The sequence below is a fragment of the Meles meles genome, chromosome 5 (assembly GCF_922984935.1).
Source record: "Meles meles chromosome 5, mMelMel3.1 paternal haplotype, whole genome shotgun sequence".
Classification (NCBI taxonomy): domain Eukaryota; kingdom Metazoa; phylum Chordata; class Mammalia; order Carnivora; family Mustelidae; genus Meles; species Meles meles.
The window spans coordinates 76,283,084-76,526,876 of NC_060070.1; the positions used below are offsets into that span (position 1 = coordinate 76,283,084).

The 243,793-nt window shown below is 38.7% G+C and overlaps 2 protein-coding genes and 1 pseudogene across 5 annotated transcripts; 1 reads left to right on the top strand and 2 right to left on the bottom strand.

The window, feature by feature from the left end:
* The first annotated feature begins 24,172 nt into the window (after positions 1–24,172).
* Positions 24,173–26,750, top strand: LOC123942162 (annotated as a pseudogene).
* A 114,308-nt stretch (positions 26,751–141,058) lies between these two features.
* On the bottom strand, positions 141,059–213,982 carry TRMT11 (tRNA methyltransferase 11 homolog). Of its 4 annotated transcripts, none has more exons than XM_046006151.1 (13): positions 213,874–213,982; positions 207,222–207,287; positions 204,873–204,946; positions 201,218–201,299; positions 201,041–201,133; positions 200,673–200,807; positions 199,592–199,748; positions 189,880–189,960; positions 186,845–187,009; positions 184,862–184,934; positions 184,555–184,686; positions 175,841–175,961; positions 141,059–141,097 (listed from the first exon to the last, which is right to left on the bottom strand). In XM_046006151.1, the coding sequence occupies exons 1-13, from the start codon at positions 213,943–213,945 to the stop codon at positions 141,089–141,091; spliced, it is 1,260 nt and encodes a 419-aa protein (XP_045862107.1). In that variant the 5' UTR covers positions 213,946–213,982; the 3' UTR covers positions 141,059–141,088. The 4 variants fall into 4 exon arrangements, with proteins under 4 accessions (XP_045862107.1, XP_045862105.1, XP_045862106.1 ...); XM_046006149.1 differs by lacking the exon at positions 141,059–141,097 and adding an exon at positions 148,045–148,611; XM_046006150.1 differs by lacking the exons at positions 141,059–141,097; positions 213,874–213,982 and adding exons at positions 148,045–148,611; positions 207,395–207,545.
* Positions 213,983–222,988: 9,006 nt separating this feature from the next.
* On the bottom strand, positions 222,989–241,667 carry HINT3 (histidine triad nucleotide binding protein 3). Its single transcript, XM_046006491.1, has 5 exons — positions 241,338–241,667; positions 233,345–233,462; positions 229,408–229,477; positions 227,592–227,718; positions 222,989–225,441 (listed from the first exon to the last, which is right to left on the bottom strand). Exons 1-5 carry the CDS (start codon positions 241,536–241,538, stop codon positions 225,409–225,411), a joined length of 549 nt encoding a protein of 182 aa, XP_045862447.1. The 5' UTR covers positions 241,539–241,667; the 3' UTR covers positions 222,989–225,408.
* Between the last annotated feature and the right edge of the window lie 2,126 nt (positions 241,668–243,793).

A 243,793-nucleotide genomic window follows, 5' to 3' on the forward strand; every position in this document is an offset into this window, starting at 1 on the left:
AGAGCAGATTCGCTTCCCATAAGACATATCCATGTGGTCACTGTTTTCACTGAATAAAGTTCTGTTCTGTGACAAACCAAGTTCTGTAATTTATAACACACTTCAAGAGCCCTGGAGGAGTCTAACACATTTGGACTCAGAAAGCAATTTCGAATTGTTCCAACTTGGGAGAGCAGAAAATCTGAACATTGGGGTGTGTATCTGATCTTTGACCAAAGCAAACATGATCTTTTGGGACATTCAAAAAGCAGCCCTCAGAGCCTCAGGCCTAAAGGTTGCAGAAAAAGAATCTCCCAGAGCGTCTTTTGTCTAAATACAGAACTCAAACGGAAAGTGTGTCATCCCACATAGACACATGGATGTTTCCCCCACAGCAGCTTTCCTATACGGCAGGTGCTCATGACATCAGGTGACTGCGACAGCATATTTGAAATGCTCAGCCTTCAAGTCCTTTGCTGACTCTGTGCTCACATCTGTTTTAGAAACACTGTGAAGCCATTTTTGTTCCCAGCTGCACACCAATTATTTAATGGATGTCCAGTTGTGCGAACTTACTATAGAAAACCATCCTTTGTTTCTCCTCCTAGAACTCAAAGTACTTTAGTTAAAGTACTACTAGTATTATTGCCACTGGATCCAAAAGCACAAACATTTTAAACATGAGGATGGGGAGTGAGCTGGAGGGTGGAGGTCAGGGAGAGGCTCCTTTCTGAGTAGTTTTAACTACACACGTCAAGATTCTCGGAGGTCGCGGCACTTAAATTTTGGAAGAAAATGCTGTTGTGTTCTTCTCCTTCATGATGATGATTTGAAGCATTAACTGTAGAGATCTTTCACCCTGGAAAATATCCCTAAGGGCTTCTCAAAGAAAAACGGCTTACAAAAGCTAGGAGTTCATTCTTTTTTTTTTTTTTTTCACCATCTCTCTACCCATAATGCAGAAAGTTCTCACGTTTGGTTTGCAAATTGCATTTGCTGAATTTCTGTGGCAGCCTGTCAGACAAAGAAAGAAGGGGTTTTGTAAACTGAGATTAACTAAATAGTGTGGTCTAATCCTGCCCAGTGTGTGTTTATGCATGCTTCACTCTGGGATTTACAGCCTTAGCTCATGGAAAGAGAATAAACGTAGTGAACACAAAGAATCCAGGCTTTGTGTTACTGAAATCAGAATCAGGTTCAGGTGGGAATCCATCAGCAGATTTATCTGAAAACAAGATATGGAAATAGAGAACAGTAGAAAAATCAAACTTTCTCTTAGCTTTCATGAAGACCCATTAAAATTTTTCTCAAAAAACAGGAACATCCTTGCATATACGCTCACAGTAAGAACAGAGACACTGACAAATTTCTTTTGACAGAGAGCAGTCTCAGCGCTGTTCTTTCCCTACAATGGTTTCCTCCTCTGACCCTAAGTTCCTGCCACCAGAAGCACCACTCCTGTGTCAGAGGTCTATTTTTTTCCTCTGCCACGCATCTGGAAGATTCTTGTCCTTATAACCCATCAGGCTTGTCAATGAAGAGATGGCAGTAATTGACAGAGGGCAGTGACTGTGTCCTGAAAGGTTAAGAGTAGAATGTGAGCTATGTCTAAAATGTTCCCACCAAGTCTATTCTGCCTTATTAAGTTGTTTCAAAGACTGCATTCATTCTTCTCCACTCCAGATCAAGTTGACTGATAAGGAGCTTTTATTATTTCTTCTCACCTGGATAAGAAAGGGTCTACTTGTTAAGAGAGGCCCTTTTGTTAGACTGGTATATGTCCTTTGTGCTCATGTTTTCTTTGGTCCTTCATTGCCTCCTGGATTTTATGAGCTTTAACCTTGGTACAGCCGAGGGCAGCTGGGGAGCAGGACTGGGATACCTCTAATCACACAAAAGTGATGGGATATGACACTCAGAGGAAAGAAGTCCAAATAAGAAAAACCCAAGAATCTGTGGTTTTATCACATCCCTATCTCATAAATGAACTTCTCAGTGATATAATAAGGCTGATTTATGTGGAAGGAAAGGAACAGAAGCAGGTCTGCTTTGTTTAATATAGTGAAAATAGTAGATAAAAGAAAATCTGAGGAACTTAGAGAAATCTTAGGAATTGGGCATTAGAAATTGTACTGTTAACCTTCCATAATGGGAAATATTACATAGCCTTAAAATGTGTGGTAAACAAAGACTTGCAACACTATAGAAAATGTTCCTATTCCATGATTAAGTAAAAAAAAATATAAATTTGAAAACAGTTTGCCAACTCTGAATGAAATATAGCAGACTGAGAAATTCATTTATCTTTGTTCCAAAGTGAAATCTCATTCAACTTACAATGAAGCTTTTTTCTAAGGCATAAATCCAAAAAGACAAAGCAAAGCAACTAAGTAGAGATGTCCACAGATGCTGGAACTGGTAAGTGGACATTGGAGCAATACCTGGCCAGGTAGAACAGTGGGGGTAGAAATTCAAGTGACTACAGAGAACGGTGGCCAGGATCATCCAATTTTAAGTTGTGTCAAATTAAATAGATGTGATGTTAATAAAGATTGATTGAATGATAGATGCACAATTCCAACATAGTTTATATGGTAAACGTCAAAATTTTTGGCTAGTATATTCCATAAAATAATTTGAAAAATTATGTATCCTCTCACATTTTTAAGTTGACATTTAACATTTTTATTGCAAGTTTCAAAGTAGGTAATAGAAAAAAAGTAGATAATGGAATATTATAAATATTTACATTATTTTTTAAAATTTTGCTCCAATTTTGAGTGTATGCAGCAGAATTTTAATACCACTTTATAATATATAGATATAGATAATTTTATAGCCACAGTCATCCATCTTAAAGCTGCATTAACAAGGTCTTTCTTAATAATTATTCTTTTCTCCCTTGACTTTATATTTCTTTTTTTTTAATAGATTTTATTTGTTTATTTGACAGACAGAGATCACAAGTAGGCAGAGAGGCAAGCAGAGAGAGAGAGGAGGAAGCAGACTCCCTGCTGAGCAGAGAGCCCGATGCAGGGCTCGATCCCAGGACCCTGAGATCATGACCTGAACCAAAGGCAGAGGTTTAACACACTGAGCCACTCAGATGCCCCTGAATTTATATTTCTATTATGCCTCCCTCACAGCTATTGTAATGAATGTAATACTTTTATGCTTGAAAATCTTTTACTGATCTTCAGTCATACTTCTTGGCAACAAAAATATATTAAACATTTAAAATTTTTTTTTCTGATTTTTTCCCATTTTATTTATTTTTTCAGCATAACAGTATTCATTGTTTTTGCACAACACCCAGTGCTCCATGCAAAACGTGCCCTCCCCATTACCCACCACCTGTTCCCCCAACCTCCCACCCCTGACCCTTCAAAACCCTCAGGTTGTTTTTCAGAGTCCATAGTCTCTTATGGTTCGCCTCCCCTTCCAAATTTTTTTTTTTTAATAAACATATAATGTATTTTTATCCCCAGGGGTACAGGTCTGTGAATTGCCAGGTTTACACACTTCACAGCAAAACATTTTAAATTTTAAAATTAATTATCTGTTACCATAGAACAGCTCTAAGTAATCAAAATATCTTCTAGTTGAGTTTTAAGTCAAATACTATTACTACATAATTAGCCAAAATATCATAAAATTTGAAATTGTTATAAAATTTGATAATTATTAAGCATAAAAAGTAAAATTTTATTGTAAATGCAGTTCTAAGATAGATAAATGAGAGATTGGTTTTGGTGCAATTAAAGGAGACTTCTTGATTACATCTTGGACAATGAACCAAATATTGGTAATATTTGGAACTGATGTGAGTGGTAAATCACTCCTTTGCAAAGAGGAAATAAAGTGATTTTTAAAAGAGGAGGTAGATGGGGCACTTGGGTGGCTCAGTCAGTTAAGCATGCCTTTGGCTCAACTGGTGATCCATGGGCTCTGGGATTGGGACCTGTCTAGGGCTCCCTGATCAGCTGAGAGTCTGCTTCTCCATCTGCCTCTGCCCTTCCCCCCTACCTCATTCTTGTTCTCCCTCTCTCTCCCAACTAAATAAAGCCTAAGAAAGAAAGAAAGAAAGAAAGAGAAGAAAAGGAGAGGAGAGGAGAAAAGAAAAGGGGGAAAGGAGAACCACCACACCATTGTCATTTCATGTGAGTTTTAAAGGCCAATCAGTTTTAGGAAATTGTATTCAGAGAAGCTGAAAACTCAGAAATTTATTTCTTTAAAGCTAGCCATGCCTATTTACCCCATGCAAAGCCCATGATTCTTCAGGCTACTGGCAATTAGTCCGAAAACCACTGGTTTAAATAATCAGATAATTTATCCCACTGGGCAAAAAAAGCAAAGATAAACTTTTTCTAGGTTGGTTAATTCAGCAACCTAATAATGTCATCAAAGATTCAAGTTATTTCTAACTTTCTACTCTCAAGTTAGCATCCCCCCACAACCCTCCAGTCCCCCCACCCCTGACTGCAAGATGAGAACTATACTTATAGGCCACACACAGAGAATGTTCCAAAAAGAAAGCCATTTCTTCCTGTGTGTTTCTCTTAGCAAAGGGAACCCTTTCCTTGAGGTTCCAAACAACTCCCTTTAGTGTCTCCTTGGGTCAGAGTTCCATTACATGTCTAAGCCAATCACCAGCAGGGGAAACCACCATGACTGGCATAGATGACTCAAGATTTGCTAGTGGGCTGATGATAGTGTCAGTCCCTCCCTCCAAAACACATGGCCATGGAAGTGGGGGAGGTATCTGAATGTACTTGACATTCTGAAGGAAGAATAAAGATAGCTGGGGATGTACACTGGACTAAAAATCAACAGTGTCTCCAGAAATATACATTTCTAAGGCTTAGAAGGAAAAAAACACCAGGTTTACATCTGTGAGTGGATTTACATTCTTCCTTGTGCTTATTTCTCTTAAAATTTTTTCTTAAAATTAGTAATAAGAAACAAAAGATGATAAAAAATTTTGCCAAAATACTTGATATATGAGATTATCATGACAATATTTGAATACAAGCAAAACAGCAATCTATGTGTGACCATTTTTACAGGGCAAAAGAAGATGATATTTATATTCTTTTCCTCTCCCTTCATCATGATTTAAATAAATTTTTACTAACCATTCAAAGAAACTTGTTTCTATTAAAAATAAAAACATGAATTTTTAAGGAAGAAAGAGACTTTTCCAGAAGCCTAATGAGGTTTTGTGTAGCTTGAATAAATTATGAGATAATTAGTTTTCACTAAGAATTTTTCAATATCAAATTTAAAAGTGAAAAGGTAAATTAAGGTCACTGCCCTATGCCTGTGATCAAACATTCCAATAAGTAAGTTTTTGCAGACCTGGTACAAAGTATACATCTATCTTTTACAAGGAAAACAAACAGCTTTGTTAATATTGATTCACAGAACTCGAAACAACTGTGAAAAGTCACACAGTCCACACCCCAACCAACATTCAGGTCTAATAAGTCCAGAGAAATAACAAATAACTGAGTTTTTAAAGTTGTCTGGAGCATATTCCAAAGTTTGGTTGTCCATCCTAGGTTCTCAAATCTGTACAATCTGTTAATTCTGTTAATGTATCTGTGAATCAGTGAATAGCAGGGCTTGAAATACATAAAGTAAGGTCTTAGGGAGTGTGCAAGAGCCAAATGTACATAGAAATAATTGCCATACAAATGATCAGTATCTGTACCATCAGTGAAATGGCAAGAAGCACAAAGGAGAGAGTTACCACTCGATATAAAGAGATAGGGAAGGTTTAGGTCCTAATGTTTCCACTGCCTGGGGAAAAGGTCCCTAATATTAGTCATCAAAGCAAACAGGCAACAACAACAACAACAACAACAAAACATAAAAACAAACAAACAAAAAACCCAGTTATCCTTCACAAAGTGCATACTCTATGCCAAGCACCATAGTTTAGGTACATAAACTCATTTGATCCCCCACCCTCACCCCAAACCCTGAGGTGATGAAACTGAAGCAAAGAAAAGGTTAGGGGTGCCTGGGTGGCTCAGTCGGTTAAGCATCTGACTCTTGATTTCAGCTTAGGTCATAATCTCATCAGGGTCCTGAGATCCAGCCCTGCACCAGGCTCTCTCACTCAGCACAGAATCTGCTTGTCCTTCTCACTGTGTTCCTTCCCCCACCACCCTCTCTTTCTCTCTCTCTCTCTCTCTCTCTTTCTCAAATACATAAATAAAATCTTGAAATAAAGAAAGAAGGAAGGAAGGAAGGAAAGAAGAGGTTAAATGACTCCTAAGATCATGCATCAGGTCTGCACATCAGAACTGAGATTGGAACCCAGTCACTATTCATGTCTCTTAAATGCTACAACACACGACCTCAACCATGCTAGGATATTAGATATACACAGACAGTGTGGTACACTAAGAAAAAGTGATTTAATGACTAGGTGTACCAGGTTTTGGCACCAGGCTATGTCACTTATGACCTTGAGCTATTCTCCTAATCTCTCCAAGAACATAGTTTTCCTCCTCGATAAAATAGAACAATAAAAACTACTTGAGGAAAAACCTTCTAAGGTTTAGAGACTATGGCCTCCAATGAACTAATGCAAAAACCTGGCCCAGAGAAGACACCAATGAGCTACTCTGCAAGAAGCACTTAAAATAACATAGTCCTGAGTGGATGGGCACTAAAGAAATACAGACAGGATTCAATAGGATGTCAGCTATCACACAAGCTCTTCCAGATATGGGAACCTCTAACAAAAGTGATTTAAAAGATAAAGTGTTTACTGGGTATTTACCCCAAAGATACAAATGTAGTGAAAAGGGCCATATGTACCCCAATGTTCATAGTGGCAATGGCCATGGTCGCCAAACTGTGGAAAGAGCCAAGATGCCCTTCAACAGATGAATGGATAAAGAAGATGTGGTCCATACATACAATGGAGTATTATGCCTCCATCAGAAAGGATGAATACCGATTTGTATCAACATGAATGGCACTGGAGGACATTATGCTGAGTGACATAAGTCAAGCAGAGAGAGTCAATTATCATAGGGTTTCACTTACTTGTGAGCATAAGGAATAACATGGAGGACATTAGGAGAAGGAAAGAAAAAGTGAATTGGGGTAAATCGGAGGGGGAGACGAAGCATGAGAGACTGTGGACTCTGAGAAACAAACTCAGAGAGAGTTGGAGGAGAGGGGGATGGAAGGATGGGTGAGTCTGGTGGTGGGTATTAAGGAGGGCATATATTGCATGGAGCACTAGGTGTGGTGCATGAACAATGAATCTTGGAACACTGAAAAAAATAAAATAAAATTAAGATGTCAAAAAATAAAATAAAATAATAAAATAAAAAGTGTTGTGCAATCAGTAAAAACATAATACAATTGTCTATATCCCATTAATGACAATCATAAAAGGTATCCATGAACACCAGACATTAAAAATAAATAATGAATCTTTCGAGAGCCCAGTGGGAATTTCAGATTATTATATGATAAAGTACTCCACATGAACTTACCTTGTAAATCTATCTAGTATGCCGCTCTACCAGAACTACCCCAATCCTGCCCAATCACAAAACAAAAACCAAAGAGTCAATGATGAGAACCACAGGCAAACTGAAATCAGGTTTTACATCTATCAGCCATACAAAGAATAGAAACCTCAGGACCTGATGCAGATACCTGGGGCCTCCTTTTTCTTAGCTCAGGGAAACAATTAAGTAATCATTTTTTGATTTTCTGTAAAATTTTATTGGGAAACATTTGAATAACTAAAGCCAGAGAAAGTTCATGAATTTATTTTTTTAAAGAAATATACTTTGCCTACAAAATTGACAAAGGTTATCTAGTGGTTTCACCACCATATCCTTTGGGGATCTGAGGTATCCTTAATCACATTGATAAATGAAAATTAAAAAGAAAACACAAATATGTCTTTGTGAGTGTATATGGACATAAAATCAAACACAATGAAAAGTCTATATTATAAATGTTCCATTGCAGGGACATTCTACTTAAGCACCATTCAGACTTTTTGTATTCAAAACCAATAATTTCTGATTTCTTCTTTTCCTGGTAAATATCATAGCAGCGAGCGCTGACATTCTTCATTGTTCCAATGACTTTCAAATTACATTCAAAATTAAGGACATCTTTCTCAAAAAACTTCATTGCCTATTTGATGTGCTTCCCAAAGTCTTTGAATAGGAAATGTTGGCAGAGAGACATTTTTCATGGTTATTTCTCCAATTTTCTTTTCCTACAAAATTACACATACACACACACACACACACACACACACACACACACACACTGCAAAGCTCTGAGAAAGAGTCATCGGTCCTCATCAGAGTTGCAGACTGATCTAGCTGAGTGGCCATGGGTTTTGCCTGCTGGTCAGTTTTACCACGTATGAGGCACTCCATATCAGTCATCCGCAGGTAACCTACATCTTTACACATTTACTCCTCTTATGTTGTGTTCCTTCCTCTGCCATGGCCACCTCATTCTGTACTAAGAAGTTCCTTTCTTTCAAGGATTAAAGAGCCTATCTTTACTTTACTACCCAAGTTAATTTAAGAGCTGCCCATGCCCTAATGTTTCCATCGCACTTGGATAAGTGTATATATTGTATTATATATATATTATATATATATATAGTATAATATATTATATTATAAGAGTACTGGTTGGCATCCCCAGTACATTATGAGCTTCTTAAAGGACCAAGTCTTACATGTTTATATGTTCAGTGTCTAGCAAAGCGCCTTGAATTTGGTAAAGTTCCCAAACTCTGCTTGTTCAGTGAGTGAATGAAGGCCAGGAATGACACACATGGGCAGACCATGAAGCTCCAGAACGCCCGTTCTTGCTTCCTGGCATCATTTCCTAAATGGCACGCTGCCTTCCTCTCTACTCCCCTTCCTTCTCTGCCTCATAGAGGCTTCTTCCTTGATAAAGTCTCCCTTTTCAGGCCTCTCTTATTTCAAGAGGCTAACTTACATCTTAGGAGAAACTCCAATCCCCACGTTCCTTTCCACACTCCTGCAGAATGTCTGTAATTGTAAAGATGAAGTGGCCGAATCTCAAAAACATGAAGTCATTTGTTTACGTGATCAAAAAGCCACAATAAAGACAGTAGTAGACTCACAGAACCAGAGCTGCTGTGCATACAAATCCAAAGCCACTCACACTTTCTGTATTTTCTAGTACAACGTGTCCCTAGGTGAGCATTTATGGCTTTGTTCAGTCAATCCTTAAATGTGCATCTGTAGCGTTGCAGAAAAAAAATACCTGAGTGAATGATACGGAATTGGCCAACTCTGTGTGACTTTCTTTTTGGTAGAGAAAATGCCAAGAGAGAAAATTGTCTGATAAATAATATATTATAATCATCAAAAATAAAATAAGTATATTCTGAAAAGTATCATCTGGTTTTCTGGGACTATCAATTTCCATAGGCACACTTGATATTCCAAGAGGCTTTATTCATTTCTCATTCTGGTAAAATTGGGAGACTTCCAAGTTCTTAGTTTTCCTTAATTAATAAGCTTTGAACATTAATTGAGAGGCACAAGTTTTTCCTGGGAATTTACTTCTGTTTTAGTAGTGAAGGTGCCTCTGATAGGCTACTAACCTCTAAGTACTCAACAAACTGCCTCAACCATTAAGTGTCTTGTGCTCAGTTAGCCTTACCTAAGACTCTAATACTAATGAGAAAGCAAACTTTAGTTAATAAGATTTTCAGTTTAGTGAGTACTTAACCATATGTAAAACATGTCCTGAGCACCTTCCATATGAAACCTCATTAAACCTGCACCACTGCCTATCATTATACAAAAGGTAATTGGGACCCATAGAAGGTAAATGCGAGCAAACAAGCCTGCGTTCACCTGATTGCATTCAACTAAGCTGAACTCAGTCTGATCCCACAGTCTATTTCTTAACTCCTTCACCAAATCACCTTTTCAATCTTTAGGCACTCAAAAACTCTCAAAACAAGTAAATAAAGCCCTCAAAACAAGTAAGTAAGTAAAATGTCAGGGTTTACAACTCCTATGACTTTCCTTAATCACACGGAAATAGAGAAGTGGTTGCCTTTACTCTTTTATTTTCCACATTTCAAGTTAATGAGAGAGAACAGCTGCCTGATTTAAATATAAGAGCTAGATTTATTTAATGCCTTTCCTCAACTATAAAACATAGCATTGATTCCATGAAACTCCTTGGTGAGAAGATCAATTATGTTGAAGTTGTCGGATTCATTTTGAAATTATTTGTAAGATAACACATGTGTTTGGAAATATGGAAATATTTCCATAAGGAAACAAGGAAATATGGTGGCTAACTTCATAAGGCTTCTGTTCATAAACCATCTCTTTGCTCCTTGAAGTCAAGAACTTTGTTTTAAGCATGGTGAACTCTAAATATATCATTGCTAGATAAGCACATGAATGAGTAAACATTTTCTAGATTAAATTTTATCCAAAATCAAGTCATTTGAACAGAATTTAGCATGAACAGGAATTTAAACCAGTATCACAATAGCAGCAGTTGCTCCACATTGTTACCAATTTATAATTTGGGAATTGCCAAACTTTTTTATTTTATCCATACTAGTGAGTGTGAAATGATTTTTCATCATGGTTTTAAATTAAATTTTCTAATTACTAACAATTTTAAGCCCCCTTTATATGTTTATTGGTCATTTTTACATCTTCTTTTGTGAAGTGCTTGTTCAAGACTTTTGCCCATTTCTTTTTTTTTTAAAGAAATGTACCTTTTATTTATTATTATTTTTTCTTTTTTTATTAACATATAATATATTATTTGTTTCAGGGGTACAGGTGTGTGAATCATCAGTCTTACACAATTCACAACACTCACCATAACTCATACCCTCCCAAATGTCCATCACCCAGCCACCATTTCCCTCACCCCATCCCCCAGCAGCCCTCAGTTTGTTTCTTGATATTAAGAGTCTCTTATGGTTTGTCCCCCTCCTTGGTCCCATCTTGTTTCATTTTTCCCTCCCTTCCCCCCACGAACCCCCCTCCACCTCTCAAATTCCTCATATCAGAGAGATCATATGATAATTGTCTTTCTCTGATTGACTTATTTCACTTAGTATAACACCCTCTAGTTCCATCCATGTCGTTGCAAATGGCAAGATTTCAGTTTTCTTTTTTTTTCACTTTTTAAAATTTCTTTTCAGCGTAACAGTATTCATTGTTTTTGCACCACACCCAGTGCTCCATGCAATACGTGCCCTCCCTATTACCCACCACCTGGTTCCCCAACCTCCCACCCCCCGCCCCTTCAAAACCCTCAGGTTGTTTTTCAGAGTCCATAGTCTCTCATGGTTCATCTCCCCTTCCAGTTTCCCTCAACTCCCTCTCCTCTCCATCTCCCCATGTCCTCCATGTTATTTGTTATGCTCCACAAATAAGTGAAACCATATTATACTTGACTCTCTCTGCTTGACTTATTTCACTCAGCATAATCTCTTCCAGTCCCATCCATGTTGCTACAAAAGTTGGGTATTCATCCTTTCTGATGGAGGCATAATACTCCATCATGTATATGGACCACATCTTCCTTATCTGTTCGTCCGTTGAAGGGCATCTTGGTTCTTTCCACAGTTTGGCGACCGTGGCCATTGCTGCTATAAACACTGGGGTATAGATGGTCCTTCTTTTCACTACATCTGTATCTTTGGGGTAAATACCCAGTAGTACTTTTGCCTATTTCTTATTGAGTAGACTTCTCATTTCAATTTGTAGGAAATCTTCATCTATTCTGGATGTGAGTCCATTGTCAGATATATGAATTGTGAATACTTTCTGCTGATCTGTGGCTTACTTCTTCATTTTGTTGTGTTTTTTTTTGTGTGTGTGTGTGGTGTCTTGAGTTAAACACACAGTTAATTTTGAAGAAGTATATTTTATAAATTTTTTTCTTTCATAATTTGTGCTTTTGTGTCATAAGAAATCTTTGATTATCTCAAGGCTGCAAAGACATTCTCCTGTGTTTTCTTCTAGATGATTATGGTTCTAACTTTTACATGTATTCTATGATCCATCTCTTATTCATTTTTATTTATAATATGAGGTAAAAGCTGAAGTTCACATTTTCCATATAAATAACCAATTGTTCTATCACCATTTGGTGGACAGACTTTCCTTTGCCTGATGAATTCCCCACTGACTGGGTTTCTGAAAGGATCAGCAATTGATTGTATATGTGCAAGTCTATTTCTTGGCTTCAGTGACTTGCCATTGAGCTTCCGGGTCTTCACCTTCAACATGAGAAACAATAAATGAGATAATGTACATAACAGTCCTAGCACAGTGTATCAGTTCAAAAATTTCTAACTCTTATCGGTATTATACTCGACTTCAAAGGGATAACATTGTCACCTAAGCTCCTAAAAGCTTCAGTGAGTAATATTTATTATGCTGTGGCGAATTCCAGCCAGATACAGAATAGTTACATACTAGATACATAGAATGCTCTCCTTGTCTTCAAGTACTTCCTTCAAAGAGGAAATTTAGACTACTTAAATTACAATTTTTGAGATGTGTAGAAAGAACTAGAAATCAAAAGACCTGGGTTCTTGCCCCAGTTTGTGCTACATGTTTGCTGTGGTTCATAAGCTAATTACTTGACGGCTCTGAATCTCCTATTCCTCCTTTTTAAGGCACAGAGAATGTTTTCTATTATACCTACTTCAAAGACTCTTATAAAGCCAAATGAGATGTGTTAGGGCACTAGCAAATATATGAGGTTATAAGTGATTTTTAAAAACAAAGTCACATCTCATCGTGTCCTCATTTTACAGATGACAAAACAGGGCCCTAGAGAGGTTTCATGATTATCTAACAAGATCCCAGTTAGAGCTGGGATTTGCAGTGAGAACTACAGATGCCTCTCTCCCTGCTTATTGGCATCAGTCCCCACCCACCCCACCATCTCCTTCTCTTCTCACTGTCACTCTCTCCCTCTCATTACAAGACAAAGCACCATGTAAAGACTAAGAATTAATCTAGAGTTCTTGTTTAAAACCCAGAGATGCTAGAGTAGGAAAGTAATGAGTGTTTAGGGGCAAGGAAGGTTTCACAGAGATGAGGGCACAGAGCAGGTGGTCTGTAGCCCACAGGACCTCATTTCAATTCCCTGTCCAGTGCCATTATTTATGAGCATGGCAATAAACTTCCCCAGCACTTAGCACTCCCTGGGACCTCTTTAAAGGGCTCCCCACTCTCCTACTTTACCCAAGAAGGCTAATTAGTGAGCCTATCTCAGATCTTTTCCTCACAGTTCTCAGAGAGCTGCATACTTTGTGGACCTATATCCCTTGTTTCCTACTTTTCATGAGGTAGCTCATTTGCGTCAACACAACACCCTGACACCTCTGCCTACTCATGAAAACCCTTACCCCAGCTGGCTCAGGCATTGTTTACAGGAGAAAGTTTTTACTCTCAGTACTTTTGACTTGGAGCCCTATTTGGAAAGACTCAGCTCATAAAGTCTTACAGTTCCTTTGTTGGCCTTATCATGACCTGATCATTTTGTTAACAAAGCACCCTGTTAATGTTTTGACCATAAGGACTAATGTGCTTGGGGCTGATGGTGTTGCCAAAGTGGTGCTTGCTCCTAAAAAGGGAAAGTTTTAATTCTATTTTCAAAATAAGTCATCTTACCCCTGCTATATTAGGAAATGTCATAAATCAGTTCAAGAAGTCTGCAGTGTGTGGGGGAGTAGTGTTGGGAGGGGGAGGGGTGCGTGAATTCCTTTGTTGTTAAGGCCTCCTGGTGTCACCAACCTCACCTCCCTGTTGGGGGATAGGTAAAGTGTCACTTGTACAGAGTGCAACAGTCCCAGTTAAAAATGTGTTTGAAATTGGGCTTTTTAATTACAGAATACACAAAGGCATTCTCAATAGGTCCAGCTGGGCTGATACCTAGTGACTAGGCAGGGTCTAAAGACACAGGCAATGATTCGGTTCATGTCATCAGGACAGTCCCAGAGTCCGAAGAGTCCTAATAATGACTCTTCTAAGAGTGAATTTTTAAAGCTGTCTGCCTACCTGCACCAGGAGTGAAGGCGGAGATCTCACCTCAGGAGGAAAAGTGTTGCCACATCATAGGTGCTCAAGAGAAAGAGCCTAATCCTCAGCAGGGAGCCATAGTACTGGTTGGGGGTGGGGGGCTCAAGCCAGGAGGGACTCTCAAGGCTTCCCACGGGGGGGGGGGGGGGAAGATGACAAGAAGTGATTCAAAAGGGATTGCTGGAGGCTTCAACAATTCAACCCCATTAGCCCATGTGCAGGCAAAACAATTCTGTGCCAGATCCCTTAGGGTGGTAGGAAGGACCCCCAATTTTCTTAAAGAAAAGACCACCAGAAAGTGGAGGGAAAGAAGAAAGGCTGCCCAAGCAAGTCTCTGAGCATAGATAAGCTTCCTTACCCCTCGACTCTTTGGTCATCTCAGGATACTCCTGCCCCTCTAAAGAACACCTTTTCCTCCCTGCCCCACCCCAAACTCTTCCCCAAACCTGAAAAATCACACTTTTCCTCTCTTTTGGAGAAACTTTCTCAATCTGCTTTGATGAATGCATGAGTTCTAGAGTTTATGTCAGTATGTAATACTTCATTCTATAAAGTTACAAACGTTTTCATGTTTTATGTGCTTTATTTATGAGTCCGTTGTCTCTTCTCTTATCTCTACCAGTTTGTAAATTCACTGATAGTAGGAACTGTCTATAATTTCTTCTAAATTTCCCTCCTTACCCCAAGGAGTTCACTCTTAAAGTATCTGTTTTCTGACAGGATGACTTGCTGCATTTTTAGCGGATCATATTGCTTGCCTCAGAGTGTTGACAAGAAGTCATTAAAATAAAGGAATCAGTGAAGAAAAGACTTTGGCTCAGAAAGCCATCTCAGTGCCTCAGTTCTGCAAACAGGCCTAATCCCAGGACGCTCTCAACTCACAGAACACTGATGTCAATCCCAGTCTTGGGAAACACTCCATTCCCATCCCCAGGGCCAACATGGCTGACAATCTTTTCTATTAACCACATAATCACAAACCCATGGGAACAATGGTGCCCTTCTCTTTCAGGTCAGAGTTCACATTGGTCAATTTACATTCCTGAACCTTTTAAAGTTAAGTTTCCTTGCTTCATGGTCCAACCCACAAAACACTTTCATAGGTAGGAATCCATATTAAGGTGAAAATAGCTGGTAATGAACCAAGCACAACCCCACATGCCTGAAATAGACATAAATTTCTCCCTTACTGGAAGGAGCCACACAGAAGTTGAGCAGCAAACACTTAGAAAGTTTACCGTCAGAAGAATTCAAAACTAGGGACAGAAATGAGACTATAGGTCATCATGTACACTACCAAATACTAAGGTTGGGGATTATGAATGTTTAGAACTAAAAGGAGATAAAGAATTTGGGTAACACATTTCTACCAGCTTGGTAATTAAGCCATAAGGAAATTTTAGCCAGGCACAAAATCTAAATTCAAATTAGTAATTCCAAGCTATAACTGGAGTTGAAACCATTCCTATCATTAACCTTACAGAGAAGATTTGAAAAATAATCTAGGGCAAGATTCCAGTAACATCAAGCACTAAACGAGTTTCATGTTTTGAGCCAGAGGTAATCACTAAAATATTTCTTTTAAAAAAACTCATCTTTCTAAATGTGTGTCCTATTTATGGAACAATGAGCAGTTTAAATCTTGAGAAAATTGTGTTCTTATAAACACTTATTACGTAAATAATAAAACATAAAGTAAAATATAATTTGTTTAAAATTTCCCAAACAAAAGATTTTACTGCTTAGGGAATGCTCTTTGCGCTTTAAACTATTAAATTAAGTTTTATAATTAGTTGGGCTTTGTCATTAAAGCCATTTTCTATTACATGAAAAGACAATAGGACAGAGCTTTAGTGGTCAGATTAAGACAAGCAATTCCCATGACTCGTAAGCCATAGAACTTTGTAGCCAAGTAACCAAAGCATCTGCACCTGTCTTAGGCTCAGATTGCTGCACACATATGCAATTTCTGAAGAAAAATAGTCAACTATTCATTTTACAATTGTATTGGAAGCATATGCATCATTCTCACTTCTTTATGTTGTAACTCTGTCCTAAACTTATGTTCTCTAAAGTAATCAATCCAAGGACTTAACTAATTTTAAGAAATATTTTGTTTATAACTAATATTAAATTTTCCTGGCTGAATGCTTCCTTGGTAAACATGGTGAACTATCCAATGAGTGAATGCAATACCAGGTTCACCCAGTTAATGGCAACAAATACTGTGCTTTGGATGTTAAGGAAAAAAGTATTTACTAATTGTGCATAATACCTAGCTCTCTGGAAGAAATTCCAATTTTGGAAAGTATAAAATATAGTCATGTATATTTTAAATTTCTGATTCATATTCATAATAGGTAATCTGTGCAGATTATCTAAAATGACCAAATTGACTATTTCTGAAAATATGATTCCAGAGGCCAATAATCAAGAAATATAATCACTTAAGTTTTTCTATAAAGTTGTAGTTTTCCTATTTTGTTCATTCCAAGTTATCTTTAGTCATTTTAACAGAGAGTATATTCTTTTTTGAAAAAAGCAGGTTTAAAGTTTTACTAGTGATTCAAGCATATTGATTCTTATTTATTACAGAGTTTACAAAAATGCTGTTGCCCAGAAAATGGTTTTGACAAAGTTCTATAATCCACAGAAATAGTCTATAACTGAAAAGATACTCAGGAAAAGCATGAATCTCCATTTGTTAATTTTTTTAAATTTTCTTAATTATTAGGGCTTTGTAAATTAAAATGTGTTCATGTTTTTAAAGCATTTGCAATTCACAATAATATTTCAGAAAAGGGGGAATTTTAAACCCTTTTCCACTTGTTTGAGTCTTAAATAAATATCTTCAAAAATGTATGTGTTTTGATTTCATCTGTGAATTGTCTTACAGCTATTCTTTGTGAAATTTCATCTTCCAACTATGTCATCTAAAGATACCTGTTCTGGTATTAGTTCATAATTTTTTTAGAACTGTCATTTTGAATTTCTTTTTATACTCTTTGGAGAAATAAGAGATTAAAATCCAGCCTGTAAAACTGAACAGCCCCACAAAGTCAGAAAAAATCAGACAAATGTGTTGTCGTGAAAGCCAACAAGAACGTGTTTCTAAAAAAGAAGACAGAATCAACGTTGCCACATGCCACTGATTCAGTATAGTAAGAGTACTCTGATTCAAATTAGTTTAAGCAAAGCTTGTGTGTATACCCATTCCCTTTCAGGCTCCACTTAAATCGCAATAAAGAAATAAAAATGAGATCTGAACCCACATAAACAAAGAGGATGAAAGCGGACCACAGCAGGTGAATAATACCCACAAAATGTTGAAAGATGAAAAGTGAAAGGAGGAAGAGCAAGAGACTTTGCTGAGAGGAGAGAGCTCCAAGCCTTCACCAGGAGGAAGCCCACAAGAACACAATTCAAAGCCACAGCACAGTTCCTACAGTTCCTAGGAAGCAAATATTGGAGATGTGCCTCTGAAGGGTGGGGGCTCTGATAACAAAGGAACTGGGTGACAATTTTTACAAGGAAAAGATAACATGGCCCAAATCACTTTCCAGTTCCACATACCCTGAGGTTACCCCTCCCACACCCTGGTAGAGAACACAAGTAAAAAGAATTTTCTGGAGAGTTCAGAACAGAAGTTTGGTAGGTTTGCCAGGCAGAGCTGAAATTGGGGTGAGATTCCAAACTAAAAATCTAGACTATTATGTAAAAATGTTTCTACAAACAGTGGGACCCCCAGAGACTTCTCCCACTAGATACCAGAAAGAGGCTGATCAGGTTTATGTTCCCCAAGCAGGAGAAAGGAGGAAACTGCCTTGGGCCAAGAGAAAAGATCTATGGACACCAAAGAAATAGCTCATTTCCTGACTTTTTCTACCTGGTGACCCTAAGAACACATGTAGCACACATACTTAAGTTTCTAGTCAATTTCGCTTTCAAATGAGTTTGAATCAAAAACATTTAGCATGGAAGTCAAAGCCTAAAAGGAATAGACAGAAGAAAGGTAACAGGAGAAACAGATATATTGCATAAAGAAGAGAACAGTCCCAGCTCTGTTTCCCTGGAAGCAGGCTGTCAGATGGAGTTTACTAGGAAGTGTCCTTAAATGGCACAAAAGCAGGAATGAGCATGGGGAGAAGTCAAACCGCAGGGGCTGTCCCATGGTAGGCTCAGCCTCTGTCTCTGCGGCTAGAACTTCTCAGAGTTGAGCCAGTGGAGCCAACATGGCCCAGAATACACGTCCCACATGGAACACTCATTGGATGTGGGCCATCCCAGAAATGAGGGGATCTTCGGTCAAGGCAGTGCTCTGCAACTGAGATGATCCACAATTCTCTGTCCATAGCACCTCCAGTAGTGGGGGCACCACGCCTTTGCTTTAAGGGGGACCTGGGTGGTGCCTCCCAGTGTCCATCACAAAAACTTCAGAGAAACTATAATAAATGTCTTCAGAGAACTAAAAGAAAGTCTTGTTATCTGGTGAAACACAAAAGAATGCTAAGTTTGGTTTGCTTTGGAGTTTTTTTTGTTTGTTTTTGGACATGGAGTAATCCTAGGACATAAAAGAGCTCTTGAAATTTAGATTTAAAAACAAAAGTTAAACAATAATGCCACAAAAAGGGTGGAAGGTAAAAGTGGAAAAGATAATCCAGAAAATGAAACAAAAAGAAAAATTGGGGAAATAGCTTCAATAAAAGGAATTTGAAAAATGGGAGAAACCATTCAGGTTTAATATCTGAATAATGGGAGTTCTAGAAAGAACAAAAAACATGAAGCGAAAAAATAATCAAGTAACTAATATACAAAAAAACCCAGAAAAATCACAAAAGGCATTCGTTTCCAAATTGAAAATTCCCATTAACTCTCCAATAAAATAAATGACAGGAGAAATGACATCATGTTTTGTGAAATTTCAAAACTCCAGAAATAAAGCAAAGATTCTAAAAGCTGTCAGAGAGAAAAGTAGATCCCATATGCAGGATTAGGAATTCAAATAGCATTGGACTTCATAACAACAAAGTGGAAGATAAAAACTAATGGAACTATGTCTTTAAATATCCAAGGAAAAATAATTCCCATCCAAAGTACCAAGCCAAACTTTAATGGAATATGAAGGTAGAAAAAGATGTTTTCCTTTCATTCAACTTTCCTTGGGAACAATTTGAGAATGAATTCCAGAAAAGGAGAGAATAAACCAGGAAATGCATGTGATTGAGGAAAGAGAAGCAAAGACAGGAGAGGATAAAGAAAATCCAGTTTGATAGTGAAGGGAAGACCCAGGACAAGAATTTAGTAGTAGGCATATAAAACACCTATGGTAGGGTGTCTGGGTTTCTCAGTGGGTTAAGTGTCTTCCTTCAGTTCAGGTCATGATCTCAGGGTCCTGGGATTGAGCCAGTGTTGGGCTCCCTGCTCAGGAGGGAGTCTGCTTCTCCCTCTCCCTTTGGCCCTCACCCCAACTCATGTGCTCTCTTGCTCTCTCTCTCAAATAAATAAAATTTAAAAAAAAAAAAAAGCACCTGTGATGTGAAGGATTAGGGACATTATATGTGACCACATTGAGAGGAGTTGTGTAGCTCTTTGAGATCTGAGGGATGAATCAGTACTAAGTATATAAAAATAAGCTAATGATGGGGTGCCTGGGCAGCTTAGTCTATTAAGCACCTGACCTACTCAGGCCCTGATCTCAGGGTCCTAACACCAAGCACCACATTGGGCTCCACACTCAGCACAGTCTGCTTAAGTTTCTCTCTCCCTCTGCCCCTCCCCACCCCACCACCTACCGCTCACACGCTCACTCTTTCTCTCTCAAATGAAAAAAAATCTTTAAAAAAATAAAAGTAAAATAAAAAATAAAAATCAGTTAATGAAAAAAATCATGTAATTTTTCATGGAAAAAGAGAGATCAGATCACCCTGCTTAGCTCAACTGTATATAGCATTTATTTAATCATAATCAAGTTAACATGAAACATAGGTTAAATTAAAATGATGACCTAACTGTATTTAGAGCATGAAGAAATACATGGCAAGTAGTATGGAGATCGTGGCTAGGGCTGGATTCTTTTCTCCTATAAGTGGAATCAATAGAATGTATCTGAGGCTTACTCCACACATATAAGAAAGAACAATAGGGGTGCCTGGGTGGCTCAGTGGGTTAAGCCTCTGCCTTCGGCTCAGGTCATGATCTCAGTGTCCTGGGATCGAGCCCCATATCGGGCTTCCTGCTCAGCAGGGAGTCTGCTTCTCCCTCTGCTTCTGACCCTCCCCCTGCTTGTGCTCTCTTACATGCTCTCTCTCAAATAAATAAATAAAATTTTAAAAAAAAGAAAGAAAGAACAATATAAACATGTTATTTAGACATTTGGAGTGATAGGCCAGAAGAAATAGCTAAACAAACTGGAAGTGGTTTTGTTTGTGCTGCAAGAGTTGGAATGACAAGTGGTAGGGCAGAATACTGCTGTTTTTCATAATATATTTTATACTATTTGACTCTACAGTATATATATTGGTATTAAATTTATCAAAAAAATAAAATACTAATTTAAAATTTCTGTTTCTATAATAATTTCAAAAGTTTGATTTTATAATGCCACCATTCAATCCACAAGCAATGAACCACACTTAAGCATATTCCATCATAACTGGGAAAAAAGAAATTCAATGAACGGATGGTGTTTACAGCTAGGCCTGGCTTTAATGATTTAATTTCCCTTGGCTCTGATGAAGTACAATGGCTTTGCTGGAATTGACCTATTTTACCCTTCATCTCAGCTAACTTTTCTTCAGCCACCCTTAAACAAGAAGAAACAGCTGTTGGGAGTCTAAGTAAATGTAACTTTAATTTTGATTTCTTTCCAAATTCTACATTTAATCTGGGTGAGTGAATGAAATGTTGATGGATCATCACATTCTCATGTTATAATTTATGTTCATGTCAGGCAAGCGAACACTGTTCATATATCAACGTGTCAGGTATTGTCACCTTAATAAAGTAAACAATTAAAAAGAAGAATTGTAACAACCATTTTAATGGGCTTCTCGTTCATCTATTTCGTAGGAAAAAACTAAAACTGATTTGTGAAAATAAACTACCCATACTTCACCCCGTCTTTCTTTTTAAAGTGATCCATCAACTAGACCATAACAAGTGTTTAATAAATCTATTTTATTCCCCTTATTTTAATAGAAAAATTAGAGAATGGATCCAAGTAGAGAAAAGGCCATTGTCTGGGTTCTTGTGATCTCTTCTCCACAGGTCACAGATTTTCAAAGTTCTTAAAATTGCACATTATTAAAAATGAACTGGGTTCCTTTTTCCAAATAAGATAACCCACCACCTCCCTCAAGTGGTCAGTTGGATTAGTTTTCTCTTTCCAAAGCTGAGTTGGTTTATTTCCAAGAACTGTAGAGCCATGTATAATGGCTGGCCTGAATGGATTTTTTTTCTTGAATAAATTATTTGGTCTTTGGAGTGAAGGAGACAGATTAGACTGAAATGTGCTGATATTTTAACTTCACTAGGCCAAGATAAAAAGATGCTTACCCTGGGCTAGCAATTGTTCCTGATGCTTGCCAGCTCAAGGTTGCTCTCCCTCCAGACCTCTCCTTTTCTGCCTAAGAGCTTAACCAAACTCCATCATTTCTAGTTATTTAGGGCCTTGTACCATTTTTTTATTCACTCAAGTAGAGGTGCTAATTCCTGCTTCCTGAACAAATGGGCCTTTCAGTGATTATACACCACCTAGCAAAACTTGTTTAGTAATGTTATTTCCTAACTAAAACTAAATACTTTTTAAAATGTTTCCTCAGTTAATCTGATTGGGAAAGGGGAAAGAAAGACCAAGACTGTCTTTCTGATGAGCAATAAGGAGCAAATTTTCATGAATATCTACAGTCAAATCATTTCAGGGCATTTAGTACCAAAACTTCAATTCAAGAGACACATATAAAAGTCATGTCTCTAAGTCATTAGGCTAATTTCAGTTCTAACAATCCCCCAGAATAAAATATGCCAACAAGATGTCTGTGGGGTATTTACTTGAATAAAAATATATGAGTCGATGTTACCACTTAGCTACGATCCGAAAACATGAACATTGCTGTTCTTGTTTTTGGATGGTAACTAAGTGAAATTCTTTTTCTATTATGTTCATTCCTCAGGTTTCTGGAAGGATTGAAAGGATCTGTGAAAGCAGTCAGTCTGGGAGTCAGGTATAAGAGTAGAGACAACTGAATAGAGTTTTGTTGCCTTTATTGTCTAAATAATGCTTATCCAAAGTTTTCAAATTGATTTGCATAAACTAGCAATCAGCTAAATCTGATTTTTTGAGGGCATTTCTAAGCTTTTTCTCTTTGGGCTCCAATCATAAAATAAACAAACTCCTACGACAAAATGGTAAGCCTCTCTGGTAATTTGGCTCCTCAACTGACTTCTCCATTAAGCTAAAAACTCAGGAATGAAAAAATGCCCACATGTGCACATAAGATTTACCAAACCTATGTTAAAAAAAAAAATCCAAGTATGTAGGAGTAGAACAGAGAGGATTCTGAAGACTCTAATCCCAAAATAGACCAAGCCATACCAAGGTCTCATGCTTCTCTACCTTGGTCTACTTCTAAAAAAAAAAAAAAAAAAAAAAAATTGCATCAATTATTCTTGAGTGGGAGACATAGGTTCATTCTTGCCACAGAGTTTGAGACAGTAAAGTTGACAGACACAGGAAAAGTAGTCAATGATATAAAATATTGATATATTGGTGTGTGTCCCTACTGACTGAAGGTATGTGTATCACAGTTGTATAGTTTGAAACCAGCCTGAGAAAGCTGCGTCAACCTTGCACATAACAGACTCCTTTTGAGACCACGTTCTGCAAGGAATCACCGATCTGTGCTCCCATCACTACCACCGAGAGATGTGGTTGGGGCTCACAGGGGCTTTATGCAGCTCATTCACTCTGTTTCTCACTCTCATGTTTCTCAATTCACTCTAGTTCTCTCTCTATTCCTTTCCTTCTGAAAACCCAAGAAACACAATTATAGCATGAAAGTTGTCAGGGTGGCTCTACCTTTCACCCACAAAGAACTAAAAGGGCAGGACCATATATAAGATATGCCATGAGTTCTCAAAATGTTCTCACTACTTGTATACTTGGCCAACTACCAACAGGTGAGGATATACACTGAAGAGGAGGAAATGTCTTCAGCAGGATAAAACCTTAATTGAAGAGTTTTGACTCCTACTCAAGAGAGTTGTGATAATCAAAGGGACTGAATGTTGTTCCTATTTTATAAGAAGGAAACTTCATTTATATTAACTTTCAGGGAACCAATATCTTGGTTTATATTTTGTGTAAAATGCTATATAGGAAAGTGTGGTTGGGGGATAGTATTGCTTTAGGGGCTTGGGGTTGAGACAGACACCAGCGTTTTCCTCATTATATGGGTAAAATGCCATAATGAAGTTTCCATATTTTGGTAAATTGAAGGTCATCCAGCCAAACAGATGTCAGGAAGTACAGATTCAAAATTCACACCCTAAAATGTCTAGGGGCTTTTTTGTGGCCTTCCTGAGGTTTAACCAGCAAAGACTCTAGATCTGTGTGAAATGAAACCATTTCTTTGTTCTTTGTGATTCAGACTCTTCTGGGTTTGAAATCCCAGTTTAGTAAAGAACTGAGTGTTGTGGCCTATTGCCTCAAACAGGACCCACCAACGCCATTCCTGAGGGTAGCCTATGAGGAACAAGAGACAGTGGGAGTGAGGGGTACTGAAGGAGAGGCAGGAAAATGCATTACCTAGGCCAGTGCTCCAAATTTAATCTCCTGATTCTGGGGTGGTTGTGGGGATCTAAGATCTGCATGTTCCCAAGTACCCAGGACCACATTTTGAGTGGTGAGGACTGTGCATCAGAGCTTCTTACACTCTCTATTGATTGATAAAGAATATTTCCCCCACTCACCCAATCCCTGTGTCCTCTCTCTGTCAAATAAATAAATAAAATCTTTAAAAAAAAAATCCACCCACAACCTATTCTTTTTAAAGAGCCAAGTCATGAATTTGACTTTCCATATGCTTCTCATCGTGGGGTCTGATCACCAATTGACTCCTCATAGTGTGTTTGCCCCTGATGCCTTGCAGTCTCTGCGGATGAAATTTGAGAATTCTCTGGTAACTGTAGCAGGACAACTCCTCAGACCAATGACTTTCCAAATAACCTCCTCATTTCTCTCATGTTCAGAGAATGGGAAAGAATTCCAGAGAGCTATGTGAGGGTGAACAAGGGGCCAGAACTGTCATTTATATCTATGACTGGACAAAAAGGTGGAAATGGAGAGAATGTTATTCAATGCTTTTTTTTTCCCCCACTGTCCTAACCTCTTCTCAGGAATGTTTTGCCAAGACAAATAATATGTTTTACCCAAAGCATCTCCCATTTAAACTTCTTTACCATAAACAGGCACTTCAAACTTAATGAGAGCTAGAGAATCTTTTACTAGACTGTGATCTCCTTGAAGGCAGGAATTCTGTTACTTCATTTACTGTTTTATCTTTAGTGCCCAGAATAATGCCTGGCACATAGTAGGTGCTCAGTAAATACCTATTGGTATTTGGGCAACCATAAGATTAGCGAAGGTAACCTCATTCATTTCCACTGGTCTCTTGTCGAGCAGCTCCGGCTCCTGTCATCGCTGCCCCTCCATCACTGCCGCCCCCGCAAGGCTTTGCCATTGCCAAAGTCACCTGCAGCGACTTGTCGCACCCGATTCTCTCCACTTTCTTCCCCACCAACTGCAACCACTGATGCCATGTTGAGTGACTGAGACCACAGCCAGGATCGAGGGTTTGGTGCACCTCGGTTTGGGGGAAGTAGGGCAGGGCCCCTATCTGGAAAGAAATTTGGAAACCCTGGGGAGAAACTAGTTTAAAAGAAGTGGAATCTCTATGAGCTGCCCAAATTTGAGAAGAATTTTTATCAAGAACACCCTGATTTGGCTAGGCTCACAGCACAAGAGGTAGAGACATACAGAAGGAGTAAGGAAATTACGGTTAGAGGTCACAACTGCCCAAAGCCAGTTCTGAATTTTTATGAAGCAAACTTCCCTGAAAATGTCATGGATGTGATTGCAAGACAGAATTTTACTGAACCCACTGCTATTCAGGCTCAGGGATGGCCCGTTGCTCTAAGTGGATTGGATATGGTTGGAGTAGCACAGACTGGATCTGGGAAAGCATTTTCTTACTTGCTGCCTGCTATCATCCACATAATCATCAGTCATTCCTAGAGAGAGGTGATGGGCCTATCTTCTTGGTGCTGGCACCAACTCGGGAACTGGCCCAACAGGTACAGCAGGTGCCGTATACTATAGAGTGCGTCAATTTAAGTCCACTTGCATCTATGGCGGTGCTCCAAGGGACCACAGATTTGTGATTTGGAGAGAGGTGGGAAATTTGTATTGCAACACCTGGAAGACTGATTGACTTTTTAGAGTGTGGGAAAACCAATCTGAGAAGAACTACCTACCTTGTCCTTGATGAAGCAGATAGAATGCTTGATATGGGCTTTGAACCCCAAATAAAGAAGATTGTGGATCAGATAAGACCTGATAGGCAAACCCTAATGTGGCGTGCAACTCGGCCAAAAGAAGTAAGGCAGCTTGCTAAGGATTTCCTGAAAGACTACATTCACATAAACATTGGCGCACTAGAACTGAGTGCAAACCACAACATTCTTCAGATTGTGGATGTATGTCATGATGTAGAAAAGGATGAAAAACTTATTCATCTAATAGAAGAGATCATGAGTGATAAGGAGAATAAAACCATTGTTTTTGGTGAAACCAAAAGAAGATGTGATGAGCTTACTAGAAAAATGAGGAGAGATGGGTGGCCCACCATGGGTATCCATGATGACAAGAGTCAACAGGAGCATGACTGGGTTCTAAATGAATTCAAACATGGAAAAACTCCTATTCTGATGCCTACAGATGTGGCCTCCAGAGGGCTAGATGTGGAAGATGTGAAATTTGTCATCAATTACGACTACCCTAACTCCTGAGAGGATTATATTCATCAAATTGGAAGAACTGCTCACAGTACAAAAACAGGCACAGCATACACTTTCTTTACACTTAATAGCATAAAGCAGTGAGAGACCTTATCTCTGTGCTTCATGAAGCTAATCAAGCAATTAATCCCAAGTTGCTTCAGTTGGTCAAAGACAGAGGTTCAGGTCATTCCAGGAGTAGAGGAGGCATGAAGGATGACCATTGGGACAGATACTCTGCGGGCAAAAGGGGTGGATTTAATACTATTAGAGACAGGGGAAATTATGACAGAGGTCACTCTAGTCTGCTTAAGAGAGATTTGGGGGCAAAAACTCAGAATGGTGTTTACAGTGCTGCAAATTACACCAATGGGAGCTGTGGGCGTAATTTTGTGTCTGCTGGTATTCAGACCAGTTTTAGGACTGGTGATCCAACAGGGACTTACCAGAATGGTTATGATAGCACTCAGCAATATGGAAGTAACGTTCCAAATATGCACAATGGTATGAACCAACAGGCATATGCATATCCTGCTACTGCAGCTGCACCTATGATTGATTATCCAATGCCAGCAGGATATTCTCAATAAGACTTTAGAAGTATATGTAAATATCTGTTTTTCATAATTGCTCTTTATATTGTGTGTTATCAGACAAAATAGTTATTTAAGAAACGTGGGAAATGCAGAAATGACTGCAGTAGCAGCAGTAATTATGGTGCATATTTTTGCTATATAAGTTGGATATTTCTCTACATTCCTGAAACAATTTTTAGGGTTTTTTTTTTTTGTACTAGAAAATGCAGGCAGTGTTTTCACAAAAGTAAATGTACAATGATTTGAAATACAATAAAGGAAGGCAATGCATGGCCTTCCAATAAAAAAATATTTGAAGACTGAAAAAAAAAAGATTAGTGAAGGTACTAACTAGTGAGAAATCATGGTGTATCATAAATACATCTACATACTACACACATGCTTATTAGATCCAACTTCCCTCCTGCTTGCCCTCTCTAATGCTGTTCACATTTTATCAACTCCCTTCTCTTCTGCAAAAATTTATTTCCACCTTAGTATCCTCAACTCTCCTGTATCCTTCCTTTGTTCTGAATTTTCCCTGATCTTGCATATATCAGAGACCAATCTGCACCACAAGTTTAGGAAAAGTGTACAGTATGGCACCACTATCCTTTCTAAGGATATCATGTCGAGCCACTGAAGGATCCTTTGTCTCCAGCAGGACAAACTAATTTTAAGACTGACTGAAGCAAAACAACCTAACACCTACTGATTCAGTCTACCCATTCCCCATGTTGATGAAACCATCTCAGAAGTTACTGCTTTATATACATGATGCCCACAATTACATAATCTCATCTATTTCATTAACCCAGGATTTTTCCAAATTATCCTTTCCCAAAATCTGACAGACACCCAATTATACCATAGCTCAGAACCACTTCTGTAAGAGTGTTATAAGGAAGTCATTGTTATAGGTGAGGAACATGATACGTCTATGATGTATCAGAGCAGAGATATGATTGGGAATCACTCATTCTAAAAACGGGTTCCCTGGGGTAACTTGCAGGCTGCCCATTCCCTGCTCTCACTATATACAAAGGGTAGACATCTGTTTTATAGCACCTCATGTTTTGGTCTCTCCCTTTCACTCCGCAGGCAAAATATACCTCTCCTGTGGGTGTCCCCTTCCTGCAGAGCTCTTTCTAAGAGCAAAATAATCCAATATATTAGTCCATGAACAAAAAATTATGTGGCTCCTCAATCTATTTTCACATTGCCAATGACACTAACTAGAAGTAAGGGCACTAAAGGTGGGACACTTAGGCCCTGTGGAATGGATGGGGTGGGGGGACTGTATTGCTGTTTTCACTATCTTCAGTAGCACTAGGTAGTGCTGAATAGCTTTCCTTTTCTATCCCAAGTGCAAGGAGCTTCTGAACATGGGAAAAGCTCATCCTGACATGCCTGATAGGCTTCTTATTGGCACAGAACATCCTCGTTCAGAAGCTGAATGAGTAAGAAGACTATCCATCTTGTGCTAACAGTTCAGGCAACTCAATTATTTTGAATCTGACAACCATACAAAAGATAAGCCTTTAGTTTCATGCTTTGGTTCCATTATTTCCTATTTCCCTCTGCCATCTGGAAATAGTGAGAAAATCCCACCAGCCAGTGGGGAACGTGTGAACTGGAGTAGTGGGTGGAGTTTTCATTACCCCACAGCAAATTCCAAATACTCTCAGGAGAAACCACATTCTAACCAGCATCAAGCCTACTTTTGTTGTTCTTTAAATTTTCCACAGCAATAACAAGGGTATGAGAATTTTCATAAGTCTGGAGTATGTTCTAACTGAAGTGGTCACACCACAATTTAGCAACAGCATCCAAAAAAAAAAAAAGGCCCTACAAGTAATTTCTATTAAATGTCATGTCATTAGAGTTTGGATCAAACTAAATATATTTGCTACCTGCTGACATATAGGCTGAATCAAAAGCTACGAATATGAATGTGGAAGGTGCTAATAATTCAGAACCACAAAGATTCCTGACCTATAAAAAGTAATTTTTGAAAAGTCTTGTTGTTAAAATATGTAAATATTTTAAGATGAATATATATAAATATAAAGGTAAGATGGAATTATCTGTTATTTTTTTTAAGATTTTATTTATTTATTTGACAGAGAGAGAGATCACAAGCAGACAGAGAGGCAGAGTAGAGAGAGAGGGGAAGCAGCCCCCCTGCTGAGCAGAGAGCCTGATGCGGGACTCGATCCCAGGACCCCGGGATCATGACCTGAGCCGAGGGCAGAGGCTTAACCCACTGAGCCACCCAGGCACCCTATCTGTTATTTTTTTTATGGAGCTAAATTTTAACATCACATAACATACTTTCATCTGACATCATGGTTTCAAGGAGTAGGAAAGAGGAGCACCTGGGTAACTCAGTAGGTTAAGTGTCCAACCATTGGTTTCAGCTCAGGTCATCATCTCATGGGTTGTGGGATCAGCTTGGAACTTGGCAGGGAGCCTGCTTGGGGATTCTCTCCTTCTGCCCCTCCACCCTATGCACACACGCTTTCTCTCTCTCTCTTTCTCTCTCTCTCACAAATAAATAAATCTTAAAAAAAAAAAAAAAAGAGTATGGGGTGCCTGGGTGGCTCAGTGGGTTAAAGCCTCTGCCTTTGGATCAGGTCATGATCCCAGAGTCCTGGGATCAAGCCCCACATCCAGTTCTCTGCTCAGCAGGGAGCCTGCGTCCCTTCCTCTCTCTCTGCCTGCCTCTCTGCCTACTTGTGATCTCTCTCTCTCTCTCCCTGTCAAATAAATAATTAATTAATTAAATAAATTAAATCCTTTAAAAAAATAAAAAGAGTAAGAAAGATACAAAATGCCCTGAGGATTAAAGTAAGGAAAATGACTATTTCTGATTGGTTTGATTTCCAAGCTTAATCAATATTTCTGTACCACTCATCACTCAGTTACCCCCAATACCACCGCCCATTCATCGTATCCAGTGAAACCCTAGGAAAGACATTTCCTATTTGAAAAGTTCTAAGGAAAGAGAAAAACTTGACACTTCTTTTCTGCTTTAGAATACAGACTGTTTTCTTTAAAGATAAGCAGTGAGATTCAAGAAATATTCTGGGACTTTTTTCTCCAAAAATCAAACAAAATAGCCACACTAGAATATCCCAATCAAGTTTTTGATGGGAAGCTTTCTTTTTAAATATTTATTTATTTGAGAGTGAGAGCGTGTGCGCATGTATGCATGCACAACCAGGGGGAGGGGAAGAGAGAGAGGGAGAATCCTCAAGCAGACTCCCCGCTGAGTGCAGAGCCCAACATCAGTCTCCATCCCAGGACCCCAAGATCATAACCTGAACCAGAATCAAGAGTCAGCTCCTTAATCAACTGAGCCACCCAGGCACCCCGAATGTAAATTTTTCAACTTCAAATTCCTCCCTTTTACAAAAGACTTAAGAAAGCTGAGGAGATGTAGCAAAAAACATTGCAAAAAAAAATAGATACCTTGTTAATAAGAAAAATATATCAGTTTAGTGATTTCTTTATCCAGAAAAAAATGCATAATAGAGTGGCTTGAAGAAGTTATCGCAAAGATACCATACATAGGTAGCAGCTGTGAGAAGGGCAGAGATGGAAGCACAAGGGACAAAAAATAGTACCAACAATAGGTAAAACTGTTTTAATAAAAGAGAGAGACAGCAATTAGAGAGGAAGTTTCCTACTTCACAATGCTGACCAGGGCTAGAATAATTTTGGAGGACATATTTTTTGAGTCTTCATGTGATTTTGAGCAATGTGTGAAGAAAGACTCACATAACTTCTAGAGACTCTCTGCATACCTGATGAAATGAGGCCATGGCCCATCCCCAACTAAAGATTCTGCACAGGGATTCTGCTACACAGTAGGAAAGACAGATGTCCAGCCAGATTGATGTTTCTCTGCTTACATAACTTCTTGGACTAACACTCAAGTAACAGACCAAGGTGACATCTTATTCTAAATATCTCTCTTCTTCGATGTGACACCCCAGAAACCCCCTGCAATGACAGACTTTTGGCTCCTCAGCTAAACTGAATGATGCAGAAATAATTCAGGACATGGAAACTGAGAAAAGAAAGAGCTGTACTAAGCAAAAAAAAAAAAAAAAAAAAATTTAAAAATGTTGAGTAAAGTACACTTTTTCTTTATTTTAATCAAATAATTCAATCACACCAAAAATGTAATCATTTGCTTGTGTTCTCATTGAGCACTGAAGAAAAAAAATTAAGCCTTAAGAAAAAAAGCAAAGTTAATCTTTAAAGACACAGTTTCTTAAGCTCTGACTGAAAAACTGTAACATAAAAGCATTTCCCCATAATGGTATTGTCACGTCATGTACTCTTGTGAAAAACTCTCCTCTTACTATTCCTTCCCCAGTCCTCACAGTAAAGATACTATAATGGAAGTTTTAGAAAAAAATTCTGTTGGTTTCAATTTTTCTTAAATCAGCTACGGTTTAATAACCTGAAATACTTAAAAATAAATTGGAACTTAACGTTTGGTAACTCAATCATAGCATGTGTTCACCCAATCAACACGAGCACCAAGGTGTGATGAAATGAAACCATCCTGCTAGAATAACCACCCCCCCCCCCATTCCCCAGGACTCTCAGGATGCGATGTCATATCTATCATTCATCAGGGGTTACTTCCTTCTTGTTGCCACAAACATTCCCATTGTCAGAGGTCTGAGTGAGACTTAAGTCAAAAAACGGACTAAACCTTGCTTTTGCTCCCAGAATGCAATAAAAATACATAGAGTCACCTTCAATAATTATCTCTTTAAACGTTTATCCTTCCCCAGAATAATTTTTGGTGGGTTTAAGTAGGTAAAATAGTTTCGACTTCCTCTCTTTCCACAGTAATGATTCACCTTACATTCAAAAGAAAGCAGTGCTGATAGCATCAGAAAAGGAGGTAAAAGTTCAAATAGTATACCTGAGTGCTTTCTCAGTCCACTCATTAAAAATTAACTAGAACATGAGAAAAAAAAATACTATCCCTGGAGCATCTCAATTAGTTGTTCTAAGGGAGGACCCAAAGTCACTGGCATTTTATCAAAGATTTTGGGATGATTTCACCATGGCATGTGAGCAAGGCAGTTTTCACTTTATTTTTTCACTCACTTTCACTTATTAAGTTAAGTTTTTAACTATGTTCAGCACAATTAAAACTGGAAAAAATCTTGGAGATCATCTAGTTTGTCTTCTCAAGCTTTGATAAGCATGCAAAGCACCAGGGGTCTTGTAAAATCTGTAGCTTCTGTGTCTGGAAGGGTGAAGGGAAGACCTGAGCTAATTCACTCTTAACAAGCTCTCAGCAGACTTTGAGCAGCAAGGAAGTTCTTCCCCCTTACCTATGAGAAAATAAGAAACTGAGATCCAGAGATACTCTTTTTTAAGGTAAGAGAGCCGGCAAATGAACAAAAATGGCACCAGAACCTACATAATGACGTCTAGTCCAGCAGCTACTACATGGAAGAAAACTTTATTTCTTTAAAAAATTTAATAAAAATATTTGAATTTTCTGTAGAAAACTGGGGGCAGGGGGGACTAAAGTTTGTTACAGTGGGATTTTGGCAATTTAGAATATAAAAACTGATTTATGGTGTGTGGTTATTGTAAAGAAATTAGGGAGATTGCTACAATTAACAAGTAAGAGTTCATTTTGTGTTTTTTGCTTGTGTGTTTGTATGCAGGAGGCCTAAATATATGGTAAGAGAATAAAACAAACTGAGAGAGAAATAAATAGACCACGTACAATAGCACACAAAAGCACCAAGAGGGAGAAAAGGAAACAATAACAGAAAATGAAAGAGACCAGGCTGACAAAAGAAAAATAGGAATAAAAGCAGAGAGCTAGAAAATTAAAAACAGATTCTAGAATAAAAGGAAAACATAGCAGCATAGAAGGAAAAAAAAAAAGAAGGAAAGAAAGGAAAACCCAATGGGATAGAAGGATTCCTGGAAAAAGACCATATAAAATAAATCATAGGAGAATAGCAATCATGGGAAGGTGGGACACTTAAGAGAAACACGAATATACATAGAAAAATACCTGTCTTACTTGACATTAAAAACCAGAAAAGAGATTATATTTCATTTATCATGGTTTTTATATTTTTTCTGATTATATTTCCAAAATAACAAATACCAGTTTCTCTATAACCAATTGGAACCTGAAAGATGGCCATGGTCTTGGACAAGGAAGCAAGAACTCTGGAAGAAGAAATCCTGCAGGTAGAAGCAGTTGAAGAGAGGACAAGGTTTAACTAAATCCAAAAGCATTCCATTTTCCTTACCCAGAAACTTTCTTCTTAGCCAGGTGACCATATGTTTTACCATACAGTTCAGGATACAGTCTCCCTGAGAGACATAGTTCCAGCTTAACAGAATGCTCCAGGCAGTCAAGACCAACAGTACTGGCCTTCTCTGGAAAACATCTCCCCTCGACATGTATCTATGGAAATAAACACACTCTCCCTGCCTAGTACTGCCCATTCCGTCAGTCTTTTAGACATGGGCAACTCTGAACCCAGTTACTGTGGGAAGTATTCAGGTTGTGGTTCTCGGAAAGTCCATTTACTTATTTTCACCGGCCATTTCCATTCCCTGGCTGTGGCTCATTTCTAAACAAAAACAAAACTTGGAATCTCAAGGAAGAAAATTAAAATTGTTGAAGCTTGCTTTTGTATAAATCAGACATTGCTAATTCAAATGCCTACAAGGACAGGGAAGGTCCTGTCCATGAGTAAAGCTGGCCTGCATTAAGAAAAACACCTGCCTCCATCTGAACATGGCTCCATGCATCTAGCTCCAGTGGGTTCTGCCATGCGGAAATGCAGGCCCACTGCTGCCCCAGACCTCTTTTACAAGAGATACAAGAAATGCAGATTCCTATGGGTAATCTTCTGATTTCTAAATGTTGATAACTCATTCAACTTTGTGTTGCTGTTGTTTGGAAAGAATGTTTGCAATCTTGTTTTAGACCCTGCCTTTTTTTTTTAAAGAAGATGGGGGGTGCCTAAATAGCTCAGTGGGTTAAGGCCTCTGCCTTCAGCTCAGGTCGTGATCTCAGGGTCCTGGGATCGAGCCCCGCATAGGGCTCTCTGCTCTACAGGGAGTCCGCTTCCTCCTCTCTCTCTGCCTGCCTCTCTGCCTACTTATGATCTCTGTCTGTCAAATAAATAAATAAAATCTTAAAAAAAAATTGTTAAAGAAGATGGAACGTGGGGTGCCTAGGTGGCTCAGTGGGTTGGGCCTCTGCCTTCAGCTCAGGTCATGGTCTCAGGGTCCTGGGACCGAGCCCCACATTGGACTCTCTGCTCGGCAGGGAGCCTGCTTCCCCTTCTCTCTGCCTGCCTCTCTGCCTACTTGTGATCTCTCTCTCAGTGTGTCAAATAAATAAATAAATAAATAAAATCTTAAAAAAAAAAAAAAAAACCATTTTAAAGGAGATGGAACGTTATCTGCCGGGATCAAAAGGTAAAGGGGTAAACATGATGGTAGGAGACAAGTGGACTCACCAAAAGTAGATCTCTCCCTGAAGCTAGCATGTTTCGCACTCTTAGAAGACATCTTTGCCTCCTAGGAAAGTGGTACAACAGCAATTCTCATGTGAAGGCCTGCATGATGAGAAGCATGCCGCAGACAAAAAGTTGAGCTCCCTGCTAGTACTTGTTCTTGTATCTTTACCTACTGGGAGCCTTTTCTTTCCTTTCACCTATGTGTCATTCATGTCATTTACAAGACTAAGTTTGGTTCTTGGATTTTGACTTGAAATCCCCTGGGTGACCCTTTCTCCCAGGAGTCAAAGCCTGATGGAGAAGCCACAGAAAAGTGCTTACGACCCTGGCACAGGTTCTAACTGTGCAGATTGCCTGGGAGAGGCAAAGCTGCTTGTGGAGGGGGAAGATTTCCACGGCCTCAGGATTCAGCATTAATCTTAACTGATCAAGAGATATGCTTTTTCACACGATAATCTGATCCTTGGGTTTCCTGAATGCCCTGCTGTGGCTGACTATCATAAGGCCCATGTCAGTCTTCCAAAACACATCTGAAACCATCCAGGACACATTCCAGCTGTGAAAGGGAGGCACTGACCCAAATCCAAACAAAAACAAAAATCATCCAAAACCTCCTTTCTTTCCAACATCACAGGACTCTGAATGATATGTTTAGATTCTCCCAAGATGGAGTTCTTCCAGACGGGGCTGGAAACCAAAGTTACAGTGAATATCTCTGCTGATTGATTACAAATCAGTAAACCTACCTGAAAACACATGTCAGAGGTAGGAGGAAGAAGTCCAGTCTATAAGCATACGACAACAAAGAAATGCATTTTTGTGCTGATCACTTGCATAAATTTAAGAAACAAAATTAATGATTAAAAAAAGAAACATTAATGATGTTTGAACACAAACAGATATACACATGAATATTGCCTTCTCAAAAGTCACTGATTCCTATATTTCATTTTTTATTTAGGCTATCCATGGAAGAACAAATTAATGGTTTAAGAACTAAAATAATGAGTTTACCAGGTGGTGGCTGCCAAGGTATACCATACATGGATAAAAACTCCATCTTTTGACTCACCTTGGTTTATAACTCTGTTTCAAAATTTCACTTGAAAGAAATTGACTATGTCAGTTTCCTGACAGACAATTTTCAACCAGTTACTTCTGGTATGGTTCCCCTAAAATAAATCTGTTCGTTGGAGATGGAGAAATTGTTGTAATTACCATTTGTCATTAACACCTTTTATAGTTCTCAGTAGAAGGACAGCAAGCAGGGGTGTCTGTTGTGTTCAGGTTAGGATTAAGCATGTCTGGTCGTGTCTGTGGGGGGTGGTAGCAGAAGGGTCAATCAAATCAAATCATATCAAATGAGATATGAAGGTATGAAAAATACATTTTCCCCAATGAAGAACAGAATGCCACTGGAATATTCAGAGTCCAGTGGGCCTCAGTAATAACCAAATTCTTCCCCAAGAATGAATAATAGCTTTTTGTTCATTGAATTGTATATCCCAAAAGATATGTTGAAGTCATAACCCCTGGTACCTGTGAATGTGACTTTATTTGGAAATAGGGTTTTGTAGACATAATCCAGATGTAAATTACAGTGAGGCCCTGAATCCAGTATGACTACTGTCCTTATTGGAGAAGAGAGACACAGAGACGAACACATGGGAACAATGCCACATGTCAGTAGAAGTGGAGATTGGGATGATAGAGCTTCAAGCCAAGATGCTGATGGCCACAACCTGACACTAGGAAGAGGCAGGGAGTCCCTCCACCCCCCGCCCTTCCAGGTGTCAGAGGAAGTACAGTCCTGCCTACATTTGGACTTCTAGCTTCCAGAATTGTAAGATGATGAATTTCCATTATTTTAAGCTATCCAGTTTGTAATTCTTTGTTATGGCAGTCCTAGGTAACTAATATACAAATCAAAACCAATAAAAGTTGGTTCCTCCCTCATATAATAGTTGAAGGTGGGTCTTCCGAGTTGAAAGGATCTAAGCTCTGTCCATCTTGTAGCTCCGCCTTCTGCTGGGGTAGATGGCCAACAAACTACATTCCTGTGCCTTTTTTTCCCCCACACACACATTGTTACATTAGTTTCAAGTGATCTAACAAATTTATACATTATGCTATATTTACCGCAAGTGTAGCTACCATCTGTCCTGTTACAATATCATTGACTGCATTCCCATGCTTCTCTTTTAAAATAAATTGTAAAGGGAACACAGAGGAATTTAGGCATTTACCTACTGTTTATGCCTGCTTTTGTACAACAACAGCTGAATGGAGTACTTGGAACAAAGGACCACATGACCCTCAAAACCTACCATATTTACAGTCTTGCTCTTTCCAAAAGAAAATTACAGATATATGCCCCAGAGCATCCTCATCATTTGCATCTGACCAGCAGATAGGAGAAGAGAATATGGAGGGGGCAAAGCTGTCTTCCCAGCAATGGCACATTTCATACCCAAATAGCTAGCATTATCTAGAAATTAGTTACACAGTTCAAACAAATTGCAAGGATGGCTGAAAAACTTAATAGCGTTATATACCTAAGAGGAAGAGAAAATGGATATTTGGGGGAACAACTGGCAGACTCTGCCCCTGGGCATCAATGAAAGATGTCATCTACATCAGTGCAGTGGCAGCAGCCATGAAGGGCCACCTGTATGGAGTTTCATGGAGTCCAGAAGTTTTAATGAGGACATCACCAAAGGAAGTCAAAGCCAGTACAGGCACTGAGGGAAGAGAGAGAAAGATGCCCCACTGTAGTCAAGAATGCTGTTTTCCAGAGCATACAAGCCACACTCCCTGGGGACTTCCAGTAGTAACTGATAAAAGAAAGCAGCCTTTCTGGTGAGAAGTTCCACATTAGCAGGTGGGGGATAAAGCCAGAGAAATTGTTTTCTTCCTGTAATTGTGGCTCTGCATTTGCTCCAAGCTTGATATGGCCTTGACAACCTGGTTTCTACCAAATATATAAATAAGTGAAACACATTTACAAGTTTCAAAAGTTACCATACCATTTGGGAAAACTCATCTCCGTTTTACCCACTGTTTTCTCAATCTTGCTTATATATTAAGGATCCAGAGTATAAAAGTAGCGCTAAAGAATCTACAATATAATTCACTTGGGCACTAAACATCAACAATTGCTAAGATCATTAAAAAACAGACATCAGATATCATGTGCCTCCTAATCATAGAGTCTAACTCTCATTTGCCTGGAATCTTCCCCCAACTTTCCCACATCCTCTTTTTTTTTTTTTTTTTTTAAGATTTTATTTATTTATTTGACAGAGATCACAAGTATTCACGGAGGCAGGCAGAGAGGGGGCGGGGAAGCAGGCTCCCTGCTGATCAGACAGCCCAATGCGGGGCTCAATTCCAGGACCCTGGGATCATGACCTGAGCCGAAGGCAGAGGCTTTAACCCACTGAGCCACCCAGTTGCCCCTCCCACATCTTCTTAATCCATGGAGTTCCTTGCTTCAAGAGAAAGGCAACACACAGCCAAGAATAGCAATCATCAGTCAGCTTACAGTTTTACAATACAAGATTTTACACCCATAGCAAGACTGTTGCCTGAATGCTAAGACTTTTGACTTAGCAGGAGTCAGGCTTTCTGGAGGAAGAAAGGGGCTTTGCCGAAACTTCCCAAGGCTGAACATTTTGCATATAAAAGCCAAACATTTTGCATATAAAAGCCAAATGCAAGGACTCAGAGCAATAGTTAAATGTCCTAGAGTAGAAAAGAAAGAAGATAGGGCCACAGTCATTTCTTAGAGGACAGGAATTAGGAAAAAACATTTCTGTGCTAGAGTAAGTAGCAAGATCACAGCAAGAGAGGGGCAAGGTATCAGCCATGAGGGGTTTACTTCCCTCCTCTCCACACAGGGTTCCAATCTCAGGGACAGAGAGGTCAGTCAGTAAGAGAAGCACCCAGAGAGGTTTAGGAGGGTCTGAGGAGCCATTGTTGATGTTATGCTTTCCTGGGCAGAGATGGAGCCCATCATAAACCTTCCTGAGAAGTTCTACATTTGGAATGGCACAGCATCCAAAATGGCAGCCGGAGGAGATATGGCATACAGTCTCCACAGCTAAGGAAGGTGCCTCGGTGTGAGCTTAAGGACCAGCCCCCCAGAAGTTCACACACTCCAGTGAGGTGTGGAACTCGAAACCAAAAGTCCTCATGGGCTCTAGTGGGTAATGTTGAGGTGTTCAGAACCTGAGTCCAAAAGGGATCTGCAACACTGATGAGGAGTCTCAGAATCAAAGGGACACAAGCTTCGGTTATAGCAATTAGCAGGATGCTGAAAAGGCGAGTCATGGACGGGGACCAGGCAAGCCAGGCACAGCATGGTGAGATCCACAGGACCAAGAGGACAACAAATAAATCACAGCCAAGCCCCCATGCTACTGCCCTGATTGGACCTCCCACCTTGCTCTCAGATGCCACTGATGGAAATGGGAAGAAATCCCTGTGGATGCCCTTTTTCAAAAAGTGATCAATGCTTGAAATGATAGATAACAAAGATATTTAATTTTTCAAAAAAAAAAAATCATTGGATCGAATTGAGGCTACTGGGCTGGAAGAAATTAAGTTATCCTTTCTAGGCAGAGAGGAGACCTGAAGAGTCAAACTGAGACCAATTAAAAAAAAAAAAAGTCACATATCTGCCTTCCTAAATAGTGTATAAATTTCAATCTGCTACAATAGATAAAAATTTCCATACTTGGGTTAAAGCTGTCACTTGTCAAAAAGCCACTTCACCTACTCCTTAAACTTCTACGACACATACACACACATGCACAAGCTTTGCTACCATTTCGCACTGATATCTGACACTATCTGGACACCGACATGATCATGAAAATTGCTATGACAATGAAATAGGACACTTACAGAAATTCTTAATCTCCCAAGTTCTAGAATTCCATGTGTGAGATAATAATACATCACAAAAGTTGAAAGCTCATTTGACAAATGGAAAGATCTGGTTTTACTTAAAATTCCAAAATTTGATTCCAAAATGAGGGGGCTTTTAAAAAAAGAGGTGAATATCTAGAGAAAAGTTTAATTGCCAGGAGCCTACAAGTGGTGTACACTCCTCCCTCGTGCTAGTTAGTGGTACCAACGTGGAACCAGCGTGCGAGGCATCTGCCAGGCTGCCTCAAAGACAGGAGATCGCATATGGGAGCTCCAGTGACTCACTGACAGTAGCCCAGCCTGCGTGTGTCACTGGGAAAGGATTTCTGGTTGCACATCAGGTCTTTTCAGCCCCACCCACACACATGGTTTACAATCATCATTCAGCACATCATTTAAAAATACAATGTGCAAAACATGCACCGTGGAATACAATGCTGAAAAAGTTAAATTAGACATTAATAAGACTGAGGTGGTGAGTGAATGCAGACTGACAATTTGAGTGGTCTTTTCCCACTCTATTATCTGTGATGTGGTTGTGTGCAGATTTGGTTTAACAAGTGTATAAACAAATCAATCTGCCCTTAGCAACTAAGAGATTAACCCAGCTAAATAAAGAAAGTACAACCACTAAGAATGTTTCCTAGTGTTTTTTTCTAATTTAATTTTTTTTTCAGTGTTCCAAAAGTCATTGTTTATGCACCACACCCAGTGTTCCATACAATATATGCCCTCCATAATACCCACCACCAGGCTCAACCCACCCCCTCCAAAACCCTCAGTTTGTTTCTCAGAGTCCACAGTCTTTCATGGTTTGTCTCCCTCTCTGTTTTCCCCCAACTCACTTCTCCTATACATCTCCCAATGTCTTCTGTGTTATTCCTTATGCTCCACAAGTAAGTGAAACCATATGATAATTGACTCTCTCTGCTTGACTTATTTCACTCAGCATAATCTCTTCCAGTCCCATTCATGTTGGTACAAAAACTGGGTATTCATCCGTTCTGATGGAAACATAATATTCCATTGTATATATGGACCATATCTTCTTTATCCATTCGTCCATTGAAGGGCATCTAGGTTCTTTCCACAGTTTGGTGACTGTGGCCATTGCTGCTATGAATATTGGGGTACAGATGGCCCTTCTTTTCACTACATCTGTATCTTTGGGGGTAAATACCCAATAGTGCAATTGCAGAGTCACAGGGAAGCTCTATTTTTCATTTTTTGAGGAATCTCCACACTTTTCCAATGTGGCCACACCAACTTGCATTCCCACCAACAGTGTAAGAGGGTTCCCCTTCCTCCATATCCTCTCCAATACATGTTGTTTACTGTCTTGTTGATTTTGGCCATTCTAACTGGTATAAGGTGGTATCTCAAGTGGTTTAGATTTGAATCTCTCTGATTGATAATGATGGTGAACATTTTTTCATTTGTCTGTTAGCCATTTGTATGTCTTCTTTGGAGCAGTATCTGTTCATGTGTTCTGCCCATTTTTGGACATGATTATCTGTTTAGTGTGTGTTGAGTTTGAGGAGTTCTTTATAGATCTTGGATATCAGCCCTTTGTCGGTAGTGTCATTTGTGAATATCTTCTCCCATTCTGTGGGTCTTTGTTTTGTTGGCTGTTTCCTTTGCTGTGCAGAAGCTTTTGATCTTGATGAAGTCCCAAAAGTTCACTTTTGCTTTTGTTTCCTTTGCCTTTGGAGACATGTCTTGAAAGAAGTTGCTGTGGCCAATATTGAAGAGGTTACTGCCTATGTTCTCCTCTGAGATTTTGATAGATTCCTGCCTCTCATTCAGGTCTTCTATTCATTTCAAGTTTATCTTTGTGTATGGTGCAAGAGAATGGTCACGTTTCATTCTTCCACACATAGCTGTCCACTTTTCCCAGCACCATTTATTGAAAAGACTGTCTTTTTTCTACTGTATATTTTTTCTTGCTTTGTCAAAGATTATTGGACCATAGAGTTGAGGGTGCATATCTGGACTCTCTACTCTGTTCCACTGGTCTATGTGTCTGTTTTTGTGCCAGTACCATTCTGTCTTGGTGATCACAGCTTTGTAGTAAAGCTTGAAATCAGGCAACATGATGCCCCCGGTTTTGTTTTTCTTTTCAACATGTCCTTGGCAATTCAGGGTCTCTTTTGGTTCCATACAAATTTTAGGATTGTTTGTTCCAGCTCTTTGAAAAATGCCAGTGGAATTTTGGTTGAGATGAAAAACTTCTAGACTCTTTTTATGAAGCCAGCATTACCTTGATCTCCAAACCAGGCAAAGGCCCCACCAAAAAAGATAATTTCAGAACAATATCCCTGATGAATATGGATGCCAAGATTCTCAACAAGACCCTAGCTAATAGGAACAAATAGTACATTATAAAAATTATCCACCATGACCAGGTAGGATTTATCCATGGGATGCAACGGTTATTCAACATTCACAAATCAATCAATGTGATAGAACAAATCAATAAGAGAAGAGAGAAGAACCACATGGTCCTCTCAACTGATGCAGAAAAAGCATTTGATAAGATACAGCATCCATTCCTGATTAAAACAATTCAAATATAGGGATAGAGGGAACATTCCTCAACTTCATAAAATCTAGCTATGAAAAACCCACTGCAAATATCATCCTCAATGGGGAAAAGCCGACAGCCTTCCCTTTGAGATCAGGAACAAGGATGCCCACTCTCACTGTTTTTGTTCAACATAGTACTAGAAGTCCTAGCAATAGCAATTGGTACTCAAATTGGCAATGAAGAAGTCAAACTCTCTCTTTTCACAGATGACATGATACTTTATCTGGAAAACCCAAAAGACTCCACCCCCAAACTACTAGAACTCACACAATAATTCAGTAATGTGGCGGGATACAAAAATCAATCTACAGAAATCAGTTGCTTTCTTATACACTAACAATGAAAAAATAGAAAGGGAAATTAGAGAATCAATTCCATTTACTATAGCTCCAGGAACCATAAGATACCTGGGAATAAATCTAACCAAAGAGGTAAAGGATCTGTACTCGAAGAACTACAGAACACTCATGAAAGAAATTGAAGAAGACTCAGAAAGACGGAAGAGGATTTCATGCTCTTGGATCAGAAGAATAAACATTGTTAAAATGTCTATACTGCCTAGAACCATCTATACTTCCAATGCCATCCCAATCAAAATTCCCTAGTGTTTTTTAAAGAAAGGCTAAAGTGACAGTATCCTCTTAGTTACATTTCTATATTATAAATAATAGTAAAATGTATAATTTTAATCTTACATTGAGTGTCAGTACATAATCAAAACCTGGAGTTACTCTTATAGGAGTTCTGGAATTAAATAAAATACCTCAGACAAAAACCATCAGACATCATTTCAGTTTATTTCAATGTCAAGAGTTTCACCTATTGGTTCCCACAAATGAGCAACATTTGGACTAAAACACACTTTAGGGAAATGTTTAAATGTTTTATGTTTTATATGTAAATTTGTTTTATTATTCTTAAATAAAGAGTTATTGGCCCTTTAAAAATGAAATCAGTTGTCCCAATAGAGTCCGTCTGAATCTCATAAATGTTACAGCCTTAATGAAAAAAATTTCACAAACTCTCATCTGATATTTCCAAAATATAAAACCATTGAACAGTTGAATGAATTTCCAATGCTTCCAATTAATATGCTTGCAAATCTTTGATAGGTACCTGTATTTTAGCAACATCTAAAATCGTGAACATTCTCTAGCATCTTTCCCTCCATTTTCCAGGTGAAGTATCTGAGAATCTAAGAAATTCACTCACATTCTTTGGATCAGAACTGGGTTTAGACTCCAGGTCTCTGAAAACCAGTGGAGGGACCTTGTCCCTTCTTCCACAGCTGCCTCAGGTACAATTCCTACACCAGCTTCCACTATCTGAACTATAAGAGCAGCGACCAAGGAAGGGCAACAAGTGAATGCATTAAGACAATAAATCAATACTGAGATTGAAACAGCATCTAAATCAACACAACGCCATTTTGTCTCCTGAGACTACTGTACAGAACCCAACGTTTTGGGAGCCAAGATTCGCAAGAATATACAAAAGCAACCCCGGCTCCAGCACTGCTCCACACTGTAGCCCGAGAAGTAGTTGTTCTCATTTCTTTTGTAAAGTATTCAACCCTGGAAAAACAGTTAATACCACTCTCTATTCATTGTAATCTCTTAATTCCCATTGTCTTCTTCAAGCCTGAGGCATGTGTGTCTCAGTAATCCTTCCATTTAGTCACCATAATCTGCAATCTCTCCTCCTAATGCCAGTAATCCTTGGATTCTACTCAGAGTGGAGGGCAAAAACTTCCCAAGTCAATGTCTTGTGTGTTTTTTTTCCAAACACATTATCAAATTAAAGACAATTCTCTTTGGCCATCAGAGGGTGAAGTGCATTTGTGTCCATTGTCCTCTTCCTTGTTACCCATTTTCTTTAAATGGTTTCAACAACTGTAAGCATGCTGATTAATTTTTTTTCCAGCCACTTGATGAAATGCATTAATTCAAAATGAGCCAGCACAGCACAACCTAATTTGCATTTCAGAAAGTCATAAAGTTTCATTCAGCTAGCAGTTTAAAATTTTCTGTGTGTAGACACACATTCTGCTACCACCTTCGCCTCACCCATCCCCCCAGAAAAAGAGATAGAAAACAAGACAAACAAAACCAGAACACATGGTGTCTACAACAGGACAGGGAAAAAAAAGATGCTTTAATGAGAAAGGGTTATAATAATGAATAAAAGAGTAGGTGAAGAAAGAAGATGGTAGACAAAAGTGGTCATTTTTTTTTTTTTTCAAGAAACTGAAGGAGGGTGTTAAGAATGTGGGAAACAAGGGGCGCCTGGGTGGCTCAGTCATTAAACGTCTGCCTTCAGCTCAGGTCATGATCCTAGGGTCCTGGGATCGAGCCCCTGTGTCGGGCTCCTTGCTCAGCAGGAAGCCTGCTTCTCCCTCTCCCTCTCCCACTCCCCCTGCTTGTGTTCCATCTCTCACTCTGTCTCTCTCTGTCAAATAAATAAATAAAATCTTTAAAAAAAAAAAAAGAGTAACACTGAGGTGAGAGAGAGGGTGAGCAGCTTCATCTAAGGCTTATCTAACCTACATTAACCTACACTTGGCTCGACCATGCCCTCTTAGTCTAAGGTTATAATTATAACAAGAAAGTTGGCGGTTTCATGTCAGATGTAAAAGAAAGTAAATAATGAAGTCCCTTGAGAAAAAGAAAGTAAAAAAATAAAGGAGAGGGAGGGAGGAAGGGAGCAAGGAAGGAAGGAAGGAACTGGGGGCATGCTAAAGTTAAATAACTAAAGATCAAGAATGTTTGGTTCTTATTTTAAACCCCAGCTTACTTGCCAAGGGACCTTAGACAAGTCACATGACAACTAAAATCTCATAAATAAGATGGAAAATTATGTAGTTCTTTCTCAAAGGCTTCTGAAGTATTTTAATTAGTCGTTTAAAAGTACCGGGGCATGGGGATGCCTGGGTGGCTCACTCGGTTAAGCATCAAACTCTTGGTTTCCACTCAGGTCCTGATCTCAGGATCGTGAGATCCAGTTCTCCATCAACTCTGAGCTTAGGGCAGAGAATTCTTCAGACCCTCTCCCTCTGCCCCCGCCCCACCTCACGTCCTCTCTTTCTCTCAAATAAATAAATCTTTGGGGAAAAAAAGTACAAGTGCCGACCTGAAGCACTCCATACATTCACCATAGATGAAAGTCTACATAAATGCTAAGAAAGAGGAAAATAACCCTAATGTATAGACGAATGCCATGAGGGAAAAGAAGTAATATTTCAAAGTTCCGTGGGCAGAAAATGACAACTAACGATTGTGATGAATTCAAGTGCCACCTTGAAAAATCAGCTATCTGTTTTGTAATACAGATCCTGGCTCTGGCAACAGCCACATCATTCAAAGTGCCCGAAGGGGAAAACGGAGTGACACCCGAAGGGAGCTAAAGTGGAAACTAATCTTTGTGAGGTACCAGTTGTTCCAGCCAGATTCCAAAAGCTGAACTTCCCTTCCTAGAAGATTGCTGGTGACCAAGTGAGAACCCTAAATTATCAGAGCATCTGTGAGTCAGGAAAGGAACAAAAATTCAGAAATAACAACATGCAGCATACTTAATGACCCCAAAACGCTCATGGGTTGGTTGGTTGGTTGGTTGGTTGGTTGTTTTTTTTAGCCAAGCTGAGGTATCTGCTTCTGCTTACTTGTGAAGCCATGAGGAAGTGCAGAAGCACAAATAAATCCAAGATTTTAAGCTTGTTTTCTGGGCTTTATACATGATAGAGAAACTTTATATTAATAAGTGTTACTTGAGCACCTACTATTAACCAGATTCTATTCTGGCCCCCACAGAACCAGCAGTGAACAAAATGGAGTCACACTCATATCTGTGTGGTTTGGGATCCAGAGATTGTAAGTTGTGCAATGGTTATGAAGAGCATATAAACAAAACACCTGAAGAGAAACAAGAGTCTTCCTTGGAAAGTGAGGGCTGAGTTTTTCTACACTGTAGAAAGATGTATGCGAGTGAAAACTACAAAAATATAACCAGGAATCCACAACAACCCCTTTTACCACTTCAGAAGAAATAGCCAGAGACTTTCTGAATCACCTAAGTCCCTTGTCTGAGGTCACAGCTGGCGTTTCGGGTGGGACAAGTCTCCAGTCTTACCATCCAGAATGCCACAAAACATTTGGTATCCATGGCCCCTGCCTCCCAAATCTAGCAGCACCTCCTCACCACCATTACCATGATCGTCCAGAGTTTCCCCATCCACTTTCTTTTTTTTTTTTCTCCATCCACTTTCAAACCTTCCTTAGGGAAGCAACCCCACTCTCCCCAGAGAACCACTCCCTTTGATGCCCTTTTTCTACACTTGCGCTTAAGCAATACCCACATGAGGGAGCTAATGCCGTGGAAAGAACAGACCTACCTTCGGTTTGATAAAGACTTTGATCCCGTTTATCATTAGGCAAGTTAGTGAAGCACCTGTAACACAGGTGATAAGGCACACTTCAGGGGATGATTATAAGCATAGTATTAAATGATGCAGGTACAAGGCCTCATAAAGTGTCTGACCCAATGTGGATGCCCAGTGAGATTATCCCAATAAAGTTACAGAAGAAGAGAAGAAAGAAAAAATATTCCTTAGCAAAGTAATTCTCTTAGAAGATAACAAGCTCTGTAATTACGTGGTAGGTACCAGAGCGCTAAAGCTACACCAGCTGGGCCCAGCAAAGGAAACAGGATCAGAGGCTGCTCGGCCAAGCCTTTCAGAACACAGCACCCTGCTCCAGTGCAAATCCTCCATCTGGCTCGCCAGAAACACGGGCCTTAACTTCTAGAAGGTTAGCACTCACCAAAACTCTGTGTTGCAGGTTCCGGTTGTATATATTAAGGTCGGAAGTGCTACCAGACATCAGCTACTTGTCTCCATCTTTGCCATAATAATTATTGTGTGGTCTGTCAAACACAGGCATAACCCCATCTCTCAGGTAAATCTGGGTGTAGCTCACATCATCAGCCCGTAGGTAATATCCTCGCGTGACCGCTCAGGGAACTGACAAAGTTAACTGAATCACACACTTAACAACTGTAGTAGTAGCTACAGTAGTAGCTACAGTATTTTCCATTAACATGGAAAATACATGGGTATTTTCCATGTTAATCATCATTTATTAAAGAGTGTGTTAACAATAGAAGTATATTATTACACTTATCATTAATAGTCACATTTATTATTAATACATTGGTTACTGATTAATAATCAATCTCATTTAATGGTGATTCACTATGTATCAATCACTCTACTAAGTGACCTAAACACACTTTCTCTTTTACTCTATTTTTTTAAAAACTGCAATAAATACTATTATTATCCCTATTTTACCAGGGAGCAAACAAGCTTAAATAACTTGCTCCCAATCATACAGCTAACAAATGATGAAGACTGAACTTCAGCCTACATCTGTTTAGTTTCAAGCACACTAAGCTATATTGTCTTTCCTGATATGCTTCCAAGTGATGCTCAGATACAGCGGCCAACAGAGTCTTTCAATAAGGGGCTTTCACAGAAAATAAAATGCTTTGGGAAAGAAAGCATGTAATTAAATAGATCACATTAACTTCCCCTACATTTAGTTAAGGGCTAAAGGTAAAAAATGGGTGGACAGTCTGGGCCTTGAAGGCAGCCACGTTGCCTTTGCCCAGTGAGGCAATGTTGGTCGGGACCCTGTGGCCTGGCCAGCCAGTCACTGGCCATAGACCAGGCCAACGAACAGACCAGCAGGGCAATATCAGGAACAGTAATAAATGATATTTGTAGAGAGTAAGAACTAAATGAGTACATCACTACGTACAGTTTAATTTCACCTCCCTCTAAATTTTATTACCACCTCTCCAACCTTCCATTTATAGTCGCGGTGAAATTCTGGGTTATTTTTAACCTGTTTCAACTCTAGAGTCCTCAGCACCCCTGACTTCCTGGGTGATTCCACTTCACCTAAGTCCCCACCTCTAAAGCATCCTACGCAGTTGGGACTTCGGGGGAGTGCAGAGGACGAGAGGCGGCTGCAGGGACCACGCCCTCCAGAAGCACTGTATCTTATGACAGTGGACCACTCAACATGATCTCTCTAGTGTATGGCCGAACAACCAGCATAGACACGAGATGGTGTTTACTAGTTGTTGAAATACAATGATTTTCCTTAGAAATTTCATGTTGTCTCTAGGAATATCAACACTTTCAATTTGCCTAAAATATATGCAGTCTTGCAAACATAGCTCCCTAGAATTAATTCCAAAATGATATGCTTTCAAAGCAATAGCTCAATACTAAACTAACCAAGAGTCATAAGGATTTAAAATGGCATGATACTATGATCATATTTATTATTTTGGTGCAGATCACAGCTAAAAAGAAAAAAAAAAACTTAACCTAATAACAGGGCACCGATAGGAAGGAAAAAAGAGAGAATAACTGCTGGACAAATGACCCAGAAAAACAGCTCTGAAACCCTACCCCTTTTTCATTATGTGCTTACTCACACTTTTCTCCCTGACTTCCTATCTCTTGAACCTTAAATTCCCTTTTGTGTGTTTTAAATTCTATCTGCTCGTCAAGGCCCAATTCACTTCTTACCTCTTTAGGGACATCTTCTTTCCCCCATCAGCTGGCCCACATAAATCTTTCCTTCATTCAAGTGCCTGCAATTGAAAATATAGCTGTTATCTTACAGTTTAACACTTAAATATCCTCTAAGTGATTAATGTCTGCTAATTTTAACCCCTAAACAGCATATAAGGATTTGAAGTTATGGCTAATAGTTGTTATTAATATAAACAATCTTATTACTTACAGAGGACTTACTATGTACGGAGCACTTATAAAACATTATTGAGTCGCCACCACAACTCTATGAGACAAATATTATTATATCCTCCTTAAACACAGGAGGAAACCAAATTCTAGTCAGAAAATCATTTTTCCAGAAGACAGAGCCACCATTCGAATCCACCACCTAATCCTGCTCTGTCTTTTCCCTCCGGAGCAAGTAGGCCAATGTGTTACACAAACTCTAGCTCATGATGAGGACACTGTCCTTACTACAGCTGGACGACTACTGCTGGGAAAGGTGGAAAATTCCCAAATGCTGGATTATGGATGAGGATGAATTCATAAGAACAATGGGCAACTGTTATAATTCCTTCCTTAATTTGGAAAAATGCCCAAAGTCCAAATTACCCCAAAGGTCACTGGAAGATGCACATTGTGTATCCAAACTTAGTCACTGACGCAGAAGAAAGCAACCATTTGTTCTTTTGGTGAACGTTAGGTTCTTCAGGATTCAGTGAAGGGACCATATTCAGACATCCTCATGAAATAAAATGTACAGAATAATAAAAAACAAATCACGTGGGATATCTGCCATTGAAATACTAAGACCACAGAGATGGTAGATTAATATAAACCCTCAGTCAGAATGAAGATTTGCTTTTACAAAATCAGAAGGTTTTGACATCTATAAGGATTGAAGAAAAAACATGATAGCATTTTACAGCATAGTTAGAAAGGATTTTGAATAAATTTTTAAAGGACCACACTTAGCTAAATAAAAGGAATAAATGGAGAGCTAGAGATGCCCAACTATACCAAACACAAAATGGAAACCAAAAGAGAGTAATAAACAAAGAAGTTAGTGACAAGGCTATAATCTAACCTGAAATTGACTAAGGGTGCTGAACATGAAAGCCTTTCCTGACCTTCCCTCCCACCCTCCCCCTACCTCCTCTCACATTCCTGGGTAGCCCCTTCTTCTGGGAACAAAATGCCTGGCAGCAGGAAAAGCAGCACAGCCAGGTTTATGACAAGGATAAATGGCATTTTCTCCACTGGGTGCCTGGTGCTAAATGGAATGTTGGCTGTAAATATCCCGATGCCCCTCCCTTTTCCTCTCTTAAGGCTTCTTCCCAACATGCTAGCCCAGCATTCTCCTTCTCTCTTGTCCAATTTGGCTCGTGTACCTTATCTTCTCCCATTTTCCTGCTCTCTCTTCCGTTTTCCACTTCCCTCCTCTGTCCTGTGGTCTGTGGGGAAGTGAATGACAGTCTAAGAAGATTCAGAATCCCACCACTCCCAGCACTCAGACATTCAATTTCCAAAGTACTAATTCACACTTAGTGTAAGTGGAGTGTTCGGTTACTGGTCTAAAGTCTGTTGATTCATACCAGAAAGTAATTTCTTTTGACTTTTTTAAGCTTATTTGTTTCCATTTCTCCTTTCCAGAAGGCCTTTAGTAATGGTGTTTATTTGATCTTATACTAGTTTTGAATCACTTCTATTTTCTTCCTATAGCCATCCTAAAGCCCAGGACCATAAACATGCAATATTTTTTCTGGCAGTCTTTGATAATTATCACAGAGGTCTATATTTTTTGCCATAGAAAAATCTTTTTAAATTAAGTGGAAAATTATTTTAAGGCATAACTATATAAAAATTATCATATATTGAGGAATACAATTATATAGAAAAATCAGGAAGTCTATTTTTGAATGTCGAAAGTCTCTAACTGCTGCAAACTTGACTGATTTTTTTTCCTTCCTTTTCTATGTTTCTTTAAAAAAGAAAAAGAAAAACTGAAAAAATAGCTTGATTGACCAAAACAATCAAACAAAAGAGAAGGCAAAAACTGTGAGCCTTTACTACCTTCCTGACAAGGAAAAGTGTCTGAGAATTGGATGGACACATCGGAAATGGAGTAGAGGAATGTAGACACCTATCTGCCAGTGAAATAGAGAGTTGGTGACAAAGCTTGAGTAGAAACTAGGGATGTTGTCGTTGTCTGGAAAGCTCTGGAGAAAAGTAAATTTATTATTGAGAAAAGCATTTTAGTCGTAACAGCTGCTCCAGTCATAGGAACTGCTTCCTTGCAACCTCATTAGTTGGTTCTAAATAATTTAGATAGTCCAAAAATGAGAGAAGGGGAAGTCTGAGCTCTAACCAGGACAGGGCTGAAACTGCTCTTCACAAGGAGTAGTATGGAGCTTGTCTCAGCGAAAAAATGAATTGATGACGAACCTCCAATTTGGATGTTAGCCCCTTGGAAGTGATAATAACCCCATCAAATTCCCAAGAGGAAACAGCCATAGAAATAAAAGGAAAACACCACTACAATGTTTAAAGCTGAAGAGCACAAAAACACTGGGCAGAGCCTTACAAAATGGAACAATGGTCCAAGTAAAACCTGAACGGCAGGAGCGCCAGACCGTGAAATGGAGAAACAATGCATGCCAAAGTGGGATTTAAGACTCAAAAGCCGCTATTAATTCAAGTAAGATCAAAACAGAAATCAATCTATTCATGTGACTTCCAAAAGATCATTAAAAACTAATTACTTTCTGTCTACCTCAATCGCTTTGTTGCTTTAGCTGGTAAATTGTTCTTCCTCACTCTGGGTCTAGATGGCTGTGGAATAAAGCAGTGTGTTCCAACTCAGATCACAGCGAGTCAAGTGGCCCCTTCATAGAGCCCAGACTCCAAAGTACTTCTAGGCATTATCACAGACTCTCCACTTCTCAGCACAAAGCTTGTGTATGCAACTGGGTTGACACCTAATTACATAAAGCAATGTCGTGCGTTATTCCAGTTTCAAAAAAAAAAAAAATCAAACCCTTCTTTGCTAGGGGTCTGGTCAGTGATTTGAAAAGTTGGTAACCCATTCTCTTGGGCAGAAAGAGATTCCATGACAGTAACAGAGCTCATTCTTATTTCTTTTCCAAATCTGATGCAATTATCAAAAAATCAAACAGAAAGAGAAGAAAATTGGCTACTCAAGCAAATTTATTCTGTCAAGTGGTATTCTTCAAGATGGGTATTATCACTAAAAACAAAACAAAACTTCTAAAAATATTTATTTTCATTTGACCTTGATAAATAATCTCATTTCTCATTCAACCTAAATTTGTTGACTTACTTTCCTTCAAAATAAAACTCCTGATCTTCCTGCCATTACATGTATATGTTTTCTAGGAGAAGATTCCATATATTAATTATTTCTGAGGAAGTGAAGTGGCTTCCAGTGTCCCACAATTACATTTGTAAAAGAATAAATATCTATAGTCAGAAAAAAAATCATTTCTTGGAATCTTATTTGCACATGAACTTAGAAAATGACCCAGAATAAATATGGTGAAATATGATCTTAGATATTAAGACTTGCTCTTTCCTGAATGCTTGTTTATTGTGCTTTTGTGATCATATACAATATATGCATTTCAGTGCCTGAATTAATATTCACTTTTAAAGAGACTGGTTTATATTTCCTTAGTACTTATAATGTTCAAATTTTATTGCATATTACTTTCTCATTTGAAAGTCATAACATTTCTAAGAAACAGATCTTTCATTTGGGAAGATATTTCTTCCCACTTTATAGTAAAGAAACATGTATGGGAATCACCAAGGTCATATATAGTTTGTAAGAAATAGAGACTAGAATAGAACAGTCTCCTTGCTCCCAGCACTGTTAGTATAGCTATTGAGGAAAAGAGGAATTAATATCAAAGGTCTTCTACACACCAGGCCTCACTCATGCTTTATGAACATTTCATTTTTCTTTACAACAGCTCTATGAGATGGATATTATCTTTCCCACTGATGTGTATACCAACATTCAGAAATTATGAATGCCTTCATCAAATTTACTCAGCTAAAATATGGCAGCGCTAGAGTTCCAGTGTGGGTTTTCTAACTACACAATCCATGTTCCTTCTCTATTTCTTGATGCCATTTCTACTTACAAATTGGAAGTTACAGGCTTTGTTGCATAAAATTCAAGTTTAGTCAACTGGGAAATTCCACTCACTTAAAAATAAAGTAGATGAGGGGCGCCTGGGTGGCTCAGTGGTTTAAGCCTCTGCCTTTGGCTCAGGTCATGATCTCAGGGTCCTGGGATCGAGCCCCGCATCGGGCTCTCGGCTCAGTGAGGAGCCTGTTTCTCCCTCTCTCTCTGCCTGCCTCTCTGACTACTTGTGACATCTCTCTCTCTGTCAAATAAATAAATAAAATATTTTAAAAAAATAAAAAAATAAAGTAGATGATATTGATGTTCAGAAATCATAACTTAATACAATTACAATCAAAGCCAAATGCCAACATGCAATCACAACACACACACACCCTTTAAAGAAATGTCTCTCAGGGCACCTGGGTGGCTCAGAGGGTTAAGCCTCTGCCTTCGGCTCAGGTCATGATCTCAGGGTCCTGGGATCGAGCCCCACATTGGGCTCTCTGCTCTTCAGAGAGCCTGCTTTCTCCTCTCTCTCTGCCTGCCTCTCTGCCTACTTGCGATCTCTGTCTGTCAAATAAATAAATAAAATCTTAAAAAAAAAAGAAATGTCTCTCAAGAACATGGCATAGTTGGGCTAAAAATTGTGCCCTTACTCCATACAGCAATGCAAGCATGATTTGCTTAACAATCATCCCTTCCCTCCTTTCTCCAATATACTATTTCTTCCCACTATGTATCAACTACCTATTTTCCTCCCCAGGGATGAAGAGTTGATGAGATATAGAAATCTCCTCAACACAAAAAGGTCAGGAACCCCCACCAATAAAAAAGCAGATTTATTGCTAGAGGGTACAGTCTAACTCTCTTGAGGAGAATAATGCAAGGAAGCATTAAAAAAACACAAACTTCTGGGGCGCCTGGGTGGCTCAGTGGGTTAAAGCCTCTGCCTTTGGCTCAGGTCATGATCCCAGGGTCCTGGAATTGAGCCCCACATTGGGCTCTCTGCTCAGCAGGGAGCCTGCTTCCCCCCTCTCTCTCTGCCTGCCTCTCTGTCTGCTTGTCATCTCTGTCAAATAAATAAATAAAATCTTAAAAAAAAAAACCCACAAACTTCTAACCATGTAATTGTGTGTCTTATCTCTGAAAATTTAGGGCTGTAGGACAAGTGGTCTGCTAGGAGAAAGTGGAAGCTTTTTTCCTGGTAGGGTATAACAGAGAAAGGAATACTCAAAGTTGACAGGAAAATTAAGACAGAAAGAGTCTTAATTTCCTTAATCTCAAGGCAACGCTAAGATAAAGAAAAAGCTAATTAATTAATGAGACTGGGTTTCACTCATCCTTAGTATAAAAGAAATTTATCTTATTAAGAAGATCAAAGATAAAGGGTAAAACTGAACAAGGGTTGCTGGGGACCAAAGGTTGTTGAGCTGCACTGAATATACACCATAAACATACCTTTTATAAAATAATGATTTAAGTTAGTTAACTATGCATCCCAAACTGAATAGAACTTCTAATTTAGCTTCTCTACCTCTTCTCCTAAACTTTTCTTCTCATATCACCTTCACTGCCCTGCCAGCTTGGCAAGCATAGAGTGAAGAAATTTCTCCCCATGCCAAATGCATCTTAAGTTTTGAAACAGCAAAAAAAAAAAAAAAAAAAAACCCTAGAGATTTATGCCTGTACAACATCTTCAGACCTGCTAATTTCATACAATCTCTACTAAGTCAGCAAAATCATTCTCACTGATTTATTGTGTGTGAAAACACGACTACTTTTGACTACTTAACTTACTTGACTGATTACATTGATTAGAACCACAATTAACTAAGTATAATCGCTTTTTATTTGCTTTGCTTTTAGTTACATTTGATAACTCAAATTAGACAAAGTAATCAACTTTTTTTATACTGTTATTTAATTAGGATGATTAGACAACAGTCCAAAGCTCCAGATTCAATTCCAATTACTTATCCATTGAGAAAAACTCTTTTATATAAATACATAGCTTATCCTAAGTACATTTTCTTTAAAGCAAAGGGTATCTATCTATTAGTTAAAAAAAAAAACTATTCCTATAATTTAACACACACAAACTCTGGGTAGAGGTTAGTAGAGTCATTATATGCTTTAATACAGCTACTACCTCTGTAAGATAGCAAGATCTTTTTTTTTTTCAATTTTATTGATGAGGAAACATGCAGAGTTTAAGAAAATTAGAAGTATTATGGAATTTTCTGATTCTTGAATCTGAAGTTGGGGTGACATTATTTAAATGCATTACCACTTGGTTTAAAAAAAAAAAAAAGGCAGAATTTCCTACAGTTATTTCCTACACCAAAATAACTAATTTCATGGTAGACATCACAAAAACTGGAGTAGCATATACTTTGTTTTGCTGGTACAAAAGTTAAAATTAACTTGGCAAGAAAAGCAATTCCTCTACTCTTAACCTGAGAGGTAAGAAAGAAATGCTACAGCTTTTATTCTTAAGTGGAAAATTTAGTATAACTCGATGAACCCATGGCTGAAATGGACAATTTTCCAGAAAAAAAAAAAAATGTGGCTCACCAAAACTGGCTCAAAGAAAAGCTTAAAAGATTCACACAAAGGAATAACCACTGAAGAAATTAAACTAATTGTCAAAATGTTATACTTCAGAAGGCACCCAATCTAAGTTTTCACTTGGAAATTTTATCACACCCTTAGAAAACAGATAATTCCCCTATTATATAAACTTTTCAGAGCAAAGAAAAAGATGGGAAGTCATGTGACCCACTTTGCTGAGCAAATATAGCACTGATACCAAAACAAAACAAAGCATAAGAAACTAGGGCCCAATCACATTTACAAATTAAGACACATACACATTAAATAAAACATTAGCAAATAAAATTTATAGATGCATTTTTTTAAAAATTAAATATCAAGATCAAATTTTATTTATCCCAGGAATGCAAGGATGGTTCAATAGTAGAAACTCCATCAATTCTTTGTATTAAAAGACAAAAGCTAAATAATGTAAAGACATTGGATGAAATTTAACACCTGATTTTTTTTTATCTTAGCAAGCTAGGAATTGAAGGAAAATTTTACCTTAATAATTAAAGTGTCAGTAGTTGAATTATGTAAGTACCATACTTAATGGATGAAATATTAGAAGCAGTATATAAGTAAGGAATAATAAAAGATACTGATATTATCATTATCTATTCAGTTCTTACTCTCTAACCTTATCTATCCAAGAAAAAAAGAGAGAGAGATATAAGGATCATAAAGGAAGAGACAAAATTATCATTATTTAAATATGATATTACCATCTACCCCCAAAAATCTGAGAAAATCACCATATAAATTTTTATAGTTCATTACAAAGTTTATCAAGGTGGTCAAATAGAAACTGCAGAATAATATATACATAAAATATAATGTATATTTAAAACACACATTTTTTTAAAAGTGCTGTAGATAGCATAGGGCCATAAAAAATATCTCACATAAGTAAAGATAAAATGGTCTGGAAAGATACACATCAAATTAAACATTGTTGGTACTTCTCAAAAAAGGATCAGGATCGATGCTGATGATCAAAGGAGAGTATAGCTTTATCTATAACACAGATACATTATGTATAACACAGATATATTGCAGGTTCAGTTCCAGACCCCTAAAGTAAAACCAATACCACAGTAAAGTGAGTCAAATGAATTTTTTGGTTTCTTAGTTCATATAAAAGTTATGTTTAGGGGCGCCTGGGTGGCTCAGTGGGTTAAAGCCTCTGCCTTCGGCTCAGGTCATGATCCCGGGGTCCTGGGATCGAGCCCCACATCGGACTCTCTGCTCCACGGGGAGACTACTTCCTCCTCTCTCTCTGCCTGCCTCTCTGCCTAGTTGTGATTTCTCTCTATCAAATAAATAAAATATTTAAAAAAAGTTATGTTTACACTATACTGTAGTCTATAGGGTATACAACAGCATCATGTCTAAAAAAATGTACATAACTTAATTTAAAAATACTTCACTGCTAAAAAATGTTAACCGTCATCTGAGCTTTCAGTGAATTGTAGTCTTTGACCACAGACCACCATAATAAATCATAATAATAATGAAAAAGTTTGAAATATTGTGAGAATTACCAAAACATGACACAGAGACACAAAGTGAGCAAACACTTTTGGAAAAATGGCACCAACAGACTTGCTCACTGCAGGCTTGCCACAAACCTTCAATCTATAAAAAACTTAGTATCTGTGAAGCACAATAAAGTGAAGTCCAATAAGATGAGGTATGCCTGTATTGTTTTTATGGCCTAAATATATTTATTAGTTATACTATTAAACATTAATAAATGAAATTGAAAATATACAAGAAAGAGTTTTACTTATTTCTATATTTTATACTACTCATACTATTTCTTAAAGTTTGAATTATTATTAACTCAAGGATAGCATCAGAAAAATAAAGGAGCATAACATCTATAAGCTCATAAAAGCTAACTTTGCTGCTAAGTATGCTTTATTGTTGAGTTAATGTCTATGAGAACCAGTTTACTGACATTTTAAAATTTTGATAAATACAATTCAAGAATATTAAGGTCAAGGACTGAAAATGTTTATATATGTATTCACAGACATGTCTAAATATGTGATTTTCCCACAACTTTACCAGTGTTAAAATATAGAAATAATAAACTGGCCATAAATTCAGGTCAATGAAATAGGTTTATTGTGAAAAAACATTGAAAGTTATTATTCAAGATTATGACAATTAAATTTTTTAATACTATTTTTCAGAAGAGACCACTCTATCATTGAATTTCTCTTTCTCTCTCATAGATATTAAACATCTGGTAACCAGGTTCCTTTATGTACTTGTGAGAGGCCTGAGAAGTTAAGAATGATGGATATCTGTTCCCAAATCAAATAGTCACCTTAAAAAATGATACTGAATTTTTCAAGAATTCCATGTAGACTGACAACTCATTTCTTTATGGACAGTACACCTAATTGTCAAGGGCAATCTTGGTGTGAGCTTCAGATGATAAATATACTCTGAATTCAATGTTGAGAGAAAAGAGCAAATGTTCATTCTAAAAGGAAAGATATAAAAAGTACACAAAACTGCCCTATCAAACTCATTATACCCCATTAATACTGTATAACAAATTTGATTCCTTATAGTAAAAACTAGTCTTTGGAGAAATATAATTTACTCTCAGGTGTTCAGATTGTTAAGATCCAGAAGATTTTTATTTATATCAACTGATATTCACCTAATCATAACATACATTTTTGTATTTCACTATCTATATAAAAATCATGCTCATTTTTATTCACATCTTCTCTAATTGAAAAAGATTGTGGGGTACCTGGGTGGCTCAGTCAGTTGAGCAACCAACTCTTGATTCCGGTTCAGGTCATGATCTCGTGGTCATGAGATCAAGACTGGCGTCAGGCTCTGTGCTCAGTGGGGGAGTCTGTTTGAGATTCACTTATTCTCCCTCTGCCCCTTCCCGTGTGCACACTCTCCTCTCTCAAATGAATAAATACATCTTAAAAAAAAAAAAGAAAAGAAAACGATTTTTACTTTTTGTCTACTCACACATGAGAAGGAAGAGTGTCAACAATTCTATGCACTCTAGAAATCTTTCTCAATAATTCTGAGGCATGTGGATGAAACTGAGTTGTGGAACATTTTGTTGTTGTTGTTGTTGTTGTTAATTTCTTAATGAAAAGGTGATTCTTTTCCATTGGATATTGAAGCTCAACGGGCAAAACTTATTTCACAGGTGCTCAACTTCCCTTAGACGATGAGATTATAACTTTAGGTCATTACTGACTTGAGAAGCTTTTCAGCCTCACAACTCTTCAGAGACACTATGTCTATGTGTACTCTATGTAAAACATGTACTGATTTTCTGGATTTCTCTCCAGGAACGTCTTCAGAACCTGAACCTCTGGGGGAAATGCTAGACAGATAGGCAATCCTACTCTATGTTTCATAAGTTCCCTTGGGTCATCTCTCTAACCAGCAGGAAATCGAGGATCCTGGAGGTGCAGAGGATATAACACAGTGAGATCCTGAGCAGCAACCGCTCCTTACCTCCCTGCAATGCAGCAGAAAGAACTTTGAAGGAAAGGGCAGGCAGAACCCTATGGAAATACCGGTGGGAACAGCAAAGGAAGGCACCCTGGAGATCCAAGTTTATAACTCCACATCCACCTCTAAAGGAGTTTAGAGCTCACTTGTATGCTTAGTTTTGGAACTTGCTTTTATCCTTTACACTAAAGAACACATTCTGGGCAATAAGCATTCAGACATTTAACTGTGAAAGAAAGATTTAATAGATGACCAAATTTAGCACCCTGGCTAAAGCATATCGGCACTTAGAAGAAGTAACTAAAAAACTGCAAGAGTATAACGTAGTTTTCTAAGTAAAGTTTGGTGGCTCTCAAAAATCTTGTACATTCTCAATTTTCATCCGAACTTAATTATTTTGTGGGTTCAATTTCTGTTTCCAGCAAAACACAACTTCCTAGTACTGCGGAAGAAAAGACTTATAAAACGGGCTTCGTGGAGCTCAAATAGCTCTTAAAAACAATATCTTGATGAGTTAAGTGTAAATGAGCCAAAACATATGGATTAAATGTCCCTTTAAATACACATGGCTTTAAAAATTAAGGGAAAAAAGGTTTTGGCAAAATGTGTTTCAGATTTGGTTGAAAGAAAACATTTGAAAGGAATAGTTTGAGGGACTGAACTAACCCAAAACATACCTGAGCTCTTCCAACCTCATAGAGTACAACCAATTCTAAAACATATGGCTTTTATACTATAATTCCCCTACCACACCCACCCTGAGTTCTGAGCTCTTAGTTTTTCTTCCTATGTTGGAAGTCATTAAAAACAGTCATGGTGTCAGTACTGTATTGAAGAGACCATAACCTACTACTGCGATCAGTTTAAATCAAATAGAATGGATGGCTTATTGATCATCACTCCACACAAATAAAAATGGTTTTTGTTTCAAACTTGTATATTTCTCACTAGCAACCCCCATCAGACAGTGAGACTACATCATAGATAGACATTGAGATAGATACAAGACCTAGCCAGAATATGAAATGACAGGATACCCATGTTGTGACTCCCTACTTAACCAAAGTCTAGTAACAGACAAAAGGTCAACAGGAGAACACCAAAGCACAACCTGAACAATGTCAGTTAATCTTGACCTGCTTGGAACAGTTCAAAATGTACTTATTCAATGCAAATGACCAGGAGCAAAACCAAATGGCCAGTCCACCAACTGGCAGGTTCTAAGGTACCAGCCATGCCTTATGTTGGTCTTCAAAGTTGCCACCTCTCCCCAACATACACACAGATGGTAATGTTATCATTAAACTCTACAAGCAATGAGATTTACTTCTAACGTGTGATCGGGGATAAAATTAATACAAATTTTAACTGTTAAATAGATAAATCATTAGCTTTATGAATTTGTGAAATTATCTGTATTGCTATGTTTTCCCCATGAACCCAGGGAATCTCACCATCTCTACTGAAGTGGGTAGAATGGTTACTTACTGTTGCTCTCTCCCAGATTACATTCAAAAAACAAGCAGTAACATAAATCAATGACACTAGTTATGGTGCCACCAAATTGTCCTAAAGAGCATGTACTCTAGTTATTATGCCACGAAGGTATTATTGTATTTCTTCAAAGACTGACAGTTTTTCTGGTTTCCCCCCCACCGAGTTTCACTGAGATATGTAAAAGACATATAGCACTGCATAAGATTAAGGTGTACAGCATAGTGATTTTGACTTACATATATTGTGAAATGATGACCACAATAAGTTTAGTAAACATCCATCATCTCAAAGAAATGCAAAAAAAGAAAAAGAAAAAAAGTTTTTTCCTTGTGATAAGAACTGTTAGGATTTACTCTTAACAACTATCATGTATCCCCTGCCACAGTGTTAACTATAGTCATCACCGTACATCACATTCCTAGTACTTCCCTTATTCATTTAAGTGGGAGTTCATACCTTTTGATCACTTTCCTCCATGTCCTTCACCCCTCACGTGTGACAACCACAAATCTGATTACCGTTTGTATGACTTTGGGTTTTTGTTTTGTTATTTTTAGATTCCACACATTAAGTGAGATCATACAGTATTTGCTTTTCTCTGCCTGACTTATTTCCTTGAGCATAATGTCCTCAAGGTCCACCCATCTTGTCACAAATGGCATCATTTTTTACAGCTCCATTTACAGCTGAATATTATTCCATTACATGAATATAAGCATAGATATCACACTGTTTTCATTCGTCTATCCATGGACACTTAGGTTGTTTTCATGTCATGGCTTTTGTTCATAATGCCGCTCTAAATGGGACACACGTATCTCTTCAACATAGCGTTTTCTTTTTTTTTTTTTTTTTTTTGAATCAATTCTCCTTTAATACTTAAAATGACATTTGAAATAAAGGAAAGAAACAATAAATGCCATCTCAGTAAGCTATAAATCCAAAGTTGTTTACATTTAAACATCTCAGTTCCAAGAGCCTTGAAGTCCTATTACAATGAGTTAAAAAACAAACAAAAAAATCCTTGGTTTCAGAAGTGTCATTGCTTTAATGCTGGTAAAAATATAGTAACCTTAAATGCTAGCCTTTCCCCCTAGCTTTCTTCCCCTTGTTCTGATGGTCTCTGGTCTCTTTCCCTTATTAATCTACATATTCTTACATATCATTTGTCAGAGTTATTGAAAAAGGACTTCACCTTGCCTACTTGCCCCTATTGATAAGGAGGCTTTATCTTATTTCCGTGAAGATTCACATAACCAAGATTCAACCTTTGAAAAAAGCAACACTTTCTACCTATGAAAATCAGTGAATGGGGTGAAGCTTCAATAAGAGCATATTATTTATTTTTAATTGCCAATAAATTTTTTCTATTGCTTATTAAACAGCTCTTCTGTTGTCTTATTTTCTTTTTTTTTTTTTCATTTTATTTATTTTTTCAGTGTAACAGTATTCATTCTTTTTGCACAACACCCAGTGCTCCATGCAAAACGTGCCCTCCGTTTTCATATCCTTCAGACATACTCCCAGAGGTGAACTGCGGGATAATATGGTACCTCCAGCAACTTCCTGAGAAACCTCCATACAGTTTTCCACAGGGGCTGTATCAGTGTGCATTCCTACCAAGGGACGCTAGGGTTCCCTTTCTTCTACATCTTCACCAGCATTTGTTGCCACTTCCCAAAGACTGAGGTTTTGTCTTAAACTCTCCAGATCAAATCTACCTTTCTAAGACCATTACTGAGGACATTTTTTTAAAAAGGGAAATGACGACTCAGCATTTAAAAACTTGTCATAAGAAGAGTTATGAAATGAATCAATTTGCTGGAGAAACCATGTCTAAAGAAACACATAGCACATTGCTATACTGCCTTACACCGATGTGGTAGTGGGGTGGGTGGGAGGGGAGGTGAACTGCTCTCAGTGAAAGGAAAACCTCTCTAACATGTGAGTGAAATGGACTGACAGGGCAATTGAAGAGATAAACGGTGGATGAAGGTCAGTCTGGCCTCATTCCCGTGCTCCAATTTCCTTTTAAAGGCGTGGTGTAACTGCAGCTTTATGTGTTGAGTTGAGGATTTACTTGAAATATACTTAGACATACTGCTTCTACACAAGGGAATTGATGCAAGTTCTTAAAATTCCTGCAGTTCTCTCCTTGCGGAGCAAACACTCTAGAGCAAAATCCCATAATGCACCACCTTGCCAATACTGCTAAGCCCCAGATCAGTTATCTCCTCTGTGGACTGGGGTCTGTGGGGGTGGAAGTTTAAAACCTAAGAGTTATCCAGACTGCGACAAGGTCAAAATTTGCTGTAACAGCAATTCTCTTGTCCAGGACAAAACAATTCCTTTATATTTTATGCCTGTCTGTTGTCTTCTGTCAAGGAAGCTATTATTATCCTTTCTGTGGTAGATTTTTAAAAATATATTCTGCTCTGTCTGTCCACAGACTTGAACTATTTTTCAAAAATGTCTCTGTCCATGTCTGCCAAAGGAATAAATGGAAATATCTATGAAGATCAATGTACACAAACTTTGCCTCAAGATACAACACTTCTTACTGCATGCTAAAGAACTACAGCAATTTTCCTGAAGGCGAAGAGATAATGACCAAAAGTGTTCAGATGACGTCTCTCAAATAATCATAGAGAATATTCTGATGGTGGTTTCCTCTTGTGGAGGAATAAAGGTTCATATTTACCTCAGATTTGAGCATTCGTTCAGAGAGTCATTTGTCACTGCTAATGTTTTCCCATGGAGTTGGACTGCATGTGGGGAGGAAAATCTCTCTACTCTCCTAGAGGAAATCTTGAGAGTTGGCTTCTGTGCGGTTAGCCGGGAGATTGTGGTAAATGTTGAGAACCACCATCTCATAATCATATGCTTCAAGCTTTAAATCATGACTCTGTCAAAAATTCAAAGTTGGAAAATTGTGGACCACTTTGGACAATCAGAGATGTTACTACAGCCTAACAATAATAAAACAAACAAAATGTACAAGGAGCCTCTCTTCATTTTATCCAAGATTTATTTGGCAGAAATAGCATCACCTTCTCCTCTCTGAACACTCTGGAGCATACACTGTAGAGTCAGAAGACCCAAGTCCACATTCTGGTTTGGCTACCTGTTGGCACATTATTTAACCTCTCTGAAATTCAGTTGGCCCTTAGATTTAAGAAATCAATGAGAGTGATAAGGATTAAAGGGTATTACATATACAAAAGGATTTGTATACAATGAGGGTTTTTTTTTGTGTCAGCAACATCTTCTAAGGCTTATTGCACTCAGAATACCTAGAACACCACATTAAATAACAGCACAAACTCCTTAAGACTCAAGACCCCACTGTGGTTTCCTTCAAATCTTTTTCTCTCATACCTTCATGGGATATATTTCCTCACATCCACAAAATTCGAACAGAACTTATTGCAGATCAAAATGCTAAATAGGTATAATTAAACTTCTAATATACTGACCTGAAATGATTCACCTACCAGTCATCAATGTAACATCATGCCCAGGCCAAAATAAAAATTCTAGAAGGACTGAGGCACCTTGATGCTGAGCCTTCCATTAGAATATGAGACTCAGCTATCCCTAGACATCATCTCTGTGTGCCAGTTGTCTCCACATACCACTGATGAGTTCTGTGAACATGGAAATGCAAGGTCAAAGTCTCTCCATGGTCTCAGGACATGGGACAATGAGACAGAAGCCAAAGATCAGCTGTGTAAAGACAAACACACTGAGAATTACAGAGTACAAGTTAAGGATAGCAAATTGGGACCAGAATAAGTGAGTGATCAAGATATTCTGAATACAACTTTATATAATGCTACTTGAAAGAGGAATAGAAAATAGCTTTAAAACCAGTATTGGGTATCCTCTCTATGCCAGGCAACACGTCAGGAATTAGTTTGTAATTTTAACAACAGGGGATGGACTGACTGACATATTTTCAGCAAAGTAGCAAAATAAAAGAGCCACATTAAGTTGGTTTGCCTCTGCACCAGACACTGTTTAAACACTTCACATGCAACAACCCATTTGATACTGATCACGGCACTAAGAAATACGTGTCCCCCACTTTGTAAGTTAGGAAGCAGAGCCACTCAGAGGCTAAATAACTTGTCTGAAGTTGCACACCTTATAAGGAGTAGAAGCAAAGGGTACAATGTCAGAGGTAGGGGGGACGCTCTCAGTTTACTGTCAAGGAATATTAGAACAGGTAGAAGCTGCAAATCCAGTGAATTTCACTTCCCTTGTTTTAAAGATGAAGACATGGAGACCAGAAAGACCCTGCACTTGGCCCAACATCACATCACTGGTTGGTGGTAAATCTGGGATGAGATCCAAGTGTCCTCTTCTCTTTTACAACCCAGTCTAAGCACTGGGAAATGGTGGCTCCAGACCACAGGAAAAGGCCATCCCCATTTAAAAGCCATGGGGTTTTTTTGTTTTGTTTTGTTTAACTGTCAAATGCATTTTCTTTTCTGCCGTGTTCCTACACACTCAGAGCCACCAGGTCTGTGGTCTTCTCACATAATGGTAATGACCTCTAACTTCCAAGACAAGTTCATCACACTCTCACAGAGGATACTGAATGAGTGCTAGCATGTTAACAGCTAAACCAAACTTGTGGCAAAGAAACAGAATGAGTTTATGATAGAAATCATTTGAAACTACAAACATTTATTGAGAATCATTTTATGCAGGAGAGGGCAATAGGTGTTGTGGGGATTACAAAAATGTACAAGACAAGATTCCTTTTTGGCATCCATAGGGAGAAACAAATATGTTCACAAATGACCAATCTCTAGTCAAAACACAGGAAATGGTCCAGGGACAAAGAAATAAGTGGAAAGGACTCAGACTGAGAAGAGAAAGTAAGTCTATGGGGAGAGAAATTAATAAAGCTGAGTGAAGTTCAGCCCATATGAAAGAAATGAGACTGAATTATTCAATAATAGGTCCTCTTAACTGGATTTTCTAGATTTACTATATTCTTAACTGTCAGTGATGCTATCTATATCATTTTTCTACTAATTTGGAAGGAGCGAAGAAAAAACGGAAAAAGATAAATATTTTTAGCCCAGAAACTGGGGCCGAAACTGACATTTGTTAAGCTCTTATCTTAATTGAGCCCAAGTGATTAATTTGGGGAAAAAGCAGCCAGTTTTATTTCAACAATATCCAATAGCACTTGTTCACCAAAAAAAGAGGTCTAATTTGCTATATGAGTAAACAGAACATATCCACACATTAATATGTCATTACCATTATAATAGACAGAAATAAATTATTCCTAGATTATCTAAAAACATGCACTGTATCGTGATTTTAGTTTTAAAAATGTGCTGGAATCTCCTGTCATGACAATTTCAAATACTCCAGAATCTCAGGATAAAAGGAAACCTTAAAGATCATCTGGTCAGATCATCCCATCAATGAGCCAATCCCTTCTACAACATCCCCACCAAGTGGTCATCCACTTTATGCTTGGTTGCCTAGAGGTCCAGAATATTCTTCCTGAGCAGCACATTTTGGCTATGAACTATTCTTTTTTTAAAAAGAGCCCATCGTGTCTTTCTGGGGCCCACTGAATCAACTTCAATCCCTTGGAGTTATCTCTTCCTCCTTCCACATGACGATTTGGTGATTCTGATGAAAACTACATTCCTTGTCCTCCCTCAACCACTCCCAAGCCTTCCCTTCTCCAAACTTATTCTTCCCAGACTTCTCCTTCAACCCACCCTGAAGGTTCTCCTCTGGACAGCCTCTAGCTTATCTATATCTCCTTCATTTGGTGAGTGCACAGGTTGAAACACAATGTTCAGAAGTGGACCAAACACTGCAAGGAAGAATGAGACCATCCGTCCACCTCCTTCTTCTCCTACAATGCCCAAGAATCATATTTGTTCTCATGAGTCTCGTGTCCTTTGAAGGAATCAGGCAAAATATAAGGGCACCATATGGTATCTAAAAAACAAAGATTTATTATTTTCTTTCTTAAGTAGGGGAGGAAAATCTATCTTTGTTCATGGGTTTCCATAGATGGAAGCCAACTGTAAAGTTCATTTCAAATGTTCAAATCAATCTTGATCTCTTATGAGTGTTCTGCTCAATATGATAACTATCATAAGGCCCTAAGTTTTCAGGGTGAATTCTGTCTGGTGTGGTGACCGAAGTGAAAATGCAGAAGACCACTGTCATCTACCAAAACTACCTCTTCTACATCCAAAAGTACAACTGCTTCAAGAAATGCCACAAGAACATGTCTGTGTACCTGTCCTCCTGCTTCAGGGATGGAAAGTTTGGTGATGTTGTCACAGTGAGTTCCAGCCCTTGAGTGAAACTGTGCGCTTCAGTGTGGTCACCAAGGCCACTGACATCAAAAACCAATTTCAGAATTGCTCAGACTAGACATCTTCCCATACATTCAAACAAAATGAAGTTATTTTGCCAGGAAGAAGAGGAGGAGGGGGCAGGGAGGATGAAGGGTAGGGCAATGGGGAAGAGGAGGAGGAGGAGGAAGTAGTAGTAATAGTAGTAGAAGTAGTAGTAGTAGTAGTTAGCCCTTATTGAATTCTGCTTAATGTTGCCATGCAGGAAGGTGACCCAATGTTGTAGTGTCTTTGGATTTTTCAAAGGAAATCAGAATGTGTGTCCATGTGCATGCCTGCATGCTTATGCAGGTATAATATGTATTAGAAAGAGGAGAGTGATCTTCATTTTTAAATGTGGACAAGACTTTTTTTTAAGTACTTGACACTACACTGCAGATCCCAAGGCTTACAGAGGTTAAGTTACGGCCCCATATTTCAGCTGACAGCCATGTGACTCCACTTTTAAACTGGATCTCCACATTATAAACCTCAGTGGACAATGGAGGTAGCTCAATAGTATTTACAAGGACTACACAGAAAGAAGTGCTTAGGGCGGACTGTTGATAGATTTCCACATTGTAGTTTCCTTGAGGAGAGTTTCACTCCCCATTGTTTCACCAGCACACTACTTGGTCCATAGTAGACCCTTGATATAAAGCCACTGAATAAATTAACATATGAAAGTCAACACAGGAGAGAGAAAGCACTGGTAGAGGAGTCAGTTATCATCATATTATTAAGTTATTCAGAGATATTTACAACAATGTCATCTAAAACCATGTAATAAATCACATCTATCAAACATTCACACACACACACACACACACACACACACACACACACACCCCTAGAACTTACTTTCAGGGAGAAAAAACTAAATAATTGGAGATATTTCTGGCTAAACAAGGAATATTGAAACACATGTTTATCCCTCCTAAGATCCCTGTATATGACAGAGAACGAATTAAATTGAGGAGACCAAGCCCCAAGGACAAGGTGAATCAAGCAGGATATGATGGTAGAGAGAAGTGAACAACAAAACCTCAGACACTGGGATGTGGATGGACAGATGACGTAGCCCATAGGAAAAGGCCAACACCTGGTGCCTACAGAGGGAGATTACAAAGGAAACAACTCTAATAATGACACAGAACCCTGTAAAAGCTCTGAATGGGGGGCCAGGGTGTGACTCACAAGAGGATTGGCTGAAGATTAGTGTAAGATATAGTTAGTCAACCCAATCCCTCTCATACCCCAGATAACCTGGTAACTACTCCCCAAACTGGAGGTTAATTTCTGAAGATGCTTGAAGCCCTGAGGAAGAGGGTGAAACCCTGTAGTATTAGTTATTTGTTTTGGCAATAATGCTTTGTAACAAACAATCATAAAACCACCGTGGTGTTCAACAATAACAATGTACTGCTTATGACTAAGGGGTTAGCTGGAGTTGCTTGTGTGTTGGGAGAATGGTTGGCTGATCCAGGCTCACTTTGCCTAGGGTGACTTGGGGACTCCATGTTGATCCATAAGCCTCTCACTTCCAGCAGGAGAGCTCAAAATGTTCTCATGCCACTCACAGGTGGAGAGAACATGCCAAAATTCACAAGGCTCTTGAAGTCCAAGGCTTGGAATTGACATGCTGTCAATTCTGCCATATCCTGTTGCCCAAAGTAAGTAACAAAGCAGGCCAAATTTAAGAGAACAAGACTCTACTCTGAGGTAAGAGGAACTATAGTCCTACAGCAAAGAGCCTCTGGGAAGACATGAAGAACTGACGCTGTTTCTTCAAGCCATGGCATGTGTCCTAAAAAAGAGGGTGAGTCAGTGAAAGTCTGTAGCCTGAGCCGCGAGACTCCCACATTCCACACCCACACTGGGCTCTGAGAATACTGTTATCTGACTTTATACCTCTCATGTGCTTGAAATCCTCCCCAGAGAAACGGATGGGCCCAAGAAAGAACTAAAGTTCAGATATCTGGGGGACCTCATCCCATGAGAAATCTGACTTACCCCCTTGGTAATCTTCTGTGAGGCACAATGCCAGTACCTTTTTTTGTGCCTCACTTATAATTATGAATAAACAACCTAGGTTTGCCAGACATTTGAGGAAATATAACACAAAAGGCAGAAAACAAACAAACAAAAAGCCAAGAAAGAAGAGACAGTGAAGGAAGCAGAGGAAAACTTAAAAACCTATTAAATCATCTGTCAAATTATAAACTATTATAGCCGAAGTAGATATTCAAAGGATTATAAGGTTAAGTTTAAAAAAAAAAAACTCAAAGGAAGGACAAAAGAGATGGAACATAAGGAAAGAAAGAAGAAAAAAATCTAATAGATGGTAGACTAAATTACGGAATAGATCACACATTTCATTTATTTCTTAATATCAGATTATCTAATTATTAGATTACTCACTCAGGCACATCATTTCATTTCTACTCTATTAAATACCCATGTTGTGAACAGAAGTAGAAATTACACAGGAAAATAAAGACATTCCATTATCAGGAAGTTCCTGTGTTTGTTTATAAGGTCAGCAGCATCTGGAAGGGAAAAAAAAAAATCTGTGGTGTCAAAGTTGAAGGACAAGATTTCTTAGTCAGAGCCATCGCTTCCCTTGTCTGTTTGCTGGGAGTGTTCAAGTCTGTCACTGCTCACAGGACGCTCCTTATCTTGTTTGGCGTCTGGCAATTTTTTTCAGCACACTGTGTTCCTTGACTAGGGCTGTTAACAAATCCAAACCACTGTGAGGCACAAGTCTCCAAAGGATATGCTCCCTTCCTCCCCACAAAGATGGCACCAGGACTAAAATAAGAGCTTCACTTCATTATCAGAATACTTGGCTCCACATGGTCCTTGAAGAGTTCCACCTTCTGAAATCAATTTATTAGGAGTTGTTAGCTTTGTTCCACGGCTGACTGTGTGCCAGGCGCTGTTCTCAGTATTCAGCAGACGTAAGCTGTATTGCATAAGCTTCTCAGAGCAGCTCTACAGGGCAGATAGTACTATTATCATTATTATTAGTATCATTATCATTATCATCATTCCAAGTTGAGGTAGGAACCTCTCTCGGAAACAGATTAAGGATAGCAGAGAATTTTTAACCCAAGCAGTGTAGCTCTGGAGCCCACTAACTCTCCTGCTTTGATACATAAAAGAGTCATAGATTATATACTTATATTCAAACAAGCTTTTATTGCAAAAATTTATTCAATAATCGAGCTTCGTGTTCCCTCAAAATTTTCAAGGGAGCCACTGTTTGGGGAACTGTGTTCCACAAATAGGTCAGTGATTTCAGAGCAACAGACCAGAAATTAAGCAAATACTGCCCTGCAAAGTCTAGGGTGCTTGGTCCTGGCTTTCTCAGAGGCCATAAATTGTCCAGGATATGACTGATCTTCTGTCCTCATGAGCCCAGAGACTTAAATCTGTGTGCCAGACACTATGTGAAGTGTCTTCAAACATTGTTTCATATAATCCTCACAAAAATGCTGGGAGACAGCCATTAATTAATTCCACATATTACAAATGAGGAAACTGAGGCATGGAGAAGAGAAATCATTTACCCAAAATCCCACTGCCAGCAAATATCAAGGTTGGGTTCAAGGGCTAGTGGCAGTTCTCTCTAACACTAAAGCCCACATGGTTCTTTCACACTACTCAAGTTAAATAAACCATGGTGGAGAGCCCAGGTAATTTAAACCATGAGTAGTTGTAGTTCTGTGTTCTGTGTTTTCCATCTGTTAATAGTTTACTCTAGAAAGTTACCCCATTGAGAAGTTTTGAAAAATTGACTGTTACCCTTACTTATAGTGATCTTTTTTAGTTAAATGATAGGAATCATATTTAAGCTGCATGAAGAAAGGGAGGCAGACTGTGGGCTGGCCAAATTAACACGTGATTCATTAATAAATAAGCTCAGTTCTGTCCACATGGGCAAGACTTGGGGTGGGGGAAGACATGGCAGCCCTTATGCTTAAGAAATTGGCAATCTAATAGAAAGGGGGGATGTAAAAAATACCACATGTCTGTGTACCATGGAGGTTCAAAGGAGGGGGAGATCACACTCTCTGATGGCAGCAGCAGCGGCTTCAAGGAGCAACTTCCACTTGACATGGGCCAAAAGACATGAGAGGAGATAAGTGGAGAATGCATTTCAGGTGGAGGAAAGACCAGGAAAATGGTGCCATGGCAGTGAGTCCAGATCCCTTCTTCCTAGATAGGCCAGATATAACATGGAAGGCAAACCAAATTTAGGAAAAAGAGTTTGATGACCCAGGTCTGAGCAGTAAGGAGATAGTAAGGAGATAGAACTGTTACATGTAACTTTGGGCTGAGAGGACTTGTATCAAGGCGTCCTCTGTTTTCTGCATGTGGCTGCCACTGTCAAATTCAAAGGGAAAGGCTTAGAACACGTCTCCCTTTGCTAAACTCCATCCAATTTGTTTTTATCTCAGATTTGGACACAGCAAGCTACAATCCTACCCAAAATCAAACATCAGGTGCCAGATTTCATCCTTTGTAGACATCTTTATGTAGAATTAAAGCCCTTGACCGTAAAAGACCCATACATAAGGAAAGTCTGACAGATCTTTAATTATCCACTGGGAAATTGCTAAACAGCAATAATCCACCTCCTCAGAGGACACCTATAATTTAGACTTATAACCTTCACCCAAACATTTGCTCTTGGATGAATTTTTTAATAACTTTTTTCTGTATCTGAATGTAATAAATGACCACTGTGGAAAATTGGAAAATACATAAAGGAATAAAGAAAAATAACCATTTACCGACAATAACTAATTAAAATTCCATGATATATACATACATATTTTATATGCTTGAAATCATATTATTTATATATTTTGTATACAGTTTTAGTCACTTTTATAGCATAAATTCATTCCCATAGTATTAATTCTCCTACCAATAAACATTTCACTTGTTCCATTATTTTTGCAATTATAAATAATGTCCCAATGAACTTCTTTGGGTCCAAATTTGCTCATCGTTGATTATTATTTTAGGATAAAGTCCTGAAATTGAAGTTTGTGGTTCTCTCTCTATAAGAACTCTTTATTGCCTTGATAAATATTTCCAGTTTGTTTTTCCAGAAAGATATTCTCCATTTACACTCAGCTGGGGGCTCGTGGGAACATTCCAAAAGCTAACACAGCACACAGACACATTGAATCCGCACTAGTAAGTGGAACCAAGCTGACTCTCATTGGCACGCTGGCTCTTCATCTTCCATTGTGTGCCTCATTTTTCTTTTTCTTTTCTTTTTTTTTTTTTAAGATTTTATTTATTTATTTGACAGATAGAGATCACAAGCAGGCAGAGAGAGAGAGAGGAGGAAACAGGCTTCCCACTGAGCAGAGAGCCTGATGTGGGGCTCGATCCCAGGACACTGGGATCATGACCTGAGCCGAAGGAAGAGGCTTTAACCCACTGAGCCACCCAGGCGCCCCCTCATTTTTCTTTTTTCAACAACTTTTCCCTGCCAGTTACCTAGTCTTCTCAGCCTACTCTGCTTCTTTTGTCAAAGGAAAAAGGATCTTATAAAGTCAAACACACCAAAGTATTAGGACTTTTCCCAGGGCAATGGCCATATTTTAAAGAAAATGGCCTGGGAAGATTTCACCCACAGGAGTGATACACTATTAGTGAAAATGTAGGGCTCAACAGGGAAAATATCCGGGACAAAAAGCTTAAGGTTTCTCAAATCACACCACGCAGGCAGCCATGTGCTTCTGAGGAAAACTGGTCCGGTTCTTATGGTAAAGGACAAGCCTCTCATTGGGGAGCTTTCATTTTGCAAATGGCCCACAGTCACATGCTTATCTCATGACTAATGGCTATGCTGAAAGTCTCATCAGAAAGGACTCTCTTGGGCCAGCCTTCAGAGAGATCACACAACCAAATGTAGGAAGTGAATAACATATATTTTGACCTAGGGATCTGGATCCAGAGCTCTGTGGAAATAAAGCAAAAGTCCATTTCTGTCAACTTGGCCCTTTGGGAAAGTGCATAAAAATCCCACCCACCTAAGAAAATGTTTATAAAGAGATCTGGCAGTCTAAATAGTTGTCATTCTGCTTATTAACGAATAGTGATACATGCAATTTAGAAAGAGGAAAAAGATGTCCCCCCAGTGAATAGCTGTTGAAATATGATAACAAGATCTTCCTCCGAGCTTTGTCTTATATACAGAGTACCTCCTATAATTTTTATTTGGTCATTTCTTGATAGCCGAAATTTCTATTAAGGGAGAGTCTAAGGGATGTTTTCAAACTCTCCTTAAAGAATTGAAAGAAAATAAGAAACAAAGTCAGAAAACAGTCCATGAGAGCCAAATTTAAATTTTGAGTCATATGTTTGAGAGCTGGTCATTTCTTTAAGAGATAGGAAGAAAGGAAGTAAATTTCTTCCACCTCCCAGGAAACCAATGTTCATTTTTTAAATGTAATTGCTTCACTGACCTTTTACCCCAAACCTGCTGGACACCCCCATGACCATATCCATTTACTCTATTCTGATGACAGGCTTCATTAGGCTTGTGCATCCCTGTTTGATCTGTATTGTTTTGGAGGATTTTGTTGTGGGCAGTGGGATTTTTTTTTTTTTTAAATAAAGGATGTACATTTTTTTTTTCTACCAGGAACATTTAGAACTCTTAGAAGATAAGGTAGCATCCCTCAAACTACTAGAAATTACTGAGGACTGACAGCCACTTAGAGTGTTATCATTTTCTGAGAGGGCCTGCTGCTGGTTCCGTGGGTACTATCTCCACAGTAGCAGGCACTTAGTCGTTCAATGTTATTTGAAGAGGTTTAAGAGGGGCTACAGCTTCTGCATCTCAGGGTTCTATTTTTAATTGGGATGATCGTAACTGGGGTCTGAATCTCTTCAAGAAAGAGATTCTCAGGAAACATTTATGGTAAATCTACTGACAGCAGCAGAATATAAAGATAACTCACTAATCAAATCCTCTAAGAACAAAACACTTTTCCAGAAAGTCAACCTGAACAGAAGAGTTGGGGAATTTCCAGGCTCTAAAGAGTTCATCTGCAGGATAACACAACACATTTTAAAACTTACATTTTGCATTATAGGATGGGAAACAAAGGTTCAGAGAGGCTAAGTGACACACCCCTGCTCACAAAGTTAATAAGGGGTAGTATTTTGGGACACCTGGGTGGCTCAGTCGGTTGAGCGGCTGCCTTCAGCTCGGGTCATGGTCCCAGGATCCTGGAATCAAGTCCCAAATCAGGCTCCTTGCTCCGTGGGGAGCCTGCTTCTCCCTCTGCCTCTGCCTGCCACTCCGCCTGCCTGTGCTCTCTCTCTCACTCTAACAAATAAATAAGTAAAATCTTGGAAAAAAAGGGGGGGGCGGTAGTATTTTAACTAGAATCCACATTTCCAGAGTTCATTTTCAGTGATTTTTCACCTATTTATTGCTTTCTGGTGACATACATTTTGAAGGGCTTTATTTTGTTTTTTGTTTTGTTTTGTTTTCCAAACAGATGGTAGGATTACAGGTAGCTATTCATATTCCTTTTTAAGTTAAGGAATATATCTGGGTCCTACTGAATATCAGGGGGATGAAATTCAAATCACTTTTAGAGGCTCAATCTCTGCAAGTTCCTTGGGAGCAGAGCTATGTCTGCATAAATCATCATTGTATCCTGTGTGCCTCATAGATTGTCCGGCATGTAACACCCAGTAGGTGTGGATTTTATTCATTCAGTGAATGAATGAATGAATGAATTCTATTTTGGCTATAAAACCAATACAATCTCTCATGCATATGCTAACCTGAACTTATGTTCTTTAGAATCACATGGAATTCAGATCTAGATTTCCTCATGCTCAGGATCTGCTTCCACCTTCACACTGAAGCTAAACTACGAGGAACAACTGCCAGCAATTCTCACTACGATCCACCAAGAAAAGAAGACTTAGAATAATCAAATCTGGGTTTGGATCTTTTTTTTTTCCCAGATACTTAGTCAACTCCTTTGGGGAGTTATTTTAAAATTTAAATGATGGAGGAGAAATGCTTTCAATAATTTATACTACTGTTGAGCTTATTTACTAAAAAATACAAATGGGTTAGAGCAAAGGACTGCCACCCTACATTTGATGTGATCTGAAAAACTACAAGCACTACTGCTGATGAAAAAGGGGAACAAGATCAGGAACCTATTCTCCTGCCTCAACCACTCATGTAAAGCCAGCAACACAAAGCATCTCGATAAATTGAAATGCAATTGTCCCCAGATCAAACCAACCTCGTATGTTGGTTCTTGATTTGTAAAAAGAACTATGCAATTTACCATCTAACAGAAACACCAAGAGTGAAAGAAGGCCCTAGTGATAAACCAGCACTGTCCAGCAGAGAGAAATTGTTACTCTAGAAGAAGCAAGCTACTACAGCTTGCTTCAGGTACAAATAAGACACCATTGCACCCCAAAAGTCACTGTGTTTATCCTTTAGTTCTAGCACTGAGCACATTGTACCATGGTTATTTATTTAGGTGTCCAGCTTCCCAGCTGGAATGTGAGCTCCCAGAGGGCAGGGACAGGGTTTCCCTTGTGTCTCCAGTCACCAGCTTGCAGCCCGACCAGTCCATCGGGTCCTAAGTTCAACAAGGGTGTATGGAGTTGATTCGGTAGTCTAGAAACACACAACCTATCTCTGTAATAGGCTCTCTGGACTATAGCAGACATCAAAACACAGAAGATTTGGAAAGACACTCATGATTCAGTTTCTCTTCCTCACCACTGAGTAGGGCATTAAGTCTCTAGTTCAGTGAAAAATCAGAGCAAAAGCCAGGGGCTCAGAGAAACACAGTGATGCAGAGGGAAGCGGGCAGCTAGAGATCAGTCAAGGATTTGTGGTAGAAATGACAGATGATGGCATACAAAGAGTCTAGACGGAGTTGCCAACAGCCAAGCAGGATAATTAATAAAGTTCATGTTTTTAGACAACCAATTACGTACCCCGTGATTGTTATTATTACTACAACAAATGATCACTGAAGATAACAAGGCCAGACTATCTGTAACTTATCCCACAGCCAAAATATCTTGGAGGAACTCTTGGCTGGCATCTGGCCAAGTCACGTAAGATGAGGGAAGCTCTATATCTTCACTACGTCAGAACAGGACTGACTGTTTGAGGTGAAACAGCATCCAAATAGAAAACCCTTGGAAAAAAAAAAAAAGAAGAAGAACAAGAAGAAGAAAAAGGGACAGGAAGAATTTATAGATCCAGGGACCTGAGTAGTTGATGTAACCACAGGAATTATTTCACGTAGAGGGACTGGTCACTCCTGTCATTCCTAATAAGTACCAATAAAGGGTTGCTGAATGACACAAGTTTATTCAAACCCAGCTTAGGGGTCCAGCAAAGAGCCCAGTTCTCCAATAAGCAGGTGGCGGCACCAGCTCATCAACCAAGGGGAGACCGGAGGATAGGTTAACATTGGGCAAAATGAAACTCCCATAACACAGCAAATCCCCTAAAAGAAGAGGCCTCGCTAGAGTTTCTTATTCTGGATTTACAGCAAGCCATCTTTTATGCCTTCTTACTTTAGTATTTAAGAGTTTAGAAGAGCATGATATGGAGTAGAAAGAAACTAAGAACCATCATTCAGTAGCAACTGACCCCGTGCCAAGTACCATCTCGTTATCACCTCAGTGAAGATTCAGAGACACGCCAGAAATTAGGACTCATTATCCCTAATTCATACACAGAGAACCAAGACACAGAGAAGTTCCTTGCAGAAAATCCCGTAGACTCAGGAATTTGCTGTGTCAGGTGTCAGTCCGAACTTGGGTTATTTTGGCCTCAAAACGCCATTCAAAACGTCCCAAGTGGTCACGTGGTCAGGTGATAGGGGAAAGCCCAACTCACTCCACACTCTCTTGGGATAATGTGTCCTTCAACCCAGATGGCAAACTCCCTGTGCGAGCTGCAGCAATAACATGTGATTCCTTTGGAAACCTGATGTTAATTATTTCTGTCTTACTCTTAAGCATATGGTGGCCACAGGAGTTGGAAACAAATGGGAGGTGATCTGGTCCTGGGAAAGTGAGCAACCATGTAATTAGCAAAGTTAATATTGTGCAGTTTCCATAAATAACCTGCAGCTTACTTTTGTTATTGAGACATTCAATATTAAAAAGTGTAGGGGGTATTTGAAGTAGGGGGAAAAAAGGGATGATCTGGGACACATGTCAAGGGGAGGAGAAAAACTTAGTCTAAGAAATTACATCTTTATTTTTGAATGACCTTTATATCTTTAAAAGAAAAATCCCCTCAGGGTTTCCTTCGAAGCTCCAGGATTTGATTATTTGTTGCATTGGTTATGCGAGTGGTAGAGTAAAATTCCACCTGAAAATCTGCCTACACAGAGGGTCTCTTGTTATTATTATCCAGAACTGGGAGTCTCCTCATCAAGATTCCTCCCCATGGGGTCTGTGCTATGGCAGAGGAGGATTAAAGGGTTAGATCATGCTGCCTCCACGGTCCCTCCCAGGGTTCTTGAAAATGGCTGCAAACCATCCTTAAGCTAGACACATAAGTCTTCTCACACTTTGCTCATTTATCACCGCCTGGGTCAAACTCCTTTTCTCCTTACCTACTTTTTCTGGGAATGCATTAGTCAATATTTCTCTTTTGGAAGTATTATCTTTTTTCATTTTGTGGCTTTGCTATCTAATTTCAAGCATAAATCCACCAAGCAGAATTGACTTCTAATGCCAGGGTCTGTCTGGGGGACCACAGACTTGTAGTAAATGTTAAATCATGACAACAAAAACAATAGACTCAAATAGCAATGTGATCACAATGAAACACTCCATTTTCCCAATTGCACGAGCTCTGCAAAGCTTTGACCTTAAAACAGCTTTATACACACACACACACACACACACACACACACACACACACAATTTTTACGGTTTCTGTTACTATAGGAAGGGTCTCTATTCTGCCCCAACACCTCATTGCCATGATCTATAGGAACATTGTTTAAAATAAACAAATAGGAAATGTCATGGGAAAAGAAAGGGATTACAATAGGAAGCTGAAACAGAAGAGAATTACAGAGGGTAAGAATAGGTGATGATTTTTAAAGGCAATTTTTTTTTGTAGAAAGTCCCATTCTGGCATAGTTCTTTAATAATACTTATTTTTCAAAAGAGTTTATTTATTTATTTGAGAGAAAGAGACAAAGACAGCGACAAAGAGCATGAGCAGGGAGGAGAAAGAAAAGCAGGCTCCCCACTGAGCAGGGAGACTGACATGGGGCTCAATCCCAGGTCTCTGGGATCATTACCCAAGCCAAAGGCAAATGCTTAACTGATTGAGCCACCCAGGCACCCAACAATACCTATTTTATTGAACATTCTGATTTTCTCCTTTCACACCCCCCAACTCACCCACCCAATATGGAAAGGAAACCATATTTCTCAGTCTTAAGATATTTCTTAGAAGGGCATGGAGCTCAGACCAAATCATGCTATGTAGTTCTCAGCCCCAACAGTGCTGCACAAGAGATACATGACTGAAGAACAACTTTGGAAGAGGGAAATTTCACCTCCCCAATAATATTGCAACCCTATGGTGAGTGTGGCTTGGATGAGGTAAGTATAGCTGCCCATGCTGATTGCATCGTGTTGATTATGAATGGACCTCAGATCTTTAACAGCATAAACTGGTCATGCTCGGTCCACAGATCCTGTGCCCTGCTTCTCCCCCAAGTGGAGTTCTTTGATTCTCTTCCTTAACCTCTAAGATCAGTCCAGATTTTAGACTAAAAATTTCACTAATTCTCTGGCCTCACTCACAAGAGCCTCCTTCAAGTCACACTTGGTACCAGCCCAGACTTGGTCTTATACTGCAACTCTGTAATCTTCTAATTTGCTCCCATGGGTTAGAATACCAGTCTGTGTACCTGCTTAATGCCCAAGCCTTTTATGACTGGGTCCTCACCTGTATTTCCTCTTCTAAATTTCTTCTCTATCTGTACTATCCCCACTTAGACACCTTCCCATAACAGAGAAAACCCAAATGCGCGCGCATGCACACGCACACACACACGTAGACTGAGGATGAATCCAACTTCCTGCTACCTGGACACATGCCTCCTCCATCACTTAATGTAATCACCAAATGTTCACAAATAACAGTACCCCTCCACTCAAGGGGAAAGATGCAACTTCAGGTTCCAGCATTTCCAACTTGGCTCAGTCCTGCTGCAGGGAATTGGGCCTCCAGACCAGATATGAGGCCATCTACCTCCTTCTCCAACAACAGCACAAAGCTAATTTGACCACACCCTCCATTTTCTCCCCAAGAGCAATTGCTCTAGAAATGGCTCTGTTCACCCATGATCTGAATCAATAATAAAAATCATTATTTTGTTTTGACATAGAAATATTTTGATATTCCATTTATCTCATTAAAGTTTCGGCAAATATCAAGACATTTTCCTAAGTACAAACATTTTCCTAAGAACACTACTTGGAGATTCTGGTGATAGAGATAAGACCTAGGTTATCATCACTTTCCACTGCTCTGGTCCTGGGGTTTATAGGTCAGGAAGCTAGCTCTTCCAGAATACTCAAAGTTGAGGGTGTGATGGGCCTCCTTTGAACCAAATTCCCAGGCACCTGGCATCTAAATCAAATTTCAAGTTTAATCTACTGAAACATTGTAACTTTATAGTAGAAAACCTTGTTACTATTAGGGGCAATGCAACAAATTAGCATCATGTGCCTCCTGGCATGATTTGCTGAGAAGAACACAACATTGCTTCAGTGTTATTCCTGCCCAGAGTATCTAACTTCAATCCCATCAGGAGGAAACATTAAACAAACACAAATGGAAAGTGTACAAAACAGCTGGCCAGACCCTTTAAAAAATGTCAAAGCGAAAAAAAGACAAAGACAGAAACGGTTGCAGTCTAAGAAACTATAGAGAAGCAACAACTCAATGCAACATGCGATCCCGGATGGGTCCCTGAATACATCTCCCAAAATATTTTTATTGGAGTGATTGGTGAAATAGAAATAAGATCTGTAGATAACATATCAGCACTGAATCAGTGTTAATTTCCTGAAGGTAAGGATTTCTGAAGGTAATTATGTGGTTATGTAAGGGAATTTACTTATTCTTAGAAAATGAACACCGAAGGGCCCAGAAAATAATGAGTATCTATTGAGAGAGAAAAATGATCCCCCCAAAAATGGTATAAAATGTTAATGAGTAGGAAAAGTCCAGGTGAGGGCATATGGGAGTTCTTTGTACTTCTCTGTAACTTCTTTCAGGGTATAAATTATTTCAAAATTTAAAATTACCCCCCCAAAAAAAATCTGTAATCTGTAGTGAAAGATCATCCTTTCCCAGTTCTCAGAATGGCTGGGTGGCCCACCCTGCATCACTTCCTATTAACAAGGTACCTAAGAAGCCAATTTAATTAAATTCAGCAAGAGCCGGGTATGTGCTATGGTGAGTGCTGTGAAGTGTGTAAACCTAGCGATTCACAGACCCGTACCCCTGGGGATAAAAATACATTATATGTTTATAAAAAAATAAAAAATTTAAAAAATATATACATATATGCATAGGAACACAAAGAAAATGAAAGGAAAATATATATATGATATCTCTAAAATAATCATTTCAGTATGGAGAAAATACAAGAACTACTATTTATGTTTATTTTTATGTTAAAAATTTTAAATGTAAAAAAAAAAATTCAACAAGAGACAATTGTGTGACTAAGATCTCTGCTCCACTGCTGGTAAAAACTCCATGTTATGCCTCTTTCTACACTGACCCTTCTTTCTTCCCATCCTCTTCCTGTCTCTTCTGTTACACTCATGCTATCGAAGGCAGCACATTCAATGAACTGTAAGTCAGTGTTGGAGAGACTGCAGTACAGTGGTTAAAGCCGGTGGCTGGGATGCGGTTCCCAGCTCTTCCGTTCGGTTAGCAGTGAGTCCCAGGGCAGGTCTTCTTTTCATCTCCAAGATAAAGGTGATAATAGTGCTCACCACATGGTGTTATTATGATGATAGAATAAAATACAAGTGTAAGGTGCCTGGCACCCAGGAAGCACTCAGCAAATGTCAGCTATTGGTCTTATTAGGACTAATATATTGAGAACCTTCAAGAAACAAGAAAATTGAAATCTAATACATAAATAAGTTGGCACTATCCATGCATGTGTTCACATCATTAGGATGCCGTGAGCCAGAATTCAAAAGGAAATGTGAATTCAAGCAACTGTAGAGCCATGACTGAATTAAGAAATGCCCCAAATTCAAAATAATGGAAGACATGAGCAAAAATAAGCAACTTAATTCCATTTTAGGACTGTGACAAATCTAAAACAAAGTGGGAATTACAGGCAACAGCTTAAGGAAAAATGAAACCCCAAAAATGGTACTTTGCCTCCCAGTGGGAGACTTTAAAAAGACAGGGAAGAATATTTGCTCATGAGACAAAAACATGTGTAACTTTCTCATTTCCTGCTCACGAGATGCTCTGGCTGCCTTTATTTAAACTGCTGTGTTGAGGACATATAATAAGAGACAAAGCAGATATGAATGTTCAACAGGACGATACTTTATGGCTCCTTGGCACCCCATGCCAAACATTAATAAGGTTTACGAGAAGCCAGCGAGCACTGTAAATTGCTCTCCTTCTAATTTGAATCATGCTGCAGACCTCGTTTGTTTCCTGCATGCTGATCTGACAATGAGAGATAAATCTGATAAAGTTCTCTAACTTGGAAAGAGATTTGTTTTCTGTCCATGGAATCTATCTCTATGAGGGAAAGGTTATTGGGCCTGGAGCCACAGGCAAGAATATGTGTACCTGAATCGCCCCTTTGATATTTGGGGTCTTGTCACACAGGATACTTTGCTTATTCAGGCTTTTTAAATGGTCCTGAAGGAATGTTTTTGTGCAACACACCCCGACCCCCGCCAGCCGCAAACTCGCCTGCAGTGAAGTGATTTAGGACTGAAATGTCATTAAGTGAGCTATATTTTACCAGCAAGGGCTGGGTGGCCATCACTTTAGAGCCTCTGTCACCCAAACTTCATTGCTTATTTACATTTTTTAATGTTTAGGGGGTAAATAGTTCCAAACCACATGGTCCAGTTCATCCCTTGCCAGGGTATCTCACAGACAAGTCAAAGAAAAGGAAACTGACTTCACCTTGATTTTCAAGTACTTCAGACTGTTTTGCATTTTGACCCTGGTGACAGTCTTGGTGAAATGGAACTGTGTTATATTACCATCGCATGAAGGCAAAGTCATAAGTGACAACTGCCAGGAAGGAAATTTTCCATCTTGTGGAAAAAAAGGAGATACCAGACCCTTCTTTTACAGCACTATATTCTCATTCGTAATCGCAAAAACTGTATTTCAGAGTAAAAAGATAAATAATGTGGTGAGGTTCCTTACTAAGTATCAGTGACACACTATTCTTTTAGTGCAAGGAACTCAAAATATGCCCTGAAGAGCTAAAGAAACAGTTAAGATAAAACTATAATAAATTTTACATAGGATAATAGTTACATTGCCATAGCAGAATCTGAATTTTAACACAAAAGTAAAAACCACTGCAATTACTGGTGTATACACCAATATGACTAAGAATAATTAAAATAAGTCATAGCTACCATTATTTCACTATTTACTCTATGCCAGCACTGGGCTAAGCAGTTGACACAGATGACCTCTTTGAATCCTCACTTCTTCCCTAGGAGATAAAGAAAGTATGACCCCTCATTGCTCAGATAAAGAGAGTGGAGTTTGGGGGGAGGGAAATATTCCACCCAAGGTCTTTTAAGTGCTTTTAAGATGTACAGTCCAGGTCTCATTCCAGAGCTCAAGCTAAGCCACTTTGCCATAGTCCCCCATCTTCTAATTCTGGCCTGTTCCTCCAGCAGCAAAACTTTTTCTAAGACTGAATACTAGTTATGTCATAAAGCTAGCAATTTCTGGAGTCCTAGTAAGGAGAAAATACTGGGATACAAAAATAAAGATGCCAGCTGAAGAGGGAATGGACACGGGGAAATTCCAACATCTCAATGATAGCAAGCAAGCCATTTCTTAGAAATTCAACTAATATGAATTAAGCGCCTACTGTGTGTGTGTAGCAACTGTTTGGGGCACTTGAAATTATGGGATAACACAGCTCTGGATTCTCTGGATTCATTAAATGCTTTTATCAGAAACCCAGGTACTAGGTTCGGTACTAGGAATCAGGGTTTCAAAGTTAAATAAGTTATAGTTCCTGGTTTCCAGGACCTCACAGTCCAGCACAAACCTAGCAGAAAAAAATCAGGACTGCTTTGTTTCTTTATTACTATTGTGCTTTCTCACCTTTCCCCTAAAAATGAAAACTAACTGTCTATGTCCAAAATAGCACATTAAACTTTTGAGATATATCCTGTCAGTTTCCTAATTACCCTTTAAAAGAAGCAACATGCTAAGAACCATCTTCAATTCATAGGATCAGAATGTGCGAGAGCTAAAAGGAACCTTCGAGATCACCCATCTGACCCTATAACTGAGGGAACTGAGGCCTGGCTCTCACAGGAAACCACTGGCAGACCCTGAGGCTGTAACCCATGTCATCTGGCTCCAGGGACATGGTTCTTGCCCAGTGCATCACGCTGAGCCACCTCCTGTGTAATCAACCCATGTCCCTTTGCCTGCCAGAAGAAAATGAGAAGTTTTATTGTTCCCAATTTTGGATAAGTTGCAATATTTTGGATTCATATAAATTCACTCACAAATTACACTCAATAAACCCCAGTGAGCAATTTAAAGGCACGATACCTCCACTGCCCCCCCTCCTTGCTGGGAGGGCAAGGTGATGATGGAGCAGGAGGGAGGAGAATGGGGGATGCTCATAAATTATGAGAAGCAAAGGAGTGATTTCATCAAAGTGCCAAGCTCAGTCCATGGAATGTTTCAATTGTATAAAATTTATAGTTTTCTGAGGAGGATGATTTACGAGCCCTAATTTTCCACAATAAAAAGCTCAGTGGGGATTCTGTGAATGAAATATCTTTTCAAAAATAAATAAAAAATGTAATTCAAAATGAGGGTCAATGGTACCACGTCTGGAGAATAACTCCTTCTCGGATCAGCTCCAAAAATGAGTCATGGGAGAAAGACCCCATAAAACCTGTGTTATTTTAAAAGGCATAGGAAGTTGTATAATAAATAAGCAATAGGCAAAAAATGCATATTTGATCCAATTTGTTCAATCGATAGACTTATATCTTTATCATAAGGTTTCAAAGAGAAAAGAATAGCTGGAAAGATATCTAAGGATTCTAATGAAAGCTAAAGTATTTCAAGCACAGGGGGAGAAGAGAAAAGAAGACAGAAAAAGGAAAGTCTTACTAAAAATAATTAAGGAAATGTGCCTTCCATTCAGGAAAGAACAAAATGTAAATATGTATTGCTTCTCATAAATTTGATCACCATGGAATCACAGCCTAGATTTCTTGAGATAATTTTTAGTCCCTTTCTTCAGTGAGGCCTTCCTCAGGGAGAACATTAGGAATCTTTCCTCTGCCCACACATGTAACCAAATGCTACTCCAGTGAATGAGGGACAGGCACGCTGAGTCAGAATCTGACCTCAACTGCACCTGCATGTTGCTGGTCCGGTTTTCATTGCTGTGGCTCCATCTCAGTTTCCTGCTAGAGACTGAATCCCCCGCTGAGCTCTATCTCTGCCTTTCCAGGCTGGGGTCCTGACAAACTACCTGGACCTTTCCAACTTCTCTCTCTGAGGACCTGAAGAACCCAAACCTAATACACCCAGGTCTTTGCCAACCACTCTTGGCTAGACGGCCTTGCATCTCAACTCAGTTTCTGAGTTGACCACACCACTTTGAACAGTGACTATTCATAGCAAGTTATCTCCCTCAACACATACCCTAGCTGATACATCCCTGGCCTCCATCTCCACTGGCAAGAACTTGCTATGTAGCCAAGGCCATCTCACTATTGATGGTGATGATTTAGAAATTAGGACAAAAGGATCAGAATCAGGTTTCTGAATTCTATTTCAAGTACTATTATTGATTTGCTAAATGAACTTGGTAAAGTGTCAAATATTTGGGCATTTCCTGCTTTTCTCGTCATGGCGGATAGACTCTAAGGAGGTCTTCTCATGATCCTGACTCTTACGCTTCAAGCCCTTGCAGAGTTCTGTCTCCTTGAAAGTAAGCAGAATGCATACCTTGTTTTTAACTAACAGACTATGGCAAAGTGATTCCACATTACTAACAGACTCATTCTAGACACCCTCTGTGGTTGACTTTAAGGAAGAAAGCTGCAATTTTGGAAGAGGGCCTGTGAGATAGAACTATGTAGCAAAGAACTAGGGGCAGCCTCTGGGAGCTAAAGCAAGCTCCCTCTGAGAGCCGACAAAAAGCTGGAGCCCTTGCTTTTATAATAACAAGAAAATGACTTCTGCCAACAACCTGAGTGAGCTTGGAAGCAGATCCATCACCACTTGGGCCGCCGGATGAGAACAAAGCCTCAGCTGACACCTCAATTACAACTTTGCAGATGATCCAGTTAAGACCTGCCCAACTCCTGATCCACAGAAATGATAATATAACATGTGTTTTGTTTCAAGCAGCAATAGATAACTAGTACCACTTTAATTCAAATAAGTACAAAAAAACTGATCATAATGTGCACTGCCATGGATGCTATAGAACTTACTTTTACTCTCTAAGACAAATCTACCAACATGAAGAATTACATTATGTATAGGAGGATTAAACAATATAATGTGATAAGCAAGAATTAGCTAGAGCAGTTCATGATCAACTGCCAAGTAAATGAGGCACACCTAAGTGCTCCAGATGCACTGTGGGAAGATAGTTGACAGGGTCCCAGGAAGAGTTTGTGTGGAAATAGAGACAGTCTCACAGATCCTGCAGCATGGATAGGGCTTGCTTTGGCACTTATCACACAAGTACACCACCATTAGAAAACCATTCACATACCCCAATCTCTGTAAGTTAAAATGCAATTCTCTGCAGGATCAAACATTTTATGACCCTACAATTTTATGATCTTGGCAAGTTATGTTATCTTCTAAACCTCAGCTCCCTCTACTGTAATATAGGAATAAAAAATGGTTATCTTTCAGGTGCCTGGTTGGCTTCAGTAGGTTAAAGCCTCTGTCTTCAGCTCAGGTCATGATCTCAGGGTCCTGGGATTAAGCCCCACATCGGGACGCTCTGCTTGGCAGGGAGCCTACTTACCCCTTCTCTCTGTCTGCTTCTCTGTCTATTTGTGATCTCTCTCTCTCTGTTTGTCAAATAAATAAATAAAATATTTTTTAAAATGGTTATCGTTCCTCATTAGGAGGTTTTGAAAGTCAAATGAGAAAAGTAATTAAAGTGCTTGGAACCTGTAAACACCTGATAAATGTCGGTTCTTATTATTACCAGTGCGACTGTTAATTCTTGCTAGAAGAGAGGGTGGTTCTACAGAGAGCTCCCTGTTTGCCAGATCCTGCAGCCAGCTCAGAGGCAAGCTAAGAGTCTTAACCTCTCTCCCAGCACTGGGCCATTCCAAAGAAATTTTGCCTTCCACTCCCACTTTCTTGCTTTCTTTCTTAGGTATGTTGATAACCATGGAGATTCCCTGTACTAACCCATGAGTGACCTGAGGACAAAGGCCTATCTGTTTCATCTTCTTAACTCTCACCAGGCCCAAAACAAAGGTTGGCATATAATAAATTCTCCTGAAGTGGTTTTGGTTTGTGTTTTGGCTTTTTTAATGAGGATTAGGCCAGCATCTCAGGAGGCTGGGGGGCAGACCGAGAGAGTATGTAGAAACGTATCTCAAAACTCTAGCCTTTCTCTGATACCCTTGAAATGTTTTGCTTGAGGTTCTAGAATTTAATTCCCTCAAGGGATTTTCCTAGATCAGTTGGTATAGATGGTTCAACATTTTTTTTTTTTAAACATATCCATTACCTACTATTTATACATACTTCTTTTCTTTCAGGATCCATCTTGAAAAATGGTTCTTGTTTACAGATTTCTTCACAATAACCAACTGCTGTGAACAATAATAACAGCAATAAGCTGAGACGATTCCATCAATTTGTATTTTTGCAATTTGCCACTGCCTCAATGGGGAGAGCATACAACACCTCTATCATACTAAAAAGTCAAATTTAGAATATATTACATCTATTGGATATTTATAAATGAGACATATGTGAGTCTTGTGGTTAGCTGATGGAATTTACAGGCTTCCTGCTGTTCAGCACCAACCCTGGAACATAAGTTCCCAGGAGTTCGTTGGAATATTCACATATGGTCAAATATTACACATACATCTGGCATCTTGGTATATTTGAGCAGCAGTGTTTCTACAGACAGACAATTGGCATCTGGCTTGAATGCTGAAAAGTATGGAGGGAAGCAGAGATGCCAATAGAAAATCAAAGGAAAAGAGGAGCACGGAGAATGGCTTTTCTCCTAACCAAAAGAGAAATGGCAACACTACCATCTCCATCAGATGATCAGCTCTTCAAGTCTGAAAATTCAGCATGACTTCAGGCCGCTTTTACTTAAAATTAATCCAGAATGTTGTTTCCTTCAAATAAATGAAAGAGACCTAAACAACAGAATTGGACTTACTTTAAAGATTTTATTTATTCATTTATTTGAGAGAGAAAGAAGGGGCGCAAATGGGAGGAAGGGCAGAGAAAAAGAACCTCAAGCAGACTCTCCACTGAGCATGGTGCTGGAGGGAGGGCTTGACCCCAGGACCCATGAGATCACGACCTGAGCCAAAAACCAAGAGCCAGAGGCTTAACCAGTTAGCCACTCAGGCGCCTCCAGAGTTGATTTATTTTAAAAACTGAAGTCGCTAGGGGGAAGATATCATAGAAAAGGCTTGAGTTCCATCCCCATAACTTACCAGCTGTGTGTCCTTGGGCAAACTGTGTAACCTCTCTGTACATCAGTTTCCATACCTATAGAATGGGAAGAGGCAGACCTGCTGCTTGACGGCAAGTTGTTATGATTTAAAATAAAATCATGTAATGTATACAGTCTTAGAAAATATTTTTATTATTAGCTTCATTGAACCATTTTGTAAATAACTTGAGCATACGTTATAATTAATTTCAAAATCATTATTAACAATAGTAAAATTTTTTTTTTTTTTTTTTTGGTCTACCAAAGAGTGCACCTTCTGGGAACTATCACCTCACTTTCCCTCTCCCACTCCCCCAGCCCAGACTTCACTGGTATTATGGGAGCCACCATGTTAGATAGTATTAGTTCAGCCTGGTCAACAGATGATTGGGACAACTGGGACAATGTTCTCGAGGTTTAGCCACCTTCCTGCCCTCATAAAATATGAAGTACCCCACATGTGGCGCCACCCCTATATAGCAAATTCCATACATATTTTTAAATATATATATGTATGTATATACATATATTTTTTTTTAATTATTTTTCCCCCTCAAGCTTATTCAAATTGGGTTTCTGTCATCTGCCAGAAGAAAGCTTTCCAAAATCAAAAGGGAGGCAGTAATGACTTAGGGTACAAAGACATGCAGAAAATTATATCACAAAGAAAGAAAAGTAACAGATAAGAAGAAATAGACTGCTTAAGAGATTCAGTTACAGCTATGGAAATCTCAGCACTGTGACTTACTAGTTATGTGACATTGAGCAAATCACATTCTTACCCCTAATCCATAAAATGGAATTGGTTTGAAATGTTTATAACACATGGGGTACAAATGTGATCCTGTCTCTTATTTCACGGAGTATTCACTAAAACTAAGTCAGGAATCTCATACTGGCCTGGTCTTCCACTTTTCTTCTCCAGTGCCATCTCAGAGCACCCACGAGGCTTAAGCAAACCAAAGATGAGGATCACCTCACTTGAATCTGAAGTATGCAAAAGGTGCCATGTGGCTTGGCCCCTGGAAAGTGGGGACTACTGCCAGCAGCACTGTTCCCTGAGCACTCCACTCCACCCAGACTGCCCAAACCTGCCAGACACATTCTCAGGAAGTCCCTTCCAATCCTTAGTGCCCCGCAGGCTCCATGCCCAGACTGGTGCAGATGTCCAGCCCTTTCAGGGCCCACAACCACAGCTTTCTTTCCAATGCCAAAGATCACCTCAGAAGTCTGATTGCTTTCCTTTTCAATCTCTGGAATTAAAAACAAAAACAAAACAAATAAAACAAAACCAAAGAAAACTACAACAACCAAAAACAAACAAACAACAAAAAAAAAACACCCTATTCCACTTCTTTCCTTGATTCTGGAGTTCCCCATGCACTACCTTCCCTCAACCCACCTCTTTCCCAGAATAGCTACCTGGTCTGTCTTCCCTCCTTGAAGTGCCTCCACTTGAAGTCTTAAGCCTAATTATCTGCCCTACCCTCTTCCTGGAGACCAAGAGTTGGAAACTGTTATCATCGCTCAGATCTTGAGATATATTCCCTTTCTAGGCCATAAGCTCCTTGAAAACTGGAAGAGCATTTTTATTTTTTGTGTGTCAAACCAAAGTCACCACCACCAGTATCCAACACATTTAGCTCTTCAAAGTGTCAAATTTGAAGCTGAGAAATCTTTACCAAAGAATAGAGCCTATTTGGCTCTGACATTTCCCTTGCTATCTCCCACATCATGCCACAGTGGGGCGCAGTCTGTCCCGGCAGAGGTCAGACCTCTTGTTGATCTCAGAGAGGTAAAGTACACTGCCTCTCTTTGCATTTTTGTTTCTGGCATCATGTGCAAACAAAGAAATATGAAATAGCATGGTGGGCTCACGTGAAGAGCAACGTCTACTCACATCAGGATTTTCAAGTAGAATTAGAAAGGACAACTTCTGTGCCTCCTTTTTGACCACATATTTTGCATTCAGGGTCTATGCTCCATGGACCTATTTCATCCACTACTTTAACCCAAGCCAACTCTGTTATCTTATCTTTGGCCTTGGTGTCCTCACTGCAAGCAAAGAGCTTAAGATAAAATATTGCATCATATGGACTTTATCGGATCACTTGGACCCGATACAAAGTTTCAACATTACTTTGTATCTGTAAGTCACTGTGGTTATGAAGTGAAAATTCTAAAAACTTTAATATACACATAAACATAAACAAAAGTTTTGTTTTCCTCTGAAATCATTCTTCAGAAATGAAAGAATCACTGCACACTAAAGTCTTTACAAAGTCTCTTAATTACAGGCCCTTCCTTGACTGTTTTAGTTTGGACAACCAAGTAATAGTGACTGAAATTACATAAGAGGATGTTTCTAGAGGTCACCTGAAAGAACTCTTGTTGTTTTTTTTAATTAGATAGGAGGCAAAGGAACTTGACACAGATTTAGCATTATAAGCAGGCCTTATGCAAATAAGTTTAGTGTAATTGGATATAATGCAAAAATCACAAATAGAATATCAGTTTCAGTGTCAGCATCATACACCAAATCAAACTATGTTATAACTCAAGCAGTAAGGCAGAGGTAAAGAGTCCATTGTGTAGGGAAATTTAATAGGTGATTAAAAAACTCTTCTAGTGATAAAAAAGACACAAAGGTTGAAGATTTATGTGACACATTTAAGCAAAATTGTTTCATGAAATTTAAGGGTGGAAAAAAGAGGTACTTCTTAATCAATATATGATTTTATTTATTTTTATTTTTTATTGTTATGTTAGTCACCATACAGAACATATTACTTTATATAATATACTGATGCTAAGATGAATATATTATTGTATTTCAAATGGGTGTAGAAAACTAATCAATCACATTATAAGTACCAATTACCTGTTTCATCTATCCCTAAAAGGGTTGATGTAACCAAATTGGCCACAAAACTTTTATTATCTTCTCATTGGAAAAATGGGAAATGGCCTCATACTGGGGGTTACTTTATGTTCAGATAAGCAGAATATAGCAAAGTGAAGAATTATTTAATAATATCTATATCTGTCTTACTAAGGTCTAATCCCTGCCCCCTTCATTTTTCACTCAGTGTTGCAAGGATGTGGGGGAGGATTTCATAATCCTAAGTGTTTCATTTTCTTCTTTCTTCTCAAAATTTATCCCCCCCCCAAATCTTATTGTACCTTAATTATGTCTCAGGTGCCAAAGAAGAATCTGATTTTATTAACATTTCCAAATATATCTGCTAAGTTTGACTTATCGCTATTACTTAATCTAAGTTTCTACTTCCTTAAATGCAAATTATGAAAAGTAAATGGAACCATTCTCATAGGGATGGCATAGGATTAAATGAGATATTACATATAAGACCTGCCCATTTGACTTCTGTACATTCTCACTGCTATTCTTATCAGGAAAATACACAGATCCATCTTGCCATTCATGAAGTTAATCAAAATTATCTGGAAGATCTCCACATTAAGTCAATACACAGAAGTCAATTATCTGTATCTATTAGCTCTCACATCAAAACATAAGTATGTGAACAAATTTTGAGTACTGCATAAAAGCTGTTTTTATCTTAACAGGGGATATTCAGAGCAAGATACCTAGACAGAGTTTTGCTGAACAGGTGATGTGATTGGATGTAGAAAATGTGCACATGTGAGCTAAGAAGCATAGTATTAACACTGCATTAAAGAGTATAGCTTTATTGAAGTTGGGGGAAACTTTCCCTCCCAAACTCAAAACATAACACATTCGAAGCAGTATACACAAAAACAATATATCCCTGAAGGGCAGTCAAATGGTAGAAGCTAACTATCAACAACTTAAGGATGCCACCAAGGTTTAACAATGAGAAGTGACTCCCAAATGAGGGAGATTGGAAAACCACTCTTCTGTGGATTTAATCCTAGGTGAGCAGCTGCCTAATTTCTTTCTATACCAACCGTATCTGACACATAGCTGGTACTCAGTACATGTTTGTGGAATTAATGACTATTGAACGCCTACATTTTCTAAGTCAGTTGGTATTTTTAAACCCATGATTTCTTACTCATTCTTCTTTTTTTTTTTTTTAAAGATTTTTCTTTTTTTGACAGACAGAGATCACAAGTAGGCAGAGACACAGGCAGAGAGAGAGGAGGAAGCAGGCTCCCCACCAAGCAGAGGGCCCAATGCGGGGCTCGACCCCATGACCCTGGGATCATGACCTGAGCCAAAGGCAGGGGCTTTAACCCACTGAGCCACTCAGGTGCCCCTTTCTTACTCATTCTTAAAACATACACACATTTGGAAACTTCTTAAACTACTGGCACATGAAAGCAAAATGCTATTGGTTTCTGTTTGTGTGGGCCCATGAGACAAATAGAGAGACTGATCCTCAAGTGATCACTAGACTGAAGGACTGACAGATATTAATATTCCTTAGCAGGCTTATATTCACTACTAACCATTTTCCAAGCTGTGATGCCCTAACCCCTCCAACCTTGTTTCGAAGACTTCTAGCAAGAAGGACAAAGGCAAGAGTTCACTGCAACCATGTCAGGGAGAAAAGACAGAGAATTGCTACTGGGGAGAGAAGCAGGTTGGCTAGGACTGTAAAGGAGTTATATAGCAGCTGTGGCCTCCATGGAGTGTTAGAAGGCACATTTTTAAGAAACTCAGACCATTGTAGGGCTGAGGTAACCACCACTGACTTATTCGCATTACCATCATGCATCTGAAGCATATACTTAATTAGAAGGCAAATATGTCTAAGAGAAATATACATGATTCACACTGAATAATTGTTCTGAATGTAAATAGCACAAGGAGACACACATACAGACAAGGAGAACACAAACTGCAGCGAGGGTGAGAAAGTTTGACATGGTGGGATTGGCAGGAGGCTTTAGAGAGTACTCGCCAAAGGGCTGGAAGAATGCTTGTCTGATGGCTGTGTGGCACCTGACTGAGGAAATAAGGCAGCAGCAAAGACAGGGAGGGCAACAGATGGAGGGAGAGAATGGACACCAAATTCAGTTTGGTGTCCAGTTATCTCAAATTATAGGTTCGAGGGCAGGGGAGGCAGTGCTATGTGGCTCCTCAAGGAGAGGAAACAGGGATGTCTTCTCTGGGGTGGCCAGCTGAGTCTAGAGGCATGAACCATCCAGAAAAGCAGTGCGGAAACTCCAGATTAGACCACACGCCCTTCCATTGAGTGCTCTGAAAGAAATTTTGAATAATTCTTCAGGTCATTAAAATCCAGGGAAAATTTCAGGGAAATTATCCTGCCCAGCACTTTGTAAAACCACTTACCATAAGAATAAACAAAGAGTTTGGAGATGTTTCTTTAAGAGGGTAAGAGGCATTTTTAAGTGCTTTTCTCCACTTCCTCTCCTTACTGCCCACACCCCCCACACACAAGCCTTTGCCCGAAGAACACACACATACTGAAATGCAAAGAAAAGGAAAAGTTCAGAAATAAGGAGCTTAAACAAATTTTAGTCTTCATAAGGCAACTAAATCTCTTGAGGCAAAAGAAGTAAAAATGAGATGGAAGAAATCTTGGTTTTCAAGTTCAGATTTTTTTTTATTTCAATTGATTAAAAAGTTGGAGAACACCCAGGATGTAGAGAGAAAGCAAGCAAGCAAGCTAGTTAGCTTCCTGAATCATGCTTCATAAACCATTAAAAATATAGGAAAGTTTCACACTCAACATGCGTGCAATCAAATAAAAATTATGTTACATTTTTCCAACAAGCACCATAATATACTATTGCCCTAAGGTAAGGAAAGCTAAAATTATATAAAGTGCCTCTTTTATTCATCACTGGGCACACTGTATTCTCTAGAAGTTTGCTTTCCCGAGTATTATTTAAAATAATTAGCATTTATTACTACATGGCCTTCTTGATATACAATGTAGATCCTCTGATGTAAGCATTATTTATTGCTTAGTAGCTAGTGGGACACCAATGGTGCTAACAACAACAGAGGCTGAGGCCGGGAGGTTACCTTCCGAAGAAGCAAAGTCATTTTCCAAACCAGCTATTCTATTAGAACCCTGAGGTTAATAACCTCTCCTCTAACAACACCATGAGAACATTCTCCTGTTTAACAGTCATCACCCTCAAATCACACATTTTGGGGAAAATATAAACCCATTCATTTCTGTATCTAGTCACCTTTAGTTTTGATGCATTAACACCAAAGAAAAGTTTTATATGTTTGAGAGGGGGGGAAAAAGTCTGCAAGTTGGAGAGGTCTAATGAAATAAGTAACATTCCCTGTAATTACAAATGATTCCAGCCATTGACTGTGGTTGTAAACCCCAAGCTTATATCTGCAACAGTGACTCACAGCCTTGAATTCTGTGCTCCAAAATTTAGCCTTTCATAGCTCTGATACAACAAGCCTGTTCTTAAGGAAATTCTCCAAGAAAGTTGGATCAACTTAAATCAATTTTGTATTAATGGCTAATGCAAGATAGCAAAAGATAGATTCCAGATACAACACAAAAATTCTTTATAGGAGAAATATGATTGTGAAGTCATCATTCACTGAATAGGTACTAAGCTCCTACCACATGCATAAGACCATTCTAGGCATGATGGGAGAAAATAAAGATGAAGAAAACCCATTCCAATTTACAGAGGTTTAAAGACAAAGCCACAAAAACAGCACCAGTGCCCTAATGCCTATTATCATCACACTACCATGTATTTGATTCTCATAAGAATGAAATTAAAATCTAATTTATCCAGGCATTTGAAATCAAGGAGAGACCCAGTGATGTAACCAATTGGCTAGGACTGAGAGGATCTGGAGTCTTAGCCTCAGTCTCCAGCTTAGAGTTGGAGAGGAGCTGATTACAGATGTAGGTAACATCATAAAGGGATCCACAGAATGGTATTCCATTGTGTGAATATAGAAAATACAGTTTTCTGGAAAGCTATAGAACTGATTAGGCCCCCTGAAACTATTAAGACTTAAAATGGACAGAATGGCAAGCTAGAACATCACTTTACCAATTTGCACTGACAAATCAGGTTAGTGGCCAATGAACCTAGAATTCTATAGGTCTACTGGCCCCAAAGAAAGACTACACCAAAAAATACTCTACTCTGCAGTCAAGAGTTAATTTCAAAGAGAACCAGAATTCTCTTACTGGTTACACATGGCAAACTCTTCTCTCTTGGCTGGCTCATCATTTTGCACAGAAAAAAAACTTGGCCTGATCATCAAAGTCACTGGATGTTTGATGTCAGCTTGCCTCCAGTTTTCTCTCTTCTCTCTCACGTGCTTGCCCATAATCCCCTCCCCAAACCAATCTACAATCACACAAAATCTGCAATTCTTTCCTCAATAAGCCATGCTTTCATATGCCTCCATGCCTTAACAAGTGGCTGAGACCAATTAGAAAGTTCTCCCCTTATCTCCTTATACTATAAGACTTGGATTGAGTGTCTTCTTCCATGTGAAATATTTTCGGATTCCTTCCTCTTGCCCACTTAAACCTGGGCCCAGGAGACTTAGATGTTCCCATTACAAAGTCTCGTATCTCTGTTATAGCAGGTATCCCACTCAAATGATTTTTGATATTTGGTTTCTCTCCACTTCTCCTATCCCCACTGGACCATGAGCCCCACAATGAGAAGAATAGAGACCACATTTCTCAACTCTGAATGTAAAGATCTAGCACTTGACATCCTCAAAAAATGTTTGCTGACTGAATAAAGTGAGTCTACACTGAAAGCCGAGTTGGTGTCAGAAGGTTACATGGCAAACAAAGAGAAAAAAAAAAACAAACCAAGGGAATCAAGTATTTCTAATGAACATGGTCATCCAGCAGTTCTAGCATGATGCAGTCAACTCCATTCTAGGATATTATCTCCCACAACAACTAGTGTGGCCACAGCTGCCTCTCCCTTAGACTTTGACAAATTCCTGCAAATAATTCAACTCTTCATCAATCTTGAGTAGACAATGTAACTGAAGAGATTAGTTTCCAGGTCTGTACTCCTCAGCAAAGACTTGATGTTTGAATGATCACACTGGAGGGCCAGTCTCATCCACCACATGCTAATTATTATCAGCATCCATTTCCAAATATTACTAGTATGTGACATTCTAAGCAAGTCATCCCTAAAATCTAGAGGTGAATTCTATAAGCTTAGAGCCAGGCCTAACTACCTGGAAAAGTGTGATCTTGAAGAAATAATTTACCTCTCTGTGTTTTTATGAATTTATGTAGAGTGAGAATAATGAGTTTTAGAATAATCTGATTTTTTAAAGATTTTATTTATTTATTTGAGAGACAGAACATGAGAGAAAGCAGAGAGCACAAGCCAGGAGGAGTGGGCAGAACGAGAGGGAGAAGCAGACTCCTCTTGAGCAGGGCTCCTGATGTGAGGCTCGATCTCAGGACTCTGAGAACATGACCTGAGCTAAAGGCAGACCTTAACCAACTGGGCCATCCAAGGAGCCCCAGAATCATCTTTTTTTTCCCCCTTTTCTTTTCTTCTTTTTTTTTTTTTTTTTAGCTATACAATAAATATTTATTGGACAAAATTACTAGCAAGCAGCAGAAAAAGAGTTCATACTGTTTGGTATACTCAGTGAAATTCCAATTTTGTGTTTCTTTAGATGCACCAACTTTTACATTAAAGACTCTCTGCAGGCAGTTGCCACAATACCCTGGAGGTGTAATTTTTACCTGTAGTCTGCAATAGGCAATTAAAATCGTCCAAAATCAGTCCTGGATTTCACTTTAAATGCCATTCTAAAGGGAGAGGGTATAGAGTTCACCAGATCTATGCCCTGTTTCTAAGGGAGGGGAATATCCTCAAAGAATTTAGGCAATTCATATGTATCAAATGTCACCAATTTCAACAAGCGCCCATTTCTAACATCTGTTACATAAAGGAATATCTGTTATATAATAGGATTAGCTTCTGAAGGGCTTCTAGTAACTGCTTTGGGAGTGTGGCCCTTCTGATTAAACACTAGCTGATCACTTACAGAATGTAAATTCTTACTAACATTTAAATAAATAAAAGAATGTAAGCTCCATGAAGGCAAGGACTTTTGTCTTTTTTGCTAACTACTGTATTTGGCCCAGAATAAGTGTTCAAATATTTGTTGAAATGATTCTGCTGGAGTATTTAAGGTACAGACATTATTAAAAAAAAAAACAAAAAACAAGCAAACATGTTCTGGCCACAAGCATTCTTAATGCAACCGCAATAATAAAAAATAGGTTTCAAACACAGTCTTATTTTAGGGGAGTTCAAGAACTTAAAACAAAGTGAGGGGAAGCATCCAGGTAAGAGGACAGATGGTAGATTTCCAATGCTGGATATTACATTCTTTCTCTGAGATTGTGTCAATCCAGCAACCATAACAGACACCCACTTAATCTAAAATTTAAACTGATACTTATAGCCAATACATTGTGGGCCTACATTTTCTGTATAGATCTTAACTCCTTTTTCTCAAAATCCTTCCCTTGCTCTTGAGTAATTTATTTTTAAATACTTCACCTTAATATTTCACCACAATTTTACAAAATACTAAACCTTAGCTAGCCCTTTAAATGTTGAAGGCAAGACATTACCATATTTCTTAAAGAATACACTAAACCTTTATGTATAAATGCCTTAATACTCAGCCTCTATAAAGCCATCAGTTGTTTGAAAAGTTTTTAAACATGAATCAAAGAGTCTACTTTTAAGAACTGAGGTATGAATGGGTGAGATCATCACCCATTTAATATAGTCCCCAAAAGGAGTAACAAGAGTATGTAAAATGAAAGAAAAGTCCCTCAGAGTTTGAAATTCTGTTGCACAACCCTGTCTTCTTTGTTCAAGAAGTCTGTAGTCATTTTCAGAATCCACTCCAGGAGCCAACTTGTTAATCTGGACATCAGGCAACCCCTTCATGGTAAAAAAATATATGAAGATAAACACGACCATGTCAGAGGATGAAGAGCCAGAGAGCCAACCAGTAGGAATGTTTTTGAAAACCCGCTGGCCTGGATTGAGACCCCACTTTGTGGTCATGCTGCTGCCGCCTCCCAGCTTCACCCAAGCTCAGGTGCTCCCCGGGGACTGGCCCGACCATCTTCCACAGCTGCACCCACATCCATCTCGTACCAGTCACCCCACCGCAATCCCAGAATCATCTTATTTATAAACATGAGAAAATGGAGGCCAATAATGTAGTTATTAGTATCTATATCTGATTCTTCACCCAGGCTTTTTTCACTGAAGGCAGATCCCTACCTGCCTCACAAAATCACTGTGAAGGTAAAATAAGGCAGAAAGTATTGGCAGAGTAGACACATGTGAGAGTTCTTTGAAAAGACTCCATGTAATATACCTGTTATTAACTAAGTAGAAAATAGACCACAGTTCATGTGACCTGCAGTGTTTACCCTAAGAATGTTCTTGAACATTCACTCCACATACTAATGAAAAACTCCAAAAAGCGGCCATTGTCTTTTTCATTCTACATTTAAACCCAGGCCAGGCCTAGATGAGACCCCAGGCATTCTCCATGCCTGCCAACCAGGGAATAATGTCTCCTCTGACATGTCTATTATTTCCCCAGATTTGGGCACAGAGCCTTTGGAAGACACACAGATGAGAGGCTTTCTGTTTCTCAATGGCAAAGTCACAAGAATCAAATCCAGGTAACCAGAGCAGTAGTTCTAAAGATCCTTGAGACTATGTCAACACTGACACATAAATTTTCCATATATAAAATAGTCCTATATAGCATTTTATATGGAGAATACAATTTTAAAGCAGAAATTTTCCCTTCTCAAGGAACATTCCTCTCCACCCTACTGGACATAGGCTTTTCTTTGACAAAGTTGCTAACTCCACATAGGATTTAAGGACACTTCCATGTTCAAAATTACACATGAGATTTTATTACTCTAAGAATCACAAACAAAATTAAATGACTATGGATATGAAAATAGCCACCCCCAAGGTATACGTCACCAAAAAAAGGGGCCAAGTTTAATAAGCCAGCTCTACTGTTTTGTTTGCTGATGTCCCATGTGTACTATCATTTTTCCATTCCACCACTTGGCTCAGATAAGCATGAATCAAGAACCAACTGATCAAGAACATACCACTAAAGTCAGCTCAAGAATGTAGTTTCAGAAAGCATTCAGTCCTCCTACTGCTCACATGCTACTTTGGAAAAACTCTTGAGCCAAGTGAAGTATCCTGGAAAGTCTACTAACTCAGAAAATTTGCTATTATTCAGTGCTAATATTTAGAAATATAATTTATTTTTATATACTGACTTTATGTTCTACAAATGTGCTAAATTAACTTTCTAGTTTTAGGAGATATATATATATATATATGGCTTTAACACTATTCAAGTGCCTGATTGAAGGTACTCTCCATTAACATGTGTTAATTCCATAATTAATTCTCTAAGAGAGTTAACTTTATTTTCTGTTTCTAAGTTCTTGAGCAAGTTCTAGCATTCAGCTAATCAGCCAGTACCTGAACAAAAATATGTCTTATTATATGCACTAAAGTACCAAATGAAACAATTTTGGTGAGTATACTGAAGACTGAAAGAGCATCATCCTAGTCTGTCTGGAACCCTCTTATATTCATAAGAAGAAGAAATTACAAGTCCCCTCTACCAGTCCTACATACTTACATTGCAGTTATCTTTACAGTCAATTAATCTTAACATTCCAAATACACAGCAGGCAGAGAGCATAGAGAGATGAAGTAGGAAAGCCAGTACAGAAATCAGGAAGAGTATTCTTCTGCCTCTTAGGTGTCTGAAGTTCAAACTAACCAATGTGATGGAGTCGATGTGTTAGGAGAAATTGCTAATTTGCAGTGTGTTTTTGTTTTACCCACATAACTCAGATTTATGATCAACTAAATGTGAAGATAACTTATAAAACTCTCAAAATTATACTTGGACTTGTAAAGAAATAATTTAATACCTTCCTAGGAAAATATCTCCTTCTTTCCACCTCCATTAAATAAGCAATGTGGAAAATATTTCATAAGTAAGAAACAGTTCATGGGGCAGGTTAAAATATAAGATTCCTTTTCACACAAACCCTAACATGTAAGATATTTGAGGGAAGGTCCCAGAGTACTTCGAGATAAACTTGGAAATTCTGCATAGTTGCTTGAACTGTATCATTTGGCTCAACAATATTGGCAGAGCTCACATACTTTCTGAGTCACAACTTAAGAGTGTCATTTTTACTTATTTGTAAGAATTCCCATCCAGTTGATTAGCTAGCAAATAAATCTTTAGAAGAAGGACCACTGGATTGGTCAATGATTCAGAAACTTCCAGAAATCATCAAGACAAATGCCGGCATTCACAGTTGCCATGACTCCAAATATCAGAACAAAAATAAACAAACATATGGACCAACCTCTGAGAAGAGCAAAAAGCTCCAAATTGTATTCGCTGTGCTCCCCAGCTCCCCCTTCTAACAAAGTTAGAAAACCAGGTGTGGTACTTGAGTTAAAATTAAAATTAAAACAAAATCTACACAGAGAATTCAACCACTATGAGCAAGTAATTATGATTAATCATACCAAATAAAGTTTTTACTAGACTAAACCTGAATAACTAACTGGTCATCTCATATTTCTTGCACAGCTTCTAAAATTTTGAAATCATACAATTGCATATAAATGTTTCTCGAGACTCGTAAAGGTAGGTGATGAATTATTTTTAACTCCTCTCTTCTGGGTAATTTAAACACATGGGATATGAAGCTAGAATCTGAGAAAATTGAAAAGATCTCAAGGAATTGAATGAATTTCCATATGGTCATTTTAAGGCCAGAAAATACTGAAGGAAAGCAATCAGTGTGTTATCAAGATGCACAACATTCTTCAGACTGAGAGACAACTGTTTGAGTGTCACCATTTCCACAAGAGAAGGTAACTAGTTCTCCTTAGGCTTTTATATAAACAAGTTGCCACTCTACGTCACCATGCCCTTCAGGGTTGACCTACACAGTGCCAGGCAAATGGACCTGACCCCATGCACCCAACAGAAGTTGCTCCAAAATATCTCTCTTCAGTATGAGAGAACAAATGTGTTTCAAAGAAAAGCATTCAGAAATGAGGCTACATTGATATGCTGTTTCCCATATTTGCCAGGAATGGTCAGCAATCCCTGCACAGACAGATGAAACATCATTCCAGACTTTGCTGTGAAGAAGAGAAGGCAAGTGGGTCAAAGCTCAGAGATGAAGACCCTTTACTCTTCTTTGCTCCTGCCTTCATTGATCCTTCCAGATAATCATAAATCTTTATCACTGTTTCTCAAGCACATGATGTGTGCCAAGGGGTCTTACTGGAACTAGCAGGATCTGTTTTCGGGGAAAGATATGATATGCTGATCTGCATGTTCTATGAGGTCTGCTAAACATAGCCTAAGGGACAATGCATGTATCTCTTAGATCACAGAGGGGCTGTTTGGGCTAAGAAAGCTTCAGGAAGGCAACTCCCCACATTCCTACAGCAGAGTGGTCATGCAGGTTTCAGCATTCCAAAGGTCCATGCCCTTCTCCAAAACCTTCCCTCTCCTCCAGCATCTTCTGTGTTACATTTTAGAAACTCAGGTTTTATGGATGATTTCATGCTCTACATGAACCCCAACACATATTAACAGACTAACACCTATACCCCACATGTAAGGGTTAATTCTTTCTGAAAGTGTTGTTTTAGTTACAGACACCCCACAGATAAATGTCTGGATGAACCAATCTTATGTGCTAGAGTAAACAGTTGATATTACAATGTCTTGGTATATTTAATTTTAATATTACATAGAATATCAGAATTTTAAGAGAGAGAAACTGTCTACATGAGACTTACATTCATACGCACACATTCATAAACATGTTATCAACGGTATTGTAAATCAACTAACTGCTTTCACAGAAGGCTTTATCTTTGTTTAACAGTAAATGGGCTTACCTAGAAAAGTGCAAGATGGCGGAGGAGCAGGAGACCTAAATTTCATTTGGTCCCAGGAATCCACTTAGACAGTTATCAAACCATCCTGAACACCGATACACTCAACAGGAGAGTAAAGAAAAGAATAGCAGCAATTACATGAACAGAAAAGCGACCACTTTCTGGAAGGTAGGACACGCAGAGAAGTGAATCTGAGGTGATATATGGGAAGACAGACCGCAGCGGGAGGGGCCAGCTCCCAGCAAGTGGTAGAGCAGCGGAGCACAAAATTGGAATGTTTAGAAGTCTGCTCCACTGAGGGACATCACTCCAGAGGCTAAGTGGGAGGCATAGCCCTCACAGGTTCAGTGTGATCTCAGGACCCAAGGGGTCATAGGAAGACCGGGGGTGCCTCAGTGCATCAGAGCTCCCAGGTATCGGAGTGGGGAAGCCAGCTGCAGAGATGGAGCCAAAGAGGGGGCTCTCAGCTCAGGGTTACCTTAAAACATGATCCAAGGCAAAGTTCGGGCCACTGCTCTTTGAGCAGGGACCCCACAAGCAGCAGATCGAGGAGACTTATCTTCCTCCTCCAGGAGAAGCAGCACTGGTGCATGAAGCAGGAATCTGCTGGGTTTGGAGACTCCAAACAGGGCCATGCACCAGAGACAGAAACACTTGCTCACAAGCCAAGTGAGCTCAGAGTGCGGCCAGAGACCAGAGAGACAAGAGTGATTGATTGTATTTCTCTTAGGGTGCACTAAGGAGTGGGGCCCCGAGCTCTCGGATCCTACAGAGCTGGAGATTGGGAGGCTGCCATCTTCATTCCTGTCCTCCAAAGCTCAACAGAAAATGTTCAGGGAACAAAAGCTACTGAGAGTGAACCCGAGCAGACTACCTAGCCTGGCCCCTGGCAAGGGTGATACAATTCCGCCTCGGGCAAAGACAGTTGAAAATCACGGCAACAGGCCTCTCCGCCAGAAGAACAGTAAGAAAATCCAGGCAAGACCATGTTCACCAAGCAATGAGAACTGTGAAACACCAGTACTAGGGGAATATAGCACACAGAATTCATGGTTTTATTCCCTGTGATTCTTTAGTCTTTCAAAGTTAAATTTTTTAAAATTTTCATTATCTTTTCTTTCTCTATTTTTTGAATGTTTCCTCTTTACTATTTTTAACCTATTTTAACTATTTTACCTTATCAATACCTTTTTTTTTTTTATTATTTGACAGAGATCACAAGTAGGCAAAAAGGCAGGCAGAGAGAGAGAGAGAGGAGGAAGCAGGCTCCCTGCTGAGCAGAGAGCCCGATGTGGGGCTTGATCTCAGTACCTGTGATCATGACCCGGGCTGAAGGCAGAGGCCTTAACCCACTGAGCCACCCAGGTGCCCCTCTTATCAATACCTTTTTAAAAATCCTTTTAAAATTTCATTTTTATAGTCATATTCTATCCTTTCATTGTATTTAACCTTAATTTTTTATATACATATAAGTTTCTCTTTCTTTAAAACTTTCAGATACAGTTTCTTCTAACAGACCAAAATATACCCTAAATCTAGCATATAGCTTTGTTCTAATCTCTAGCCTAATGACATTCTCTCCTTTTTTTTTCAACCAACTTCTTATCAATTCCTTTTTAAAATCTTTTTTAATTTTCATCTTTACAGTCATAGTCCATCCCTTCATTGTGTGTGTGTATATATATAGAGAAACAAAAAGAACAGTAGAACAGATAAATGAAACTATGAGTTGGTTCTTTGAAACAGTTAATAAGATTGATAAACCCCTGACCAGACTTACCAAAAAGAAAAGAGAAAGGACCCAAATTAATAATATCATGAATGAAAGAGGAGAGATCACAACCAACACCAAAGAAATACATACAATTACAAGAACATATTATGAGCAACTATAAACCAGCAAATTTGACAATCTGGAAGAAATGGATGCATTTCTAGAGATGTATAAACTACCAAAACTGAACCAAGAAGAAATAGAAAACCTGAACAGACCCATAACCAGTAAGGAGATTGAAGCAATCATCAAAAATTTCCCAAAAAACAAGAGCCCAGGGCCAGATGGCTTCCCAGACGAATTCTACCAAACATTTAAAGAAGAATTAATACCTATTCTCCTGAAACTGTTCCAAAAAATAGAAATGGAAGGGAAACTTCCAAACTCATTTTATGAGGCCAGCATTACCTTGTTCCCAAAACCAGACAAAGACCCTGTCAACAGGAGAATTACAAACCAATATCCCTGACTGACATGGATGCAAATATTTGCACCAAAACACTAGCCAGTAGGATCCAACAGTACATTAAAAGGATTATTCACCACGACCAAGTGGGATTTATTCCAGGGCTTGCAAGTTGGTTCAACATCTGCAAATCAATCAATGTGATACAATACATTTATAAAAGAAAGAACAAGAACTATATGATACTCTCAAAAGATGATGAAAAAGTATTTGAAAAAAATACAGCATCCTTTCTTGATCAAAACTCTTCACAGTGTAGGGATAGAGGATACATACCTCAATATCATCAAAGCCATCTATGAAAAACCCACAGCAAATAGCATTCTGAGCGGGGAAAAACTGAGAGGCTTTCCCCTAAGGTCAGGAACATGGCAGGGGTGTCCACTATCACCACTGCTCTTCAACATAGTACTAGAAGTCCTAACCTCAGCAATCAGACAACAAAAAGAAATTAAAGACATCTAAATAGGCAAAGAAGAAGTCAAACTATCACTCTTTGCAGATGATATGATACTTTATGTGGAAAACCCATAAGACTCCACTCCAAAGCTGCTACAACTCATACAGGAATTCAGTGAAGCATCAGGATATAAAATCAATGCCCAGAAATCAGTTGCATTTCGATACACCAACAGCAAGACAGAAGAAAGAGAAATTAAGGAGTCAATCCCATTTGCAACTGCACCCAAAACCATAAGATACCTAGGAATAAACCTAACCAAAGAGGCAAAGAATTTGTACTCAGAAAACTATAGAATACTCATGAAAGAAGTTGAGGAAGACACAAAGAAATGGAAAAATGTTCCATGCTCATGGATTGGAAAAACAAATGTTGTGAAAATGTCTATGCTACCTAGAGCAATCTACACATTTATTTTTTTTTTTAAGATTTTATTTATTTATTTGACAGATAGAGATCACAAGTAGAGAGAGAGGCAGGCAGAGAGAGAGAGAGAGAGAGGAGGAAGCAGGCTCCCTGCCAAGCAGAGAGCCCGATGCGGGACTCGATCCCAGGACCCTGAGATCATGACCTGAGCTGAAGGCAGCAGCCTAAACCACTGAGCCACCCAGGCGCCCCCGAGCAATCTACACATTTAATGCAATCCCTATCAAAATACCAGCAACTTTTTTCAAAGACATGGAACAAATAACCCTAAGATTTATATAGAACCAGAAAAGACCCTGAATAATCAGAGGAATGTTGAAAAAGAAAGCCAAAGTTGGCAGCATCCTAATTCCAGACTTTGAGCTCTATTACAAAGCTGTAATCATCAAGACAGTATGGTACTGGCACAAAAAATAGACACATAGATCAATGGAACAGAACAGAGAGCTAGAAATAGACCCTCAACTCTATGGCCAACTAATCTTCGACAAAACAGGAAAGAATGTCCAATGGAAGAAAGACAGTTTCTTCAAGAACTGGTGTTGGGAAAATTGGACATCTACATTCAGAAGAATGAAATTACCATTTCCTTACACCACACACAAAAGTAGGCTCAAAATGGATGAAAGACCTCAATATGAGACAGGAATCGATCAAAATCCTTGAGGTCAAAACCTCTTTGACCTCAGCCACAGCAACTTCTTCCTAGAAACATCGCCAAAGGCAAGGGAAACAAGGACAAAAATGAATGACTGGGACCTCATTGAGATCAAAGTCTTTCGCACAGAAAAGGAAACAGTCAACAAAACCAAAAGACAACTGACAGAATGGGAGAAGATATTTGCAAACGACATATCAGATAAAGGGCTAGTATCCAAAAATCTGTAAAGAACTTATCAAACTCAACACTCAAAGAACAAATAATCCAATCAAGAAATGGGCAGAGGGGGCACCTGTGTGGCTCAGTGGGTTAAAGCCTCCACCTTCAGCTCAGGTCATGATCCCAGGGTCCTGGGATCAAGCCCCGCATCGGGCTCTCTGCTCAGCAGGGAACCTCCTTCCTCCTCTCTCTCTGCCTGCCTCTCTGCCTAGTTGTGATCTTTGTCTGTCAAATAAATAAATAAAATCTTAGGAAAAAAAAGAAAAGAAATGGGCAGAGGACATGAACAGACATTTCTGCAAAGAAGACATCCAAATGGCCAACAGACACACGAAAAAGCGTTCAACATCACTTGGCATCAGGGAAATACAAATCAAATCCTCAATGACATTCCACCTCACACCAAGCAAAATGGCTAAAATTAACCAGTCAGGAAATTACAGATGCTGGCGAGGATGCAGAGAAAGGGAAACCCTTCTACATTGTTAGTGGGAATGCAAGCTGGTGCAGCCACTCTGGAAAACAGTATGGAGGTTCCTCAAAAAAGTTGGAAATAGAGCTACCCTATGACCCAGCAATTGCACTACTGGATATATACCCTAAAGATACAAATGTAGTGATCTGAAGGGGCACATGGTCCTGAATGTTTATAGCATCAATGTCCACAATAGCCAAACTATGGAAAGAAACTAGATGTTCATTAACAGATAAATGGATAAAAATAGATACAGATAAAGATATAAATACCATGCAGCCATCAAAAAGAACGAAATCTTGCCATTTGCAATGATGCAGATGGAACAAGAGAATATTATGCTAAACAAAATAAGTCAGCAAAGAAGGACAATTATCATATGATCTCCCCGATATGAGGAATTTGAGAAACAAGACAGAGGATCACAGGGGAAGGGAGGGAAAAATGAAACAAGATGGGGAGGGAGACAAACCATAAGAGAATCTTAATCTCAGGAAACAAACTGAGGGTTGCTGGAGGGGAAGGTGAGAGGGGTAGGGTGCCTGGGTGATGGACTCTGGGGAGGGTATGTGCTATGGTGAGTGCTGTGAATTGTGTAAGACTGATGATTCGCAGACCTGTACCCGTGAAACAAATAATACATTATATGTTAATTCAATAAGATCACAAATAGGCATAGAGGCAGGCAGAGAGAGAGGGGGAAGCAGGCTTCCCACTGAGCAGAGAACCTAACTCAGGCTTCAATCCCAGGACCCTGAAATCACGACCTTGATCTGAAGGCAGAGGCTTAACTCACTGAGCCACCAAGGTGCCCCTAAAACATTTGACATCTTAAAAAAAAAAACTCAGGGAGGGACACCTGGATGGCTCAGTAGGTTTACCCGTTAAGCATCTGCCTTCAGCTCAGGTCATGATCCCAGCATCCTGGGACTGAGTCCTGCATCGGGCTCCCTGCTCAGTGGGGAGTCTGCTTCTCCCTCTGCCTGCTGCTTCCCCCGCTTGTGCACTCCCTAAGGCTCTTTCTCTCTCTAACAGATAAATAAAGTCTTAAAAAACAAACAAACAAACAAAAAAACCCCAGGGTGACAGGTTTTCAGGTGGAATAGAGATCTAATCAGATCCGGATGAAAGTTTTGCTCAACGTTCACAGCATGGTCTGTCAGGTAAATTCCAATTTGTTTAATAATTCATTCAAAAATTCAACCAACTGTCTATTGAGCACATGCTATGTTCTAAGCACTGGGGATACAGGACCATTAAAGAATCTTGCCCCAAAGAAGATTCCCACCTCAGAGGAGGGACAGGTGAGAAAGGATCAACACAAGAGCTACACAAACTGTCACAGAACACACCATAAAGGAACAGCCTGAGTGGGGAGACAAAGGAAAAAAGTTACTGAGGCCCCAGCATGGGAAGGAGACGGGGTAATGAAAACTGTTCAACAAGAGGAAAAATGCTGGAGCATCTTAAAAGCTTGACTGGAATGTGGCCAGTAGACATGACTGCGGTGGGGTGGCAGGACATGTAGGTAGAGTCGAGAGCACGTGTATTCACAGGGGTGGAAAGAGCCCAGCACAGAACTGCCACAGAACTGGGAGTTGAACCATCATTAGAGTTCAACCCAGAACAGTCGTGTGAATATATTCTATAATTTCCTTAAAATAAAGAAAACATGCATTAAAGTCACATTGCTGCCCTTCCCCATCTTTTAATATGGAAAAAAGAAAAAAGATCCCATGAATTTTCTTTCAAATTTTACAAGATCCTCCAAAACACAGTCTTGTGGAAAGTTACAAACACAGCTACAGTAGACAGTAGACATAAATTCATAAGTGACTTACAGTTGAACTTAAATGAAGAGGAAACCCACTGTAATTTATGTCTTTTCCATCACCCTTGGATTTCAGGTTAAGCATTTCATTTAGGATTTTACTCAGCAGCACCAGGTGGTAGAAGTTATTCCTGGAGCTCAGTGTGAAGGTTAACATCTTTGGCCTGCAAGGATCTGAGTTTGAATCCCACCTTTATTTCTCAGTAGCTATGTGACTCTGGGATACTTTTTTATATCCTTGAGCCTGAATTTCCTTATGTATAAAACAGGTATTATACAAGCACATGTTTCAAATGGATAATATCATCATTAAATCAGATTATATGTAAAGAGCTTTGCAGAGAGTCTGGCTTGTATGAGATCTCAATAAATAATTTAAAAATAAGAACAAAACAGTACAATACTGGTCTATAAATGCAAGCAAAATAGGGTCCCTGTGTGGCTCATTTGGTTAAGCGACTGCTTTCAGCTCAGGTCATGATCCCATGATCTGGAGTCCCAGATTGAGTCCTGCATTGGGCTCCCAGCTCTGCAGGGAGTCTGCTTCTCCCTCTGACCTTTTCTCCTCTCATGCTCTCTCACTCTCTCTCTCTATCTCAAAATAATAAATAAATAAAATCTTTATAAATGCAAGAAAAACTAGTAGTTTATGCAATTGTCCAAATAATTAGGAATTCTCATTCTTGCGAAAAAAAAATAGCTATTTTAGATATGAAAAATATGTGGGTTTCAGATGAAAATGGTTTGAGGTTTGATTTTTCTAGCAAAGTAAGCCAATTCTCTTTTTTCTTCTAAATGTATAGAAGCATTCTATACTTCTTGGACTTGGATTATCCCATTGTATTCTCTAGTTAAAAGCTGCCATAGTGTTTATTATAAATAGATGAGTGAGCTAAAAGTACCCAAAGAAAGGGATATTAGTATATTTGGGAAGCTGAAAACCTCATGAACAGCAAGGCACACTTGCTACTTAGAAGAAGACCCCAGAAGCAGCTTCCAGGGACTCCCAGATGGAGTAGCACTGTGGGTTGACTGACTCAAACATTGATGGGATAGCACAGTGCTCTCCAACCGTGGCTATTAAAATCACCTGGGGATCTTTTTACTCTCCCTTGTGTTTTCTGTCTAAATTGGTCTCAGTAGCAGCCCTGGCATCTGTATTTTTTAAATTCCTCATGTGATTCACCTGTGCATACAGGATTGAAAACCACTAGACTGGCATCAGGTCCACTTATAATCTGGAAAATGAGAGAGAAAAGAAAATACTTGGTATGTACAGGAACACTTAAAATGGTCACATTCTGATTTTTGTTTCTGAAAATAATTTTGCAAGGGGAAAACCATCTCTGTCATAAAGTATCTTTTGTTCAATTTAATTCGATGTAACTGTCACATTCACAGAGTACACACAGAGCTTGCTATGTGCACTGTACATTATGCTAATAACTGTCAGGAATGTGTTTTGAAAGTTAGAGACAGTTGTTGGCAGAGGAAATAATCTGATTAGGGAGCCAATGTTTACATACAAAAACATAATCAGTGATAACTATAATTCAATAATATCAACAACTGAATAGTCTGAATCTAAAGGTCTTGCAGAGGTCAGGAGAAATGGGCACAGTGGCTGAACCTCTGGGGAGTGCTTCGATGAAGCTGGGAGAAACTGAGACAGATCTCAAAGTGCTAAGATTTGTAAAAACAGAGAAGAAGGAATTTCACTTCTTTGGGGGGATGTATGCTGGGAAGAATCCAGTTTTCAATTCATCTTTCTAGCGGGGCCTATTTATCATTACCGAGTTTAAAAGCATGTCCAGCCTGCCCTTGGCCTCCCAGGGGACTCTGCTTCATAATTTGGTGCTTGTGTAGTACGTGAACACGGGCCACGATAAAATGACAGGCACAGCCTCTTTCTACAAAGGAAAGTCTCTGAGATCAGCTTACAGGGAAAAACAAAACCAAAAATGATGAAGCAAGCCCATAGAAGTGAGACATTTTTAAACTCTTAAATTTATTTCATTTTCATTCATTGCCCAAATGGGTTTCCTGATACTCTATTTTCTTGACTTGTCCTTTAGTTTATCATTTGTCTTCATTCTACAGTCTTGGTCTCTGGATTTGGTTGTGTCCTCTCTTCAAAATGTTGGCAGTATTTAAAGTAGATTTTAATATTGGTTGAGTATTTTTCTCCTTTAATTTGCGGTTGGGAAATGATCTGCTTTTTGTTTCAGGTTGTTTAATGTTTTCCAATATAATATTTCTTCTTGTACCCCAGTGGGTTCATTTACAAAACATTTAATGTCATTTGTGTCTTTGAAGAACAGTGTATTCAGTTAGAACAAAAGTGAGTTCCTGCACAGAACTTAGGACAGTTTATAATTGGTAAACTACTAACTTGACTAGGTTTGTGAACTAATAAAGAGCAGGAAACTTTTGGATGGTTACTGTTTTCCTTTTATTCATTAATTTATTCATTTGACGAATGTTTACAGAAACATCCTCTGTGCCAGGCACCAGGCTAGGCACAGGTAAGCCTCAGCTCCTGTCTCCAGTAACTTATAATTCTCTGGTGAGTGGAGAGGAGAGAGGAAAATAAAGAGAGCTAAAACACAATGTGAATAATGCCATAACAAAGGTAAGCATGGGGAGCTATGGCAAGCTCAGAGGAAGAGCAGCCCCAACCCCAAGTGGTGTCTCTACTATAATAAAAGCAAAGGATTTTAGCTGCACAAAGAAGAGAGAAAGGTCACTGCAAACAGAGGAAGCAGAGCTATCATGAAGTCAAGAGCCATCATGAAGATAGGATATAGAAGATGTGAGAAACACGGTAACACAGTAAGACTGAAGGCTAAGTCTGGAAGACCTAGAATGTGATGACAGAAAGGAGGAACCTAACCATATAGAAAATGAGGAATGACTGGAGCACTTTAAGTAAGAGATGCATGATCTGGCTTAAAAGGGCTGTAATTTGGAAAACAGTGAGGACAAGGAGAACAGATGAAGCAGATGCAGTCATCTGAGTAAGAAATAAGTCTATGGATCACGGTGGTAGAAATCCATATGTTAACAAAGGGGTGCACTGGAGAGCCTGCTGGCAATAGAACTGACAGGATACATGGAATGCTTTGATGAGGACGGATATGGGAATGGAGAAAGGCAGTCAAGGATGGTGTCTGGGTTTCTAGCTTTAGCAACTACATGGATGCGATGCCACCAACCATTCTTCTCTTATACTCATTTGTGGCTTAAATCATTTTTGCCCAGAACCAAGTTAAATAAATATGCTTAAGTGATAATGGGAAGTTTAAGCAATTCATTCACAATTCAGAATAAAGTGGGCAAAATTTCATTTGTGGTTATATGTGTACGGTGTCTGAATTGAGCACTTCTGAATTTTTTTAATTTCTTTTCAGTGTTTCAGAATTCATTGTTTATGCACCACACCCAGTGCTCCATGCAATATGTGCCCTCCATAATACCCACCACCAGGTTCACCCAACCTCCTACCCCCTCCCCTCCAAAACCCTCAGATTGTTTTTCAGAGTCCATAATCTCCATGGTTTATCTCCCCCTCCAATTTCCCCCAACTCCCTTCTCCTCTCCAGTTCCCCATGTCCTCCGTGTTAATCCTTATGCTCCACAAATAAGCAAAACCATATAATTGACTCTCTCCACTTACTCACTCACTCACTCACTCAGCATAATCTCTTCCAGTCCCATCCATGTTGATACAAAAGTTGGGTATTCATCCTTTCTGATGGAGGCATAATACTCCATAATATATATGGACCACATCTTCCCTATCCATTAGTCCGTTGAAGGGCATCTTCGTTCTTTCCACAGTTTGGTGACTGTGGCCATTGCTGCTATGAACATTGGGTTATGATGAACCTTCTTTTCACTCCATCTGTATCTCTGGGGTAAATAACCAGTAGTGCAATTGCAGGGTCATAGGGAAGCTCTATTTTTAATTTCTTAAGGAATCTCCACAGTTTTCCAAAGTGGCTATACCAACTTGCATTCCCAACAACAGTGTAAGAGGGTTCTCCTTTCTCCACATCCTCTCCAACACACATTGTTTACTGTCTTGTTGATTTTGGCCATTCTAACTGGTGTAAAGTGGTATCTCAATGTGGTTTTGATTTGAATCTCCCTGATGGCTACTGATGATGAATTTTTTCGTGTGTCTGTTAGCCATTTGTATGTCTTCATTGGAGAAGTGTCTGTTCATGTCTTCTGCCCATTTTTTGACATGATTATCTGTTTTGTGTGTGTTGAGTTTGAGGAGTTCTTTATAGATCCTGGATATCAGCCCTTTCTCCAATTTGTCATTTGCAAATATCTTCTCATATTCTGTGGGTTACCTCTTTGTTTTGTTGACTGTTTCCTTTGCTGTGCAGAAGCTTTTGATCTTGATGAAGTCCCAAAAATTCATGTTTCCTTTGCCTATGGAGACAAATCTTGAGAGAAGTTGTTATGGCTGATGTCAAAGAGGTTACTGCCTATGTTCTCCTCTAGGATTCTGATGACCACTCTCACCACTCTTGTTCAACATAGTATTAGAAGTCTTAGCCACAGCAATCAGACAACAAAGAGAAATAAAATGTATTCAAATTGGCAATGAAGAAGTCAAACTCTCTCTCTTTGCAGATGGCATGATACTTTATATGGAAAACCCAAAAGACTCCACCCCTAAACTACTAGAACTCATATAGCAATTCAGTAATGTGGCAGGATACAGAATCAATGTACAGAAATCAGTTGCTTTCTTAATACACTAACAATGAAAATACAGAAAGGGAAATTAGAGAATCAATTCCATTTACTATAGCACCAAGAATGATAAGATACCTGGGAATAAACCTAACCAAAGAGATAAAGGATCTGTACTCGAGGAACTACAGAACACTCGTGAAAGAAACTGAAGAAGACACAAAAAGATGGAAGACCATTCCATGCTCATGGATCGGAAGAATAAACATTGTCAAAATGTCTATACTGCCTAGAGCAATCTATACTTTCAATGCCATTCCAATCAAAATTCCACCGGCATTTCTCAAAGAACTAGAACAAACAATCCTAAAATTTGTATGGAATCAGAAGAGACCCCAAATTGCTAAGGAAATGTTGAAAAAGATAAAAAAAAAAAAACTGGGGGCATCACGTTGCCTGACTTCAAGCTTTACTACAAAGCTGAGATCACCAAGACAGCATGGTACTTTCATAAAAACAGACACATAGACCAGTGGAACAGCATAGAGAGCCCAGATATGGACCCTCAACTCTACGGTCAAATAATCTTCAACAAAGCATGAAAAAATATACGGTGGAAAAAAGACAGCCTCTTCAATAAATGATGCTAGGAAAACTGGACAGCTAGGTATAGAAGAATGAAACTCAACCATTCTCTTACACCATACACAAAGATAAACTCGAAGTGGACAAAAGCACTTCTGAATTTAAATATTACTTTTAAGTCAATCAGCACAGACATTAGAGACTAGATAATGTATCCTTCCAAGTTGAGTGATTTAAGGATATTTTCTCACAGTTAATAAGACCACAGACCTCTGATATCACTTCTCATCCATTTGTTCAACCTCTGAGTCTAGAACAGAGATAACAGGAAGGCATCACCTTGAATGCAACCACGATGTCAACTGACTGAATTATTCCACTGTGCCAAGGAGTGGCCTATTGTAACACACTGATGCTGTAGGCCTTCATGAGTACAGAAAACACTGAGTGTACTGAGGGTCACAGGGAGCAGACTTTCTCATATTAAATATGGTTTTTCAAAAAGATTTTATTTATTTATTTGAGCATGAATGGGGGGAGGGGCAAAGAGAGAGGGAAAAACAGACTCCCGGCTGAGCGCAGAGCCAGACACAGGGCTCAATTCCAGGACTCTGGGATCATGACCTGAGCCAAAGGCAGAGGCTTAACTAACTAAGAAACCCAGGCTTCTGCTCATTGGATCCAATCAGCAAAATATTATGTAGAGGACCAGTGTGATGTTTCATACAAGGTCACAACAGTCAATTTCTCTGCAAACTACATTCTGGAGAACAGAATTGGCATAGCCCTGACTCAAGAGTGTGAAGGTCTTACCGTCTATGTGTGAATAACTGTTGGCTATTTCAAACAAAAGCAAACTGCTTCTGTCGGTCCTTGCAAACTGGTCTGGAATAAAAGGTATTACTCAGGTTGACAGCTGGATTTCAAGTTCCAGGGCCTGTGTTTATTTGGTCCAGGAAAGATAGCATATTTGGCTGAGCAGCTGCAATCGGAGTTACCACCTGCTTATTCTCCAAGACCCAGCCAATGTCTTCACAGACCAAACAGGGGAGTTCAATGGGCATGTGATAGGTATCATTCTACACCTTTCATGTCTTTGATAGTACACTAGCTTCTGCAATTTCCCCCACAGGTGTAATATTGCTTTTAGTTTACCATATTTGTAGGGATGGGACGTTCCAAGAACTTCCACTTTGCCTCTCCTACCATAATGGCCCATACTCCATGGGTTAGAGAGTCAATGTGGAGAGTCTGACTATTGCCTATTATACGTTCAGGAACTGAGAAAATCATCACAGGGTAGTTCAATTGACCAAATGGGCTCACTGTGAATGAAACTTGGGCTCCGCCTTCATCCGTCTCCCCATCACTGACAACTCCCATTTTAACTGATGGGCTATGATGGATAGTTTAAGTCATGGGAATTAACATAATTGAGAAGCAGTGTCTAAGCAATTCCCGAAAGATCTAGGTATCTCTTTTTCCACAGTGCACATTCTATCAAATGGCAGCAGGTTCCTTTAAAAAAAGACAAGCAGAACGATTTATGGTATTTGCTTGAGGTAACAAATGGATTCCTCCTCAAGGGGATCTGGCCTTTCCTTCAGCCAAGAGGCTCTGAATCTGTGACTTGCTTTGGGTCAGGAGATTTGGTAAATGTCCCTTACTCTCCATCGTAGCAACTCAAGTCAGGTTTTGGGCCACCAGAACTAGAGTTTTCCTATGTTATACATAAAGCAGTACTCTAGTAGGCTGCCCATCTGTTTCATTCCTAGGGAAGCCGTGATCAAGAGCCACCACCAAAGATCTCTGCGGCACAACACACTCTGATGATTACCATGTCCTGCTGCCCTCGACATAAACTTATTACCTCAGTGAAAAGAAAAAAAAAAAAAAAGAACCAACAACAATAGCAATACACACACACACACACACACACACACACACACACACACACACACACTATCATGGGGGAGAAAGAAAACAAAAACAAAAACAAGGAATTTACCCATCTTGTCCTGGGATTTTCATGGTAAAAATGATAGTCCCTGGAGAAACTGTGACATAGGGCTACCTCACACAGGTTTGAGGTTCTGATTAATTCCACCTTTATGGTCCAGGGACTCCCCAGTTAAGAAATTAATAAGCAACTAACTACACCTCTCTAAGGTCCTAGTTTGCTCACCTGAAAGAGATAAATAATAACATTGATTTCCCTCAAAGGGTTGTGGTGACAATGCATAAAAGCACATTGCATAATGCAGAGCATGTAGAACATTCTTGGTGACTATTAGCTGTTACTAGTATTCTGTGCGAGAATACTACCATGCAACCGTTCTATGGACGAAAGTGCATCTCGGCCACCACACTGTCCAGAGTAGCAGGTCAAGAGCACACAAACTTCAAGATGTCCCAAGGTCAGTTTCTGCCTCTTGGCTTCCTTGAAGCAGCTGCTCTCCCTCACGTCGGCCGAAGCTGTATGCATGCCCTCGCTGCTGCCCGAGCTTGTCTTCAAAGCAGCATGACTCGCTAACCTTCAGTAAATTCAGCCATCGAGGGCCTCTGACAAATGCACAGGAAGGACAACGTTACCACAGAGGAGCTGCTTGATTTATTGTGCCTTATGAAATAGAAACCTCCTCACATCATGGGAATTAGTGATGGAATTTTAAAAAGAATAACAAAATGAAATCAGGAACAGAAGAAAAAAATGCCCGGGTCCAACTAAAAAAAAAACAAAAAACAAAAAACAAACAAAAAAACCCAATCCAACCCCCCCCCACACACAAAACACACCAAAAAATTTCTAATAAAAAATGCAAACCAGATGCAGTTAGAGATGACTGATAATTAAGGATGATAAATGACTAATGTTTTCTATTGAATTATCCAGTGCACACTATTGTTTCTACATGAGGGAACAATTTACATATGGCTGCTGGGCTATCTTTTTACCTAAATTTGATTTCACAGGCAATTTTCATAATCCCAAAGTGCTCCCTCCATCACTGAGTCCTACACTTCCCTCAGGAGAGTGACTATCTTACTTTTCTGAGATCTCTTTTGTAAGAATAAGGAAGGATGGGATACATTATGGATAAACACTCTTTCCAATGAGCAAAACATTTATTCAACAAAGCTATAGTAAGTAGGATACAAATGCTGTTTCCTCGGTGGGGACAATGCATTAGCACGGAGCTACCCGTATTCCCAAACCAGTCTGTTTTGGGACTAAGGGTGTGTGTTTTTCAGGCACACATAGGGGGTGAGGTGTACATCTGTGATTAAACCTTTCTTAAATCCCAGAACAATCCCTCATTCTTGCTGTGGAATCAGAGCCTGTCTCCTGAGCTCCTGGAGACTTTTAGTCTATACCACACAACATAGTATTTATTAATGGTATGCTGCCTTTTACTGATAACCATGTTTAATCTACACTAGTATTATCTTACCAGCTACTTTGTGAACAAGGTAGGGACTCTTGATACCATGTGGCATGAAGAGTATCTTCAACAAATACTCACTGAAGATTCAAAAAAGGATGTTTACTCCATCGTGAGGATTACACTAATATTCAACTGAGACAACTAGTTTCAACCCAGACTTGCTTTGTGTTAACTCCAGGATTTTTTAGATACGAGGTGATTGTGTTAACCACACAAGGAGGGTCTCAATGAAGGACAAGCTAACAGTCAATGAGCAACCTCTTTCTATCCCTGGAATCCTACTTAAAGCTCAACAGTAGCCCTTCCCAGCCAAAGCTGCTATGTATCAATCACTGTCATTTGAAATTGTCAACTGAATTGTTACATCTTCTGTCTAATGTAGAGAAGAAAACTGTTTATATATGTGGAGGGAAAAATAGCCCCAATCTGGGAAGAAAGGAAATATCTTCTAAGAGGAAACTTGATGCCTCCCACCCAACCCTCTGGGACCAGTAACATTTTCTCTCTACTCTGTAAGAGGATTTCAGTTCAATTCACCTTATTAACCTGAAGATATTCTATGGAGAGGGATTTAGAGGATTTTTCATGTGGATTCTGATTCAGTTCATTTAATTATCATGGACAATAAAACTTTCCTTACATTTGTTGCCTTGCTTGTAAAAGAGGAGGAACTCTGCTTTCCAGGTAGAGGTTTCTAGCAAACTTTGAATCAGATAAAAGAAACGACATAGAAAGGGAAAGTGATCTGCTGGAGCTCCTTCTCGCATTTTGGATGTCCACGTGTGTCATTTGATTTCCTAATCACGCTCCTCAAAGCCCAGATGTTGCACATCTGGAACAGAGCAGGTTGGACACTGTGGTGATGACGATGTTAAAGAAGGATCCTTCAGTACCACGTCAGAGAGCCAAATGCTCTGTTGGTTTTAAATTTAAAAATTGGCCCCAGCTTCTCAATTTCTTTTGGCTTCTGATATAGAACACTAAATAGATACATAATTAATCAGCCTATTGGAAAGAAAGTAAGCATATATGTGATTTAGACACTGATTACACCAGTTTGAATCACCAGAACGTTGCTGTGTATCTTCTTTTCAAAAAGTGTTGGGTTAAATAGGGCAGAGCCAAATCCCTCCATACACTCTGCAAAGCCAGGATCTGGCTGTGGGATCCGTATCTTTGTGGTTCCAGGGCCTCCAAAAACATAACTCAGATTTACTTGAGATACTTGCAAAACATTCAATTGACAAATAATCTGATTTTTGTGGCAGTGACAGGGATGAAGAGGTGTTTCTCCTTTAATATTCTTGAAGCTGATTTAAACATCTGACTTCTTACAAGTGTTAATAATTAACAGGCAAAATTAAATCCATTGAGCTTCAGATAGTAATCAGTCAGCCAACTGGTAATTATAAAAACTACTAAGAGTTGAACTAGGATTAGAAGAAATGCATATAGGACAATTAGTCACTCCTCCTTTATATGGTATTATATTTCAAAAGTAACAATCCTGCGACGTAAATGGAGAGATGACAATTACCACCACATTCTTAGGTAACCGCTAGTTATTCGGGTTAAAATACTAAAGGGTATAAGAACACCGTTTTCAAGTTTTATCATTATTTGGATTTAAAGACAAAGGGGTATGAGGATGCCAGCTCTTCCCTTTGAGTTGTGAGTTACAGAGGCACAATTCATCCTAGTTCAGACTCAGAGAACATGTGGCTTACATCACCAGGGAAATCAAGGCAGGAACTGGCCGTTTGTTCCCCGGGGTCCTATCAATGGCATACAAATTCTGTTTTCTCTGGGATCTAAAGTCTCTCTTTTTGGCTTCATTTTCAAGCAGACAGATCCACTGGTGGCACCAGACTGGCCCAGCCACGGACATTTGAGGCATCCACAGCCCTCGAAGCGAGGGAGTCCCGAAGGAAGGGCTTTCGGGTCTCACCGCTGTCTCTGCTTTGTCAGCCTCAAGCACATGCTCAACTCTGGAGGAAAAGGAAAGGTCAGGCCAGAACGATATGAACCAAAAGTGGGAGACAGATGGTTCTCACAAGGAAATGTGCGTTCTGCTACCAGAAGAGACAGTGCACACCTGCTACAGATGTCCTCTTGTCCTCAGTTTCTCCCCATCCCGTCAACTTCAGTAGCACACTGGCAGGCAGGAAAAGGGGGTGAGTGAAATGTCATTTCCCAGGAGACTGGCAGGAGCAGTTAATGCATGCCAACCTCCCGCATGTTCATATGCATGTCTCAGCCTCCCCTGCAGATATCTTGGACCCTGGGACTGGACTTGGCCGACGGACTGAACCACAATGACGTGTGTCACTTCTAGACCAAGACCATTAAGGGCCATATGCTTTCTTCACCTTCTTCCTCCTTGGCAACAGTGGCCCTGGAGACTCTATGGTTTGAGTGAGATGACCGGCTACCCGAAGGAGGAGGACGCTGCGGCCCAAACTGGTCTCCATGGGAGCAAGAAACAAGCTTTCTTAACATCAAGTTGCTGAGACTTGGGCGGTTACCTGATGGAGCTGCTAGAAGTAATTAGCCTGCAAATACACTACTTACTAATCGGCACCAGAAATAGCAGTTAAATAAAGCCTTACTGACCGATCTCACAGAGTCATTTACTCTGACTTCCTTCACATGGAAATTTGCAAGTTCCTTTATTAAGAGACTGAAAAGGAGTTGTATGATTGTTGACAGTGTTTTCTTTATACAGAGCACAAAATTGGCATTTAAGATTTAAAGAACCTCGATTCCTTAAATAGGATGTTCTGTTTACATTAAAATGATTTTTTGGAATTTTTATTGAGAGCCTTTCTAAAATGTACCATTTCTGTTATCAGTTATTATTTTTTAAAATTAAAAAATTTTGATGGGGGAACCTGGATGGCTCAGTTGGTGAAGCAACTGCCTTTGGCTTAGGTCATGATCCTGGAGTCCCAGGATCGAGCCCCACATCATCGGACTCTCTGCTGGGCGAGGAATCTGCTTCTCCCTCTGACCTCTCCCCTCTTATGCTCTCTCTCATTTTCTCTCTCTCAAATAAATAAAATCTTTTAAAAAATTTTTGATGATGGAGCATTACCATGAAAACAATTATTTCTATATATTCAAATAAATGAAGAAATGGATTGAATGAATACTGACTTAAGGGTTTTTTTCTTTACTTATTTGCTCTTTGCATTTGTTTTTTTCTCCAAAGTCTGGTTCAGATGGGATCCAGTTAATTAAAGGTTATACCTAATAGAGTTCCTATTTATCTATGTTTCATTGTAATATGAAATTGAGAAGCTGTCATTTTCATGTTCTTTATGACTGAGGAAAAGAACATGTAAAAACTTTAATTCTGAAATCAATGAAAGATATTTTATGCTAACTGTACAAAAACAGACATTGTCCCCGGGGACTAATAACCAAAAGATGAAGTGATAACTCCTACCTAGACTCTAGTATGTTTTTCCTCCATTGTAATGGCCCCTCTGATCATTTCTTTTAGCTCTAGGCAGTATTCAAAATCTTTTAGCATATACATTCCCATACCCAACCCAGAAGTCTACTTTTTAGCTATGACTTATTGATTCAATAAACAGTGCACTCCTATAATACAGAATGAAGCTTACAGTCTGTGTTTAAGGAGTATGAGGTCCAATGGAACACAGGCTAATGGACGATTCTGACAGAATATAGACTAAGTGCCATGTAAGCCTGAGAAAGCATGAGAGCACGTACAGTAGGAGCCTAGAGAAAGAGGAAACGCTTCATGCAATGAGTACCAGGCAAGTTATATTTCCAAAGTGGTTTATGTTGTGACTTCATGATTCATGTACCCATTTGAAATAGATTAACAAGAGTAGGTCACTCATAAGGTCCCATTAGAGGATTTCATTTATTCAATAAAGAAATAAACTAACTTGCCCTGACTTTTAAAAATAGATGATGAAATCATCAGCACGTATTTGGTGTGCTGAATCTAGAGATTCAGATCGCATTTTTTTTTTTAAGATTTTATTTATTTATTTGACAGAGAGAGATACAAGTAGGCAGAGAGGCAGGCAGAGAGAATGAGAGGGAAGCTGGCTCCCTGCCGAGCAGAGAGCCCGATTCGGGACTCGATCCCAGGACCCTGAGATCATGACCTGAGCCGAAGACAGCAGCTTAAACCACTGAGCCACCCAGGCGCCCTTCAGATCGCATTTTAAGAAAGAATCGCTTCCATCTCTCACTGTAATCTTCAGGAAGAGAATGGAACATGAGTGCTCAGGGAGAGTGCTCGTGATGTGCAAAGCTCCTTCTGAATTAGTCCTCAATGGGGGCTACAACATTTCTGTGATGATACAAAACTGCCATTTCACCTATATTCAGACCCAACCATCAATGGTTACAGGGAAAATCCTTCCAAAAGACATGGGGGCAAAAGTCACTCCTAAAAATCCTAGTCACAGGAACCTTAACACTTTGCATGTAGGCTCTCCCATGATCTGAGCACCAAGTGCTTTATCCATACATTCAACTTTTACAAAGATTGATGAGGACAAATAATTTGTCCTCCAATTCTGTACAAATTCCAAAGCAGATTTAAGTGTATAAAATTGTGATTATTTCTATTTACTCAAAGGATACTTATGAACTCTTGGCACCAAATGCAAATTAAAATTAAATGTTGCGTATTTTGACTTGTCATTTGTTTTCTTACTTGGTCCATTGTTTGTGCAGTATCATGTTGTTTAATATTTACCTATTTAATATTTGTAAAAATAATAAAATTAAATGTTTAAACTCAACAAACATTTATTGAACACCTACGAAGTTCGAGACATTCTGTTACATGTTGTGGAATATACAGTCAAGAACATAAGAAATAAAAGTGTTTTCTTTTCAAAATTAGTGCTGAATACAATTATCAGGCTCCAGTGTGCTATGTTGTGACTCCTACATCCATACGAGGATCAGACTCAGAGACATGCATTGCATTCTGAAAAATAGCATTAGTTCTTCAGAGCTCCCCAGAAACAGAAAAGCCCCACCAATGCCTCAAGCAAAGCAGATCCCAGACAGACTGGAAGGAACAAGGAAATAAATATTTTTACCAGCTAAGACGCCAGCAGAGGCTATTAGATATATCACAGTGATAACACCTAATTCTTGGGTTCTGAAAGGGATTCCTAAACTTCAGCGAACTCGGAGCAGGTGATTCAAGGAAAAAGACATTTAAAAAGTGTGCAGGTCACAGAGCTGATTAGCACTGGGCTGGGACCAGAAGTCAGACTCGGAATTTGGTACATGCCCCAGTGGAGGCATCCCCACCTGAGAACTTGTCAGCAGCAGAAATCCAAGGCCCCTTCCAAGACCTACCAAGTCAGGAAATGTGGCCTGGGGCCCGGCAATCTGAGGTGATAAACGCTGAGGTTTGAGAAGCACTGGTATGCCCTGGCACGGAGAACTTCCACTAGGATGTGATTTTCCCAGCTGCAGCCACGGTGGACTGAACCTGCAGGGATGCCATCAGCTTAATACTGAAGGCTAGTTAGAGTGTGACTTCTAAGCCCATATATTTTACCCCAACTCTCAGAAGAGTTCACTTAGGCTTCTGAGGAAAAAAAAAAAAAAATCTCCCTCACTGATCAGTATGCCAGCTTTTATTCTTAGAACCAGGCCTGCATCGAATTATTCACAAAGATCTCAAAGATCTTTAATATCCCACCAACATATGGGAAAATAAACCACTGACAATGTGTCAATGCTTTTTGTGTGTGTGTGTGCTTTTCTTTTCTGTGATTTTGTTACTGAAAACAACTCATAGCTTTTGCAATACTGAGCTCTGTGGACTTATAGGCAGTCTACTAAAAATGTCATAAACTCAAAGCAATTTGGTACAGGAAAATAAGAATTTAAGCTATCACACAAACGCCAATGGCCCAAGTGGCTTATGATTAAAACATGACGTGTACTTTCATTATTTTTACAGCTAATTAGAAAAATTTATCAGCAACCAAAAGAAGCCAGAGGAAACGGGGTTGCACACAGTGATTAATGATAACCAGTTTCTACTTAGAGTGGAAAACTACTACATTCCAAACACTCATGTGTGGCTATTAGAACAACTATAGCTTCTGAGGCAAAGAACTGATCGGAGTTGAGGACATATTAAGGCCATAAATGACATTTATTTACCTGTTTAATTTACCATTTCAAGTCCTATCGACTCCACAGAGCTTCCTTCACTGGCATTTTATTTCCCTCTCTTCTAGTCCAAATTATTGTGGCCTGTGAGACATGGTGTAGGGCTAAATTATCAAAGTGGTCAGACCACTTTACCCTTCCACTTAATAGATGTGTGGTGTTGGGTAAAATTTTAATCTAAGCCTTGACTTCCCTATCCGTAAAAATGTGGTGAACAATACCACTGATATTACAGAACTGTTTTAAGGATGAAATGTGATAAACATATAAGATGTTTAGCACATCGTCCGAGTAAATGCTAAAGGAGTGGTGGTATTCTCTTGTCCTTGTTCAAATCTGATTTATTTGTGATGGTGTCACCAACCAGAATATAAGTTCCTGGAAGACAAACACTGAGTCTACCACTTCTATAGGAAAGAAGGGAGGAAAGAAGAGACCACCATTCAAAATCTCCCACCAATTGGCTGATTCCTGGAATTCTACCCTTTGGGATTCATTCCTTTATTTTAGGTTTCTGACCTCATAAATCCATCTAGTTTTGCACATATCTCTCCCTTTGGATGAATCCAAGATCTGAAAGTCATTTTCTACTCAAATTTTGGAAAAAGAGAACAGGGGAGTGTGACAGGTACATGAAAGGGAGCAAAAAACAAGAAAAGAGAATGTCTGTGCAACAAGGCCAAGCCTTGCATGCTTCCAAAGTTCTCTGGCCTCCAACTACTGGCAGAAAACTGAAAACCAACATTCTCTTAATTCTGAGATGGGAATCCTAGAGGAAAGCAAAAGAAGTGAAAGTTCCTTTCTCTGATGGGAAACATCTCCATCACGTCCCCAAAGATCAGTCTCTCTTTCCTGATGAAGCTTCTATCCAGTGAACTCAGAAAAGGAAAGGGAGTCCATGGCTACTACTTAGTATGTCATCTGTGTGTTTGATTTTATTTTGATTCATGTGGTTCTGCTTTGCAGGATCCTCTAATTGCCCCAAACCCTCCCAGAGGGACCAATTGGAAAGTAGCTGGATTTTAACTCCTCTATTTGATTCTTTAAAAATCAAGGTAATTTTTTTAAACATTTTATTTATTTATTAAAGAGAGAGAGCACATGCTGGGGGCAGTGGGAAAGGGAGTAAGAGAATCTTAAGCAGGCTCCACACCCAGCACAGAGCTCAACGTGGGGCTCGATCTCATGACCCTCAAATCACGACCTAGCTGAAATCAAGACTTGGATGTTTAACCAACTAAGCCTCCCAGGTGCCCCCAAATCAAGGTAATTTAACGGACCATTCTGTTTCAGTGAAACTAGAAAGAAACATCCTTCATCTACAGAAACCAAAGGTATCACTATTATCCATCTCTCTCCTCATTTACACAGTAATGCCTCCATAAAACAAAAGAAAAACTGTTCCTTAGAAATCTCCGATAACCAGAGAAGATGATCGATCTGAATGCTGGCAGGTCGTGGATGACAGATTTTGGAACAAGGATACCCTGCTGGCAACAGCGAATGGAGAGTTCCTAGCATAGAGCTGTTAACAAAGGGGAGTAAGACAACACGCAGCCTTGCTGCTGATGGCTGTCTTCAACTGCAGGTCTTGGACAAGGGTCCAAAGCAAATAACCTCAACAAGAACACTAGGAAAAATTCAATGTTGGAGTTTTGTTGTTTTATTTCAGAAGTTCATTTCATTTAAGAAAAAGAAAACTACGTAGGAACCAGAGAAACAAATGATTATTGCTTTTATTTGGGGGGATATTTTCAGAATTCTCCCAGAAACAGTAAAAGTAAAGCAAGGCACAGTTAATACATATTTGGTATTTTAGTCAGTGCTAACAGCTTTATGTCTCTGGCATCACGGACAGGATTGGTCTGCTCAAAAGGAATTCCCTCTCTCTGATCACAAACTACGTCATTGGTCTACTGCTACTTCAGCATCCTGCCTTATGTTCATAGCCTAGTTCCACTGTGGGTCCACCTTACAGATAGGGCAAAGCAAGGGGAGGGAGAAAGGTAACTCATGAGCAACTTCTGTGACTTGGACTCTTTGAACTAATGGAAACACTTCACTTTTTCAGTCATCATGGAACCAGAATGACTGGATTTCTCCAGCTTCTGGATACATATCTTGGGACGTTAATTTGCCATGACTCCAGATTCCCCCTCCCCAAATGAGCAGACTTTTGCCTTTTCCAAGGATCCCCAGATATCCCCAGGTAGTCCTGGTCGTCCCCTTAGGTCAGGAACTCAGATGGCTCTCAAGGCTAGACAATCTACAACTGTGGGTCCAGAGGCTGGTCCTACGGGAAGCCAATATGGACCGTGGTCACGGTCATCCCAGGTGCAGGGCACGTGAACTGGGTGTACCTGGAATAAGACCTCTCACAAAATGAGGAAAATTCTTCTGGGATTCATGTTATAAAAAAGCGGGGGTGGGGAGGGAAAGAGAATGAAGAAACTCTTCCAGTCAAAATGCTAGCAGAACTTTTTATTTTTATTTTTCCAAAGATTTATTTATTTGAGTAAGAACAGGTGTGCACAAGCAGGGAGAGCAACAGGCAGAGGGAGCAAGAGAAGCAGGCTCCTCGCCAAGCAGAGAGTCCAATGTGGAATCCATCCCGGGACCCTGGGATCATGACCTGAGCTAAAGGCAGATGCTTAACTGACTGAGCCACCCAGGCATCCCTCTAGCAGACCTTTTTGTGGGACTTGACAAGGGTGATTTTAAAATTTATAGGGAAATGCAAGAGTTAAGGATAGCAAGATGCTTTTGAATAAAAGAAAAAAGAAAAAGAAGACAGAATGACTTGCTTTTCTAGATATCAAATATCAAATTACATTCTAAAAGTTACAGTGATTAAGACAGTGTGGTATTGGCACAAACGTATACAATTATATCAACAAAATAGAAAACAAAGCCCTAACACAGACCCATATATAAATGGATACTTGATTTAGGCCAACAGGGGCACTGCAGAACAGGAGGGAATAGATGATGTTTTAATGAATAGTGCTAGGAAAACTGAATATTCCAATGGAATAAACATAAAATTTGAACTCCCTAACTCACACCATACACTAAAATCACTTCTTAGTGGATCAGAGAGCTAAATATAAAAGGCAAAATAACAGACTTTCTAGAAAACCGTAAAAGAGACTAACTTCATGACCTGAGGCAGGAAAATACAGCATTCCTTAAATAGGACACATAAAGTTCTCACCAAAAAGGAAAACAATGTTTAGTTTACAACAAAAATGAAAACTTCTAGGGTGCCTGGGTGGCTCAGTCAGTCAAGCATCCAAGTCTTGATTTCAGCTCAAGTCCTGGGATCAAGCCCCACGTCAGGCTCCCTACTCAGCCCACTCCCTGCTCAGTATCTCCCTTTCCCTTTGCCCCTCCTCCTGCTCATGCTCTCTATTTCTCTTTCTTTCTCATAAATCTTTTCCTTTAAATGAAAACTTTTTCCCAAAAAAATTTTATTTATTTATTTGAGAGAGAGAGAGAGCGAGCATGAGAGGGGAGAAGGTCAAAGGGAGAAGCACACTCCCCATGGAGCAGGGAGCTTGATGCAGGACTTGATGCCAGGACTCCAGGATCATGACCTGAGCTGAAGGCTGTTGCCCAACCAACTGAGCCACCCAGGCACCCAAAAAATGAAAACTTCCATTTATCAGATAGTGATATTAAACAAGAGCCACAAATTGAAGAAGGGCTCAAGATAGAGGACCCCTATGAAACAATAAAAGAAAGATGGACAACCCGATAGAAAAATGAGACAGAAGCTTAAAAAGACAGGTCACAAAAGAAGACAAATGATCTGCAAACACGCGAAGGGGTGGTCATCTATCAGGAATCAGGAAAGTAACAATTACAATATGTGGTGGCCACACAATTCCATGGATATACGAAAAACCACTGAATTATACATTCTAAATGAGTGACTTGTATGGTATGTGGATTATAGAGCAATAAAACTGCTATTAAATTTTTTTAACGTGACAAAATTAGTACACACCTACCAAAATGATTAAAAGTTAAAGATTACTGTGTTGGTGAGAATGTGGAGCAATTAAAATTCTTAATCATGCCTGGTGGGAATATAAATTGGTACCACTACTTGGGAAAATAACCTGACATAATCTATTGTTAAAAATACACATGCCTTATGATTGGGCAAGTCAACTCCAAGGTATAAACCTAACCAAATGCATGTCGATGATCACCAGGAGACCTATAAAAGAATGTTCATGGCAGCATTATTCCAGAACCCCCCCAAACTGTAAATAACCTAAATGTCCATCCTCAGTAGGATTGATAAATACCGTAAACTATAGTTTTATGCACACAGCAAAGAACATGAACAAACCTCAGCTAGATGCAACAATAAGCTGAAATCTCACCAAAAGTTTGAGCAAAAGAAGCTACTAAACCCTTATGTTTAAAGATGAACTCTTAGGTGATAAAACTATACAGTACGAAGGAAGTGGTTCCTGAAAGTCAGGGTATTGATTAGATATCCCAGGCACTGAGGGACCTGTGTTGGGAAAGTGGTACATGGAAAGCTTCCTGTTCGGGCAAGATTCTATCTCTTGATGTAAGTGATGGTTATGTGTTTACTTTGTGATAATTTATTGATCAATGTACTTGTGTTTTGTGCATTTTATACTACATGATGTATTTTACAAAACATATCTTCTTTCATTTAAAAAATGCAGTTGTGAAGGTAGTGGCTCAGGCACCCCAACATTCCTGCCATTAGGCAGTGCACCCTTAATTTTCCCAGGCTGGTGTGGCGAACAAATGGGCTGTCTAAGGGGAGGGCACACCATCAAGACTTACCCTTGTTGCACCACGTGCCTCACTCCCTGCCTGCCCTAAAGGCCGGTCTGCCAATTGACCTAGGACTTCCAGCATCTCTAGGCAAGAGTATGGAGGATCTTGACAGCAGGATTATTCTTAGTCCACAGAGGTTCAAGCCCAGACCTAAGATTCCCTCATAGCAAGACTGGGCAGATCGAGTTCTGGCCCCCAGGACTCCTTCCTCACCCTCGCAGAGGCTAGCCTTAATCTTGGCCTGCAAAGTGCACTTCTCCCAGAGGTCTTCCTTGATCAGCTGCTCTCACAATCTGGCCTTGGTCATGGTTCTCTGGAGTGCACACTTCCCTAATTAGTCCACTTCCCTAATAAGTCCCCACTCCCATGTAAATGCAAATGACTGGCAGGCCCAAGGGATCTCCCAGCTCTGCCCAGCAGCAGCCAAGCTCCACCCATGCACCGGCCAAACACCTATCTCAGCATCCATCCCTTTTTTTTTTTTTTTAAGATTTTAGTTATTTATTCATGAGAGAGCTTGAGAAAGAGACGCAGAGGGAGAAGCAGGCTCCTGATGAGGGTCTCAATCCCAGAATCCTGGGATAGTGACCTAATTGGAAAGTGGACGATTAACCAACTAAGCCGCCCAGGCGCCCTCATCTATCCCTTTATTGCCCTGAGGGGCTCATGAAATAGGCACTATTACCTTCATTGTACATAAAAGAATTTCAGGGAAATAATGCAATTTGCCCACAACTGCACAGCTAAGTAATAATAATAATACAATTTAATATAATGTACTATTATAATATAATAATTATATGATTTATATATAATTATTACTATATATAATTTAATATAATTATAATTGTAATTTAATGATTTATAATACTTTAATTGTAATTTAATATAATTGTAATATAATAGTGTATATAACAATTTGTAATATAATAATGCAAATAATAATGTAATATAATAATAATAATACTACAATTTCCATTAGTACCTATTGAGTACTTACAGTGTGTCCGGCACTGTTGTAAGCACTTTACATGTGTTTTTATAATCCTCACAGCAATTCTAGGAGACAGGTACTTTTCTTAATTCTATTTCATAGTTACAAACATCAAGGCCCAGACAGAACCAAGCAATTTCTCAAGGTGTTACGATTAGTAACAGGAATTAAACCAAGCTTGCCCTAACCACAGTTTAGCCAAGCAGTTGTCCAGAATTAAAGGGTGAGCTATGCAGTGTTCCCTTTTGGAATCTTCAAATGTATCAAGAGAAGGTGCCAGCAAATGAAGCAGTCCTAACTGGAAGTCAGTCGTGACACCCTCCCCACCTGCCCACCCCTCCCACCCCATCCCTCACCCCATCACCCCCAACCATCACCCCACCCCTGCATGCTGGACCTGGACCCGGCCTAGGGGCAACTCCATCCCTGCCTGCCTCCACTTCCGAGGAGCCATGGCACTTCCCCAGGTCCTTTATGCAAGCCTGGCTAACAGAATCCCTTTATAATAGGTCATCTTGTTGAGTTATTTATTTAATGATTAAAAAACAGGAAGTGCCTGATTCAGTTCAGTATTTTAGAGCTCTTTTCATAAGCAAATTATTCACGTTCTCGTGGGTGGAATGTTGTGACTGGTTTCTGGCTTTGGGAACTACCCTTCCTAGCCTTTTGCTTTCTCCTTCTGTATCATCTTCATCCTCTAGTCTAAGTGGTGACTCTGCACATTTCTGCTGACGAGGCTCTCAGCACGTGTCTAGACGCTCCTAGACTCAAAGCAGGGGCCCCATGGCTGCCTACAGGATCAGACTCCACGTCCAACCTAGAAGCACATTCTGTTCTAGTATCAAGTAATTACAGCTAATTATCCTTTCTAACTATCCATGCTCTGCACCAAACAGAAAACAAGGCTATTAAGCAAAAGATTAAGAGATGGGACTTAAGGGGCACCTTACTGGCCCGGTCAATTAAGCGTCCAGTTCTTGATTTCGGCTCAGGTCATGATCTCAGGGTTGTGCTCCAGCTCTGTCCTGGGGCTGGAGCCTGCTAAGATTCTCTGTCCCTCAGCCCCCGCCCTTAAAAAAAAGGATGGAACCTAAACCACTGGACCTCCTAACTGACATGACTTTTGGCCTGCAGAAACCATGTTTCTGACCTAGTGCTTGCTCTCAAAATAGAATTCACAATTTATGGTTTATTGAGTACTATTATCTTGTCAGAAATTGTCACAGTTTGTTAAATACAGTTCAAAAGATTACTTCTAATCTTCAATTGCAACTTTTATCGTATCTTGGAGGCAAATTAATTCTTGCCTTTCCACGTGCAGAATGCAAGTCAATTGGGAAATGAAATCTAATAGTTTCTGCCTCAATTTCCCTACACATCAATCCAGAAGCCCGTGGCTTTAGGCTATTCTCGCAGCAGTGCATTAAACTGGAAGGGGAGATGAACCATGAGAGACTGGACTCTGAAAAACAACCAGAGGGTTTTGAAGGGCCGGCGGCGGGGGGGGGGGGGGGAGGTTGAGAAACCAGGTGGTGGGTAATAGGGAGGGCACGTACTGCATGGAGCACTGGGTGTGATGCCAAAACAATGAACACTATTATGCTGTAAATAAACAAATAAAACAAATTTTAAAAAAAGAGTAAAAAAAAGGTATTTTAATTTCCACTTGAAAAGAGAAAGTACTAATCTTTCTGGAACTGTGCACATGTTCTTAAAAGGGGTCCACAGAGCTCTGGTTTAACCCTGTCAGTTGGCGCACAAGTAGATTTTCAGACGCACTAGAGACCAAGGATCCCAAGTTATTGCGAGGTCCCTTTCTCTCTCCACCACGTGACCACTTTCGCTCAGGAGCCAGCACCAACATTCAGACCTCACCCCGCCTTTTCCCTCCTTCACACTCACAGGCCACAACGTCTCCCAAAGTATCCTCTCCAGAGGCTGCCAATATTTATCTCTCTCTAATCCACTGGGTGAAGGAGACCAGCAGTGGCACCTTCAGAAAGACTGTAGCAAATAATATGGTGAGGAACAGCCATGTCGGTAAGATGGCCTCCCTCCTACGATGTTCCTCCTCAGCTCACTTGCCTATGCTCTGGTCCGACATCGCAGCCGTCACTCCTATTGCCTGCACCTCTGACCTCAGTCCCACTCTGATGCAACATTCAAGTTCCAGACCCAGAAGGCTCCAGTCCTCCCAACTTTCTGCCCTGGACTGTAAAAGCTTTTGCTCAGAGATTGTTTACTTTTTCCTCGGCTCAGAGTGATTTCTGATATCCATAAGAACAATTTCTGTCTAGAGACCCTTGCCACTCCAAGCATTGTCCACAGACCAGCAGCATCCAGCTCCACCTGGAAGCATTATGGAAATACAGAATCTCAGGCCTCATCCCAGACCCATCTGCATTTTCACAAGATTCCCCGGGGGACTCATCTTCACGTTAAAATTTGAGAAGCTCTGGTCTAGAAAACAGAAATGTCTATTACAACACAAGTTCAATTTATTCTCTTTTTTTAAAAATCCCTGACTGCAGGATATTTTTACAAAATTAAATCGAACTGTTAAAGAAATATTTTCTCAATTTAAGTTCCATTGAGTATGGTTAATAAAAAATAAAAGCTAACAAAACTTTTCCTGCATTGTCAGGGAAATTTAGAATTTCTACATGGTATAACAAGGTTTAGTCTAGATATCTAATCCTTGACAAATTTTCCCATATTAATTTACACACAAAGTCCACTGAGACTCTAATTTATTTTTAACTAAAAATAACCTTTTCTTTTTAATGTTATAAAAGCAAAACATGTTTTAATAGAAAAATTAAAAAAAACTGGAATGAAAATAAAACAAATCAATAAAGAAAAAATAAAACTACCCAGAGATGACTATTGTAAGACATTAGAATATTTGCATGTATAAGTAATAGTACCATAAATAACAGATAAAATGCAGTCACATGGTACATACCCTTTCTTTCTCTATTATGAATATGTGTCCATTAAATATTAATCTACAATAATTTTTAATGTCTGAAAGGTACTGATTATTTATTTACGACATTAAATCAACCAGTGTTGTGCCAGAACCCACTTCCATTTTTTTTTCCAACATCATTTTAAAACTAGGAGCTATATTGTTAATTATACCCTGGGTTTGATTCAATTGATTATTTTATAAGGCAGTATTATTTATTCATTTGATCAGTCTCTATCACCTTCAGTCCTTTGTGTTTACCAATAAAATTAAGAAATTCATTTGTGGAAAAGGTATGTGAATTTTTACACAGTCTCTGAAAGCTGCCAAGTAAGTAATATCTTCTGATGGTCAAAGTGGATCGGTCTGGACTAATACTACTGCTTTCCATATGATAAACTGATAAGCTATACATGTGTTCTTTCTTTTCCTGGGGCTCAGTTTTAACTTGCTTAGGATGTATTAAGTTCATCTGAAGACCAAAGTCATAACTTTAAAAAACTAAAAAAGACACTGAGGTTAATGTTGTAGTTGCCACAAAAGTATTGACTACCTGTACCCTGGTAATTATGGATCAATATTAGCCTTTTCACAGATATACGCATATATATTAACGTACAGCAAGGTAAGGAAGAGAAATTACAAATACATTTGAAAACCTTAAAATGTTTTACTTGGCTATAGACACAATCCAGCCAATGAAACAGAGTGGAAGGCTGTAGAAGACTGGGGAGATTCATAAGTGCCTGCCCTCCTCATTAAGACAGAATTGGGGGGTGCTATGTGGCCCAGTTGGTTAAGTATCTGCTTTGGCTCAGGTCATGATCTCAGGGTCCTGGCATTGAGCCTGCACTGGGTTCCCCACTCCGCAGGGTGCCTGCTTCTCCCTCTCCCTCTCCCCCTCCCCCCACTCATGCACATGGGTGCTCTCTCTCTCAAATAAATACAATATCTTAAAAAATGAATTTAAAAAAAAAATCCAAATTGTTTTTCCACACATGAACCATATTTAGATTCCTCTGCTCCGCTGGGGTTCTTTGGCTTGAATCAACAGAAAGAAACCTGGCTACCTTGGACAAATAAAAACAGACTCTGTAAGAATATGAATAGGCCTCAGGCGGGACAGCAATGGTCCTTACAGCTGCTACGATATAGTCAATGAGCCCTGGCCTCACAGTCAGAGAGCATCCTGTTGGGCCTACTGTAGTCACATCCCAACCCCTGGTCATCAGAGGGGAAAGGACCTTGACTGAGAGTCCCACCCACCTGCACACCCCAACAAGAAAGACGTTGTTACAAAATGAGAAGGAAGTAGGGGTTGGGTCAAGCAAAACCAACAGCTGTCTACAACAGGCAGTGGCTGTGGCCACGGCCTTCCGACCATGTCGTGGCTACACACTGGTTACTGGCACAAAGAAGGACACTGACATATCCAAATGTCAGACTGAACTGGTAATAGGCACCAGGGCCTGAAAGAACTGACTGACCTTTAGCTCATTCTGAGAACTATGAAGTACACAGAAGACGAAAAACCAGCCTGTGATTTACTGATACACAACAACTGGATTCAGAGAAAGCAGGCCATTTCAGTTCAAATAAACAAATGATTACCCTTGATAACAAAAGTTGAAGAATTATGTGAATGACTTGAGTAATCTTGCTTCCCTGCTAGCTGACAACAGTTGTAACATGCGTGATATTAATGGAAATGTGTTTTGAGTTTAGAGCAGCGCTTATCAAAATGTTAATGTAGGTATTAGTCACTTGGAGACCGTATTAGATGCAGATTCTGATTCAGCACGTCTGGTGTGGGGCCCGAGGCAGGGCATTTCTAACAGGTTCTGGGGCAGTGCTGAGAAACAGAAAACTAGCAAAGGACCGAGCCTCCCCCTACCTTGTGGATCACTCGTGTACATTCTCCTCTCATGGTGCAGTCCCTCATTCAGACACTGTGCTTCTCACCAGCTCTGCCAGTAACACGAAGGGATTCTCTGGGCCATCTTTGGAAAGATCTGATGAGGAAGAAGATTAAAACTGCCCACTAAAACGGGCCTCGTGGACTTTATATACATGCCGTGGACTGATTGTTTGTGTCCCCCTAAAATTCATATGTTGAAATCCTAATATTCCCCCCACCATGGTATTAGGAGGTAGGGCCTTTGGGAGGTAATTAGGTCGTGAAGTTGGAGCCTCCCAAATGGGATTCCTGCCCTTATAAAAGAGGTCACAGAGAGTGACTTTGCCCCTTCTGCCATGTAAGAATACGGCAAGAAGACAACCATCAATAAATCAGGAAGCAGGCTCTCACCAGGCGCCAAATCTGCCATCACCTTGATCTTGAACTTCTTGGCCTCCAGAACTATAAAAAATAAATGTCTGTTGTTTATAAGCTACCTAGTCTATGATATTCTGTTCTAGGATCCCAAACAGACTAAGACACCAAGTGACCCATTTCCCAACACAAACAATGCCTCAGTCCTCTGATCCCAAAGCAGACAAGCGGTCTGTGTGGCATTCTCAAAACACTGCTCTCCTCAGAAATCTAATACACTGACTTACCCTCAGCCCTTAGAGGGGGTCGTTGTCTGTCATCAGAGTTGGGGGATTTATTTCCCAACCAAAAGAGAAAAGGAAAAACTTCGAAAATGAAACTATTGTATGCTTTCTGGACAGAGCCCAGGCCTTGTCCTCACCCCCAGCAGTGACTGGTCACATCCCGTAAGTAGGGCCAACTCAGAGCCTCTGGGTGCTCCAAGGTGCTGGTATCTGTCCCTTGTCACAGATGCACTGAGTGATGGACCAGGAAGTGAATGGCTCTTCAGAGACACAGAGTCAACCTGTTCTCAGAGTGTACTTGGCCTTCCTTGCTCAAAGGAGATGTGGAGGCACTGAACACCCCCCCCCCCCGCCCCCTCACCCCCCGGCATGTCACTGCCCTTGGTGAACAGTTTGAACTCGAGAGCCAGTGATAAGATAAAAGTAAAACAGAAAACAGCAGATGTCACGTTCTGAGGCAAAGCATTATTTTTAGAACCTAGGTAATAGAGTAGCCAACTCTCAGTGGCAAAAAATTCTTCAATTTTTAAATTTGAGCTCTTGACCCAGGAAATAAAATAAAGATCCTGCAACCAGGTCTAGGTTGGGTCTACAGGATTAAGAAAGGAAGAAGAAAACAAAACTTACTCAGGAAAAGTAAGAGTTTATAATGCATTTGAAATAAATCCATAGGGTTTGCATAATCTTCCTCTGGTTCCTGGTGGTCCTTGTCCCATCATTTCACTAGAATGCTGGTGAGGGGAGGGCTCATGAAAACATTCCTGTCAGCACAAACCATTGCTGCCTACATTTCTATTGACCATCATTTTGTTCTTTTATTTGTTTTGTTTTGTTTTTTCCCTTCCTTTCCTCCCAATAAGTTTTCTAAATATTTTGAAGAGCTGTCTTTGGACATGACAATGGGCAGTTCCGTGTCAAAAGAGGCCTTATAGCTTCATGAGAAGAGGATTTAATACCAAACAACCAGACACGATGATTAGGCACTGAGAACACCAAGAGGAATGGCCCAGAGGCCTTATTCTGGAGAAACCCAGAAGAAACCTACAAGACTAATGGCCATGGCAGTAGAGTTACATTCAGAAAAGCAGATCTCATCAGTCAGAGGTAGGCTCAAACCCAACATCTAATATTACTCATCACTGAACTGCTCAACTTGCTTGTCTCTGTGAATTTTAGTTTCCTTATCTGTAAAATGGATATAATTCCTCGGGCATAGAATGGTTATGAAGATTAGGTATTACATAAAAAACATTTATCACAATGTCAGCCTATTAAACATTTAGTACATACTCGTAATTGCTATCATCAGTAGTGTAGCTCATTGAATCCCCTTACTCCCAGCCTCTGACTTCTATCCACTAACTGCTTTTCCTAACATTTATAAGAGCTGTCATAGATACTAACTTTAGCCACATGATGCCTGGTCCAAAATTTATTAAGAGAAAAAGGATGAGCACCCTGAACAGTGTGATATACTCTAGGCTTACACCCACTCTGGGATCTTTCTGGACCCAGGGTCTTAGAAGTAATCAGAAACTTAGAAATCTAGTTAGTAACTCAGTTTGGAGTACACCTAGTCTCTGCCCCCATCTTTGGCCATGGATGGGGAGACAAGAATAGTACCAACAGAGAGCAGAGGTGCCGGTGCAAAGAGCTCATACATCCATCCAGGAAAGTATAAGGGAATAATCTCAAGATCCAAGGCAGGCTCCTCGAGTCACAGAATCCAGCCAGCCAGCCATCGGCATTAGCCCTATCCTTCTGAAATACCACTGGGGAGATGGAGCGGCCCAGCTAAGCCTCTCAATCCTCAGCTGCCCTCCCTGTAGCAAAGATGTTCTTGTAGAAAGACTTTGAAGACAACCATGGCAATAAGGAGGTAATCTCTTGGGCTGCTAGGTCTTGACCCAGGTTCCTGGAGCTCCATTGCTGTCAAAAAGCTAAAACCATCTCACATACAGACCATGGGTTTGACTGACTGAAGGCAATGGCATAAATGACATTTTCTGTGTTTGTCGTGAAAACTAATTGCTGCCTGGACAGAAGCGTTTTAACTATTTTAATTATTACCAAACCTATTACAAAGCTCCTGATGTCTTGTGGATTTTAAGTAACTTGTTTAACCAAGCCTGTTTGGTTCATCAGTCACTATAATTCCTCGTAGAAATGCAGGGTTCAGAGCTCTGATTTATATTCAACCCTAACCAAAGACCACCAATCCCTTCCAGTCAATGGAGGACGACAAACTTCTCCAAAGATCCCCTGATGGAACAACAAATAGAATCAGTGTCTCCACCCAGACATGCCACCCTAATTCACTAAAACACACTCTTGGAAAAGTACCTGATGTTTTCCCTGATCCATGGAAGATAAGTAACTTCAAAGATAACCTAAGAGAGACAACTTCAATTCCCAGCATCCGAAGGTCAAGATGACCAGAGACACCATTAGATCATCAGATTGTTACCTGTGGGGTAACCTTTACTTCTTGTCCCAGAGGAATGAAGAAGAGGGAAAAGGGAGTGAGGAGGCAGCAAAGGCTTGCCAATTTGGATACTCTCCCAGGCATCCTGGGGCTTTGCTTGAGCTGCTTTATAATGGAAAAACAATGCTCACAAGTTTATCGTTTATTGAGTCTCTGAAAATTAATAATTGTCTCTTAAAAAAGGAAGGGCCTACAAAAGGCATAAACTTGGGATTCCTTTGATAAATTGCAGAAGAGTTCCCTGACCAGAGGACATTGGTTCCTTCCACATCACTGCAGGCTTTCTCTATTTGGCCCCACAGGTGACTCAGCCCGCGACCCAGAGTTCCTATCTGCACCAGACACAGCCTTTTTGGGGCCAGGTACAGACACACACACCCAAGAAAGCCAGCCTTATCTCTACTCCTTGCTTCCTATCTTCTGTGGATAAACAAGGGCTCCGGCCCCAGGTTATCAGACCAGTTCCCCTTCACACAAGCACATTTAACCGTGCAGGGAGTCTGCATTCCTTCCCTAAGTACAACTTCCTCTAAAGTCAATGGCAAACTTTGCCTCAGGGAGAATGTTGACAGCAATCCTGAGGTCACAGACCTCCGGCAGTCTGTTTTCCCCCAGCTCACGCGTTTTTCAAAGTAGCCTAGACCACATCTTTCTTTGATTGGAAACCACTCCAAGAACCAGAAAGGAGTCAAGCAGCCCAGGAAATAAGCCTCCGATGGCCCCAAAGGTGGCAGATCAGTAGCTACAAGTCACATTCTTTGCTGAGCTACCATTGAAGAGAGGCCACCCCTTCTGCTAGGTGATGGGAGAATTAAAGAGAGCGTTTCGAAACTGACAGGAAATAAATCCACCTTTTATCCTTCCCTACTGGGCCCAGTAGACTGCCCACAGACGTCTCTTCACTGGAAGCTTTGAAATCAAACAGAAGAGTTCTTGTGCAATATCGTGAACCATTCAAGTCCCTCCCATGACAAACAGGCTGATGGGTTTAGCTTTAGGTTCTAGGTTTCCTCTTCCTGTAGGGAACGGTTTTTCAAAATGCATTCGTACACATCATCTTAATGGATTCTCATTGTAAGGGAGATAGCAAAGGAACATTACTGTTATTTTTATGTTAATAGTGAGAAGTAGACACAAATGAATTAAGAGCTATGTGGATAGGACTGGGATGCACTCTCTAACTCCTGGCCCTTTCTTCTCACCATTGCTCCACATGAGTGTTGCAATTATGGCCTCACATTTGGACTATCTTACGTTATTTGACATTGAGCTAAGCCATCTGTGACAGTGGTTGTCTCCGGGGCAGGGAGCTGGGCAGCTGAGGGACCCACTGGGAGGGAAAGGCGGGGGGAGAAGGAAACTTTTCACTGGGTATATACCCTTTTGAACTGCTTTGAATTTTAAACATGCAAATTTATTGCCTATTCACAAAATTTAAATTAAAATTTTTAAAAAGGACTGTAGAACTTTATAGAGGAAGCATGAAAAAGATGGCTGTAGAACATTATGGGCGGAAACATGAACACTTAAAGAAAATGGTTAAGACATGAAAAGAAATAATGCACACTAAAGAAGAAAAACTTTTCAATTCCTTTAAAGTTGATTACATCCCCTTGCCCTACCTCCCCACCATTTTCCACCTCACTAGTGCGTCACCCAGAGAACAATATATTGAAGCGGTATAGTCTTGTTTTTGTTTGACAATTTTGATTGGTTTTTTTTTTTAAGTATCAGAGATGGGGACTCAAAATAAGTATGATTTTTGCATAATTCAACAAAAATTAGCTTAACCAAAGACTGACTGTGTGTAGCTTTTCAACATAAGAAACACACCTTGTATCATCTTGGAGTCCACAGTAGTGGGTCTGTTTCAGATATGCAGGAAATGTTGAAGGAGAGACAAGCAGGGAATGATAGAGGCAGAGGGTCAGAGAGAAGACAAACAAGGACTGTAGATGTTCCATCCTTCCCTCCCTCTCATTCTTATTACTGATGGGTTTTTAAAAGGTCATCAGAACACTGTGAATCAAGGTTGCCTGTGTGGCTCAGTTGGTTAAGCCTCCAACTTCTGGTTTATGCTCACGTCTGATCTCAGTGTCCTGACATCAAGCCCCATGTTGGGCTCTGAGCTCAGCGGGGAGTCTGGTTGACAGTCTCTTCCTGCCACTCCCTCAGGGGGGCATGCTCTCTCTCTCTTTCTCTCAAATAATAAATGAAATCTTTAAAAAAAAAAAAAAGCTGATGCTCTTGGTACTTCAAGGACATGTGAAAGGAAGGTACAGGCGGTCTGAGCAACTCTCCTTCAGGGAACACCCCAGGTCTCAGAAGAACAATGGACCCCAGTGCAAAATTCTGAAACAAGCAACAGGGTTTGAATTGTTTTTTTAATATATGACAGATTCTTTGAGGTTGATCAGTAAAATATCCTTTATGTATATGGCTAGGATTTCAAAATCAGGACACTTCAGCAGCTCATTTGTCTTGTAGTAGAGAAGCAGCTCCTGGAGACAGGGCTTGTGTTTGTCCTTGGAAAGAAGGACAAACACGAGCTGGCAACCCACACTCTGTATTTTCGTCAGCTTGCTCTTCTGCAGGCCTATACCGTCAGCACTGTGGGAGGAGGGAAATCAATAAAAATCATCTCTCTCATTGCAGGAGGCCAACTGGAGACTGTTTCCTGGCTCTGGAACAAGTATCTGTCAGTCAGGGTCAGGGAGGTTTCTGTTGCATTCATCCGGGAAATCTCTTACACAGTGTAACGGCAAACTCAAAAGGCTTTGAGATGAGAAAACTAACACTCGGGCAGCACTAAGGATGTGGCTCACCCAACTCAGTCATTAACTGAGACCCAGAACCAAGCAGAAAAAACAGACCCTAGAACGGCGGCAAAGCTACAAACCTCATCACCACAGGCCCCCTTTCTCAAGCAAGTCAAGCACTTTAGCCACAGGGAGCCATTTTGTCAGAAGCTAAAACTTCCTGAGGAGTCCTGATGTCTCCTGATGATGGGGAAGGAGATTCTCCTGTGTTCAAGTCCAGACTCTACAGCAAGGCACAGAAGTCCTTTGTGATCTGGCCCTCATTTCCTCTCCGGCTTCCTTTCTTCTCCTCATCCAATACCCTGAGCTGTAGGCAAGTGAACTACTTGAACTGCATCTAAATGTGCTTTTTCAGATGCTAATCCCTGTGCCTGGAACACCCGCCTTCCCTCCCCATCTGACCTCATCCGGCAACTTCCACTCCTTCCTCAGGAGTCTACTTCTGTGTCATCCTCTCTCCGAAGTCTTCCTTTACCCAATTCTCTCCCACCCCATGTTTTAAATGTAGATTTTATGGTTATTCAGGTATGGTGAGACCCATGGTCTGAAGACAATTGCCACCAAAAAGATAGTTTGGTCCTTGAAGTTCAGAGAAGTAGAAGGCATGCCCCGCCATGCCGGCAGGACCACACAGGGTTAGTAAGAAGACAAAGGGGAATGGAGAGAAAAGGTGGACAGGAGCCTTTACTGGAGTCTTAAGGGAAGGATGGGCAAGGCTGAGTAAGTTGGCTAGTTTGAATAGTTTCAGTGGGCTCTGGGGTGTAGGACAGGCCCTAGTCTCTAGCTGCCTGGTACCTGTCTCTGGGGTGATTAGGACAGGGAAACTGGCCCAGAGTACAAGGGCAGAAAGGAGGAGAGAGTATCTGGACTGTCTGATTTGTATATGACGGGCACCCAGGCAGGGAGTCCCTTACTACCTCTAAGCATTGGCTGGCCCCCAGAGGAGCTACCCCTCCGGGGTCGGCAAGGCCCCCAAACTCAAAATATCAGAAACACATGATTCGTACATCCTCCACTGTTAGAAGTCATTAAGTTCCTCTTATAGCCACCCTGGGCTTCCCCTCTGAAAAGACTGGCCTCTATTTTAATTAACTCCTTACCTCTTTGTTTGCCAGCACCCCCAGCCCCTGGACTTACAAGCTGAGGACAAGGACACTGTCTTTTTCATTGTTGAGAACAGCAATGAAGTACACAGAGATCAATCTGACAGGTTCCAGAGTCCAGCCCCTGGCTCTGAGGCACTAGGTGAGATCACCTGCCATGGAAGGCTCCGGGACCACTCACAGCTGATGGAAAGGTGACATGTCTTCCCCCCAGAAACCTTATTCATTACATAGTACTTTGCCTTCTTCTTTCCTTAGGAACCCACTTAGCGTCATGAAAGTTCTTCTCTTTGGGTTCAAAGAGAAAGTTCTTCTCTTTGGGACCGAAGGCAATGAAGTTCTGTTGTTTTCAGGTTCTGTTTCTCTAAAACTAAGTGAAAACAAGCTAACAAAGGCAAAAGCAAAAAATAAATTTTCATTCATTTTTATTTATTTTGCTCCAACAGATAAGACTGTTTGTAGAATTAAATGTCAAGGGACCTTATGACATTTCCTGGCAGGATTTCCGTGTGAAGCTTTCAACCAGTCAGTTTATTCCAAATTAGTAGGAGCTTCAGAAAAGGCTTTCGGTGGGTCCACAGCTGGAAAGAGGTTTTGTCATGAACTCTGCCAAATGCATAAGGACATATAAAAAGGGGCAGGGCGAAATTGGGATTTTTGGCTCAACATTTTTTAATCAATGAAAAAACAAACAAAACTCCCAATTTAATTAAAATTTTCCCCATATTCTGGCCTACCCTGTAATTTTTATATCACTGCCCAAAAGCTATTATGTAGTTACTTAAATAAGAGAAAGGAAAGGGAAGTATTTTTAATTTTAAAGGATAAGGATAAGTAAAAAGTGCTTGAGTTTTTCTTTTTCCACATCCTGAGTCCAAACGGTAGTAGCCTGGCTATTTCTTTAGCAGGTTTTTCTTAGCGGCAACTAACAATAGCTTGTCAGTTTCTTAAAGTCCTAACTTTATGACGTAACACACTAACTTACACAAGAATGGAGTACATCCAGCCCTCCAGTTTGGGCAGAAGTACATCTCCCCCAAGCCAGTCCTGTTCTCTGGAGCTTCAAGTAACACAACAGTGTAACTTCATCTCATTAGTAATCTGAGTACAAATTTCTTGTAATAAACTTGGAATTGCCTGATCCAGTCTCATGAGCATTGGGTCCTGCCAATTCTCTTTGCTAAACACACATATCATGCTGAGGGAGGAAATGCAACACAATGAACTTTGGAGCTTTGCAGTGGATCTTAATTCAAGTGCTTTTTTTGTCGCATGCAGGGATCTGCTGCTCCTCACATGTGCCATCACCGTCTGGTTTTGGTCTTGCATCCTCAAAGCCTGCCCGGCAGCTCTACAGGCCTGTTCAATAGGCTCCTCACGTTTAGGACGGCCAAACCTAAACACATCCTTTTTCCACCATCTTCTGTCCCAGTGTGTATCATGCCATCCACTGAGTCATCCAGCCGGAACCCTGGACATCATCCCTTACTCCTCATCCCTGTACCCAATCAATTACCGGGACCTGCTCATTTCACCTTCTAAATGTTCTCCAGCCAACCCTTACTACCATCACTCTAGCTGTGATCTTCACATCTCTAACGTGGATGTCCACATCAGCATTCTGACTAGCATTCCAGCTTCTAAGTCTATCTCCCACCATTCCAAACCACTACCACCCGAGTGAGAGTCAGACCAAACCTGATCCTACTGCGCGTTCTCACTGAAAATACTGAGGTAATTCCCTTTCCTCCCCCAGTGTGGCAGGAGGGAGAGAGAAATAAGACATTCTCCTGCCACATTCTCCAGCCTTACCTGGCTGGTTCCCAGTTCACACTTCTGTAATTCTGAACTTCATGAAGCTCCCCTAGACACCATACTCTTTCTATGCCTTGGCATCAACGGATCAGCAGCCGGGCCTTACAACACAGACAACAGGAAAAGTAGAGTAAGGCATAAAACTTGCACAGGGAACAGAGGTTACCACTAAAATAAAATAGAAAATTTGGAGTTTTTAAAAAAACATTTTCTGGGATTCAGAGGAAAATGTAAAGAAGAAGAGTAAGGGTAATGAATCAGCTGGAATTTTTATTTTCTTGCTTTGACCAGAAAAGTCCTTTTGGACTAGATCGCCACAGCTCCCTCTTTGGTGTTGGTTGTGCAAAGTTTTTGCTGCCTGAGACTCCAGTTAGTGATCACCAGTTGTCTCTGAGTTTGAAACCTACCAGTTAAGATGTTGGTGTCTGACAAAGAACAAAACACTGCACTACTCTGAGCTAACTTTGGAGCAATGTACTGAGCCTTTCTGAGAAGGCTTGGTAAAGGACTGCCAGAGAAAACATAGAACAAATAGAGCAAATTTCCGAAGCTCAAAAATTCCAGATGCCTGTGGATGGTAGGGAGCATGGAAAGTCTATCAAATACTTTGACTATCAGCCCATGGTTGAGTGGCTTTTGCAATAAAAGGTATAATACCATTGTCATACCAAATGGTCCAAAAAGCCAAACACTTGACACAGATTACTTCAAGGGCTGAAGTAGTGTGGCTGGAGTCACCTGATTGGACTGGAACAGCAACACGTAACCTGAGAAAGTGTCAACAGCAGTGATGCACAACCAATAGCTCTCTGAGTGGGGCAGAGACCCGAAGGAATCAGTCTGCCAGAAGCGTGCTGGACAACACCCCACGCCGTGTGGTCTCCTCAACACAAGGCAACCAGGTCGACTTTTGACAGGAGTCACAAGTCTGGCAACAAATGGTAGCTCTGCCTCAGAAATACAGTACTTGGTTTGTCCTATCTACAATGGCGGATGTGTTGCTGTGTTTGAGACAATGACGGGTCCAAGCAACAGGGAGAGCGATTTGGCTAATGCCAGCTCAATTGTTTTATTCTGGTTGGTCTCATCAGAGAATGACCCAGACCATTCTCTCAGCAGCCACAATCTGTGTCCACTAGTTGTAGCCCCTAAAGAAGGTGCCTTTAATCTGCGAATCTCTAGTTTTCCAAGTGACAGACCAAACCAGAGGTCATTAGTAGTCAATAAAAATATACCAAAGCTCAGCAAGGAGGGTACTGGCTGGAGCTGTGAGAATAGCTTTGGGTTCTGCCCACTGACCCCGCCAACCACCTCCATCTCCATTTCTGATATGTGGAACTGAGATGAGACAGCCATAGCAGCCCTCGGAAGACCACTGGACCAATCCAATAAATAGTTAAAGAGGCAGATCCGAAGCAATCTCCTAAATGCAACAACCTAAATGTATTTTTAAACCCCCAAAATGTAACCTTTACGAATCAAGGACGCCATTGAGTCAGTGCCTTTGTCTTGGGCAATGGTATGAGAGATGAAGTTTTCTCCAAAGAGCTGTCACCTTTTCAAGTTAATCCAGGCTGCCACTGAGGCAAAGGCAGCTGCACTTTTGAATAGGCCAATTCCATCTGACAAATGAGGCTTGTTGGGCCCTTCTCACCTTGACAGTTATGAGTCTGTTTCATCTCCGCCACAATGGAAACAGGAGGTCGGATGGCTCCGGTGTTCAATTTTGGCAAAAGCACAGTAGTTTGCTAACAGTTTTTAGAGAAGAGGGGGTGGGCAGAGGAGGTGGAGACACTCTGTCTTTCCATGGTCCTCCCACATCCTCAGAAAGGCAGTCTAGGGTACAGGGTGTCAGTACCTCCTTGGATATACAGAAATGCAAGATAGCTATGGAGAACGGTTTCCCCATCAGTGTAAGTTGTAGCAAAATAAAATAATGCAAAAAAAGAAAGTTTTGATGTTTGTGCTGGCAGCACTCAGACTGGTGCCAGCCATACTCCAGCCATAATTTACAAATAAATAAATACACATTTAAGGAGCTTTCACAGATTTCTATAGCTTACCAATACTGGTTTTGACCATCTTGATCCACTTCACAAACTCACAATACACTAGATAAGATAGTTGTACAGTCCATCAAAATTCAACTCAAGCACCATTTAGAGTTTTCCATTCTAATTTCCTCCACAGCCTTTTATTTTTTTTTTAAATTTGACTAATTTCCCACATAAGCCCAGCTAATCTTCACTGCTGGATGTTAGACAAAATAGAGTTCTTCCAATAAGCCCTCAGGAGAGAGTCAGGAAGGCTTGATTAAAGGAGAGATTTTAAAGGCATAGAGGTCAAAGCAGATTCCTTTTTAGGCAGTTCAGTCTGGCATCACTGCAATATTATCTTAGTAAGAACATTCAAATTCTAGGACAAAAATATACTGAATATATCCTAATATCCTGAGAAATAAGGCTAGCAGCTACAGAAAGCAAGACTGGCTTATCTTAACATTCATCTATTAAGCTCCATTTTGTTCCATGACCCAGGCTTCTTAAGAAACTGCCATGACAATTTAGCCTCCATCCCCCTAAGAGCCTGTCTTCAATGGCTTATGAAGGAAGGGATAAGAGCCAAATTCCAGGTTGGTCTCAGTTATGTCTAAACGTCAATTTGCTTATCCCACACAGTGAAACATATGAACATCCTGAGGCAGGCCTCTGTTAAGGAAATAGGGTCAGGTTCCCTAGTAAGCTTTTTCACCCCAAAGGATAGACAGGAATGTGCTGTCTCTATGATTCTATGGCTAGATAGAATCACAGATATGTTTATCATTCCATTACAATTCTTTACACTCTAGACCTTATGTTCTCAAACCACTCTGTTTTAGAGACGATCTCAGTGTTTTAGTAAAGTACAAACATCATCAGTCTAGTGTTACTGTGTCCGTGTGTATGTTCTGGATTAAGGCACTTTTTTTTGTTTGGATTACAAACCACATTACTTGATAAATATCTGAGAAAAATGGGAGTGGGTGAGTTGGAAATGAAAGTAGACTTCACTTATTCTATGAATACAATCCTTCTAAGAAAAAAGATTCTTAACAAGTGTTTAGTTTTCTAAATAACTTTATAATGGAGCAAAACCATGCTCTTATAAAAAGAGCCAAAGTCCTTATTCTGGTATAATTTATCCCCTTTTGGTCAAACAGGAAAATCAACAATGAGGTCATCAATTTTCTCAGCAACACCCACTTCCATTTCCACCCCTATACTCCACTAATGAATTTATTTACTTATGCCCTGCTTTAGCTACAAAGAATTTTTTTCCTAATAGAACCATTAACGTCAGCTTATTTCCCCTGTGCTTTTTTTAGGGAGACTAAAATGGTATAGAAAGATCATTCCCCCCAAAAAGTTACATTCAATTTCCAACATACAAACATTATATTTAATTCCGTATTTCTTTGGATTATCAATACCTGATAATACTTCCAACATAGGATGTCAGCAGTTCTCCTAACTCAAAACAACTGAGGCCTTTGATTCAAGAGCCAGATTTGCTTATATTGGCCTCTAAATAATACAACCTTAATATCTAATTTCCTGACGCTAGAAAAAAAAAGTCAAACCCCTGCTTCTTTAATTTAATTATAAGAGTATAAAACATATTACCTCAAAAGCTGTTTCTAAGTCTCAAACTTCTAAAGCACATTTTTCATCCAATAATATAAACACATTCACTACAATGCATCTGGTATGTTAACTCATACGCGACTGTCCCAACAAACTTCTACTTGTAATCAGCACTTTTCTTAAATATGAAGGGGATCTCAAATTTTGAGTGAGTTTTCTCCATAAGGAAATAGTGGTAATACTGACTTACCTCCCAGAATTTAAAGAGTTTGAAATGTTTTATTGCTCAATCTTTGTATTTAAAGAATTAGTCATAAGGAAGTTAGTGGTGGGCTGGCCAAAACCCGGGTCACCATGGGCGGGAAGTGGCTGAGAAACTTGTAGCAGATTTAAAATTTTTTTTTTTCTTTTTTTAATCTGCTGGCCACTCTGGCTAAACACACCAAAGACCATCCACTCCACCATTTCCTCCCAGCTATCACAGCAAAAACAAATCCCCACCAGAATGGATAGGAAAAATGTTACTTCTGAGGAAACACCACCAAGATACCCATCTGGATTTTATGGATATTTCATATGTGCCAGAAACAAAATGATAGATTTTGTCATATTATATACATGAAATAGGCCAGCCAACGGACCACCTAGGGTTCACACACAGATTCCACTATAAATTCATACTACAGGACTATCCAAAATGTAGGCACTTTGCTAGGGGATATTCAACTGGTAAGTGCATGAGGAGCACACATACAACCAAAACACTCCTGGAAATGATCTGCTATAACTTCCAAAGAAAGTAATAAGATCCCGATGCCAGAAAATAGTGTCTTTTTTTTAGAATAAGAGTTGAGACCTCTGCTTTAAAATCAAAATTGGTTGAAAGTGATCAGGTTTCTTTTTCACTTCTAAGTACCAACTTCAAAATACTAACACACATTCACACTCTGAGTCTACCTACTGATCTTTCAAGAATAGGAGACTGAACTTGATGATAAAGATGAGGAAGAATTGAAATTCAAAAGACCTCAGTTGGTAGTAATAAGAAATAATTTGAAATATTTTTTTTTAATATTAGATAATTTTTAAGGACAAAGCGACTAAAGTAATATAACTTCTCCAGAACTATTTGGACTAATTTTTGTGATAAGCAAAAACAAAACAAAACAAAAAAAAACCAAAAATGGGGCAAGGCTATAAAATCTCATATTCCAAATTCAGTCAGCTACAGAGTTGCAAACTCACCCTCCATATAACCTCAAAAAAATTTAAATAAGATGGTTTATAAACAGAAATACTGAAAATAAGTTATCCTTGAATACTTTTAGATTTTCTCCAGTGTACCAAAAATCACATCCAGAATCCTAAACAAAACAATCACTGAAATGTTTGAGATCTGCTGCTGAGACGCAGGGTTGCAGGACAAGAAGAAAAGAACTACGCAGATGGCCTCCTCTCTCTCTCTCTCTCTGCTTGGGCAGGTCTTTTGGAGGTCATAAGCCATGCAGATTCAAATTGGGAGTCCATAAAAGCCAACAGTAACACTAAAATAATAATAATAGCATAAATAAAAATAGGCTATGGTTAGAAGGAGAGATCCGTTTACTGCTACCCTGCTGAGATACATTTGACCACCAAGAACAGGAAAGCTATTAGCATCCTGATTTAATGGGTAGCGTGGTTTTCAAACAATATATTTTCATGATGGACACAATGTAGACTCAGCAAAGTTTCTCCTTCAAGAAAAATATAGCTTCTATTTCAAAGAGCTCTGATTAGGCCTAATACCATTAGGGAACCATCAAGGACTTGTGTTGTTGTTTCTGTTCTTTAACCATCGGTTACTCTCTAAACCAAAAATTGTGGGTAGTTAGTTTGACCGACAGTCAAGGTCTAGGAATGCAGGAGCAAGTCCAAGGTATAGACAAGCTTCAGATGTGGACAGGCTTCAAGGAGTTGGGGAGCTTTTCAGGTCGCCAGGTCCTAGCCTTTCTCCTCCTTACCATTATCACTGTCATTACATACTAGCCTGGAATTCATTAAAAAAAAAAAAAAAAAAATCATTTCCTTTATCATCTCCCCCCTAAAAAGCAGTGAATACAACACAATTTTAGGAATCCTCAGTAAGCTTTATTAGTGGCACTGTAAATCAATTACAATCAGAAACCAAATAAACAAACCCACTGAATGAATAAATTCTTAACCATGGTTAGTTAACTGCTTATAACATATTCGGCAGGTATCTGTTTAAAAAATCAACAATATCAGTTCTCCTTGCAAATTAATTATCAAAAATATAACTGTTTTCAATTTCCATAATACTTGAAAGTACAAATATAAATTAAATAAGGTTCCAAAGACCACATACAACAAAATAATCTATAAAACAAAGCTAACTGTAAAAGAATTGTTCAATTTACTTTGTAGCTTTTATTTTATTATATAAAATTATTTAAAAGAGTGTATGTTATCTGTATCATACATGGACGTTCACATCCAGATGTCTTTCCTGTTAAATCCTTACTCTTCCCATTGTCAAAATCTTAATTTTCACTCTTGGCTAGATTTCTCTTCCTTGGCAATTCTTTTTGTAACACCACTGAAATATTTCTCACGGAAGGAATTATGACCTTGGTATAGGAGAAAGTGATCGCTTAACAGATGTGAATACTCGTCCCGGTTCTGGTTGGTTGGAAAATATAGAAAACAAAGATGTTTGAGTTATTTCTTTGGTTATCTGCAAACCAATTCAGTTATTACTTGAAGCAAAATCCACCCCCCCCTTGGCATGTTTGTTTTTCTTTATTATCTGAATTAGAAATACACCACCGCTCTGTATCTGTATCAAGCTTGCATATCCAAAAGTGTTTTCATCTACTTCATCTCGTGTCATCCACACAACAATCCTCTGCACACACTTTTTGCTGGAAAAACAGAGATCCAAAGAATCACCCCGTGCAACACAAGTCGAGACAACCACGAGCATCTTCAGATTCACGGTTTAGCACAAACTGAAATCAACTGTGACTATAAGAATCATCATACCAGGAACCTTCTACTCCAAAGATATTTAACAATAATTTTGTATGATGTCATACAGAGAAATAAGAACAATCTGGAGGTATATCCACATTTAGTCCAAAAATGAACTATTCCTGGCAACTTTAACCACAGTAGATGAAGAGGCTACACAAGTGATTTCCATACTTTAAGACATCAAGAGACAGGGAAGGATTGGGGCTCAGACTGATGTTTAGGCACTGGAAATATAAACCTGGGTTAGAATGTTCTACTTCATCCTAGGAAACTGAGGGCTAATGAGCTTCTCGTCCGATTTCACTAAGCCATCTCACACTGCCAAAAAAATCTAATCGGAAATAAAATCTCAAAATCTCACTTCCCATGTACTTCTGTAAATTCAGATTCTACTGCATGTAAATTGATGTGATTTTGAGAACAAATGTAAAGACACAATTAGAAAATACAAAGCCTAATTTTTTATCTAGGTTTCAGTATCAAAATGGTATCTATAAATATATCTGGAATACAACAATCTTCAAAATATTTTTACATTTTTCCCTATTCCTGTATGAGATAGGTATCTTTATCTTTTTCCTCATATCTAACACTCAATAAAAGCCCATGTGTAGTAAAATTACATTGGCTGATTTGTTTTTTCAGAAATGATTTTGCCACAGATATTAAAAACCAAACCAAAAAAAAAAAAAAAAATCACACAAAACCCAAATTATTAAACCTGCCCAGATTTCCGGATTAATTACAAAAAAAGAAAAAAAGGCCTTCCCTGTGGCACCGTTCTGCCATTCCGTGTTGCAGCACGCGTTCCATTTCACGTATCCATAGGATTCTACTTTCCGCTCCTAAGAATTTTGTTGGTTCATCTCTCTTGCTCTCTCTGCTATGAAGACTTCATTCTCTTGTGAGTTTCCTTATTATCTTTTTCATGGCCTCAGGAAGAACACAGGACAACCCGCGTTGTCACCCCCACCACCTTGGACTGGAACCCCTCTCCCATACTCCTGCTGTGCCTACCAGCTCCCCATTTGATCAGTACCTCAGCCGGCTCAGTATGGGAATTAGTGAAAAGAAAATTACTACCCTAGAGATTGTAAGAAGTAACACCATCCATTTTCTCTGCACAAAGAGAAAAAACTACCAGGCCTGCCTGAGGCACTTTATGACCCAAAAGCAGGTATAGGGCTACTTATGTACCAGGCATTGTTCCAAGCACTTTATATACACTGACTCATTCAATCCTTACAATGACAGTGTAAGAACAGCCTACAGTTGTCTCCATTTTACAGATGAGGAAACTTGAGGCACAGAGAGGTTAACTAGCTTGCCCACAGTCACAGAGCTCTTGAGTAAAAAAGCCAAGATATAGATCCATCTTTAGAGACTGAGCTCTTAACCTGCATGCTGTATTGCTTCTAACAATCACACCATTAAAAAAGTAAACCATGAGAATAAAGGTAAAGTATCAAATTTTTAAAATACCACTTACATTTTATGACACTAAGTATATTAGTACCACTAATATACTTATATATACTTTATACACTAACTATAAACTCCTGCAAGCACATGAAAACATGCCAATGGTTACTAACTTCAGGCTATATAATTTCCAAAAGATAAAAGATAAATCTTATCTGATCAACCTGTAGGTATACGATTAAGGAATACCAAATGAAACGTGGCATTTACTAGGTATTTATTATGGGCCCCAAACAATACAAACGTTTTATATAAACCCATCAGCTCTCAGACAGAAGTACACTACTACTAGCATCCCCCACAGATGAGGAAGTAAAGAGTACAGGCCCAAGAGAGCACAGCTGGTAAGTGGTAAGGATTTAAACATACGTCTACTTGACCCCTGATACCATACTCTTAACTGCAACATAATGAGGATTTCTCTAAAAGAGCTAACTTTTCCCTCAACTCAAGGAATATCTCTGGGGATCCAGATGATAAACCAAGGCTTTGACAGCTGAGCTGCCGACCCACGAAGCAAGAGAACTGGATCAGAAATCTTATTAACTTAGTGCTAGCAACTAAGAGGATTATTTCAGTGAAACAAGAAGATAATTTCAAAATAAAATTTTTATACCAAGAGGACATCTAGGGAGCCACAAGGATGCCTGAGGGATACCATAATCCTATGAGTGCCATCGACTTCAGAGGAAGACTCTAGTCTGGTCCACATCTCGGGACTGTTTCCGGACAGCAGCGATATACAACAATCCAGCATTTAATCCTGGCTTGCACATTTCAACTTTCATCAAAAGTCTGACTCAAATGAGTCAGCTGAAAGGAAGGGATATGCTGTCATCTGCTCCTCCAAGTATTCTAAATTCTATCCTTATATCAAATAAGATCTCCAGAAAACGTGTCCACTTCCTGACCTACGTTAGCGTCATCCTGGCAGAAATGTTATTTGGTTACACTTTAGAGCTCCACCCAGATGCCGACATCTCTCCGGCTGCTTGACTTCTCCTCACAGCTCTGTGCATCATTCTCCACCTGGGCACTGAAATCAGAAGCCTGGGTCAAATGCCTCTTCCTTTTCCTCTCACATTGAGTCAGACCTCGAAGCTTCCATTCTGCATCCTAAATGTCTCAAATCCAATTCTCTTCGCTCACAACGTTGGTAATGAGTTTCAGCTTCATTGTATCTTCTTGCCCTAAACGGCCAGTTGCCATGCCTTGAGCAGCTCCCTCTCCAGTCTATTTTCCTTACTGACACCAAACTCAACTTGTTTGAACACAAATCTAGTATATCAGTATTTCTGGCTAAAATCCAAATGGGTTCAAACTCTCCCCAATTCTGAGGCTTTCCCCTCACTGTCTGGGATGAGAGTCAACTGCACCATCAATTTGCTGAATATCCTCTCTGTGTCCTCTGCCACACCAGAGGAATCAGGCAGTGAGGTCCTTCCCAGGTCTGCCTTCTGTCTTCACTCTTCCCTGTGACGCCTCCAAGCCACACACGACCACCTCTCTGTCGAAATGCATTGGAGACTACTTCAAGGAATGTTCTGGAGCTGCAGTGGTGAAGACGAGAAGATAGATTCCATTGTGCAGGCTTAAAGTACGACAGTTGAGGATGGGCTGGAGACTGACTGAGGCTCAGTTACTAGTGGGTCTAGACCACCTACTCTGCCAATTACACAGCTCGCCCAGGGAAGCAAAAGTACAAGACAAAAGCTGAAACACAATGGGAGATAGGCTTCCTCATAGACCAAAGAGACAGCTTAACAAAATAGCTTGTCTTTGACCTAAAGGACATAAACAGGACAAACTGGTGATAAAAAGCAGAGAATACGGACAATCAGAGTAAAAGACCAGAAATGAACAGCAGGAACCTGGAAAACCCAAAAGGAGTAATTATGACATATGCTAATTAATGGTTATCAAGAAAACGTACTACCGGGGCACCTGGGTGGCTCAGCTGGTTTAAGTGTCTGCCTTCCACTCAGATCATGATCCTGGGATCCTGGGATCAAGCCCTGTGTCAGACTCCCTGCTCAGTGGGGAGTGTGCTTCTCCCTCTCCCTCTGCCCTTCAACCCTGCTCAAGCTCTATTACTTTTTCAAATAAATAAAATCTTTCAACAAAAGAAAAAGAAAACATTTTACCATGTATGGCATATTTATCTGAGTAGTTTAGATCTCAAGACTTCCTCAGAATAGAGTAAAAGCAAAATAAGCCCCTACCAGACCATATATTCAGTGGTACAGGTACCTAGAGGCAGAGAAATACATGCTCCTGGAAAAAGTTAGGAAAGGCTATAACCTTAGAGATGCAACCTCTGGGAGGAAAAAAAATTCCTATTTTATCTCTCCGGGAGTATAGAATAATCAGTGTGAGGTATGTGTTTGGGTCCTATGCTGGAATGCTTTCTTCTGAAAGGCTGATCGTGAAATAAGATATTCATAACAAAACTCCTGGAAAACCCAAAAGCTCCAAATCTCTTGTGCAGTCAGAGATCTGGCAAGAGTTGCTCCATTACCTAGCAGCATTAAGTCTTGCTTCAAGGTAAGCGAGACACCCCAGGAATGTCAGCTACCACTTTCATCTAAGTGGAAACATCATAGTTTGTAAAATGTTCCACATGAAACATTCGGTATTACCTATAGTCTATCACATATTATCACATACATGTCATATATGTAAATACCATATACCCGTGAACAATACACATTTAAAATATATCCTTTCCATATGAAATCTACTATTTGCAACTGTTCAGAATTTAGGTTACCTTGATGCTGAAGAAAATGGCAAACTTAATTGTTTTTTTTCTTTTTTCTTTCATTCTATCTTCAGTTTACCAGGGCTCACACTTGAGATGATGATATTCAACTCCACATATTTTTCATCACCTTTTCATGATTCCTCTCTATTCACATTCCCTGCCCATCTCAACCAAGAATATCTGCAGATTTTTTTTTCAACTCCGTATCTTGAAGAACAAAGTGCTAACCTAAAAGGAGAAGAGTATCCTCGGGCAACACAACTCTTGATGTCCCTCATACGTCAAGCTCAAGCTTGCCCCAGTGTGATTGCTGGTTTCCCTAACACTTCCAAATCTCTCTAACATTATCAGTCTTTGTATCATCTATGTATCCTAAGACCTGAGTTCTGCCAGTTTTGAGTAAGCAAGAAAATACTTCATGGAAAATAAAAACACACAAAGATTTAGGAAATGCCCAGAGAGAAAACTATGGCAGTGAATGATTACAGACTATCCTTCCCAAATTTTATAACTACCAGTTAAATTTTGGAGCATGTTAGTAGTTAAGGAGTTATGATTAAAATATTAAGATTATTGATTACACCCACCATCTAAAAAATTTTATTGCTGAGGTATAGTGGATACACAGTGTTATATTAGTTTCAGGTGAACAACAGTGATTCAACAATTTTATACATTACTCAAGGCTTACCACAGTGTTTATCACCATCAGTCACCACACATGACAATATTATTGACTATACTCCCTATAGTGTACATGTCTTCATTTCCATCACCTATTTTATAATTGGAAGTCTGTATCTCTTAATCCCCTTCACCTATTTTGCTCATCCCCCCATACCCACTTTCCCTCTGGTAACCACCAGGACTTAAATACAGTCCTCTGTATTTAAGAGTCAGTTTGGGGGCACTTAAGTGGCTCAGTCGCTAAGCGTCTGCCTTTGGCTTGGGTCATGACCCAGGGTCCTGAGATCGAGCCCCACGTTTGGCTCCTTGCTCAGCGGGGAGCCTGCTTCTCCCTCTCCCACTCCCCCTGCTTATGTTCCCTCTCTCTGTGTCTGTCAAGTAAATAAATAAAAATCTTAAAAAAAAAAAAAAAAGTCCACGTGATTTGCTTTTTAGATTCGACGGCTAAGTAAAATCATATAGTGTTTGCCTTTGTCTGATTTCACTTAGCATAATACCCTCTAGGTCCATCCATATTGTCATAAATGGCAAAATCCCATATTTTTATGGCTACATAGTATTTCATTGTACATATACACCAGATCTTCTTTATTCATTCATCAATTGATGAATTCCTGGGTTGCTTCTGTGCCTTGGCTATTGCAAATAATGCTGCAATAAACAGAAGGGTGTATATATCTTTCTGAATTCATGTCTTTAATCTTTTTGGGTAAATACCCAGTAGTGGAATTACTGGATCATATGGTATGTGAGGAAAATCACTGTTTTCCATACAGTTTTCCACAGTAGTTGCACCAATTTACATTACCATCATTAGTGCATGAGGGTCCCTGTTTCTCCACATTCTTGCCAACATTTGCTATTTCTTGTCATTTGCATTTCTTTGTCATTTGTCAGAAGGATAAAACTATCCTTCTGATTACTGCTTTCTCCCAGATTCGGTCAATCTGACTGGTGTGAGGTGACATCTCATTGTGATTTTGATTTGTATTTCCCTGATGATGAGTGATATTGAGCATCTTTCCATGTGTCTGTTGGGCATCTGCATGTCTTTGGAAAAATGTCTATTCAGGTCCTCTGTCCTTTTTTTAATCAGGTTGCTTTTTTTCTGGGGTTCAGCTTTATAAATTCTTTATCTGAGATATTAACACCTTACCAAACATACTGTTTTTTATAAAACTTTCTGCAGGAAAATCTGTACTAGCCTCAGATGTCTATATAATGGAATTATACTGCTTTCAAACCTATCACTTAATCTTGTAAGATAAACAGCATAAAAAATTTGACAAGAAATAACAAGTTCTGATTCAAGAAAGCAACTTATATTTACAACTGTTTTACAAAAGTCAATTATTTTCTGCATCTTTTCCTAGAAGATCATTATGTAAATTTTGCAGAGAAGGAAATGGCAACTGAACCAGTCTAAGTTGTCTGTCACAGACCACACAGTCAGTAGGTAGCATTTGCAGAATTATGGCCTAGATCGGACTTTGAAACCCATGCTTCTTCCATCAAACTTCTTTTTTTAGTAGAAATTATATCAGAACAATAGTTAAAGAGTTAACTCCCCACATGACAGATTAGTGGGTCATTCAAAATGGAGTTTGACAGAGGACATTCCTCACCGTACAGCAACATTATGGTAGCATGTATTTCTGATCTAAGCTTTTAGACAAAACCCCTTTAACCACTGTCCCACCCAGCCAATTTCCTGTCCTATCAGTATTGCTAATTCTAAACATAAACCACTCGAGGAATTTTAACACAATTGCCAAGGAAACCAAAGGAAATCTTACAATTGGTAGTGTACTTTTATGTGTATACTGCCCTCTGCTGGCTGAAGTAGATAAACTATTACTTAAGGTATTTCCTGATGTGGGTTAATGATCATTAAAGGACAGTTGACTGTGCATCTGACCGTCAGTCCCTCCCTGTTTTTGAGTCCAGCCTGCTGTAAACATCTAGAGTCACAGAGCACCAGCATGACTACCATGGCCCTCTTTCATCAAGAAACATTAGCATTTACTCACACCATTTTATTTTTTAAAGGATGATGTGGAAATACACAAATACAAATCCACCTTGGTGACTCTAAAGTATATCACTATCCTCCATGTCCACCTAGAACTGCAAATTATCCTCTAATCAAAGAAAGAAAAAGTACATAAACTAGACCTTGTTCAAGTTAATCCTTATTCAAGTTAATTATTTTTACAACTCTACATTAGAGAGTAAGGAACAAAAAAGACATTAAAAGGAAAGTACTTCAGCCACTTATAATTTAATGATTTTTAATCTCAATGGGAATAAATTCTCAAGAAAAGAAACAATATTGTATGTTTTGCAGTAACATTTGAGGCGAATACTTTAAATGGAAATAATGACACCCTGAATTATACTGTGAGAATAGATACATGAAAGACTGTTTCTCAAACTGGGCATCATAAATTACTCAGACTTTAAAGAACTAAAGATTCATTGAGAAATCCACTAGGTAAAACTATCCTTCTGATTACTGCTTTCTCCCAGAAACCTGCCATTCTTTGCTATCATCTCCTCCATAAACAGAGGGAAGGTGTTATGATTTTCTACAATATGGTGAATTCGACTACTTTTTTGGTTTGCTTCTCATTAGAAATGAGGCCTAGGTATTGAGGGACTCAAACATTTTGTAACACTGATTTTTGATGAGCGATGTCAGGGTAATGACAAAATTCTGTGTACTTTCAAACAGAAAACTTTGAGCGCTATCTATTCCTACTCTTCCTTCAAATAGATTATTTAATTTATTATTGAATTTGGCCGGTTTTAATTCGAGAGGACCTCAAATAATCCCTGAACAGTTACTATTCATTCCGTTAGTATTTGTTGAATTGAGTAAAACTGTCAAAATCTGTGAATTCACAGAGCTTATATGCAAGTGGAAGACAGACATTTAAGAATATATACACAAACATATACTTAGCATTACTAACTGTGACTAAACACTGGAAAGAAAGGGTTACCATAGGAATATGAGACAGCTAGCTAGATGGTGTAAAGAGTATGGACAAAAAAGACTTCCCTAAGAACTAGTATCTACCTGAGAACTAAAAGAGAAATTAAACTTATAGAAAGAAAGGGGAAGAAAACACTGTAGGGAATATAACAACAGAGGAAACTCAACATGAGAAGACTCCGAGACTAGAAAGAGAGAATACACTATGGGACCTGAAGACAGGCCAGTGTGGCTAAGACTCAGGCAACAAAAGCAAAGGTGACACACAATGAAATGGGAGAGACAGGCCAGAAATAGACCACACTGGCCTTGAAGCTTATGGGAAGGATTCTGCATGTCATTCTAAATTCTACAGAAAGTCCTTGATGACTTTTAAGCAGGGGAGTTTCAATACCTATTTATATTCTGGAGTCAGATGCACTACCAACGTGCCATGAGATCATAGTGCTTACCTATGTACATTCTTAAAGATACTTTGGCTACTGTGTAGGAAATACAATGGCTGGAGAAAGCACAGAACCAGGAAAGGCAGCTGGGAGACTGTAAGAGCAGTAGCCTAGGAAAGCCCCCACATGCTTCAGGAAAAGGGGGGAAAGGAGAAAAACATATGCAAAAAAACTATCATCCACTCAATTATCTCAACCCAGATTTCTGGACGTTATCTTAACACCTGTCACCTTCCGCCCAATTATCCACTCAGTCATCAAGTCCTGTTGTGTCTACCTGTCCAAGAAACTCTGCATTCCATTAACTCCTCTACAATCTCCAATTCTACCTTTCTTAGTTTATAGCTTCATCATCTTTGCATGACGTCAGGAGCCTCCACACTGGTACCACAGGTACCTTTCCACAACTCAAACTTGCCTGCATGAAACACCAACTTCTGCCACTCTTCTAGCTAATAACCCTCATGGCAGCCATCACCAAAAAGATAAACTTGAAGTTCTTTGGTACGTCAACCTTCAGGAGCAGGCATTCTTTGGGGTTCAACTTTGCTTCCAACCAACCATTCCCCCCGCCCCAAATACTTAGTATTTTCGTCATGCTAAAATGTCTAGGGATTACTGAATGTTCCACAATCCCTCTCATGCCTCTGTACCTTTGCTCAAAATACTGGCTTCCTCTCTTGGTTTGAGCATCATTTTCTCAAGTAGATGCTCTCTGGTGTTCACATAGCACCTTGCACAGATTACTACAGAACCAAACACATGAGGCTGGAACAAGTCGAGTGACCATTTCTCTTACATGCAAGGCTCTCTAAGGATAAGGACTATGACTTAACTCAGTTTAGCCTCACCACCTTACACAAGTGGTCCCATGAACATGATGAGTGATGCAAACCAGGGCTTTCCCCTCAGGGAACATGTAATCAAGTCAGGGAAAGAAAACATAGAAAAATACAAGAAGTACGTGAATGTAAAAATCATTAAAAGATATAGTTTTGTTTCTCTTTCTCACAGCACCTTTTATAAAATTTCATCTGCCCTCAAGACCTTACATTAATGTTTATTCACCCCCAGCAAAAACTTACAACCTTTTTTACAGAGAAAAAGGGAGTCATCATGTATGAGTTTTCTCAACTTCCTTGCCCCTCACCCCATCCTCTACTACAGACTGAATCTCCCCAACCTCATCCTATACTATAAACAACTCCCTGCTTCACCTCTCACATCACCGCCATCCACTTTCTGACTAATGCCAAAGTTCTCTCTCACTGTGTCCTTTTACTGCCAAAAGAAGTTACTTTTATAGAATCCCCCAGACTTTGATGAAAATACCTGAGGATAATCATCAATGTATAAAATTACCATTTAAAAACAAGACATATCCCCTAGAAAAGTGTCATTTTGGGAATTAAGCTGTAGAAGACCACAGCCATTCATAAGAAATCCAAATGGTTTCTGTTATAATTATGGGTTAGGTTTAAGTTGTCCTTTTTTACTTACTGACAGTTCCTGATAGTGAGATAATGATTTCTTCTACCTCACTAGTATTAACCTTAAGTCATTTATATTCTCAGAGTGACAGTAGTTTACATAAAACAGCAGTTTCATTGCAAACAACTGAGTACAAATGGCTTATGAAACTTATTCCATGATAAGTGAAAAGCAATGATGCTGTCATCATAGTGAAAGCCACCAAACTAACAACGCTCATCTAACTTTGTCAAGAAAGATTCACTCCTGTATTCTTAAAACGGATTAAAGCTATGATACACATTCTTACATAAGGTAAGAGGAAGAAGGCAAAGAGATGGAAGAGAAAAACAGTGAGTACACTCTCTTTCTTGTAATCAGTAGAGAGTGAAATGAAAGGTAAATGACAGTACTGAATATAAGGGGCCTCAGTTCAGCATCAGGGCAATGACCCATGTCCGGCTTTTGTTTAAAAAATTCTGCTCCCTTTATCAAAGCTTCCCACTGTTCTACATCTGGTACTGGACAGTAGCTATAGAAACCACTTGTGCTAAAGTTATACAACTATAAACAGCACTAGGCCATTTGCAAACCAAGGACTAGTAGGTCAAAAGTCTGGCATCCAATACTATAAAGAGAAACCTCTAGCATTACTCTTAGTGGGACCAAGGTAAGGGTGGAAATCTTTATCCCTAAATTAGGTATTCATATATAATCAGCACTTTAAAAATTTCATTTTTCTGCAAGATATTAAGTTACCTATAGTCTGTTAAAATATTTTAATATATCAAATTGTCATTAAGTTCTGAAAATGAGCAACATTTCGTGATTCAACTTTGACATCAGGCACTCAGCACATAATTTCTTTCTAACTGTAAAAAGATCATCATGGATATTTATGCTATCATGGCAACAGAGAACTATAAGTACTTTCTACATGGTCTCCACGGAAAGATACATTACCTTTATAAAATTCAAAACTTAACCGCAAATGTTAAAAGAATACAGAACTGACACACCAGATAAAAATGAAACAACTTATTAGTTCCTATATCCAAATATTTAATTAAAACTAAGTATGTAGCAAAGGATGAGTACTAGACCAAAATACATACTAGCATGCACATACATGTTTTTTTGCTTTGAGACTACTCTGCTAGTTGACATTTTTAAACTGTCACCATCCATTAAAAGAAAAATTAACAAAAATACACATGCACTTATATAAAGATCAAAACAAGCAAAATTAATTTGCTTACAGATCAATTCAATAGCAATAACACTACAAAGGAAAACAAGAAAGTGATTCCTATAACAGTCAGATTAATGGTTACAGCTGAAGGAAGAGGTGTTTATGATCAGAAATAGCTACCAAAAGGGGTGCTTCTGGGGTGCTATAATCTTAACTTTGGTGGTAGTTACAGAGATGTTCACTTTATAATTATTCATTAACCTGTACATTTGTTTTAGGAAAAAAAAAACAAACAGTATGTTTAAAAATCTCATGGTTGCATTCCTGGTGGGTCATGGAGGCGTTAGAAGACTGATGTTCATGTTTGAATTTGAAAAACACTAGAAAGATAACTCTAAGTTAAAAATATCACAAATAAAAATACAAAAAAAAAATTAGTCAGTAGAAAATCTGTCATTCAAGAATTTTAAAAGAAGTTCTAGAGGATCATGCAGACTCCACATAAATAAATAAACTTCTTATTTCTCTAAACCATTCATACCTCGGGACTCCCGGATCAAACTTCTATTTTGCAACTGACCTCTAAGATTCTATAATAGGACATGAGTATATTAAAGACTGCTTTACTATCATAGCTTCAAAATATGATCATTACAGCTGGAGCATAATGACAGATGCTCTCTACCTTCAGAAAACTGCATTTTTCCTACAAATAAAAGAGATATATACTAGAATCCAGGTATCTTAAATGATTACCTTCCTAGAGTAGGTAGGGGATGAACATTTGCTTTTTCTTGGTTTATCAGAAACAATAATTTAAAACCATCATGACAGTATTAACAAAATACCCAGTTTGTTTGGCAAAAATCATTTAGTTGAGGATACGTAAAAGAAAAAGTCAAATGACCCTATAAGATTTAAATTCAAGAAGTACCAATGACATTACAGCTAAAGCAAGCCATTCAGAACAAGATAACATGAAACAAGTAGATGACATGATCCTTTAAACTTCAACATGATATGCAGCATCCCCAGGCTTTTATCTACTCTTAAAAGCCTTTTTCAAAGATCTCAAGCCAAAACATAATTTATAGATAACACAAATAGTTTCTTTCTGACTTACTATTAGAAATTATTTTTTTTTAAAGATTTTATTTATTTATTTATTTATTTGACAGAGAGAAATTACAAGTAGGCAGAGAGGCAGGCAGCGAGAGAGAGGAGGAAGCAGGTTCCCCGCTGAGCAGAGAGCCCGATGCGGGACTCGATCCCAGGACCCTGAGATCACGACCTGAGCCGAAGGCAGAGGCTTAACCCACTGAGCCACCCAGGCACCCAGAAATAATTTTTTAAAAGAGTCATTCTTGGCCTCTCACACACACACACATTTGGATGGTAATGAATACTGTACTATGTTACAACCTCCATTAAAGTTCACATCTAATTATCATGTTCTTACTTAGTATCACCTGGTCTTATTTTTCTCACTGATAAATGAATCAGTCTCCTTCCCACTGGGCACATTTTATGATTGAAATACTTTGCACTTAATCACTAATCTTTCATACCTCTAATCGAAAGGAAAATATTCACTGTCCTGGCATGAGATAGGCAAAAAACAAAATATTTCAGAATGAAAGGTCAGTCAGAGAGAACCACCTTTAATTCAGATGGCTGCCAAAACAAGTGACCGTTAATTCTGAGAACAGACAAATCATAACGAAACAGACACAAGCATTATGTCAGCAAATCATCAGTTCATGACTAGCAGCACTGCTGTCATTCTAACATGTAAACTACTTTTCACAAAGACTAATTTCTTCAACTTCAAGTCATCCCTAAGTCATTTTCTTGAACAAGAGACCTTGGTGTCTCTTCTCTCCCTTCCTCATTTAAAACATGTTAATGGATCTTTCTCTCTCTAGAGCTTTAAAATCTTCTGGTCCATAAGTCAAATCCCTCAGTTTTGGACATTCTGATTAATGAAGCATTAATCAGCTTCATGTTAGTGGACTCTTTATTCAATCCAAAATTTTAAAAATTAACATTAATTCTCATTACCTGCCACTATGACTGCCCAGTACTCCCTATTTTAAATCATCTGAACTATACTGACTAGCTCACATAATATAACTGTAGTCTGCATTAGTGTCCATATAATACCTAAAATCCAACTTACCTATACTTCAGTACTTCTCAAGTCACAGCATGTCAGGGAAACAAGCCACAAATCAAACAGGGCACATGACGGCCCATTTAGTGCAATGGCAGGCAACTTAAGATAGTTTTTTTTTTACACTTAAACATACTACAGAATAGACTTTAAAAGCTGGATAAATGTAAGAAAGTCTCAAAAATGGCTACTTTGGATACTCTTTCATCTGTCCAAGAATACTGTTGGAAAAGGCAGACAGTGTACTGTTGTAGGTGATTTTCACTGACAATGTAATATTCTGGTCCATCTGGACAACTCTGGAAATCGGCATTTTTTTTCCAATGAAATTTATATGAGGAAAGTATTTTATAGGAGTATACACTGTGACCACAACTATATACAGCAGCATCAACTACATATATCAACAGGAAAAATGGATGCTGGTAAAACAAATCCCATTCTACCATGGAGCCATTAACAATGAGAAAAAATGATCTTTAAAAGACACAAGAAATATGCCACTCAAGAATATTTGCCTTTTAACCTTGTCATATTCCAAAACCAGAAACTGTCTTGGTAAAGAGGCAACATGAGGCATTAAAAAGTTCAAAGAATTTCAAGTACAAAGAAGAGTTTTGGCCTCACTACTTCTTAGTCTCTAAAATTAGCAAAATAACATCATCAGATGGGTATGAAAGCTCTGTAAACAGTAAGTAGCATTAAGCATTCCCTTCTCTTTCAGACTGTATCAACAGGGAATAATGGCTTCTCTTATCAAGTGTTTTCATTAATATAGGTAGCAAAAATTATGTTCAACAAGCAAGTCTAAATACTATAGTAATAATGAAAAGATACAAAATTTTATAAAATACCTACATTCTTTAGTTTTCTCATTTATCACGTAAGTTTACATTATAAAAGGGGAGAGGGAGAACACTTTATAACAATGTATCAAGTGGGCCAAAAGTTATACTGAAGTTAAACCTAGCAAGTGACAAACCCAAAATGCAGAAAGACAGTACACAAGAGTGTGAAAATCTACAATTAATAGTTTCCTACTGCCAAAGTCAACAACGCTGAACAAGGCTGAGAATAATTTGTTAGACCCATAGCAGAACTGTTTGACAATTTTATGTCATCACTTGAATTATAAAGGACTAGGATCTTGCTGCAATTACATATAGTCCTTTCCATACAAACAGAAGGTAGATATGGAACGATTAATTCAAAACCAAACATGATTAATTTAACATGACAGTATTTTCAGTAATAATACACTGCATACTAGTTAAAACTCGCTGATGAAATTTGATCTTATAAAGTGAAGGCTGTTTCAAAAACTTATTGAGCACTAGGCTTTTTCCTTCTTTTTAAAACTTTTTTTTTTTTTTAATTTATTTGACAGAGAGAGATCACAAGTAGACAGAGAGGCAGGCAGAGAGAGAGAGAGAGAGAGAGAGAGAGAGAGGGAAGCAGGCTCCCTGTTGAGCAGAGAGCCCGATGCGGGACTTGATCCCAGGACCCCGAGATCATGACCTGAGCCGAAGGCAGCGGCTTAACCCACTGAGCCACCCAGGCGCCCCCCAAGCTTTTTCCTTCTTTTTAAAATCAATTTGAAAGGACAAAAGTAAAATAATAAAAACAAACAAAAATTAACACTGCCTTTCTAGGTTTAAAAACATCTAAGGTGAGGGAGGAGTCAAGATGGCGAAGTAGCAGCAGACTGAGATGACAACAGTTCACAGGAGTTCAGCTAGACAGTTATCAAACCATTCTGAACACCTACAAACCCAACAGGAGATCGAAGAGAAGAGCAGCAATTCTAGAAACAGAAAATTGACCACTTTCTGAAAGGTAAGACCTGTGGAGAAGTGAATCCGAAGCAATAGGAAGATAGACCGCGGGGGGGAGGGGCCAGCTCCTAGCAAGCAGCAGAGCAGTGGGTCACAAAATCAGAACTTTTAGAAGTCTGTTCCACTGACTGACATCACCCCAGAGGCTAAGCGGGGGTGGAGCCCTGGCAGGGACAGTGTGGTCTCAGGTTGTGCAAGGTCACAGAAGGATCGGGGGTGTCTGAGTATAGCAGAGCTCACAGGTGTCAGAGCAGGGAAGCAGGCTACAGAGATGGAGCCAATGAGTGAGCTCTCGGCTTGGGGTTACCTTAAACTGTGATCCGCAGCGTAGTCAGACCACTACTCTTTGAACAGGGACCCCACAAGTGGCAGATCCGGGAAGACCCACCTTCATCCACTGGAAAAGCAGAGCGGCAGTAATCTGCTGGGTTTGGAAACTCCAAATGGGGCTGTGCGCCACAGACAAAAATGCTCAGTTGGTCACAGGCCGGGTGAGCTCAGAAAGTGGCTGGAGACCAGGGAGATGGGAGTGATTCAGCGCTTTTTTCCAAGAGCGCACTGAGGAGTGGGGCCCCCAGCTCTCAGCTCCTCCAGGTGGGAGACTGGGAGACCACCATTTTCATTCCCATCCTCCAGAGTTCTCAGAAAGCTTTAGGGAACAAAATCTTCTGAGAGTGAACAAAGCAGATTACTTAGTGTGGCCCCTGGCTAGGGCTACGCAATTCCGCCTTGGGCAAAGACACTTGAGAATCACTGCAACAGGCCCCTCCCCCAGAAGATCAACAAGAACATCCAGCCAAGACCAAGCTCACCGATCAAGGAGAACAGCTGAATTCCAGAGGAAAGGAAAGCGAAGCATGGAATTCATGGCTTTCTTCCATGATTTTTTAGTCCTGCAAAGTTAAATTTTTTAAATTTTTTTCTTATTCTAATTTTTTTAACTTTTCCTACTTCCTCTTTTAACCTTTTTTAACTAGTTTATCTTAACAATACCTTTCTTAAAAAAAATCTTTCTAAACAATCATTATTATAGTCATATTTTATCCTTCATTGGATCTAACTTTATTTTTTGTATACATACAGGGATTTTTCTTCTAGAAAATATTTGGGATAAAATTTCTTCTAATAGATCAAAATATATCCTAAATCTAGCAAAGGGCTTTGTTCTAGTCTCCAGCCTAAGTAAATCCTCTCCACTTTCTTTTTCCAACTTATCAATTTCTTTTTTAGAATTTTTTTTTAAATTATCATCTTTACAGTCATATTCCATCCCTTCATCATGTTTACCCTTATTTTTTTTTTTAAGATTTTATTTATTTATTTGACAGAGAGAGAGATCACAAGTAGGCAGAGAGGCAGGCAGAGAGAGAGGAGGAAGCAGTCTCCCTGTAGAGCAGAGAGCCCGATGCGGGGCTCGATCCCAGGACCCTGAGATCATGACCTGAGCCGAAGGCAGCGGCTTAATCCACTGAGCCACCCAGGAGCCCCTACCCTTATTTTTTTTTTTAAACTTCTTTTACCCCTTTTCTTCTCCCCCTGATTTGGGGTCTCTTCTGATTTGGTTAGCATACATTTTTCTGGGGACTTTGCAGCCCTTTTAGTATTTTATTCTCTCGTTCATATATTCATATCTGGATAAAATGACAAGGTGGGAAATCTCACCACAAAAAAAAAGAACAAGAGGTAGTACCGAAGGCAAGTGATCTAATATACGGATATTGGTAATATGTCCGATCTAGAGCTCAGAACGATGATACTCAAGGTGCTAGCTGGGCTGGAAAAAGGCACGGAAGAAACCGTGCCTGGAGAAATAAAAGCCATTCCTGGAGAAATAAAAGAACTAAAATCTAACCAAGCTGAAATGAAAAAAGCTATTAATGAGGTGCAATAAAAAATGGAGGCTCTTACTGCAAGGATAAATGAGGCAGAAGAGAGAATTCATGATATAGAAGCCCAAATGACGGGGAATAAAGAAGCTGAGCAAAAGAGAGACAAACAACTACTGGACCACAAGGGGAGAATTCAAGAGATAAGTGATACCATAAGACAAAACAATATTAGAATAATTGGGATTCCAGAAGAAGAAAGAGAGAGGGGAGCAAAAGGTATATTGGAGCGAATTATAATAGGGAATTTCCCTAATATGACAAAGGGAACAAACATCAAAATCCAGGAGGCACAGAGAACCCCCCTGAAAATCAATAAAAATAGGTCCACACCCCATCACCTAATAGTAAAAGTTACAAGTCTTACTGACAAAGAGAAAATACTGAAAGCAGCCTGGGACAAGAAGTCTGTAACATACAACGGTAAAATATTAGATTGGCAGCAGACTTATCCACAGTGCCCTGGCAGGCCAGAAAGAACTGGCATGATATATTCAGAGCACAAAATGAGAAATACATGCAGCCAAGAATACTATATCTAACTAGGCTATTACTGAAAATAGGAGAGATAAAAAGCTTCCAGGACACCAAAGGCAAAGGAAACAAAAGCGAAAATGAATTTTTAGGACTTCATCAAGATCAAAAGCTTCCGCATAACTAAGGAAACAGTCAACAAAACAAAGAGGCAACCCACGGAATGGGAGAAGATATTCGCAAATGACAGTACAGACAAAAGGCTGATATCCAGGATTTATAAAGAACTCCTCAAACTCAACACACATAAAACAGATAATCAGGTCAAAAAATGGGCAGAAGACATGAACAGACACATCTCCAATGAAGACATACAAATGGCTAACAGACACATGAAAAAATGCTCATCATCACTAGCCATCAGGGAGATTCAAATCAAAACCACATTGAGATACCACCTTACACCAGTTAGAATGATCAAAATTAATAAGACAGTAAATAATGTGTGTTGGAGAGGATGTGGAGAAAGGGGAACCCTCTTCCACTATTGGTGGGAATGTAAGTTGGTACAGTCACTTTGGAAAACAGTGTGGAGACTCCTTAAGAAATTAAAAATAGAGCTTCCCTATGATCCTGCAATTGTACTGCTGGGTATTTACCCCAAAGATACAGGTGTAGTGAAAAGAAGGGCCATCTGTACCCCAATGTTCATAACAGCAATGGCCACAGTCACCAAACTGTGGAAAGAACCAAGATGCCCTTCAACGGACGAATGGATAAGGAAGATGTGGTCCATATATACTATGGAGTATTATGCCTCCACCAGAAAGGATGAATACCCAACTTTTGTTTCAACATGGACAGGACTAGAAGAGATCATGCTGAGTTAAAAAAGTCAAGCAGAGAGAGTCATTTATCATATGGTTTCACTTATTTGTGGAGCATAAGAAATAACACGGAGGACATGCGGAGATGGAGAGAAGGGAGTTGAGGAAAATTGGAGGTGGAGACGAACCATAAGAGACTAGGACTCTGAAAAACAATCTGAGGGTTTTGAAGGGGCGGGGGGTGGGAGGTTGGGTGAGCCTGGTGGTGGGTATCATGGAGGGCATGTATTGCATGGAACACTGGGTGTGGTGCATAAACAATGAATTCTGGTACACTGAAATTTAAAAAATAAAAAAATTAAAAATTAAAAAAAAAAAAAAGCTTCCAAGACAAACAGAAACTAAAAGAATTTGTAAACACCAAACCAGCCCTATAAGAAATACTGAAAGAGGTCCTCTAAGCAAAGAGAGAACCTAAAAGTAGTAGACCAAAAAGGAACAGAGATAATATACAGTAACAGTCACCTTATAGGCAATACAATGGCACTAAATTCATATCTTTCAATAGTTACCCTGAATGTAAATGGGATAAATGTCCCAATCAAAAAACATAGGGTATCAGAATGGATAAAAAAACAAAACCCATCAATATGCTGTCTACAAGAAACTCATTTTGGACCCAAAGACACCTCCAGATTTAAAGTGAAGGAGTGGAAAAAAATTTACCATGCTAATGGACATCAAAAGAAAGCTGGCGTGGCAATCCTTACATCAGATAAATTAGATTTTAAACCAAAGACTATAATAAGAGATGAGGAAGGACACTGTATCATACTCAAGGGGTCTGTCCAACAAGAAGATCTAACAATTTTAAATATCTATGCCCCTAACATGGGAGCAGCCAATTATATGAACCGATTAATAACAAAATCAATCACATTGACATATATATTGACATCACATCGACAATAATACAATAGTAGGGGATTTTAACACCCCCCTCACTGAAATGGATAGATCATCCAAGCAAAAGATCAACAAGGAAATAAAGCCCTTAAATGACACACTAGACCAGATAGACATCACAGATGTATTCAGAACATTCCATCCCAAAAGCAACAGAATACATATTCTTCTCTAATGCACTTGGAACATTCTCCAGGATAGGTCACATCCTGGGTCACAAATCAGGTCTCAACCAGTACCAAAAGACTGGGATCATTCCCTGCATAATCATTCCCTGCATATTTTCAGACCACAATGCTCTGAAGCTAGAACTCAATCACAAGAGGAAAGTTGGAAAGAACCCAAATACATGGAGACTAAAGAGCATCCTACTAAAGAATGAATGGGTCAACCAGGAAATTAAAGAATTGAAAAAGTTCATGGAAACAAATGATAATGAAAACACAACGGTTCAAAATCTGTGGGACACAGCAAAGGCAGTCCTGAGAGGAAAATATATAGCGATACAAGCCTTTCTCAAGAAGCAAGAAAGGTCTCAAATATACAACCTAACCCTACACCTAAAGGAGCTGAAGGAAGAACAACAAAGAAAGCCTAAACCCAGCAGGAGAAGAGAAATAATAAAGATCAGAGCAGAAATCAATGAAATAGAAACCAAAAAAACAATAGAACAAATCAACAAAACTAGGAGCTGGTTCTCTGAAAGAATTAATAAGATTGATAAACCCCTGGCCAGACTTATCAAAAAGAAAAGAGAAAGGACCCAAATAAAATCATGAATGAAAGAGGAGAGATCACAACCAACACCAAAGAAATACAAACAATTATAAGAACATACTATGAGCAACTCTATGCCAACAAATTTGACAATCTGGAAGAAATGGATGCATTCCTAGAGACATATAAACTATGACAACTGAACCAGGAAGAAATAGAAAACCTGAACAGACCCATAACCAGTAAGGAGATTCAAAGAGTCATCAAAAATCTCCAAACAAACAAAAGCCCAGGGCCAGATGGCTTCCCAGGGGAATTCTACCAAACACTTAAAGAATTAATTCCTATTCTCCTGAAAATGTTCCAAAAGATAGAAATGGAAGGAAAATTTTCAAACTCGTTTTATGAGGCCAACATTACCTTGATCCCAAAACCAGACAAAGACCCCATCAAAAAAGAGAATTACAGATCAATATCCTTGATGAACACAGATGCAAAAATTCTCACCAAAATACTAGCCAATAGGAGCCAACAGTAAATTAAAAACAGTACATTAAAAGTACATTAAAATCCCGCGACCAAGTGGGATTTATTCCAGGACTGCAAGGTTGGTTCAACATCTGCAAATCAATCAATGTGATATAATAAATTAATAAAAGAAAGAACAAGAACCATATGATACTCTCAATAGATGCTGAAAAAGTACTTGACAAAATACAGCATCCTTTCTTGATTAAAACTCTTTACAGTGTAGGGATAGAGGGTATATACCTCAATATCACCAAAGCCATCTATGAAAAACCCACCGCAAATATCATTCTCAATGGAGAAAAACTGAGAGCTTTTGAGCTAAGGTCAGGAACATGGCAGGGCTGTCCACTATCACCACTGCTATTCAACATAGTACTAGAAGTCCTAGACTCAGCAATCAGACAACAAAAAGAAATTAAAGGCATCCAAACCGGCAAAGAAGAGTTCAAACTACCACTCTTTGCAGATGATATGATACTATATGTGGAAAACCCAAAAGACTCAACTCCAAATCTGCTAGAACTTGTACAAGAATTCAGTAAAGTGTCAGGATATAAAATCAATGCATAGAAGTCAGCTGCATTTCTATACACCAACAAGACAGAACAAAGAGAAATTAAGGAGTCGATCCCATTTACAATTGCACCCAAAACCATAAGATACCTAGGAATAAACTTAACCAAAGAGGCAAAGAATCTATATGCAGAAAACTATAAAGTACTCATGAAAGAAACTGAGGAAGATACAAAGAAATGGAAAAATGTTTCATGCTCATGGAATGGAAGAACAAATATTGTAAAAATGTCTATGCTAAGACAGGAAACAACGTGTGCTGGAGAGGATGTGGAGAAAGGGGAACCCTCTTACACTGTTGGTGGGAATGCAAGTTAGTGCAGCCACTTTGGAGAACAGTGTGGAGATTCCTCAAGAAATTAAAAATAGAGCTTCCCTATGACCCTGCAATTGCACTGCTGGGTATTTACCCCAAAGATACAGATGTAGTGAAAAGAAGGGCCATTTGTACCCCAATGTTTATTGCAGCAATGGCTACGGTCGCCAAACTGTGGAAAGAACCAAGATGCCCTTCAACGGATGAATGGATAAGGAAGATGTGGTCCATATACACAATGGAGTATTATGCCTCCATCAGAAAGGACGAATACCCAACTTTTGTAGCAACATGGACAGGACTGGAAGAAATTATGCTGAGCGAAATAAGTCAAGCAGAGAGAGTCAAGTATCATATGGTCTCACTTATTTGTGGAGCATAACAAATAACATGGAGGACATGGGGAGATGGAGAGGAGAGGGAGTTGAGGGAAACTGGAAGGGGAGATAAACCATGAGAGACTATGGACTCTGAAAAACAACCAGAGGGTTATGAAGGGGCGTCAGGGGGGTGGGGGGGGGTGGGAGGTTGAGGAACCAGGTGGTGGGTAATAGGGAGGGCACGTACTGCATGGAGCACTGGGTGTGATGCCAAAACAATGAACACTGTTATGCTGTAAATAAGCAAATAAAAATAAATAAATAAATAAATAAATAAATAAATAAATAAAATGTCTATGCTACCTAAAGCAATGTGCACATTTAATGCAATCCCTATCAAAATACCAGCAACTTTTCTCAAAGAGATGGAACAAATAATCCTAAAATTTATATGGAACTGGAAAAGACCTCAAAGAGCCAGAGGAATGTTGAAAAAGAAAGCCAAAGTTGGTGGCATCACAATTCCAGACTTCAAGCTCTACTACAAAGCTGTCATCATCAAGACAGTATAGTACTGGCACAAAAACAGACACATAGACCAATGGAACAGAACAGAAAGCCCAGAAATAGACCCTCAACTCTAAGGTCAACTAATCTTTGACAAAGCAGGAAAGAATGTCCAATGGAAAAAAGACAGTTTCTTCAACAAATGGTGTTGGGAAAATTGGACAGCCACATGCAGAAGAATGAAACGGGAGCATTTCCTTATACCACACACGACAATAGACTCTAAATGGATGAAGGACCTCAATGTGAGAAAGGAATCCATCAAAATCCTTGAGGAGAACACAGGCAGCAACCTCTTCGACCTCGGCCGCAGCAACTTCTTCCTAGGAACATCGCCAAAGGCAAGGGAAACAAGGGCAAAAATGAACTACGGATTTCATCAAGATCAAAATCTTTGCACAGCAAAGGAAACAGTCAATAAAACCAAAGACAACTGACAGAATGGAAGAAGATATTTGCAAAAGACATATCAGATAAAGGGCTAGTATCCAAAATCTATAAAGAGCTTAGCAAACAACACCCAAAGAACAAATAATCCAATCAAGAAATGGGCAGAGGACATGAACAGACATTTCTGCAAAGGCATCCAGATGGCCAAAAGACACACGAAAAAGTGCTCCACATCACTCAGAATCAGGGAAATACAAATCAAAACCATAATGAGATACCACCTCCTATCAGTCAGAATGGCTAAAATTAACAAGTCAGGAAATGACAGATGCTGGTGAGGATGCGGAGAAAGGGAAACCCTCCTACACTGTTGGTGGGAATGCAAGCTGGTGCAGCCACTCTAGAAAACAGCATGGAGGTTCCTCAAAAAGTTGAAAATAGAGCTACCCTATGACAGCAATCGCACTACTAGGTATTTACCCTAAAGATACAAAGGTAGTGATCCAAAGTGGCATGTGCACCCAAATGTCTATAGCAACAATGTCCCCAATAGCCAAACTATGGAAAGAACCTAGATGTCCATCAATAGATGAATGGATAAAGAAGATGTGGTATATATATTAATGGAATACTATGCAGCCATCAAAAGAAATGAAATCTTGCCATTTGCAACGACATGGATGGAACTAGAGGGTATTATACGGAGCGAAATAAGTCAATAACAAAGACAATTATCATATGATCTCCCTGATAGGAGGAATTTGAGAAGCAAAGTGGGGGGATTGGGGTGTAGTGAAGGAAAAAAAGAAACAAGACCGGATTGGGAGGGAGACAAACCATTAGAGACTCTCAATCTCACAAAACAAACTGAGGGTTGCTACAGAGAGGAGGGTAGGGAGAGGGTTTTGGGGTTTTGGACACTGGGAAGGGTATGTGCTATGATGAGTGCTGTGATGTGTGTAAGCCTAACGATTCACAGACCTGTATTCCTGGGGCTAATAATACATTATATGTTAATTTTTTTTTTAAATCTGATTTTCATTACAGAAAAAAAAAAATCTAAGGTGAGTGCCCTTACTTAGCATTTTTATGTAGAAGAAAAGTTGTCAGAAACATCCTTAGATCATTCTTTATTTCTTCTTCCAAGTATCAAATAGACTGCCTATAGAAATATTATAAATCTGGAAAGAGTACTAGAAAAAAAAAGACTTTCCTAAATAAATTAACTTAAAGGAAAGCAAATGAGAAATGACAACAGGTCTCTACTTTGCCACTAAGAAATGACTGGTTCATTATGTGGCCCCATCAATTATTAGAGTCCTTTCTCTGTATTTTCTTCTGAATAGTATTTCAAAGCCATCATAAACATCATATGCTGGTGCTGGTACTATTTACGAAGGCCACAAAATAAAGAATGCTGATGTCATTCATTTTACTTTCTAATATCAAGATTTAGAACTATAAAATCTACAGGTACTATTTCTACTTTTTACATGTATTACTCATGTGCCTGGCACATACATGTTATTACTAACTCAAATGATTACATTAAGTGCTGTGATTTCTAAGAGCTGCAGTGTTACTAATTTAAATTATCAAATGCCTTATTTCCCTCAAAATATTAAAAAACAAACATATACACGAGAAGTAACTAACTGGAAGAGCATGAAAAAAGCATACTTTAACATGCAATAGAGGCCTCTTATTCACTGTGATAGATGTTGAGAATTGTTACTGGTATGGACTTAATTGTGTCCCCCCCCCAAATTCATATACTGAAGCCTTAACCCCCAACATGACTATATTTGGAGACTGAGCCTTAAAGGAGATGATTAAAGTTAAATGAAATCGTAAGGGTGGGGCTCTATTCCAACAGGATTGACAGAGGACATAGCAAGAAGGTGGCTGTCTGCAGTTCAGCAAGATAGGTATCATCAGAAACCAAACTTGCTGGCACCTTGACCTTGGACTTCCAGTCTCCACAACTGTAAGAAAATAAACTTGTTATTTAAGCTATTCAGTCTGTGGTAATCTGCAATAGCAGCACAACAGACTAATACTACAGTTAGTTAACTGAAAAAGTCAGTAAAAGCAGGAAAAAATGAAAACATTTTGTAAATATACTGAACATCTGAACTTAAAAAATTATATACTCATTTATCAATTTTGTGATATAGAATCAAGACCTACAAAGATTTTCAGTTTTGGTTTCTCTAAAATGATGCAAGAACATAAAGACTCTTAGAAAGTAATCTGGGTAGAGAAACCTAGATTGGGCTAACTTTTTTCCAACCTTTTATAGTCATCTCATCCATTCCCAGCCCAAGAGTCTTTCTTTGCAACTCATTTGATCCTATCTTTCTGAATAGTCCACTTAGCTTTCTAGAAATGACAACTTTATTCTCACACTCACATTTCCCTGGTCTAACTAGCATTTAGTTAGACTACATAATTACCATAACAACTATAACTGGCTTAAACAGTTCACAAAACAAACACAACTGATTCATGCAAACAGACAATTCAGCTGGTAGATACAGAAGTGTACAGATATAGGAGAATTCAAGCAAGTCACCAGCTGGAAGTATCTGACATGTTATAGGCATTAGTATTGGTGTTTTAAAAGAAAAATGGCCAGTACTAGTAAGTCAACTGAGTTTGAAATGCAGATTAGTTAAGAGGACTTCTATTGTATATACAAATAAATGCTGTCCATTCAAAACTGTCACTGCAAAAGGCTGTCATTGTGTCAAACAACTTGGAAACCCCTTTTTTAGAATTTCTGGATCTTCTTAATGTTTTAAATATTTAATGTAGATCATCATCCTCAGAATAGGTTGTTATTTCCAAAAAACAACAATTAAATGACATGTCTGCTATAAAATGTGAGCACCAAAGTCCAGTAACACAATTTGAAGAAAAGCAAGGTGTTACTATTCAGCAAAATAACTGTTCAATATTAATATATTTCTTTAAATGTAAATCTAAAATTTCAAGGATATACAGAACAATTATGATATGAGTACAAGATGCCAACCCAAGCATATCATTTGAATATAAAATTGTTTTAAAAATGACAAACACTTATGTTATTATATCACATATACCTATATATAAATACATACACACCTACACAACCACCCCTAATTGAACATGAACCAACTATTTATATACATAAACAGCTTAAACTTTCGGAAATGCCCTGATATTGGAGTTGGATTACCGAAGAAAGTTTACATTACATTGAATATCATTCCGTAATGAAAAGGAGTCACTAAACTTTTCGCATAAAGAAGTAACATAACAAATACAGTGTTTTAGGAAGAGTCACTTAACAATTAAGAACTGGAGGTGTGAAAAATGGAAGAGAGAATTTAGGAGACGTTAGCACAAACCAGGTATATGGTGATAAGATCTAAGTTAGAGACAGGTAGCAAATGAAAATTAAAAGGACAAAAACAAGAAATATACAATAATATATTCAAAAAGCACTAGATAAATATTAGGTTTCATTACTGCCAAAGAATCCATGAGCTGTAAATTAGATGAAAAACATCAAATGCAGAGATGAATCTGACAAAACTTCTGCTTACCCTAGAGATCAAAAACAAAGATAGAGCTCACTGAAGTTTACTTTGGGAAAGCTGTGGTTGTCAATCCAGACAAGTACAGCCCAAGGAACATTCTATAGATTTAATTAGGCTCCATTATGAGGCATTATTCACATAAATTCTGATCTGGATATGAAATAACAGATGTTTTGTTCTTCCCAAGAATAGTGTGTGTTTGTTTGTGTGTGTGTATCAGAGAAAGCAGGGCGAGAACACGTGTTGGGCCCTAACAGTTAACAGCAAATGACTTTTTCCATTATATAAAGTGACATTTTCTCTTCAGAATAGTCTGTAATCAAGTAGGTCTTGCTTTTGGAGAAAAATGGGTAACTAGTAGATTGCTAATTAGACAATGGTTGTTTAATTGTGTTGTTTGTTTGTTTGTTTGTTTTAAACTGCATTAGTGGCAAAGATGAGAAGTTCATTTAAGATCAACTTCTATTTCCATTCTGCTATTCAAATTTTATATCCAACTCCTACCCTCTAAATTCCACCAAATACCGCAAACCTCTTTAACTTCTCTAGCCCTTCCTGAATTTGGTAACTTTTTAAAGATCAAGAACTAACAATTTCAAACTCCATTACAAGAAAACTAAAAAAAAAATATGGATTCTTCCAGAATTTAGCCAAAAAATACTAGGATAATTTACCTCAAATTTCTTCACCTTTTCCATTGTTATCAAGCGCCTTGATGTGTGGCTGGAAAGCTTCTGCTCACAGTTGCTAATAAGCCTCAGGCAAGGGTGCCAGGGTACCATCTCTTCAGTGTATCTGAAGAAAGAACAGCTGACCTTTAGGCTCACATGCACATACCACACAGGATCATCACAGAATTGTCCAGTGTAGTATGGACATCCCCCACTACATGCTGTTCCATTTTACTTCACACAGGCTAACTGTTCAGATAATCCATAAACAATCTGTATTTTAAAATGCAAAGTATTTGACTATTACCACATTCAAAAAAAAGGAATTTAAATTCTTTTACCTGTAGACTAAGAGAGAATGCAAGTATGTTTTATGAAAGAATACCAAGTATTTAAACCACAAAAATACAAGACAATGATTCCACCCTAAAGTATCTCACAAGAGCACATAAGACGGAAATAAATTCTACAACAACCCCTTGACACTCATGAGGGACTGATTCATGTGGAAATTTTTATAAATTTCCAAAGAATAATGTCCACTCAGCATATACTTTCCCTATAATATGAAGTGTCCCTGCAAAATTTCAGTGGCATCTTAAGACATCTATTACTTTGTAAATACAGGACTAAAGTTATTAATAAGATTATTCAAATAAACTACCAATAAAATAAATACTCCACGGTCACCTTAACCATGAAATAAAATCAAAGCCACAATCATGAGCAGTGGTGACTGCTGCTATCCAGCACACATACTACGTGAATGGAGAGGAGGACACTTGGAAAGCAGGACAGTCAGGCTGCAGTAGCTCAGCACCTGACTTCTGCTAGGTTGTTGGCATCAATCTTCCCAAAAGACACAGGTGACAGATGAGGGGAAAATAGCTATGGAGCAGAATGCTGAAGAACAGCAGCGGAGGGGGCTCACCAGGTATGGGTGCCATTAGGAACACTACAGATTGCCCTTTTTTATTTCTCCCTTGCAAATGTTGATACCTTTCTAGATTGTCTCCACAAACATTTATCACATGGGAAATTTTAAAACTCTGGTCCAGACTGGGGAAGGTGCCAAATAGCACTTCCTGTAAAGGACTACTACCATTTCAGCTAGCCTGTTCTCATACGTCAACATGGTCTTCACTACCACTCTTACTGAATTCTCTAGCCCCTCTGACCTTCAATGAGGTCTCCCTCATTACCTCAACCACATGCTCAAAACCTTCATCACCCACTTACCAAGCAACATTCATAATGCACTTCACTGTTTTATCAGTGGAAAGAATTCTCTTGAAGTCATCCTCTGCATCCTTCCTTAGGGCTTTCCAGTATGTAATGACCATTTCAGTTTTTGCCTGACCTAACAATTCTCTAATATTCACTATAAAGTCAGAAAAGTTGTATTTCTCATAACATTAGCTGACATCAAATCTGGAATCTTTACACAAAGCATTTATGATATGAAGGAATGCATTCTACACCATGGTTAACAGAAAGAAGATATAGCCTTGACTTTAAGTTAGAAAAAGCATGGTTTGTAGATGTCTGAAATAGTATTGTTTAAACTTAGTTATGTACCCTTTTTTTAAAGGGAAAAAATTCTTATTTCCTGACAGAGTGGACTTAAAGATTTGTACTAAAAGGTAACGTAAAGATATATAAGTGAGATATAAAGTCCATATGCTTATATAACTATAAAACCAAAACAAATTTACAAATCAAATCTGAAAGTACAAACCCAATACAACTTTACTTGATACTGATGACCCAAATGATGCTAAGCTGCTGAAACGGAGTCACCAGGCATTTGGGTTAAGAGCAGAAAAACATTTTTGTATTTTAATTACCTTTTCAGCTTGATCTTTGAACTTAAGCATGAAAGAACATCATTTGAGTCATCATTAACAAGCTAGTTTTTAACTATTACCCTATTATACTAGAACCAATCAATTCAGCAGTATACTATACTCCCAAAACACCATGCTAAGAATTTAAAAGTATCAGTTAACAATATATGTCCTAATATATTTCATACCAGCATACTGCAATGAATTGTTTACAAACTGCTAAATAGAAGCCATAAATCTGTTCTATGCCTGGGTCATTAAGTACAGTATGCTATCTTCACTTCAGTTTTATTACTATAGGCCTACAATCCAAACATCTATTTAAAACCTAAATCAGCCACAACAGGAAAGTCCGCAGAGATAGATAAGTGGCTGCCAGGGGCAGAAGTGGTGGTGACTGCTTATGTATATGGGGTTTCTTTAGGGGTGACAAAAATGTTCCAGAATTAGAAAGTGGTAATGGTTGCACAACTTTGTGGCTATACTAAAAACCATGGAGTTTTAAACTTTAAAAGGTGACCTTCGTGATATACAAATTATATTACTTTTTTTTTTTTTAAAGCAAAACTAACTATGCACATACGCCTCTAGCTTTTCCATGAATCAATTTTGAAACTCATTCTCCTACGAATCTTCATGCCTCAAGCTATTTCCAAATGACACTAGAATTTCACCTCCCATTTGGGAAAAGATTTTGCACTGATTAGGGCACTCACTGAAAACAGGTCAAGGATCACTTTTACTTGTTTCCTAACTAAGAGAAGAAAAAATGAGCACTGGGTATTATATACAACTAATGAATCACTGAACACTACAACAAAAACTAATGATGTACTTTATGGTGGCTAACTGAACATAACAACACCAAAAAAACCATGTTCCCTTCACTGCTCTGAGCCACTCCAAAATTCATTTTATGAACGTTTATCCCCTATGTAAATCAAACCATCACAGCATATACTCCTTAAACTTATACAGTGAGGTATGTCAATTATTTCTCAATAGAACTGGGGGAAAAAATACCCCCCACCACATCCTACACTCAGGCATACTTTATTAAGCTTCTTTACTTTGTCAATGTTTTTAACACAAGCAGTAGCAATGGGATTTCTATTAAAGAACATCTTTCACAAAGAAATGCAGTTTCTAATCACCTCAAGAGAGTAATCTGTGTCTAATATTAATCAGAAAAGAACACTATATGGTTACTTAAAGCCTGAGCAGACAAGTGCACGAAGTAGTTCAGCAATTCCTGTAACATCAAACACACAGGAGTTGAATTTATGCCATCCAAATGAACAGCACACAGATCTTCAGGGTGACTTGCAAGTAGCTGAAACTGTGGATAATAAACCCATAAATACCAGCAGTTTACAGCAATTTTATGTGGTCAGTCTCTAGGAGTGATAAGAATAAACAACTATGAGAGCACAGATTAAAGATTAATTCTGCTGAGGAGGGTTGGAAAAGTATCATAGAGGTGGGGACAATTAAGCCAGGCCTTGAGGGGCACCTGGGTGGCTCAGTGGGTTAAGCCGCTGCCTTCAGCTCAGGTCATGATCTCAGGGTCCTGGGATCGAGTCCCGCATCGGGTTCTCTGCTCAGCAGGGAGCCTGCTTCCCTCTCTCTCTCTCTCTCTGCCTGCCTCTCTGTCTACTTGTGATCTCTCTCTGTCAAATAAATAAAAAAAAAATTAAAAAAAAAACAGTACTGTTAAAAAAAAAAAAAAAACAAAAAAACAGTACTGTTAAGCCAGGCCTTGAAAGATGACCAGAATTTTATCAGCTGAGAAAAGAAGAAATGGTTTATCAAAGATAGGGACAGAAAAAATAAAGGTGAAAAGATACAAAGTGTATAGATTATCTTGATGCTGGTAAAAAAAATCTACTACACTAAAGTGGAGAAAATTATTTGAGGAAATAAAGCAAGTTTGTTGAGTAGCAATTTCTTCCCTGCAATTTAAATTGCCAAAAAGAAAATCCTTTTTCAATGATCAGCTCCAATGATTCTTCACAAATAACTTAAGCTTTTAGGTAGTACTTTACTTGTATTATGTCTTATACTTTTCAAAATGCCCTGGTTTAAAGAATAATACCTGAACTTGATTATAATATGTAATTCTTACTTATTTTTAAGATTTTATTTATTTGAGAGAGAGAGAGGGAGGGAAGGAAGGGGAGAGAGCGAGAGCACAAGCACACAGTTGGGGGTTGGGAGGGGCAGAGGGAGAGGGAATAAGAGAAGCTCCCTGTTGAGCAGGGAGCCCAATGCAGGGCTCAATCCAGGGACTCTGGGATAATGACCTGAGCCGAAGGCAAACACTTAACTGAGCCACCCAGGAGCCCCTGTAATTCTTATTTTTAAACTTGAATCACGTAACAGAATTTGGTTGAATAAATGAATTCAGTATTAGGACTAAAAGCCTATATACACTACACCAAAAGTAAAAAAAGTTTTAAAATTGAACTGTGCTAATATATAATTTCAAAATCTTTATTCTTAGTTCAATAAAAAGCCATATTTTTAATACAACGTAATCAAACTAATTCTATATTGTTTAATTCAGAAGCAAGAAAATTATTCCAAACTTCTGATTTTGGTTTTAAATTCCTAATAATATTGTTCTATTTTAAAAGAACAAAAATTTTGTATGGCATACAACACAGAAGTAAAAATAATTCATTTCCTGACAAACACAAGACAAACTAAGTTCATTAATAAGTTAACAGTAATAATAATAATTCATTAGTAAGATCACCTTAGGTTAAAGGGAAGGAGATCATCTTCCCATAATCAGCCTGAGGTGACCTCTGAAAATGGTTTGCTACTCACTTGACCCAGAAAACCCTAAAAATCATGCAAATCAAGAGATTCAAATCTTCGTGTTCACTTTAAGAACACACATGAAACTATCCAGGCCATCGGGGGTATGTAGATCTAAAAAGCCACTAACTATCCGAAGGATGTCACACTGCAGAAGCCATGTGTGCCATTCTGTCGCTACAATGGCAGAGGTGGTTAAGTGTGCCCAGGTCAAACAGCTGGTGGCCCAAAAGAGTGCTGAATTTTTACTGCACATGCTTACAAATGCAGACAATAATGCCGAATTTATGGATTTGGATGTAGATTTTCTGGTTATTAAGCACATCCAGGTGAACAAAGCCCCCAAGATGTGACGACATACAACTTACAGGGCTCATGCTTGGATTAACCGATATGTGAGCTCTCCTGCCTCAGTAAGATGATCCTTACTGAAAAAGAGTAGACTGTTTCTAAACCAGAAGAGGAGGTTGCACAGAAGATAAAGATATCCCAGAAGAAACTGGAGAAACAAACTTATTACTAGGAGTATATTCTGCATAAAATAAATGGAAAAAACGTCATTTTTAAAAAAGGAAGAAGGATAAACAGAAGTCTAGTAATGAACATCAAAGGATGTGGACATAACTTTCTTCAGGGATGAAGTTAGGGAAGTAAAGAACATAGTCCTCCCATGTGTGCATCAGCCACATACCTGAATGAAATCTTTCTCTTGATAAATAGCTAAGCTAAAAAGAAGTGATAAATATATGTATCCCTTTTCTACTCCTAAAATATTCCTCTGATAATATGCATGTGGAAATTTTTCCTTGTTGAAAATTATTAAAATCAAGAAGTCACTGAAAAAATATCCAGTGTCCATTTTGTAAGATCTTTAGAAATATTAAAAATACTTAAAAGTACCTCCAATTTAATTTTGTATAAAGAGAAAGGAAAAGACAAAAGAACTACAAAAGATATTCTAAAGTACATTCAACTCCAATTATAACTGAATAATAAAGTACAAAATAGTGGACAGTCAGAAATGCCAAAAAATAAGTATACAAAAACTAATGGGGATATTTCAAAATGACAGAGGAACCACCTCAAAGTGACTCCCACTGATCAAATCTGAGATAATCTGAGCAACAAAACAGGGACAGTAATGAATTATAACCCAATGAATAACATAAGCACCCATGATTCCATAGCAAAATAAATAAATTTGTAAACAAATGGGGGACGAAGGGAAAACTGTTCCTTACAGTTGGATGCCAACTTATAAATGCAGAAAGAATGATGGAACAGAAAAGTCATCATTGTAGTGGTTGTCAACAATGGTGTTGTCATTGTGAAGAGTGATTTGATGAAGAACAAGATATTGATGTAATCTTGGGATATATCCCCCCATGAAATACTAATCAGAGGAGAAAATGATGGCTCACAGTGGAGAACCCAGAGAAAACAAAATAATCAGATGATCAAATCAAAGATCTCTAGTAGGGATTAAGTCCATATGCGCCCCCCCCAATGCAACGCATGAAAAACACAGTATAATTTTTGTTCCTTCCAAGGGCACTACCTGAATCTTGTCAGAAAAGAAACATCAATTCTCCCTCTGCCCCACCCTGCCACCTCTTTCTCTCTAAAAACAAAACAAAACAAAACAAAACACCACCAGTTGGACTCTTGTTGGACCTTTAATATAAGCCATATACTCTGGAAAACTGTCAAGGACACATAAGATAAGAAAGAATGGGGACATATTCTAGACTGGAGGAGAATGACTTGATGGCTTAACAGAGCCCATTTTCTCAGATGGACTGCAACTGGTAAAATTTGAATAGGGTCCATAAAATGGACCAGTGTTATCAATGCTGATTTCCAAACTTGGAGGACTGACTCTGGTTTCACAAGAATGTTCTTGTTTCTGAGAAATACAATAAAGTAACAAATAACATGGAGGACATGGGGAGATGGAGAGAAGGGAGTTGAAGGAAATTGGAAGGGGAGATGAACCATGAGAGACTATGGACTCTGAAAAACAACCTGAGGGTTTTGAAGGGGCGGGGGGGTGGTGAGAGGGTGGAGAACCAGGTGGTGGGTAATAGGGAGGGCACGTATTGCATGGAGCACTGGGTGTGGTGCAAAAACAATGAATATTGTTACGCTGAAAAGAAATTTTTAAAAAGTTAAAAAAAAAAAAAAAAGAAATACAATGAAGTATGTAGGGGTTATAGGGCATCATTATCTACAACTTCACAAATCATTCCAAAAAAGAACGATAATGAATATGTGACTAATGTAATGGGTGAGGAAAGAAGATACAATAGATGTACATTAATAGTTGGAAAATCTGGATGAGGAGAGTTTTTTGTGTTACATTTCAAACTTTTAAGTAAGCTGAGATTATCTCAAAATAAAGTTTTTAAAAATTTAGTCCTGAAACTTAAATTAAAACGGGAAGCTTTTCTCTCGATAATAAATAAATAAATCTTTTAAAAAAAAAGTGGGGGGGCCAATGGGTGGCTCAGTTAGTTGAGTGTCCGACTCTTGGTTACAGCTCAGTGATCCTGGGGTCATGGGGTCCAGCCCTGCATCATGCTCCAAGCTCAGCGGGGAGTCTGCTTGGGATTCTCTCCCTCCTACCCCTCACCCCTCCCTGACTCTGCATGCACGAGTGCACATGCAGGCTTTCTCTCCCAGATAAATATATCTTTAAAAAAACTGTTGCTAGAAATTCAGCTTGTCTAAGGCAGAAACCATTCTGTATAGAAACAAACAAAAGTGATCATCTCCAAAAATATTAGTAAAACTCCATCTATTGTTTCACATACCAGGCACATGAGATCTGGTAGACTGCTGAATTAAGCAAACATAGCCACAGGAATAAGGAAACCAAATAGCTTAGCTAGCTATTAACTATAGACTAGTCACTTCACTCCCTGGAATTAATTTTCCTTATTTCTAAAGTGAAAAGATTACATGAGATTATCACTGGCAGCAAAACATAAGGCCAGCATTAAGAAGTCTGGACATGAATGTGTACAGTCTTATCAGCTGATAAATATGTGACTAAAGTCAGGCCACGGTAACTTCCAATACAACATTTTTAAAACAAAAAAACAGCACAGCTTCCAACTGCTAAGGACGATCTGCCATATTGAAAAGACAGACAAGTTAACACTGTTCTAAAATGCTCTCTGTACAATTACGTATAGTAAACATAAGAACTAAAATAATTTTTTCAAATGATTACTATGGCAGATTAGAGAAACAGTCAAATTTTGAGCTTGATATTAAATTATCTTTTAAATTTAAAGATTCTGTCTTATTCAAGACATCGTTTGCTCCATTGTTGATGTACACAGCTCTGCTTATAGTTAATAATTACTGAATAATAAAACCCAAACCAATCACGTGGAACATACTCAAAGCTTTAAATATAAGCACAGCTTTTATTTCAGTGTTAGCTTTTAAAAAAGATTTAGTGCATTTAAGGCGATCATAATAGCCAATATATATTAAAGCTAGCTTGTGGCAGATGAATCCCTCAACTAAGTTGTTAAAAATTACCTGTGTCTGTGGCCTAACAAAACAGTTACCAGCAGCTACTATATATCAGACCCCGAGCTAATGATGGTACACAACTAGGTTGGGCAAACTTTCCCTCTAAAGGACCAGACAGTAAATATTTTAGCCTTAGTGGGCCACATATATTTCTGTCACATGTTCTTTGCTTTTTTTTCTTTTTTAACTATTCTTAAAAAATGTAAAAACCCATCTTAGTGCAACCCATCTTAGTTCAAGTGCCTTATAAAAACAGGTGAGGACCATATCTGGCCCACAGGCTATAGTTTGCCAACTCCTGATACAAAATGAAAAGGTCAAAGCAATTCAATCAGTAAGAGGAAGGGGACTGTTTTAGACACATATGTAGGTAAACAAAGATGATTATAAACATTGAACACAAAGATATTTACTCTAAATCCAATTAAAAATAGGGAAAAATGTTATACAAATACCATAACAAAAGTGAAATTAAAAATAAAATTATTTAGCATTACATACTCTGGTGTATACACTGGTAACCAATAGACTAGTCTTCCACCTAATACAAGGGTCTCAGCTGCGAAGTTTAACAGGTCAAAAAACATATCACTCAGATGATAACTCAAGGAAACAGGAACATGGCTTTCTGGACTAGAAAAAGAAAACAGAATTTCAAAATCAATGAAAAACCTTAAGACTGTTAAACTTAGCTAATTAAAAAGAATAACATGCTTCTTCTCAAAATAGTATCATTATATTTAATATGTATTATGTATTATTTAATATGTAATATGTATTAAATATATATTTAATATATTTCACTTACCATTTTTCCATCCCCTTCGGTATTTCCTTCTGAGAACCTGTTTTTCTCGTAGATTCTCTGATACCATATGGAGCTAGACAGAAAACACAAATAACATGGATAGTCAAAAGACACCTAATCACCAGTTAAGCGTAGATGGATATCATGGGTCTCCAGATGGGACACTCAGAGAGGAACACATCACCACCTATGAAAATTCCAAGCGAGAACACATAACACAAGAACATTCTATTTAAAACACTAGAAGGGACAGCAGGCCACTGTCTTCTTCAAAAATGTCAATGTCGGGCACCTGGGTGGCTCGGTGGGTTAAGCAGCTGCCTTCGGCTCAGGTCATGATCTCAGGGTCCTAGGATCAAGTCCCACATCAGGCTCTCTGCTCTCTGCTTGGCAGGGAGCCTGCTTCCCTCTCTCTTTCTCTCTGCCTGCCTCTCCGCCTACTTGTGATCTCTCTCTCTCGCTGTCAAATAAATAAATAAAATCTTAAAAAAAAAAAAAAAAGTCAATGTCTTAAAAAAAGAGAAAGGCTGTGGCAGTGTGACAACTAAAAGAGGCCTAAAAGAGATACTACCAAATGCAATACCAAAAGAGGCCTAAAAGAGATACTACCAAATGCAATACCTGCAACTACCAAATGATACCAGGTTAGATACTGTTCCAGACAGAAAAGCAAAGAAATAAATAAAGGGATATTACTGGGTGACAACAAAAGTAGATGACAAAATAAAATTCAATAATTGCATTGACTTATTGAAACTGATAACTATACTCTGGCTACTTAAGAGATTATCCCTATTCTTGGGAAATACACACTGAAGTATAGGGGTAAAAGCCTACAGTGCAGCCAACTCACTCTCAATGGATTAAAAAAAGTTACATACTTTATATAAATACACAAACAGGATGAGAACAAACAATAAGTTAGATTATTAATAAAAAAAACACCCAATTTTTATAAAGCAGATTCATAGTAACAGTGTAATGCCTTGGTAATTTTTCTCTTGTTAGATCTAAGAGCACCTAAGTTACCCAAGAATTGAAGGGAGCGGAGACAGAAGGGTAGAGATACCCTTGTTACTATTTACAGATTTATTTATTGCAAAATATGGTAGAAAAGGCCAGCCTATTCTTAGATAGTATGTCTGCAAAGCCCAGAACTCATAATGCACAGGAAAACAACTTCTTATTCACATTCCTGAAGCTCAGTGGGTTTACAAGCCTATTGGCTCACAAAATTCCAAATTTCTTGTAACTCTAGAAAAGAGATCTCAGTCAAAACATGTGCTACAAAAACAAAACAAAACAAAACACCAAAGCTTACACATGGAGAATTACATGTTATCTAAAACTCTTTTCTTTGGGTGTGGGGGGGGACTCTTTTCTTTGAGGCATCTGGGTAGCTCAGCTGGCTGAGCATCTGACTCCTGGTTTCGGCTCAGGTCATGATCTCATGGTTGTGGGACTGAGCCCCACACTAGGCTCCACGTTCAGTGAGTAATCTGCCTGAAGATTCTCTCCCTCTGCCCCTCCCCCAACTCATGATCTCTCTCTCTCTCTCTCTCAAATAAACAAATCTTTAAAAAAAAATAAAATAAAAAAATAAAACTCTCTTCTGTGACACCTAACACTCTAATTGCAAATGACATTTTGGCTCCAGTTGGCATTCTAATAACCAATTACAGTCAAAAATTTAAAATAAATCTATGCTCCAAAAAATAAACTGAAGAGAAAAAAGGAAAGACAAGTCAATACATATAATTTACAAAACCAAAACAGTAAACTCTTAACTACTTAGTTAAAGTGGTATACTGCCTTATATTCACAGTTTTTTCCTTCTCACTATGTGAAGAAGTCAGGGGGTGGCAGGGGGAGAATACTAGTACAAGCTGATATTTTTCTGTGTGTTGATACATTTTCTACTTCAAATGTAAATGACTTTAGGAAACTAATCCTACTCCTACTTTTGTATAAAAATAAACTTACGATCAGTGATGATTGCATCAAAATATGTTCCCTTCCTCCAGGAAGGTTTAGACGCATCTGAAACCAGGACATCCAGGTAATACTTCTCTAAACCATACTGACGAAGATTTGCCCTAATGTTTTCATCTGGTCCTCTCCACTTTTGGTTTTTCCTACTAGCCTTTCCTAAAGGGAAAGAAAAAGAAATACAGAAACTACTAAATCAAACAGAGCATCCTTATTTCTTATCGTTTAGCTAAAATAATGTTTAACTCATCTAAACCTACGTTTACTCAAATAAAACTTGCTTTTATTTAAAATCTTAACTTTATTTACATAAACAGTTATTTTTATTTCAACTTACTACAAAAATGTATTTTGAACAGTAAAATGTACTGTCTAACTGATCTTTCTCTATCACGTTTCATGTAAAACTGCCTTCAACACTCATTAAATACTTACTGAATTGAAAGCATATACAAGTGATATACAAAGCTCTATAGAGCATGGTCCCTTATAAATGAAGCAGAAATGAAGAGAGCGAACTTGGGAAATGAAGGAATGCTATGACCATGGAGCCCATACAGAGACATTACAGATGAAAAGTTAAAGTGGAGGTTGAAGGAAGAAATTCAAAAGTTCTAGTATTAGGAGACACAAGTGGATGATGATACCGTGGATTGATTAAGATCGGAGAAACCAGGGTGCCTGGGTGGTTCAGTTGGTCAAGCATCCAACTTTTTTTTTTTTTTTTTTAAGATTTTATTTATTTGACAGAGAGGTACAGAGAGAACACAAGCAGAAAGAGCAGCAAGCAGAATCAGAGAGAGAGGCAGGTTCCCCATTGAGCTGGGAGCCAGATCACGGAGCTCGATCTCAGGACTTTGGGATCATGACCTGAGCCGAAGGCAGCCATGTAACCAACTGAGCCACCCAGGTGCCTCTAGCATCCAACTCTTGATTTCAGCTCAGGTCATAATCTCAGGGACATGAAACTGAGCCCACCACTGGTCTCCATGCTTGGCATGGAGCCTGCTTAAGATTCTCTCTCTCCCTCTCCCCTTGCCCCACCTGCCTCCTCTTAAAAAAAAAAAAAAAAGGAAAGAAAGAGGAAAAACAAGCTTAGGGAAAAATTTGAGATGTACTGATCATGCTTGTCAGCTACCCACAGAACATTCAGAAAGAACTATTCAGTGGGTAGTTAGAAGCCAGAATAAAAACACTGAGGAGATTATCAGTATATGCACTTAAGTTAAAACCGTAAGAATGAATGACATTTTTAATTAACCTAGGAGGCAGTTATGTGTTTATTCTATAATTATTCTATTTTTATACACTCTTCTGTATCTTGATCTACTTTACAATAAAAACAAAACTTAAAAAATCAAAAGGAGAAGAATGGCATGATTCTGCATAGTATGGGTTGTGAGAGGAAAAGTGATCAAAGAGAGAAGCCCAGAGAAAGCAACATGTTAGCACAGGTCAAAGAAATCCACAGGGCCTTAAGAAGACAGAAGTGAACAACCAAAGAAGTAGAAGTATCACCCAATGAGGCCACGGTCCAGGAAACCAAGGGAGGCTTTATGAAGGTCAACACTGCCAAATGCTAAGATCTATAGCCCTAGTGAGAGTTTTCAGCAGGCGTGGAAGCTAGAAAATAATGGACAGAAGACAGTGAGAGACGAAGAAGAAGAGACAGCAAGTAAATACTAGTTTTTGATTTGGCAAAAGGAAGAGGAAAACAAAGTGGCAATTAGAGGGCCCCGACAAGACTGATAGGAAAGGTTTTATATTTTTAAAATAGAAAATTTTGAGAATATTTGAGAGTACAGAAAGAAATTACAAGCATATGAAACAGAGTGCATATTTAAGAACATCTTGGGTAAGCTCTGAGAAAATTCTACCTCAATGAGAATTCTGCTCAAGTAGACTGAAAGATTATAACATAACTTTTATAAATAAGAATTCTAATAACTTATATAGGGCAATCTCTTTAAAGCAAACATAGGATTTTACTAAAAGCAAACTGGAATAATTCTTCTTAGCACTTTGTCTGCCCTAACATATTGCCAAGAATATCTTTTTCTGGTAAGCCCATTTAGGTGAACTTGATAAAATATAATCAGTTCTCCTTATGATAAATATTACTAAATTCCTTACAGTCAAGGTAGGAAAAAAGAGGGTCATCAAGCACAATATGTCAAATTGTTTCAGGAAAAAAAAAAAAGAGTATAATAAATTCTCACCGATACAGTAACTTGAGAAAAACTGGGCAGTAAAAAGAAAAAGGGTATTCAAAGAGCTGATTCTAGTTACAATAATGGAATACCGCCATAAACAGAATTTCAAAATCATCAATGAAACTTGACATTTTTAGTACATTCAGGTATATGAGAATACTTTCTCCAGTATAATCAGTTCCAACCAATCATGTATCATTAGCAAAGTGTATAGATTTTAAAATAGTTTCCAAAATTGCCTCAAAAGCAAGCAAATGTTTGGCTTGAGTTAACCTGAGTCCAATGCAGAATCTTCTAAGTTACTCTCACTTTAACCGCTTCAAAGATATTTTGGTTGGTTATGGAATTAAGACCAATGCAGTACTCAAGGACTAGCAATTAATCCAGTATTCATGCAAGAGTATGATTATGAATCAAAAATGGTGATAACCTTTAAATAGAAACTGTATGTGTTATTAACATGGACATGCTAATTAGAAGATGGCTAGTCTCTCTCCTACCTCCTTCCCAAGCCTAAAGTTCACAACCTTCGAGTTTGCCAACTTTTTAAAAATCTCTTACTAAAACAGAGAGCTTTGTCTTTTTCATCTTTGTTATCCCCCACGAGATCACTTTGCACATACTGACTCACTTCATAGAAAACAGATATCCAACAAAATCTTATCATTTGTAAGAATAAGTAAAACTACATTATACCACAACTCTGTATCTTAACACGAGAGATAGATGCATAATGCCATATAAACCCATTTAATTACTTTGAAAGCACATCTGATACAAGAACAAAGCCTCTAACAGTCCAGAACCTCTACTCACCTAAGCCATGAACTGTATTGTAGTCTATGTCTGTCCCATATACATAAGCACCAAAATGAGCAGATGCTATCAGAAGGCCACCTGAAAAATCACACAGTTATACTCTGTTAACCAGAAAGTCCCAGACTCTTATTTCTTCCCCTATTTAGTCTGATCCAGAGTCTTAAAAAATAGCTGTAGGCAGAGTACCGGAGAATAACACTGGTCTTCATCATATTTTACAAGCCTCAGAATTAAATGCTAAATTGTGCTCACTATACTGGTCACAATGTAGGGAATTTATGTATGTACTGTCATCATTACTTTGAACATACTGCTTAGGGAAAATTATTTTTTTTTTAATTAAAATAATGTATATTTAGGGGCACCTTAGTGGCTCAGTTGGTTAAGCGACTGCCTTCGGCTCAGGTCATGATCCCAGGGTCCTGGGATCAAGTCCCATACTGGGCTCCCTGCTCAGCAGGAAGTCTGCTTCTCCCTCTGCCTGTCCCTACCTCCCTCAAATAAATAAATAAAATCTTTTTTAAAAATGTTTAAAAAAATAAATAAAATAATGTACATTTAGACATTTCCATCTGATTTTGAGAGGTCTATACAAAGCATCTTGCTCCTTACTTACAAATGAGAATATAAAACGGCTATATAAAAGAGTTAGCAATAAATAAATTGTGACAACTAGGCTCAATTCCCATGGAAGCCTGAGTTTCAAATAAACTAAGGGGGCGTAATTAATATTTAAGATGTTAATCCCCATAAAAATTAAAATATTAGGACAATAAACAGCTATTCCTGTAACCAGTGAAGCAATTACCTCATTTTAAACTGTAAATATGAATTTCTGAATAACTATCATCAAGCATACACAAAAATAGCAACAAAAATAACAATACAATGACTTCTCTGTTTATTTAGTGCTGTAACCAAAGTAAGAACAAAAGTTCCAATACAATTTGACTGGACTAAGTAACTTGGTAGCTGTGCCTAGCTCACATACAAAGAAAAATCCTAATAAAGATTTGAAAATTAATGAAACCTTTTAAAATAAAAGGTAATATTTTTAAATTGTTTAAGGGGGGGGGAATCAGTTATTTTAGTAACTGTGCTTTCCATTGAATTTTACTTTTTTTCATCATCCAAATTAAAAATTCCTAACAGCTATACCGTACCGTAGAAAGGTCTGTCAAATGGACATCAGAAATATATTCCTAAACTGTGCACAGACTCAGACAAGGGAAAATAATTATCTATTTTCCCTTATATCCTTTTCAAAGGTAATTTCTAAAATTAAGATGGGTAGTGCCTCTAGAGGGTCAAGATCTGTAAATTAATGGTGTTCCTTCCATAGCCATTTAAAACACAGTCCGGGAACATGCACTTCAATAAATAGACTTTGCTTGTGAAAAATACTGTAACTACTACTACTAGAGCCCAAGAAGAAGAGAATGGAGGACTAAAAAAGGTACAGCAGAAACCAAAACCTAAGTTCCCTCATACTAAATACAAGAAGCATTTGTGTGAAAGGGAAGCTAAGTAAGACCTCATTAGTCTTGTTCTATAAATGGAACCATCCATATTTAGGAGAGATACTGTATTGTGATGACCTGGAATACTCACAAAATCACTCCACCCAAATTACGAGGAATTACTACAATTCTGCCCATTAAGGCAGATACTCACCTAGAAGAACTAGTTGTCAAGGGGAACAGAAAAGCTTTCCTGTGCTTCCTTAAACAGAACCTTATCCATTTGGTTAGAGTGAGTTTTGAGAAGACCCAATTTAGAGTACACTGCTGAAAGGAGATGAATAATCTGTTAGACTGCATCTGTTAGTTAACTTTGTGCTCTTTAAGCTTTCAAAGTTTTAAATAAAGTTATTATAAATTAGCTTCTCTGAACTGGTCACTGGGTAATCGCTGTTAATCATCTCGTTGTTTTCTCAATTAAATTGAAGCACTTTTTACATTTAGTTATACCTTAATTGGAGGTTTCCCTGAACCTTCTGGTGGAAGAAGGGGTGATAAAGGAGAGGTGAAGTGATGAGGGGAGGTAATGTGACTCATCCAATTTCTTATGCTACCAAGTGTACAAATACCACAAACTCAGTCTTCTAACTTCTCCTTACTTAATAGTAACCACTTTAAGGTTAGGGCAATATCTTATTGGCAAAAGGACATAATAAGTGAAATTTATTTATAATACAGACACTAATTTACAATTTTCATCATTAGAGATTTAAGTGAAAAGCCTTATAAAAGTGCAGAATTGAGAGACTGGGCTTTAGTTTTGCTGAAAGGAAAGGAGAAAAGAAGGAAAAATGGAATACTATTGTATCTACTTTATTCTTTTTCAAAATGAACTCAGGTAAGTTACACTAGCAGCCTGAGCAAAAGGTTATTGCTAGAAAATAGAAATTTTACCAGATAAACTATGAAACTCAGGAAAAGAAGACTATAAAGAGTTGTGGACAAAAATGGGAATGAAGCAGAGACTAATCCACAGACCTACAGAGATCAATTACCTCTCCCCTAATTGTCCCTTTTCCTCTCCCATAGTCTCCTCCCAGGACCAGGACAGTCACTTTCCCAACACCTGTCACCTGCATCTATCATTCTACAATGATAAAATTCAAAAGGAGTTGTACTCTACTCCTTACACTATGGCTCATCTGAAGGTAGAAGCAGCAAGGAGTGCATAATGGTCTCCTGGGTATACTCTCAATTACTAAAATAGCTGACTCACTTGAGAGAGGGGAAGGAGAAAAGAAGTATCTAGGGACCTCTGTCATAAAATCATAGAACAGCTACCTACAGCAACTGGCTGTGTGTCTACCTGTACCAATTATTTTCATTATAAACAATGAATTAGATGTTTAGAATTTTAACCCTTAATTTCCTTGCCTGCTGTCACAATTTGCCAACAGTTACAAATTATGAGTACCTTGGAAATCAGCCAAAGAAGGGACTAAAAAATGAATTCATGACCAAAATGTTCATCATCACCATTCAATACTGGCTATATCTAACATCTTTTACCAGAAAGGCATCTAAGTTCCTAACAAAATAATAATTTAAAAATAATAATGATAACCATTATAGTCGACTGAAAGCCTACCATGTGTCAGGCAACTTCTTAAGAATTTCATATACATGTATTACCTCACTTAATCCTCAAAATATATTAATATTACCATTTTATTAATGATGGAACTGAGGCCCAGACAAGTTGAGAATATTGCCCTAAGTGATATAATAACTAATAGATTAAGGATTTAAAACTCACTCTATTTGCTCTTTTCTCTATACCATTTTCTCTCCTTTGGGGTCAGCACCAATTGAAACAAATATACACTTAGCATACCAATGAGATAAAAGTAAAATCTGTTATTAAATTAAGTAAAGCTGCACACTCAATTAGTAAGAGTTGTATACCTTTCACAACTCTTGTATATCACAGGTGGGCCTGTACCATTATAGATATTCAACATACCATGCTCATCAATCCTTGCTCATATTAGAACAAAAGGACTTCCTAACTACTAAGAGCTGGCCCAATGATAAGTATCTTCTCCCTCAGAAAAAAATGGAGATATGCAACTTTTTAAAAAAACTTAAGGAGCGCCTGGGTGGCTCAGTGGGTTAAAGCCTCTGCCTTCGGCTCAGATCATGATCCCCGGGTCCTGGGATCAAGCCCTGCATCGGGCTTTCTGCTCAGCAGGGAGCCTGCTTCCTCCTCTCTCTCTGCCTACTTGTGATCTCCATCTGTCAAATAAATAAAATCTTACAAAAACAAACAAACAAAAATACCTTATTAAAATGAAAAGCAACATACTCACTAAAATGGAAAGTATGTTTCTATAGCTTATAATGTCATTCTAGACAACAACGTCATACTGTCTAAAGAAAAAGGAAAGGCATTTAGGCAGTAAAAGATTATATCTCTCCTTTTGGTTTCCCAGAAGCTTTCTACTCTATCCTATAACCTTGAGAAAAATCACAGGTTATGAGAAGTCAGTGGATAAAACATTTGTGCTTTTAAAATGGAAAAGGATTGGATACACTTGACTTTGTTTTTAAATATTAGAAAAGGAAACAAGGAAAAAAATACTATCAAAAATATCTGTGATGGGGCGCCTGGGTGGCTCAGTGGATTAAGCCGCTGCCTTCGGCTCAGGTCATGATCTCAGGGTCTTGGGATCGAGCCCCGCATTGGGCTCTCTGCTCCACAGGGAGCCTGTTTCCTCCTCTCTCTCTGCCTGCCTCTCTGCCTACTTGTGATCTCTCTCTCTGTCCAATAAATAAATAAAATCTTTAAAAAAAAAAAAATCTGTGAAAAACTATGGCCATGGAGGAGGGCACAGGGTTAGTATTTCCCCAATCCTTCAGAAGGTACTACCCATCAGTGAGACAAAAGGCCCAAGAAAAAGGTCAAACTATGCTTAAGAACGCTATTCACAATTATATCACCAATTTCAAAACAAAAGCACCAAAAATTAGATTCTAAAGCTATTATTAAATTACTAACGCAAATTACAAAAATATATTTTAGCAGCATCTTTGCAAAGATCTTCCCCTTTGTAATTTTCAATTAATTGTCCTATGTAAACAGTGACAGACCAAGATCTACTACCCATTCTAAGGAGCTGCTCTAAAGCAAATTAGGGGCAGGTCTCCTTGCCCCTTACTTACATTGAAGGTAATCAGTATTTTGATTGCTGTGGCAGCAATTAGCATTTCATAATATACCCAACCTCATAGACATCAAGGGAAAGAAAATTTACCTATACTAGGAACTCTATTTTTAGACTTTATAGTATTATCTACATGTATGCATACATATTGAGCATTATGTACATGTACGTAAGTCAAAGAATTCTTTTCATTCCCAGAAAAAGTTTTTAAAGTCCAAGAACAGGGACGCCTGGGTGGCTCAGTGGGTTGAGCCGCTGCCTTCGGCTCGGGTCATGATCCCAGGGTCCTGGGATCGAGTCCCGCATGGTCTCCTTGCTCGGCAGGGAGCCTGCTTCTCTCTCCACCTCTGCCTGCCTGTGTGCTCTCTCTCTCTCTCCTTCTCTCTGACAAATAAATAAAATAAAATAAAAAAAATTAAAAAAAAATAAATAAATAAAGTCCAAGAACAAATTAAATATTAATAAAAGGTTTAGCATTCGGAAAAAAGAGAAATTTATAGATCTATTCCTCACAGCATATAAGAAAAACTCCAAATAGATCAGAGACCTAAAGAAACTAAACTAAAACTATAAATGTACTATGAAAAGAAACATAGCTAGATACCTCTATAACTTAGATGTAGGAAAAACTTGCATGGCAAAAGGCAACTGTTTGCAAAGTCAACAAATAAATGGCAAACTGGGAGAAAATATTTGGTTGTGTGTACATGCACGCATGCAATATCCATATGTATACATCTTTACATGCATATAAAAAACAGGAAAAAAGAGGGAAGACTAATTACCTAGCATACAAATTACTTTCAAAAATAAAGAAATGTCTACATAAAAATGGGCAAAAGACATGAAAAATATTTCCAAAGAAATTATCAAAATGGCCCTTAAAACATAAAAGGTTGCAACAACATGGACTGAACTAGAGGGTATTACACTAAGTGAAATAAGTCAATCAGAGAAAGACAATTATCATATGATCTCACCAATATGCAGAATTTAAGAAACAAGGCAGAGAATCATAGGGGAAGAGAGGAAAAAAAAGAAACAACAAGACAAAACCAGAGAGGGAAACAAACCATAAGAGACTCTTATTAATCACAGGAAACAAAAAGGGTTGCTGCCGGTGTAGTGGGTGGAGGGATGGGGAAACTGGGTGATGGGCATTGGGGAGGATATGTATTATAACAAGCACTAGGTATTATATAACACTCATGAATTACAGACCCATACCCCTGAAACAAATAATACATTATATGTTAAATATATATATAAAAGGTTATTAGACTTCACTTATAATAAGAGAAATACAAAATAACACTAAACTGAGATATTGTTTTCATCCAACAGACTGGCAACATTTCAAGACCTTGACAAAAAACTCTGCTGGTGAAACAAGGTTTAAAATATACATACGTTCTTCCTCCAGCAATTCTACTTTTAAGAATTTACCCTAGAGCCGTATCTCCAACATCATGCAAGTATATATACAAAAGATTATTCATTGCAGGCATTATTTGTAACTCTAAAATACTGGACACTACTCATGTCCAAGTATATATAGGAGACTGTTTGAATAAATTACAGTATATACACCCATGGAGTACAAGTATAAAAAAGAATGAAGACAACTCCTATGAACTAACAGAAAGTGATTTTCAGGAAAAACTGTTAAGTGAGAAAAGCAATTTGGTGTAAGAAAGAAGTAAAAGTAAAATGTACATATATCTGCCTACCATTACAAAAAAACCAAACAAGAAGAATCAACTAAAAAAAAAAAAAAGAAGTTGGTTATCTATGAGGGATGAGGGAGAATGAAGAAATACAGAAAGAAGTGATACTTGTCTGAGTATATCTCTTACATAGTTGACTTCTGAAAGTAAATTGATTTTCTGCATATTTAAAAATAAATCAACAAGGCTGGAAGGAGGTAAAAAAAAAAATCTAAAACTGAGGGCAAACTGAAAAAAATGAACTCCAAGCTGATTTTGAAATGAAGGGGAAAAGAAGAAAGCACAATATTTGATTTTACTGCCCTTTAGGTGTGGTAAAAAGAACAGAATACATAGCCTAAAAACATATCCTTTTAATAGGGTTTTTGTATTTTTTTGCTTTTCTTTTAGTGGTAAGGGTAAAGCAATTTTGAAATTATTTTAGATATAGGAATGAGCAAAAGAATAAATGTGTAGAAAACAGGATTCTCGGGGCGCCTGGGTGGCTCAGTGGTTTAAGCCACTGCCTTCGGCTCAGGTCATGATCTCGGGGTCCTGGGATCGAGTCCCGCATTGGGCTCGCTGCTCGGCAGGGAGCCTGCTTCCCTCTCACTCTCTCTGTCTGCCTCTCTGCCTACTTGTGATCTCTCTCTGTCAAATAAATAAATAAAATCTTAAAAAAAAAAAAGAAAACAGGATTCTCACTGTGGAAGAAGGCACACATAAAAATGGAATCGGGATAGGCAAGAAAGGAATCTGTCGGGATAGACTAGAATTTGTAGTATATATGAAAATTCACAATTTTTACAACATATGTGTCTATCCACATGCACACACAGTACATACACAGGGATATGTGTATTTGCATACATATTTATATGCATATTGTACACATACACATAAATGTCCAGCTTATCTGCTGAAAGGGTGGAGAAAGTGAAGATACCTAGCACCCAGATCTTGGTCTCTAATACCATTCCCCACTAAAAGAAACAACAGTTCCTTGGAGAAATGGCTGATTCCAGGGTTTGGGCAGGTAAAAGGTGAGCCAGAAAGTAAGAAAGTACCCCAAAATAAAAAAGACAGGGTACAGGTCACAAAGACAGATACAGTATAAAAGGGCTCCACTTGGCAAATGTGGGATAACTTGAGCAACAAAGTAAGTTAACGAGTTATAGACCACTATGGGGAATCCACAGCTTATATTAATAATAAATACATAGGAGAGACAAAAGGGCTCTTGGCTATAAGAGAATGAGTGTTGAGTGGTAACTATGGAGGGAGTACCATTATTGGAAAAATCATCCCTTTGTGACCAAAGTTAAAACTGGTTCAGACGAGAATCATCAGTGAATGCAAAACCTGACCACTTGACAGGGGTGAGGGGGAATTTAGATGTGGAACAGGATATTCACATGGGTCTTAACACACAATAGAAAAATCACCCACCACCTTAACCAGCTGATCAAAATAAATATTACCAATGAGGGGCAGACAACCATCATGCAGATGCCCTGAGAAGGACACAAAATCACTGTTGTTGTAGTCTGGCCAGGAATGTATAACTTGCAGAACTCATGCAGAAATAAGTGAGGTATATTCTAAATAAAAAACAGAGGAGGGACAGTGTTCTTCAAAAGTGCAAATTTCACAAAAAAGAAAAAGAAAGACTGTGGACTTGTTCCATACCAAATGGATTAAAGAAACATCAGTGACAAAATATAATACTTGATGCTAGACTGGAAAGGAAAAAAGATAGTATATAAAACATCAGTGGGTCAATTAGCAAAAATGTCATATGAACATTAAAGTACTGCATTAGCAGTACATTTGCTAACGTTGAAAACTATACCATGGTTATGTAAGAGAATATTCTCATTCTTAAGATATATATATTTAAGTATTTGAGAGGTAAAGGGACTGGATGGATGCAATTTCAAACTGTAAAGAAAACAAAATTATGTAAATAAACATAAAAAGAAATGATAAAGCAAATGAGACCAAAATGTTAACAATAATTTCATCTGAATCAAGTATGTGCAAGTGTTTGTTCTCTGTTCTATTTTCATTCTTGTATCTTTACTATAAGTTTGACATTATTTCCAGTAAGAGTTTAAAAAGTGGGGGGAGGCACTAAGGATAATGAAGATAGGAAACAAACAAATAGGTCTAATGCTGGGTGGGGGATATATGGAGACACTGGTAGAATGCAGAAGAGAAACTAACCAGCAGATTAATTCAACAACAAACACAGAAATTCATTACAACAGTTAGAAATCTCTTGACTTTGATACTATTTCTTCCTTATCGCATGTGGTCACATTCCTCAAGGTGGGTTATGGTGTAATAGCTGGTGGACAGATCTTAATGCCGAAAGAGCTCTAGCGTAGTAGTTAAGAGCATGAGCTCTGGAGTTAGACTGCTTGAGTTTGAATCTCATGAAATTTACACACTGTATAACCTTGGCCAAGTCACATAACCTCTCTCGGTGCCATAATCCCCTCAGGAAGTTTTTTTTCTTTTTAGTTCAACAATGTTAGCTATTGTGGCAGAGCTCCTTCCCAAGTTTCTGATGGGGAAAGACAGCTACAGGGAGAAACTCCAAACACAAACATAATTTGTTCCAAGACAATCTGAATCACAATGAATTTAGCCAGACAGATCTAAATATGAGTACTCCCTACATATGAGTAAGAGCCAGCAAAAAATAGGGCAAAGTAGGAAAATTTCCTCACGGAATCAGAGGAGGTTAATATGGAATTTTAGGACTACTACACAAAGTTAATTATGAGGACAGAACACAAGACTGCAGTCTCAGCAGCCAGGCTCTAGCCCGTTAATAATTAAGTCACTTTCCTTATTTTCATACTTACTTATAAACCTCTACAAACCAAAGATCAGACACAGTACCCATTTTTTTCCATGTAAGTATATAGTTACCAATGTCAAATAATGAACACTTTTTTTTTTATCTTATCACTCGGGTTTTTTTTTTCCACTCGAGTTCCCCTATTTAGATAAACTATAGCTTTACAACATTTCCACAGTACACAGTATTGCAATGTGTGGTATACCCCTCCACCTAGTGGTTAACTTGGGGGAAAAGCCCACAAAATTAAATCCTTTCATTCTTGAAGTGGCACAAGTGTTGCATACTGGGCTATTACACAAATATGTGACCATCTCTTAGTCACCATCTCATGAAAGTTAAGATTATTTTGTACAAACTTACTAATCTTTTAGCAAAAACATCACTATGAGCTTGACTAATATAAACAAGTAATATCTATGCACTAGTTTAACAGTTAAATAAAAATACCTGTTCCAACAAATGGATCAAAGACAATATCATTCTCTTTCACTTTTCCATGGTTGGCCATGATAAATGATAAACCAGCATCCATGCTTGTATTTCCAATAAAGTGTCTCTTTTTGACACTGTATGACTCAATAAGCTCTCTCTGTCCATCTGCAATCTAGATCAGAGATTCTTCAAATTAGTTTAACTGTATAAAACAGATTGAAATTAACCATTCACAATAAAACCAGAGTATCTTGATAAAAACTTCTTTCCAGGGGCGCCTGGGTGGCTCAGTGGTTTAAGCCACTGCCTTCAGCTCAGGTCATGATCTCAGGGTCCTGGGATCGAGTCCCACATCGGGCTCTCTGCTCAGCAGGGAGCCTGCTTCCCTCTCACTCTCTCTGCCTACTTGTGATCTCTCTCTGTCAAATAAATAAATAAAATCTTTAAAAAAAAAAAAAAAAAAAACTTCTTTCCACTTACCATTGCTCTAAACTTGTTCATTTAAAAAATATGACTGAGGTAATTGTGGACAAATACCTTGTATTTTTTAGCGTGTTGCAATTTACTGTGACTTTCTGAACTAAATTTGAATTGAATTTGAATACAATAATTCCAGGGGTTGGTAGTGAGTAAATTTTACCCACCTCTTTTTTCTCCTAAAAACAATAATCTGTAATATAAGCCCCAGCTTCCATTACCCTTAGGGAAGGGAACAGGACTGCTCTGTAGTAATTTTATTTCTTTTTGGAATTTGAGCTTAGATTTGAGAACTCCACAAATGAGATCCCTCAGTTACCACAGCACACTACCTTTTCTCTGCTTAAAAAGCAATCCAGACTTTCTGACAAGTCTCATGTTATTTTTTCCTGGTACACCATCTCTAGGCCCTATATCTAACAAGCCTCGTGCACTTCCCAGGAATCTCTGGAAAAACAAACGAAACAACATAACCACATATTTTCCACTCATTTTAATTCATACAGTAATTCTGAGTCTTCAGTTGTTTTAAAATTCTACATATAGAATCCTATACAAAGGTCTAACATTAAGCTTTAAAAGAAACAATCTCAAATAGATAAAAAGAACACCTCCTTACCCATCTACCAAAATAGATATTATGTGGATTCTCAGGGATGCAGTTTGGGTCCAAACCATAATCCTCCAAAACAGAGAATATATGCTGTGGCTTCTTTAAATTCACTTTCCCTTCAAATGGCAGAAACTCAAGTGCCTAAAAAAGAAAAGTGATTTTCATGTCCCATTAGAATTTTAAAGGAAAAACGGTGCTTGTATAGTAGTACCGATCTTGCAAGTTTGGTATCAGCATTAAGTAAGACAAAACATGAGAATCAGCACAGTGTGCCACAGAATAAGCACTTAAAAGAATTGAGAATTATTACATATCAGCAGCAACAGACCACATTATTCTCATAGGCTTTTTTCATTATTGCTAAATTCACTTACATCTATTCGTTTGACTTTTTCTTCTTGTGTCAATGTTTTATTAAATGTGTGAATCTTTATTTTATACGTAGAATCTGAATGTAGAAACGGAACCTAAAATAAAGCAAATAAATTATTTAAAGCTTCGTAATTCTACAGTATCTGTAGATACACCTATATAAGAATTTCACTACGCACCATCTTCTCCACAGGGTAGTTTTTAAGAGAACTATATAGCTCCTCTGGAGATTTTCCATGACCCCATAGTTCAAATATGGACCTAGGAAATAAATGATTACTATTAACCTCAGTAACAAAATCAGTTCATGCAGTAATATGGAATAATTACTTCCCTCGTTCTTTATCCTTGTTCCACTAATACAATTATTGCCTATATTTTCTAAGCTATAAATGAGAAATGTGTTAATAAACATTAAGTTAATAAATGTAACTTAATGTTAATAAACATTAAGTCCAAATCACACAAAGAAGTTTAACTTTACACAGAAGAAGGAAACTTAAGCCAAGATTTTTCCAAGTTTTCATTATTATATTTTTATACTAGAATACAAATGATGTAGCAACATCATTTATTTTAGTGAAACAGGTGAAAAGCTGCAGCAAATCCAATTTTTTGCAGTGTCTGCTCCATAAAATAAAAATGACCAGTTAAAAACGTTACAATTAATATTTAGCTATTACTAATATTTAATAACTGTTAGTTACTTTTCTAACCACTACAAAAAGAAAATTCTTACTGTAAAAAAAAAATTTCAAGCTTCCACCAATTTCAAGGAACATGTAAACAAAGCAAATTTCATTATGGAACTCAAATCTACACAGTAGCATAATTTTGTGCATCTAAATACAAACTATTTTATAATTGTAATTAATGCTACCATTGGGATGGAGAATATTATCCTTTGAAAATAAATTTCATTTCCTTTCTACTGAATTTATTGAAAGAGGGCCTCTACAGTAATCCTTCTCTTACTTAGCCCTCACTAAAGGGGTGACCTCAGCTATACAAACATGCAAGGAGTAAAAAGCAGCAAACACAATTATTCAGAATAGATGTCCCCAAATTCCATGTATTCAGGATTTTTTCTTAATGTTAAAAGATTATAATAAGCTTAATCAACTCATTTATTCAACAAATATTTATTAAGTATTACTATATACCAGGAATTGTTCTGTGCATGAAGACACAATAGAACAAAGCTCACTGCCTTCATTAAAACCTTGAAAAACAAAAACAATAAAAAAATAATAAAAGCTAACATATAACTCAAAGTACAAGGGCCTGTTCTAAGGCCATTTATAATATGGATTCATAACTGTTCCTCATAGGAGCCCTATGAGGTAGCTTCCAGTATCATCACCCATTGAACTCATGAGGAAACTGAGGGACAAGGAGATTAAAATGACTCTTTCAGGTCATATAGCAATTAAGCTAGGATTCCAATCCTTCAGACTCTAGACTACACATATGACTACATGCACTGTAATACACTGTTCCTGAAAAACTTAAAAAAAAAAAAAAGGAATCCCAACCCATTCAGGGAAAGGCAGTTTCATGGATTATAATTATCCCTAATGAGCTATTATACAGTATAACGTAGGAATTAATGCTTATAACAATAACCTAGAATCAACGAAATATGACTCCATATCCTCTTTTTCAGAAAGAACTTATATATAATAAATTTATATTTTAAATAGTCAAAATAAAGATTAGGCACATAACACCAAAAGCTTCAGCTATAATTGGAACATTAATTTATAATAATAGCTTTAATGATTTAGATTTTCAGAGTAAACAGTTTTCATATATATGACTTAACTACTGTGATCCATACTTTAGAGATTATAAAGCTTATACAGGCTGCCGTACTTCTGATAGGTGATATATAAATAAGCATGGATATCAACTTACTAATACAACAATTTCAAATATATTTTTCTTTAAAAGTTTTTATTTATTTGACAGAAACACAGCGAGAGAGGGAACACAAGCAAGGGGAATGGGAGAGGGAGAAGCAGGCTCCCACCTAGCAGGGAGCCCAAGGCAGGGCTCAGTTCAAGGACCCTGGGATCATGATCTGAGTTGAAGGCAGACGCTTAACAACTAAGTCACCCAGACGCCCCAATAATCTCAAATATTTTAGTGATTATGGAAGTAATAATGAAATCTTTCTGACAAAATTTAAGAAACTATCCTTTGAGGGAAGGAGGGGAGTAGAATTGGGAAAGGTGCACAGAGTCAACAGTTTCTTTCTGTAAACCACTTTTTTTTTTTTTTTTTTAAGAAAGCTATGGCAAGTATCTCAAAATTTGAGATCTAACAAGGTAGATACCTGGGTGTTTATTATATTTTTCATCCTTTTTGTAATGTGCTCAAAATAGTCCATGTTAAAAATAAATTAACAAAACAAAATTAACTTTCAATCCCTAGTCTACCACAAAAAAACTTAAATTTAAGTTAATTTTCAATCCATGCTTATAATAGTCTATTTTATTTCCAGAACAATTAATGCTACAATTAGGACTGTGAATTTTATCATTTGAAAATGAACTCCTCCTTTCCTTTCTATTAAATTTATAGACAGAGGACCTCTATAGTCATACCACCCTTACTTAGCTATCATTGAAGGTATACCCAACCTAAGCTATTCAAAATATACAGAGAATAGAAAGTAGGCAAGGAAATTATTATATAATATTATATAATCATTACATAATTACTAATTTTACCATTAAGTAAATGCAGGAGAAGATAAAAGCTTTGAAGGAAGTATACAAGTTCCTGGTCCTCAAGCAGCTATTTCAAACCTAATTAAGACTTATCTACTGAAATCAAACAACTCTTAGAACCATAAATTTTAATATGTTAATCAAAAGTAATAATTGTGGGGCGCCTGGGTGGCTCAGTGGGTTAAAGCCTCTGCCTTTCGCTCAGGTCATGATCCCAGGGTCCTGGGATCGAGCCCCGCATCGGGCTCTCTGCTTGGCAGGGAGCCTGCTTCCTCCTCTCTGTCTCTGCCTGCCTCTCTCCCTACTTGTGATTTCTATCTGTCAAATAAATAAATAAAATCTTTAAAAAAAAAAAAAAAAAAGTAATAATTGTAAAAAAAAAAAAAAGTAATAATTGTTCAGAAGATATGTTTTTTTAGTTATGTTTCTGTCTGCCAGTCATTTTTACTGAATAGTAAGACCCATTAGCAAGTTTCAACTTAAAAGATTGGGAAGGAAGGAATGGGGAAAAAGATGAGACACCAATGATAAAATCTAGAAAACAGGTAGGATAAACTATGAACAACATCATTATAGTAATCCACACAAGATAAGATAATCAGGACTTCGCTCTCTAATAAAGCAGCAAAACATTTCAGTATATGTGCTGCCGAAGCGAGCACAGCAGCAAGACATTTCATAGTGGTCCTCACTTTTTGTCATTTCAGACTTATCTGCTCACCCAACTAAAAACCATCTATAAGAAAAAATATTTAGGTTCTCAATACTTTGGTTATAATTAAATGTGGAATTTAACCTATGAAATAAGCATTTACATCTTAAATTATATTCCTGCTTAATACAGAAGTTTAAAAAAATTACCCTAAAACAAGTGTTCATGCATTTCACCATTAACATTCCCTCACTCTGTTTCAGCAGAAAACTCCCTGTTCTACCACCACCACCCAGTGGCAAATTCATGTATCTGCAAGCTAAAGTGAGCTCCCCACAACAAAACCCTAATTCTCTGCCAATAGAATGGCAAGAAGGACAGAGAAGTATGAGAAGGATGTTATACAATCTGCACAATCTGCAGGAAAACATTATAAGTTTCTCTTACTTGGCACACACTGTTCGTTTCATTAAGTTTCTGGCAATATCTTCTGAGGGAATGCTAAGAATCCAAAAAGGAGACTGAAAAAAATAACAATATACAACTTGTAACTGGTTTTATGGCCTCATATGCTTCTCTAGTCAAGAAGTCAATAAGAGATTCCTATTTGCTACTTTTATGTAAGAATACTCTAACCAAAATAAAAATTACTCCAATAGTTAAAAAGTAAATTATTTTAATAGGTAACCTGTTAGGATAATATAGTACAACATCAACATTACATTAATTAACATCAACGTTACAACATAAATGACCATAAATGCAAATATCAGCAAATATAAGGTTAAATTAAGATTAATTTTGCATTTACTCTTATGTATTTTGACCAAAGTAATTAATGCATATTTCACCCCAAAGTAAAATCTCAGAATTTTCTATAGTTGATCATTCCTGATAATATAGCTATTTTACTTTTAACTTCTACGTAATGTATTTCTTTGAATGATCCCTCTTTTAAGTAGTTGTGGCCACCTGAGGGGTAGAAATAACTATGAAGGAAAATCATAGGGTATATTATCATTAATTCTTATTATTTTATCTAAGGAAAAGTGTCAGGTGCATCAGAAGTGTTCACCAATTCTCTGTGTCAACCATCAAGATTACAGGCACTTTTAAAAAATTTATTTTATTTTATCTTATTTTCAGAGATAGAGCATGCATGGGTGTACATGGGAGTAGAAGGGAGAGGGGGAAAGAGAGAGACTTAAGCAAGCTCCACACTGAGCATGGAACTGGACTTGGGGCTTGATTTCCCAGCTCTGAGATTATGACCTGAGCAGAAATCAAGAGTTGGTTGCTTAATCAACTGAGCCACCCAGGAGCCCCAATTATAGGCACTTTTCATCTCCACCCTGATAACCCCTTGCCAGAATACAGAAAAACAAAGCAGAACCCTGACCTCAGTTCATCATGCTTACCCAATTATATCTATACTCTCCCTTTTTTCATCCTCCCTCAGTACATGAAAATTAGAAATAGAAGTCCAACTTTAGTGGACTTTCAACTAAGTTCTCTAATCTTCTGGAAGAAATCCTCCCTGCCATTCTTTCTTCTTCCAATATTTATAACTACTCTACAGAAAAATTCAAAATAATCCAAATAGAAAAAAGATGATTATCTCAATATTATTTTTATTAGAAAAACTTAAAAGCAATCTGAATGTAATTAGATAAATGACAGAACTAATCAATAGAAAATATTATATGACCCTGTTAGTAATGAAGGCTATGTAGCAACATGGGCCTATATTAATACTATCAAGTGAAAAAGAGACTGAAGAAGTTCATAATTAGTATTAGAACTAAAGGGAAGGAGCACCTAGGTGGCTCAGATGGTTAAGCAGCTGCCTTCTGCTCAGGTCATGATCCTAGGGTCTTGGGATTGAGCTCTCCATTGGGCTCCCTGGTCAGCAGAGAGCCTGCTTCTCCCTATCCCTCTGCCTGCCACTCTGCCTACTTGTGCTCTGTCAAATAAATAAAGAAAATCTTTGGGGGAAAAAAAAAGCTGAATCATGATTTTAAAAAAAATTGAACTAAAGGGGAAAAAAGCCTATGAAAAAAGACTGGAAGGCCCTACCCTCAAATTATAAGTCACATGAAGAAAGAAAAATTAGGAATGACTTTTTTTTTCTTTTTTAAGATTATTTATTTATTTGACAGACAGATCACAAGCAGGCAGAGAGGCAGACAGAGAGAAAGGAGGCAGCAGGCTCCCTGCTGAGCAGAGAGCCCGATGATGCGATGATGCGATTGCGGGGCTTGCGGGGCTCGATCCCAGGACTCTGGGATCATGACCTGAGCTGAACGCAGAGGCTTTAACCCCCTGAGCCACCCAGGAGCCCAGGAATGACTTTTTTTATTTCCCAAAGTTCTCTAATACACTGATAAACTACCAAATACAAAATATAAAACTCAAATTCACAATCTTATACATGCATAATTTCGTGTTTAAATAATTCCCAGTATTAAGTCTGAAATTCCGTTAAATTCTAAATTCTAATTCTAATCATACCTCATCAACAGAAAACAGTCCATTTTTCTCAACTAAGGGATAGATACCAAGTACAGTACAAGTGTTGAGTTAAAAATTAAAAACTAGTAAACTAAATGAATACTGGAAATAAACTTAAATGACGTTCCAAAACCACAACTTTTCCAAAAATATCCTTTTTATTCAATTGTCCCTAGAAACAGAAACAAGTAGCTATATAAATATGTTTGCAGTTCTTCTCTTCAAACCCAAGATTCTTATAAATATACTGCACATGATCTAAGGAAAAATATAAATTCAACTTACCTTTCCATAAGTTTCCTGACTACTGATGAACTGACCTCCAAAAAGTGAAAGCAAAGACTTTATTTCCTACATTGAAAATATTATAAAAGAACACATTTTAACACAGGGAACTCAAAGTCTATTAACAGATATAGGTATAATAAGATTTTTTTAAGAGTGGTTAAGTGACCTACATGGGGCATTTAAATTTCAGCACCAGGCAAATTACAACTCTATGTTCTGAAAAAATTTTACAGTCACAACCACAGTTAAGTAATTTCTGAAAAATTTTACATAACAAGAAGGCTGCCAAAAGACTTGCTCAGAAAATGCCCTGATTTTGGAAAAAAACAGATGACAGAACTATGGGCAAGTAAATCTGACAACTGATCAGTAAAAATAAAAATGAATTATTAAGCAGATAAGTTGAGGATATTTAGACAAGAAATAAGTGATTAACCAGGAAGCATCACTGTTGATTCATTAAACAGAAGTTACAGTAAGTTAGCCTCTTCTTTCTGGCTCAAGTTACAGAACTAGAAAGAGAACACAATAGCTACTTTAAAAACATCAGGAATGCAAAGTTGAAATATGTTCAGATAATATTACATTCTGTGAAACAATCACTTTGCACTGATAAATACAAGATGACTATATAAATTTTACAATATATACTAACAAATTTAGTCTCCTCAAATAACATACTAACAAATTTAGTCTTAGAGCTCTACCATAAAGCAGGCAGAATCCCACACCTCTCTGTAGGTCTCATGGAGGAGGCAACCCAATCAGAAAAGCATCCTCTCTGCTGGGTGCCTACAGTCCCCTTTTATCCCAACTAGGAGAAGCGGCCTTTAACATCAAGCTCATCATGAGCCACAGGCACCATGAGACAGAATACCCAGACCACCACATTCTCTACCTCAAGACCAAAAGGAATAGAAGGTTTGAGCAATTCATTCTTTTTCTATTTTTCCTTTTGACTATGCAACAAAATTTATTTTTCTTTAATCCCTGGATTTATAAGGGGCTAAATTCAGTTGAATTATATGGACAGAGCAAGAACTTGCATAGTCTATCAGTAAATACTGAAGGTAACCCCAAAGTCAATTTGAAACACACGTGACAAATATTTAAATAGAAGGCATCGCCAGACTTGGGAATTAGATGAATCACAATTTTACTTTCACCTCTTCCTAACAGTGGCCATGTGGTTTTATACAAGGCACTTCTCTCATCTGGAAAATAGGAATCATAGCTACCTCATGAAGGAAAGACGTCTGTGACAACAGGGCACAAAACCTAGGGTGTTAAGTAAAGGAATCAAGATGATGATGAACCTGAAGTCCAGTGGCTCAAGAAATCAAGCAAGACTGACAAAGTTATCATTCTTAAAACAAAACAAACAAACAAACAAAAATGAAGTTATAGATTAAGTTATTTTGGCCTAGATTATTACTGTTCATTTCCAGCTTCACATTTAAAACATCAACATTTGCTGCTCCAGGGGGTAAAGCTCAGTGGCAGAGCATCTGACTGCAAAATCTGCTGGTCCTGAGATACCTTGTTAAACATTAGTAAGAGGCCAAAACAAACCACAAAGGCTCTATGAGCTTTAAAAAAAAAAAAAAAAAAAAGCGAAGGATTATTGAAGTTTTATAGCATAGCATTAGCTCCACTACCCCAAACTTAAGCAACGTTTTAAAATTTAAAATAAATGTGATAACCCAAGTTTTAAATCTATGAGCAAAACTTGTATTATACTACGCCATCAATTTACTTGGAAAAAGCAAAACACAAAATCTTTGCTCTTACAGCAAATTCACTTTCTAGTTGAGAATCTTCCTATATTAGGAACAAAATAATTTACTGGATCTACAAATACTGCATGATCTGGGGGGCCTGCCTCATGCATTAATTCACATGAGCTTTTCAGTTCTTTTGGCCACTCACTTCTTCATGCATTTAGTTTGTTTCAGAGCCAGCAATAAAATCCAGGTGTCTGACCTCTAGTACAAAAAGGCAGGCACCAACTAAAACAGGCCTTGATTAACTCTACAAAGGTAAAACAGGGCCACATTATATTCCTAATCTCTCACTTTAAGCTGCATTTAAGCTGCATAAATTCTTTTTTCTGCTTAGCAGTTCTAAAACAGCAGATGTACTCAAAAGTGTAGACTGTCCTCTTGACTGCCTTTCTCAAAGGGATCCTCTCACTCAATACTTACTACGAAACTAATATGTACAAAGCACTGAGCTATGTAAAGATAAATACATATTTGTCTTCAGGGAGCTTATGGTCTAATAGAACAAAACATTTAACCTAGTTAATTGAAATGTGAGCTGTAAAACAGTGAGTGCTCTTAAAAAAGTAAAATCAAAAAGGTATTACATTAGAGTTCAAAGGAGAAAAGATCACTTAAGTTTCAGAAGAAAAGTTCTCATGGAAACTGACTTAAGCCCTGGAATACAGAGAGAATCTGCACATACAAAAGAGGACTTCCCCTTCTAGCGATGGCAAACTACGTAATTCAGATTAAGCCTTCTGCTGAGAAGAACTAGAAAAACCTGGCATCTGCTTGGACGCATGGAGCAATTACAAGAATTACCAAACCAAACTTCAGGAGAAGCCAGAAATCCTAAGGTGCAGCCACTTGCTTCCCAGGACATTGACCAATTCCAAAAGCAGCTGCGGAGCTAGATGGTCCTTTTGACAGCTTAATGGAGTCAGAAGAACAAAAAGAATATTGTGCCATCCATAGAAAAGAAAGATAGCTTGATAGACCACCCAATTTGGACTGGGATCTCCAAAAGCTACGTACCAGAGGAACATGTATAAATCAGAACAGAAACAAAACTTAATACCTGGAAATGAGTTTAAGGTATCCTAGATCATTAATGCTTCTACTTCAAGAGGATTTACATCATCCTAGACCTCATGTTATTTCTTCAGATAACTTTCCAAATATGCAGATTTAAAAAATAAGCCAGCACACATATGAAAAAGAACCAAGAGAAACAGTACATAGAAACAACAGGCCCACAGGACTACTTTTATCATATTTAATATGTGTTTTCTTTTTTTTTAATATTTTATTTTTATTTATTTGACAGACAGAGATCACAAGCAGGCAGAGAGGCAGGCAGAGAGAGAGGGAGGAAGCAGGCTCCCCGCTGAGCAGAGAGCCCGATGCGGGGCTTGATCCCAGGACCCTGAGATCATGACCTGAGCCGAAGGCAGAGGCTTAAACTACTGAGCCACCCAGGTGCCCCTAATATGTGTTTTCTATAGTTTGTCAGACTTAACATAACTGTGCTTTTTATATTCAAGGGGATAAAAGACATAATTAGGAATTTAGGCAAAAACTAAAAATCTATGAAAAAGGAAAGTGCAGAGTTGAAAAAGAATCAAGTAAAAAAATAAACCTAAAATAAATACGTGGGTAAATCTCAATGAAGATTGACTACATAAAATCAATAGATTGAAGACTGAAATAGGGAAGACCCAACTAGACAAAAGGAAGCACAGGCCAAAGCATGAAAACTGAGAGCATCATTCAGGGAATGATGGGGATTCTCTCTTGGCTGCACTGAGGTGGGAGTTGGGGGAGACAGAGAACCATGCAACAGTGGGCTAATGCCAGACCAGGAAGTTTCAGCCTTGGGACAATGAGGGTGTAAAAGAGAAATGAGGGGCGTCTGGGTGGTTCAGTGGGTTGGGCCTCTGCCTTCAGCTCAGGTCATGATCCCAGAGTCCTGGAATCAAGCCCCGCATCTGGCTCTCTGCTCAGCAGGAGTCTGCTCCCCACCCCCCAACCCATCTTCTGCCTGCCTCTCTGCCTACTTATGATTTCTGTCTAATTAATTAATTAATTGATTGATTTTAAAAAGAGAAATGAGCTTTTTGGGAGACTAAACTGACACCAGAGTAAGAAACTGACACCAGGGTAAGACGCTAAGAATAATTTAAGACAAAGAAACAGGTAAAATGTCCAAGTACTAGGGATGCTATTTTGAAGACTGCAGCCTAACCACTCCATTCTCACTGCATTGCTGGACTAAGGCACACAACCTCCTTGGCCTCTTTTTCCAGTATTCCTTCTCTGGTGCTCCAGAATTCTTCTAAAACACAATGATTACTAGTCAATTGCTGGTTTAGAAAGAAAAAAAATTGTCACTTCCTGGCTTAAAGAGTCAATGGCTCCCCCATTAAATCTAAAATAAAATACCAATTCCTTGCAATGGTTTCAAAACATTCCAAACTCTGGATCCTACCCACCTCTCTACCCCCACTGCCCATTACCTCATCCTTACTCCCCACATCCCACACCCCAAACCACCATAATCAACTCCTTCCACTTGTTTTTGTTTCTTACTGAAGTGGGCTTTCCAATCCTCTTTATCCACAAAATAGCTCTTCATCAATTAAGATCTATTAAAATATTACCTCCTCCATGAAATTCTACGCCTTTACACCCCTATCTTGCCAGTGCACCCGCTCAGCAAAACATTAATCCTGAATCAATGCCACAGTCTTCCTTCACTGCTCCGAAGGCCAGAGAATTGCACACAACTGAAGAAAACTAGAGAATCTCAGCACAATCACAAAGACATGATCATCACCCTAGCTGGATTTCCAGCATTGCTCTAATACCTGTGTTCTCAATGTTTAACTTGTCAGCTCCCTCTTTTACTCTCAATGACTATTTCAAATTTAACTATTTTTCCCCAATGTCTCCACTCAACTGCTTGGTCCCTGATCTCTCAATTAACACCCCTGACTCATTCATAACCTAGAAAACAGACCCTCAGGCAGCTACCTCATTTCCAGCTTACCGCTCCTTGCCCACTCCCTCCTTCTAGTGAAAGGCCAGCACCTCCCACTGTGCCCTTATATCCATTCTCCCCTTCTGTGAACTCTGCTTAACCCTAGGCCTTCCTCAAACTGTTAACTAATCTCTACTTTCCCTTCTTATGCTCTAGTTAAGAGCAGTCTATCTCCCCTTCCACATTTTCCAGTGACCATTAAATCAAGCAATCTAGCTCACCACCCCACTCCAAAACTCTACACAACAGTATTAGCAAAATTCCTAGAACTTTACCCTTCTGATTTCTGTGCCCGCAAAGTCTTTCTATTCTGACACCTGCCAATCCTCTTCATTACCGCCTCTTTTCTCACTTCCCCCCACTATCAATACTTCCAAGCTCCTGTAGTTGACCCCCAACTCTTTCAACATTATGCCTTCTATGAATAATTTCACTTCCTCCCCTGATGTTCATCTTCCAAACATCTATTACCAGTCTAGACCACTCTATTATACTCCATGCATAGTCCTATATTCAATGCCACTCCCCCGTCTCCGCAACACCACCCCCGATCATCTCCACTTGATATTACAGAAACACATCAAATTCAGCATAACCAAAATTTAAATCTTTCATCTGCCTGTGTTCTACATTTTAAATGGAGACGCAACCCAGGAGTCATCCTTGACTGGCCCCTGTCCCCCCCCCCCAAATATTCAATCATCAAGTGATGATGATTTCATCACCTAAGTATGTTCCATCTATCCCATGCTTTTGCCCCTGCCTTAATTCAGGCCTTCTTATTCTACTAACAAGACTATTTCAACAGGCTCCTAACTAGTCTGTTTCCAGACTTATTCCTCTCAAATCTATCCTCATTATTGCTGCCAAAGTGATTTTTTCTTTAAAAGCTTCTTTGCTCAAAACTCTTCAGTAAATTTCCCTTACAAGCAAATAAATTTTCTCTTCCCTTCCAGCATACTCAAGGCTTTGCATTTTCTGTCCCCTATCTACATCTCCTACTCTTTTTTTTTTGTGACTCTCAGCTACATATTTCATAATTCAGTAATACTGAATTGTAATTCTAATTTATTTATCCTTGGCCTGGCTAACCCCTACTCATACTTTAGTTATTGTTGAAGTGTCATATCCTCATGCAAGCCCTCTTAAAGGCCAACATCCCCCACTCTTCAGGTGGATCAGATTCCCCTTCTATGCTCTCGTATCGCCCTACATATCTACCACTGCACTTACGAATGTTATTTCTTAAAATGTTCGTACATCTGCTCGAACCTTCGCCTAAAGAGTAAGCTCCTTGAAGACAGAAACCGTCTTTACCATCTCCATATCCCCAGCTCCAGCACATGCAATTACAAATACTCTGAAAATATTCTGGAATGAATGAAACACTTTTCCCAACTTCTCCATCACCTAACCCCTGCCACCAACCACCACTACCAGAAATCCCACCCTCCTCCACGGGCTTTGACCTGCATATTTGCCACTTAAAACACTGCACTGAGCATGTCCGTTAGCTGACTCTATTCACTGCTGGGGGAAGAGTTTCTGGAGCGAGGCAACGGGTCATATCCACCTGCCTAACTCCAATACCTGACGCATGGGCAGAAGAATGAATGAAAATGCTTGGCAAGTCTGTGAGAGACTATCTTGGACTTCTCTCTCACACACCCTCCGCCGAGCTAGGATCCTTCCCAGGGCCCGAGGGACCAGGGACGCGTGATACCTCCGACAAGCAAACACCCCCGGATCCCTGCTTGCTCAAGCTGAGATCTCCGCCGCCCGCACACCAACCCCCACTGTGCCGTCCTCTCCCGTCGAGAAGTTGTGGAGGGCGCCCCTGGCTCACCGGCAAGCGGAACTCCAGGTGCTCTTGCGCCATGAGCAGCAAATACCTATTCAATGGGCACGATATCGCCATTGCAGCCGCCCACGGTGCGCCTGCGCGATGCGTACAGTTTCCCACCTCTCTGGCCCCTCCCGCACACCGCCTTTTCCGCTGAGGCGGAGCCTGAAGGGCCGGAAGCGGAAGCTGGGCGGGGTGAACGCTGTCTCGGGGTTCCTCGCGCGGATTCGTTGAGCCTGGAGGGGCAACGCCCGCTGGGAGGTACTTTCTGGTTGAAATGCGGAAGTATGAGGAGCCGGTGTGAATAGCCTTGATCTGTTGAGCAGCAGGTTGCGATAAAGCAAGTTCCCGTTGGTTCTCCGACCAGGAAAGCTTCAAATCCTAGTTCTTCAAAACTGAACTGGAATTTCCCCTTTTTCATATAGACTTCTCTATCGACTTCAAGCTTGGAGGACCTGGCTCACTCATCTAATAGTTAATATCCTTTTTGTATTTTTTTGCAATATCTTTTAAAGGATACATGCCCCCTAAGCCAGTTGGAATAAGCTGTTGACGTAGGTAATCTCTTACGGTTCATTCTATACCTCATAGAAAACAAAATGTCCTCAATAATTTGCTCAGTAATTAGAAGGTCGTGATGTTAGGCACAGGCACAGTCCACAGCCAACTCTATATTAAAACAATGATGGAGGGGCGCCTGGATGGCTCAGTCCTTAAGCCTCTGCCTTGGGCTCAGGTCATTATCCCAGGGTTCTGCGATGGATCGAGCCCACATTGCGCTCCTGCTCTGCGGGAAGCCTGCTTCTCCTTCTTCCACTCCACCCTTTTGTGTGCCCTCTCTTGCTGTCTCTCTCTGTCAAATAAATCTTTAAAAAATAAAACTGATGGAAATTGCCTCTAAATATTCATACTGGCACAGGTTTCATAGCACATAAAATAAGTAGTAACATACCGTAAATTTTAAAATTTTTGTAGTCTACATATATGCATTACTGCTTTTGCCTTATTGAGAGCAGTTTCTTTTGCGTCCCATCATAATGCACAAAGTACAAGAGTACTACATATTACAAGCACCATGTGCTGGGAACATACTCCGTACTTCATAGTGGTGATTAAGAATATAAACTGTGATGTCCATCTTAGGTTCAAATCTCAGTCCCACTATTTACGATCTATATGCTCTTAAGCAAATTTCTTAGGCTCCTTTAACAGCAGTTTTATCTAAAATGGAGTAATACTGTCTCCCTCGAGGGATTGTTAGGATTAAGTAGAATAATGTACAGAAGTGTTTAATATAACACCTGGCATATTGTATGGAGCCAATGAATGGAATTAAAGGAGACTTCTCTTTAAAAAATATAAGTATGAAAATTTCTCTTAACAAGCAATCTGTCTTTGTTAGGAAAACTCTTGATAAGTCCACTTAAGATAAACAATAAAATGAGTGTCTGAGGAGTACAGATTTTTCTTGGCCCCAAGGCTTCAGAAAAGGGATAAAAGTATGAGACATGAGAAGTCAGGTGGGACAGAGAACCAATGAAATATTAGGGGAATGATGTGCAGTGCTTGGTATGCCCCATCCCCAAAGCTTGTCAGAATTACCAAACATTAAATTTTAATCGGGCAATTTTTCATGCCTGGATTAATAGGATGCTGTGCAGAGACAGCAAATGAGAATACACAGCCTAGGAGAACCCAGACAAATTCAAGGTTCACTGATTTTTCCCATGAACTTCCTTTACTTCCTTAAAGCTAAGGTTCATGACTAAATCCCTACTAATTCTCCACTCTAGAAATGAACAGATCACATATACCAAGAATTTCAAACCATTGGATACATGATCTGGGGAAATAGAAATTAACCCTGCACAGGCCGGGCCATTAGGATTAGTGTGGAACTACTTGTGAGATCAATTAAACTTTGAAAAAGTCACACCAGAGCTGTTCCATGTTCTTGAGCTTACTAAAGTCCTTAAGGAGCAGCAAGAGGGTATGGCCTTGATGTTTAAACTAAGATCTAGAGACTGGCAATTGTTTGTTTTTTTAATTTATACCGGAAGGAGCAAGAAAGTTCATAGTCTGTTTTTGGGGATCCATGCTTCAGCTACCAGGGCAGACTTCGTAGAAACTTGGCTCCTACTGTGAGATTACTATTGTGCAAGCTTTTGAGTCTCTGGCCTAGCCTGATGATGACTGAAAACTAGAATCATTCCTAGATAGTTAGGATCTGAAATAAGGAAACTCTTGAGTTCTGGTTATAAGAGGCCCCTATGCTGTTGAGACTATTAGGGCAGAGTCAGTGAAGAAAGGAAATGACTAGAGAGTTAAGAGGTCCCAACAGTAGAAGTCATGTGTAATGTTAAAACTGTCTGTACCTCTGTCTCGGGCTGAGCATTTAACATTTGTCAATGGGTTGGGTATCACAGAGAACCATAGACATTTGTGCACCAGTGGGGGGTAGGGAACTTCTCTGCATATGTATTAAGACTAGAAGATTTATTTTAAAAGATTTTATTTGTCAGAGAGAGAGCACACAAGCAGAGGGAGCAGCAGGCAGAAGGAGAAGCAGGCTCCCCGCTGAGCAAAGAAACCACTGTGGACTCAATCCCAGGATCCTGGGATCATGACCTAAGCCGAAGGCAGATGCTTAACCAACTGAGCCACCCAGGTGTCCCAAGACTAGAAAATTTTTCCAATAAGCAAAAAACAAGAGGTTTTTGGACAGTTTAGAGAATAAAATTTTGTTGGAATGAGTTACATAACAACTACAGGGACTTCACTATGGTGAAATATTCTTGACTGAGTTCTAATTTCATGAAATGCCAGAAGGGTCTCCAGTATCGTCAGTCTAAATGAAGATTATCGAGGAAGAGAAGAGAGGACGAACACCGGGTGCTCTTGGGAAACAAACTTGAACAAATTGGGACAAGGTACCAGTTTAAAATTAAGCAGCTGCAATTGATTTAAATATGACTCAAAATCTCCAGAAGTAGAGAAAAGTAGAGGCTTGTCCTCTGATCAAAAAATTATCCCAAACCTGAAATCCTAGTTGTAAACTAGACCTACTAATTTGCTACCTGTGAAGTAGGTTCTGTGCATAGAAAAAAATGTGAAGGAAAATGGGCTGGAGATTCAGCCTTGTGTCCTGGCCATCCTTAAACTCTAATGCTGCCACAATTCAAATAATCAAAAGCCATACCTTTCCAGACAGATGTAAGATGGCAGCCTGATTGAGTTAGGCTAGAGAACAACTCTTAACCATATCTTAGCAACTGACTGAAATAGAAACCGAAAGGAGCCTAACCTAGGGCCTACCAAAATTAGGGATGACTTCTCTTCCTTGGGCAGGTACTTAATTTAATTCTTTTGATGGCAATGAGATTGTGATCATAAGATACCAAAAATTGTTTCACTCTGCTTTTATTCCACTCCAAATACGAGGCCAAGGAAGGCCTGTATATCATCTACTGTGCTCCAGGCTTCAGCTTTGTAGCTTACATGGCTTTGCACATTTTTGAATGTGCATTCAAAATTTATTACTTCTCTTGGGCAGAACTTGTGAACCAGAAAATGATGCAAGTTCACAGTGCATTTGCCACATTTGAGCCAGGTCTTTGTCCTTCTTCCTTCCCTGCTTCCCACTTTCTCTCCCTTTCTTCTTTCCTTCCTAAAAGGTAAATAGCAAACATGATTTTTTTTTTGTAATTTAAATATGTAAATTAAAAAAATTTTTTTCAGCTTAACAGTATTCATTGTTTTTGCACCACACCCAGTACTCCATGCAATACGTGCCCTCCCTATTACCCACCACCTGGTTCCCCAACCTCCCACCCCCCCACCCACGCCCCCTTCAAAACCCTCAGGTTGTTTTTCAGAGTCCATAGTCTCTCACAGTTCATCTCCCCTTCCACTTTCCCTCAACTCCCTTCTTCTCTCCATCTCCCCATGTCCTCCATGTTCTTTGTTATGCTCCACAAATAAGTGAAACCATATGATACTTGACTCTCTGCTTGACTTATTTCACTCAGCGTAATCTCCTCCAGTCCCATCCATGTTGTTACAAAAGTTGAGTATTCATCCTTTCTGATGGAGGCATAATACTCCATAGTTTATATGGAACACATCTTCCTTATCCATTCGTCCGTTGAAGGGCATCTTGGTTCTTTCCACAGTTTGGCGACCGTGGTCATTGCTGCTATAAACATTGGGGTACAGATGGCTCTTCTTTTCACTACATTGTATCTTCGGGGTAAATACCAGCAGTGCAATTGCAGGGTCATAGGGAAGCTCTATTTTTAATTTCTTGAGGAATCTCCACACTGTTCTCCAAAGTGGCTGCACCAACTTGCATTCCCACCAACAATGTAAGAGGGTTCCCCTTTCTCCACATCCTCTCCAGCACACGTTGTTTCCTGTCTTGCTAATTTTGGCCATTCTAACTGGTGTCAGGTGGTATCTCAATGTAGTTTTAATTTGAATCTCCCTGATGGCTAGTGATGATGAGCATTTTTTCATGTGTCTGATAGCCATTTGTATGTCTTCATTGGAGAAGTGTCTGTTCATATCTTCTGCCCATTTTTTGATATGATTATCTGTTTTGTGTGTGTTGAGTTTGAGGAGTTCTTTGTAGATCCTGGATATCAACCTTTTGTCTGTACTGTTATTTGCAAATATCTTCTCCCATTCCGTGGGTTGCCTTTTGCAAACATGATTTCTAAACAAAGGAAGGCTCTTGGCAATATGCAAGTATTAACAGTCCCAAAGTAAGTGTGCAACTTATCTTCTAGGAAGGGACCCACAGGTCCTTATTTAAGCACAATTCCCAGTAATCACCATCTCTTGATCTTATTTGCTTCTCATGAGAGGAAAAATTATTACATATAAAATAAACGGTTTCAAGTCCCGTAAAAGGCATCTTCCTGAGAACTACTTTAACTGACCCATCGGAGGAGTTTTACTCAATCCTACAGGGCACAGATTCTTAAACTTGGCTGCATGTTGGAATTACCTGAGGAATTTTTAAAAATATGAGGCCTGGAGTCTGTCCCCAGGGATTTGAATTTAATTTGGGTTGTGACCTAAACATATTTTTAAAAACACTTCAGTTTTTTGTTTGATGGCAGCTATCAGAAACATCACCACCTAGGAACCACTTAGAAATGCTAAGTCCTGTCTACCCCCAAACCTGCTAAATCAGAAACTCAGGATAGGATCCAGCAGTCTGCTTTAAACAGGCCCACCAGGTGCTCCTGATGCACACTGCAGTTTGAGAAACATTGCTGGGAGAGGGGAGTATGGATAGATGGGCTTTGAGTCCCAGTACCACAATAAATAGCATGTTTGTCTTCCTCTTACCCATGCTTGGAGAGAGAATTTTATGGATAAACTGCAAAATGCTGCAAAAATGTTTCTCAGCAGAAGATGTAGCCAAAAGAAAATATTCCTCTCTTACCAGTTAGATTGAGAATCTCACAAAAATCTCCTTAGCTGAGAAAATATCTAGAAAAGCCTACTTAAGTTAGGTGATTTCTTGTGGGTCACGCATATTGGCCAGAAGAAAGGCTTTACAGAGAATTTTAAAAATACTAATACAAAAAGAAGAGAAATATGTGCTAAAGGCAAAGGGAGAAGTCAAGAAAATCAGCAAGATGGCAGGAGCTAGCAGATACTTTACCATTGTCCTGCAAGTTTGGTCATTAAGTGCTTGAACTGCTGGTATGGGTAAATTCTTCTGAAACTCAAAATGGTTTTATGCTTTAGTTATAATGGTCATGCATACTGTCATGAAGAACATAAGGCCACGGAGATTCAGAGGATATCTAGGTTATACTCTTTATTTTTAGACTGAAAGTAGTTGGAATTAGGGATATCATGGTGCTCAATTATATTTTATTTTGTTATGGTAACATTTTAAGTGACTCAGAGATTAAAACAAAATCTTTTATTGACCAGTAATATAAATGAGTCTGAATTAAGGCAATGGGGATACAAGGTAAAAAAATTAGCTCCCCAGCTCATAAAAAAAGGTCAGAATCCAGTGGTAAGAGTTATCCCCCTATTTCCCAGTTAGACTGTATAAGGTCTGTGCTAAGAAAATAGCATAGACTAGAGCTAAAGAAACAATAGTGCTGTGGTTGTGGGCTGGAGTATCAGGGAAGACTTCCAAGAGGAAATGACATTTTAATCCAGCTTTTAAAAGTGAACAGATTTCCTAAGCTGTGCTCGGTTTAGTTGGAATAGTAAAAATGGTTAGCATATGGGATACAAGTGCAGGAGATGAAGCCTGCACAAGCTGATGAATAATTTTGAGGGGAAACAGTGAGGTTTTCACAAGCAAGAAAATGATATAACCAGGTCATAATTTTTTAAAGAACTCTGATGGTGGCTGTGCTAGAAAGAAAGCAACTGGAAGCATGGGGTCCACTCAAGTGATTCTAGCAACATTCAAAGCGTGAAAAGAGGAGTGTCTGAAAAGGCAGACGCTGCATACTGAAAGGAATGAATTGATTTTTGTTTCAGGACCCTCAAGGTAACATCATGTCTGAGGGCAAAGTGCTTGGAAAATGTGGGTTAAGAGAACATTCAGATATACATGTTCTCTATGTTGAATGTACAAATGTGTTGAGAATAGATAGGGTAGACCCAGACCAAAAGAACAGAAAAAAGTGTGGAGGCCAACTGCAATTATTTAGACAAGAATCTGGCCAGATGACAGAAGTACAAGTGGGGAGAAGTGGCCAAATCCTGAATATATTTTGAGAATACTGCTGATAAGGTTTGCTAAGGGGTTGGATATGAAGTATGAGAGACAGGAGTCAAGAAAGACTGCAAGATTTTTGGCCTGAGCAACTGAAAGATTGCAGTAACACAGATGGAGAGGATTGAGAGGAGTGCAGAGGGGAAAGGGAAATAAGCTCGAGGTGCCTGTTTTACATCAATAGGAAATATAATACATTTACCTGAAAGATATTTCACTTAGGGATTGGTTTAATGGATGATGCTTGATTGTGGATCCATCTCCACCTATGTGACTTTAAATAATCATACAAGGATTTTTTTGAAAGATTTTATTAATTTATTTGAGAGAGAGGAGGGTGAGGAGCAAAGGAAGAGGGACAAGCAGACTCCGCACTGAATGTAGAGCCTGACATGGGGCTCGATCCCATGATCATGAGATCATGACCTGAGCCAAAATCAAGAGTCAGACGCTTAACCAACTGAGCCACCTGGAAGCCAGATTGGATTCTTCTTAATCAGAGGTAGACATAAGCATTTTAATTAAGTTTATTTAAGCTGAATCAGAGATTTTTTTTTATTGATATTGCAGAAAACAACTGATTCATAAGCAGATAAATCAAAAGGTATCAGCTTCATTTTGGTAAACTAGAGTAGTAGGCACTTAATGAAGGCATGGGCATCAACTTTTGTAGATGGTTTTTTGATATCAAAATCTAGAAGTGTGTGAGCACTGCAATAATAAAGACTATGCTCTTGACCATGTATTCTTATAGAAAGAAGTATATCTACAATTCTGACAGTGAATCTTTCATACATTAGGGCCAACCAATTATTAAACATTTGGCAAAAACAAATAGATCAATGGAACAGAAAAAAGAGAGCCCAGAAAGAGACCCATATAACCAGCTAATTTTTGACAAAGGAGCAAAGGCAATACAATGGAGTAAAGATAGCCTTTTCAACAAATGGTGCTGGAACAATTGTACATCCACATGCCAAAAAAAAAAGAGTCTGGACACATAACTTAAAACCCTCACAAAAATTAACTCAAAATGGATCATGGGCCTAAATGTAAAATGCAACACTATAAAACACTTAAAAGATAACAAGAGAAAACCTAGATGGATCTTCGGTATGGCAATGACATTTTTAGATACATCACCGAAGTCATGATCCATTAAAGAAATAACTGATAAGCTGGATTTCATTACAATAAAAAACTGCTCTGTGAAAGATAGTGTCAAGAAAATGAGAAAACAAGCCACAGACTGGGAGAATATATTTGTAAAAAGGCACACATGATAATGGACATTAATACAAAATATACAAAGAACTCTTATAACTCCACAATAAGAAAACAACTCAATTTAAAAATGGGCCAAGAACCTTAACAGACACCTCACCAAAGAAGATAAACAGATGGCAAATGACCACATGGAAACATGCTCCATATCATATTGGTATCATCAGAGAAAAGGAAATTAAAACAGTGAGAAAGCACTGCACACTTAATAGACTGGACAAATCCCAAACACTGACACCACCAAATTCTGGCAAGGATGTGGAGTAACAAGAATTCTCATTCATTACTGGTGGTATTGGAAAATAGGATAGCCACTTTAGTTTTTTATAAAACTAAACATATGCTTATCATGTGACCCAGTAATCATGTTCCTTGGTGTTTACTCAAAGGCACTGAAAATTTATGTCCACACAAAAACTTGCATATGGGTTTTTACAACAGCTTTATTCATAGTTGGCAAAACATGGAAGCAATCAAGGTATCTATCAGTAGGTGAATGGATAAATGTATACAGACAACAGAATATTTAGCACTAAAAAGAGATGAGCTATCACACCATGAAAAGACAAAGAAACCTTAAATGAATATCACTACGTGAAAGAAGCCAATCTGAAAAAGCTATATACTGTGTGATCCCAATTATATGATATTCTGGAAAAGGCAAAACTACAGAGACAATAAAAAGATCATTGCTTGCCAAGGATTGGTGGACTAGGGATGAACAGACAGAGCACAGAGGGATTTTAGGGCAGTGAAAATACTCTGCATGATACTATAGTAATAGATACATGTCATGATATATTTGCCCAAACTCATAGACTGTGCCACACCAAGAGTAAGCCCTAAGATAAACTTATAGACTTTGGGTAATTATGATGTTACAGTGGAGGTGGAGGTTTATCAACTGCAACAAATGTACCACTCTTCTGGGGAATGTTAATAATCAGAGAGGCTATAGGGGAAATCTCTGTACTGTCTGTTCAATTTTTCTGTGAACCTAAAACTGCTCTAAAAAATAAAGTCTCTCTCTCTCTCACACACATACATACACACACACAAAGTCCACGTAGTCAAAACTTGACACAGTATTTTTCCATATTTATTTAGCTTTCTTTCAGCTAAGTAAGCACACAACTTACCAATCACTTTACAATTCTGCAGTTACAAATAATATCATAACATGCAAAAATAATGCTCTAGATAGTACTTTAAACATTTTAAAGATAAGTTCTAAATTGGTTTTGTGTTGAGCTAATGTTTTGGGTAGCTACTGAGTTACCAAATACTCTTTAACTACTGAAAAAGCTGAGTGAATTTTAATTGTAGTAATTTATTAATCTTTACAAGTAAATGAGAAAAGCTGCTAAGAACGTAAGGATCAAGGGTTTTCCAACAAAGAAGGAAAACTTAACTATGATAGGGTATAAACCTATATAAATTAAATCAATTGGCTAATCATATATTTGAGTAAGTCCATAAAGCATTTGAGAATTCCTTACGTACCTCCATGTTATTATCATAATAGTGTCAGTTATATCATTTCAAGTTCATAGAGTACAACATGTTGTACGTATAGAAAATTCCTTTTCCAAAGATGGTCCTATTTGAGCTGATTTCTACAAACTTGCGACTGCTAATCTGTGTAGGTGGGTCAGTGAGCTATGTAACAAAGCAGTGCTGAAGAGCCTGGAAATCTAATTTTGAGAGCTCCAAACCCCCACTTCCACTTCCAGTGACTGAAAAAGAATGTGAACATTCATTTCTTTTCTTTCTTTTTTTTTTTTAAAGATTTTATTTATTTATTTGACAGAGATCACAAGTAGGCAGAAAAGCAGGCAGAGAGAGGAGGAAGCAAGCTCCCTGCCCAGCAGAGAGCCCGATGCGGGGCTCGATCCCGGGACCCTGAGATCATGACCTGAGCCGAAGGCAGAGGCTTAACCCACTGAGATACCCAGGTGCCCCATGAACATTCATTTCAATTGTAAAGTAAATAATAATGGAAGCAGAACTCAGGAACAGTACATGTGAGTCTCTTGGCCTAAACTTCCACTGTCTACCAGACAAATACTGAGTCTTAAATATTTAGTCCCACTGCCACCTGCTCTCAAAATTGTGTCCTTCCCACAGTCTCTTCTATGAACAGTACAGCAGTTAACACACTAAGCCTAAGCTGTAATCACTGGTTTTGTCTGAGCCTTGTATTAGCATGTGAAGGCAGACTGTCCTTTCTCACCTATATTTCCTGATCATTGCATGTTAAATATTCAGCAAATGTTTGTTAAGTGGATAAATGGATGAATATTTATTTCAGATGTCTTAACTAAATATCCCAGATGTTTAATTAAACATTGTAATAAGTATTTCATTACTTAAAACTATGTTTAATATCATGCCAAAAATAAAAACAAAACAATCATCTCCGCCTACTTCTAACATCAATACTTTAATCCTTGTGTTCCTCTATATTCATGCACATGGTGTTACTATACAAAGACACAATGTAGGATTAGCTTTCAGTACCTTACTCTTTATTCACATTCACTATTAGTGTAGGTCAGCACAATCCTTAAAGAAATATGTCTCACAAAATGATGCATCAGTAATGCTAACACTGAGCTATTAAAATAAATTTTCTCATCCAAGCTTATCTGTTTTCCTACTTTCAAATCAGGATTTCTTCATGATAAAAGCCAGGCCTAAAACTTTTATTTCTACTTTTCCTTTGGTACAATAAATCATAAAACAGTAATTTCCACCAGTTTGTAATACATTATGATAACCATTTTATGTTTCTTCCCCATTTATGTTCTTACAGGTAAAATGCCATCACAGTGAATTCTCTTGGATAGCCAAATTGTTCTTATAAATCCACCATTAGAATTTACTTTATGTATACTTTATAGCTTTCAGGAACAATTTATCACAAAAATGTTAGGCTTCAACAAGTGAAAACCAGCATCTGAAATCTGAGTAAAAAGTGACACAAAACAATTCTTTCAATCAACAAGAACATAAATCAGTATGTAGTATGGTACTTTTCATTTTGAAATTTTGTGTGTAAACTTATATAACTGTCAAGAAATAGTTAATTTCTGTCTCCCCTTCATAGAAATAAAGGCCCCAATAAAGTACTTTCCATACCAGTTTATTCTTCATAAATAAATCACTATTATAATAGACTACTGAGAAATGAAAATATTTAAACTTTTTGAAAAAATAGCCCTTCCTGATTAACGGGATTTGTTTTAATGGGATTTTATCTATAGTATTTTATACCTTAAACAAGTAACCATTAAAATAAAGAAGTTAATGACAAAGTATCCACAGAATTGTATCACATATCTCAGGAAACAGACATTCAGAAAAGATTTAAGGCTAGCCAGTAGTAGCCTCTCATAAAACCCAATAAACCTTACAATTGTAATTAGACTTCAAAAGAATGAAAATATTAGTTTATTTTGAGCCAAGATTAGGAAAATCTTCCACTGTTGACATTTTCATATTCTAAGTTTTTCAATCAAACAGTCAGCCTGTAATTTTGAAAAAACAACATATTTTAAAATTCTGGTTATTATAGCCTACATGAAATAATTCTACTGGCATCCCTATTATAAAAAGTCACAGCAGAAGAGCTGGATATTACATACTCTGTTCCTGAATATATCTTATAAAAATTTCTCAATAGTTTTATAAACTACAGTAAAGGCATTCCACATTATATATACACAGGCAGATTTTTATCCTATTTGTTAAAAAGCTTCAATAAGAAAAGGAAAATGAATATAATACTAACATTTTACGAAGTAAACCAGATGTGGAGGAACCTTAATACATATTACTAAGTGAAAGTAGCCTATCTGAAAAGGCTAAATACTGTATTGTTTCAACCATATGACATTCTGGAAAAGGCAAAATTATGAAGGCACTAAAGAGATCAGGAGTTACCAGCAATTAAGGGAGAGGGAGAAATGAATAGGTAAAGTACACAGAATTTTATTAAACCATAATGTTGGATACATGTTACTACACATTTGTCCAAACCCATAAAATATAGAACACCAAGAATAAACCCTAGTGTAAATCATGAACTTTGGGTAAAAATGATGTGGAACTACAATTTCATGGGTTATAACAAATGTATCACTGTAGTGTAGGATGTCTATAGTGGGAGATTGGGAGTATTTGGGGGACAGAGAGTATATGGGAACTCTCTATAGATTCCCAGTCAATCTGGATGTGAGCCTAAAAGTGCTCTAAAAAAATAAAATATATATAAAAACATAAGTAAACCAAAGTCTGTTAGTTATCATTATTTCAAATACTTTTCTCAAACATCTTATATATCTGAAACATTATAAAAGAGATTTTAAATTAAATCTTAATGTCTTTATCTTGATTTTTTTCAAAGTCTCATAATATATGCTGACAGATCTAAGGAGATTTCAGATCCACAGAATGAACCAATAACAGATCTTATAACTTTGTTCATTCATTTTTTTTCTAGCTAAAAAGTCATGTAAGGAAATATAGTTAAAAACATTACAAAAAATGTATTTTTAGTGACTTTATTATAAAAGCATGGAGCACATAGAAACTTAGAAATACAAATAAGGAAAAAAGTCCCTTTTTTAATCACACTGATTTTTTAAAGAGACCTCACCAACTGCCCTATCGAATAGTCTACTAATTTTTATTTCAGACATATACACACATAAATATCTTAAATTATTTTTAAATTAAATAAAATCATCTGGACAAGTTGAAGGATAATAAGCTTGAAACATGAAGTTTCTAGAAATCATGCTTTTTAATTTCTTGGGTACCATGACTATAATAATAATAATATGCATTAACAGCAATTATTCAATTTGTAATTCAGTGATTACTTAAATATAGCAACAACAGGTCTCCTTACCATCATGGATACATAGTGACTGGTAAATTATTAGTCAAGTGGCTCTGGAAGGACAGTCACTTAATAACTAAGGCTTCACTGTCAGGCAACAGGCCTGTAATCAGCTTGAATTTGATTCTACTTTTGCCCTAGCAAAGCAGAATTCTGCAATTTTTTAGGTTCAATGGCTTCAGCCTCAGATCTGACAGCTGATGCTACCAGGGAAGCCCTTTTGTAAACTAGAAAATTACAGAAATTCAGTTTCTACAGTAATGTTGGTGATGATAACAAAGGCAACAGGTGATATTTACTAGTACTTACTATTCGCAAGGTACAGTTTTAACTGCTTTAATATGAATTATTTTATCAATCCTCTTATCCACCCTATAGGTGGGCAGTATTCTTTATAGGCAGGTAAGAGATAAAGAAGTTGGGTCTGAAAACATTTAAGTAACTTGCAAAGGGGTCCTCAAGTAACTGATCAAGCCACAATTTCAATGTAGATTGGACTCTGGGTTCTGAACAGCTAATGCCACGGCTCTTCTATATCATATCCTCTGCTTACAATGGAAAGACTTAACTGTAAATTCTCTTCCTACAGATTTGATAACCTGAAAAATCCCTTAAATTAAAAATATTACTTTGGGTATGTGCAAGCAGTACATTAAAGGAGAGAATCAAACCTATGAAGCTGTTAAGTGCCTGCTGTTGCCAAGAAAAGAACTACACCAAAAGGACAACTATTGTAAATATTTTTATATAATGCTACTAAACAATAACACTTACTGTGATAAACCAATAGGAATTCACTCTATAAACCAATTTTGATAAGAAGCCAAGTTGATCAACAGGTGCCAGCACATGAAGGTGCAAGTGGGAGATGGAACAAAATGGCGGCATGTGGAAACCCATTCTAAAACAGAAAGGTAAGAGAGTTGACTAGTCAGTTCTACAATAGTTTAAAGCTATTTTTTCATGCTAAAACACATAAATATTAAAGACATTCAAATTAGGTTACCTAGGGTAGACAGATTGCCACTCAATCACCACTTTTACTGTTTTATATCCTTCTTAGTATTTACACACTTCCTTGCCTTTCTGTGCTGAAGTTCACAGTAACAAACTCTTCATCAAGGAAGGGCTTAAGAGCATATAACGTCTCAGTAAATCCTTTAATAATTCTGAGTTGGCATTATGTTTTATCATCTCAGTCCTTATCAGTTTTAACCTTTAATTCTCCTAAGATATGGCTCTGCAATGAATCTTTAAAAAAAAGTTACAGGGCACTTCTAAGACCTTTAACTTTTAGACTGTATAGCTGAGGCATAAAGTTGTTTACTTAGAAATTCTGAGTGGAGCAAGGCACAAGTGTAACAATAATTCAAGCCAAAAGCCTGGAAATATTTACCCCCTCAAACTATAAGTGAATCTCAATTAAAAAAAAAAAAAAAAAAGACTACAGTGAGAGGGAGTGTAAGAGGGCATAGGAAATGTGGTCTATTGCAGCAACACAGGACTGATAATGGAGAGTCAGCAACACAACACATATTGAAAAGCTTCCCCACTACAGGAAAAAGAGGCTGAGTTTTCCTTCTGGGAAACAGGAGTCAGGAAATGTAGAATCAAGTAACTAAAAGCTAGAAGCAATTCAAAGGTTCATTCAACCCTTTCATTTCAAAGATGGGAAAGCCAAGATCCAAAAAGTAGGAGACTTCTCAAGGTCACAAAGTCAGGCGGTAGTAGAGCAAGGATTGAGACTCTTGGTCCAATGTTCATTCTTCTACTAAACACTCCTCTGACTGGGAAGGGAATGTACTGCTTTTGGCCAAAGGGTCTCAAATACCATCTGTCCCTTACACTTGAATAGCGCTTCATAGTTTTCAGAGGATTTTCACACACACAATCTTATTTGAATCTGTATGTAGGCAGAACAGGTATTATCTTGAAGAGCTTAAATGCCTCAAGTTTCATAGCCAGTATGAGCCCAGTACACAAAAGTAGCATGGAAAGTGTTAGAGCTCAGGTCTCTTTAAATTACAGGTCAGATGTTAGAAGTAAATATAACCGAAATCTAACCGAAATCTAACCACTGGTCACACAGGACAAAGTCCTAAGTCTTTTAAAAAGGAAAACACACTACTTAGATTAAGTAAAATAACTGCCTCATTGAACATTATATGCTTTTTGCTCAAATTTTGGTGAATGCCAGAGATCAGCTCAGCAGGCAACAAATTCAAGTTAATTTCACACTAGAAGTATAATATTTTTAAATCACATAAAATAAAGTATTTTCTAAAGAAAGAAATTCAATTTACATACAATTTTTATACAAATAGACATACTGAAAAAGGAAAGGTGGATTTGTAACTATGTTACCTACCCACTGCTTAAATAGACTTGTCTGCCCAAACTCCAAGTGGTGATTATTAGATGCTGAGACATGAGAGGAAGAGGTTTTATTTATTAAATTTATACTACCAATGAACAATGCATGCTCACTTTCAGGAAAACTGTACTTAAGCCACCTCCCCATTTTCCAGGAGGGAACAACATTTCAGAAAACTAACTACATATATTGGTTTCTATGTGGAAGTATACATACCTCGCATTTTTGAAGTCAGTGAAATTATTCCTTTCAAGAATAGTTTTTCCAACAGTCACCATGCTCTCAACTAAAAAACATGAATGAAAGAAACATTACACCATAGAAGACTTACTAAATTGTAATTAATTTTAACTTTTCTAATCAAAAGTCGTGTTCAGTGGGTAAACATTTAAAGACCTGTTTAATAGTTCTAAGTTACTCAGAAGTTTGCTCATCAACATTGACATGAAGGTTCAAGCTATCACAAAGTACGGTGTGCAGGCTGACTTTGAACAGCTGCTGAAGAGTACTAACAAGTGGCTACTTAGGACATCTGATCCTACTGAGGTCTAATTCTAATCATAAGGAGACCAAGTAAGAAACAAAAATATGTTTGAATCAAAAAGACAGACAGGAAAACTGAATTTGTCTTTCAGTCCAAATGAAGGATATGATAGTCCTTTATGTCAGCCTACCTCTGACTAGATAAATGTTCATATATTTGTTTTGGCTTCTGAACTCTATCTGCCTTAGCATCTTTATTATCTTTATGCTTTATGCTTTATGGCCTTCGAATAGGAATGCGTTTCCAGATAAGAAAAAATTTGGTAACCTGCAATCTCCTAAGCACAATGCCAAACTTTAGATCTCTTTTGTTTCCAAATGGTGTAACCAAGTATTTGTAAGGGGGAAGAAATGAGAGAATCTATAGACGATGGTTGTTATAAAAGAAGTTCATAAAATTGTTGCGAATGTTTAGGTCTCTAAATCAGGCTTGAGCAAGGAGGATGACAGACTTCCATGACAAAGCCAGTACCATATGGTCTTAAAAAAAAAACAAAACAAAACTCATTACTTCAAGCAAGACTGAATCTTGTTTTCTTTTAAAATATTCCCAAGATTCCAGACATGGAAGAAATGTTTTCTCTTAATGTTTTTTAAGATTTTATTTATTTATTCATTTATTTATTTAAGATTTTATTTATTTGTTTTACAGAAAGAGATCACAAGTAGGCAGAGAGGCAGGCAGAGAGAGATGGGGGAGAAGCAGGTGCCCTGCTGAGCAGAAAGCCCGATGTGGGGCTTGATCCCAGGACCCTGAGATCAAGACCTGAGCTGAAGGCAGAGGCTTAACCCACTGAGCCACCCAGGCACCCTCTTAATTTCTTTAAAACACATATGACTGGGGCGCCTGGGTGGCTCAGTCATTAAGCATCTGGCTTCAGCTAATGTCATGATCCCAGGGTCCTGGTATGGAGCCCCGCATAGGGGAAGCAGGAAACCTACTTCTCCTTCTCCCACTCACCCTGCTTGTATTCCCTCTCTTGCTGTCTCTCTTTCTGTCTTGTTAAATAAATAAATAAAATCTTTAAAAAAATAAATATTCAAAAAAAGACATATGACTGCTTAATGCAATAATTTTAACAATACCAAGATATTATAAAGTATGTAGATATATATGACAACAGTAACACAAAGTGTACCAAAGTTTATCACATTTTTCATGAACTGATACAATGTGATTCTAATTAGGCTATGACAATTACACTAGTATTTTAACATCTCTAGAGCAACCATATAAAAAATTTGAAGAGGCATACATAAAAAGGCATGAAATAAATTAAAGTAGAATAACAAAATATGTATTTGATCAACCACAAGAAGGCAGGAAAGAAACAGAGCAATAACAACAAAAAATGGGACAAACAGAAAACAAATGGCAAGATAGAACACCTAAATCATACTGCATCAATAGTTACATTAAAGGTTTATGAACTAAACAATTCAATTAAACACTGGAGATTTTCATACTACATTTAAAAAATAGTAACAAATAAGCAAGATGCAACTATATTGCTATCTTCAAGTCTTTAAATATTAATATTCACTTTGGTTGAAAGTATAGAAAAAGATACCCAATGTGGACAGCAAGTAACAAGAAAGTTATAGTAGTTAAATTCATGTCATACAAAATAGACTTGAGAAGTATTTCCAGAGATAAAGAAGGACATTTTTACAATGATAAAAAAGGATCAATTCACTGAGAAGACATGACAATCGTAATTATGTATTCACTTAAAATCAGATTCAAAATACATGAAGCAAAACCTATTGTCTCCTTTGTATCTCACCGTTATCTACTCTATTATTTCTTTCTTTATACTTACTTTGGTCTGATTCGCTTGCCTATTTCTAGCATCCTAAAGTAGAAACTTAGGTCATTGGTTTTAAACATCCTCTTCTAACATAAACATATACAGCTATAAATTTCCCCATAGGTATTGCTTTGGCTACATTACACAAATCTTGATACGTTGTATTTTTGCTATCAATTCTATATTGTTGTCTATATTTATTTGGAAATTTATTTGGAAATTATTAAAAAGTGTATTAATGTAAAAATATTTAGTACATTTCCAGGTTTTATTATTTTTCTACTTTACTTCCATTGTCATCAGAGAACATATGTTGCAAGATTTCAATAATTTGAAATGTATTTAGACTTACTTTATTGCCTAGGATACGGGCTATCTTGGTGAACATGTGCTCTTAACAAAATGTGGATTTTAGAGTTGGGTGGAGTTCTAAAAATATCAATTATAATCACAGTGCTTGATGGTGTTATTGAGCTCTTCCACACTCTTATTATTTTGCCAACTTCATAGACTGTATCTAAATACTAATTGCAAGAAACTTTAAGCTTATTACAGAAATATTAAAATATAAACAAGATCAGAAAGAACAGTATAATGAAATCCCAAATACCCACCATGCTGCTTCAAAATTGGTTAACATTTTATTTGCAACCATTATAAAAACTTTCAATACAACAGAATGCTAGAAAAAGAAAACCAAGCACAAACATATTTCTCCCTCCTTAAAAAACATAAAAAGGAAATATTTAAGGCACGGTGGCTGCTGCTAGATACTAAATATTGCAAAAATATTGGCCTTTATCTGCTGGAATAAATATGAAATGTACTCATAGAAGTACAGATGACTAAGACATTTTGCAATATTGAGAAGAAACAGTTGAAAAACTGGTAATTCAATAGTCTAAATACTAAATGAACTACACAGCAAAGTTTTCCATCAAAGAATTTCTTTTTCACCTCCAAAAAATCTGACCCAATCTATCTGTCTTCTCAGCTACTTAAATTATTTTTTTTTAATTTATTTGACAGACAGAGATCACAAGTAGGGAGAGAGGCAGGCAGAGAGAAAGGGGGAGACAGGCTCCTCACTGAGCAAAGAGCCTGATGTGGGGCTCGATCCCAGGACCCTGAGACCATGATCTGAGCTGAAGGCAGAGGCTTAAACCACTGAGCCACCCAGGGAACCCAGCTATTTAAATTATTAACCAAACTAATCCCAGGCCCTGGAGACAAAGGCTATGAAAGTAGATATGAAGTGAACTAAGAAATGTCTTAGGAAATGATAACCTAAGAGACATGATTCAAACTCTTCTTTTCAGAAGCTAAAAAGTCATTGCTTAAATCTCATCACTAAACTTTGGTGTTAGTTCCTCTACACAAGCAACTTACAAGACAGGTACCAATATGGTCTCATTTTTGATAGCACCTTCCATTTTCAGAGTCAAGGAAAGCCATCATTTTAAGACATAAAGAGGCATTATCTTTTAGAGATTTTAAAGATTAAATAACATGATGTTTAGAATTCACTTTAAATCCACTGTGGGAAAAGGTTAATAGATGAAAAAGACTGGCCACAAGTTAATAAAAATGGTACTTGGGTGATGACCACCTGGAGATAAAACTATTTTCTGTATCTTTGTACACATTTGAAATTTTTCATAATAGAAGTTTCACAAAGTCATAATGCTCCTCTTTCATTAACACCTGGCTAGGTTGTTTCTTTTCATTGTCACTGTCACTACTATCACTCATGCCAATTTAGGATGATATAACCATAAAAAATACTGTCCTCATCTTACCCAGTTCTATATGATCTTTCTTTAGCTCTCTACAGTTTCCAAGATGCTTCTTTGGCACCACAAGATAATGATGAGGTGCTGCTGGTCTGATATCTTTGAAGCAAACTAGGTCTTCATTCTGAAGGAAAAAATATCATTTGTCAGTGAATTTTTTTTTAAAGATTTTATTTTATTTATTTGACAGACAGAGATCACAAGTAGGCAGAGAGGCAGGCAGAGAGAGAAGAGGAAGCAGGCTTCCGGCTGAGCAGAGAGCCCTACATGGGGCTCGATCCCAGGACCCTGAGATCATGACCTGAGCCGAAGGCAGAGGCTTAACTCACTAAGCCACTCAGGCGCCCCTGTCAGTGAATTTTTTATAAAGAATTTCCTAATGCCATTCTGGCATGTCTTAAACACCATAAATCTCAGTCCGATAGGGAAATGGTACTTACATTATACACCTAATCCCAGCTGGGCATTAAGTTCATAAAGACATGCTTTAGCATTCTTCATGAGATGCTCATTAGTTAGCAATGAGCAATGTTGAAGCCTTATATAAAGCAATGTTGAAGACTTATATAAAGCTAATTTCAGGAAAACAATTATCAATGAACTTCAATAAGACTTCATTACCAAAGGGGTGCCTGGGTGGCGCAGTGGGTTAAGTATCCCACTCCTGGTTTTGGCTCAGATCGTAATCTCAGTAACGTGATCTCAGGGTTGTGAGATCAAGCCCCATGTCCATTTCATGCCCGGGGCGAGGTGGGGGAAGTCTGCTTGAAATTCTTTCTCCCTCTTCCTCTGTCCCTCTCACTCATGCTCTCTCTCTCACATAAATAAATCTTTTTTTTTAGGATTTTATTTATTTATTTGACAGAGAGAGAGAGATCACAAGTAGGCAAAGAGAGAGGGGAAGCAGGCTCCCCGCTGAGCAGAGAGCCAGATGTGGAGCTCGATCTCAGGACCCCAAGACCATGACCTGAGCCGAAGGCAGAGGCTTTAACCCACTGAGCCACCCAGGCGCCCCCTCATATAAATAAATCTTTAAAACAAAGCAAAACAAAACAAAAAAACTTCATTACCCACAATTCCAAGTTTTTTTTTAATTTCCTTATATATTTCTCCATCTCTACCTATCTAAGGGTTTGTTTTTTTTTTAAGATTTTATTTATTTTTTTGACAGACAGAGTTCACAAGTAGGCAGGGAAGCAGGCAGAGAGAGGAGGAAGCAGGCTTCCTGCTGAGCAGACAGCCCAATGTGGGGCTCGATCCCAGGACCCTGGGATCATGATCTGAGCCGAAGTTAGAGGCTTTAACCCACTGAGCCACCCAGGTGCCCTTAAGGGTTTTTCTTAATATGTATTTTTAAAGGTTTGACTATAGAAACATAGCAAATTTGATAAATTCTTTTTTACATTAAATTTTTTCCAAAGTGGCACGTTCCACAATTAAAACAGGAAAATAATCTAGCATCCATATATCCAGAGGTTGCCTTTCTGTACATTTTTTATAGCACTTACACACAAATACTTTTTTGTTCTGTTTATAGCATTAAAAAGCCCTTGAAATGCTAAAACAAACTCCAGTATAATGCATGAAGTGTCCAATCCATTATATTAGTTTTCTGATTTACATACCCCACATAGTTATGTGAGGAAAAAAGAAAAGAAATGAAAAAGGGAGTCTTTCAACCTACTGACACTTGAGTTTCAAGCTTTTCCAAAAGAAAAATCAATATTCCCTAAATATCCTTATTCAGTATCCTATATAAAAATTTTTCAATGGCTAAACCACACATGAAAAAATGCTCAACACCACTCATCATCAGAGAAATCCCAAATCAAAACCACAATGAGATGAAACTTCACACCAGTCCAATGTTAGTATTAAAAAGACAGGAAATATGTGTTGGCATGTATGTGGAGAAAAGGGAAACCCTGGGCACTGCTGATGGGAATGCAAACTGGTGCAGCCATTATGGAAAACAGTATGGAGATTCCTCAAAAATTAAAAACGGAAATACCATATGATCCCCAGTTCCACTACTGTGTATTCATTTACCCAAAGAAAATGGAAATACTAATTCCAAAAGATGCATGCACTCCTATGTTTATGGAAGGATTATTTATGATTGCCAAGACATGAAAGCAACCTAGGAATCCATCAATAGATGAATGAATAAAGGAGATACGATGTACATATACAATGAAATATTAGTCATAAAAAAGGATGAGATCTTGCCATTGGTGACAACACAGATGGAACGAGAGGGTATTATACTAAGAACAAACTGGTAGCTGCTAGAGGGAAGGTTGGGTGGAGGCAAAACAGGTGAAGAAAAACCTATGCATTTTAGTCAGCCAATGCAATCAATGATTGAATTAGATTTTCATTAAGCTTTCTAAAATATTGAAATTGGCCCTCTGATGTTACTCTCTTTCCTGTTGCTACTACTGAACTAGCCATTATTTAGACTCTTCATTTTAAGACAGACTTTTTCCTATTCCAACGATACAATGACAAAAAATATAAAATGATACATGTACAAAGCTATCCTTTGCAGCATGATTTGTAATAGCAAAAAAATGAAAATAACCCAAAGGTCCAAAATTCAACTAGGAGACTAGCTGAATAAATTATAGCAAATCCATACAATGAAGTACTATGTAGCTATAAAATATAGGAATGAAGATCTTTATATACTTAAGAATCATTTCTGAAATGTACTTCAAAGTTAAAAAAATTAAGGAGCAGGAGAGTGTGGTAAGGCCATCTTTTATATAAGAAAGGGAGTAAATATATAAACATACACATACAAATTCTCACAATGGAAGGATAAGCTAAAAATATATTTTTTAGTTTCTTGTGAGGGAAGAGGAACAGGATAAAGATGATAAGAGAATGGACGCTAGACTTTTCCAAATGTACTTAGCTTTACAATTCTGACATTAAAAACATGAATATTTAATACTCTTTTGGACTTCAAAATAATCCCTATGAATTGAAAACAAACAGAAATAAATAAGCCTAACTATCTGTCACCTTTATAACATAACTACATAAAGAAAAGACATTTCTTTTTTTAAACTATTTTATTTATTTGAGAGAGACAGAACTAGAGCACATGCGAGAGAGAGCGCACGAGTTGGGGGGATGGGCAGAAGGAGTGGGAGAAGCAGATTTCTCCTCAGAGCAAGGAGACCAAGCAGGGCGGCTCTCAGGACCCAGGAACCATGACCTGAGCTGAAGGCAGATGCTTAACCAAGTAAACCACCCAGGCACCCCCAAAGAAAAGATACTTCAAGTGACTTTAAAACACAGAATTTTGACTACCCATCCCTAATGACAACTAAATGAAATCTTTTCACTAAATGAAAACTTTTCATTTATGCTTTCAATGCAGATCAGAAGCAAGCTTCTCAAGTGTGGAACATGCCATAGTTATCCTTGAACTACAAGTGAATAACATATAGTGAACTTGAAAGATTGCTTAATAAATAAAAGATGCTTAAATAGAAAAATAAAGCTACCAATGCTCCCTTCTCTGCTCCTTAAAAAAAATGGTGTCATTATAGTTTTTACTACTTTCCAAGATCTTTCAGTCTGTCCTCCAAAACACATTCTTTTTTTTTTTTTAAGATTTTATTTATTTATTTGACGAGAGAGAGAGAGAGAGAGATCACAACAAGTAGGCAGAGCAGCAGGCAGAGAGAGGGAGCCCTCCCTATGCACGGCTCGATCCCAGGATCCTGAGATCATGATCTGAGCCCAAAGCAGAGGCTTAACCCACTGAGCCACCCAGGTGTCCCCAAAACACATTCTTAAAGTTGGAATCATGGCCACTGTTTGATTTTAACAGTGTTTCTCAGCCTTTTTTCGTTACCATCCCCCTAAGGAAACTTTTTAGATTTTTTTTTCCTTAATGGGTGCCCTCCCCCTGGATATTTTAATACCACAGCCAAATTGTACATGTGTTTCTATCCTAAGTGCTATACATATATTTTATATATATAAATAATAAATTTTCTTTTGCCCTTGCTCCTGCCCCAGCCAAGAACATCAATTTTTACCCCTTTTGAGAATGCATGGATTAGACAAACACCTAGTCCATCTTCATTATCAGCACTGAATCCAAGCATCTTGGCTTAGCATCTATTAAATATGACAAATGGTGGTAAAAAGGGTAGATGGGCACTCAACCCCCTTTCCAAATACTTCTGTGTCTTTAGTACTGCAGAAATTTAAAAAGCTAAAACCCCAGATGGAATTTAGATCTTGCAAATTAGATATACTTCAGACTTCAGTGCTTTGACGAGGTAACCTGAGAAAAAGCCATCTTTCTGCAGCTTCCGCTAGTTCCACTAGGCAAACGTGGTCAGCTCCAAGGATACCAAGATGGTCAGCTCCAAGGATACTGAGATTGTTTTTTCTTTCTCCCCTGTCCCCATTCCAATGTCTGGTCAATTGCTAGTCAAGACACAGACATGAAACATCCACTTTTCTGGTGCCCTAACGTACCAGTGCATACCCAGGAGGTACAGTGTAGCTCTGAAGCTGTTATTTGTCAAAGTAGAAATATGTAGGTGCCGCAAGCATTTAGCACCCAGAAGTCAGAAATGGGAAACATCCTACAGTAAGTGAAACAGCCTGCACAACAAAGCAGAATCCAACCTCAAATTCAACAGTGGTGGTCACACTGCTTCCTCAACTCTGAGTCACATCTACAAAGACATCTTCCTGAAGTCTAAGTTCCAATGGCAGTCATCTGACTCCTAACTTCTGGCTGTGGCAGAGGAAACGGGTCCTCACCATGCAAGTCCTGTTCTGGATGTTTTTTGTTTTTTTTTGTTTTTTTTTTTTAGATTTTTATTTAAGGACACCTGGGTGGCTCAGTGGTTGAGCATCTGCTTTCAGCTCAGGTCATGATCCCAGGGTCCTGGGATCAAGTCCCACATGCACATGCATGTGCTCATGCATGTGCGTGTGCTCTCCCTCTCTCTCTCTAAAAAATAATTAAATTAAATTAAAAATACATTTTTATTTGACGGAGAGAGTGAGCACAAATGGGTGGGGTGACAGGCAGAGTGAGAGGGAGAGAGAGAAGCAGGCTCCCCACTGAGCAGGGAGCCCAGTCTGGTACTTCATTCCAGGATCCTGGGATCATGACCTGAGCCGAAGGCAGATGCTTAACAGACTGAGCCACCCAGGCATCTCCTGGATATCATTCTTGAAGGCTTTTCCTTCAACTCTTGCAATGACTTTTTTTTTTTTTAAAGATTTTATTTATTTATTTGACAGAGAGAGATCACAAGTAGACAGGCAGGCAGAGAGAGAGAGAGAGGGAAGCAGGCTCGCCGCCGAGCAGGGAGCCCGATGTGGGACTCGATCCCAGGACCCCGAGACCATGACCCGAGCCGAAGGCAGCGGCCCAACCCACTGAGCCACCCAGGCGCCCCTCTTGCAATGACTTTTTAAGCAAATAACTCCCTATATTAAATCCATTTCTGCTTTAAATAGCTAGTTTTTCTTTCTGCAACTAACCCCACTGATATCTAAAGCAAGTAAGTAACATTTGAAAGAACATTTCAGGACCACCCCGTCTGAAGTGGAGGGCAAATTTGTTTAAAGAAGAGGGAGGACATTAAAGTTAAACTAGTATTTCCTCTGTGTGGCCTCAAGCAAGGTGAAAATAAACATCGAGCCTGGTATTTCTCAACCATGTTTTCACTGTCACTGCTCGGAAGACATTCTTAAGACTCTTTTTCCCGGTTCCACTCTCATGATATTTTAATACCGCAGACATACTCTTTATCTGTTTATGTCCACTATGTTTACTTTTGCCTCACACACACAGAGTAAGATACTGTCACCCCAAAACCAACTTTTATCCCTGAGAACACATGGCCTAGTATTGGCTTAGTTTCAACTCTGCAGTATACAGCACAAATACACTATATGGATGCTTATGGAGTGAGGAGTCTTCTCTAGCTTCTGCCAGAAAGATTTCCCGGACTAAACCCACATAATGCTGGTAACTCCAATTATTCCAAATCACATTTTCTCCTCTGGACTTAATTATAAGTCTACCCTACTTTATATAAACCCAATAGTTTCTAAATATTTACAATAAACATATGTGAATGAATATAAGAATATACTATATATATATAATGCAAAATACACAAATTAAAGATTAGATTCTCTTTTTAAAAAGATAAATCTTTGAGCTCTTATATATGAAATCATCTTAGATTCAATTTTAAGAAGATCTGCAACTTTTTGAGGCATGTTGAACAAGCATGTGCATCTTGCTTATGGTCTGTATTATATGGACTACTGTCTATATTCATCCTATGCCACCTATGTAGGGTGTAAATTAGTTAAAAGTATTTAATGTGTCTAATTTCCCCTATAAAAATGTTCCAGGCTTTTCACATAGTTCACTCTGAGAATGTTCTTCATAGAGAAAAAATCCTGACCTTTGGCCTGGAAAAACCACGACAGAATTCTGGACCATCCCAACCCCTACGGGAGACCGTTTTTATTTTTTAAAATTAATTTACTAGGGGCGCCTGGGTGGCTCAGTGCGTTAAGCCGCTGCCTTCAGCTCAGGTCATGATCTCAGGGTCCTGGGATCGAGTCCCGCATCGGGCTCTCTGCTCGGCAGGGAGCCTGCTTCCCTCTCTCTCTCTCTCTCTGCCTGCCTCTCTATCTACTTGTGATCTCTCTCTATCGAATAAATAAATAAAATCTTTAAAAAAAATTTAAAAAAAATAAAATTAGTTTACTTTTTTCCTAAGATTACTTATTTATTTGAAAGAGAGAGAGAGAGAAAGAAAGAAAGATAGATCATGAGCCCAGGGAAAGGGGAGGGAGGAAGGAGACTCCCAGCTGAGCAAGAAGCCCAAGGCAAGACTCAATACCAGCAAAAGGCAAACACTTAAAGACTGAGCCACCAGGTGCCCCCCTCTCCGTGACTATTTTTAGACAAAACTTTTTACATTATTAGTACCTATTATTTACTAGTTTTCCTCAACATTGGTACTGGAGTGTGCATAATTTTTTTATGTGGTGAAATCTTGACTCTGGCTCAGTACAGCAGAGGCCTGCTCTACAGACAACTGCTGTACTGACCCCTCTCCCTGTCCACCGCTTCCTGTCTTCACTCCTTCCCCTATTCAAGCACAGATGTCAAGGTCTATCACTTCAGTCGTCTCTCTAGCCATAAATTCTTACCTTTGTCTCCAACACTAGGTGGTTAGAACAGATTCAATTCACTTTTAACAAATGAATTAATGATTACTAACAACAACAGAATCTTTCGATCTGATCCTCTCCAAAAGCTGTTTCTTTAAAGACAAGTAAAACCAGCAGATGAAAATGATTTCCAGATACCTGTTTTCAAGTACCTGAGCAAAATCTCAGTGCTCTGAAAATGTGCATACATCCCAACTGACAACGCCTGTGCGAACTTTACCCTTCAGTGGAAATCTGGGGCTTATTAAGAAATAGTTTGACCTCGGCTCCACCCCCGCCCCCTGCCTAACTTCTGTCAGTTTAACGAAGCTTTTCGCCATTACCATCTCCTTTCTACCAGTTTTTCTCCTCGGTAGCAGAATGAAGAGTGTGCGGAATTGAAAAGCAGTGTGGTGGGGATGCGGGGGTGGGCGGAGGAATCCGTCCAATAACAACAGGCGACAAATGCTATTTTCTGCCAAACACCTCGTACCTGCAAACAGAAGCCCAAGTATCTGGCTTTATCGCTACATTGTCCCCCCGCTCCCCACCCCCTCGGCACAGCAACAATGATGCTGGAGACAGACCCCACTCGCGAAAAGCAAATCCGTCATTACGTCAGGACACCCCACCTGCCCCACTCCGGTCCACACCTGCGAGGTCGCCCTCCCGGGGGCCTGACACGACGCCACCCCGGTCCGCCACGGCGCGAGGTCTGCGTCCCTGCCCCACCCCACCCCCGCCCCGTCCCACGCCGGGTCCGCACGCAGCCCACCTCGCAGTACAGGAGCTCGGTGCCGGGTTCCTGCTTCGCCGCGATCCTGCAGAACACGCACTTGCTACTGTAGTCCTCCGCCTTCGATGACGTTGCGACAACGTCGGCAGTCTTCGGTGAAGACACCTTCGATTCTTCAGGCTTCACTGCCTCAAAACCAGGCTCGGATTCGACCCTACCGCGCGTCGACTGCTCAGCCATCCTAGCCGCCGCAAGGTGGACAAGAACCTTGACTGCTCTCGCGCCGCTAGCCCTGAGCTGAGTCCGCCTCCTGCAACGCCTCACTTTTACCTGGAGGTGTCGCCCTCCGCCTGCCGCTGGGAAGGGCAGGGATTTAGGCGCATGCGCAGATCGGTCTGACAGTAGAGTAAGGGCGACGACGCGACCCGCCTCACAGCCAGAGGCCAGGAAGGGGAAGCGCGAGTACGCACGTGGGCGCGTCCTGGAGGAGCTGGCCCGGGCTTACGGAAGTCGCCCCGCCCCCTGCGTCTCCCTGGTAAAGACGCACCACGTCCTCCGAGGCGCAGGAGCGTGCACCGTCGTGGTGACATCACCGGCGCGCCCTAGTGTCCAGCCAAGTGGAAGCCGGCGGTTATGCTGGAGTTCTTTTCCCAAGCGGCAAGTTAGTATCTCCCAAGAGTGTATTGTGTTGTTTAAAAAAAAAAAGCTTTTTAAAAATCTATAGGTTTTCATAGAGAATGAGCACAATTTCTAGAGCATTCTTTTCAACATAATGTTTGATGTTTCGTGTGTAGATTTTCAGCCACGACAGTTTTTGGTCCCTAAGCTCAAAATACCAAAACTGAACTTCATATCTCTTTTCTTTGTTGTTGAAAGCATTAGCTAGTTCAAAATAGTGGTCTTTATCTCAGATTCCTTAAACACAAGTAAATGCGGAGTCGTTAAGTTTATAGTCTGTAATATTCCAGGAATTCGTTGCTCGTGCTTCATGCCTCAACCACTACAGTAACCTGTTCCCCGCCTTGACTCTCCTGTCACTCAAAAACCCTTAAGTAACCATCACGCCCAAAAGAAAAAGTCTCAGTTTACTTGGTATTGGAGGTGGACTCTGATTTGACCGCAGCTTTTCATTTTATAATACTTGGTATTTGCTGAACACCTAAAGTGTGCCATGTGTTCTCAACCAAACAAGGTTGGTTTTACAATCCTCATTTCAGAGATGAAGAAACAAACTAAGAAAACGGTTTGTCTAACTCCAGAACCCGCCAGCCGTTTTGAATACAGAACTCTTTTTTTAACACTGCAAACTTTCTTAAACTAGCTCATTATAGTATCCTTGTTATTTGTTGACTTAGAAAATACCTAACAACAAAGTCTTATTGTGAATTCAGTCCTGTTTTTGAATGATTTCTATTGTATTAATTGAAAGCATTTATGTATTTTTAAAATAGTTGTACGTAGGTGTTCAAGACATTTTTCATTCATTTTGCAGTTTGCCAGTGGTATGGGGGACCACTATAATAGCTTTGTACCCTGTTAGGTATCCAAGGCAGGGTTCAGAATCAGTACGTTACTTTGCCTTACTAACTATCCACTATTTCTGTGCACTGTACTACAGACACCACATCACTTTTTTTTTAATCCACGCTGTTCCTTCTGAAATATCTTTGTTTCCATCTCTGCACGTCCAAATCCACCTTCCAAACCACTCCTCAACTGCTCTCTACTTCATGACTTTTTTTTAAATTAACCAAACTGAAATAAGTACTTCCTCTTATGAATTCAGAGAGTAGTTTTTCAGTACTTCTCTTCTAAAACTATCACTTTTATTCTATACTATTTATGTGCATATATTTCTTACTAGAAATCATGTTCCTTGATAAAGAATGGGTGTCTTTGAATCTACCCTAGTGCCTCATACAGCACTTTGCATGTAGGTAGATCCTCAACAGTTGTCTGATGAATAAAAGAACCATTAGGAATAGGATTGCTGCTTGCATGGGACTGTTCAGATTGCACACTGTAAAAGAACACTGTAAATAAGAATATGCTAATTTACATTGTAGATAAATATTACCTTACATAAAGTCACAGGCAGGCCTAAGAGTCCTGGGGCAGTGAAGAGCTAACTCCTACAAGAACCCACATTGGTTACGTGTGACCACATGCACACACTCCAGACACCATTCATTCACCTACTATTGGCACACATTTGCACAAGTTGTACCTGTCCTGACTACATTCCTAGTGACACCTGTGATTGGTCCCTCACTTGCCTGGCACTTTCAAAGACTTGCTTCCCATTCACCAACTTTGAATTTAATATCATTGTCTATCATGGAAGTGAAAGAAGCAACACAAACTGTTTAAAACTTTTCTGAAGTAGTGGTGTGGGATCAAGCAAAAGTCTGGGCACTTGTGTGCACACACAGGCACACACAGGCAGAGCTGCTACCTGTTGGTCCTCCGGTTAGCTCCTCTGGGAAACCGTCATT

What these genes read in the sequence shown, in the direction of transcription:
- TRMT11 (XM_046006149.1), bottom strand. Translation starts at nt 213,945, where the DNA reads ATGGCGATATCGTGCCCATTGAATAGGTATTTGCTGCTCATGGCGCAA. An exon ending in ACCTGGAGTTCCGCTTGCCG is followed by an intron (nt 207,288 to 213,873) that starts GTGAGCCAGGGG and finishes TTTTCAATGTAG; the next exon opens with GAAATAAAGTCTTTGCTTTC. An exon ending in TTACCAGTGTATACACCAGA is followed by an intron (nt 175,962 to 184,554) that starts GTATGTAATGCT and finishes TTCTTTCTTCAG; the next exon opens with ATACACTGAAGAGATGGTAC.
- HINT3 (XM_046006491.1), bottom strand. Translation starts at nt 241,538, where the DNA reads ATGGCTGAGCAGTCGACGCGCGGTAGGGTCGAATCCGAGCCTGGTTTT. An exon ending in CCGAGCTCCTGTACTGCGAG is followed by an intron (nt 233,463 to 241,337) that starts GTGGGCTGCGTG and finishes TTTTTCCTTCAG; the next exon opens with AATGAAGACCTAGTTTGCTT. An exon ending in ACTGACTTCAAAAATGCGAG is followed by an intron (nt 227,719 to 229,407) that starts GTATGTATACTT and finishes TTTCTGTTTTAG; the next exon opens with AATGGGTTTCCACATGCCGC.